The sequence below is a fragment of the Amblyomma mixtum genome, chromosome 3 (assembly GCF_055824585.1).
Source record: "Amblyomma mixtum isolate Tamu chromosome 3, ASM5582458v1, whole genome shotgun sequence".
Classification (NCBI taxonomy): Eukaryota; Metazoa; Arthropoda; class Arachnida; order Ixodida; family Ixodidae; genus Amblyomma; species Amblyomma mixtum.
The window spans coordinates 92,973,696-93,262,053 of record NC_143014.1 but is presented as its reverse complement, the minus strand read 5'-3'; the positions used below and the strand labels follow the sequence as shown (position 1 = coordinate 93,262,053).

The following is a 288,358-nucleotide window of genomic DNA, read 5'->3' as shown; positions in this document are numbered from 1 at the left end:
CAACAAGCCATCCGCCTGGCGGCTGAGGCCGTGAAGCGACAATGTGTCTTCACCAGACCTTAGTTTGCGAGGCTCCTAAGTAGGGCTCCCTTAGGCCTGCGTGCCGGGGGGTCCAAAAAGGAGTCTCATTTCGGTGGAAATAAACGTTTTGATGATGATGATGCGCTTGGCCTTTCCAGAGCTCCGCGAAATGGCTCGGCGACTAGTGTAGTGTTGCTTTCGCAACAAAAGGTTTCTATTGCTAAGGCAACAACGTCGGCGAGCAACGAAATGCGCTAGGGCAGGGGAGATGCCCAGACGCGACGTGCTTGCGGGGTGTTCCCACGAGGCTTCGCACTGCCGGTGGATGGTGGAGTCGCGCTGAAACGTGCGAGCACGACGAGGTCCCGAGGTCGGAGCGAGAAAGGCTCCCCTAGCGCCGACGCGCACGCCGATCGTGCAGCTTCGACCCAGACTCCCTCGATTGGGTAACTATATAGTAGAATACAACTAGGGGTTTAAAGGACAATAGACACCGCTTGCGTGTTTCCTTTTTCAAACGATGTGTTAGACATTGTTATACATTGAGCACCCCGTGGTATTCTGCGACCGCTAAATAATTCATATTGAATTTCTTGACGCTGTTTCGGTTTCAACTGGCGAACGATGGCTGTGACACGTAGTTGATGTTTAGGCCTCGTAAAGAATGAAAAATCTGCTGTATAATTGCTGATATGTCGTTTTTTTGTCATTTAAGATCTTGAAATAGGCTGGCTTAAGTGTTGTAGTGAATTAAAACTACGTATCAGCGATTATTTTAGCGTTTTTTAGTGCATTACGTGACCTAAACATCAACTACACGTCACAGCCATCGTTCGGTTGATGAAACCGAAACAGCACGAGAGAAGAAATTCCATTATAAAATATTTAGCGGTTTTTGTAGGCGAACACCGCGCGGTAATCCATGTATTCTAATGTCTAACGCATCATTTGAAAGAAGAAAACACGCATTAAAACTTCTCGGTTTAAACCGATACACACGCTGAATTCAGTTTTAGAAATTCAATTTTTACCGCAAAATTCCACAACTATAGCTGGCTTTACCGATGGGAATTACCCCAGACAACCATTTTAGATACAGAATGTACCTCCCAAAATATTTAATGTACAGAGGGTGTCTTTTTAATGACCACACTTTGTACAGGTACGGACAAAATATTAAGGAACATGATTTGGCTTTTGAAATTTCCTCAGGGGTTCCGTAGAGAAGTTATGGTTGCTTGGGTTCATACGCGCAGTGAACTCACCGTTGTGCCAAACCAGATAAGCTGCGCAATCCTGATAAAAATTGCGTCGAATTGTCCCAAACTCAGCTTTCGATTTGGCAGCTGAGCGTCGTGGGCCGACTATCCAGGCAGATGTCGCCACCGTTTCAAAAGATTAAGGTCCGCCCAGTAAAAAATAAGAAACAATGGGTCCATTTCGAAAATTTCCAGCAGAAACCAATTGGTCGAAAACCAATTATGATCTCATCACCCATTGGGCTCGACCAATTGAGCCCAACTGGTGCTTCCAATTAGAAATAACTGGTCATCCAACCAGACCAAATGGCCCACACACTGAACTCTAATGGCATATCTATTAGACTAAAACGGTTTGAAAAATTAAATAGAATGCCATTTGGAACTAATTGGCCTTTCTTCTATGACTTCTGCGAACATTTCTACAAATGAATTGAAATTATAATTAAAAATTGGTAAATTGGTTTTTGAGCAAAGTAAATGCGCAGTATCTGTCTCATATCTTGGTGGACACCTGAACCGCGTCGAAAGGGAAGGGAGGAAGGCGGGAGTGAAAGAAGAAAGAGAGAACGAGGTGCCGTAGTGGAGGGCTCCGGAATAATTTCGACCACTTAGGGATCTTTAACATGCACTGACATCGCACAGCACACGGGCGCCTTTTGCGTTACGCCTCCATCAGAACGAGGCCGCCGTGGTCGGGTTCGAACCCGGAAGCTCCGGCTCGGTATACGAGGTGATGGTGGAAATGATGAAAACAGTTCTAGAGATTAAGCTGCTAATATCTCTTACAAGAACCTAATTATAGTGTTTTGCTTTATAGACAGCTATATATATACAGGGTGTTTCACCTTGAACCAAGGATTTAAAAAAAGCGGTAAACCGCAGCTCGCTGAAACCAACGATAACATAACATGTGGCGCTCCTCAGAATATTTTTTTATATTCCGCTTAACTAGTTAATTAACTAAGATGAATTATGCAAATCTTAAAATATTAATTTTATTGCCAAGAGCGTTACGTTAGGTTGTAGAGCAGGTTTAGAAACAACCGATCTAGTTTATTCTAGCATCGTATCTCCTACAGGGTCCTTTTTTCCGGCATGTAAAGAAAGCCCGCGAAATATGAAAAAATCCCACGTGACTGCGCTCGTGCTCTACCATATCGCAGCGGTCCCAACGGCGTTTCGATCAAACGGAGCGTGCTCGCTCACCGTGGCGAAGTGAACGGCCGCCGCTCTTATCAGTGGCTTGACAGTGCCGCGTGTCTGCCACAACGTTAGCGCTAACGCATGCAACCCGCAGCTTATCAATCCTCCAACATGTTTCAGGCATGCGACACAGCTGGCGAAGGGAGCGGAGGCGAGCGCAACGACGAGGCAAGCGGTGTGACGTCATACAAAACGGCGGCGGAGGCGAACGGTGTCACGTCATGCCAGATGGCGCGGCGAGCGCGCGGCGTCTAGGGTGCCTCGATGCGCGCGCGCCCCCTCTAGGGTGGAGTCACCCTTTGGGAGGGCGAGTGCCGCCTCGCCGGCCGTGACAGTCCATCGGCGGCCATTTTCATGCCCTTTCTCGCGGCGGCGCGGCGGCCGTAACACGTGCGTTCGCTTTGTCGCCTTTTCTCTTGGTGCTGACCGGGCGCACATCGAAAAATGCCGGGTTGTTGTGTGCCGCAGTGCACCAACCACTCCAGAAAGAAATGGATGGAGAATATTTCAGTTCCCGAGGAACCCCAAGAGAAGGCTGCTTTGGACAGTAAATACCAAGCGCGACAAGTGGCAGCAGACAAACACATCGTGCATTTGCAGCATGAGTAAAACTTTCCTTCGTACGCCATAGGATTTGCATGTGCGTACCGTTGAGGTACGCAATTTATTTTTATTGAGAGAACGTGTGGAAGGTCTGAACAGGGAAATGTAAATATTATCGCTCTGAAATTAAGTGCCGCTGGGGATTAGCAACTTGGAGCACAGGGATTGTGTGGCGAATTTGGGAGCAAATTAGATTGCTCACAGAACAAGTATCACTGCCCGGAAAGTTCCGCACCTTCTAAGAAAACAAAAATGCCCGCATTCACTCGACGAGATGGACTGCAAAAAAGAAAAAAAAGGCGTTGTTCGAGTATTTTCCTTTGAATGAGACTTTCTCGCTGAAAAAAGTTTGAGGCCTGTTTTTGGTGCGCCTGCTGTTCTGACTCACTGACTGCATTTTAACTTGAAACAATGAACATGAAATCTCTTCACAATGGCGCAAACAATTCTCCTTCATAGTAAAGTAAAGGAAAAGTGTAGTCCATTTCGATTATGGGGGCACTTAAGCAATCCTTGTGATGTATAAATGCGAGAGCGTTACTTGTCGCTGAATGTAGGGTTGCGGCGAAATGCTACTGCAATGTTTAGTGCGGCTACGTAATTTTTGCGAGGTTCTGAAAGTTGCTGATTATGAGGTCGCGACAAAGCGAGACGACCATGCTCTGCCGCCTACGGCCACACTTTGCTGTCTCGCGTAATGATGTGGACGCGAGTGATTGAACTTCAGATGGTGAAGACGGCATAGTACCGCAACCTCACTCTCCAAGAACTGAAGGCCAGCTGATGTTGGCCGCGGGGATTTTCCTTTTAATGCACTCGGTAGCTGCAGGAATATTCCCGTGTCTGCTCGCTCTTTCCTTCACCATGCCGACAGGTTTAAACTTGTGCATTGTCACCCCCGTGGTGACAATACACTCGTAATAACCCCCCCCCCCCCTGGGTTAATTGCAGGGAGGGAGCCCTGCCGCGCATTCCTTGCACGCATTCTTGCCACGGCGACGGCGGGCTTTTCGCACAACGAGCCAAGGAATGCGAGAGCTGCACTCGCATTAAAACGTTTAGCGACAGCCGTAACAGTCTGCCGACTGCAGCTCACATCGGTGATGCCACCTTCCTGAATTCATTGCTCGATATGAGATGCGCGGAAAGCCGCTTATAGTACACATGACATAATTGTGCCCCTGAGCTTGTTACAAATAAAATTAGTTGTACTCTCCTAAAAATTTTATAACAGCTGAGAAAAAGTGAATTTGGTCGATTAGTCATCCATGCGAAAATAAAGCTTCACTTTTTCAGTGCATTCTGCATAGGCTTTTCTTGGTACCTACTATCACTTATTGGAGCGTTCTTAATTATTTGAACAATTGAGTGATTGAATGCAATCTACCTGCTTACGATATTGCTGTTATTATTTATTTTAATCCTGCAGTTAATCCTTTTCTGTTGCCACTTCATTACAAAAGGCGCGAAACGCAGTTGTGTTTTCTTTTGGTCGCGAAGACAAGCGCGCTTTTGCAGCAGGAAGTGCACAAAGCCTGTTGGAGCACGCCCCGCGCCTTTGAAGTGGGCATGGCAATGGCGGCCGCCGTAGCAGACGACGCAGTTGTCTTCACCCTCAACGGAGTGCGCGCGCATCGAGGCACCCTAGCGGCGTCCGCCAGCTGCGGCGGTTGCTAGGCAACTGCTCAAGATCGGTCTCTGTGCCTCCTCGGAGCACAGCCACAGCGAAATCGCAAGTTCGTGGCCAGTGTAGCTTTCGCTACAAAAGTGTCACGTTCTGGCTACCCGAACGTAAAGTTTCGTGACTCGTCAACACGTATTACGTGAGGCCCGACCTCACGCTCCACCCAGTGCGGAAACCCAACATCAGCTTGACCACCTAGCTTCAAGCGGCGGCGGCGGAGCGCGCTCCTCCAAAAGCAAGGACCTCGACTGGTCTTTGCCGCAAGCGGCGTCTCGAGCGGTTTTCCGGGCCGCTCTTGTCGGGAAGTTGGGCCAAAGGGGACGGAGCCTTGCGATTCCCCACTCAGTTTCGCAACTTGCACGATGCTGCAGGTTCGCTGCAGTATTGAAAGCAGACGCAACGTGGAGAATATTATGCAGCTTTCTTCATGCCCTAAGCCCACCTTTCACGTCACAGCCATCGTTTGGTGCTGAAGCCGCAACATCAGAAAATAACTTATAAATTACTTAATCGGCTGTAGCTGTAGGAGAACACAGTGAGGTGATCCATATAGACTAATACCTAATGCACGATAATCATTACAAAGGAAACACGCAAGCGGGTATCTCGCCCATTCCCATCGCCCCGTTTACCTCTCCTATTCCCACCCCGGCTCCCAATCTTCGTATCCTCCCCCTCCCGACCAACATGTCCCCCGTCCTGCACGCCGGCCGTCGTCATGCGGCCGCGCAGCACCATTCCCCTCTCTTTGATACCCAGGGTGTAGCTTACACGGATGCCTCCTTCGTGGCTGCTCGAGGTTCCTGCGGCTACGCCCTGTACCATCCCCACCTCCCCGCTTCTGAAACCCACACCAGCGGGCCGTATCTACGCCCTCCGGATGCGTGAGGATGAGTCTATTCTCCGGATTATGATTATGGATTATGATTCTCCGGATGAGTCTATTCAGACTCACAAGCCGCTATACACCACTACAGAAACGCACCCTAGCCCCTTCTATCCAACAGGAGGTCGAACGAGCGGTCTCCGCATTGCAGCCTTCCATCGTTTTCCTCCGCTGGGACCCTGGGCATTCAGGGATGGACGGCAATTAGCTCGCCCATCAGCTCGCCCATCAGATTGCCCGAGACACACTTTTCCGGGCACCGCTGATCCCCTGGCCCAAGCCCTCGGAGGACGGTGGGAGACTCGCCCTTCGCCGCACCATAAAAGAGGTCTACCTCGAGCTCCGCCTCGACAAACGCCTTTATCCTCGCCCTCATGGTGCCGAGGCTCGCCTTCTTCGGCACATCCAAATGAATGCAGTCATCACCCCGTCTAGCGTCTTTCTCTATCGCTATCAATCGGACCCTTCCTGTCCCAACTGCCCCTGTATCTATGCGGACCTGGCCCATTGCCTCTTCTATTTCCCGGCTGCTCAGCAGTCGGGTTCCTATCCCCCACCTTTTTTATCCATCACCACTTGGCTCGACTGGCTTGGCGCTGAAGGGGAGGAAGAACAGCGACTTCTGGTCGCCCAGGCGGTCGACATGCTCGGCCTGTAAATTATGGCTGAATAAAGGTCTTCTACTACTACTATCATTTTACAGCCACGGCGGTAAAAGGTCAGTTCTCTAGGCTTCGCGTCGTTGCAGCTGTGCGTAACCAGAGGATGATTTCCACAGGAACGATCGTGAGGGTTATTACTGCGGAATGAGAAAGGTATGGCGAGAGCGGATGGATTCGCAGTCGCACGGTAGTATAGTATAGCGTATGCATTTTCACAGTGATAGCTGTTAAACGTCCGTTTTCTGGGTTTCACGTGGTTGTAAAGCTTAACCGGAGGATGGCTGCCATGAGAACCATCCGGAGGGTTGTTACCGTAGGAAAAGGAGGATTAGTGTGGAATGAGAAAGGTATGGCGAGAGCGGATGAATGCGCAGTCGGAGAGTAGTAGTACAGTACATTTCACTTCACAGCGATTGCTGTTAAAAGTCCGTTTTCTGGGTTTCGCGTGGTTGTAAAGCTTAACCGGAGGATGGCTGCCATGAGAACCATCCGGAGGGTTGTTACCGTAGGAAAAGGAGGATTAGTGTGGAATGAGAAAGGTATGGCGAGAGCGGATGAATGCGCAGTCGGAGAGTAGTAGTACAGTACATTTCACTTCACAGCGATTGCTGTTAAAAGTCCGTTTTCTGGGTTTCGCGTGGTTGTAAAGCTTAACCGGAGGATGGCTGCCATGAGAACCATCCGGAGGGTTGTTACCGTAGGAAAAGGAGGATTAGTGTGGAATGAGAAAGGTATGGCGAGAGCGGATGAATGCGCAGTCGGAGAGTAGTAGTACAGTACATTTCACTTCACAGCGATTGCTGTTAAAAGTCCGTTTTCTGGGTTTCGCGTGGTTGTAAAGCTTAACCGGAGGATGGCTGCCATGAGAACCATCCGGAGGGTTGTTACCGTAGGAAAAGGAGGATTAGTGTGGAATGAGAAAGGTATGGCGAGAGCGGATGAATGCGCAGTCGGAGAGTAGTAGTACAGTACATTTCACTTCACAGCGATTGCTGTTAAAAGTCCGTTTTCTGGGTTTCACGTGGTTGTAAAGCTTAACCGGAGGATGGCTGCCATGAGAACCATCCGGAGGGTTGTTACCGTAGGAAAAGGAGGATTAGTGTGGAATGAGAAAGGTATGGCGAGAGCGGATGAATGCGCAGTCGGAGAGTAGTAGTACAGTACATTTCACTTCACAGCGATTGCTGTTAAAAGTCCGTTTTCTGGGTTTCGCGTGGTTGTAAAGCTTAACCGGAGGATGGCTGCCATGAGAACCATCCGGAGGGTTGTTACCGTAGGAAAAGGAGGATTAGTGTGGAATGAGAAAGGTATGGCGAGAGCGGATGAATGCGCAGTCGGAGAGTAGTAGTACAGTACATTTCACTTCACAGCGATTGCTGTTAAAAGTCCGTTTTCTGGGTTTCGCGTGGTTGTAAAGCTTAACCGGAGGATGGCTGCCATGAGAACCATCCGGAGGGTTGTTACCGTAGGAAAAGGAGGATTAGTGTGGAATGAGAAAGGTATGGCGAGAGCGGATGAATGCGCAGTCGGAGAGTAGTAGTACAGTACATTTCACTTCACAGCGATTGCTGTTAAAAGTCCGTTTTCTGGGTTTCGCGTGGTTGTAAAGCTTAACCGGAGGATGGCTGCCATGAGAACCATCCGGAGGGTTGTTACCGTAGGAAAAGGAGGATTAGTGTGGAATGAGAAAGGTATGGCGAGAGCGGATTAATGCGCAGTAGGAGAGTAGTAGTACATTGCATTTCAGTTCATATCGACAGCTGTTAAAGTCCGTTACCATGGCGTTGCTGTGTGGCAGTTTAACGTCCCAAAGCGACTCAGTCTATGAGAGGCGCCGCAGTGAAGGGCTCCGGAAATTTCGACCAACTAGGGTTGTTTAACGCGCACTCACATCGCACAGTACATGGGCCTCTAGAATTTCGCCTCCTCCCCGCCGCGGTGGCTCAGTGGTTATGGTGCTCGGCTGCTGACCCGAAAGACGCGGGTTCGATCCCGGCCGCGGCGGCCGAATTTCGATGAAGGCGAAATTCTAGAGGCCCGTGTACTGTGCGATGTCAGTGCACGTTAAAGAACCCCTGGTGGTCGAAATTTCCGGAGCCCTTCACTACGGCGTCCCTCATAGCCTGAGTAGCTTTGGGACGTTAAACCCCAATAAACCAAACCAAACTAGAATTTCGCTTCAATAGAAATTCGACCGCCGCGGCCGGGATAGAACCCATGCCTTTCGGGTCAGCAGCCGAGCGCCATAGCCACTGAGCCGCCGCGGCGACGGTTGTTACCGTGGGAAAAAGGATTACCGTGGTATGAGGAAGGTATGGGGAGGAGAAATGCGAAATCTGAGGGGAGAAGTAAATGTATGGTTTGCACGAGAACCATCGGAAGGGTTGTTACCGTGCAAAAATGAGGATTACAGTGGAATGGGAAAGGTATGGCGAGAGCGGAGAAATGCGCAGTCGGAGGGTAGTACAGTATAGTTCTAGACAACCGATCCGAAATGCGTCATGGCTACGTTTTCTCTTTGCTGTTCTCGTTACTGTCCTCGACATTGTCTCTAGCAATTTTTACACTGGAATCGCTATTGAAGCATCCACACAACGCCAAAGTGCTTCCTTAGGAAGTCACACACAACGAATGTCATCACTTTTTTCTATTTAAACTTTATTTTTGGCAGAAAAGCACTAGTAGCTTGTGCCTCCAAAGTAAACTCCTTGCACTGGTGATTCTGGCATTACCAGTCCTTTCTATGCTTTCAATTTTTATTTTATTTTTTTTTTTCAGGAAAGGAAATGACGCAGGATTGTCTCGCATCTCGACAGACCCCCGAACTGTGCCGTATGAGGGAAGGAAGGTGGCAGTGAAAGAAAGAGGTGCCGTATAGTTCGGGGCTCCGGAATAATTTTGACCATGCACCTGGAAATATTTTGACATCGCACAGCACACGGGCGCCTTTGCGTTTCGCCTGCACCGAAACCCGGCCGCCGCAGCCGGGTTCGAACCCGGGAACTTCGGCTCAGTAGCCGACCGCTCTAACCATTAAGCCATCAACTTCGAAGATTTTCCCTTCATTGTCCACAATTTTTTCACGGTGTAGCAACGTTAAAAATGAGTCGACTTGTCCTGCAGTCGGTGTCATTTCCTGGTGCTGAGAAACCAGTAGTTCTCGAAACATACCTCGTCACGGTTCCAGAAACTAATGAGACCTCCAATTTTGTGCACGCCATATATTTAGGCAAATAGGACATCGTTTCACAAATACGAAACTGGTGTGCTAAAGGACCACCTTCACCAGTGAGTTGTGCTGCAAAATTCAAAGCCTGATCACGGCTTGAGTGTCATGGCGAGTTCACTGTAGCCCAGCAGATGCAGGGACTCAACAAGGCTCCCTAGAGTGGCACTTCCATGACACTTGTGTCTCCAGAGCTCCAGCACGCTGCGCACTCGGTCTCTGCTGCTGTGGTGGAGATGCTTGATGGAGTGCAGCTCTTCCTCAGTGATCGGATCCTCTGTAAGTAGCAAACAAGTTTTGTTTTACCTTGATGCTCTACGAAGAGTCTCTTTTTTATTTTACACAGTTTTATTTCGTCACAAGAAAGCTAGCGACAAAAAAAAGTGCTCAGCGGTCCTGCTCACATTTAAGAAAAACTGTAGAAGCTACGTACTGCATGCATACATATAATTTCAGTTAAAAATATACACATTCTTCCCACATCAGAGGGAGTCGCAGGAAAATCGCCAGCAAAAAGGTACACAAAATACTCACGGCGACTATTTGATGCCTTTAGAATTGGTGCATAAATTTTTGGCCACATACACTGAACAGACACATTATTTTAAAATATATCTACAACGAGCTCCTAGATTATTGTGTCCGCAACCGACCAGAAAAAAGAAAGGTTTGTTCAGCATACGCAGCCGATAAAGTAGAAACCACCAGGAAATTGTTTCGTAGAATTGTGGCCACCAAGTGAATTCAGAAGATGGGTGCACTGCCAGTAAAGAATCAAAAGTGAACAAAATAAAAACGTGGGCCTAACCAGTAAAACGCAAGTTGGCGAACTTTTGCCGGGCCATGCGACCGTTACTTTCTAAAAGCAGTCACTAGCGCACCGCCCGAAAGATTGAGCGTTCGACGCTTGTCGGCAACAATTTGAGTGTTTCCACAACCAGGCGGGAAAAGTCATCAGCATATCCATTTTCTACCATGCAACGAATTGGCAGTGCGGAAAATATATTTGTCCTGATCCCCATATCAACGTCCGTACGGCCCATTTACACGTTTTTTTCCCTGCGAATTGCCATCGCTTCGGATAAACGGCTCAGCGATGAGAACATCAGCGCGAGTGGCAATCTTCAAGTATTGACGCTCTGAAAATAATACGCTGGTGTTAAAGTGACTTCAGATGATGCCTACTGAATGTCGTTAACAAGAAGGATCATGGAAGTCCATGAAGGATCGTCGCAATGGAACCACGCTGTTTGCTCCGTTGTTGTGTGCATGGTTCACCGGCATATTCACATTTGCGGTCAGTTCTGCCGTAAAAATGTTGTAACGTGAAGGCAAGCCAATGAAAACAGAACGACATGACGGATGGTGATGACATGATTTAATGCCTGAAGGCCTGGCGCGAGCGCTCCGTCCCGTGCCATGCATGCACGGTGAGGCCGAGGCACGACCCTCAACGCAGAAACGGGCACCTAATGGCCGCCGGGAATTTTCTACCAATTCCATGGAGGAAGGAAAGAACTCAAGGAGATGCGGTTACGTCACAATTTTTGAAGCCGGCTCACCCCCTACATGTCCGCGTATCAGCGCTATTGCGAATGACCAGCAGGAATTGCAGCAGACGACGCCGCTGCACTCTGCGTTACTATTGGCTACGCCGTCGGTCAAAGACTCCCAGTAGTCCTTGCGAAAGCGCGTGACTTCCGACGCACTTTTTGGCGTGCAGCTCGGATGGTGAGGGCCTGTCCTGAGTTTTCCTTCCTATATATGACCAATTACATTCGGCCAATAGGATGGTGACGTGGAAGTTGCATTAAAGTAGTTGCATACCCGCGGCGACAAACACGGCGGCGCCCTTCGAAGCAGGACCCCCTAGCTTGGGACTTGGGACTGAATTCATCATTATTACTGCCTTTTTCAGTGCTTTCACAGGCCATAAATGGGAAACTGGTCTTTCGCTTCGTCTCATCTCGCCTATAAGAAATGTATGCGTGATAAATTTGCTTTATTTTTAACTTAGAGTGACGATTCTGCCTCTTCTAGACTTACAAGGAGCGTCGGTTTGTTTGACAAAAATGGTTCCCGCCGTAACAACCAGATAGCCCCACAAGGCTGACCTTATCGTCGCGTCTCTGCGTACAAGCGCCGACTCCGACGCACCGCAATGCATTCGGCAGGCGCGATTTTGCTACACGAACGCCCAGCGTGCGTCCGGAGCACAGCGTTGCACTGTACTCAACCCCTCCGCTCCCCTTCGCTCGCCGATGCGGCTTTATGCACACTCCTCATCCTATCCTCCTAGCAGAAATAGCTAAAGCCCATCGAAGTTTAAGGGGCTTCAGAAATAGACTCTAAACAAGAATCAACCCAAATGGGAGTTTAAATGGTTGTCGTCCACCTTTAAACTTCATATGCGGAAACATTTACTCCATCATTATGGAGTAACAATGTGCTAACTGACCTATTTTACTCCCTGCACTCAGTAATGAGGCATAAAGGAGGATTCTCTTTCTTATAACTCCAATTTTTAAATGGAGTTTCTTGGTCTCAATGCACCCAAAGTCCTCAATGAAGTTAAAAAAACGTCATTTTGCGCAATCCGCTCCGCCATCTAGCGTCTCGTCTGCTTCTGGTCAGTCGTCTGATAATGGCGGTGAGTGACGACCCCTTGGTTACCATCGTCGCTGGATTTCTGCTCACTTCACCTCCTTCGCGGGCGCCTGCCGCGGTACAAGATATCGGCTTGTCGCCATTTTCCGCTACAGTAAGTTACATAATTGAACTGCTCCTGTGAAGCCTCCAGTGCTCTAACCATACCTGACCTTCCTTTGTTAGTGTCGCCATCCCGCTACAGTCCCCGCTTAGGCCTAACTCTCCCAGGCTTTTTCAGTGTGGTTGCCGCGGTGTGTTGCAGCAGATTATAGTGCGTTCCATGAGCACGGAACTACGATAGAACATAGTTTCAACGCTGAGCTCTAGATTGAGCTAATGAAGCTATATTTTTCCTCAGTCATATTGAAAAGTCAAGCCTTAAAGGGACGGTGAGGAGAGCACTATTAAAATTTTTTTATAGCAAAATCCGATAGTTCGGCATGTCATGGCTTTGTTGCCACTTGGCCGGCAGCGAAAGATGCATTTATTTCTAAGAAATTTGGATTCGAAGTTGAAAAAGTTTTTCCCGCCGCTCTGATTCAAACTTGGGATTCTCCAAACATGACGTGAACATGACGTAACGCAGACTCCGTGATTTCTGGCGGCCAGCAGTGCGGCCTAGCAGCAGCCGAAACGAAAGCTACCGCAGGCCGAACGTTGAAGGCATCTATCGGCTATTGCGGCCGTCACTACAGTCGCTTCGCTTACGTTTGCACTGGCGTTTTGCCAGCGTTACGATGGATCCCGCTCTCGAAGTCGTCAACGAAGTTCTTGCAAATAGACACCTTTAGCATACCGTGTACCTTGTTACCGCTAGCGGAATACCGGGAGCCCCCCCTAACGCCGGTGAGCAGGCGCTGATTGGTCCCGATGCTGCAGGCGCGCGCGTAGCTGCCGGGCACGTGGCACCATCTGGCGACGTCAAGGAGATTTGCGCATGCATTGGCTGCGCCTCAGTGATTTGTTGCTTCTCGGGTTCTAGAGTTGCTAGAACCATTGGTTCTAGCAACACTGCTTTGTCCTATGACGTCATCACGCTTGTACTTTGCGAGTTTGGCCTGTGGCGGCGATACCTGTATTTTGGTTCTTGCTCTTTTCTACGTTACAAGAGCTTTGTTGTCAGTATGAGTGGCGTTTTTGTAATCAGGAGCTGGTATTCTGCCGATACAAGCCAACTTCGATTTCTCCTCAGTGTCCCTTTAATGAAGTGAATATGAAAGCAAACACTGCCATTACAAGCTACCATCGGGGGTGCTTTCATTTTCAACTTTTCTGCTCTGGTTTTTAGTCAAATATAGCGTGGTGCATGACCGTGAAAACTACCCAGTGACTCCTTTGGTTTTTAACTACTGATTAAAATGTTACATCCCTTTATCTAAGAACATGACCAACCAAACGAACTCCTACAGCAAAAGTAGACGACAAGCAGACGACTCCTGCCGCCTACGCCGCCGCTGGGCTTGCAGACGGCGAAAAGAATGCGTGACGCGGGGTCACATTAGGGCATCGCAGTTTCCCTAGTTGGGTTGCCGGCGTCCCACGCAGCTACTACCCGTTTCCGCCGCTGTCCCTGCTGTTAAAATGAGCCTGAATGAGGATAAACATGACGCCATTTTTGGGCTCCATTTCTATGGGTAGTACCAAATTTACTCCCTTGTAATCCTAAATATCTATCTTATATGAAGGAGTAAATAAAATACTCCATTCGTATGGAGTAAATAAAACCTGTTTTCGGGTGTTCTTTAGAGGACAAGCCATTTACTCCCATTTGGGTGTTTTTTTGTTAACAGTGTAGCTAGAGACGCGTTTGAAATAGCTAGGAACACTAATAATAGCTAATGGATAGATGGATAGGAGCGCCCCCTTTGAAACGGGGTGGTGGCAATTGCCACCATGATCAGTTTTTCTTTATTTTTGTTAAACTGTGTTGTCAATTCTCATTAAGATTCGCCATCTTCTTTACCTACGGTTTCCTACACTTCTAACCTTATGTCACATCTCTGCTTTTCAGCCACCAATCCTCCAATCGCTTTTTGCTAGCTTCCACTGCAGATTTATTTACGTGACCATTGTTATCTTTAAACCTTGGGGACTCAGGAAGAGTGACTGTGCCTGCATCGACATCCGGATGGATACCATCACGTTTGAGTATGAGGTGTTCAATTGTTTCCACAGATCTACCACACACTGCACATGTGTCTTCTTCGTTTAATTTCTTTTTGTAGCTGCGCGTTCTAAGACACCCTGACCTAGCTTCAAAAAGTAGAGCACTGCCTCTTGAGTTATCATAGAAAATTTCTTTCCTGATCTGCCTTTTCCAGTATCGATACAGTTCTACACTATGCTTCTTTTCCATTGAATTAATCCAATTTAAAAAATAATAATAATAAAATATAAAAATAAGCTAAATAGCCTCATCGACGCGCCACCTGTCGACACTGCCACGAAACAAAATGATGTGGCGACCAGCGGGCGAAAAGCAAACGGGATGCCGCCTTTGAGCGTCGTCTGCTAGTCAGGAAACGCAATAAAGGGAATCGTGTTTATCGTTAAGCGTATGATGGCCCCTTTCTTTTCTAAGATAACACAATTACTTTGATGAATCGGCCGATGCACCATCAGCAACAAATGAAACGTGGACAAGATAGCCGAGTCCTAAACAAGAAAATGAGATGATCTTAGCGGTGAGAAGCTTAGTACAAGCGCAGATAAATTTCACTTTGAAGGTGCGATGACCGTCCTTTAGAAATGTGAATAAACATCGATTTTATTTGGCGCAATAAAGTATTATTATTATTATTCCTCCAGGACCTAATAAATTTGTTTTTATGTTCGCATTTCCGTTCTCTTGTTCACCTTTCATTTGTTACTGACTTACGTACCTTGTAGCCAGCTCCGCAAAATATATGTTCAATGAAGGAAGCAGCACGCTAATCTTGGTTGATGCCGGGTCGTCTGCGTGTACCCGTGAACATGACTCGACAGCGGCACGCAGACGAGAAAGGAACCTGCGAGGTGGCCGGTACGCAGACAGCATGGCAGACGTGAGAAGCGCATACTGTGCAATGTTATTGAATGCTGGTGATGTGTACGTGAGGGTAGGCGATGAACTGTTTTGTCGTTGGCTACGACGAAGAAAAGTTGTTCGCGCGGCAAGTGAAGAGCCGTTCTGCCACCGATGCTGCATCTACCAAGCTGAGTTGCGGAAATTTTCTAAATACTCACAGTATCTGTATGTTGTGCGACGTCAACGTTCGTTAGAACCGCAGGTGGCCGAAATTAATCCAGAGCCATGGGCGTCCGGAGGGGGGGGCAAGGGGGGGCGGCTGCACCCCCCTGGAAAATCACTCACTCGAAGCGTGAGTGATGGCCGCACGCCAGGGGCGGTGGTGCGCTCAGCCAAAAGGGTAAAAGCAGCCCCGCTTCCACGCTTTGGGTCACATCTGCGAAATGCCGCGTCCGGGCACGCGTCTTTACGCCGTTTTCAAACCACGCCGTCGTTAGCTCTGTTGAAGGGCGACCTGTTGCAGACATACAGCGGCACCGGCGAGCATGTGTTTCGAGCCGTCTTGAGATGGGTGTCTGTTTCTTTGATCTCTAGAGAGATAGCGACACGGAGGCAGACAGTGCACAGGGCATCTTCAGGAGGGAAGGACAAATCAGCCGTGTCCACCCCCGCTTTGTCGGGCTGCTCAGGGGCAAGCGGGCGAAGAGTTGGCGCCGCCGCCGCTCGCTGTCTCCTCCGATCCGCGGGAGAGCGCAGTTCGGTAGAAGCGCCGCATTCAGAATCTTCGGCAAAGGGGATTAGCTCCTTTTGTTCACGGCGACGCAGTCTCCAGAGGCGCCCCCACACCAGCGTTCCTTGCGTCTTCTCTGAAAACCAGCGCCTTTGGTCAACGCAGCCCGATGGCGCCTGCCTGGCTCGCCTGTCACCTCTGGCTGGGCCTCAAATCACAACAGCGCCCGTGTACTGTACGATGTCAGTGCATGGTAAAGAGACCCAAGTGGTCGACATTATCCGGAACTCTGTACTACTTTGTCCCTCATAGCCTGAGTCGTTTTGGGGCACTGAACACCATAAAAACACACAAAACAAATTTTCCGACCGGAGTGGCGAGTGTCCCTTCCCCTTGGAAGTCGCGCGGAAGTAAACCCTTGCACGTGTGCGCGCCTCTGTAGCCTCGTATACATGGAGCCCGACGTTGCGGGTCGGGTCGGGGTGCGCCAGATGTCGGGCTGACCAGCCCGACCCTACCGCGTATACATGAACCGGTTTTCTGTCGGGCAGAGACCGAAAAATGTCCGGACCCTGGTCAGTGGCCCTTTAAACCCCAATAAACCAATAAACCAAACCAATTCTTCAATACCTCATTCACGGGCCCTATTAGCTTTTTTGTGTGTATGCGTGTGTATGTGTGTCCGGGTCCGGACATTTTTGAAAAACAAGCCCACTGCATAGATGAGGCATCGAAGATAACCTCTGCAAAATACTAGAGCCATGCGCGCCCCGAAAAGCTGCGAAAATTCAAATCAAAGCCCGTTCGTTCTTTCCTTCCTTCAAAAACGGGCCCGGCCCACTACTCTGCACCCGCTGACGTCAAGGGGGGCTACTTTCGCTAAAGGCACTCCATTGGTGCATCGTTCTGACTGACGGGAGAAGGTTGGGCATAGCCTTGGCGTCGCGTCGTCTGCACAACGCTTTCCGCAGCGCCTTCTGTTCTGGCTCATGCCTACAAACCCGCATGAAGGAACAAAAAAAAAAAAAACTGCGGAGGGAGCGTGAGGCGACAGCCTTGAACCCTAGCCATAAAAAGTAAAAAAACAGTAAAACTGAGGGAGTTTTACTCCCCCCCCCGCCGTGATCCCGTCACGAGACGCTCTGCGTGCGCGCTCCCTTCTCAGTTTCTTTTCTTCTATGCGAGCCCCCCAAAACAAGGTTTTAATTAGTAGTGCAGCAGAGCCTTTCCCTCGCTCGCCCACTTTACCGCTCCGCACACATACCGCTTATCTTTCGTGCATCTTGCGTACGCCTTGACTCCAATGAATGACATATGCTTTGGAGCGGAGAAAAGACACAAACACACAGAACACAAACACGCATGGAGAAAAGCAAACGGGCGGTTGCCGGGTCCGCGCTTCGCCGTGTGTTTCGAACACAACCGACTTCCGCCCCTCCGCTCGTGAAACGGTGGGGAGGCCTAAAAGAAAATGAAAAGGTGGCTCGTTAACTGGGAATGACAAACAGATGTATGAAAGGATGCGCTCGCTAACAAGTCTAGGTGGTCGAGCCGATCGCGCCTCTCGATCGTTCAGTGTGCGGAGAAAATGCAAAAACCAAGAAAAGAATTCTATTGAAGGCGGGGCCATGACGTCGCCCTGTGACGCACTCCACAGACACCACGCCTCCGGCTTACACCGGAGAAGGAAGGGGTGATTTTGCCTTGCCGAGCCTACTCGACGAGGAGCGGGAGAGAAAAATTTCGAGGAGGGAATGGAAGGAGAGGAGGCTCGCTCAAAGTGAGGTAGAGAGTGTCTGCTGGCCGCGGGTGGGCAGGGGGCCTTTAAGAAAGAGCGCGCGCGCCGAGTGCTCCGAGTTCCTGCACAGCGCCAGCCAGACCGGAGAGGAGGCGCTAAGCCGATGCGGCAGCGTATACATGCTCCTTCCAGCCGGGTCGGGCAGAGCCAACCCACCCCCTGCAGTCGGGCTGGCCCAGCTCGACTCGACGGTCCCTTTGCTCGACCCCCTAGCGTATACATGAGCTGTGTTTGTGCTTCGGTGTTTTAGTGGCCGGTTGTCAACGAAGCTGAGAACAACCAAGACAGCGGACGAGAAAACGACGAGCGGCGAGCAGTGTGTGTGCCGTTGCTCGGCTGTGCGGATGCGCGAGCAAGATGGAGCGAGGTGTATGAAGCTGCGAGCGTGCATTTATCTTGTAAATAAGTTTTCGTTGTATATATAGTCATCTTTTGTTTTCAACGTACCCGTTCAACCGTTTTTCCAATCAATGTGTGTGATGAGTGTGCACCGAGAGCGTGTAATGAAGTACAGAAATGAATTTATCACCCGTGTAATCACGCAATTCGCCCAGAAAAATCCGAGGCGTCTACAGTTGCTGTTCAAGGAAGACTGACTGAGTGACAGTAGTTGCGTGTTTGTGACGATATTGTGCTGTGTGCTGGTCATCAATCCGGGTGAGTCGAGAACCCGTATGCAGCAAGACTGAGCACTTTTCTCCACGAAGTGACAGTATCTTTTTCCATTTTTTATTAATTTTAATTGTTTCTTCGTTGATAAACTCCAATGTATCTCTCCTAGCCACGCTTTAATTTGCTGTTTGTAATTTTTATTTCATGTGTGTATTTCACTTATTTTTTATTTATATATAAATAAATAAATTTACTCCGCAAATAGTGCCTTTTTGCTACGAACATACCCCCCCCCCCCCTCCGGCGCCAACAACCAATGGGGCCCCCCCCCCTGCAAAAAATTCTGCGGACGCCCTTGTCCAGAGCCCTCCATTACGCTCTCTCTGTTAGCTCATCTGCAAAGCCGGAAGTTAAACCAGACATACCTTACCCTTTTCCTGATGCAGTACTAATACTCATTACAAGGCCGTCTATGGAGCGCAAGACTGAAAGAACGGACGCGAAACACGTCTGCATGGGGAGCGTGCGCATTTAGGAAGGAGCCAGCGCAACGCGGCAGGTGAGCTGTATGAAGCAGGCAGCAGGAGGCGACAAAGGCTGCGACACAGGTGATGGCGCCAGTGCAGCGCCATGAAGCAGACAACCGCGATGCATGCCACGACGCATGCGCGCGTTTGCAAAATAAGGGGTAGGAAGAAGTATCCGCCCCACGGATCCCGGCTACCCCGGCACCGCCGGAGCAGCGGGAGTGCTAGTGCTAAAGTCACTGGAACTGCTAGTGCCAAATGCAAGCGCCATCTATCAGATGCCCCACCAAGCTCTCTCCGATGTAGCAAAACTGAGCAGCGGAGTCGGCGCTCCTGTCTATCTTAATCCGTGCGCTGAACTGAAAGTAGGAATGTGAAAAATGGCATGACGTCCCGCAAAACACCTGCTTTTAGCATAAGTATGCGTGCATATGGTGCTTATGGTACGGAGACAGCGTCGATTTATCCTCTTTTCTAACCAATCTCGGCACTTTAAAAAAGCGCGCTTCCGCCCCTCGGACTCCACATCGGCCCCCATATCTTTTACGCGAGGCACTCCACAAGGGTACCCCACTCCATTTAACATGGGCAAGACCCCACTTTCCTACCAACTCTCAAAAATACCCCACCTCCAGCACACCTATGCAGATGACCTTACTATGCGGACGCCGCCGCGGTGGCCCAGTGGTTATGGTGCTCGGCTGCTGACCCGAAAGACGCGGTTTCGATCCCGGCCCCGGCGGCTAGAATTTCTTTGGAGGTGAAATTCTAGAGGCCCGTGTACTGTGCGATGTCAGTGCACGTTAAAGAACCCCAGGTGGTCGAAATTTCCGGAGCCCTCCACTACGGCGTCTCTCATAGCCTTAGTCGCTTTGGGACGTTAAACCTCATAAACTAAACCAAACTTACTATGCGGCGCAGGGAAATACTTCAAACAGGCATAAACACAGTAAACGAATACCCCGAATGGTCGGACGAGTAGGCCTTGCACTGGCACCAGAAAATTCGTCATTTCTCCTCCTCCAGCGCAGAAACTACCAGAAAGAACAACCATCTAATCCACCTCCACATGGTAGGACACCCGATCCCTCGGGTACCTTCATGTAAGGTACTTGGCTAGTAACTACAGAACCTTCTGCACACGGCAATGTTGCCTCGACAACCCATTCATGCCAGCAGTTCACATAAACGATCCGCCGCATCATCAAACGCCATGCAGGAGTGAGGGGGCCAAGCGAGACAATACACGCCTTCATCATTATCAGCAACAGCCTAACTACGTCACTACAGGACAGAGACATCTCCCATATCACTCCACACAACCCTGTCCTATGCCACCTGCGGCACCCTCATCCCCGCAAACGTATCTCACACGCCCACCCGACATTCTGCCGCCCGCCACGTCCAAAATTCTCGTACAAAAATTCTGAATATTGAAAAAAAAATTAAGATACTGTTATGGAAATATTGAAGGTGATGGTCCATTCTTCTGATGTGTAGCAATATCTTTCTTTTAACGTGTTTCCATCGATCACACCGAGCAGTTAAGACTGCCATAGAAAACCATTGGGGAAAGCTTTTGACGATAGCAAAAACATTAATAGCAAAAAAAAAAATTCAACAGTGCCGTCAGGTTGTCTGCGGATATATTGATTGTAATACTGAAATCTTATATGAAAAAAAAAATGCGTTCACAAACTTTTCCCGCTCAAAAATGCTTTTGTCCAGAATTGTTGGGTATGACTACGCTTGCCTTCTCTTGGAATCCACTGTTACGCTGACCTACCGTCGCTTATCTTGCTTCGCATTACAGAACCCTCCCCATACCTATTCCTTCTTAATTTCGACTAGGATGTGTCTTTAACTCGCGTTTGTTTCCTGACCCACTCTTCTCTCTTCCTGTCTCTTACTCATCATTTTCCTTTCCATAGCTCGGGGCTCGCACCGGCCGACTTCCCTACTTTCTCGGATAACTCTCCCCCGTAAGCTCAGTCATCCCGCCACAACCCTCCCTCGACATGACCTTAGTCCTTCAATGCTTTTTGAGTTAGAAGAGCGCTTCTTCGGCATAGCAATGCCAGCGGTGTGGTGCATCTGAATACGGCTTAGACGTGCTAATTAGCTGGCTGTTTGACTAAAATTGAATAATTAACTTTTTAGCTATTACTGGTAGGCTCCTTATTTGTTGGGAGGCTTGTAGCTCACCGTAAGTAATACCCATGTAAGTTCGTAGAATTTAGAAAATGCCATTCTCGCCACGGCCTAAACCAAAACCGCGTGACCAGCAAGAGCGTTATCCACGCCTGAGAGACTATCTATTCGCTCACCGCGCGCGCTGCGCGAGGAGCACGTGACACTCGCATCGCTGAGCGACGCGCGCGCTCGTAGGCGTTGCTAGCGCTCTTCTGGCCACGCGATGGCAGGATGGAAGATAGGAGCGTCCCCTTTAAAACGGGGTGGTGGCAGTTGCCACCGTGACGTTTTTTCCTCTTAATTTCTTTCAGCAATCCGTCAAACTTATCCTGAACATGGAACCTTACATCACCGTCCTGCTTTTGAGCCACCGATTTTCCAATCGCTATTTTCTAACTTCTACCGCAGATTCATTCACTTTACCTTTGTTATCTCCAAATCGTGGGGTCCAAGGGACAGTGACTGAGGCTGCATCGACATCTGGATGGATGCTGCCATATTCTAGTATGTGTAATTGTTTCAACAAATTTACCACACCCTGCACATGTCATCTTGGTTAATTTTTTTTTTGTAGCTTCGCGTTCTAGAACACCCCCGGACGGACGGACGGAAGTTAGGAGCATCTACCCCATTTGAAACGGGGTAGTTGTCACCATGCTTGGGTTTTAACTCGAGAGCGTTAAAGGCCCCGTTCACCAGAAGATTCGGTGTCGCCGTTGTCCGCGTCGGCGTTGTGAGCGAAAAATCACGGGCATTGCTCTGGCAGGTGGCCCCCAGAGAGCAACCTAGGAGGTAGGTGGGCCACCAACGTCAGGCGACTTTGTGGCGTCATCACACCCTGTCCACCGGATATTGCTCGACCGCGGCAGTTAAATTAATGATTGGTTGCTCGGGAAGAGCAACCTGGGCCGCACAAGGGCCACCGCTAGGAGCACCTGCCATCGCAAAGCAGTGGTGCATCGCTTAATGGGACACTGAAGCACTATTTGTGAAAATCGAGCTTGAAGCGGCGTCCCACAGTTTTTCATGCCACGTACTCGAATATCGAACCCAAATTAGGCAAAAACAAGCGCGGATTGCCTTCTGTAGCAGAAATATGCAGCCGGCGTAGCAGGGCACATCGTGGGTCGCACCGCCTCCCGTGATTGGTCAAGACGTCGTGACGACACATTGAGGACAGGAGAAGCTGCCGCTGGGGATCCGGCACTGCTTTGAGTGTAGATCGCAGCTTTCCGCGGGGTTGTAAAAGCGGCGACAATTTTTTTGCTCACCCCCAAAGAAAAGCATACTCCAATTCGTTCATTCCACGTATCATCTGAAACCAAATAAGACGCAACCATCTAAGCCTAGCCCGAGCGTATGCCAGCGGGAAAGGCGCGTATGCATTCCCTGCGTAAAAGGCGTCAGCGAAACCTCGGTTCGTATTCACGGAAAGGAAGTGCGAACAATACTCAAGCCCATTACCAACATCAGACACTTCCTGCCCCATCCTGAAGACCGTCATACTAAAGAAAAGGCCCAAGGCGTTATGTACAAAATACCGTGCTCTGAGTGCCCAGCGTTGTACGTTGGGGAAACAAAGCATTTCACGGCAAAGATGAAGCAGCACAAAGGTGACATCAAAGTGAGCGAAGCGCAGTGGCGAAGCACTACAATCGAGGCATGTGACCGCAGGATAGACTTTGACGGAACTATTGTGCTGGAGACCAAGCCAAATCCGCCCACAAGGCTGCTGCTTCAGTCACGACTAGAGATGTAAAATTTCAAGAAATTTTGAATGGCATGAGAAAAACCATTCTTTTCAGGGTTTTTTTCATGAAAAATTCGAAATTTTGCTCAACGTGTTAAAAACAGATTTATTTGCAACAGCACAATGATCACTAATAATGCTCTGAAGTTCAGTCGAATATGCAATTATAGATGTCATATTCTGAAACGAACTTCTTGTTCTATTGCATCCCGAAGATAAATAATTATTTGCACTCCAGGTGAATATGGAGATATAAATATCGTATTTGTGGAACGAACTTCTTGTTCTATTGCACCGACAAAGGGAACATGAAAACTGATCTATAAGTCACTCCATATCGGATTCAGAGTCACTGCCGCTGGATGCGGCACTACGCGCAGCAGCATGGATTGAAGTTGTGTTCACAGTTAGGTTCCACTGCACATACACGAGCTTTCGAACGCGTTCCCCTGAAAGCCTGTTGCGAATCCTTGTATGGACGTTTCCGAAACGTGACCAGTTTAGTTCGCAGCTGGCGGTTGATTACGGTATCTGCAGCAGTCGGCAAGCCAGAGGAGTTAGCGGCTGGTTGGTGCAAAGGCTCTGCCACCAGGTAGATGGGGCCACGTGCTTGGCTGAGTCCCAGACCCCTGTCCTGGATCAAATTCCTGCGGATGTCCTGTACTCTGCGATGTTGGAAATCAAGAAGCTAGACTTGTATTTGGCTAGAACCGCTTACGTGCACAGCAGCCTGTTATTTATGCCGTGTGTGTCGCGCTGTAGAATTTGCAGTCATTTTGTTCTACTTCAGCCGTGAGTTCAAGTATTAGTGTGTTTTTAAGCCAAGCCTGGATCTTATATGTCACCTGGCCTCCAACCCGCATACTCGCAGCACGAACGTTTTAAAAGCACTACCTGGCACCGGCGATGACGACTGCTCTCCAATCATTCAACGATGCAAACTGTTATGGTTTTCAAAGCAAAAACAAAAACCTAAACTGAAAGCAAGCAATCATAGAACCTTGAAATTGCATTGTGAAATTTTCGATGTTTCTTTCCATTTTTTGTCTTCTGAAAAAAAAAAACGAAAAAAACGTTTTTTTTTTCCAAAATTGCAGTGTTTTTTTCAGGCCTTCACATCTCTAGTCACGACACATGCAGCAGACGCCGGGAAATATTCATCGCTCCTTCGGAACCATTCCCTCTTCCTAGATCCACAGTTTGGGTTGAGTGACCTGGCGGTCAACTATATGTGCGTTTAAGAGCCAAGCTGCAACTCGTCACACCATTGACAAACAAACCAAGTAAGCTTTCGAAACACCGCATTTTCTTACAAGTACTTGGCTGACGTTCATTTCTCGCTTAAATCTGCATTTTAATCGCGTAGCCATTAGTGAAGAGGCAGCAACGGGTGGAAAAACAAGTTGCTGCATATGAACAGAGAGCGACACATGCCGGAGCCTCTATATAGCTTCTGCAGGGGCTCCGTGCGCATGTGAGGCACGTGTCATACGAGAAAGCATCTCGCAGAGCCACCACGACCTCCGACACAACAGTCGGCTCTTCTCAATAGCCTGTGCGCACGCGAGTAATCGTGACGCTCACGGGTTCCGCGACGATTAGCATAGATGCATGCAGTATGTCTAGGCTTGCGTGAGAAAAGGAGACACGCAGATGCAGCCACACGCTGAAACTGTTTGTCCGTCCCATCGCGGGGTCACTCCTTATCGCTGTCAACACTTCTCGTAAAGCTCATGCACAAAGAGACCTCAGAACTGCCGCAAAGCAATGGAAGTAGAATCGGAAGTAGAAACCTTATGTTTCTTCTTTTAGCAGATGCGCTTCTTGGCGATGGTGCCATGCTTTTCATACACGACAAAATATAAGGAACCGTGTCGTGGTTCAGCCGCGCTTTTTTGACAGAAAGCCCTAGGGTGGCATATATGCCACCCAAGGGCTTTCTGTCAAAAAAGCGCGGCATGAAGCCGCTTTGACGAAAGTGCTTCAATCAGAGTACGCTTGCTTTCGTCGGCTTGATGTTCTGTCTCTTCACAGCAGCGACCCTCTGCGCTGCGAGCTTTTGATCTTGCGGGAAACAGTGGAAGACGACAAAGTCGCGGCCGTTGTTGTTCGCGCGCCCGAACGTAGAGCAGTGCCATGGTGTTGAACTTGCTGCTCAAGCTCAGCTGCCACGTTTTGTACCACAACGCACGTAACACGAGAAGCAACCCATGCAGCACGAGAAACAAAGCTCGCTCGAGTGGCTCGAAGTATCCCCAGCTCCCCAACGTGACGGCACGTGGGCCAACATGAACGAGGTTAATAGCATATTTATGTTTGGTTTTACTTTTTTTAAGGCGGAAGCCTTTAATGCCTCATCGTTGTAAGCAGGAGTTGTCGACAGAAAATGTCACGCTTTTCAATTGGTCGAAATGCTCGTGACGTCACAGTGCGCGAATTTCAAATGGGGCCAATTGTACTTTGGCTAGTAACGATGCAACCAATCAAAGGGATCGTATAGTGATGCTCCAAGTAAGTGGGACTGAGTTTAGTTAATTGCTTAATTAATCAATTAGCCTAATTAAGAGAGAGGAAAATGAAGAGGTCAGAAGAAAGAGGAAAAGAAAAGAAGGACGCGCGTCGCAGAGACAACAGCGTCCGCGGAAGGAGGCGCTGCTGACAAAACAGATAAGTACGAAGCCGCGTTCGCTCCACCACCACGCACTTCCCCATTCAGTTCGACGTTGCTCGTTTCATATACATTGTGTCGAACATCCTAGACAGTTCCAACATTTGACAGGTGAATGACAGAACACGATGGATAGAAATACAATAATATAAATATGAAATAGCCTAAATAACCTTTCTAGTTAGTCCGCATTAATCAATAAAACCGAGAACGAAATTGGTCGAGTTAGGGAATCGAACCAGGGTCTCCGGAGTGCGATACGAGCACGCTAACCACTCCGTAATGCCAGCTGAATGGTTTTGGAATGAACAAAGGCGCGTCTAGCTAATAGGGCACCTTCGTTCACTCCCATCTTCCCCCTTTCCCTTACGGCGAGGTGCAGGTGTCCACCCAGATATGCGAGAGGGATACATTTCCTTTCCTCAAAAAATAAATTTACCGTCCAGCAAGGCGTACAGCCGAATTGGCGATGGCGTTCTGTGGACTCCCTGGCAGCGTTGCAAGACGCTGTCGCGTTCCACTCTTACAGGCGAAGCTTAACATGTTAACCACACATCAGTAACACACGCAGACAGCTAATGGACGCGTCATTCGCTGGCAGCACTTGAATCATCATTCACAACCACATTCGTGGCAGAATGCTGTACTCAGGCTTTCGCCTTGCACCACTTTAGTCGCCAAAGTGACTCCTAATTTTTTAACTATTATAACATCACTACACATCTCGGACACACGTTACTAAGTCATAAACACCACAGCGCGTTAACCAACGAGCCATCGTGGCCTATGCGAATAGCGTGCCTGCCTGGGCACGAATAGTGCCTGGGTTCGAACCCCAACTGCGGCAATTTTTTTTGATGATTTCCTTCTATATTCTAATTTTTCAATATTCTGAGATTTCCTCCGACTGACGCAGGAGGACGACGCCGGGTTTTCAGCAGAACGAGCTCCTTACGCTACCGCGTAAAATGTTTGGAAGGAGACGACGCTGAGAACCATATTACATCACTTATAATGAGTCATTTAGGAGCGACGATAGGGTAATCTCTCCGAATGAAGGAGCAACACAGGACAGTATAATAGAAAGGAGCTTAGAAGTGACCAATCTCAACTGGACAAAGGCGGAAGCAAAAATGCACATCCGCCGGGATAGTCAAAATTCCAATCAAGCTGATTAGTTAACTTCGTACAAGAAGCAAGGAAACGTTGTTAAGATCATTGAAAACAGCCATAACAAATAGGCCAATTCCGGACAGCTGGCGACAGAGTAAAATTAATTTGATTTATAAAGGGAAATGAGACAGGATGAACATAAACTCCTTCAGACCGATTACGATAACCTGTTATATACAGGATGGCAATGCAAGCGGTGAAATTAAAAATGCAATCATGGAAAAAAAGTAATAGGATACTAAGAGAACTTCAGAACGGGTTCAGAAGTGGTAGGCGCTTAGATTTATTAGCGAAGACAATGGTCATGCGAATGAATCCGCGGCAGAAGTTAACAAAAAGCGCCGAAGGCTCAAATGAAGAGAGGTAACATAGGGCTAGAAGTGCAGGAATAAAAATTGTATTTAAAGAAAATGGCGAATTTATAGACCGATTTATTAAACCGTTAAGGAAACGGAAGAAAAATTGAGGTGCGGTTCAACTACTCTTAAACCTGGTCAGAGAGCGAAAGCTATGGCGTATCGGGCAACTAACTATACGCGACTTGGCGTCTGTAACGTTGAGTGCGTTCCGGACACTGGATAGGCAGCGCACCCACGCTATCACTTTGGCAGGTGGCAGTTAATGGATGATCGCGAGAGTTTGCTCACCCAATGAACGCTCTGCCACAACGTTGTCAGCGCTAACGCATGCAGCCCACATCTCTCTCACCACCCCACGGACCTCAAAGCGCGATTCAGGCGTCCGCTCTGACCCAGGGGGCCAGTTATGCGCACTTCCTTTGCTTAAAATCATCGGAGTCTAAAACGTTGTCCACGCCAACGCCAAAGAACGCCGACGGCCTATACCAGGTGTCCCAGCTAAGTGTAACCAAACTTTTAAAAAACACGGTGTCCTAGCCGTCCGAAACCAAATGAGGGTTGTTTAGAGTCGCGTGACCTAGACTGCAGTATTTTTTTTCGTTCTTCAAGGTTGACTAATTAGTGAAGCTTAATTAACTAACTTTTTAATTATTGACTTCAGGAACAAAGTGTCAATGGAAAAGTTGTAGATCGCTTTGAGAAACAGCTTACTGGGACATTTGCAGCAAAGTAATATTTACGTAAAGCAGTTTTTTACCGGCCTTTAAAGAATCATAACCCGCACAATAAGAAAAAGCTTTCACATGACAACTGTGCCACTTCAACGTCCCAAGACGCGCCTTAAAGAATAAAATCCATTTTTTTCTGAAGTCCTCTCCTCGATGAGACTTTGGGTGCACATTGGGGCAGAGAAGTGAGCGAGCAGCTGGTCACGTGACAACTTTCTTTTAAGGCCAATAAATGAAGCTACGTAAATCGTAACTTGACGGAAACAGCACTACTAGCGGTTTTTCGAGGTGATCTAAAACTTTTCAATTGACACTTTCTTCCTGAAGTTAATAATTTAAAAGGTAGCTAATTAAATTTAACTAATTAATTAACTTCGATGAGCGAAAAAAATACTCAAGACTAGGCCACGCGACTATGAACAACCCTGAGTTGGTTTCACTGGACTAGGACACTTCGCCTTTTTTTAAAGTTTGGTTACATTTAGCTGGGACACCCGGTATATGGCTTCAGTGCCGCGTTTCTGCCACAACGTTGACAAATGCCAACGCATGCAGCGCACATCTGTCACTACCGCCACTGTCCCAGGGGGCCAGGAGGAGGAGGAGGTAAACTTTATTTCGCGGGTTGGGGCTTTGGTTGGGGTGATGTTCCCTCCCCGCGATGGGCTCCTCCGGACGCCAGGTGGCCGACCGACGATGTCGTTCGGCGACCTCTTTGGCCCGCTCTGTGACTCGGAGTTGAACCTCCGGGTCCGAGCTGAGCAGCGCGGCCTCCCACTGCGATTGTGTAGAGAGCTGCAGACTCTGCGATGGCCAGTCATGCGCATTTCCTTTGCTTTCGAAACTCCCGCTTTTCATCGGCTTCATAGCTTAAGGTGTCCACTGTCCCATGGGGCCAGTTATGCACCGTCCCTTTATCTGTTGGCAACATGACGTACAAGGTCTTTTGAAGGTAAAACTTGCGGCCACGGCGAAACTGGCTTTACCTAGCGCAGTGAAGCTTTCGCTTCAGAAACGACAAAACCGCCACCACTCCGTTTCAAAGAGTGCGCTCCGTAGCACGCACGCACAATGTCCTGATCATAGTCGGCACCAGGGCTTCTCATGTAACACCAGTTATTCGCCTAATTGAGCAGATGCAATACAACCCTTATCCTGAATACCGCGTGTTCGCGGAGAGACTTTCGACAATAAAAAAAAAAGGCCTTTTGAGATACAGTGACCATTCCTTTGCGATCATAGTGGATGCGTTGGTGGACGTCATAAAATGGGTGCGATATATCAATTATCAGGTAATTAACTAAAATATCCTAATAACGTTTTACAACTTAGCATGCAGTTACGCGCATGTTTATAATTAGCCAATTCTAGCGCGCCACAGGTGCATTCAATATGTTATTATCTGTGAAGCAATGTAATTATCCCTGACGCTTCGACGCCTGCAATTTCGGTCGTCCGGACGGGAGGGAGAGGCGTGCGGCGGCCGCAAAGGGCGCCATCGTCACGCCCACTCTCTCGCTCGTTCCCGCCTGCTCGAGCCGCGCGATGCAGCGCGCCGCTCAAGCCGGAGGGAGCTAGAAGCTTGTGACCGCAGAGGTGGGCAAATGCCATCATTTTCGTTTTCCCTCCCTCACCCTTAAATTTCTGGCCCTCTCTCGCCTTCATTTTGCAAAATTCTGTGGCCCTCCCTCACACTCACGACTTAAAATTCCCTGGCCGCCCCTCGCCCTCATTCTCACTTCGTCGGCCCGCCCTCACCCTCGCCCTCAAAATCAGCACTTTTAGCATTCGAGTTATTTTTCCTTATAGGTGGTGTCCAAACTACGGTGGACATTGCATCACGGCAAAGCTCTGTCAAGTGAATTTGGCCTTCCGGGTCGTTCCTGGGGTTTCGTTTATGCAGGCATTGCCTGCAGACGTGTAGTTTTGACCTCTCTTCGCTGGAAGGGTGTTGTGCGCTGCCTTAAACTGCAGCAACTTCTCTGCAACTGGATGCAACATGTTCCGAGTGCAGTCAAGTAGTCAGCGGCAAAAACATTTCACTGTTACGATCCGCTGGCTGCCTGCGACGTGATCCATGCACAGCTCTAGGCTTTGCTTCGAGTATTTTTTTTAGCGGCAGGATTGTCTGGGGATACGGTGCTTTGTTATCCACGACGGAGATGATATACCTTCATTTCAATTCCATTCCGTCCTTTTTCCGCAATTCGCCATTGGCCCACGCCCTCGCCATCACTGGGATCAGTTACTCAGGATGGGAAGAATCGAACACAATCGGATGTAAATAATTCTATCATAGTATCAGTACATTCATTAACATGTTTTCCATCCACAGCTTCAGGACATACTAAGAGCACAATGCATGGCTGCTCAGAGATAACAGTGCGTGGAAAAAGGCCGCCTCTTTATTCTCGCTTTCGACTTGTACACGATTATAAATCTATCGCTATCATCATCCACTGCAGAGCAAATGCCTCTCCCATATCTCTCCAATTAATTCTGTCCTGAACCATCTGCGACACATCATCCCCTACAGAAATATATTTTCACATTTAAAGTAGCATATAATAAAATTTCAGCATGAAAACGTGCAAAGGGGCGCAGCTTCATGAGTTAAAACTCGAGCTACAGTGACTGACAAACATTTCCAGCTAACTTGCTTTCAAAGCGTGCAGCACGACAATAGCTGGGTGTTGCTTATCTGCTAAACATAAAAACAAATTGCTCTTCTATTTTTGTCCTTCACTCACTGTACAAGCCGATATTCCGTCAATGTATTTTAAACGTTCTCCAAAGTGCCACCCGACAGTCCATCGCTTAGCTTTCACGCCGGCCATTTTCAAACACCAGACAGCAATACCATCTTTTGTCGTTTATTCTTTTACACCCTCGCGAAATGAAAGACTGTAAGGCTCACAATGAGAATGCACCATCTATAAACAAGAGCGAGTTTATCGTGAAATTTCAAAATATTCTTCCTAGAGTCTACCTCGGCTGACCCCAGAAGCAGCAACGCCGCCATATTAGATCAACTGAGAGAGTCTACCTCGGCTGACCCCAGAAGCAGCAACGCCGCCATATTAGATCAACTGAGGCCGTGAAAGTAGCCGACACTTTATCCTGCACGCTGGCAGTCAGGCGCTGGTAAACCACTGAGGGTACTCGGGGCAGCTGAGAGACACTTTGGCCAGCATGACGTTACCATGATGTGCCCCAAGTCAGAGTATCGCCAAGGCCTGCGTGTCGGTGTACACGCTAAAGACCCAAGTCCGATCAAGCGCAACACTGATTAACAATGGCTCGTGCACCGATCGCAGCACTCCAGGTCTAGGAATTAATTGAGCCAGTGCGAACTGCTGGCTCAAATTATCCTGAAAAACTTATTTAAAAATTACGGTACCCCAAAATTTTACGAATTATTTGGGATTGCATATTTCTGGTAGTTTCTGGGTTTCTAGAAAATTTCGCTCATTGCCCGGAAGCAGCTCACGAGACTAGCCAATTGAGACTTTTAAAATAGGGGGACCCTAACGATTAGGGGCATAGCGGGGCGCCAGAGCATATGCGCAGAATAGCGCCCCTCCTCTGCATGCGCACTGGCACCTCGCTATGCCTCTAACCTATAGGGTGCCCATATTCTAAAGGCAAAGGCTTTGCGGGCACATAACTTCCAATCTAGCTGTTTTAGAGTGAAATTTGTTTCTCTAGCGTGGTTTGGGTGAAGAAGCTGCCGACACTTGTTTCTTTAGAGCCATGCACCAAAAGAGTTAAGTGAAAGCTTGGTAGAATCAATGGAACAAGAAAGGCTGCTGTGACGCATATACTGGTAATTATCAAGGAATGGTATGGAGAAGAAAAGTCACTCCTTGCTCTCAGTACAAAATGTAGTTTGGTGCCAATGCGCTACAAATGCAATATTTATTGCTAGAGAAATTTTCACAATCACTTCTATCGTACTTCATGCTTTTTAGTCTTAAAAATGGGGTACCAGTGCAGCAATACTTCCCTGATGACGCGAGGAATCTGAACGTTGAAGCAGCGGCACTAGAGCACCTTTGAAAACGTGCCGCTTTATCGGCTCGTCGCTGCAGCAGCAGGCGACAACCATCGCCAGCATACGTCGCGAGGAACAACGTTTCATGCGTTTACCACTTTACTGTGTGCATTTTTGAAAAATCCTGTGCCATGCCATGACTGTAACCCTTCTGAAGCAGTGCGAAGACCTGAGAAACCGAGTACCTGGCAAAAGTCGGGCCAGTTCTCGCCATTCCGACACTTCATCGCTGACGTATTCAATGTCAGTTTTACTAATTTTCCGCGTAGAACCTGCAAAGAAAAATAATCAGTAAATTCTCCCACTAAATGTTCAAGTGTTGTTAATCATATGGGTGGAAGAACTCAACTCAGAATATCTCCAGGTATAGAATCTTTGATATAGCTGTCATCCTTCATGTTGAGCCTGGCATGCCCATGCACCTCACTGGTATCTTGTGCAGGGTCTTTCGCATCTGCAAAGTCAGCAAGGCAACTCGCCAATGAAATACGCACTAGCATGTCTGCTGTTCGTTTCCCGTACACACTAATTCTAATCTGCTGGCTAAACAGTATGCAGCAAGAAAAAGGCTTCTTACAATGCGTAAAAGCCAAAAAAAAAGTGCCGGTGGTTTAGTTTTGCTCAGCATGAAATATTGTGCGAAAGCACGGTTCCGGATGAGGGTCAACTCAATTTTCAAATTTTCTGGGGTGGGCCAAACCCATTCTGGGGGTGTCCCAGGTCGGTTCCGAACGTGGGTCAACTCAATTTTCGAATTGTCAGGGGTGGGCCACCCAAATTTGGGTGACGGGCTCAGCCCATTTTTGGGCTGTCCCTGGCCGGTTCCAAACATGGGTCAACTTTCAAATTCTCTGGAATGGGCCACTCAAATTTCAGGGGTGGGATAATTTTATTTTTAGACTAGATCAAGACTGCCTTCCACCCGAACACATCCAGGTTCACCGGCAGTCAAATTCAGCCAAGGTCATTTCATCTCAAAGGACAAAGGTCGAGGTTTCAGAGACCCATCGGCTTTTTCAATATTGCTGGTGAAGTAGTGCTCTCACACTAAAGAAAGCGTGCACTGAAAAAAGAACTTACCACAGAAACAATGACAGATAGTGCAGCATGTCAGGATACAAGTAAATGAAGCAAATAATGTCACTCCAGTTCTAAGCATGTCACTAGAAAGTATTAAAGGAACAGCTATGGTAATTGGGACTGGTTTGGTAATGAAAATGGTGCACACAAGCTCTCAGTCGAGTATAGCAATAAAGAACACTAAAGTTTTTTGCAAACTCTCAGCGGGTTTCTGTATAGCTGTCATTGTAGTTCGCTGCTGGATGCAACCAAGACCAGTGCATGCCTTAAATAAACACAAAATGAAAAAAAAAAACCCTTGACCTTTAAATTTTCTCGAAATGCTTGCTGTAACATTCCATGCTTTTTTTGCATTCTTCCAAACTATATCTGAATGCACTATTTCCAGTCGCTTTGAGTGCTGCAAGCTTGCTCTTGTATGCACGAACAGCTTCTTCAGGGCCTGACAACTTCTTGCGATGCATTGATGCACATGACTTTTTTACTCTAGGAAACAATAAATAATCGCTTGGGGTGAAGTCAGGACAGCTGGGTGTATGAATCATATTTAGGGGTTGGACTTTTCGGCTTAAACAGAAAAAAAAACCTACAAAAGTACGCTGAATCCAGTTCTTGGCAATTCAACTGAAAAAGGTGAGTATTTCTGACATGTGAGCCATAGCTATAGTAGGATAAAACTTAAAAAAAAATAACAGCAGTTGTTAACAGTGGCCATAGTCTGCGGTGTCTTTTATTACTCCGCAAGCCAATCACAACAGTAAACAAAATCAGCTTTTTAATGTTTGACTTTATAAAACGTGCCAGTTATCAAAATTTTACACCTTATAATTTTTTTCTTGTGATCGGCTTCTTGTTTAGGTGACAGGAAAAGTTTTAACAATGGACTACTTTTTTGTCGTGGAGGAATTCTGTGCGTCAGCCCTGAATATGGGCGGAGCTTCAAAGCAGATTTAAGCTGTACCTGACTACAGCTGGCTGTTGAGTAGGAGTTATACTGAATCAAAGATCAAAATTAGCTAAGAAGTTAAAACAGGGACCTGATGAGACGGTAGTACTGTTAAATAAGCGGCGCAGTTGTGCGATTTTAGGCACTGTTCCTATAGCTTACAAGAAAGTGCAGACAGGGAAGCACCATCTCCTCGCCGCCTGCAAGCTAAGCATTGTCATCACACACTTGAAGCGGTTAGCTGGTTAAGTAGGTTTATCAACTGCATGTACAATACTGTCATGAAAAAGTATCATGTTGTATCATGTTCTCGCTACTGCGATGACTGAGCGGAAGTTCTATCGCTGCCATCAGTATGCAGACCACACTCTCACTCAATGCAGCGCGATAACCCAATAACAAGATGTCAAAAAATAACAAATGACAAAAACAAAAAAGAATGACAAAAAATAACCTTCCACTTGCATTTCTTGTCTGCCGACTATATCATTTAACTTGCAATACTTTTTAATGACAATAGCAATCCCTTCTACAAGCAAAGCTCAAAGTACTAGCATTTGTAGGTTAATTACTGGAAAATAAACTACTACTGCTGACTGAGAGAGACACAAGTGACTTTTGACTACACACGATTGATGTATTAAACCACCGAAAAAAGTCAGCAATTCATCCGTTGAAAAGAAAAAAAAAACAAAAGCTGCGTCCTGAAATTAACACTGAAAGAAGTCAGCTGAACTTTAAAAAAAAAGAAACCAAGAAGTCCAACCCCTAGTCATAACTAACCTCTGTGGGCTCCAGGAACTGAGTCATGATGCTGACTACATGTGTGGATGTATTGTAATGAAGCAAAATGATCCCCGACACTCCTATACTTGGCTGCCACTCTTGTAGCTTGCTGAACACATTTCGTAGGGATGGTGCTGTACAGCATTCAGCAGAAACACAGAAACAGAAATCTTCTGCTAGAGGAACAGTCGCAATACAACCAGAAGGGTCTCCAATTTCTCGCTAACACTTCTGGGCCAATTTGGAGGGCCTTCATTGAGAAAAATTCCCATAATAAACTGATGCTTACTTCTAACTCGTACATAAAGGTCTCGTCACCTGTAACCATGTCAGAAACGCATTTCAAGTAGCCTCCATTGAATCTGCGAACATCTGTTTACACCATTTGACATAGATGTGTTTTCGCTCATTTGATCAAACAGAATAAAACTTTACTGACTAGATACTTGCACAGAATTTGCGACACTGCCTGCAATATAACCTACAGAGCCAATTCAATGCCTTTAAATGTCATCTGACGGTCCTATTAGATTATTTTCCTCACTAAATTTGGTCACTGGGCACATGCTCTTCTCGCCTCCAACGATGTCCTAAGGTCTTCTATAATCTCAAATCTTTCAGAATAATAAGGTGGAGTACTTCTGGAAAAGAGGACATTTCAAACTGCCTTTTGAGCATAGTATCTCCCATAATAAAGAAAAGACTGAATCGAGGAGGTAAAACTTATTCAACACCATTCCTACAAATTGATCCAAAGTAAAAATATTACCAAGATTATGTTCAGTGGCAAAGAGTGCCAGCTAAATTTAGATTTTATTTTTACAGCGGTCAGAAACCTTGTTCACCAAACAATGTAGGGAACATATGACAAATGCTTGCGAAGCCACTGCACAACACAGAAATCCTGTTCATCACACTCAAGCAACATTCCACTATAGTGCTATATTCACTCTTCTTGCCTTACATTCGTAACCTGCAAAAGACACCTCCATTTGAGAGATTGTGCAATGAAGTTTCTCTGGTGCTGTTTTTTTGCGGTTTTGTCACATGCGATTAATAGTGCACAATATTCTTGTCAGCTATTGCATTTGATTCACTGAATCCAACATGTATGTTGCATTTCCATGGTTCTAAGCACTCTGTGGCACAAACAGCCATTCCACCAAAGCTTAACATCAGCAAGTCTTCCATTTATTCTACCGCACTCTTCCGTTAATGCATCATGAATTCAAACCTAGCAGCCGATATGCACAGCATGTGAAATACATGCTTACCAATTTCAGTATCAGCCATGCGCCCAGATACGTACACCGCGCTGGAAAATAAATACTTGTTAGACGGCAATAAATACAACTAAAATAGTACCTACTAAACAGAACACAATGCGAAAAATGAAAGCGACTGCTCCTACACTGAATCCACCTTGTAGAGTGGCCAAATGCCACCACCCTTGCTAGATTACCGCAAGCATAAATTTGCAACAAAAAATGGCTGGAGGTTTAGCACTGCTGCACACGAAATATTGTGGAAAAGCACGGTTTTTTGCAGGTGGACACCACAGCCACGTACCTCAAAGTGCGATTGAGGTGTTCCCTGACCCAGGAAGGCAGTTATGTGCCTTTCCTTTCGTCAAAATCAATGGAAACCTTCCGCTGGTTTTGAGAAAAGGAAAGACCCACAACTGCCACAATTTGTAAGTGGACGCCATGCCACCGCCTGCTCAAAGCGCGATTGACGGGTCCACTGACCCAGTCAGCGAGTTACACTTGCTTCGCAGACACCGCTGAAACTCGAGGAGTGCGGCTAGAAGTGCTTTCGCAACAAAAACGCCTCTCCATTCAAAACACAGCCTCCAGGGAAGTACAATACTTAAGACGATGCGCATATGCGCTGCATCTGGACTGCATCTGGGCCCCATTAGGTCCCATTTTAATATTTTCTGGCTGCAACAGTTATTTCAGTGCAGCATCCATTTTAAAGTAGAACTGCTCGTGCGCAAAAAAAAAAGGGGGGCACATCGGCCTGGCAAAAGTCGTACCTAATACTGTTGTAAAAGCGTTCAAAGCGCAGACAAATACAGTAGGCAAGCAAAATGAAAGTATGCAAATGGTGGGCGGATGGCAGTCCACATATCCAGAGCAAGCAATACATGGGGCGTGACATGGCGCATACTGAATGTCAGATATGGTGGCTAGAAGGGGGCAGTGTGACGGTCGGGAGCTGGCGGGGCACACAGAGGAGCGATGAAAGTTGTAGATGGCGCTACGTGCAGCTGGTGTGCAGCTGTCGCGGCTGTTGACGGGCAGCTAGCATGCGCAGGGCAGCTAGCACGCGCATTGCGTGAATTTTGCGTCGCATTTGAATTTTGATTGCGATGCGCAGTGCAGACATCATGGAATGTGTGCAGCTCAGAGATGCATTAATAAGAAGAGTGAAGCTTCTGCAGACAGCAGAGAATGAAAAGATGCGTCATTTGCTACATCGCAACGCGCAGCAGAGGGTTAGCCATGCGATTCAAAAAAAGAGGAAGATCTTATTTTACATTCGGAGCACAGCAGAATTTTCACTCTGTACGCACTGGTTTTCGCTAAAGGCTTGGTGTTAGTGCAAGTGAACGTGGAGAGCGAACTCGGAAAGCTAACTTGTGATTTGGCCATCTGCCGCAAATATAGTGAGTGGCTAAAGAAAAAAAGGAAACGTACTAGCAAGGGAGTCCACAGAACTTTTTCCAGGGGGGCGCCCGATGTCCGGGGATCGGGGCGGCGATAGGTTAGCACCAAAAAGGAACTAGTACATAAATAATATCCATAATTCCAGGGGGGGGCAACCGCCCCCTTCCGTACGCTCATGTGTACTAGCAAAGCCGCGCGTGACAACACGCGGTAACGACACGTGTTCATTGTTCTGTTCACTGTCCGCGTGTCCAACACCATGCCTTTTATAGAAGCTGCAGGTTTTTTAAAAGGAAATAGGTTGCATATGTGGGTGCTTTGGTGAACCTCAACATGCACCACATATTTACCATCACTGGTTTTGTTGTACAGGTGTACAAGACCAGAGGAAACACTTTACTACATAGCAAAGCAGTCCACATACACACAACATCCACAAGAGCATGAATGATGTTTTTATTAAATAGTGCAGTAATCCAAATGCACACATCAGACAGAGCGAAACAATGGTCTCTACTTGACGAGCGTGCTGTTGCAGGCTAGTTGGTTGAATATTGTTAAGAGGGAACAGCATAAACACAGAACATAGGAACGCACAACACAGGCGCTGACTTACAACTGAAGTTTATTCGAAAGGTGCACACACAATAAATAATCTTGAGGCAAGCTGTCAGCTGAATCAACGTCAGCGGCGGTGTAAAGGACCGGATGAAGGCGATAAAATCTTAAAAGCTATAAAATTTTTAACAAGGAACGATGCCTGCGGGAAGACTGACATGAGAATAAGAAAACAACAAGATGCAGGTGAAGGATGGATAATGGGCATGCGGTTGGGTGAAAAAAAAATCTGCACTGCGAGAAAGTGAGTCAAAGCTTCTTCTATCCGACAAAGAAGGCGGATTCGTCGTAGTAGCCAATGAAACACTCCCAAAAAGCCAAAAAGGCACTACGCGAGAATTTTGAAGAAGTCAAGGGAAGAGCCCTAAATAAGCAAAAAGCGGAAGCTGAAGCATTGTGCCGAAAAGCAGGCTTGCAAAAGTTGGCGTCAGATATAAAGAATTCCAAAGGGCTGACCTCGAATGCCTTTTTCTCTGCAAAAACCCACAAAGAAGGCTCTCCCTTCCGTGTAATAGTCTCAGAGCGAGGCACCTGGCAGTAAATAGTGGGTGCTTACTTGCAGAAATCGCTGTCGGCGCTCGCAATTGATGACCCATTCCTCATCAGAAACCCCAAAGAGGTATCCCGCTACATGCAGCCAGAGCGCCCTGAAGGTGTGGACGTTCAAGGGCCTCTACTACTCTCTGCCGCAACCAGCAATTTTAGCGACCGTCAGCGAAGTAATAGAACAGCACGGAACTACTCGCTTTCAAAACAGCTGTGGCATCAGTGTCAGCACGTTCCTCAACCTGCTAAGGCTCTACCTTCAGTTTTCTGCAGTCTGCTTTGATGGGACCCTTTACAAGCAAAAGGACGGCGTGTGCATAGGGTCCTGCTTAGCACCTGTGCTAAGCGACTGCCAAACCTTAACAACTACGGGGCCAGCAAGATCATGCGGCATGTTGATGATTATCTTGTCCTTTTCAAACCGAACGCCACCAACCAGCTCGCAACACAGGAAGGCATCATAAGTCTGTTTAGGTCGAAACTGACAGGTCTCTCCTTAACTTCGGAACTTCCAGCAAACAAAGAACTCAGGTTTCTTGAGATGACCCTCAGAATCGCACCAGATCACATCTGCTGGAGATACACGCCACCCTCCATGAAGAGCCTTCTGCCCTTTTCATCAGCGCACTCGAAACTAGTGATGCGCAGCATCACCGCATCAGCTTTAAGCAACACACTTCAAAGATCGTGCTATCACGGCGTCCCGACCAGCTTCCAGGCGCAAGTAGGACGGTTGACAGACGCAGGGTTCCCCATGTCGCTCTTCGCTAGCTTGGCAGAAAAATTACTGCGAGAGCTTCACCATTTTCGCTGCACCAACAGCAGCCCAGATCGGTCAAGAACAGCAGTAATTCCCTACGTACACAAGGCAAGCCATAGACTCAAGAGAATAGCCAGGAAACACGGAATACGCATAGCTCTTTCGGCACCTAACAAATTAGGAGGCCTCTGTATAAAAGTCAATCAAGAGGATCAGCCGAAAATCGCGTACAAGATCAAGCACAAGGCACCATATCTAAAACACTGCAAATCACTCTAAGAGCGCCTGTTTGGCTTTTTGGGAGTATGTTTCATTGGCTACTACGACGAATCCGCCTTCTTTGTCAGATAGAAGCTTTGACTCACTTTCTCGCAGTGCAGATTTTTTTTTCACCCAACCGCATGCCCATTATCCATCCTTCACCTGCATCTTGTTGTTTTCTTATTCTCATGTCAGTCTTCCCGCAGGCATCGTTCCTTGTTAAAAATTTTATAGCTTTTATTAAGATTTTATCGCCTTCATCCGGTCCTTTACACCGCCGCTGACGTTGATTCAGCTGACAGCTTGCCTCAAGACTATTTATTGTGTGTGCACCTTTCGAATAAACTTCAGTTGTAAGTCAGCGGCTGTGTTATTCGTTCCTGTGTTTGCGCTGTTCCTTCTTAACATTCTCTACTTGACTCAGGAAAGACAGTTGAAATCGCAACGACAGTCAGCTGCGGCCGCTGCCGAGAAGTCCTTTCGATGTACTTCGATTCGAAGTGGCATTCGTAAACGACACACTCTGTTGTCAGCTCCTTGTCAGCACGTTTGATATTTCGCGGCCACAGTTCGCGTCGAGCTGCGTCTTTAGGCGGTCTGAAAAGGAAGGCCTTGGCTTTGAACGTTCTGGTTTGGTTTGGTAAGGCTATGAGAGACGCCGTAGTGGAGGGCTCCGGAAATTTCGACCACCTGGGGTTCTTTAACGTGCACTGACATCGCACAGTACACGGGCCTCGAATTTCTCCTCCAAAGAAATTCAGCCGCCGCGGCCGGGATCAAACCCGTGTCTTTCGGGCCAGCAGCCGAGCACCATAGCCACTGAGCCACCGCGGCGGCATGTACACGCTTCTGTACCCGGGTACAAAACATGTTCGCGCTTTCGGCGCCATGAGTGCACGCAGCGTTATCAACTACACAACACAGGATTAGCACAATATCACCCACTTGAGAGGAAAGAGCCAAATAATCACAGTGGCACACGTGCGACGCTTCCCAGCTTGTAAACAAGCGCAGTCTACGCGTATACGCTTGCCCAGCTGACCATCTACTACACAACACAGGAACAGCACAATATCATGCACTTCATGCTTCAAAATAATCACAATGGCACACGTGCAAACAAGCGCAACCAACGCAGCCTACGCTTGCTCAGCGGACCTCGCCTGTGCTGCTGCACCCACACGCCCGGCAACTTGTCCTTGCACACCACTACGCTTCAGCGCCCCTTGCGGCGCCGGGAAAATTCATCGCACTACGCGCCTCTCCCTCGCAAGGCGCGCATACGTCGCCCGTCACACTGCCCCCTTCTATCCACTTATGCCACTGAAGCTACGTGCACAATTTTCCCACATACACTCTGCTGAACTCACCAAAATGAAGCAAACGCTAACCCGCTAACCGCGCAGTGCAGTCAGCCTCAGAACAATCCAGCGAGCAAGCAACCCAACAGGCAGCCTCGGGTTTCAACTGCCTCGGGTTACAGCTGCCTCGGCCTCAGCGCTCAGCAGCGGCGCTGGCTAAGGAACTTCAGTGCGCCTTAAAGCTGCCGCCTGGTTATCACTAATATTCATAAACGGCGGCACAAATGCACACGTCGTCGCGGAAGACGCTTTTCGGAGTACGAGCAATGCGCGCCACGTGATCGCCGTCACCAGTGTCGCTTTTTTTTGTTTGTTTTTACTTTTATGTTTGTGCAGCCAGCGCCATCTCGGTGCGGTTAGTGCATGGTTAGTGCGGTTGGCGGTTCGGATGCGCGGCCACAGAGGGGTGCGGCGGGCGTACTGCACTCGTTGAATATTCTAGCACGGCCGCTAGATACAAAGCGCTTTGCATCAAGCGGCCGTGATTCTAGTATGCGCGTTCGGAAAGTGTCACGCGTTTCTCATCTCTGGTCGCTAGTTTGGCTCCTTTCTTTTAATAGAACCTATCATCATCGCTGTTTTAACGTAAATCGAAAATAGACGGCGAGTTTGCTACAAATCGCGTCGTCTTTCAGTTTGTGAGCTTTTTTATTCGTGCCGCTATTTCTGCATCGTGGTCACAACGCTCTGGAGAACGCTCTTACGCCGTGCTCGGCTCTTTCAGGGCTGTGAAATCTATTGCAGAGGACGTGTACGTTCAAATCAGCACGCTTGTATCAAGCTTATTAGGCGCACGCATGTTTGCGAAGGGGAACGACTGAAATGCTTTCTTCCGTATCAGGTTGCACATGGGCAGCGAAAATGTCTCAAAGCTTGCTGGCTAATCAGCCAGCTCCAACGGCTGCAATGCGATCGCGGCGGTTCGCACAGGTTTGCAGATACGATACCTCACCATGAAGTCGGATTGACAGCGCCAGTCGCTTGATCGCGCTTGTCCCGCAGCAAACGTTGCGTTAGCCACACCAGCGTTTATCGGTTACCGGAGAATGAAGCCATGAATGTAGATTGCATGCAGCAATCATTGAGATGGGGTACGCACACGTCATTCGAGAATATGTGGCAAGCTTTCTGCTGGCGGTGCGAAACCAAATGAAACCCATCTGCCTTACTACCGCTTGGCACTGCTATAAAAGCGACACTGTGACCCCTGGTCTGGCTAATGGATCGCTATATTAGTGCAGTTTGTTCTGGGAGAAAAAATCCTCCGAAACTATAGTTTGTTTTGAGAACAAATTCTCATACCCATTTGGTCAATTTCGAAAAACATTATGTGATGATTTCAGAAAACAGCGGCACACGGAGAAAGCGCTTCTGCGGCGGAAACATAAAGCATGCAGCGGTACATGAATCGCTGGGAAAGTTTGGGGGCGCGCTGGAAATTAAAATAAAAGAAAAATATCTTTAGGGGATATTCCCATCATGCCGGAATGGTTTATTTCGTCTTGCTTGAAAGAGCATCAGTAATATTATTTTACTATACTGGGTCGGTACGATATCGTTGCAAAGATATGCCACCCTTCTTGTCCCAGGTGAAAATATCCTAAGCGGTCAAATTGGTTTAAGGACGTTTTTTTTCAGCCGGTTACAGCCGGATTCAACTGTTTGATCACTTGGGATCTCAAATTTTCACCTGAACCGGCTATATATACTAATTACTGCCTTCATTCACTGCTGTCCTCCGTACGCACATCAACCGCCGATTTCTTTCAGTACCGTTTTCTACCTGCACAAACACCCCAAGCTCGTGCTCAACTGGTCGGTGATGGAACGTCGCGCGTTGAGCGCACAGCGCGACAGCTGCACCATGCTCGCATTTTTTTATTGCGAAAGCAATACTACTTGCACTTTCAAACCTTTGCCGTGACGCGGCGGTGCCATGAACCCCGTGTGACGTCATTCGTGAAGTAACGCCGAAGAGCTGGGCGACCATCTCGCGCCGTCGGAGAAAGCGGCAGTGCCTTCACCGGCGCCTAACTACCGCGCTCTCCGCTAGGAGCGCAACAGGTGTCGTGACGTCACGCCGAAGAACTGGGCGACCCATAGAGTTTCTTACTATTACCTAGAGGGAAAGCTGGCGGCGCTGCACTTCAGCCACCATGGACGCTCAAAGCATCATGGGGCAGTGAGCTACTTGTTGCGGCACAGTTGTAATTTTTTGGGAACATGGAGTGGCATTACTGAGATGTTTCATTCCGAAAACGCTGTTCGTATGTGCGCAGACGACTTTGGCGCGAACGCAGTGTGCAAAACTCATAATAGTGAAAACGCGACGACACACGACGCCAATAAAAGGTTTCACTTTCCTGAAATGCTATTAAAAAACCTCTTATAGTATTTCAGCAACAACATCTTTTTGGAAAACATATTTACTTTTAAAAGTGCGTCTGTTAATAACGAAATATTAGTTTTTATAGTGTTCATTACTTGGCCAATAGGAGAGCGAGTCGTCTCTTATTTTGGGCAAACTTTGCACTTAAATGCTTTTCTGCTCGTTTGTTGCAATCATTAGACAAGATATCGAATGTTAGGACGTTTGTAGTTAACAAACAGCTTTATTTTTCTATTATTTTTTGGCCAAAAGTTGCAGTTCCGCAACAAGTAGCTCACCGCCCCATGATGCTTTGAGCGCCCATGGTGGCTGGAGTGGTCTCGAGGGGTCGCCATGCAAACTCCCATAGACGGGCTGCCAGCTTTCCCTCTAGGTAATAGTAAGAAACTCTATGGGGCGACCATCTCGCGCCGTCGGAGGAAGCGGCGGTGCATTCACCGGCGCCTACCTCCTGCGCTCTCCGCTAGGAGCGCAATTGTGGCGTTACGGCGAAGAGATTAGGCTCAACTCACGTCGCTAGTAAGCAGTAGCTGTGCCAACCATGCATGGCGAATGTGCCAACCACCAGCGGCTTAACATTGCTTCGCGACGATGCCGCCCACCGCTAGGGAAGCTCGTCGCAATGCGCGTAAGAGACAGCAGCGAGCTATTCATCCTTCTCTCAGGTGCAAAAACAACAGCCGTCTACGCAGAGCGGCGGTAGACACGGCGGATGCGGGCTGAAGAAACGGATGAAGCTGCTTTCGCAATTTCCGGGCTTAACCAAGCTGAGCCTCTGCCAATTTTCTTTTGCTTGGTGCACTACAGCCACAGGACACCGAGAGTATTTCGGTGTCGGCAGTGGAGAGTTTTAGCACTCTCACACGGTAAATACGCTAACTACGATTCTTATACGACCACACGGCAAACGCAGGCAAGCAAGGCGCAAACGCAACGGGCACACGTTGCTGCATTGGCCGGCCGCGCGGCTGTGCTAAAACGGTCTCAAAGCAGCGCAATCCTTAGGCACGCAAAATACAAGCGTTTATTGCGAGGAAGTATAGCGGCGCATTTATCTTTGGTGGAATGCATTTCGCTATGATCTCAGAGGCGTCAGACCACACTATAGCTCCTGTACGGGTCCTTATTCGAGAAACCTCGGGCCCATTTTAAATTTCTTCTGCGAAAAAATAATTCTAAGTCTAAAAATATTTCGATGCCCATTTCAATACTCTGGACATCCTAGGGGCAGAGTAAGCACAGCTGCAGGCCATGGGGAGACTGAAAGGTGAATAAACGGACGGGCGAACAGAAATGAGCGGATACGGGGAAAGTATGCAGACTACGGGATATCGGACACACCGATCTCCACTAGGGAGCTGGATATTCCGTCGGAAGTCAGCGTTCGAGTCCCGGAAGTCAGCCTTTGGCAGCGCACGAAATTGGGCATCAGCACGGTTTTTCAGTTTTCGTTTTCACCTTGGCATTTCGTCTTTTCGTCGTTCTCCTCTTCTAGAGCGCAGCTCTTTGACGCCTGTTTCTGCGTTTCGCGTCGTCGTCGTTGCCGTTGTAACCAGCAGTGGATACCTTAGCCGCGCTTTAAGCTGCGAAACCAATGGAGCGGGAGCCTGGAAAGCAAAGGAAAGGCGCATGACTGCCCTCTTGGAACAGTGGACACCTCAATCGTGCTTTAAGCTACATGGCGGTAGTGACAGATGTGCGCTGCATGCATTGACAACGTTGCTCCAGAATAGCTGCCACCTGTCAGGGTGGCAGGGTGGGTGGGGACTTTAATGTAGATATAAAGACAAGCGGGAATTTCTTACCACTTATGCGGGAGAACATTCCGTTCCTCTCGCTCGTAACGCCTCCCACGGCTGCATGGAGGAAGGAAAACTAAGGAGAGGCCCTTCGTATTCCCAATGCATTGGCGAGAATGTGGCGGAAGTGACGTCAAATTTTAGGCTTTAAAAACTCGGGCCACTAGCAACGTTGTCGTTGTTGCTAAGAAAACTCGGGCCACTAGCAACGGCGTACGGCGTCGTTAGCGTCGTTGTTGCTATGGGCCCGAGTGTTTCTCGGTGGCGGTGGACGGGCTTTCGGCACGGTGTGTTCGGCCTTGCGTGTTAAAGTCTACATGCCTGGCGTCGTGATGTTACGCACGCATCTAGGATTGCTTTTAAATGCGGCAAATGACCGCTCATTTGATATTTTGTTCGTCAAACTTGGTGTCGTTACGTGGAGCGATCGATGCATTGAAATGAATCTCGCGAAAAGGTGGCACTCCGGAACCGCGCTTCGACACGCGAAGAAGCGTTGATTGTTTTGATCAGTGAACTTTCGCACCTCACCAAACAGCACAGAAACATGAAGCTAATGAAGCCGCTCTCGGCGATGCTGAGCTGCGTGTCGAAGGCCACACGGCGGGTGTACGGGTAGCCCGAGGAGGATGGTGAGCTGAGCTATAAGCGGCGCGCAATGTCGTCTTTCTTCGCCTGGCGTCGGAAAAGGTTCACCGCACCTGTGAGCCGGTCTGTGTCTAGGTGCGTGTTTGCGGGGAGGGAGGTGTAGGAATGTAGCGGCGAGCGGCGTGGTTTTTTTTATACCTTTCTTTTACGAAGCGCTTGCGAACCGCGCGCGATACCCGCCCCGTAGCTCGGTGGAGAAGGAAGATAGTGAGGAAAGCCGAGCCAACTTCCGGTTGCGGGGCGGCTTCACAAAAAGTGACGTCAGGGCCTCTCCTTAGTTCTTTCCTTCCTCCATGCACGGCTGTGACAGCCTCGCGAAATACTTGCGCACAAGGCGCAGATCTCGTCTTTGAGAACCAGGCATTGATGCAGCAAGTCGGGCATATATCCATCTACTCGTATTTCTCCGACCACAAATCTTCCTTCATGACAATCGAGAACTGTGAGTGGAGTGTTTCTTGAAGAAGGAAAATGTGTGAAAAATAACAAGTTGTCTATAATTGTACATACATGTTTTGCTCGAATTCTTTGCCTCAATCTATAGAAAAGCTGAAACAGCTGATGAGCTGCGCTCAAATTTCGCAGTAGGAAGTAACGTAATCGTCGGCAATTTTTTTTCCACGGTAATGCCTACCTGTTGCGCCGTCAGCTGCCTGAGGAGACCGTCAAAGTCTTTGGAAAATACGTTACAAAATGAGGGGCGCTTTGTATCTCAATGGGACGATGCCAGCAGACGACAGGACGTATATATAACACGTACGGACCCTTGTCTGCTCAGCTCTGTGTAGTCCCGCTGCGCTTTACTGTGATGCATGTCCCCGTGCTCTACGTCCAAGTTATACCATCAGTGAGGGCATGTAAGAGAGAATAGGCGGAAACCTTCACGAGGCAGTCGACTCTGCAGTGAACTTTACCAAATTATGTTTAGATCGAACCGGAGCGAGGTCGCGTCTACTATCTGGTGTGGTGCCGACGGTGTTCTCGTTCACATCAGCGCGTCCAAACGTTCTGGCACTGCTTTTTCAATGGAGTGCATCAAGTATTCTGTTTCATATTGTACCAAATTAAGTTTAAATGGGCTTTTGTTCGTATGCTTGGTGCAGTTGACTCTTAATAGCGCTTGCCCTCGGTTCCTCTTTTTCGTCCACAGTTTTCCTCGCGCTGTGCGCACCGAAAAGGCAGGCACGCGCTGCAGCATTCGTCCCTCTCGTCAGTCGTTTCTCTCGCGCTGTGGATCTCTTAAAAAATTCAGGGGGGCACTTTGTTGACCTAAAGTGCGGTGAGGCGAAAGCCTTAAGCGCGGTGCTGCTGCTTGTGTCACTGATGTGTGGTTAAGATGTCAATTAAGTACACAATTGTTTGTGAATCTTAAATGCTGGAGACACTGGAGGGCGTTTTGGAGGCATCCGTCTGATTCGACGCCTTTCTGCCAACACTCTCTAGCGTCCTAGACAAGAACTACATATGCGTTGGCAGGAAGTAGCGTAGCCATTAGCACGCTCGGCTGCGGAACGGAAAGATGGTGGTTGGAATCCTATCGTGCACAAAGATTTTTGAAGCGAAAAGCTTCACTAGGCTCGTCAACACCGCGCTTCGCGTGAGCCACCCCTCGGTGCTGCCGCGGCGCGCACTACGTCGCCACTCCTCCTCCTCGCCACCGTTTTACCCTCGCCGCTGCCGCGCGGTCGCCGTCCCAAGAGGAGAAGATTCTTTCGCAAGGCGTTGCGAGAACGCGCGAGCGGTGGCGGCGGCCGTAGAAGAGGCGCAGACATTCGCCATGGAAGGAGGAAAGGAAGACAGAAGGGGTAGCGAGGGAGTTCGCTGCTGCGCGCTCGCCTCCTCGCCACCCTTTCGTTGCAGCCGCGTGTTTACCACAGTTGCTACGCATGCGGAATGAAGGCTAATAACGCGCATGCCTACACCGTTATCGTGGTGCTCCCAGTGCATTGTGCGCAACTGCGACAGCCATGACGTCAAACAAAGCATAACTGCAGCTTTTCGCTTGTATATCCAGGCTTAGCCAGAGCTAAGCCACTGCAAATTTTTTAAGCATGAAATGCTTTTAGCTCCCGTTGTCGGCAGTGTGGTGACGTCACGCCGAGACAGAGAGCCAACATCCGGGAACTGAATTCCACTCATCCGGGCACTGAAACGAGAGCATCCGGGCACCGCACGAGATTTAACGAGACTCTCTAAGCCCTCCTACAGGACCAGCATACAAGCGCCGGTAGCTTCGCGCCGAACGGGTGGTGGCGTTCCTCCCTTCCTGTGCAGTGCGGTTCGGGTGTCCACCGAGATGATAGAGAATTACTGCGTAATTTCCTTTCCTCAAAAAGCGTCGCGTTCAAAGGGCAAGGCATCGCGCCGAACGGGTGGTGGCGTTCCGTCGACTGCCTGGCAGCGCTCAACACGCTGTCGCGTTCCACTCCTAAAGGCGAAGATTAAGCGTCATTAATTGTCAGTTAATTAGTATTTAGTCAGTAATTAGTCACTAATTAGTAATTTGGCATTACTTCGTCATAAGTTATATGTGACGTAATCCAGTGGTGAAGTCACCAGTGTCACATAGGCAAAGTGATGCGGAAAACGCTTTCGCCTCTACGCACTGTAGACAGTTTCGAACGCGCTGCATATACGAGGTCTGTTAGAAAAGTATCCGACCTTTTGCCGAAGAAAAAAAACTGGCATAACTGGAGCGTTGGAAACCTAATCACCTTCAAAGTAGTCTCCTTGGGACTCCACATACTTCTCCCAGTGGTGCTGCCATTGTTGGAAGTATTCCGAAAAGGCCCCTTTCGGAATGGAGTTTAGCTCAGCTGTCGTTGCAGCCATAATGTCCTCTCTTTTCTGAAATCGCGCTCCTTTCAACGGCCTCTTGATTTTGGGAAACAGCCAGAAGTCACAGGAGGCCATATCAGGAGAGTAATGAGTCTGTTGAACTACAGCAGTCTGGTTTTTCGCGAAAAAAGTGTGAATTTAGTGCGAGGAATGTGCAGGAGCATTGTCATGATGGATGCGCCAATTTCCTGTTGACCTCAACTTCGGCCTCTTGCGCCGCACAGCACCACGCAGGCGACGGAGGACATCCCTGTAGTATTCCTTTGGTCAATGTTTACTTTGTGGGGTGCGTACGCGTATTGTGCCCCACAGAGGGAGTCAAAGAACAGTCAGCATCACTCTGACATTGCTGCGCACTTGGCGGGACTTTGGTCTTGGTGACGTGGAATGCTGCCATTGTGACGACTGGGATTTGGTTTCCGGGTCGTACCTGTACACCCAAGACTCGTCACCAGCGATTATGGTGTTGATGAAGTCGGGGTCACTGTTTGTGGAATCCAGCATATCCTGTGAGACTTCAACACGAAGCTGCTTTTGCTCCACCGTGTGCAGCTTCGGCGCGAATTTCACCGCAACTCTCTCCATGGCCAAATTTTCGGTGATAATGGAATGTGCAGAAATATTGGTGATGTCCACCTCTTCCACAATTTGTCGGATAGTCACAGATGGTCCCGCGTCACCACAGCGTTCACTTCGGCAATGACCTGGTCATTTCGGCATGTTGATGGCCGACCGGAGCGTGGCTCGCTCTGCACCGATGTGCGACCGTCTTTAAACCAATTGTACCACTGCTTAATCTGTGTGCTGCTCATAGCACTGTCACCGAAAGCCGTCTGAATATTCCGAATGGTTTCCACTTGGCTGTCGCCCAGTTTCTGGCAAAATTTGATGCAGTAGCGCTGCTCCTGTCGCTCTGCCATTTTCCTTGCAATAAAAAACCGACGAGAGCACTGCGCACTGCCTCACTCAAACGCTGCGTGCCAGTGACTGACGCTGTCGGTAGGCGAGAAAAAATTTGTGCATGCGCACGAAGGTTCAAGGTAGGCTGGTGCAAGCGTGCTTGTTCCAAATCCATCAGGTGTTCGTAAAAAAAAATAAAGTCGGATACTTTTCTAACAGACCTCGTACATTCTTGTCAGGCCTGCGTCTCGTCGTGTCCGCCTACGCTTCGTGTTATGCCCGTAAACATTTCATGCTTACTCTACTCTCGGTTACGGGAGAGGCAGAGATTTTTTTCTGGTCTGACTAGAAGCGTGACACCTCTGCTGACAACCTTCTGTGAGCAGCGATGAGGCATTAAAGCGGCGGCGTAGGCGGCAGCAGTCGTCTGCTTGTAGTCTATTTTTGCTGTACGAGTTCGTTTGGTTGGCTACGTTCGGAGATAAAGGGATGTAACATTATAATCAGTAGTTAAAAACTGAAAATGAGTCACTGGGTAGCTTTTACGGTCATGCACCACGCTATATTTGACTAAAAACCAGAGCAGAAAAGTTGAAAACACCACTGATGGTAGTTTGGAATGGCATTGTTTGCTTTCATATTCACTTTATTAAGGCTTGGATTTTCAGTATGACAGGGGAAAAATCTAGCCTCATCAGCTCAATCAAGAGGTCAGCGTTGAAACTATGTTCTATCACAGTTCCATGTTCATGCAACACATAATCTGCTGCAATACACCGCGAGAAACACACTGAAAAAAGCCTGCGAGAATTAGGCCTAAGCAGAGGCTGTAACGGGGTGGCGACACTAACAAAGGAATGTCAAGTAAGGTTAGAGCACCGGAGGCTTCACAAGAGCAGTTCAGTTATAGCTTACTGTAGCGAAAAATGGCGACAAGCCGATATCTTGCACCGCGGCAGATGCCCTTGAAGGAGCAGAAAGTGAGCAGAGATCCAGCGACGATGGTAAGCAAGGGGTCATCACTCACCGCCATTATCGGACGACTGACCAGAAGCAGGCGAGACGCTAGGTTGCGGGGCGGATTACACAAAATGGTGTTTTTATTACTCCATTAAGGACTTGGGAACTCCATTTAAAAATGGTATGACAGAAGCCAACAGCCACAGAAACCAAGGGGCACAGGGGATTTTTTTTAAGTTATTTATTTTGTGGTGTTGATCAATTTAGAATATTACTGAATATGTTATCGTTTAAAGATAACTGATTAGAAAAGCAGAAGAAAAAACAACCACCTGCCGCCGGTGGGATCCGAACCCACGACCTCCGAATTACGCGTCCGGTGCTCTACCTCTGAGCTACGGCGGCGGCTGTCAATTCTTCTGCTTTCGGGGGTATTTATGTTTACAAGTAACCTTACCTTGAGAGTGTTCATCAGCACCACCCACGTTCATAAGCGGCGGACGTAGAACGTCCTGAGTTACCGCAGGTGTGACGTAGAACGTCATCGAACGGAGAGGGTGGAAGCTGCGTGAGAACCCTCTTATGCTTCCTAAGGCGTCAAGGCTGCCAGAATCGAGGCCCTCGCTAAGCAATTAAGCAAACAAGGGAAGGGGATGAGGGGCTCGTTATAAATATGACAGAAGCCAACAGCCACAGAAACCAAGGGGCACAGGGGATTTTTTTTAAGTTATTTATTTTGTGGTGTTGATCAATTTAGAATATTACTGAATATGTTATCGTTTAAAGATAACTGATTAGAAAAGCAGAAGAAAAAACAACCACCTGCCGCCGGTGGGATCCGAACCCACGACCTCCGAATTACGCGTCCGGTGCTCTACCTCTGAGCTACGGCGGCGGCTGTCAATTCTTCTGCTTTCGGGGGTATTTATGTTTACAAGTAACCTTACCTTGAGAGTGTTCATCAGCACCACCCACGTTCATAAGCGGCGGACGTAGAACGTCCTGAGTTACCGCAGGTGTGACGTAGAACGTCATCGAACGGAGAGGGTGGAAGCTGCGTGAGAACCCTCTTATGCTTCCTAAGGCGTCAAGGCTGCCAGAATCGAGGCCCTCGCTAAGCAATTAAGCAAACAAGGGAAGGGGATGAGGGGCTCGTTATAAATATGACAGAAGCCAACAGCCACAGAAACCAAGGGGCACAGGGGATTTTTTTTAAGTTATTTATTTTGTGGTGTTGATCAATTTAGAATATTACTGAATATGTTATCGTTTAAAGATAACTGATTAGAAAAGCAGAAGAAAAAACAACCACCTGCCGCCGGTGGGATCCGAACCCACGACCTCCGAATTACGCGTCCGGTGCTCTACCTCTGAGCTACGGCGGCGGCTGTCAATTCTTCTGCTTTCGGGGGTATTTATGTTTACAAGTAACCTTACCTTGAGAGTGTTCATCAGCACCACCCACGTTCATAAGCGGCGGACGTAGAACGTCCTGAGTTACCGCAGGTGTGACGTAGAACGTCATCGAACGGAGAGGGTGGAAGCTGCGTGAGAACCCTCTTATGCTTCCTAAGGCGTCAAGGCTGCCAGAATCGAGGCCCTCGCTAAGCAATTAAGCAAACAAGGGAAGGGGATGAGGGGCTCGTTATAAATATGACAGAAGCCAACAGCCACAGAAACCAAGGGGCACAGGGGATTTTTTTTAAGTTATTTATTTTGTGGTGTTGATCAATTTAGAATATTACTGAATATGTTATCGTTTAAAGATAACTGATTAGAAAAGCAGAAGAAAAAACAACCACCTGCCGCCGGTGGGATCCGAACCCACGACCTCCGAATTACGCGTCCGGTGCTCTACCTCTGAGCTACGGCGGCGGCTGTCAATTCTTCTGCTTTCGGGGGTATTTATGTTTACAAGTAACCTTACCTTGAGAGTGTTCATCAGCACCACCCACGTTCATAAGCGGCGGACGTAGAACGTCCTGAGTTACCGCAGGTGTGACGTAGAACGTCATCGAACGGAGAGGGTGGAAGCTGCGTGAGAACCCTCTTATGCTTCCTAAGGCGTCAAGGCTGCCAGAATCGAGGCCCTCGCTAAGCAATTAAGCAAACAAGGGAAGGGGATGAGGGGCTCGTTATAAATATGACAGAAGCCAACAGCCACAGAAACCAAGGGGCACAGGGGATTTTTTTTAAGTTATTTATTTTGTGGTGTTGATCAATTTAGAATATTACTGAATATGTTATCGTTTAAAGATAACTGATTAGAAAAGCAGAAGAAAAAACAACCACCTGCCGCCGGTGGGATCCGAACCCACGACCTCCGAATTACGCGTCCGGTGCTCTACCTCTGAGCTACGGCGGCGGCTGTCAATTCTTCTGCTTTCGGGGGTATTTATGTTTACAAGTAACCTTACCTTGAGAGTGTTCATCAGCACCACCCACGTTCATAAGCGGCGGACGTAGAACGTCCTGAGTTACCGCAGGTGTGACGTAGAACGTCATCGAACGGAGAGGGTGGAAGCTGCGTGAGAACCCTCTTATGCTTCCTAAGGCGTCAAGGCTGCCAGAATCGAGGCCCTCGCTAAGCAATTAAGCAAACAAGGGAAGGGGATGAGGGGCTCGTTATAAATATGACAGAAGCCAACAGCCACAGAAACCAAGGGGCACAGGGGATTTTTTTTAAGTTATTTATTTTGTGGTGTTGATCAATTTAGAATATTACTGAATATGTTATCGTTTAAAGATAACTGATTAGAAAAGCAGAAGAAAAAACAACCACCTGCCGCCGGTGGGATCCGAACCCACGACCTCCGAATTACGCGTCCGGTGCTCTACCTCTGAGCTACGGCGGCGGCTGTCAATTCTTCTGCTTTCGGGGGTATTTATGTTTACAAGTAACCTTACCTTGAGAGTGTTCATTCTCCTCCTTATAACTACCATTTAAAAATGGTAGTTATAAGGAGGAGAATCCTCCTTTATACGTCCTTACTGAGTGCAGGGAGTAAAATAGGTCATTTAGCACATTTTTACTCCATATTTATGGAGTAAATGTTTCTGCACATGGAGTTTAAAGGTGGACGGCAACCATTTAAACTCCCTTTTGGGTTGATTTTTGTTTACTGTGTAGGATGCTAAGGACGCAGCGTCACAAATATCCTCCAGCAAATTTTTTTTTTATTCGTTCTGTGGAAGCTGATATATTTGTAGTCAAAATTTGAATTTCCGCGTCTTCGCGCCTTTCCCCCTCCTCTCGTCACTTTTTGCACGCTGAAATGTCGGTCCGCCGGCTCGCACTCGGCTCCTCCGCCAGCGCGCGTGAGAATTCCCCAGGGGGCGGAGCCAACGCCTCCTAAACTGGCTCGGCTTCGACGGCGCTGGAGCGGCGAACCAATGATGGCATTCCGCTGCTTATCTAAACAGCGCTACATGACGCAATGCGTGCGGATTGAGGCGAAAGCTCGGCGCCGATGGTCGCCCCGAGGCGCGGAAGCAGGATATCGCTTTTGAGGTTTTGTATGCGGCATGAACTCTCGGTGGCCTGCACTCTACATGGTGGAAGCGTAATATAGGCAACCTCGAACACCCTTTTCAGGGACCCTTTAAAACAGCTGCACGGTAACGCGGTCTCAACTAAGACCAATAACTGGAGGTCCCACAATCCGCAAATGCGTCGGCTCCGCATATAGGTCAACCCCCCGCACCCCGAATTTTTAATGCAGAAAGTCGACACAGCTTCAATGCATTATTTTTTCTCTTTTTCACGTAATGGCCTTGTTTCAAAAATGCGATTACGAAAATACCCATTGTGCCGTTCAACTTTTTTTGTATGCCATAGTATTCTAATTACTATTCGCTTTGAACTAAAAAACAACAAATATTTACACAGGCATATAAGTTTCCCCTTTATCAAGCTGTCTACCCCATGCGCACGACCTTTTCTCTTAGCCACAAGTCATTACTCCGCAGTCTTACCTGTCCATTCCAGAAACTCCACTGCTTACCTTTCGCTACCCAGTGGTCTTCCATGCTTCACATACCTTCTGCTGTTGTGCTGAGCCCCATTAGTCTCGCGAGGATTTCTGATCGTGCCGAAATTCTCCTGAACGATTCACAGTCTTCAATTTCAGAAATCAGATTATTACGAGTCGGCTGTATGCTGGGTTTAATAACCTGAAGCTTCATGTGGGCAATAAGGGATACCACCTGGGTTTTTTTTAATGCGCACCAGCAACGTATGGCACACTGACATTTTAACATTTCGCCTCCATGGAATTATGGCTGCGAGACCGGAATTTTACTGTGACCATGGGCTCTGCAGGTGAACAAAGCTACCAAAGCGCTGTGGCGGGTAACTGCAGCATCTAAGATCAAAGTGGGCGCAAACAACTTTTATTTGCCAAATTCATAGGAGGAGGAGGAAGATACTTTACTGACAGAATGGTGTTTACGGCACCCTGGACCCCCGCGCGGCCTCACTGCACTCAGACGTTTACGAGTCCATGATGATCCATGACGTTGGCGGCCCGGTCCGTCGCGATCGTCTGCGTATCTGGTTCCGCGGAACGCATCAGGGTCTCCCATTTCATAGAGGTTATTCACTTGGCGCGACAGGCGCCATTTTGGTGTACAGCGAGCAGCTTTAGCCGTACAGTGTGGAGCAGGCGGCGATAAGCCGATTAGACCCGACACGCTGCCTTTCGCCGTTCTTCATGTACATCAATATGGCGGCCACCGAGGCTCGAGTGAATACCCCATGCACATGCGCCCCCGTGAAGAGGCCGGTTCCGAGTCCGCCACCGCACGGTTTATAAGACCTCGGGCGTGATCACTGGCGGCCTCGTTGCCGGGATCACCGGAATGCGCAGGAACCCAGACCAGTTGCAAATGACGGGATGGGCACGCGGGGAGAAAGTTGAGAATGAAAAAGGCACTCTCGTAGACTCGCCCTCTCCCGAAACTTCATGCGAGTACGCACAGTATGTGTTGGTGCCGGAAATGTTCGGATCAACCATCGAATTTACTTTTCTCCTTTCTACTATAGCCGCATCGGCTCGAATGTGTCAACAAAGCGCTGTAAACTGTCTGCGCGTTATTTTTCCAATGAATTCAACGTCTTGCGCTATTCGTGGACCGCATAATTCGTCGTCAAACTGCATTGATTAAAAGTGGAGCATTGCCTGGAAGCTTGCTTTCTAGGACTCGGATATTTTTGCCGAAAGGAGGAGTATGTGTTCAGAGCTATTAAGAATGTTCACCGCTAAGCACTGTGCACAAGATACAACCGAACGTGTACGCTTGTTTGATCGCCAGACGACTGTCCAGATGTTAGTTTATCTTACGTGAGCGTTCCGGTTTCGAAAGGAACAACACAAGCTCACTAACAACTTTGCTTTTAATAAATTTTGTGCAGTTGTTAGTGAGCACTTGTGTTGTCACTCTGTCTCTGTCCCTGTGGTGCCACACCAGTATGAATTCGTACCAACTCGCCCAATTTTCAACCCTTTCGAAAGGAAGACGATAGACGGTGTTCGAAAACCACTTCAGAAGCTCAGCGATTTCTTTCCTTCTCCTTGTCCTTTTATTCCTGTTAGCCGCAGCTCAGGTGCTTCAGGTTTCTATGGCAGGTGCCGAGGCTAGCAACATCTGTTCTTTCCATTTTGTATTTTTTATTACCAATAAATAGCCACTAACAACAGCTCAGCGACGATCGACTGAAAACTGCTCCGGAGTTCAGCACCCGAAGATGTAGACAGCCATAATAAGCTGAAATATACAAAGTCCTGTCATGATAAATTTCATCGTGCACTGTCCCGTGCGTTAGCGCAGTTCTGTAGGCTGTTGCATAGGGGGAGGGAATTCTCAAAACGCCTTCTCTGAGGACTGTCGCGAACCAGTTCCACCTAGTACCAAGTGCGCAGTGAAGTGAGCACTATGCTGACGTCCAGGAAGCACTTAATGCGAAGGTCTAAAAAGCATGAATTGTTCACTGTATTGGACTAGCTTTTGTCGAAACCAAGCAACGTTACAGGCATGCACACATCGCACATATAAATACGGCCTACCTGGATTTTTTCGTTTCTTATGTGAAGAAGGACGGCGTACGGGAAATGGTAAATTGTAAACTGGTTTTGAGGAAAGGAAATTGCGCAGTATCTGTCTCACATATCTGGGCGGGCACCTTAACCGCGCCGTAAGGGAAGCGAGGAAGGTGGGAGTGAAAGAAGAAAGAGGAGCAGCCGAGAGAAGAAGCGACAGCATAGGAGGAGGAGATGTCATTATGTGCTTTAGGCCGCCATTCCTGGCCATCGGAGCCGTCGTTAACAGCATCGGTGCGCAGTGCGATGCTGCATGCTGTGCAGTTTGTGTACGAATGTCAAGTGACACTCGGACACGCAGCTGTGGTACGGATGCCATGCGTATTGTTCGATTAATATATGGAGCTAATGTCCCTGTGGCCTAGTGGCGGAAAAATAGACGTGCTTATTGCATACGGGGCACTTTGCGGCACGAACCGCCATTTCTCGAGGAGCTTGCGAGTTCATGCTGCTTTCTGGGAAAACAACGTTAATGTGTTGTTCTACGACCAAAAAAAAATGAATACGGGTCCCGAAACGTCATTTTTAGCCTATTTTTCTTCCTTTTAGCGAGTGCTGGTTTTTAGGCACACTGACCTTCCTTCGCCCGATGAATTATGAACGTGTTCGCACTAAAAGCCAAAACAAAATGCTTTTTAATACACTGCGAAAATAGCACGGCGACATTACAATGGTGCAATATATCATTGCTGTGGGGATATCAACTCATTCTGGCATTCCCACAGCTACTGTCGGCGTTAAATTGAACTGGCGCGTGGGGTTTGTGATATGTTCATTTTTTTTTGTCGTAGAACAAAACATTAACGTTGTTTCCCCAGAAAGCAGCATGAACTCGCAAGCACTTCGAGAAACGGTGGCTCGTGCCGCGAAGTGCCCCGTATGCAATAAGCGCGTCTATTTTTCCGCCACTAGGCCACAGGGACATTAGCTCCATATATTAATCGAACAATACGCATGACATCCGTACCACAGCTGCGTGTCCGAGTATCACGTGAAATTCGTACACAAGCTGCACAGCAGCAGTTCGCAGTGCGCACCGATGCTGTTAACGACGGCTCCGATGGCCAGGAATGGCGGCCTAAAGCCCCTAAGGGCATCTCCTCCTCCTATCGCCTCCTATGCTGTCGCTCCTTCTCTCAGCTGCTCCCGGGCGCCGTCGGTGGCGGCACCTAGGCGGGGGGAAGCTAGCAGACGCTCCCAACACTCGCCCTATGGCGCGCAGTAGACCGCGCGTGCGTTTTCTGCCTAGGCTTCGCTCGAAATGAGATCACGACATGGGAGACTAAAAAATTAGTTACTCAAATAACTGGCACGAGCAACGTTGCACTCCTTTATCGATTTTTTTTTTGTACTGCGATCGCGCGCCCGAATCAATTGTTTGCATTTTCTGCCTTTGATTCAGCCGCTATGAGATCATGGCATGGGAGATAAAGCAAATTATAGTTAACCGTACAACTGCCCCGACCCATGTTGCACTGCTTTATCGGAACTTTTTGTACTGCGATCGCTTTGATTGCGATGCACACGGTGGAAATAGCATGCGCAACCGAGCTCGCGGCACAGCAGTGAACATCCTCGGAGAGTTGTTTTTCGATCGACGTCTTTTGTTGAATATTATTCAAAATTGAACTCCACCAAGAGGAAGTGGTGCAACATACGACTGGACGTGCGGCCTAGGCTTTATATGGACGGATGGTGGTGTAAAGCTGCCATAATATATTCTGCTCTCAAAGGCGCGTTTGCTCGGGCAATCGGCTGTGCGTAGGCGCCTACTCATCTGAGTTTTAAGCGCAGGAAAGCTTAGTGATTATTTCGGAATTCCTATATACCTCGGACACCTCGCAGGCTAACGGCAAAAGTACCCGACTGATGGTAGTCCATTACTGTTTGTAAATAGTTGAATACGATGCCATAGTTGCGCACTGTAACGCGATTGTAACCAGAAGAATTTTGATGTAGGGTTAATTGTTTGGGTGGGTTGAGTAACAGCAATATAAAAAATGGCTGTGGTTTAGCTCTGGTTAAACCTGGAGTAACGCGATAGCCACAGCTGGCTGAGTGGAACTCCCTCAGTCGAATTGCAAAGTCAGTCTTTCGCCGCTCCGTTTCGTTGGGCGTTCCTTCTTCATCTTTGTCCCTGGACATGGATTCACTCACCTCCCCCTCTCCACTCCTCCCTCACTCGGTTTCGTTAGAGTTACTGTATATGCTACCAAAGGTAGCATATACAGGAACTCTAGGTTTCGTCGGCGCGCAGCGCTACTGGCAGCTGCCCCGCGCCACGTGACCCGCCACGGCGCCGCTACGCCGAAGGCTCGAAATGGTAGGCGCTAGCAACGTTGGGCGCTAGGGTGCCTCGATGCTGCACTCTTACAAAAAAAGGTAGTGAAAACGTAGTAACGGCTGCTGTTACAACCTTTTTTTAACCCCTACTACCTATGTACTATGTTGCTACGACCTTGTTACTACTCGAAAGAAAATTAAGTAGTAACAAGGTAGTAACTTCTGCTGTTACTACGTCTTTTTGGCAGTTACTACACTTATACTACCTCATTATAACCCTGGTAGTATCCATTACTACCTTGATCTGGAAATGGATGATCGGAATATGCACATGTACGTATACTAACATTCCCGGTGACATTGCTACTCAATGCCCCATGTTTTTATATAATGAAAAGGGTTTCCTAATTGGCAGCAAATCTAACAAAATTGCCAGTGCTGTTTTTTGTTTTCAATACAATATACGCAGCGCGTATGTGTTCCACTATTTAGTTTGATTTCTTAATTGCACTTTTTCACCAACCCCAAGCTATTGTGCCTGACTTGTGCTCATTTTTCCTTCTGGTTTACTACAAGATGCATAAAAATGGGCGTTGAGTTTCTGATGTCATGTTCATGCACTCCTTGTGACACATTAGAAAGTCACCACGAAGTCAGGTATTCATATCTTTCGAAAATAAAAACTCAGCAGAGACTCTTTTTCGTTAACACAGAAGATTTCCTTATGTCATTGGCCATCAGCCACTGAAAGGTCCTTCTCAACAACATTGTTGTCCCGTGCGAGAATGTAGATGCTGCTGCTACATTTACACGCAATGAAAAGAACAAGAAACAACTGTGGCTGCACATATCACGGCACATAAGTTAAGAAGTTATCGTCTGCTGGCGTGGCGTAGTGGTTAGTGTGGTAGGAGTGAAAGTGCAGAAACAGGATAGAAACAACTTCAGCACAGAAAGTCAAAGGTCCGCGGTTCGAATCCTCCTCAATGCAGGTTTTTTTTTTTTCTTTTTTGTTTTTGCTATAGTTTTTTTTTGCTCTTATTTTGCACTATTACTATCTTATATGCATACGATTCTAATGTCAAAAGTCATTAGATTATTTATTAAGGTGTTTTCTCTCGAGAGGCAGTAAATGTTACTACCTCGCAGTTACTACGTACAGTTACTGAGAGGTAGTAAACGTTACTACCTTGCAGTTACTACGTACAGTTACTACCTAGGTAGTCATATATGTGACAGTCGTTACTACCCTAAAATGTAGTAACCTCAACTACCTTTTTTTTTAGAGTGTGGCATCGAGGCACCCTAGTAGGCGCGTGGCGCGCACACCACCTGCGGGCTACGAGGTCACTCCGCTCATGCGCACAGCCGGCGAAGCGGTGGTGCCACGGCTCACCGCGCAGTCACGCTGATCTCGCCAAGCGGCTGGCGTAGTGTAGCTATCGCTAAAAAAGGCTTTTACCTGGTACTTCGCGCGCAGCTACAGCACTGCATACCTCACTAGAATGTTGTTTAAGTGGTTGTCATCTTGGGTCAGCATATGCAATAATTGCTTATAAGAGGACATCATCTTTCCTTGTGTCATGCATAACGTGCAACAGCCTGGTCTGCCGCAGCTAATTAATCGCTTTCGGTCGAAGCAGCGCAAAAAAAAATTCAAGCGCTGAAAAAACTAAACTAGAATTTCCTCAGTCCTGTTCGAAGCAAGACGTTTGTTTGAGAAGTTGCTTGATGCGAAAATTGAAAACAAACAAATGTGTCTATGTTTGACAGAGGTCCTCGCTTGCATTCTCAAGTATTATCCACGCAGATATCGAGTATTCAAGCCATAGTTCGCTTATTGTGCCTAGGCATAGTAACGACCGATTTTGTTATGAACCCTGCCACCAGAACAAATACTTTCAGCAAAGCGCGAAACATGAATGCTAGACCTGAACCACGAGCAGCATGAACAGCATCGCCCAAACAGCGAGAACGGACTCTTTAGTATCGAGTTCGTGAACGAAGGAGTCCAACTGCAACAAAACAAATACGTCCAGCAATGCGCGCTCCAACATGAAGCGCAAGTTTTGAGTCAATCCGGCGAACGAGATGGGACTACAATCAAACCAATACGCTACGTAATGTGCGCGACATCAAAGCTACACCTGCAGAGCCAGCAGCGTGAACGGCGTGGCTAAGACAACGAGAAGCACGGCTTTCGTAGCCAGCAAGCGAACGAATCCATCTACATGCCAAACGGCATTAACTGCGAAAAAAGACTGCAGTCGCTCGCGCATTGTTTTTTTCCGGACGGAATGACGAAAAACCTTTTCCCACTACCTCCTCGGTTGTTGAAGGTACGGACACACTGGCGGAAAACCGCGCACCGCCGGCGGCAAGGCGCTTGCCGCGAAACCTGTCGCGGCGGTGGGTTGATCTGCCGCGCAGTGAATGGGTCGAGGAGCCATTTTCGGCGGCTTGCCGCGTGCCGCGGAGCGGGGAGACCAATGAGGGGCGCCAGGCTTTGTCACGTGGGGAGCGTCTGTGTCGCCACCTCTTGGCTCGGCGACGGCGGTGCCGCCATGTGCCGCGCGCGCTCCTGCAGAATCGCGGACCTCGATCGGATAGGAACAAAGGGAGCTTTGCGCGGCGGTGCGTACCCGCGTACTCTTTGCTGCCGGTGTTGCATGTAACTTTAGTAGGATTTCTACCCCCGACAATCGCGCCGGCGCCTGCTGCGGAGCCAAAAAGTGCTCGCTTACACGTGACCACGACGCCTCAGCCAATGGGCGCGCTAGGAGAGAGGAAGAGCCCGAAAGTTCAAAGCTTTTCGTTTCTTTTGCTCCAATGAGGGGCTTAACGTTGGTATATCCGCAGGGAGCAGAGCTGTGCATTTGTTTTTCCTCGCCGCTCAGAACGCCATTCGCCGACAAGCGATCACGTGATTTTCGTGACGTCTAGTGTTCAACACTCCGCGGAGAAGCTGACTTGACAGGCGCAGTGCCGAGCGAACTCTTATCAGCTCGACGTCTCATGCGAGGCAGCGCTGTCGGCTACATTTCATACATTTTCCGTGCACACCTGTGGCGTCAGCGCCACGGTTTGCCTTTGACGCGCCACGACCACGTTTCGAAGAACGTCTGGAAGAAATCGACGAGTGCCTGCGTCGAGAGTGTGCGCCTAACCCCCTTTCGCGATCATCATCGCCGCCAGGCTCCGGGACCAAGTGGAAGAAATGCTTCGTGACGTCGGCATCCAGCCTTCAAAGAGCCCCTGGGCGGCACCGGTTGTTCTAGTGAGAAAGACGGATCAGCTCGATTCTGCGTTGATTATCGCCGCTTGAGCAAAATAACAAAGAAGGACGTCTACCCTGTCCCCCGCATCGATGACACACTGGACCGGCTCTGCAACGCCAAGAATTTCTCATTGATGGACCTCAAGAGCGGCTACTGGCAAATTGAGGTCGATGAAAGAGATCGCGAGACGAGAGCATTCATCATTCTGGATGGCCTCTTCGAGTTCAAGGTGATGTCATTCGGTCTCTGTTCGCACCAGCGACGTTTCAGCGAGTAATGGATACAGTGCTGGCAGGCCTGAAGTAGCAGATTTGTCTGGTATATTTAGATGACGGCGTTGTCTTCGCCTCGAACTTTGAGGAGCACCTAAAAAGGCTTCGAACAGTAGTAGACGCAATCAAATCGTCCGGCCTAACTTTGAAAGCAGAGAACTGCCACTTTGCCTATGAAGAGCTGCTGTTTCTAGGCCACATCGTTAGCAAGGAGGGAGTACGGCCAGACCCGCAGAAAACAGCTGCTATCGCAATGTTTCCGCCACCGGCCGATAAGAAAGCTGTGCGCAGATTCCTTGGACTGCGCGCGTATTACCGACGATTTTTCAAGAACTTTTCGCGCCTCGCCGAGCCACTGACCCACCTATTTAACTTGAAACACTGGTCCTCCTGGTCACGGCACCAGTTAACTTGAAACACTGGTTCGTAAAACGTCGTCGGAATGGCCGGTTGGTATGATCGAATGCTCGTCGATGCGACGAATGACAATGGCACGAAGCGCTTCGCGTCTTCGTCCGCTCGTCCGGCGACACGTTGCCTGTTGGGGCAGCCACTCCAAACTTCTTGATAGACAAAACTTATTTTTTGAAGACGGGACCAAATACAAGAACTTAGAGAAAAATTGGCAGAGGCTCAGCTTGGTTAAGCCCGAAAATTGCGAAAGCAACTTCATCCGCTTCTGCGGCCCGCATCCGCCGTGTCTACCGCCGCTCTAAGACCTCCTCCATGTTTGCAAACAAGCGAGGTGGCGCTGCAGTCGCTAGCGGGCTCGCGGTAGGCGAGAGGCCAGGGAAGGCGTCGAGTTGAGGTGGTGCAGCGCCGGTTTTCAAGGCTTGTAGGGGCGGTTTGAGTTTCTGAGAATCATAGCAATGGTTGATGGTTTCAACTTAGTATTCCTCGAAGTACTCAGGCTCGCGTTAGCCATGTAGGGCGTATTTCGCCACAGTGTATTGTATTATGGCTAGAAAGCGTTACTGCCGTTGGTTTCTACCCTAGGCATTGAATAATATAAGAAGTTTTTGACACTGTGCACTAGCCAGTATGATTTTACCTATAGGGACAGTAGTGAGGGAAGACGACGTGCGCTCACCGTCGGTTGACACACGTGTCGCGCTGTGCGAAAAGTGGGGCCAGCTTCGATCGTGTCCCGATCTCATCTGTCGCGCGAAACCGCTCATTTTAGTCGTCAGATCAGGCACTAGCCAGGCCGACTACTCCCCTTCTAAACTGGTCGATTTGGTAAAAAGTTTGGATTCCTGAAGTTATATTCTTTCCTAGCCCTGGGTGTTCTGTTTGGTGACGACAAAATTATAGGAAAATATTCAGTAAAAAGTCATAAAATTACGGTTTTTAGATCTGTGGTTGTCCAAAATTGTGAGGTAATGGGGTTTCTGATGGTCTCTGCACGTCGCGAATTCTGCGGGTTTCCGACGACGGACCACACAATGGTAGCATCGGATCAGAGGTTTCGTTGATTTCAGTGCCGAATTTTTCTTTGACCAAAGCGAAAGCGAAGAGGCCATAATCGAGGGAGTAAACATAAAGGTTTTTTTTTGTGATTTACCACATTGACTGCGATTGACATCACTCACCCCTCCGTAAATTTGTAACGAATGGAAATAGAATGATTCTATTTGTCGCGAACGATTCCAGAGGCTTTGAGGAGTGCAATAAATTTCTCGATTTTTTTCCTACTGGAGCAGTAGTATGTTAGTTATTTTATACACCATTTTACGAGGAGCGGGCAGGAGAGGGAGAAATACTCTCAAGCACGTGCGCTACGCGACACCCCACTGTTGCCTTCCTCCCCTGGGCTGATAATCCGGCGCGCGGAGCAACGTCCGCGGCTGCTTAGCTACCTGTCAAGCGCGTGTTTGCGTCTGTACAACAAAAGCAGCGATGTTGTACGGAGCACCAACGTCTTCTAGACATCATTGTTTTATTGTCGGTTGCGGAAACAGTCGACGAAAGTAGAAAAGAACAAACGCCGCCAGTATGTACGCGCACCATGTAATGTGAAGATCTCAGCACGTCTGCGGTGCCCATTTCTTCACCGCTTTTCCGCCGGTCCCGAGTTGCATTGGCAGTGGGCGTAGTTGTGGAACAAAAAAATACTTGCGCCAACAAAAAAGCTTAAACGTTAGCGCACTTCGTGAACGAAATGCAGACAGAAACAAACCCACTGCCTGTGCCTAATATCGGGCGCGGAACGAAGCGCAGCGCCTGGGTTACCAAACTATAATATGTGCATAATTTTAAGAGATCAAGTATTTGGACGGCCTTGGCAGAACTCTTTTAATTCAGCAGTACACTATGTGAGGACTTCACAAATTTGGCCACAACTTCGTTTCGCCGTCCCACATGATCGTAAATATCGGGAGGGTGTGGGGATCGCCACCTGAAAAAAATAAACATGTCGTTAGTGCAAAAATACTAATTTAATTTGCACAGCATGGCATGAATAGAAGCGGCGACATGAACTTTTACCCAACTGCAAAGTGAGGAAAAATGCAGCCATGGCAACGTAAGATGAAAAAATACACGGCATGCACAGGACGGTAAACTCTGCCACGCATTGTAATAAATTATTCGACTGAAATCGCATCGAATGCACTGTAAAAAAAAATCCACACTATGCATAACCGTGCCAGAGATACAACAAACGCAGCGACTTGAGCAGTGCCCCGACCCGATTGAGATTGGAATTCTCAACACAGGTGCGGCGATGCTGCCTGTCAGTAAGTGGTAATAGCGTTCCATTAGCGTACCAACCTATTAGATCGTGTAATTGCACATTTTCTGGTATTTGTGCACCAGTGAGTACTGGCGGGAGCGGAGAAGGCGAGAATGCGAATTGCTTTCAGTCAACTGGCTTGTATCGCTCGTAGTACGAACAGCAAGCGGCAGGAGGGGCTGAATTTCAATTTCATCGCGCGTACCTCCGCAAACAAACATTCTAATCATCAGAACCGGATTCGTTTCGGTCATGTACTCGCTGTTTCCAAAATGTTCAGTTTGTAAACGGGGTACTCTGTCGCAAGCTCAGCATCTAAACTGTCACACTCGCCGTGTCAAAGCAGGAACCGAAAGCGTTCATGAAAAACTAGATATTCATTGCTCTCCGCGATCTTGTTTCAACACAATTTGCTTTCGTTTTTCTAACATGCAACACCGTGCCGCTTTCGCCCTACAGGCAACCGGCGACAAAAAGCACGCGTGAACTGCGAGCATGGCACTCACCGATGCTGATCGTTCTCTGCGTCGAGGAATGGTCGCTTGCTCCCAGTTGGTTATCGCAGGAGCTAATGGCATAGCACACACGAGGATGGACACGAGGCGAACGCCCACCCAAAATTTCGAGGCTTGGCAGGAATAAAACGTGCGAATGACACTCTCAGAGATCGCACGCTGCTTCGTCTGTAGCCCACCCGACTGCAAATTATCAGCCCAAGATGGCGTCGGCGGTAGGCGGCGCTCGAGTAAAACAAACATGGCGGCGCCCAGGTATCGAAACTAAAATCATGTATAAGAATAGTTTTCATGTGACTATGCATGCGTAAGTACTGAGAATCTAAAAAAAAAGTAATACCGCCATCATACAGAACAGGGCTTTGGGAACATGCTGGCATAAAAAATTTCCGCAAATTCTACTTAATTATTCAAGACCCGGGGTGACTTGACGAGGGTGTTAATTATAATTACCCAATAACTGTACCAGGTATAGCTGAAATATAACGCATTACTGAAATTAGCAGAGCAATTTACTATTTGCACCAAATTTGGTTACATATCTCATGCATCAATAAAGAAACTCTTCATTGCCCCATCCCCTGTCAATCTCGCTACGTGCCTCTGTTGGTAGCCCGCCTGCGGTTGCTTCTTTCCAAACAGGCTTCGCGGTCATGTACTACTTCATGAAGCAGCTTATGACACATGCATGATGCAGTGAAAAGCATGTGGCTTTTAGCACTTAAAAGTACGCTGTTCGAAGCATACCAACGTGACCGCGCAAGATTGTCATAACTTACCAGACTTCTTTCCACTAGAATCAAACAATTATGTCGGTCATGTTAAGAAATAGTTTCAAGTATATAATAAATGCCCTAAAACGCGCCATTATACGTTCGTATAACTTCTACACACGTTAAGACATGCTGTGCTATCAACAAAATAACGCACTCCTTGGTGGTGAGTGACCCTGTCGGCGCCCGTGCACACCAGCTCAGGGTGATAAATACGTGAGCAGCTACATACATCCTTTTTTTCCCTTGCGCAATTTTAAGCGTACCATGCTGTTGTTCAGGTGAACGAGCGCAGCAATTTCCCTGCTATGAAGTACTTTGACTGGCAGCGCCGGTCGACACCCAGACTTCGCGCTCTTACTACCGCGGCCCATTTCCTAATGCGGTATTTATTTGCGAGAAACCTATTAAGGCTAATCTAATTTTACCTTTTATGATACTACGTGGATCCAAAGCTGGTCAGTAGATGCTGCTTCTCCAGTGCGCAGGCATGATGCAGCCGCCGGTAGCTGCGCTAGGCACGGGCAGGCGGAACCTGTTTTGCCTACCGCGCGAAAGTCGCTACTGACATCAGCGCCACAGCATCTTCGTGACGTCGCGGGGTTGACGTCATTTCGACCGCAGCGCTCCTAGCGGGAGAAGCGAGAGGCTCACCGCCCGCCGTGTCTAAGGGAGATGGGGTGAGAGTTGAGAGGAAAGGTGTGTGAGAACGAAGGAGGTGGTGCATTGGGGGGGGGGGGGGGGGGGGGGTGACTAGTTGGGGCACCGCGCTGGTTCTAGAATCTGGTTACCCTATGAATTAACTTAAATTTTGAACTTTTATTTAAGTTCAGTATGCACAGCCCGTGAATTATTTAACGTCAGCCGATTGATTGGTTGATTAACTATTTGCTTGATTGATTAATTATATAGCGCCGTTCTCCGCCGACGGCACGAGTTGGAGCCCTTCTCTTCCACAGATTCTGTGACGTCACTCCTACCGCAGCGCCTCTAGTGTGAGAAGCGAGAGGCTCACCGCCCGCCGTGTCTACCGCCGCTCTACACTGACGAGCCGGGTATTTGATACTCCTAAGGCCTGCAGTTTTTTTGTCGGAGCCCACTGCTGAAGTCCCAGAGCTACCTTGACACTTTTTCTTATGATTAACTCCAAGCCCTTACGGTCGGAGACGGCGAGTTTTAGAAGACGGGTAGGTATGTCCTAAGGCAGCTGGGATATTCTCCCACGCAGACAAAATAACTTGAGGTGGGAATTCCTGCTGAAGTGAGGCAGAAAATAATAATCCTCCCTATGCCACGGAATATGCATCCCGATTTTCATGAGGCGTGTAGGAAAGACAGGGCAGAAATGTTGCATCGCAAATATACAGGGCGCCAGGACGTCGTGTATACTGATGCGGCGGAGTAACACGGACGAACAGCCGAACAGCGAAGGTAACGGTGGTCGCAAAGGAAGGCGCCCGGTTAGTAAGCAGCTGCACAATCAGAAGAGCTACGGCAGAAAAGGCGGCCATCGCGCTCGCACAAAAAGACATAAAGGCGGTCATCAGCGACTCTAAGGAAGCGATACGCAATTTTGATTTAGGCAGAATATCAGCAGCGGAAGCACGCCTACTGCCGAACGGAAAAATTGAGAGTCCAATCCTCTTGCTTTGGACGCCTGCACACCAAACCTTTCAAGGCAATGAGGAAGCCCACGAGTTCGCCCGAGGACTGACCTTCTGGCTGATCTCACCGACTACGTCCGAGGATGGACACATTTCAAACAACGAGCGGTTATACTCTTTCCGCGATCACACAGTTCTACATGCTTAGTTGAAGAGAATACTCCGCACCGCACAATAAGCTGAGCAAGGAGGAAGTAGCATGGCGGCAGTTGCAGGTGGGCACTTTTCCAGCCACGCCGAGTAGGTTCATGACCGGCTTCAATGACGGGAAATGTAGGGCCTGTGGAGATCGAGCCACCTTAGCCCATATGATGTGGGCATGCGCCCAATCCACACCTTTAGAGAATTGCTACGCAGCCAGGACCTCCAAGAACAAAAAGAGACCATCAGATATTCCTTTGAAGCCGCCCGGTCCCAAGGGATCTCGGCCGTCTGACAAGGACGGGATGGCGAGGCCGCCGTTTATCTGATATAATAAAGTTTGTCTAAGCCGAACCGAGGCCCTTTTCTTCTAGATGGTGTGATGTCACTCCTACCGCAGCGCCTCTAGTGGGAGAAGCGAGGCTCACCGCCCGCCGCTCTACTATAGTGCCTAGAATACTATAGCTCTACACTGACGAGCCGAGCTGGTTTTATTGCGAAAGCAATACTACTTGCACTTTCATGCCTTTGCCGTGCCGGTGACCATCGTGCAGCGGCGGTGACCACCATTGACCTTCATTTCACCTTGATTGCATTAGATTAGAGTGGATTATATAACCGATCCATCACCACAAGGACCACCACCAGCTGTACCATGGCGTACGTACGGATATTGCTTTCGCAATTATCGGGCTTAACCAAGCTAAGCCACAGCGAATTTTTTTTCGCAGCTAGTATGACGTCACGTCTAAGGTCACGCTTAAGGTCAAACGTGTCCACCGCCGCGCTACGCTGAAGGGCTCAAACTGTGAGCAGTATTGCTTTCGCAATAAAAACAATTGCTTATAAACAGATGTTTGAAATACGTGTGCGGTAAAAACTCCGAGGGCACGAGTCTACTTACGTCGAGGAATATGAATGTTTTTTGAGTAAAGGGTGCAGTTGGGTTCAAATGTCGAAGTCTCGTTGGGCGCCTCGAGCGCACCATAAATCATGCAACCGAAAGCGCATATGTAGTAACCCCTGTAGTAAGACAGCCTCCAACTGGACTAAAACCTGCAAGCTAAATGCAGAGAAATGCTGACACCAACCGGAATGCTGTACGACGAACGGTTGCTCAAATTTTTGGTGAATGTTTTCGGGATTACTGCCACCCCATTGAGGTCAACCAGTGACATCGCTGGGATTCCGCCTGCTCCCCAGATATGTTGCTCAAACCAGCATCGTCGCTACGGCGGACACTGTTTTGCGCCGCGCCTTTCAATCATTTCTGCTTTCTCCTGTCTGCACGTGGCAGGGTGTAACTCAGCTGGGGTGTTATGCCACCATTAAAATTTATAAACCAACCGCGTCATCTCGCATACCAGCGGCGCGGGCTCGATTCCAATGATATCACAGGGGACCAACTTCCGGCGTCAGCAGTCACACAATGCTTTCGCATTAAAAATCGATTTAGAGTGAGAACGGACATAAATGTCTAGACAGGGGCGCACCGATTTTATTTCAAAGATAATGGACCTACTTGAGAGTAAAAAAAAGCCTTAATTTTAAGATTTGCTGATGTATCCTGGCATTTTTAGTGGTCATGAAAAAAATATGCAAATATTGAGCATTTCGTGTCTTCCACAAAAACCGGCACTAATAGCGAGATAGTTCTGAAAAAGAAAGAATAAAAAAAGACCCCAAGGAGAGAAAATTTTTTTACTGAATAACCTATTGGTACCCGCATTTGGGCTGTGAAAAAAAGTCTGCACTCAATTTATTACCCCCTCAAATTCTGCAAAAAAAGAGAACACCTAAAACAAAGGGCCCTATATACTAATAAGGGTGCATGCCGACACTGTACCACACTAACACTGGCATTTCGAAGGCTGTCAGACCGGTAGTTTATTGATTTAATAGCCAATTGAAGAGCCCGTTCACATTTGTCCAAAAATACAGAGAGCGAAGTGGATCCGGCCGCTTCTGACACCGCCCAGGGCAGAAGGCGCCGACACCGTTATCAGCGCTAAGGCATGCAGCCCACATCTCTCTCTCATCACCCCACGTAGCTATAAGCGGGATTCAGGCGTCCGCTGACCCAAGGAGCCAGTTATGTGCACTTCCTTTCCTTAAAATTATCGCAGTGTAAAACGACAACGCCAAAGGCTTCAGCGTCATGTTTCTGGCACAACGTTGTCAATACCAACGCATGCAGCGCACATCTGTCACTACCGCCACGTAGCTTAAAGCACGACTGAGGTGTACATTGTTACAAGAGGGCAGTTATGTGCCTTCCCTTTGGTTTAGGTGCCCACCAAGATGTGTGAGACAGATACTGCGCCATTTCCTTCCCTCAAAAACCAATCTAACAATTTTACCCTCTGCTTTCCAAGTTCCCGCTCCATTGGTTTTGCAGCTTGAAGTGTGGCTAAGGAGTCCACTACTGGTTACAACGGTGACGCCGTGAAACGCAGAAACGGGCGCCAAAGAGCTGCGCTCTAAAATGGGAATGTGCCTGCTTTTAGCTTGCGTAAGCATGCATATGGTTATAGTACATAGATAGCGTTGATTTATGCCCTTTTCTATCCATATCTGTGTACGCTGCTAGCGGTGGCGTGGTGGCCAGGAAATGCGTAGAAAAGCGAGAAGCAGCAGCGTCGAGGCGGTTTCACCTCGCCTGGGCACCAACAGATGAGGACAGGTCCTAGTTCTGGCAACTGAATCCGCTTTGCTCGCCGGATTTTTGGACAAGTGTGAAAGGGTCCGAAAGTTGCGGCAAGAGCAGCTCCAATGAACATAGTCAACAGCCTGCAAGAGTGTGTCACGAGTAGGGAAGTACAGAGAATTCGAAGGCCTTCGAGCGGCAGCAGTATGCACTCTCGTAGCGCTCGTAGAAACATTCTGGGGGAATAAAATCAGAGCAGTACAATTACGAAAAAATAACGAGTCTTCAAATTACCATACAACTTGTTTTGCACAAAAAAAGACAGGCCAGGCTGCAGATTGGTGCAGCAAGCATAATACCATTCTAGCCAGCTATACAAAAACATCAACACCAGCTTCTTCACAAGTGCATGAATGCTATACAGCCTGTCCAATCCAACGAAATTCATTTCAAGAGTGACCAATATTACTGCAGTAAACACTGTTTATAAACTTTTCAGGCTAAACTTGTAAACTGGCTGCTTGCAGGTCTGAAAATATATAGGCGGCGACAGTAGTGCACAATCCAGTGGTAAAAGATAAAGAATCACTTGACGGCGAGAGTTGCCGTGTAGCAGTAGCACAACTCATTTGAGTTCAATAATAGCAATTGCAAAGCTCGAAGGCTTTCGGCTCTATAGCCTTTGAAAGTGCCTCTGTGACAGGGATACAAACCAGATGGGGCGATGTGCGCCATGCCGCTAAAATGTCCTATAAACAGCTCTCACTGTAAATCATGCACACCAATTTGCAAAACTGACATTGCAGACGCTGCAGTGGCACACTATTTTGGTAAAGTTACCCATGTGTTCCTTCGTCTTAATACCATTCTAGCCAGCTATACAAAAAACATCAACACCAGCTTCTTCACAAGTGCATGAATGCTATACAGCCTGTCCAATCCAACGAAATTCATTTCAAGAGTGACCAATATTACTGCAATAAACACTGTTTCTAACCTTTTCAGGCTAAACTTGTAAACTGGCTGCTTGCAGGTCTGAAAATATATAGGCGGTGACAGTGGTGCACAATCCAGTGGTAAAAGATAAAGAATCACTTGACGGCGAGAGTTGCCGTGTAGCAGTAGCACAACTCATTTGAGTTCAATAATAGCAATTGCAAAGCTCGAAGGCTTTCGGCTCTACAGCCTTTGAAAGTGCCTCTGTGACAGAGATACAAACCAGATGGGGCAATGTGCGCCATGCCGCTAAAATGTCCTATAAACAGCTCTCACTGTAAAACATGCACACCAATTTGCAAAACTGACATTGCAGACACTGCAGTGGCACACTATTTTGGTAAAGTTACCCATGTGTTCCTTCGTCTTTACATCCGTGATCCCGCAAACTAGAAATTGTGCAGCCTTATAGACTGCCAGATTTAATAACAAAAGATACAGAACATGCATTCACAATTCATATCATATTCTGCAGGCTTTCAAGGATCATATACTCAGCTATTTACATACAATGGAAGAAATAAAGAGGGGTGAACAAAAGATGGCTGCACCTGCAGTGCCAACAAAGCATCTCTTACAGAAAAAAAAAATGATGGAGGTGTTCTTGCATAACCACTGGCCTCTTTCATTCACAAGAGGGCATTTGTGGTTGCAGAGTCTGGAAAGAGAGTGTGGTAGCTCATGACTGGGACATATGCAGCTGTGATGATTCGACCTGAAAGAAAACACAATTGTGCCTGTAAATCATGTCTTCAAATCTATGCAAAAGGTGTGCAAAAATTACAGCATCTAAGATTACACACATCTGTACAGTCACGAGTAAAAAAAAAAAATCAGCCCTAGTGACGTGCCACAGGAGCAACAGATAGCAACGCTCAGCACTGCGGTTACGAACACGCCGATAACAAAAGTGCCAGGTGTGTTCGCAAAGCACGGCGCCGTGCCAGCTGTACAGTGCTATTTTCACTGCTCCGGTGACGTCGTTGTGCCAATATTTTTCACTTGCAACTGTACTATTCAGATAAAAACTGAAGTCCCAGGGTTGAGCACTGTCTCCTATATTATCAATGTCTGACATATCTCCTCAAAATGATGAATCAGACCCTTTCCTGCCACTTTCTCCTGCCCTTCCCCGCTCACTAGCTTTTCCGTCTATCCCAGCTTAGCCAAGTCACGTAGGACGTCACCGGATAATGCCGTGTCAGGGAGCCTATATGAAGAGTCGTGTGGTACTGCAGTAGGAGTGATGTACTGCAGTTGCCTGCTGGAGTTGGGCACATTGCAGATGACTGATCAACAATGTGTCCATGCTATTCCCATTAAAAAGCTGATGATATGACAGGCATTGATAATACAGACAGGCATTGATAATAGAGAAGGTGCTGGGTTCACTAACAAAAACTAGGGTACGGTGGTTGAATACCCCTGTCACACTAGCAAATTTAATGTCATACGAACCTAATGGCACTCGATGCATCGAATGGCATTTGGTCTCTTTCGGTGCTACACGGAAAAAAATAATGGCACTCGAAAATGATGGCATTGACGATAAATGAAAAATAAAAATAAATAGTATAACTGAATGACATCAGCGCACATAAAAGATGTTTGAAATTGTTGTGCAGTGTTTCAAAAGCGGGTGAGAACATTTGTGTGCAGTATTATAAGCTTAAAATATTATTTCTGGCCATTCTGCACCACTATAAGCCATCAAAAGCCGAGCCAAGTACAAAGTCAACCACAAATCCGCTAAATGTAAACAAACAAAATGGCTGGCATGGCGGCGCGCGGACATGCACGGAGCATGGAAATGGCTTCCAAAAGGTGAACTGCTCAGTTACGTCTAAGTACTTTTGAGCTTAACGAACATGGCACACCAACCAGCAAGAAACACACAACCCAAATTGACCGACGGTCGTGGGAAAGACGCTGTTTCACACAGATTCACACCAACATAACTTTTTTTAGCAGAATTAAATAAATGCACTTTCTAAATTTGGCAGTGTGCACTTATTTTTTTTGCGTCACTTGTTCCTGTTGCGTATCTGGTGTCCAGAGTACGCATACAGTTCGAGATCGAATGCGAATGAGTTCTAACTCATTTGATGACGAATGTCATTCGAACCTAATGACATTACATGTTCCCGTGTAGCAGTCGATTAATGACATTAGGTGGTAATGTCATTCGATTAGAATGACATTAAATCTGCTAGTGTGACGGGTATAAGTTGCGATATTTCTTGACTGCCCATTTTTACAAAGGCAACCTACCCTATGCCTTGGTTTACCTTAGATGTACCCATGCCTTTACAGTCAAGCCACCAAGAAGGGAGGGAGGGGGGGGGGGGGGGTTCAAAAATGATTCTTCACAGAACTCTGAGATGACTACTGGCAGAATTCATGCCAACTTACACATAAAGTAAACATTTCCATATCACTCTATGCCAAAATGAAGGCTCTCTTCAAGCTGTCCTCAATTGGTAGCTACCCGAGCTTTGGAGATGAGAACAGTGTGACAATCACTATTTTTAGCGCTGGAGCTATACCGTTACTGTGTCGCACACCTCACAAGGGGCAAGCAGTGTTGCGTGTGATGAGGCTTCATAGCACTAAGTACAAATGGCATGTGACGAGCATGCAGTTTCGGTGCAATGGAAGAACGGAAAAACCACTCAGATGAAAACGCTCAGTAGCGCTGAAGCAGCAAGATACAAAAAGAGATAGAAAAGACTAGTGAGACGTGCCAATCGGTGTCCAAACAGCTCACAGCTGGGCTCGGTTGGCTGGTTGATGCCGGCTAGCGCGAAGCTCAGAAGAGTGATGAAACTATGCGGTGTAAGTGTTCTTAGAGACGGGGCTGTTTATTTATTTTCACACCTGCCGTGCGAATGATTCTGAAACATAGAATCGCGGTTTGAGCAGGGTTATTTGGACTATTGCTTGCTGCGCTGGGCATAACTGGAACCGGGCTCCCAACGGCCTCCCTTCTGGAGCTCACTCAAATTAACCGATGTGAGACCTGCAGCACTTAAATCAGAGAGCATGCGATACCATACACTCACATGGGCGCTGGCCGGAACCGTACTGGCAGCTCGAATAATTCGATTTTCGAATTAACTACCTTTTATTGAATAACCTTTGAAAAGCTGTTCTTTAATTACTTTCAAAACAATTCACTGGAAAAAAAAAAGCCCACATTTAATACCATTTGACTACAAACATCCAAGCAATAATATGCGTAATCGTAATAACTGTACTGGAAAGCTCGGACTTTCTAAGCACTTAAGAAGTGCATATACGGAAGGGCAGGCAGCTTCTGTGCCTAACATACAATGGTGTGTGTGAAATCACAGGCAAACAACCTCCATATGAAACAAACTTAATAGGGGAGGAAAAGAAACTCACCGGCAAACCAGCGGCCATGAAGGGCATTGACGGAAGCCACTGCTGAGGCAATGGTTGGGCACTTGACATACACATGTCCTTCTGGTGATGCACGATCTACATAGACATGCAGAGCCCCACCATGCTTTCGGCACTCCTCTATCACATCTCGTCGGATCTCCTCGTCCCAGGAAGGGTTTGTCTCCGTTAGGGGGTCAAACATGTTGGACAACAAGAAACACTGGGTTGCTATTGTTGGCGCTGCTGCTGCTGCCACAGCAGCTGCTTGCGGCTGTCCTGGCAGACCTGTTGGGTTCATCTGAAGGGCATTCACTGCAGCTTGAGGGATCTGAAACCCTGTGCCTGTCAAAAAGAGAACGTAATTTTGTGAAACAGGTGAAGTGGCTGGGAAAAGCTGTACTTTAAACACGAGCCTAACTGTTAAGTGAAGAAAACGATGGTTCAGGTTTGGTTTATAGGGTTTAATGTCCCAAAGCGACTCAGGCTATGAGAGATGCCGTAGTGAAGGGCTCCGGAAATTTCGACCACCTGGGGTTCTTTAATGTGCACCGATATCGCACAATACACGGGCCTCTAGAATTATGCCTCCATCGAAATTCGACCGCCGCGGCCAGGATCGAACCCGTGTCTTCCAAGAAAAAAAAACAAACAGCATCATCCTGTCACTTCACATCAGAGAAAATTTTTTTTTCCTTTTTGTTGTCAGACCAAGAAATTCTGGTGAATCTTTCCCATAATAGGAAGATGGTTGCAACTTTGTCCTAGGCTGTAAAATACTGCTAGACAAATTTACAACACGACACACCACTGTGCCACACACTGGTGAGAACGTTTCCTTTTACTACTTTTCGAAGAACACTGCACTACCCCCCTCCCCCTCCAATTATCACTATTTCTACGTTTGCACTCTGCTCTTGTAGAGGCACTGGCTTCCTGTTAAAAAATAAAATGTCAATTCCTTCCCACATTTGTGACTTCACAGAACTCCATGTGTTGGTTATTGACCATAAAAAAATTTCATGCCCTTGCCTTTTTACCCTCATAGCGAAACAAATGAAAGTGATAGCTGAGGCTTCCGAGTAAATGAACATGCATTAGCATCTGTCACCTCAATTTGCTCTTATGTGAACAAGTGCTATAATTTGCTCAGCAAACGATTTTCCAACAACTACCCAAGCAGAGCAGCATCTGAGATAACTTGGCTGTACTTGGCAAAACAAGCCTCTCCCCTTCTTCTAAACTTCCTCATAACCTGCAAGGCACATTACCTTGTCCCTCTACAACTTGCCAAAATGAAGCACATATTCCAAATCCTTCAAGAGCGCCTCCAAGCCAAAACAGAAGGAAAAGTTTGTAGTCCTGGGGCAGTACAGCCATGGCAACCATATCAAAGCATGTGACGAGGAAAAGACACACAGCAGCACAATAATACACAGAGAGAAAAGGATGAGCCTGATGTGCGCGTTAAAGACAGGCTGCATTTTGGTTCACCATGTGGGAGACTGTTAAAGATGGACAATGCTTTTAGAAAACACACACGAGCAGGTGATGGCGGTGGACTGCTCTAAGGCGGCACAGCGTGTTGCGTGGTCATTTGCACTCACGGAATTTAGCCTCATCAGACACTATCAACTAAGATGTATGAAGAGCACTAAAAGAATGTGAAAAAACACTCACCTTCTGCTAGCTTGGCCATTAACTGCAGACGTCCAGTGGCACCGAGGTCAATGCCGCTACGGTCCAGCTCCTCACTGTCCAAGAAGCTGGGTGCCTGGGACACGTCAGTGCGCTCCGTCACATGACCCACCTTCATGGGTCTCCCTGCCAATTCAAAACCATTCAACTGCTCCAATGCCTTCTTAGCATCTTCAGAGTCATGGAATGTGATAAAACCATAGCCCTTAGAGCGGTTAGTCTCCATGTCCTTGATGAGTTCTATCTTATCGATTTTGCCAAATGGCTCAAAGATGCCCTTCAGCATATCTTCAGTGATGTTGAAATGCAATGAGCCAACGTAAAGCCGCATAGGTCCCACATTTCCTCGCTGCAAGGTGCTGCTGCTTGTGCTGGCATTCTGAGCAGCAGCACGGTTCCTCTCTGCTTGCGTTGGCTGGACCACTATGGGGATTCCAAACAGCTTTTGTCCATTCAATCCCATGGCCTGCAATGAAAGACAAAAAATTTGTAAAGCCTAAAATATGAGCATCATCAATTAATAATGGCCGGTTCCTTACTGAAACAGCAAGCTACAAGAAATTGCAGTATGATTACAGGGGTGGAAGCAGGCTCCAGCTTTTTGGCGCAGGCACGGGAGCCGCAAAAGTCTTATTTTGGAGCAGCTTTGGAGCAGCAAAAGTCCCATTTTGGAGCAGATATGGAGCAATTTGTAGGCTATTTGGGAGTACTTTTGGAGCAGAGTGGCAACATTTAAATGCGACTGAGAGCAATTTTGTTTGCAACTCGCCAAAAACTGCACAAATATTGATCATCAATCCTACAGGCCAGAATTGTTTAAAAGGACTGCAATCGCGCTAAAGATATTTGCTAGAGTTCATAAAATAGACATGGGGCAGCTGCTACAAACAGTAGTTGCAGTAAATTAGCTGTCATCAATTTCAGTTCCGAAAAAAAAAGAAAACATCATATTGGCGACAGTTCGTCAAAACCGCCAAAAGAGTGCTGCAGAATCTCGAATATACTATGTCAGGACCAAAAAAAAAAGAATCAATACCCGCCAACCAGTGGATTTTAAAATTCGGAAAATTGTTGCAGCCAAACCAACAAGAAGGTACTCACATAATTTGTGGCCTCACTTAAATGCGCACCAAGAATTTAACACCCAAGCATATATGAAAAAAAAATGCACCAGCGTACACGCGGGTGCACCCAAGGCAGGCTGTGGAAGAACGCGTTGCTCTGTACAGCCGTGAAAGGTGCGAGTAGCGAGGGGACGCCGGCCGCGCCGCTGTGAAGATGTAACCCCATAACTGGCCAGACCAAAGCAACGCCAACTGCGTGCGAGGTGAGAGCACGACAGTACCTCGCACGATGGGTAGTAAGTCAGGTGTCCATTCCCTGGCAGCACCACGTGCAAGAAGCTCGTAATTCGTTTGTGAAATTAGCTCAGGTAAATAAAACTATATTCGCGCGCCGTTTACCCGCCGTTTACCCTGCCCGCGCTGGCGTTTGCTTTGCAGGTCAAGGTGTCCGGAATCATAAAAAACCGATTCGGTTTGGGGTTACTGGTTAGTAAGCCAGGCCTATGGCAAGGACACCGTTTTAAGTGCTGTTTATCTCCAGAGTGAAAGCCTTTAATGGCTCATGCTCACAGTGTCTGTGCTTGCGCTGGAATCGTGCCAACTGTGGCCTCTCCTCCAGGCTAGCGCCACAGCACAACCTCCTCCTCTAACGATTTCCTTTCCTCAAATTCATTTTGGCACAACCTCCTCAGTAATTTCCTTTCCTCAAATTCATTTTCTTCACTACGGGCCCTCTTTCTGTTCCTTCTTTCACTCCCACTTCCTCTGCAAACGGAAGAATCAAGACAGTTACTGCTTACTGCGGAATTTCCTTGCCTCAAATAGAATTTTCATTTTCTTCCCTATGGCCCCTCTCCGTCTTTTTTCTTTCACTCCCACTGCCTCCCTTCCTGTACAGCCATGGTGGTTGCTAGCAGCCGAAACAACCCAAAAGTGGGATTCAGGCGTGCACTGACCCTGGGAGCCAGTTATGAGCGCTTCCTTTCCTTAAAATGATCGGAGTGTAAAACAAACATCAACGCCAACGAACAAAGTGAACACAAACAGACAATGGCAAGGGCAATGAACAAAGTGAACACAAACAGACAATGGCAAGGGCAACGTTTCTGCCAAAGAGCTCCCTCTAAAACACTGCAACGCTTTCTTTCCTTAAAATGATCAGAGTGTAAAATGTCTACGAGCGCCAAAAGGCTCCATCTAAAACACTACAACGCTCTAAAACACTTGCTCTAAAACAGTGCAACGCTTCCTTTCCTTAAAATGATCAGAGTGTAAAATGTCAATGCCAATGAACACAATGAACACCAGCGACGGCGACGCTGCGAAACAGGCGCCAAAGAGCTCGCTCTAAAACATTGCAATCAAAATAGATACCGCAGTCACCAAAGACAAAAACCGCACACGCGGGAAGCCCGCCACGCGCCAAGCGGTTCGGGAAAGCGGCTGTGGGTTGACCACAAGGCTTTCGCCAAGCCCACTAGAATTTCCAGTGCATTCGGTAATTTTTTTCCGTCCTCCAAGAGTGAACCCAACTGTCGATGCCAATGCAGTTGCGTCCGTTTCGTAGCGAGCGCCCAGTGTTGCCCAGCTGACAATAAAACTCGGCTAAATTTGGCTCTGTATACTTGTAATGGGCGTAAATTGCCGTTTAGGCGCATCTTGGCGCAGGAGATTAAATTGGCGCAGCATGGCGCAATTGGCGCAGCACTTCCACCCCTGTGATTACCCAAAAAATGAGTGAGTAAAGAAAAGGTGAAAATTGAGGCATGCATGCATTCTGGTAGCTCAGGGAACTCAAGCGTTCCACGAAACACTGTTTGAGAACATCTGATATACCTGAAAGTAGAATGAATGTGCTGCAAGCACTGCACATCCTCAAGTACACTTCATGTTACAAAGTAGGTCCAACCATGCGTGCAGTGTATAAATACATATGAGTGTAGCAATTTGGACTTGCCAAAGTCCCAAGTCACACCAGCTATGCAAACAGCAGTACTATGGTCTTTGTGTCACCCCCGAACCCATGCATCTATCTACCGTATATTTAGAGGATGGAATTTTGGGTTTTAATTTTTCGGAAATTCCACGGACCTTTTTGGTGTTTATTTCAGAATGCAAGTTTCGCCACTGCGGTGGCTCAGTGGTTATGATGCTCAGCTGCTGACCGGAAAGACGCGAGTTGAATCCCAGCTGCTGCGGTCGAATTTCGATGGAGGCAAAATTCAAGAGGCCTGTGTATCGTGTGATGTCAGTACACGTTAAAGGGATGCTGAAAGGTTTCCCAGAAAAATTGAGTGGAGAGATGCACCTTACAGTTTTCCACCCTCGGAATTCGAATTTCTCGTCGAAATTAAGCAAAGGAAAGCGCAAACCTATTTTATTTTGGCGAGAAGTGCAGCAGCAGCCTCGGGCGAGCTCGCGCGCCTCTTTGCCGCCTGTGATTGGTTGGACGCCTCGTGACGTCAACAATGGCGCTGGCTCGGTCGGCTCGGCCGCCGCCGCTGCACATGAACCGCAGCGCTCGGCGGTTCGAGGTTGTTATTTTGCTTATACGATGATGGAACACATCGAAGATTACCCGGAGTATCTTGGCGCCATCCCCTACATGTTAGAACCGATTGCAAAGCGCAAACCTCTCCAAGAAAGAAACGATGCTGGCGCAAGCCGTGATTTTGACTCGAACGAAAGCGAAGTGGCAGCCTCTCCACGTGTTGGAAATGACTTTGGTAAGTATACTTTTCTTGCCAGACTACATTCAGAGATACAATGGATGAATTTTGAGCCGAGCAAATGCAGTATAGCACTGCCCGACGTAATTTTCCTAATACAATGTAAGCGGGATGCGATCGTCGGCATTTTTGTCTTGCCGCTTGTCAGTGCTGCCGCAAATCTGCTTGTAATCCACAAAGATCATTGGCATGCGCAAGAAGTTATCAGGCTCTTTTTGCACGTAAATTTTATGCTTGCACCACTACATAGTAGCTGCATGCCGGCTCGATTCATAACATATACAAGTTCGCAGCGCTTTGCGACAAAACTCGTCTAGGTGACAAACGTGCGCCTTCCGTTTTGCGTGCCAAGATGGGAGCTAGCAGTAAATTAAAATCCTTGTTTAGGCGAGTTGGTTCATGCTACAAGTCCTTGTAAGAATACTTTCATCCGTTTGCGCCGCCTTTATCGTGCTTGTTCTCAGATCTAGCGGCAAGGGATTTTTTCACTAACTATATGGACTCGTGCTGCAACCGAGCCGGACGAATCGCAAGGCTGGCTGTAGCACACTTGGCGCACAGTTATATAATATTATTATTAATGTATGAAGCCATGCGGCAGTCGGTGATTCTTTACGACTACATGCGTTATTAGAAATGTATTCCTGGCAGTTGAGTGATGTCATTGTAAACACTATTTCCAAAACAGGTGTTCCTCCGTCCGCTGCATTCCAGAGGGGAATGAAGAAGACTGCTTGTGCTGCCAAGAAATTAATGAAATTATCAGAAAACAGACGGTATTGCACCGGGTTTCAGTCGAGCTGACTATTGACAGGCCCCAGTGAATGCATTGTCGACAGGCTCTGGTTATAGTTCTAATCACGAAAATGGCCAGAGCATAGCACTGTTGCCTTTGACGGCTTGAAATCCCTTCGCTTCACAGCAGCGACTTACTTCACGGAGAGCTTCTTTTTTTGAGGGAAATAATGAAAGACCACATCGTCGCGGCCGCGGATGTTCGTGCAGCCGAGGGCTGCGCAGAACGCCGGCATGATGGCTCCACCGCTTCATTCGATGTTGCACACCTTTCTGTACCTCACCACAAACATAAAAACGCACAAACAAAGAAACACACAGCAGCTCGAAGCAGCTTATGATGGCACGCACGCAGAAACAAGCACGGCCGCGGAGGCTGTGAAGCGACGGATCACCAGTGTTTACGTCACCACTCCGCGGTTTCCGGTTTTGGCTCGCATCGTCAGGGTCATCAGCAGCGCTCGGAGGACCGCGGGGGGCGGAGCTCCCGCGTAATTTTAAACGGCGATTACGTCGCTCCTAAGTTATGAATCTGTTAAAAAATTTCACCCGCATGATTTATAAAGTTCCCACATCCGCACATGAGCATTTTAATGAATTCGAAAAACTCTTCAGCTTCCCTTTAAAGAACCCCAGGTGGTCGAAATTTCTAGAGCCCTTCACTATGGCGTCTCTCACTAGCCTGGTCGCTTTGGTACGTTAAACCCCATAAACTAAAACTAAACTAGGATGCAAGTTTCAGTTTTTATCAGTGAATATTATTTTTGACAAGTATTACTGATTTATTTTTTTTTTATTTTTTTGGTATTTAATGTGACAATCCTGTGTGGTCAAGTCACTTCTTATCTCGGTGCTTTTCAGAGCACGAACAGTTCGTGGTAGTACTTGGAGCTGTGCTTATAGAAGGAATTTGTATCGATATTTAAAAAGTAATCCAAGTTAAATGAGAAAGCCGACAAACAAATAGATGTTTACGTCAAAGATCAAGGCTGACATGTTATCGTTCGGTTATCGCGCTGGGATGAGCGATAGGGCGGAGCACCACATGGTCTGCGTGTTAATGAGATAGAACTGCCTCTCAATCATCACAGTAGCAATAACTTGATACTTTTTCGTGACACCCATGTGCACGGTTTTGCTACTATGCCCTACATGATATTGATAATCCTACTTAATCCACTAACTGCTCTCAGTGCGTGATAATAGTGAACAGTATTTAGCTAGCAGGTGGCAAAGTGGTGCATCCCGGTCTGCAAAGGTGCAATCTAGTGGAGCAATACCCAACACTGCACAACTCCATTGCTTACCCAACAATACCATTACTGCATTACGGCCCCGGCTTCCCTAATTACTGAATTTTCAACTCTGACAGAGTGTAACTTACTCAACAGCTAGATAGCTATGACTTCCATGCCAAGTATGATCTTATTAAGTTAAACTGAATTTCTAGAACAGAATACTTTTACCATTTTTTTTTTCGAATTAAACTGAAAAGTCCAACCCCTACGTATATTGCAGCGTATAAATTCACACCCCAACTCTCAGCACTTGCTGGAAAAAAAAGTTGACTCAAAATACAGTAGCAAACAGATTTATCGGATTCCAATAATTTGGACTAGCGCAATATTTCAGACTTCGCTGCAGAACCATCAGGCACCTCATAGAAATGTGTACATGTTCATGACTGGTATTTTGGACTCTGAGGAGATCAGGATTCCTGATTTTTCGGACTAAAATAGACTCCAGAAATGCTGTGAAGACCGTTTTTCGAGCGAAAGTCCATTTTTCAGTCCCAATACTGGTGCAAATGGGCATCACTGTCACAACCAACCGGTTCTTCGCCGCCATGAAAGGTGCCATCTTGGATTTAAGTCAAACAGACAGGCATGGAGAGGCTTGACTATTTGTTCTCCACTGTTGCTACTCATGATCAGGGCACGCTCTTCATTGCCATCAAAGTGACCCACAGAGAAAAGCGCGCGATCGCAGTGAAAATGGGACAGCTGCAGCGTCCGCCACGGTGAAGTGAACTAGAATACTGGGTAGTATGCTCACAGGCCTTGCTCATGTGATGCTGCTGATGTCACAAAGGGGCAGGGCCGCATGGTGGCACTGCATACATCTTCACAGTAGAGTACCTCGATGCGTGCATACTTCACTAGTAAACTAGCGACGCTTTCACAGGTGGCGCCTAGAATGCCAGGCTCCAAGTTATTGCAAATATTTTTGCAGTATTCTAATTGACATCACTAAAATCGCGGTGACACTTGAGTGGAGTTTTATTTTAGTTTCCACGCATTCAAGTCCCTCCTTCATAAAAGGTTTGCTACAGCGGCACGACAGCACCATACACTGCTTTACTCTTGCAGTGATGCTACTGGTAAAATCCAATTTGGAGCAATTTTTGGAGCACCAAAATTTCTAATCTGAAGCATTTTGGAACAGTAAAACATTGATTTAGAAGCACTCTGGAGCATGTAGTTTTTAGTTTCCAAATCTCTTAGGCTGGCAAACAATGCTGCAAAAGGTTTGAGTGGAATGCAAAGATGTGCTACCCCATTAAGTTTGTCAGTATTGGCACACAGTCGCACCTGAAATGTCTTCAAATCTGTTTTATGCAGTATAATTGAAGAGAGTCAACTCTGCGAAATATGGCATACACTTTTTAATCAGAGAGCACATACTCTGCATAACTCGCAGGCGAAGTAGCTAAAATGTGCTGATGTTGCGGCTCTCCACTTTTCTTCATACCTTAATAAATCTGCTCCACATTAAAAACACTCCCAATTATTTAATGTCAGTCACTTCTGTTAAGTTTTCTTTCCCAGTTGTGCTTTCCTCAGTCAAAAGCAATAAGACTCATCGCCTCCATATCCTTCTGAGCCAGGCCAGTCATGATCAGTCCTTCTCTGCTCACTGAAGCGTTGCACTAACCCTGCATGAGGTATAGACCTCCTTCACCCGCGACGTCACGAAGATGCGGTGGCGCTGATGTCAGTAGCGACTTTCGCGCAGTAGGCAAAACAGGTTCCGCCTGCTTGTGCCTACCGCAGCTGCCGCAGCTACCGGCGGCTGCATCATGCCTGCGCACTGCAGAAGCAGTATGTACTGACCAGCTGCGTCACCGTTGGATCCGCGTAGTAGCATAAAGCCGAAAATTAGATTAGCCTTAACAGGTTTCTCGCAAATAAATAACGCATTAAGAAATGGGCTGCGGTAGTAAAAGCGCGAAGTCTGGGTGTCGACCGGCACTGCCAGTCAACGTACTTCAAAGCAGGGAAATTGCCGCGCTCCTTCACCTGAACAACAGCAGGGAACGCTTAAAATTGCGCAAGGAAAAGAAAAAGCATCTATGTAGCTGCGCACGTATTTATCACCCTGAGCTGGTGTGCATGGGTGCTGGCAGGGTCACTCCCCACCAAGGAGTGCGTTATTTTGTTAATAGCACAGCATGTTTTAACGTGTGTAGAAGTTATATGAACGTGTAATGGTGCGTTTTACGGCATTTAATATATACTTGAAACTATTTATTATTATGACCGACATAATTATTGTATTCTAGTAGAAAGGAGTCTGGCAAGATTGTGACAGTCTTGCGCGGTCACGTTGGCATGCTTCGAACAGCGTAATTTAAGTGTGCTAAAAGCCATATGCTTTTCATTGCGTCATGCATGTGTCATAAGCTGCTTCATGAAGTAGTACATGATCGCGAAGCCTGTTTGGAAAGAAGCAACCGCAGGCGGGCTGCCAACAGAGGCACGTAGCGAGATTGACAGGGGATGAGGCAATGAAAAGTGTTTTCTTTATTGATGCATGAGATATGTAACCAAACTTGGTGCAAATATGAAATTGCTGTGCTAATTTCAGTACTGCGTTTTATTTTCAGCTATACCCGGTGCAGTTCTTCGGTAACTATAATTAACACTCTTGTAAAGTCACCCCGGGTCTTGAATTAATTAAGTAGAAATGGCGGAAATTTCTTATGCCAGCATGTTCCCAAAGCCCTATTCTCTATGATGGCTGTATTAATTCTTTTTATTTGGATTTTCAGTACTTATGCATGCATAGTCACATGAAAACTTTTCTTATAAAAATAACTGACATACTACTGCTAGTGTAGGAAAAAAATCGAGAGATTTATTGCACTCCTCAACGTCTCTGGAATCGTTCGAGACAAGTAGAATCATTCTATTTCCATTCGTTACAAATTTACGAAGGCGCGAGTGATGCCAATCGCAGAAAATGTGGTAGATCACAAAACAAACCTTTAAGTTTATTCCCTCGTTTATGGGTGTCTTCACTTTCACTTTGGTCAAAGAAATACGACACTGAAATCAGCGAAACCTGATTTCTCTTCTTCGTAGTGATGTTACCATTGTGGTGCTCCGTCGTCGGAAACCCGCAGAATTCGCAACGTGCCAGGACCATCAGAAACCTCATTACGTCACAATTTTTGATGACTACAGATCTAAAAACCGTAATTTTATGAATTTCTACTGAATATTTTGCTATAATTTTTCATCATCAAACGGAAGACCCACGGCTAGGAAAGAATAAAATTTTAGGAATCTAAACTTCTCATTAAATCAACCAGTTTAAGAAGGGGAGAATTCGGCCTGGCTGGTGACCGATCTGACGGCTAAAAACAGCGGTTACGCGAGACAGATGAGATCGGGACACGATCGACGCTGTCCCCACTTTTCGCACTGCGCGACACGTGTGTCAACAGATGGTGAGCGCACGTTGGCTCTGCCGAAAAAACGCCAGTGGTTCCCTCACCACTGTTACGAGGTAAAATCATTCTGGCTAGTGCAGAGTGTCAAAAACTTATTTTATTCAATGCCTAGGGTAGAAACCAACGGCAGAAATGCTTTCTAGCCATAATACAATACTGTGGCGAAATACGCCGTACATGGCCAACGCGAGCCTGTGTACTTCGAGGAATAGTAAGTTGAAAGCATCAACCATTGCTATGATTCTCAGAAACTCAAAACGAGCCTACAGGCCCTGAAAACCGGCGCTGCACCACCCCAACTCGACGCCACTCCCTAGCCTCTTGCCTACCACGAGCCCGTTAGCGACTGCAGCGCCACCTCGCTTGTTTGCAAACATGGAGGAGGTCTATAAGGCTTAATTTTTTAAAACAAATGACGGAGTGCCAGGGTCACCATGTTGCACAACTGGAACGAATGGCGAAGTGCAACTCCATGCACTGTGCTTTGGATAGATCTAATGGTTCGGTTTATGGGGGTTTAACATTCCCAAAGTGACATGAGGGACGCCGTAGTGGAGGGCTCCGGAAATTTCGACCATCTGGGGTTCTTTAACGTGCATTAACATCGCAGATAGATCTAATGTTCCCAGTTGCAATAAAGATGCAAACACCAGAAGCCTGCGCGCGAGAACGCGCTGCGTTCTCGCGCACTTACCACCTACCACTGCGAACCTACCACATTACCGTCAAAAATTTCCCGTGCACAACGTGAATGCGATGGGCGTTGCACGCATGTCACAGAAAGCAGCAAAAAATCCTCAAGTGAGCCCTGAATTGTCCTGCATCACACAAAAACACTCGCAATTTCTGCTGCAGCGGCGCAAAAAAGTGGCCGCCACGGTTCGAGTGGGCAGAGCGATGAGGTTTCAAGAAGTTAAAAATTTTTCGCCTCGCCACTCAGTAACTTGCATGTGAAACCGCCTTGAGGTGCGAATCTCGCGGGACAGATGCTGAGCTGTGCGATGCATGCTACTATGTCAACGCTTGTTGTGCTTCCCTACGCATCCACCCTCCCAGGCTCAAAGAGAGAAATACCTGTTCTATTTCATAGCCGGCAAACCAAGGTCTCATCGCACCTCGATCGAACCACTCGAAGTGATGCGATACTGTTCTGTGTTAGAGCGCATTAGTCAGTGCCACTAGATATTGCCCGAGCTGCATGCATCCCTCACAAATTTACTCAAATTGAGATGAACATTACATAGAAGAAAAACCTTGCTGCCAATACTGTGCAACTGCATGGCTCTCAGCCCAGTAATGTTATTGGCCGAAGTTACTTTGGAGCAGCTTTCGGAGCAGCCAAAAGTGCCTTTTGGTACAGAAAAGTGAGCGTTTGGTGCAGATATATACTCTAGATTCCAGTATATAAGTCCACTTTTTTAAAAGATGTTTTGACGGTGCAACTTATATACAGTGAAAACCACGCAACCACGCGCCACCTTTTGCCGCTCCTAGTAATTGTGTTTGAAAAGAAAATCAATGAGTAAAAAGATAAAAAGAATAGAGTTATTACAGTTTGACAGCAGCGTGATCCACTATTGTGATCCACTTCCGCAGGGACCCAACTATGCCTGCGCAGTGGCAAGTGTACGCTTATCAGGGCCATCTGCGCAGTGCGCAGATAGCTCACCGCGGATGCAGTTCACAGTAGTAGAATGCAGATTGCTTATCCTATGGCTAGTTTCACAATCTCGCAACAATCGAAATGAATGCGACTGCAGCATGAAGTGCTTCCGCTGCATCTTGTCCCGTCATATTGTCAAAAGTTTCGATTTCAGTATTGCATCCGTATGGCTCCTGCCGCCGCATCCTGTCCTGTCATACTGCCAAAAGTTTCGAGACAGTATTGTATCCGCATGGCTTCGCGTGTGTCGAGCATTCTTCTTACTCAACATGATGCTGCCTGCGAGATGAAGAAGCTTCAATGCAAAACCTAAGTTGGAAGAAGTTGAATATATGCTGGAGAACGGGAATAGCACAACGGGGAACCAGTTCGATGTGAGCGCAAAAAATTATCCCAGACTACTCGCCTCTTTTTGATAGGACAACAACGCACCCCAAAACTGTCGCCCACTGAGAACTTTGTGCTAGCGTGCAGTTTCCACATTTCGGCCGAGAAAAGACGTAGAGGTCAACACAGGTGCCGCTCATGAATGTTTGCGCCATGCGCATTTCCAGAGTGCCATCTACAACACAGGATGACCAAAGTAAATCCCTGCACCCTGAACGGCCATTCACTTCTCTGTTTTCATTACGCGGGGTGACACGGCGCCCGCCCAGCATGATGCCCGCCTGCATATTACACGCATGCACGCGCGCGCGCGCACACACACGCGCACACACACACACGCACACACACACACACACACACACACAATAAGCATCCCAGCTAACTTAAGCCAAGGGTTAAAGAATAAATTATTAGAGACAGGCGAGCGAAACCAGTTGGATATTGATGATAGCCATCTTGTGCACCACAGGAGTTTTTTTGTTTGGCAATTAATTGATTAATTGAGTTTAATTACCCAAATTACACAACACCAACTTCAGACAACAAATTGGATTTTCAAAGTTGTAGAGCACCTCCAGAAACCCTCATTCTGTCATTTACGATAAGGAAACCCCCACGTCTTTTTTTCCAAGCTCCAAAGAAAGCCTGCGAAATAATAATAATAAAAAAAATGAGACTAACGCATTCATGTGCCACGATCGTGCTGTTGTCAAGCATGGTTTGAGCAAACGAAATCAGCTGGAGCCTTGACTCGACGGCCCTGCAGCAGCGGCAAGCCAGTATGTTGACTATGGTTTCTTGTCCGCGTCAGCCAACTGGCATGCGTGACGGTGCAAGTTGCAGGAAGCGCACCGTACTTTGCAGTCGCGATAAAGACTACTAAGCCCAAAAGATAAAATTAAGAGGAACTTTATTTGGCAGTTATAAAGAAAAGATAGCGGCGGTTTATGGCTTGGCTGCGCGGCAATAAAAGCCGTGGCTAGTGGATGTCGTGAATACATATCGGTTTGTTACCAGTTATAACAAATGCTCGAATAGGTAGGTCACCTTGCGCAATGATACAGCTCTAGCATTTTGTTTCCACATGAGGTGTTGCAATTCTCACGACCGCCTCGGGCATATTCAAGCAGACTTCCCTTATTTTATCTTTCAGGTCTTGCAGTGTGGAAGTTGGTGCACTGTACACCTTTCCTTGATGTAACCCCACAACAAAATAGTCCAGAGGTGTTATATCAGGTGACCTGGCTGGCGAATTCATGGAAGCTAGTCGTCCTATCCAGGTCCGAGCCTTGTCAGTGCTGTGCGCGGGGGCACCATCGGGCTGAAAACACACAGCTGTGGCCCCGGTGAGTGGTAAATCCGAAAGGAAGTCAGCAACAGGTCCTTTGAGGATGTCATTGATGTAGCGCCCTGTTATCAGCGTCTGGTTGAAAAACACAGGCCCGAGCAAACCACTGTCGAAAATTCCGCACCAAACACTGAACGACCATTGGTACTGGTGCCACGTCCGTGGAACCCAATGGGGATTTGACTCGCTCCAGTAGTGAGCATTGAGTAGGTTTACCTGTCCACTTCGCAAAAAACTCGCCTCGTCACTCCATATCGCTTTGCTCAAACAAATCCGGGTAGTCTTGCATGTCTATCAGAATCCAATTAGTAAAATCAGTCCTGCTTTGGAAGTCCCGTGGCGCTATAGTTTGATGCAACTGCACATGGTACGGAAGCAGGCGTTTCTTACCCATTATCCACCAAACTGATGACTTGGAAACTCCGGATGCTTGCTTGGGGATCCAAAGCGAATAGTGATAAAATATTCGTCTCGACTTTCTCAACAAAAACAGGTGCTCTGTATCGTGTGGTCGTAAAACTGCCTGTCCGTCGCAGGGTCTGGAAGGTACGCAGGATTGTTATTGGACTTCGGTGCCATTGTTGCATAAGGTCTGTAGCGCCTTCAGTTCCCGTGAGGTGCTCCTAGAGCCAGAACCACGCCCGCTTTCTCTTCATTCGTAAACGGCATTCGTAATTCTCTTCGTTCGTAATCACTACACCAAACCTTCATCTCACATGCAACTGGCATCACAAAAGCACATGACAAACTTTGGCAGACCACTGCTTCCCGCATTCAAAACCCTCTTTAGGAAGCACAACTCTGTCGCCAACACCTTCTGACAAAAAAGTATGCGTTGTATTGCTCTTTTGCTTCTCAGTGACAAAGAAAATTCACCATCTCAGTATCTTGTCAGATTGGGACTATGTCATCATCTCAGAAATGCGGAGCGCTTGCTGCAACTTGCACCGTCGCGGGAAACCACGACCAACATATTGGCCTGCCGCTGCTGCCAGGCCGTCGAGTCAAGGCTGCAGCCGGTTTTGTTTGCTCAAACCACGGCCGAGAGCAGCACAACCATGGCGTGCAAATGCATTAGTCACGTGCATTTTTTGTATTTTGCGGGCTTTCTTTGGTGCTGGGAAAAAAAAGGACACATCTGAAGGTTTCCTTATTGTAAATGATGGAATGGGGGTTTTTCGACCGTGCTGTACAACTTTGCAAATCCGTTTTGTTGTCTGAAGTCAATAACTAAACTTAATTAATCTATTAATTAATTGCCAAACAAAAAACTGGCTGTGGTGTGCAAGACGGCTGCCACCAATATGCAACTGGTTTCACTTGCCTGCCTCTAATATTAATTTTATTTTTTAACCCTTGGCTCAAGTTAGCTGAGACACTTGGTGTATGTATGGTGTGTGTGTATTGTTACGCCAGTCGTACCAAGTCAGTTCCTGATGGCGTCCAACCAACCCCACATCCACCATGTTCGCATTTCGACTCCTTCGTCTTGAGAGCCACTTCCCGCTGATGGCCGTGTGTCATGCACAAACGCATTTCTAACTATCAGTACAGACGAGCGCTAAACGACATCACTGTACGCAAATGTGTCCACCTTGATTTCAATCAGTGATGCCTGCAAATAAAGTGGTTTATTAGCCATCAGCATGTTTTATTACAAGCGGTAGCATCGTCCAGACTTTCAGCATGATCTCGGAGGCGCGCGCAACAGTGCAGACAGTAGACGCAGGCTCCTGTTCTTGCTTTCACTTGCCGGTAATCCAATTTCCAGGCATGAAATGGATGAAGTGCAATTTACCGATCAGGTCTACTGCTACCTCTTGATGGTGAGCTAACTTGACCTGCCTCGCCACTTTATCTTTTCTTGTCCACTGGCTCATACTTTCTCAAATGCGCTCCTCTCTTGCCACTTTGGTCTATTCGCTTTGAGGTTTTATTTTGCAGACAGTGAAAAACGAGTATTTAGAATGAACAAACAAAAATGCAAAAATATAAAACTCAGAGAGGAAAAAATACAATGCCGGATATTAACTGCAGCTTGGGTAACGACGAAGTATTACTTTGTGTGCATTACAGCTGCCTCGCAGCAACAATTACAATGACCGGCCACGATAATTATCATAGTCGTTCAGTTAAAACCAAAAGAAGCTATAATGGCACCGAGTCCTCACCTGAAAGAAGCCTCTCTGAAAATGCTGCGAACACATGACCGTCGCCGCCGCTGCGACCTGCTTGCCAATCGGCATTTTCTGCACTCAAAGCTGCCTTCTTTTTGGACTGCTAACAGTGGTTAAACAATGAAATGATACCTCCCAGATTTTCCATCTCGTTTATTTAAGAAACGGCACGCAGTAGTTCTTCTGATCCTTCTTTTTGCCACAGCATTCCGGGGAAGACCTCCAAAAGCAGCACCAGCCGCACACAGTGTTACACAAAAAGCTCTCAGTTTTTGTCCCCAGTCCACAAATAAGCACTTTGATAGCAAGCGATATTTAGTTGACCTTGTTCTCCCTGCCAACAGTAACTATTGCACTTCATCCATTGTTCAATCCTAAGCATGACTTTCACAACAGTGTCCTCACCAATGAGAGTGCCAACAAACGTGGTTTTCTTGGGTTTACTTTAAGGAATAACCCCCTAACGAATACACTTTTTTCTTTAAAAAATTGTACCAAAATGGTCACAATTAGTACCCATGCTGCCATCTGTTGGCAAACCAAAAAAAAAAAAGTTTTCATGAGCCCCACTTGCCTTAAACAGGACACACAGTGCCAGAAAACACGCAACAAGCTGGACTCGTCAGGAGCCAGAAATGACAAAAATGATGAGCCTGGCTTGTCCAAGTCAGCTGAAGGGCCAAGAGCAATGCCGGTTTCATCTAGACAGCACAGGTGTGCATGATCAATCTGTGGAAACGCCTGTTACGCTGTCTGCACTGCATTCAATCCGCTTAACCGCAGACTCCAGGATGCTTGAAAATGAGGCTGCAGGTTTTTGCTCAAGGCCAGTGTGTGCGGTGACTCTGTGTGCCTCTGCGTGAGCATAGATACTAGCACTGCACCCAATCAGTGTCCTCCATTGGTCAAGAAAATGTCTTCTGTAGAACAGGTGCATTTTGAACTCATCTGCCATTCTGTACATGTACCACATCATGTCTTGCCAAGCAGTAAGCCAGTGCTTCATGTGTGCCATCTGATCCGATTTTCCTACCTGGCAGCAGCTAGGTGACTGCAGCTAGCGACAGTGGCAAGCAGGACCGGCTCCCTATGATCCCATTAGCTATGTGTGACCTGTTTACATGCAATGCTAAAATCGACTGTCTTCTCGACCCTCATCTCGCGGATAAGTGAGATGCACTCTCCTAGTGCATAGTCCTCAGTCACACGAACGTTATAAGTCTGGAATTTAATCAGCTACGTTACTGCTGCACTTCTGATACCACAGCTCCGAACGACATCTAATGTTCCAGGAAGCCTCTAATACCAAGTACCACAGGCAAATCTCGAAAAGCCCTAGTTTAGCACATGGAAGTACAAATACTTTTGGGTCACGGTGGGATTTACACACCTGGAGTGCAATAGAATTTACTTCCTTTTGGTGGTGCGTAAGTAAAGTTTAAATCTGAGTGCCTTGCTGCTGGTAAGCCCCCCTCAAAAGGTGTACCTTCCTGCCTTCCGCACTCAAGCAAAGTAGTCCGGCCGACTAGCCTGATAAGCAGCCAACCGAACTGCTGACGGCCCTATCATTTTGTGTTCTGGAGATATGCTCGCTATGCAGGTTACTGGGTGTGAGTGAGCATTCAGTGTGTGTGAGCCAGGTAAACATGGTGCAGTTCAAATTTTCTTTGGGGGAGCAGACCAGTGATGTGATTGGTCAAAGTCACTTTAGAGCAGCTTTTGGAGCAGCCAAAAGTGCCTTCTGGCAAAGAAAAGTGAGTGTTTGGAGCAGATACATACCATAATTTCCAGTGTATTAGTCGCATTTTTTTCAGCATTCTTTTGCCGTTCCCATTAACTACATTTGAAAAGAATATCGACGTGTTATTAGAATCGAGTTATTAGAATTTTAGCACAGCATGATCCGCTACTAATAGCACTCAGCTGTGCACTCCTCGGGCTCGTCTACAAGTGTGCAGATAGCTCCTTGTGGATGCGGTTCACTGTAGTGGAATGTGGGTCATGCTACGCTAAAGCTGCATTTTTCAAATGTTAATTTACTGGCAGAGTCGCATAATCTTGTAACAGTCGGACTGAATGCGGCAGCGTTCACGAAGCGTGTGCCGCAGCCACATCCAGTCCAATCATATTTTGAAGGTTTCAATTTCAGCATCGCAACCATATGGCTACATGCGTTATGCGTTGTTCTTGCTAAACATGACACTGCCTGCGACGAGAAGTAGCTATGATGCAAAACTGAAGCTGTGTGCCATTGAATATGTGCCGGATAACAGAATCCGGGCAGCAGGGAGACAGTCAGACATGAGTGAAAAAACTACCTGGGACTTACACAAACCTGCAAGAGTGCTCCAGTTGATGAAGCTGACAAAAAAGGCAGGCCGCAGGAACAAGGCATGCTTGTTAGTGGTCGAGAATTGTCTGTGCACGGCAACTGGTGCATGCGTAATTTCGTCACAGTCTCCGATGAAGAGATTCAGCGCACTTTTATAGCGCTTCCCGAATGAACAGGGTCCATATTCCTAGTTTGTGTCATAATAAAAGCCGTATAAACTGCTGCACTGGCCACATCTGATTGGTCGAAACGCTGGAAACGGATGTCGGTTCCCTAGCGACTGTGAGCAGTGGCAGGATGTCACTGTGTTGCGGTTGCTGCAGCGAAATGTCCAGCGGTACTACAGTCGAACCCGGATATATCGAATTCGAAGGTGATCGGAAAATAGTTCGATATAGCGAAAATTCGATATACAGATATAGGCTAAAACTGCACTCCCGATCATAACAAATTGTGGCTTACCGTTTGGAACAGCCGCGAATCACATAGTATGGGCACGCAATGTGAAAGCGCTTTATTTCGGGCTGCTTTTTCCTCTGGGAAACAAAGTTCAAAACACTGGTCTCGATCTTCTCGAGACTGTCCAGGCGCAAGAGCCCAGTGCCTTCGATTTCGCCCTCAACAGCGCCGAATCAGGCTGAACGCTGACGCCAGTTCAGTGGCTGTGCACAGACGCGTTTCTTCGACAACACAGTTGCCCTCGTCGTCGATGGAATCGGTGTCTTGAACGCCAGCTATTCCGGCCACAATGTCCTCATCAGCGAGGCCGGCTACCGCTTGAACTTCGTTGTCAGCGTTAATAAAGTCCTCAACAGTCGCTTCGGAAAGAATGGCGCCGGGAAAATTGGACAAGTCGCGAAATGCGTCGTCCAAGCACTCATGGTCATCTAAATCTTCCGGACATTCATATCCGGCCACTTCAAGGCCTGCCTTGCCAAAACAGTTGTCTACTGTGGCCTGCTTCACGTCGCGCGTTGAAACACAGGCACACACAAGAAAAACGCGCGAGGCACAGATGGAACGGTCCGAGCGAAGCCTATGCGAGCCGCAGTCAACGCGGCTGCGAAGGAACGACAGAGGGAAAAGAAAGAGCAGGGAGAAAGATTGGCGCTCTGGGCTTTTTCTTTTTTTTTCTGAGCTCTCTTTTCTACCCAGACCCACGAGCGACCGTTTTTCTCTCTCTTCCTTTCCCCAGGAAGCGTGGCTTGGAAACGTCGCCGCGCGTCTCCATGCCGCGCGCTCTCTTCGCTGAGCTCCAATGACCTTGACCAAGCACACGCCGGCGTTACGGTACGGGAGGAGAGAGAAAGCTCGCGCCGGTGGGGCGAAAAAATGGGGGGGAAGGGCCCTGCGCCTGCTGACTGACTGCGGAAATGTTCTCCGCTGAGGCGGCTGAGGACCAGACAGGTATGTCTTTGGGGAAAGCGCACCTTCCAGGGGCGCGGCGCGGCATTCGATATATCCAATGTCCGGCGAAAATGGAATTCGATACACAACGCAACTGTCCTATACTTTTACACAGTATTTTCAAGGGGGTAAGCTGTGTGTTAGATATAGCCAATAATTCGAAATATGCGGGTTCGACTGTATTGCTCTTTGATGAGAAATGGAACGAGACCAACATGAGAGAAGAAAAATTCAGCCACAAGTTTAGTTTCGCATCGGACTGCACTGCAAAAGGGTAACGGAAAGCTGTCTTGTTTATGCAGTGGGCTCTAAGAAATAGAAACAATAGTTCAGATACTCTTATCTGCATCGTAAAGGCCGGAGGTGTATTTAAAGAAGAAAATATTGTACGTAACTACACATGGCTTTGCAGTGACAGAAGGCGGGCCCTACAGCCGTCGATCGCCAATGGTAAATAAAAGGCAGCTAGCTTGTTCATGGAACACGGCGTTTTACATTTATCTTGAGAGTAAAAGGGAATGGAGAGGAAAACTTGTGGCATGCACTCACTCGCTGAACAATGCGCGCTCTGTGCCATGCTGAAACCTCAAGATGCTGTGATGACTTGCCATCTACATCGCTGAACGTAAGTAGCTGCTGTGATCGGATGATTGTGCAGATGGTAATTTACATTATTCATTCCTTTTAGGTTTTTAGGTTTAGGCTGTTAGGTTTTTAAAGGGATACTGAGCCAACTTTTGGAGCTGCTCTTTTACACGTAAACAAGAGCTTGATTGCTAAAATTGATAAACGCGACAAGCATTTTAGCGAAAAAGGCGGATAACACATTTTTTTTCGCGATTTATTGCCATATCGTTGCACCTAGTGGCCGCCTGTGGAAGCTGCAACTAGACGTCATTACACCCACCGTTCCCGCAGAAGCCTGATTGCCATCGCGCCGGCCGCTCGTCGTCTGTCTGTCGTCTGCTCATGGCGTACACAGATATGTCAAGATGTTAATCGATGCTGTCTACATACCATAACACTATGCACGCTTACATACGCTAAATGCAGCTATTTTTTCCGGACCTTACAACATTTATATCATTCTCACTTTTAAAACAGAAGCCCAACAATGTTCAGACTAGGGTTGCCATCTGGTGGTTAGGAGGGGAACCATTGTTGTCAACAAACTGACGCTCCTCTTAGCCAAAAGGGGCAGAATCGTCCCTAAAATAAAAAATAAAGCAAATTTATTACTTGTACGTTTTCTTATGAGCGACAGGAGACGAAGTGAAACACCGGTGGCCCACTTATGGCCATTGAACGTGCTGAAGAAGGCAGTAACGACGACGAAACCAGCCCAAAGCGAGGCTGCATGCATCGAAGGGCGTCGCCATATCTGTCGCCTAAGAAGGTGCGATAACGTCACGCTCTTCACCTCGCGCCGGCCGGGAGGGCTTGGCGCGCGCTCATGAAACATCGAAAATAAAACCATCCGCTGAAAAATATGAGCAGTGATGACTAGATTTCGTTGTAATCACATTCTGAGCATCTATTTTCAGCGTTTTTGTTCAAATTTAAGATTCTGCTTCAGTATCCCTTTAAAGTCTTTGTGCGTTTTGCTCTTCATATATGTGTTGGGAGACTTCGCAGACAAGTTTTAATAGGTTCGCCAAGGTACGAAAAGCACACATGCCCACACTGATGCCTGAAAACTAACTTTCAAGCAAACATGCGAGCTCAATGTAGAGCCACATCACTGCGGCTATCAAGAACCATAAGGGATGCCAAAAAACCACCTCTGGCATGTCAGATACGTCGGTGTAGTAGTGCGTCGCTGGCGACTGACCATCCATGCCCACGAGCAGTTTCACGCTGCCAGACATTACACACGATCATGACACAGGACGCTTCAACAGCTAATTGAGAGTTCTAGAACGAAAATGCATGTTTCCGCGCAGTAAACGCAAACATTTTGCGGGACTTTATGCTTTATGTTATAACATTCAACGTATGCAGGGGAGATAACTAAGGTGATAGTGGCGCCATCTGGTTTGAATGAACAGAACAATTTCTACAACAAACTGGTGCTTGTTAGGCCTAGGTACTACCGAATCATCCAAAGAAATAAAAAAACAGGCCAAATTTATCATCCATCCAATTTGTTATGGACAAGATAAGGTGAAGCGAAAGCCCTGTACCCAGTTTATAGCCATTTCACGTGCCGAAAACGCACTAACACCGACGAGTTCGCTCCGAAGCGAGAGGCGCCACTTTAGAGCATGCCGCCATGTTGGCTGTCCTTGAGCATCTGCTGCTAGAGGAGCATACGCCATGTGCTTGATGTCACAGTCCATTTTCTTCGACCCTTTTTGCTGCATCCGAACCACCCCATCCGCTGCCGGCGTTTCAAACAATCAGGTGTGGCCGCTTCAGCAGACTATGACGCTTTTTATTATGATACAAACTCGGAATACGGACCCAGGTGTGTGCTATACACTGATGCGACTTACAGGCCGGAAGATACGGTGTGTGTGTGTGTATATACAGTCGAACCCGGATATATCGAATTCGAAGGGGTTCGGAAAATAGTTCGATATAGCGAACATTCGATATACAGATATAGGCTAAAACTGCACTCCCGATCATAACAAATTGTAGCTTACCGTTTGGAACAGCCGCGAATCACAAAGTATGGGCACGCAACGTGAAAGCGGTTTACTTCGCGGAAAAATAAATCACTAATTTTGGGCTGCTTTTTCCTCTGGGAAACGAAGTTCAAAACACTGGTCTCGATCTTCTCGAGACTGTCCAGGTGCGAGAGCCCAGTGCCTTCCTTTTCGCCGCAACAGCGCCGAATCAAGCTGAACGCTGACGCCAGTTCAGTGGCTGTGCACGGACGCATTTCTTCGACAACACAGTTGCCCTCGTCGTCGATGGAATCGGTGTCTTGAACGCCAGCTATTCCGGCCACAATGTCCTCATCAGCGAGGCCGGCTACCGCTTGAACTTTGCTGTCAGCGTTAATAAAGCCCACAACAGTCACTTCGGACGGAACGGAACGGTGCCGGGAAAATTGGACAAGTCGCGAAATGCGTCGTCCAAGCACTCATCGTCATCTAAATCTTCCGGACATTCATCTCCGGCCACTTCAAGGCCTGCCTTGCCAAAACAGTTGGCTACTGTGGCCTGCTTCACGTCGCGTGCTAAAACACAGGCATACACAAGAAAAACACGCGAGGCGCAGATGGAGCGGTCTGAGTGAAGCCTATGCGAGCAGCAGTAAACGCGGCTGCGAAGGAACGACAGAGGAAAAAGAAAGAGCAGGGAGAGAAATCGGAGCTCTGGGCTTCGCTTTTTTTTTATGCGAAGCATATTGCTAGAGCTACCACTCACGCCGTCGCCGTGGGACCCCCACGTGACACCGTGACGTCACACCACGTGACATCGGATGAGAGAGCCGGCCTCCACTTCGCGCCGTCGCCGTGGGACCCCTAGCTGTCACACCCGCGCATTCCCGCGCATTTCGAACGCGCGTTCACACTCGGTGTAGGTGAAACGCTCGCTCCACCGGGCAGGCAGACGCGGCTTCCGTGGCAATCCAGGCGCTCACCCAACGCGCGTCTCGGGGTTATTCGGCGTTCCGCTGTAGCCATGCCGTTGTCTTCCCCCACGACGAAGGCTTCTAGTGGTTGTATTAAAATGACCAAGTATTCAACCAAGGAAAGCCATGTATTACCAAGCCTAGCCACTAATATGCTTTGGATTCCCCAGGCTTAGCCAAGCTGAGCCTCAGTAATTTTTTTTTGAGCTCTCTCTTCTCCCCAGACGCACGAGTGACCGTTTTCTCTCTTTCTTTCCCCAGGAAGCGCGGCTTGGAAACATCGTCAGAGTCTCCATGCCGCGCACTCTCTTTGCTGAGCTCCAATGACCTTGCCCAAGCACACGCCGGCGGTACAGGAGGAGCGGGAAAGCTCGCGCCGGTACAGCGCAAAAGCAGGGAAGAAAAAAAGAAAAAGAAAAAAAAGGCTCTGCGCCTCCTGACTGACTGCGGTAATGTTCTCCGCTGAGGCGGCTGAGGACCGGACAGGAATGTCTTTGGGGAAAGCGCACCTTCCAGGGGCACGGCGCAGCGTTCGATATATCCAATGTCCGGCGAAAATGGAATTCGATATACAATGCAACTGTCCTATACTTTTACATAGTATTTTCAAGGGGTTAATCTGTGTGTTTGATATAGCCAATAATTTGAAATATGCGGGTTCGACTGTATTGTGGAGCAGCAAAGGTGATGAACACTGGGTGATAAAACTCGGCGCATTCGATGGAACGGCTGCGTGCCTCGTTTGATTGTTTACAATGGTGCAGTCGACAAACGTCAGGCGCGACCGAGATCTCCACGACCCACTCCTTCGCAGTGGCCGGGAAATTCTCCGGCCACCTGACTCGCCGCTCATAACCTCTATCCCGTCGGAGAACCGTGCCAACGCCTCCTCGGCGGATTCGGCCCAGGCCCCCCCTCCGCAGCCCTCTCTACCCTGTCTCTTCAGCTACGGGAACTGTCATAATTCACCACCGTGCTCAGCAGCAGTTCGGGGTTGTCGGGCTGTCCAGTGCCACTTCCGGAATTTCACGATTTTTCCGATGACTCAGCAGCACGGGTACAAGCTGTCGAAGTTGCTGCTCGGCACTTCGCCTGGTCTTCTGACACCACATTCACCTTCACAGAAGGCAGTCTCCGTGATGTTGCTCGCATATGGCACCTGTATGAGGCCGCCGCTACACCACCTCATCAGCCTAGGCAGTTGCCCTCCTGGCTGCTTTTGCGCTGCTGCCGAGTGCGCACGACGCCAATTTATGCGGATGCAGTCATGGTGCCAAAATATGAGAACGCCGACCGCCGTCTACATGTAAGAAAAGCTCCGTCTGCTCGAGGCCTGCAACATCGCCTGGCCCACGCCTGCTACCAGGCAGTATGTTGTCGATAGACTGTACGATTTGATCCATGTGGCTACCCTGGCCACCCAGGACACTGACTTAGTCCATGTCTTCGTGCTGCAGGACACCTTGCGTCACCGTGGAATGCATTCTTCCTCCATAAGTCTGCTGAAGGCCCCAACATGCAGTGTCAACACGGGAGGTGCAGCACAGGAGTGCCTCGATTTTCCGGGAGCGTGTGCGATACATGGTGAAGTGCTTCAACGTGGTGGGTGGCTACAGCTTCCTCCACTGCACCGACACTGTTGAGGACACTAGTTCACCGCACCGCGATGGAACATCAGACGCCAAGGAAGTTTCGTTGCATCCAGGCAGGGCAGGTGGTTGAGTTCTCAGTCATTGGTGGGGAGAAAGATCGCAGGGCAGCCAATGTCATTATACTCGACGTGAAAACTGCGCAGGGGAGTCACAACGATGTCGGGAAACAACACGCCGACACCCACCAGTTCTCACAGTGAAGCCAGGAAAGGCAGGGTGTTGTAAACGGCATCAAGCATTACGATGCCGTTGCTTCTATGGCCGCCGCTGCCATTGTGATTCGGGAGAAGGACCCTTCCAGACCAGGCAGAACCTTAGGATACCGCACAAGGAGAGGAAGCCACCGGCAAGTCACCTGCATTTGCAGCCATTTCAAGAACATGACTTTCAGCAAGCCTGCGGGACGCTCCGGCGGCAGCTTTGTGTAAAACAGCAGCAGAAAAGAGATGTTGATGAGACCACCACCCTACAGGGACAGGCCCCGTGTCTACAGGTCAATGTGGCTGAAGGACTTCAATCTAGGTGGCCAGCAGGACACCCGCTGTGCTAGAGACTGTGACAGGCCTGTATTGTCAGCGCCAAAGCAGTCCCGCCCAAACAGCAATGCGTCGCTTGCTAAGACCACCAGATCTAAAACAAGGATGAGATGCCGGCACCACCATCACCGTGACTCAGCAAGAGAACAGGTCAGACAAAAATCTGAGCAGGACTACGACTGCAGCGCCAAGCTAAGGGCAGGAAAGAACTCTCTGAAGGCATCTGATGGACGTGGAGAAAATAAAAAAATAATAAAAATAAAGACGTCGCCCAATGGAGACTGACGATGTACGCACATAATGAACCTGCCCCCACTTTTGCTGTCCAGAATTTACTTGCTTTTTAACCTCTAGCTTTCTGTTATGGTTACTCAGTTCTCGCGCAGTTTTCTTGGCAGCGTGCCAAGATGTTGCCGGCTGAAAACATCACAACAACATGGCATCACGGTGGTGGGAAGAGGTGGGTGGGGTGCAGCGCAGGCGCTCAGTGAACTTCGCAGAGTGCCAAGACGTTGTGTGCCCTAAGGTAAGGCTCAAACATTTGCACTACACATTATAACCATCCTCTGTGTTTTTTTAACCTCGCGTAAACCCACACCTGACCTTCAGGGCCAATGATCAGCATGTTCGCTTTATCTCGCCGTGATTGACCGACTACCACAAGGATCGCATCAAAGTGTATGATGCTAAACACCAGCAACACCATCACGTCTAACTGCGCGCGTTTGATGATGACGGAAGGACGGACATGTATGAAATTTTGACTCTCCCAAATAAATCTGCGGGAATTTCTTTTTCCCACGCAATGAGCCCTCCCCCCTAAACTGATGTCAACTTTTTTCGAAAAAAAAAAAAGTGGTTTCATTACGCGAGTACATATGGTATTTTTTAAAAAGACACGAAAGATACGTCAGTGCAGGTGATCTGCAAGGGTAGAATGTATAGAAATGCAGACATTCTGTATGTGATAGTGCAATAGGTAACTGCTCCGAATACAAGAAAGAAGCATTAAATGTTATCCTAAAAAGAATCGTCAACACTATATTGTACGGCACAAAACTACACTCGGTTGACATGAAAGAGAGATACGATGAGTTAGGCATCCTTCAAATTCGTGAACTATTTCACTTTGTTGTGTTAACACGGTATTATTATTCAAATGAATATAAGACTCCCGTAAAAAAAGATGTCACCTTGAGAAAAACAGAACGCTTTTTTAAGCCACGGGTTTACACAAACTATGGTAAAAAGATGCGCAGTTATTATGTACAGGCTGTATTGGTAGGATGATGACTGACATGAGAAATTGGTGTGCAAATTATTTCCCTGTGTATAGCTTGAGTTCTTTCGTATGTGCAATTTTGTGTTCAATTTTTTTTTGTTTGTGTTTTGTTTGGTTTATTGTTTTTTTTTTCTATGTTAGTATGAGTGTTTAGACAAGTAAAGTATACATATGAAGGTATTTCTCCACCTGCTGCCTGATCAGCCAACAAGCAAAATGTGCTTAGGCTGATCAGAATTTATGAATGTGTACGTATACAGACAAATAAAATTTTGATTTGATTTGATTTGAATTAAATAGAATTAGGTAAAATTAATTATCAGCTTTCTCATTTTTGCCTTACAGCGCTGATTATATTGCAAAACTGACGGCCTGTCAACACAGAAAGTCAGCCCAGCATCGCGGTCCCAAGAAGTTGGCCTGTATCGATAGGGTACTACTTTCTAATCAGAGACCATTCTAACCGAAAATGGAGTGGTTATAAGCTAGAAAAGATCAAAGAACAAAATCCAGGCATCATATGACTGGCCTATTATGGAAGTGTAATGCTTCCGCTGACACCGATTTTTGTGTTCGGATCAAAGAAGCTACAGTCCACCAGCATTCCCTTCAAATCAGTAGCAACCCATCCTTTTCAGTAAGGACATCACTAGCTTGAATCGACAGGCGGAAGGGAATATTTCTGTTGGCCTCAATGTCCCTTAGGCTGGCTTTCCCAAGTTGGACATATGCATACCACATATGGCTTGACTGCCTGTTTCTGACAGGGCAAATAAGTGAAGCTCAAAACCAACGCGCACTGAGAACTTTGTGGTAGCATGTCGTTTCTTCATTTCTGCAGAGTAAGGATGTCAAAGTCAACGTCAATGCTGTTCACGAATGTTTGTGAAATGCACATTTCCTTTTACACCAGGGAACAACCAGAGTAAATCCCTGCGTGCTGCAGGCCTGTTTTGCTTCTCTGTTTCCATTATGTGGGCTGACAATGGGCCCAGCCAGCATGATGCCCGCCTGCATATATTATACTAAGAACTGATCGAAGGATTCTTGGGAAAGTAAGGTTTTCCGCTAGTGCAGCCTAACGAAGATGTAAGATTACACGCGGAGCCATAGAATTTTGTTTTCAAGGAAACATCGGCTTTTGCCACAAGCTTAGTGCAGATTACTCGTATTTTGTCATAATGCAGCAGCACGTAGCAGCTTTGCCTTTTGGCACAGTCTAGTGCAGGAATCACATCATCGGCAAATTTGCATGTGAATGCTTTCTTATTTTTTAATGCTTACAGCCCCATACGCCCTGCTGGGAACAGGTATTGGCAGGGGGGCGTGTGTTACCCGCCGCTCATCCGAAACTATTTTAGACCCTGCAAATAGGTCAGCTTCCCTTATAAGTCCACCCCTCAAATTCAGATGGCCCTTTTCTATAGAAAGGTCAAATTATGTGCAGCAGTATAAAGCACCTAAAGGAGTTGGGGATGCCGGTAACCTAAACTGCTAACCATGGCACACCACACGAAGAAATGGCGTAGGCCGCCGAAGTGTGCGGTCAGCCTGTCGCGGGCTAGGAGCAAGAATGACTGTGTCGCAGGACACGTACTAATGCTGCTAGAGGGTGGAAGTGCTCAGATGCCAAGGCCTCCGCTAGGTGCTGCCTTGACCACGGCTAGCCAGGAGAGGAGCAACGAGTGTGCACGCGATGACCTCCAGCCTGGCTGTCTTAATGAACCACCAAGCGTGCGCTACACACACCGCGATCCCCTGCTGCACTGCAGTGAAGTATGCTCCCTGTGCAGGTGCATACTTCGGTGCTCCGCACATTAAGCATCAGCATGGCTCTGCGGTACCGTCTCATGGCTCCAAAAAGTTGTCACTTCACCGGTTTCCAGTGAAATTGGGATTGGGCATTCCTGCTAAGCACCCCAGATCTTGGAATTAATTGGGCTGGAGCAGGCAGCTGATTTTGACTACCTGGTAAAATTTAATTAGAAATTATGCCTCTGCAGAAATTCTTTGAATTATCCACAATTTTTAACTAATTTTTAGCTGAGGTTTTACTGTATCTGCCTTACAAATTTTAGCATATATTTGATTGTATCCTTCATAAAGAGAGAAATGATGTAGGTTAAAATGTACCCACCCAATTGATTGAACCACAAACACTTGCGGAACTTGTTAACCGCATTCTTAAAAAGAAAATGCGATAGCATCTAAATGCCAACTCCAAGGGCCCTTTCTGGGCGTACGCGAGAATCTGTCTGCGCATGCGCACTGCAGGAGAACCTTGGCGAGGGGCCGATATCTGTCCGTGCCAGACATCAGTGCACGGGCTCTCGTGTACGCGTCGGAAGCCGGGTTCGGTTTGCAACAATCGGAGGACCACGGGAGTCTCGGTGACTCTTTTCTTCATGGCGTCAGCTTCTTTCGGGTTCCCCGAACTTTTCTTCAAGGTTTAATTGGTCCTTTCAGCGCCCCCAAACTCCTTTTCTTCACTGCTTGAAATTCTTTCCCTCGACTTGAGAGGGGGAGCCAGCCAGCACCAAGGACATGGAGATGCATGCCCCTTTTCGATGCCTGTTCCGGCGTACGCCAAGAGCGCTGACGCTGAGCTCGTACGTCCAGGAAGTGTGGTTGGAGTTGGGGCTTTAGGCTGCCCCCTAAGGCATCCACAGTGAGTGTCTAATGTTAGTCTTGTGATCTTCCCGCCAGAGAACCAGTTTCTTCAGTCACCTTCCAGAATGTTCCGAGAACCTTCCAATAGGATCATACTAGCGACCCACTAATCCACACTAATTAACCTTAATACATTTTTTGGGACCTCAGATTTTCAAATTTGGCGGTGCCCTAAGATGGGTCAACTGGTGGTCACGTGGTGCTGATGACATCATGATCCCCTCAATCAAAATCACAGACCACGGGAAATCATAATACCAATACTGGCGCAGTGGTGTAGTGGCTAAGCAATGTGCCACTGCACTAGCAGGTGGCTGTTACAAACAAAGCCATTGGTGGGGCTTGTGAGACCCAGGTTGGTCTTCCCAAGCTCCCTTAAGGCTCATGTGCAGTGCCATGATGGAAAGGTGGCAACTGCACTGAATTTGACAATGGTGGGCAGTTTGCTCACAATCCAGTGGGTGGGTAGAGGTGATGTCACAACGTCACGTGGCCCTGACTGACCAATCAGAGAATTTCGTTACGGAGAAACCGGAAACTGCATGACGACAGCTTAAATGTTATCCAATTAAAAAAACAAATGTAAACTCACCAATGGCACAGATTCTACATCAAGGAACTCGACATATGCAATCCCTTTCGATCTTCGTGTCTTGTTGTCCATGATCAACCGCACATCTCGCACCTGCACATAAGAAAAAATGAAGCATAAAAAATCAACCTCCCACAACACATATGAAAGTGTCAAAATAATGAAATTCAAGTCCTTATATTAAAAATTAAAAAAAAAAAGAGAATAAAGTCACCAGTTAGTAACAAGACAAAGCCCTGACAGCACCAGCTAATCAGCGGGTGGATCAGATGCTCCAAAGGACAACAACTCTTCCCTTACCGCACCCATTAAGCATCGTTAGTCCACTAACTACCGTATTTACTCGCAAATAGGCGCACTTTTTTTCCAGAAAATCCGGCTCAAAGTTCGGGGTGCGCCTATTACGCGGGGGAAAATTTCCGGAAATTTTTCGACTCGCAGAATTGAACACACCGCGTAAACGCACTCGTGTACGGGCCGCACCCCGTTTTCGCGAAAAAAATGTTAAAAAAAAAAGTCCGTGTAAGGGCCGCACCGAAACTTTCGGAATGCACGCGCCGAGGCCTCCGCGATCGGCTCCGGCTGCGCGCAACGGGCGCTTGATCGCGGAGGCCACACACGCGCACAGGAGCTTCCAGACGCCGCCCACGGAGGGCGCCCAAGGCCAAGCTCATCATCATCATTGTTTTCCTCCGCCGCGAGCTTTCGCTATCTATATCGCCATCAGCATCTCCAGCTCGTTTTTTTTTTTGTTGTTGTTGTTGCTGTCAAGTGCCGGGATTTGCGGTAGCGCGATAGTTATCGTGGTTTATGGCTTTGCCGCGGAGCGTTGATGTTTTAGCTCGACGGGCAAGCACCTTAACAGCTACACCGCTGGGAGTTTGCTCTCGAACGCGGCAAGCGTGCGGCAGGTCGGAAAATACGACTTGGCCGAGAAGTGCGGCAGTTGCGACTGAGGCGTCCCTAAATTTTCGTACGCGACTCCAAGCGCCGAGGTTTTCGCGGGCTTAAGTCGGGAACGTTTCCGGCTGGAAATGAAGCTTTCCAAACAGACGTTTAAAGTGAGCATCCCTGAAAACTGTGTGCGGTTGTTCTACGCGATGTCGTTGTACGTGCTGTGGGTCCGCAGCAGCTGCGACGGCAGCAGCACTAGTAGGGACTAGTAGTCAGTAGTTCAGCAAAAACTTTGTTAAAATAAAGATTGGGAAGCGGGGGGTGGCGAGGCGTCGTCTTGCAATCGTGTAAATACAGTATTGATCACAGTGCCAAGTTCGGGGTGCGCCTATTATGCGCGGAAATAAAAAAATCTGATTTTTCGCGCCCTAACTAGGGGTGCGCCTATTATGCGAGTGCGCCTATTACGCGAGTAAATACGGTATTTATATTTTATTTACATGTTGTGGCAACCTTTTTGGTCCAAGCAGGAAGGGTAAAAAGTACAAAGGAGGAATGTTTACATTACACTGTATGAACAGCAGTTTACATAAATACATATATGCTTTCAAATTATGCATGTAGATACAGAACACTTCGAATGCGTCTTTGTACGACTAATATGATCACAAATGCAAGTAGTGGTAGGAAGTCACTATCAGTGGTTCGAAAATATTGTTAATGGTCTTTTTGAAGTTATCACATGTGAAAATCTCTTCAGGTAGTAAAACCCATTTACAGATTGCTTTTGGAAAAATAAAAACTCGCGGGAATTCGCCTTTGCGAAGTGAGAAGTCAAGCTTTAGATGTGTGTGCACCTATTTCGGAACCTTCCACGTTGCTCACAGGCTCGCAGCGCGTCTGGCTTGTAGTTAAAGGACTGAAGTTTAATTTCTGATGTAGTTTTCCTTTTTTCTCGTGAGGCGGTATTTTTTTTAATGCCCAGTGAAGACTCGCTTAAAGGGACTATGCAATAAATTAAACGAGATTACATAAAGCAGACGAGAGATAGTCATTCCATCACTCGTCACCCAAAAGCAAGAATTTTTGAGCTAGCATCAATAACAACCAAGTTAGACGATTAAAAATCACTCTCCTCCTCTCCCCCCTCAACTCGTACATGCCGAGCACCAGGAAAAAATAAAGAAAACAGCTCCGGGACTGGGCCCCGCCCGTGAATATGTAATTCGCTGACGCTCTGGACGCCGCCTAACCAACCACCGGGCCCTCCGGTCTCGCGGGGATCCCGGCTGGGCTCAGTGGGGTCGTGCTTCGTGGCCCGCTGATTGGGCTGCAGGGGTGTGATGGAGGCGCAAAGTTGTGCTTGCTCCAGGGCCGGTTGCGGGAGCGCGGGGAAGTGGGAGACAGGCGTGTGATAAGGGCGGAATACGGGCCGACACAAGCGGCAAGGTACGTGAGCGACCGTTATTCGCTGTCCCCGAGGCCTTTGCCGATGGGCTTTCGCGTGCCTTGACGTACAGGTCCCCAACACCGCAAGCTGAGAGCCTCGCACCCCGCCCTTGCAGAATCTGCGAGCGCTCGGCGAAACCCGCTAAGCAACCGCCGCCACTGACCCAAGTCAGCTGTGGCTCTCACTAGAGTTTTCCCACCGCACCAGTCTGTGCGCACATCCCCTGCGGTCCGCTGTCAGATGGCAGTGGATACTAGGTGCGCACTAGATGAAACAGTGCAGTAAAGTGCTGGTGTTTGTATCGTAGTTGTCTGCACAATAAATACGTGTACTGTAAATGTGCTACTTCTCTTGGATTGAGAGCACACAAGTGTGGCCAGAGCAGACCGGACCCCTTTTGGCTCGGTGCTCGAACCACACAGTGGGTCTCTCTCTTCGCATGCCCCGGGGACATGTAAGGGAGCCCACTCTTTGGCTAGGTACTGATCCCGTGCGCAGAGGATTTAAGGAAGCATCCACAGCGTGGATTGCACCAAAAAGCAATAATTTAAAACTGTATTCTTTTCTCTCATGCTGTTTCGGTTTCAACAGCCAAATGGCAGCTACGACGTAAAATACTAGTTCAGGTCACACGAGGCACACACAACCTGCAGCACTGTCGCTGCTTTTTTCGTTTTAATTCACAACACCTCTTACGCAACTCTGTCCAAGAGTTGGAATGAAAAAAAAAAAAATGTACCAGCAGTGATTGAAGTGCAGTTAGTGCATGACTCACATGAATTCATTTTGTCTGTAATGTCAAAGCCATCGTATTATAAATTATTCACCTGGCGTAAGTGAACTGCACATCGTGTATCGCATATACTGTTGTCCTGGACTGGCGTGAACTAGTTTGGTTTGGTTTATGGGGGTTTAATGTCCCAAAGCGACTCAGGCTATGAGGGATGCCGTAGTAAAGGGCTCCGGAAATTTCGACCTAGTTTTCTTAAACATGGTCCTATACTCGATATTAGGAAAGCATGCATGCCTCACCTTGCCTACGGCAGAAAAGAACTCCTCCAAATCACGCGCACGAATGCGCTGTGAAAGCTGCATGCAAAAGACTGTGCGCATGTCTCTCTCCTCAGGAGTGATGTCATCCAGGCCCCTGAAAGGAAAACCACAAAACTAGTTAAGCATATTTGCATTATTTGGCAGGGACATCGAAGACAAGACCGTTTAACTTTTGTCCTTAGTAATAATCTATTCTATGGCTGCTATAGCACAGCTTAGCTTGCTTTGTAGTGCACATGCGTGAAATACTATTTCAAATCAAGCCTTACTATATGCACGCATTACGTATTATATTTCTTTAGTTTAGTGTGGATGGCTTTTGTGCACACTAAAACAGCGTTTCCAATGTGGCAACATGCTTCAAAGCGCGAGCCCTCACTTCAGAGTCAATTCATTCCTGTTACTCGTTTTCCAGTACATCCAAAGGCCAAAAATGGGGCGCCTGGCTTTGATTCGCCTCCACTCTCCTATAACAAAACATAAAAGCAATAAATTTGTTTTATTTTCATGTTAACTGACGATTCTGCCGCTCCTAGGCCAGAAGCGGAATGTGCATTTGTTGACAAAAATGGTTCCTGCTTTAGCAACCAGATGGCGCCACTAGGCTGAAGTTATCGTTGAGTCTTTGTTTGCACACAAATAAAAGTGTAGGCGTAACAAACAGTGTAACGATCTGCAAAAATGTTTGCATTTAAGCAATTACACTATTCTAAAACTAACTACTAAATATGGTTTAGCAAAACGTTCAGTTGGGCGAGTTGGTAGATATTCATGATGTAAACAGCGCAAACTACAAGGGACAAGAAAAGAAGGGACACCTGTGTCCTGTGTCCCTTCTTTTCTTGTCCCTTGTAGTTCGCGCTGTTTACATCATGAATAACTACTAAAGCTTAGCAGTGGCCCTCGCCTGGCGTGCTTCAATGCCGAAGGCACTTAGGAAACCAACTCTATCTTAATTTTAATGAGCGATTATTCTATTTATAGTGTAATGTAGGACTAGACAACTTATGATAGGCTGCGGCAAGTTCCAAAGAACTCGAGCACTGCGTCCACTAAGGCTTCGATGAAAAGCAGGTAAGGCCTGAGAGCAGTGTGCTGCCTGCGTAACTAGTGTGGTTGCAATGTACTCTTACTTACAGATTATAGATAAGCTAATCTATTGCCATTTTCTATACATTGAAGTATCGACGCATCAATTTAATTTGAGATTCCCTCAGAGTTTGGCCCTTCAAACCGGTTAACTTGGACATGTCCTGAAGGGGGGTCGTGGCAAGGTCCGATTGGCGCCCAAAGTGCTCAGAGGTGCTCCACCACTACATACAGTCAAACCCGATTATATCGAACGGGGTTAGGTTAAATTATCCTTTATATATAGAGCAATTTTTGAGCATCATAAAGCTACAACATGAATCTAAAGGAAAATGTACTGTTACATCGTACAAAAATTAGCCATCACGTCCGACAGATCAAACTTCGGGCAACACTGGGCGACTCAAGAAGCTGGCTTTCCTTCAACATACCGTATATACTCACGTAATAACCCCCCCCCCCCCCACACTTTTACTCGGAAAATGAGTTTTTTTTTTTTCCTCGCGTAAAAGCTGCGTGCCAATCTTCAGGGCCATATTCGAGCATGTTCGTGTTATCTCGGCACGATTGGTCGGCACTGCTGATGATAACAAAGTCGACAGATTGCGACATGATGCAGCCAGCTTCTTTTAATGCGAGATACGCCGGCGAGGTAGCTCAGTATTCTGGAGCCCGTCACTACGGCTCTTCTACTCTTCGCTCACAGCGCAGCTCGGGTGACGTGACCTCTTAGTGATACAGTCCAACCTCGTTATAACGAAGTCGCATTTTGCGCGGAAATTCGTTCGTTATATCCAATATTCGTTATAAAAGTATGCACTCAAATTCCCGCAGAAAAGGTCGCTAATAAGATGGACAGCACAGGGTTGAAAAAATGCACTATCTTTGAATTTAACGCGTGGTATAAGCATATGAAACCTCGCCTTGCATTTCGTACTGGAAAGCAAGAGGAAACTCACAAATCGGGCTGCTGGCCAGGTGCGAAAACTGTTATTTAAAAAACGACGTAATCTTCGTTTGGCGGCACTTCACACTGTTTGACAGGTTATAGTTCTCGACGAAATCAACACAGAGCAGCGCTTTCCCGATGTCAGCTGATTTGGCCACAGGTAGGTTCCCGAGGTACCCCCTGAACTTCCTGGCCATGTCAGCGGCCTCGCCGCTGCTGAGAGCTCGCACTTCGCCATCTTCACATGCATCGCTGTTTCTAGCATCATCAGCAGAAACCACCTGATCAGCAATTTCTTGGTCGGTCAGTTCGGGCGCCACAGCCAAGTTGTCATCTGCACAGATGAATTCCTCGAACGTAACGTTCGGAACCGCCAGCTGACGCCATGTCGTCTCGCCGAAATTGTCCGCTTGCCTCCCAGTTGCATGCGAAAGCTTTCAGCCTACTTCTCGCAGTTCTCGGCGCCAACGGCTGCTTCTTCGCCAGACATGACGTGGCAAACAATCCGATGGCGGTCATTAAATCACTGCAGCCAGCCACTGCTTGCATGAAAGTCATTGTGGCCTCAGACGGAAGTGAGACTTCTCGCCTTCATTTGAAGGGCGGCACCAGACACAGGCAGGTTAACAAGGCATCTTCAACATCCTGTCTTGCTGTCATTCTTCACAGCGCCTGCAGAGTGGGCGTTTGCAATCTTCTGCCTTGCGCTCAAGATAACCATCTTATCTAGATAGATAAGAGTGCTAGGCGCAACACCGAAGTCTGCGGCAATGACTTTTCCTTGCGCCCGCTGTCAACTGCCCTGAACATCTTTATCTTCGTTTCAAGCGAAACTGCTGTTTGTTAAGACGCGTTCCGCTACAGCGTCTACAGATTGAACTGCAGAGATAGCGCGCGCGGGGCGCGGGTCGGAAATTGCGACGGCGGGGGTGGCCGGGGAGCGGGCGTCGGTTCGATCACGTGCCAGTCACGTGTTAGGCAGCCGTTGATGCTAGGTTCTATTCGCTCTCCCTAGATGGCGTTGCCTGCGGAAGCGCGGGTGATTCAAACACATTTTAGGTGTGCGCGCTTCAAAAGATCAAAATTTAGCGTGTTTTGAGATTTTTTCCTACTTGTTTGAGCATTTTGAGCCCCGTGAATACAAAAACTGCTTCGTTATAACCGATACAGTGTCAAATTTTGAATTTTTCGTTTCGTTATACAGATAGAACTCCCTTAGAAATAAAGCATGTCCAACCAAACTTTTCTTTCACTTCGTTATATCCGATAATTCGTTGTATCCGTGTTCGTTAAAACGAGGTTCGACTGTAGTGGCAATTTCCGCATATTTCCTTTCCCATAATTGCATGATTATTATTGTCTAATGCGAGAGAAATGTGGAGAAACGAGCGCAGGTGACACGGAAACGAAACTTGGCAACCACACACTTTTGCCGAGGATGATGATGATTTGGTTGTCAGCGCCATCTGTCAAACGCAAAACAAAACATTGCTCATAGCGCCGTTTGTGTGCAGCGGCAGCAAAACAAAGTAAAGACAACGCATTTGGATGTCAGCCACCCGCCATATTGCTGGAGCTGCGTGAGAGTGGTCTGTGTGCTCTGACTTGTACATTGTGGTGATGGGCCGTTACGCCAGCCACACGGCGGGTTTCAAGATAAAAGTCGTGGAGCATGCCTTGCAGTACGGCAACCGCGCGTTCGGGCGACTCTTCAATGTCAACCCGGTACGTGTGCGCTACTGGCGTAAACAAGAGGACGAACTGAGGGCTACCGGAAAAGATCAGCGCGCATTTCGAGGGCCCAAACAAGGCAAGTTCCTTCACATGGAGGAAGAAGTGCTGAACTACGTGAAGAGGCTGCGCAACGAAGGATGTGCTGTATCTCACGAGCTCATTGAGAACCACGTGCGGGCCACTGCAAGGAGTCACGGCATTCCTATTCTCGAATTTAAAGCCAGCAGTGGTTTTATGCGCTGGAACGGGGTATGCCTGAGAAGGCGTACGACGCTATGTCAGCGACTGCCGGCGGACTATGAGGACAAAGTGCGCGAGTTTCATTGCTTTGAGATACGTATCCGGGAGGAGAAGTTCCCGCTTTCTCAGATTGGGAATGCCGACCAAACGGCGATAGACTTTGATATGCCGCAGAACAGCACTGTGGACCTGAAAGGTGCAAGAAGCGTGCACGTGAGGACAACGGGCGCTGAGAAACAGCGGTGCATCGTAATGCTCGCTGTAACGGCGGATGGCAGGAAACTGCCACCGTTCATTATATTTAAGAGGAAAACTCTTCCAAAAGGCACATTTCCGGCTGGGATTCACATTCGTGCCCAAGAGAAAGGGTGGATGTCAGCACAACTGATGGTCGACTGGCTCAAGACAGTCTGGGGACAGCGACCAGGTGCCCTTCTGCCGTCGCACCTTGTCTTAGATAGTTTTCGTGGCCATTTAGACAAATACGTCCGGCGCCGAATGAGTGAGCTGCGAACAGACATCGCTGCAATTCAGTGCTACAGCCACTTGACGTCTCTGTCAAACAAACCATTTAAGGACAACGTGCGGCGCTGTACGCAGAGTGGATGGCAGCAGGCAACCATGACCTGACACCGACTGGTAAGATATGAAGGCCAACCATCGACATGCTTTGCCGATGGACTTTGGAAGCGTGGAATTCAATTACCCCCAAAGTGATCGTCCGCAGCTTCAAGAAAACTGGAATCTCAAACTGCTTGGACGGCACAGATGACGCATTGTGGGACAATGACGACGACGACGAAGTTGCGAGCGAAAGCCTCGACTCGGAGAGCGAGGCCGAGTGACAATGCGAGACCGAGCCAAGCAAAGTGTGAAATAAATTTTTTGTTCACATCGCATCCATGGTTTCTCTATAGAGGTAAAGCTGCGACTGCATTTTTTATCCATGTTGTGATATAAAATTTAATCGGCCGAAAAATTTCGGGAAAAAAGTGGGTTCATTACGTGAGTACATACGGTACCTAAAGCATCGAAAGTTTGCTCTCTCCAACCTACCGCTTGTCCGAGGAAGCGAACACCACAGCAAATGAGCCAGGTAAACGGTGTGCAATTCAAATTTTCTTAGGCGGAACCAATTTGCATACGAATTAACTTTTTTTGACGTCTGGAGCCTCACGCATCCTGCCAGGTCTTTGGGACCAAGGGGGTGCATTGCAGCCCACGAGCCACTAGTCCCCTGAATTATACAATGTACACTTTTAGGACCTGGATGCTCTTTACTGCTGTGCTCTGCAGTGCAGATGCAAACTAGTGCTGTGAAGTGCAGATGCAAAAGCGGATGATAATGTAAATAAATTTCTCCACAAAAAAAAAAAGACGAAGAGAAAGAAAAGCCATAGAAAATCACAGCAAGTACCGTAAAAACCCGCGTATAATACGAGGTTTTTCTCCCATAATTAGCGTCCTAAATTTCCGCCTCGTACTATTTGCGGATCCGAACAAAAATTTTCAAAGTTGCTAGAAGTTTTGGTTTCGTTTTTGCGGCGTGGCTACGGCTTGGCTTCGTTACTCTCAACAAATGACGTCACAACGTCGTTTCTTTGTTGATCCGGTTGGGTGCGCAGGGGGGTCGCGGTGTGCCGTGCGCCTGTTGACAACGCACGTGCTCGCACGTAAGGCACGCTTCGTGAAGTGGATATTGTTTTAGGGAGCACGATGTCACGGTCTCGAAAACAGTACTCGGCTACTTTCAAGTGATTTTACCTGCGGAGAACATCAGCAACGGTGCAGCCGGGAGGCAGTTTGGTCTCGCCGAAGGAAGCATTTGTGGATGGCCACGACAGAAAGAAGCCCTTTTCGCGTGCAGCAGAACGCGACGAAGCTTTCGCGGCCACTTGATGGTTGTGTAAACAAACCGTTCAAGGACGCAGTCAAGCGGTGCCACGCAGAGTGGATGCGCTCAGGTGAGCCTGCAGTGACGCCAACCGGGCGGCTGAAGCGGGCTTAAGAAGTGCGGCATCTCGAACGCCTCGATGGCACCGAAGATGAGTACATTTGGGATGATCTGTCGGACAAAGAAATGTCCGAAGAAAGCGCTACGGAAGAAGAAAGTAATTGAAGTGCGGGATGCGATTTGAATAAATGTCTTCTATGAGCTTGCGTCACTCGTATTATACGCAGGTGAAACTTTTTTTTCCCATTTTGCGTCTCTAAAACTTCACCTCGTATTATATTCGGGTTCGTATTATACGCGGGTTTTTACGGCAAGTAAAAAGACCCACCTTCGCCTGGGAGACATTGAACGCCGCCTCCGCCTGTCTCTGCTGCGGCTCCTGAAATGAATGAACATGTTTGTGTTCCCTATATGGCAAGCATTTTAATGCAGTCCTAGCTGGTTAGCACTGCACCTGAAACTCTTCATACTTTCACATTAAAGTGAATGCACAAAGTTCTCAGCTTGGAGACTTCTGACACAAAGAGATCAGCTACCGTATAAACCGGAATATAAGTCGAGATTTTTTCTTAAAAATAGCAAGCTAAAGTCGCCCCTTGTCTTATATAGCGGCCTTTAGCAGAACGTGAGTCGCAGTCTGGCAACATGCGGCGTAGCTGCTCGCGAACGGATAGCCGAAGTCGTATCGACATCAAACGTCTTCGCTTGCATTTCCTTTCTCCTTCGCTGGCCGTTAGTTTTCGCGTGCGGTGTTTTGTTTGCCCTCGTGTGAAATTCCGTTTCAACAATGAATAGCGGCACGCGGAGGCAGTATACGGCGGCATTCAAGAAAAAAGTCATCGAGTTCGCTGAAGCGAACGCCAACATGGCCACTCAGCGCCTGTTCGGCGTCTCGGAAAAGAGCGTGCGCTATTGGCGAGGGCAAAAGGATAAGTTGCTCGCGTGCAAGCCCAGCAAAATGTCCTTTCGTGGGCGTAGTGCAGTGCACCCACAACTGGAGGACACACTTGCGGCATCATCGTGCGCGCTCACTACCCGTGACGGCGCATCTGATTCAGTGCAAAGCCCTGGAGCTTGCGCGTGAAGACGGACTATGCCGAGAAGAATTTAGCGCACCGAAGGCATGGGTGCGCCGTTTCATGAAGCGCAAGGAATTTTCCCTCCGTCGGTGCACATCGATCTGCCAAAAGCTGCCGGAGGAGTACGCTGATAAGCTCGTCAGCTTCCAGCGGTTCGTGATTCGCCTTCGAGAGGAGCATAACTACATGCTGGGGCAAATTGGAAACGCTGACGAGACCCCTGTGTGGTTTGACATGCCTTCGTCTACCACCGTCAGCGAACGCGGCGCCAAAGAGGTGAAGCTGCTGTCGACAGGCAGTGAGCACTCGCGCTTCACTGTCATGCTCGGGTGTACAGCTGATGGGAGAAAGCTGCCACCTTTTGTAATTTTTAAAAGAAAAACGATACCGAAGGAAGCCTTCCCTTCAGGTGTCATCGTGCGAGTAAATGAGAAGGGCTACATGGACGAGGCTATTATGATTGAGTGGATCCGCATGATATGGAATCGCCGGCCCGGTGCACTTCTGCGCCCTCGGAGCATGCTGGTGTTGGACGCATTTCGTGGCCACCTTACGGAAGCCGTGAAGCGTGCCCTAAGTGAGGCTAGGACGGACCTCGTCATTATTCCTGGTGGAATGACGTCCACCCTTCAGCCACTCGATGTCGTATTGAACAAGCCCTTTAAGGACAGAGTGCGGCATGAGTACAACGAGTGGATGTCCGGGGACAACCCTAAGACGCCGACGGGCCGCCTGCAAAGGCCTCCGCTTGTGACCGTCTGCAGCTGGGTGTTGTCGGCCTGGCGTTCTTTGCCAGACGCCATGGTCGAGAACGCATCCAAAAAGTGCTGCATAAGCAACATGCTTGATGGCACTGAGGACGCCGCACTTTGGGAGGTGGCGAGCGACAAAGGATCGATCGTCTTCTGACGACGCTGATGTCAGCTCGGAGTGAGGTCGCCGCTCCGGTGCTCCACGGACGCAGCCGACGCCGCAAATAAATGCATTTCGGCAATATTTGCTTCTTTTAATTTTTTTCAATTATTTTCACTTCAAGGTAAGGGGGTCGACCTATATTCCCACTCGACCTATATGCGGTTTATACGGTAGTTTTAGAGCAGAGCTTGGGTTTGCTTCTTCATATTCAAATGAATGCACAAAGTTCTCAGCTTGGAGACTTGTGACACAAAGAGATCAGCTAGTTTTAGAGCAGAGCTTGGGCTTGCTTCCCGCAGCGAGGGCGCCTACGTCACAGCGACACTAGCGCCAGAGACGGTGTGATTACTGCACGCATGGGGGAGACAGCTCGCTCCTCTTTGGCTAAGGAACTTGTCACGTGCAGACGCTGTGGCACGGCGCTCCGCTCTCTGCTAGCAAGGCGAGGCCTGGTGGGAACAGTTCATGTAAGCTCATCCTGTCCAGCCTCAGGAGTTTCTCCCCTGCCCTAGCATGGGCAAACATACACGTGTGACCTTGCTGATGAGTCTAGACGACTTCAATTCCTTAGTGTATACAGTAAAAGCTCGTTAATTTGAACTTCACGGGACTGGGAAAAAGTTCGAACTATCCGATGTTCGAATTATCGAATGGTTTGGTTTAGTTTATTGGGGTTTAACGTCCCGAAGCAACTCAGGCTATGAGGGACACCGCAGTGAAGGGCTCCAGAAATTTTTACCACCTGGAGTTCTTTAACGTGCACTGACATCGCACAGCACACGGGCCTCTAGAATTTCGGCCAGGCGAAATTCAGCCGCCGCGGCCGGGATCGAACCCGCGTCTTTCAGGTCAGCAGCCGAGCGCCGTAACCACTGAGCCACCGCGGCGGGGTGAATTATCAAATGGCCTCGCAAAAACTGACAAGAACCATTTTCATTACAGTATATGTACATGTACGGTATTTACTCCCGTAACCAATCCACTCGCATAATGAATCTACCCCCCCCACCCCCATTTTTGCCTAAGAGTTTGAAAAAAAAAAAAAGTGTCAGTCGTTAACGCTTCCCTCGGTCACGGTCCCAGAGGTGGAACAGACAAACCGCGTCTTGGAGTATACCTAGGAGCAGGAAAAACCGCCTTTTGGAGCAGGTTTGGAGCAGGCAAAATAGAGTTATGGAGCAGTTTGGGAGCACCTAAAATGTGGATTTATCAATATTAAACTACCGTATTTACTCGCGTAATAGGCGCACTCGCATAATAGGCGCACCCCTAGTTAGGGCGCGAAAAATCAGATTTTTTTATTTCCGCGCATAATAGGCGCACCCCGAACTTGGCACTGTGATCAATACTGTATTTACACGATTGCAAGACGACGCCTCGCCACCCCCCGCTTCCCAATCTTTATTTTAACAAAGTTTTTGCTGAACTACTGACTACTAGTCCCTACTAGTGCTGCTGCCGTCGCAGCTGCTGCGGACCCACAGCACGTACAACGACATCGCGTAGAACAACCGCACACAGTTTTCAGGGATGCTCACTTTAAACGTCTGTTTGGAAAGCTTCATTTCCAGCCGGAAACGTTCCCGACTTAAGCCCGCGAAAACCTCGGCGCTTGGAGTCGCGTACGAAAATTTAGGGACGCCTCAGTCGCAACTGCCGCACTTCTCGGCCAAGTCGTATTTTCCGACCTGCCGCACGCTTGCCGCGTTCGAGAGCAAACTCCCAGCGGTGTAGCTGTTAAGGTGCTTGCCCGTCGAGCTAAAACATCAACGCTCCGCGGCAAAGCCATAAACCACGATAACTATCGCGCTACCGCAAATCCCGGCACTTGACAGCAACAACAACAACAAAAAAAAAAACGAGCTGGAGATGCTGATGGCGATATAGATAGCGAAAGCTCGCGGCGAAGGAAAACGATGATGATGATGAGCTTGGCCTTGGGCGCCCTCCGTGGGCGGCGTCTGGAAGCTCCTGTGCGCGTGTGTGGCCTCCGCGATCAAGCGCCCGTTGCGCGCAGCCGGAGCCGATCGCGGAGGCCTCGGCGCGTGCATTCCGAATGTTTCGGTGCGGCCCTTACACGGACTTTTTTTTTTAAACATTTTTTTCGCGAAAACGGGGTGCGGCCCGTACACGAGTGCGTTTACGCGGTGTGTTCAATTCTGCGAGTCGAAAAATTTCCGGAAATTTTCCCCCGCGTAATAGGCGCACCCCGAACTTTGAGCCGGATTTTCTGGAAAAAAAGTGCGCCTATTATGCGAGTAAATACGGTAGCACAAAGTGCACTTCAGAGAAGTATAGACCATACATGTACACAACGAACCATTCGATCTATAAAAGCAGTTCTATCAAACACTCCAGCTTGAACTAAGCTGGTAGTATTGACAGCACACAGAAAAGCCTGACACAGCCTGTCCTCTAGTTTTCTGTATGCTGTCTTAATACTACATTCACCATTTAAACATTACGTCTGACCAACTAGTCCCTCAATACACATAACACAGAAGCTGCCGGGAAATAATGCTACCACGTAGAAACAACTGAAATGAGCAGCCATAGGTCTAAAGTCTAGTATATGCACACAGTACACTGCTGGTGTCTGGCTGTATGTATAGACAAGCCCTGTAGGAATATGTTTGCAACTTCCTTCATTGCATGTTACCAAATATTAATAAACTGGGATAAATAACAGAGGAGCAGATGAAGAGAGGTGATTTTTCGCACACTGCCAACCACTGCACAAAGTCAATTTTAAATTGTCTACTTATGTTGCATCAGAGCGGAATCAACTTCTTCCAGACGTTTAAGGATGTTTGGTAGACTGCCGTTTGCTTCCTCCAGAAGCACAAACCACAGTCGTGGCCCAGTTTGAGCGCCCGTCTCGGCTGCGGGAGGTAGTTGGTTCGAAACCTACCACCAGACACCCACCGGTAAAAATGGTTACAGGGGCCCTCTGCCTGGCGCCCGGCTTTCTTTAGGGATGTACGTTTGGGAGAGGCTCTATAAACCCCGCTGCGCCCCTCACGGGCCAAGCCATGTTTCGAACGACCCGCAGCCTGCAAAAGTTGTTATACTTCGGCCAACGCGGTTCGAGCACACGCCCTAGCGCAACAGCCTTTCCCTCATACGTGAGGAGAAAGCAGCCCTTCCGCAGGGAAAAACTCCCTCAGTGCCTACACACTTTGCCTGCACTGATCCGCTGGCTCACAGCATCAGCAGAACGCTGGGGCGCCCCGGCACGCACACTGCACTGTAGGAGGCGTGATTGCGCGGGCTAGCTTCTAGCCCGACGTTTCTGTTGTACACTTCTTTCTTGAACTCTGCGGCAATACACAGTTTCTAGACTGTGACAAAAACGGAGAATGATAAAAGCGGTTGGAAACAACCGCTGCAGCGCACGTGGGTTTGTAATTTCATCCCTTCATAGCGTCACCACTGCTTGGTTCGCTTCTGTCAGTTTAACAGCACTGAATAAAGCAAAATGGTATTTACTTTTCGGCATTTCTTAATTTTCTGCGTCTCCGCGCAAAATCATAGTTGCCGCAGTTCACTGCACATGTATGATGCGACGTGACGCGCTATGCTGGCTATGCATGCAGACAGGCACGGACGCGCCTCCGCCACTGGCCGCTAATGCGTAGCCAAGCCGTAGCCAAGCAAAACACTCACAGGCAAGCAGAAACCGAAACTGTCAGAAGTCTTTTTTTTTTGCACGCACAGTTTTCTGCGCGGCGGCACAGAGTGGCGCCAGAAACTATTCAAGGCGCAATTTGCAGTCTATGGAGCAGGATGGCGCAGGGAAATCCTTATGGCGCATGGCGCAAATGGCGCAGCAATTCCACCCCTGGGTCCACAACACATTTCTTGGCAGTGCGCCAAGATGCTGCGCAACATCAGGAGAACATCGGGATGTGTTTACCTTTTGACAGCTCTAGCAGTGGGGGGAAGCGAATTTGGCAGAGTGCCAGCGCTTGTCCGGTTGCGCAAGCCTCGTTTTCAGTATGTTCGCCTTATCCTGCCATGGGCGATTGTCGATTGGGGCCTATGCCGTCTACTGCCACTCAATCATTGGAACTTGAAACACTATCTCAACTTGGAACACGCGATAGCAACAAAGGCCTTTTGCAGCGCACGATGCTAAAAGCCAGTGTCATGATCGCAGCTGACCACGTGCTTCCCTTGGCGACTGATGGGTGGAAGGGTGGAAGACACTCGCAAAGAAAAAAAGTTTTTCGCACGTAATTTGTAATTTGTAGCGCCTGTCCGAAGTCACAGCCTTTCATGGGCGTTGGCTGGGACCGTGCCGACAGTACTTATCCGTATTTCCGAATTATTGAGTACTTAGTTGCAAGTTTCGGAGGTTGTGCGGAAAAGAGGCTAGGCAGCCGCCAACCCTTACCCTCTGGCGCCGCCGGCCGCTGCACCAGTGTTGGCGCCATTTAGGCTTTACCCACTCTTCCACAGTTTTAGCTGGTTCCATCATCTGTCCCCATTTAGGAAATGCGCAGCGTCTAACTATGCGGAGGTGCTTTTTTTTTTTTTTGGCCACGTGCTGTGTGCCAAGCCGCCCAGACGCGGCGGAGCATAGTTCGAATTATCCGTAGCGGAACCGACTCGTTTTCGAACTAACGGGTTTTTTATACACAGATCTCTATGGAACTTGGCCAGACCAAGTAGTGTAGTTCGAATTATCCGAAAATTCGAATTACCGAGGTTTGAAGGGGACCCTGGTCTTGAAAAAAAAATTTTATTAATGAAGTCACAGTTATAAAATTTTCAGGACACATGTATTTTTGTGCGCTGATTCTAGATATGTCATTTAATTTCATGTAAAACTATTCCCTGAGCACTTGTGCAATTTTTACGCAAGTATTTTGGGAAAAGTTTTGCAGAAAATTTGCTGCAGGAAACTCGCTGAAATGCATGCCATTGGGTTCTCTTGACACCAAGGAATGCAATAAGGGTAAAATTAATATCCTGGCTATCATAGAACTTGAGTTATAGAGTTTTGAAGTTGTCGCTTCAGAAATGAGAAGAAAAGTGTGTATTCCTTTTTCTGAAGTGGCAGCTTCAGTACCCTATAATTCAAGTTCTGTGATAGCCAGGATGATAATTTTACTCTTATTGCATTCCTTGGTGTCAAGAGAACCCAATGGCATGCATTTCGGCGAGTTTCCTGCAGCAAATTTTCTTCAAAGCTTCTCCCAAAATACCTGCATAAAAATTGCACAAGTGCTCAAAGAATTGTTTTACACGAAATTAAATGACATATCTAAAATCAGCACACAAAAATACATGTGGCCTGAAAATTTCATTACTATATCTAGATTAATAAAATTTTCTTTTCAAGACCAGGGTCCCCCCTTAACGAGCTTTCACCGTATTGCTGCTAGCTGACGTTATCGTTGTTGTTGCAATTACTGCCTTTTGGTGTCAGCCAGTGCAGTGTCATTCCTTTGTTCCCTCAGAGCTCGGCACACCGTGGTCGGTGGGGAGAACTTATTTATTCCCTATTTAAACCTCACAAAAAGCAGAAAGCACTGAGTTGTCACTGCTCTCCAAAGAAACTGATACCCCAATTTTTTTTATTCAACACATGCAGTCAAGCGCACTTCTAACGGCCGCAGTTATAATTAATGCTTATCACAAATAATGGTGGTGCTACTGTCAGAACATGTATTAGCAATGGCATTGTGTTTCAGATACAGTGATCAAAGGTGGCCCCACAACTCAGAGTGAACGAGGAGGAGCTGTAAACCCATCCCCACAGCTGAAAACCCGTTTCTTGCAGGAGTGGAGACCAATGAGCATTTCCAAGCCTCCGTGACACCCCCTTCCCCACTTTCTACGAAACGAACACGGTGACCCCAAAAAGCAATAAAACCACGGGATTTATGAAATGCCAATGAAACTTTTTCACCCGATGCAGCAGTGGAATGTGCAATAAGCGTCATGTAACTGTGCCTCTGTGCCTGAGCATGAAATGCTGCAACCACCGGATGCCGTTTTCTACGCTATGTTTCTATGCTATTTTTTCGGATGCCGCAGGCATGACAAAGATCTGGATGGGGCGCAACATTTGTTTTATGCTACAAGTGCATTACTAGATATAAGTTTAAAGAGTGTATGGGGATGACAGCCTCCTCTTGGAAGGCGACATGCTGACATTCAACTGTGCCGCTGAGATTACGCTACTTCTTAAGGGGGGAGACGGGTCTTGGATGCGAAAAAAATCACCAAAAAAACGATTTTTTGAAAATTGCATTTTTCGAATCTACAACAATTAGTCTACCGATTTGTCAAGTTTCTCATCTCCTGGATTAATATTTGAGCCGTAATATAAATTTATAACAAGCCTCGTGGCTAATTCCGAGCCAGTGTTCACGCCAAATCAGCGCATTTTCAAAAGAGTACACCTTCCGTCTCAGGCATGCACTCATGGCGATCTTGGTATCGTTTGAAAGAGCGGTTTTTCCTCTTCAAATTGTGTGTCCCAGCTCCCTGCTCCGCCGATTGGTTGAGTAAAAAATAACAAATAAAGAAAGGTACCCACGCGCACTCCTATTCGCTAGTCTCTCCACGTGACGAAAAGGGATTGCCTGATTGGCTGAGCTTGCTTTCCATCGTCTGCTGCGCGCTGACATGCGCCGGACGCCATTTTGACAAGTCCTGCCGGCCTCGGAAATTTCGCTCTGATGCCGCCGCCTCAAGGCACAGATACAGCAAAAAAAGAAAGAAGTCGTTGATCGCAAATGTCAAGAAATGTTCTCCGGCGTTGCAAGACATCGACGACGAGCGAAGTTCAGCGTCAAGTGCAGGAGTCGGCGAGCCTGCGGTGCCCGTTGTAAACAAGTAGGCCTAGCGGGCCCACCGGGTGGAAGCGCTCCCGATATCGGCAGTGTTTATCGGGATACAGCAATGCTGACGCCTTGCGGTGTTGTGGAAACGAAGAAGAAAGTAGAGTGAATACTGCCCGAGCTGTCGTTAACTGCAGCAACAAAATGTAAGACTGATTGGACAGCCAGCGATGCCGCGGTCCACCCGCTTGATCAGACCAGTTTCGCTGTGATTTGACTGGATTCGCTGAACAGCCTTCTTGGTAAAACTAAATGCTAGACGTGCGGCGGCAGCGTCAGAATCGACCACAGTGATCGGGAATACGGTGTTGCTGTGAAACTCATCCTCTTGTGTTGTAACTGCGGCGACATGGGATCGTAGTAGAGTTCACCGCGTGTGAGTGGTACGCGAAACGTCAACCCCTTTGCAGTGAACATTCTGGCTGGGCGCGCGATGGTGAGCACCGGAAAGAGACAAACTGCGCTCAGTGACATTTTTGAAAGAGTGAATATTTACGAGTGCCTGTCCGATAAAAAACTCCTTGAGCATTGTTGTGCAAGAGGGAAAACACAAAACAAGTGCTTGCATTCCCTCCTATGGGCACTGGCACCAAAAGAGAGACATGCATCTCTCTTTAGTGTCTTTGGCAGTCTTGAAGTTCAATGTAGGCTATGAGATGAGTTCACCGGGCATTCTAAGCAAGCTAAGCATAAATCCTGGCGTGCGAAGTACCCAGCGCATGGCTGAGAAAGACAGACGTGGTTCAGCTGCATCTGTAACCAAGCGTGCATCTGCTGAAAAGGTGCAGCACACCATGAAGAAGTGCCACAGAGATTGTAATAACAAAGAGGCTATGCACCTGGACCATATTAATGATTGGTCACAGTGAATGTATTAATATTTTCTACTTTTATTGATTAAAAAATGACCTCTGTTTGTTTTTGCCGTTTTCTCAAAATCTGAATTTCTGCAAACTCAATATTTTGGCACCTATTGCAGATAGAATAATAATTTTCTTTTTCAGCATGAAGCCAAATATGAGAAGCATGCAATGTTGCAAGCAGATTTTTAAATTTCTCATTCAAAATTTTTTTAAATAGCTTTCTTTGTGACCACTACACTGCTGTGTTTTGACCTTTGGACTTCATTATGCAATAAAATAAATAATTGTTCAATCAAAAAACTGCTTGCAACATTGTGTTCCTTATACTTTGTTGTGTCTAGCAATGCGTTAACCTGAAGTTTTTCTTCAGTCATTGTTTTTCAATTGTTCTAGCAAGAATTGGAACAATTAGTGTAATTATCTAAAAAAAATAATAGGCTCACAAAAAAAGTAATTGCAGTTTTGAAATACACTAAAAAAACTGCACAAGCACATCAAGTTTCATTAATCTTGGTTGGTAAACAAGGGAAATAGGTTCAAGACCAGTCTCCCCACTTAAGCCATGTGGCGGTAGTGACAGATGTGCGCTGCATGCATTGGCATTGACAACGTTGTGCCAGAAACGCAGCGCTGAAGCCATAGGCCATTGGCGTTCGTTGGCGTTGACAATGTTTTACACTCCGATCATTTTAAGGAAAGGAAGTGCGCATAACTGGCCCTCTGGGTCAGCAGACGCCTGAATCGCGCTTATAGGTACGTGGGGTGATGACAGAGATCTGGGTTGCATGCGTTAGCGCTAACAACGGTGAGCGAACTCTCGCGGTCAACCATTAACTGCCACCTTCCAGGGTGGCAGGGTAGGTGGGCACTTTAATGTATATGTAAAGACAAACAGGAATTTTTTACCACTTATGTGGGAGACATCCCGTTCCTCTCGCTCGTAACGCCTCCCACGGCTGTGACAACCTCGCGAAATACTTGCACAGACCTCGTCTTTGAGAACCAGGCATTAGTGCAGCAAGTCGGGCATATATCCATCTATTTCTCCGACCACAAACCTTTCTTCATGTTTTCATGACAATGAAAAACTGTTAGTGGAGTGTTTCTTGAAGAAGGAATATGTGTGAAACAAGTTGTCTGTAATTGTACATACATGTCTTGCTCGAATTCTTTGCCTATATCCATCGAAAAGCAGGAACAGTTGATGAGCAGCGCTCAAATTTCGCATTAGAAAGTAACATAATCGCCGGCAATTTTTTTTTTGACAGTTTTTAGAAGCCATTCGATAATTCGACATCCAGGTAATTCAGACTTCTCTTTCAACTGCCTAGAAGTCGTTACTGCATGTAGCAAGGAGCGCATAGATTTCCAGACAATGTACTTGAGCAAGAAGTGAGCAGAAGCTGACCTGCTTCTAGGTCTAGGAGGCAAGGGTGGTCCTCGCCGACGCCCAGGACTGCGTGAACGCCGTCTTCTTCGTTCTCGGGATCGCGATCTGGAACGCCGCTTCTCCCTGCCACGACTTCGGCTCCGGTGACGACCATGACCTCGACTCCGGCTGCGGCTCCGACTGCGCCTCTTCTTGCTGCCGCTGCCACTGAACACACCAAATAACACCTGAGATGATACACACAGAACAAGCACACACACTGCCCATAAATCATCAACAGTCACATCTCCAAACACTCACTTCCCTCGAGTTCAAAGCTCAATATGTCCCTGAAAATGACATTTCGCTGTGCAACACTAAGTCCATGCCTGGCCACTGTTGAGGCAGCCGGAGTTTATTGTGGCACAGTACCACCACTTCAGGCATCAAATATTTGCACTGAAAATATGGTGATGCAATCCTATGGCAACAGTGCGTCCTGTTTGGAGACTTGCTAGCTAAGTGCTTTTTATGACGGGACTGTCACAACCATGTGTTATGAGAGTTGCTGTCAGCGCACGAATGCAGCACAACTGTTGTTGTAATGTATTCTTGCAAAGTGGTTTGTCACAAGCGCTTGGCAAAACAAGTATTGTGATTTCTATGACTAAAAAATTGCTGACAAAATTATCATCATGACCGGACAATACGGAAACCTCCCCTTACGACAGCTTCATGAAAAATGGTATGCAGGCTTGCAGAAGAGCAGAACATAAAACCTGACTTAAAAGCGGCAAGGAAAAAAAGCGAAGCACTCTGTGCAGAAAAGCTACATTTACCACTTCTTACTGCTGGAAATGAATAAATCTGAAACTTATACCACACAGTTACGTGAATGTAATGGCCCAGCAGAACAAATAACCCATTAACATAACTCCTTGTAGTACATCCCAAACTCATTTCGCAGTACTGGGTATACCATACCCATCCCACTGAACCACACAGGCAGTCTTTTTCAAATGGTCATTGTCACTTTGCTAATCACCAACCAACCACCAATCAAAATATGATCTTGAACTGATTACTAAAAAAACAATTCATGTTAGTTTTTGTGTACAACTTAAGTCTACAGTGAAGCTCTGCCCACATTCATGTAATCATCCCTCTGTCCCTTTGTGACAAGGAAGTAGCTTGTTGTTAAAGCTTTGCCTGTAAATCAAAGGGACACTGAGAACAAACTAAGTAGGGGAGGGCGCTCACGTCGCAGCGACACCAGCGCCACGGATGGCGTTTTGCTGCGCGCTCGCAAGGGAGAGCCAGCCCTCTTTTGCTCGGGACCGGGGAAGCGCGTGGACGTTCACGCGTAACGCTCCGCTCTTCGCCGGCGGGCGGCCTCGTGTGGAAACATGTTCCCCTCAGCTCGTCACGTCCGGCCTCGGAGTTTTCCCCCTGCCCTACCGTGGGCGAACGTTCGCTCGTAACCGTGCTGGTGAGTCGGACATCCTCGATTCCTCAGTGTATTTTGTTGCTAGCTGGCGTTATTGTTGTTATAGCAATAAATGCCTTGTTTGTGTCAGCCAGTGTGTCGTTCCTTTGTTCCCGTAGAGCAAGGCCCGCCATGGTCGGCGAGCGCTCGGTAGCGTACGCGACCACGGGGTGGGGTCCGCGCGGTTTTGAACTGGGTCAGCTGCGGTTTAACGGGGAGAACGTATTTATCTCCCCATTTAAACCCCATAAGTTCTTCTAGCATTATGCATGCAAAATGTATGTTTTATAATGAACTACACATTGGATATATCGAACTCTTGAGCGCCCGCGATCGGTCACCAAACGACCGCCAATCAACACTGCGCCGGCTCCGTGTAGTCTCAGGGGAAACATGCTACCTGACCGCCCAGCTGTGCTTCAGCGAAACGTACGAAACAGGGGAGCAGGAACACCACTTTGAAATCCACGCCGTCGGCCAGCCCCGTTTTGCAGCGTTGGTATTTGGCAGCCGCCTACCACGCGATCAAGCACGCGCAGGCAGCTCCGGAACTATGTCGCTGGCTTTGGGAGAAGGCAGCTTACGTAGGCTGTGGTACGCCGCCATCCTCCATGCTTTCTCAGTTTTTATTTGCGAGTCGCCATTCTCTAGGCTGTGCCCGTGTTGCTGCGTGCTTGCTTTCCAGCGCTCCATCCTGCCAGATGACGAAACAGCGGCAAGCCCTTCCGAGGAGTTTGCAACGAGCAGGCGCAAGATTTGCCTCCTCCTGAATAACTGGTCAACACACCACGACACCGCTACGGTGTCTCGCTCAAAAACATTGAGCTTTGTTACCTGCCACCAGAAGCAACAGCAGTTTTACAGTGACTCGATCAAGGCACCATCCATGCATTCAACCTAGGTGATCGGAGGAAATGATGGGAAGCGCACGGTTGTGCGGCTTTTAGTGAAGCTGCTGGTTAATGATGAGCTGAAGATTAATTCACTGGCCACGATCGAAATCACCAGTCGCATCAGGCAAAACGTGACTAGAGAAGCTCGAAACCACCGGCTCGAGAGGACTGCTTCCATCATGCTGGACTGTGCCATGAGGGTGCGTAAGCTGCAAGCGCAGTGCGCACAGCGCAAGATGACAGTGGCATTGCCGCCATGGGAAAAACTTGCCGATGTTCTAGACGCTGAGCCAACAGAAGTTGCCTCCGAGGATTTTTTTATGGTTGACGGCCACGTAGCTGTGATAGCAAACCCATTGAACTCGAGAGATCGTTTCCGGTGTGCTGGTGTCTGGTCACCCCTGAGGAGCCTCCGGACACCTTCGGAAGATTATCACCCTCTCCCAACGCTTCGCGATGCCGTTTCTGCTACCGCTGTGCTGCGACGATACCGTTCGAGAACACAGGGAAGCGGACAGGAGCTTGTCGAAATGATGTTGCCTGTTCGAAATGCGATTCTCATTGATGAAGCTAAACGCAGTGTTCAGGAAAAAAAATCACAACCTACTGCAAATAGGTGTACATTTCTCACCAATAAATTACTTTTGGAGTAGAATTTATGGTGAATGGAATGGTCTTTCTTGCGTCTGCGCGTGTTCGCTCCACTGTTCGTGACCTCGTATACAACGAATTTAGTACTAAAGTATGGTATAACCGGGTTCGGGTTGTGGGGACGCTTTCGTCCCCTGCGTTCGCTTTCCCTCAACGCGCTAGTTTCCCTGTGGTTAGCTCCTCCGCAAAGCACTCCTCTCGGTTCGGTGACTTTCCACTAACAGGGGAGGGCGCTCGCGTCGCAGCGACACCAGCGCCACGGATGGCGTTTTGCTGCGCGCTCGCGGGGAGCTACGGGGTCTCTTCTGCTCCGCATCGGGAAGCGTGTTGGACGTTCACGCGCAAAGCTCCGCTCTTGGCCGCGGGCGTCCTCGTGTGGAAACTTCTTCCCCTCAGCTCGTTCCGTCGGGCCTCGGAGTTTATCCCTTTGCCCTACCGTGGGCGGACGTTCGCTCGTAGCCGTGCTGGTGAGTCGGACATCCTAGATTCCTCAGTGTATTTTGTTGCTAGCTGGCGTTATTGTTGCTATAGCAATAAATGCCTTGTTTGTGTCAGCCAGTGTGTCGTTCCTTTGTTCCCGCAGAGCACGGCCCGCCGTGGTCGGCGTGCGCTCAGTAGCGTACGCGACCACGGGGTGGGGTCCGCGCGGCTTTGAACTGTGTCAGCCGTGCTTAAACGGGGAATACGTGTTTATCTCCCCCTTTTTAACCCCACAGGGTATATCGAATTATTCCATATAGCGAACAAATCGCATTGGATCACAGTATTCGTAATAACTGGGTTTGACTGTATAAACCGATTACCACATTGATGACAGACACTACTTTCACTGAAAACAGAGCCTTCATATGCTAGAAAAGGGCAAGAAATGAAATACTAGTGGAGCCAACCCTGGCCATTTTCGCAAGGAAATTGTGGTGTATCAAGAAGGATTTTTGTGCATGGATACCCCAAGCTAGGACGCATCATTATTCACTTCCAAATGGTGATCAAAGAGTCTTTTTCAGTATGGACATCACAAGTATAAGCCCAATAGCAGCAAAAATTTGGAGCCCAATTTTCTGAGAACAAATGCGTCTTTTGCTGCCGGACAAACATCAACAGCCTGAAACAGCCATGGAAGTGATTTTTATTAAGAACAAAAGCTGCAGTTTTCCTCCTGAAATGATTTTTTTCGTCATATTCCAATGCAACAAATCTGTGGACGCGGTCTTCGCGAGTATTCAAAACAAACTTAAAAGCTTGCTATGAACACTATAATTTACAAATAATTTTTAGAAATTGCTGTTCACAACCATGCTGAACCCTATTTTTTGAATGAAGGAAGTCCAAGAAATACATAGCACTACATAGCTCAAATGGGCACCCACCCCCAATTCCCCCTACAAGAGTGACCCACAAGCCTGCCCCTGTATGTACCCGGTATTTAGAGGTTACACTTAGCATTCCATGCAGTCGAACAGTTGAAGGGAAGGCTATTTCATAAAATGTGGTTTTTACTGGACAGAAAATACTTGAAAGCCAAAAGCCAAACTTAAGTACACAGGGATGTGATGGATACTTTGGACATACTTTTAACTATACAGTGAAGCCTCATTAACTCGACCCCCATTAATTAGGAAACCCTGGTAATTAGGACGTCAACATGGTCCCGGCCAACGCCCATGCAAGCCTATAGCATCAATAGCTCGTTAACCCGGACGCTGCCAGAATCACACCAGTTAAGGGGGGACACTGGTCTTGAAAAAAAAAATTTTATTAATGAAGTCACAGTTACGAAATCTTCAGGGAATATGTATTTTCGTGTGCTGATTTTAAATATGTCATTTAATTTCATGTAAAACAATTCCTTGAGCACTTATGCACTTTTTATGCAAGTATTTTGCGGAGAGTTTTGAAGAAAATTTGCTGCGGGAAACTCCCTGAAATGTATGCCATTGGGTTCTCTTGACACCAAGGAATACAATAAGGGTGAGATTGTCTTCGTGCCTATCATAGAACTTAAGTTACAGAGTTTTGAAGTTGTCGCTTCAGAAATAAGAAGGAAAGTGTGTATTCCTGTTTCTGAAGTGGCAGCTTCAGTACCCTATTACTCAAGTTCTATGAGAACCAGGATGATAATTTTACCCTTATTGTATTCCTTGGTGTCAAGAGAACCCAGTGGCATACATTTCAGCGAGTTTCCTGTAGCAAATTTTCTTCAAAACTCTCCGCAAAATACTTGCATAAAAAGTGCATAACTGCTCAAGGAATTGTTTTACATGAAATTAAATGACATATCTAGAATCAGCGCACAAAAATACATGTGCCCTGAAAATTTCATAACTATGACTAAATTAATAAAATTTTATTTTCAAGACCAGTGTCCCCCCTTAATTCCGACACACTCCCGACCAGAGGCCGTACCGCGATATGAACGACACAGCGAGCAATCATGCTAACGCCCCAAGTCATGTGAAACACCCCGTCAGAGAGATGCCCATGCACCTCTTATGTTGGGCGATGGCAGGCATGATGATGTTCGGCAGACCCTGGTGTCGAAAAATCGTGCGGCCGCATAGTTTCGGTCGTTCGTTTTCTGAGTTTTGCTCCAGACCACAGTGATGATGACGGCGATGACGATTGGCCAGCCAGCCAAGTACTGTTTCGCGCAGTTTTAGATGCCGATCTGTGCATCCCTGGTCTTTTATTCATTTTCTCACTAAAAGACGTCTCGCCGCTCCGGCACCTATGAATTTTCCTTGGTTCAAACCACGTAGTACTTTCATTATTTTGTTGGGACGAAACTGCGCGCTCGTCGCCCACTATTTCTGCGGTGGCACCTCTCCACAAGCAACGACGCTGCTTAAGAACAGGCACCATTGCTAGCGCATTGCACCGTGAAGAATACCTTCACCAGTCTGTAGCAGTTATGCGCTAACAATCCATAGAGCGCACATGCAGTAAATGCATCCGTTGTTATTCCGAAAAATCGCCGTTGATGTGTAGTTTTCACCTGAAAAGCAGACAACCACTGCTCTCTGTTTTCGCCAAACAAATTAACTATGATGCGAATGGGTCCTGGCAATGTTTTTTCTTGGGGGGATTTGGTTTATCCGAAACTTCAGATTCAGACCTGTTTACCAGTCCCTCGAAGTCCGAATTAACGAGGTTTTACCGCACGTGGTATCAGTCATGATGGTGGACCATGCATAGCTTCCAAGGTGCACCTCGGAGCAGGTGGCGATAAGACAATTAGATAAGCGTGCGCTTTCACAGTGACCTGCTGCAGTGGCTCAATGGTTAGGGCACTCTTGTTGCTGAGCCAGAGAACAACCAGTGTTCAATCTCAGCCGCAGCATCTGCGTTCTGACAGAGGCAAAATGCTTAAGGCGACCATGTGATATGCAATATATGCCAAAGCACTTCAAAGAACCTCAGGTACACGAAATTAATTTGAAGCTTTCCATTATGGTGTCCCTCATAGTCCTATGTTGCTTCATGACATTATACCCCACCATTCAAAACTTACTTTCACAAAGGTCCTGGTCCACCAACATGGATGGCCGCTATGACATCTGTGCAAGCCAGTTAACTCTCATTTCACAGACATGCATCGATAGCATGTTTGGCTATTACTAAAAGTGACTTGCAAATTGACCAGCCACTAGGACCCACCAATTGTTACCACACAATAGGGAATGGTATCAAGGGCATCCAGCGCATATTGTTGACGATGTAGCCAGTTACAAGTAATCTATTACAATAATGGCAGAGCTCCACGCCACTGCTTGGCATTTCTTGACTTAATAATGAGCTGATAGGCTTTACTTTTACAATGCGTGCAATACACACAGAAAATGCACAAGAAGGCAGCTGCGATATTCCTGAACGGGAGAATAATGCACACAGCACTGTTAGAATGGACTCACTGTCTGTTCTCCTTGTCTGCCGAACCCTTTGCTCCCTCCTGCGATGAACCTGCTTGCTGAAGGCTCCCTGCACCATTCACCTCCTCCTGTTGAGATTTTGTGAGCGCGGAGAGGATCAAAAAAGCAGCACCAAGACACCCGCCGTATCCGCCAGGCCACAGGTCGATTCGTCAGGGCCGGTGATGTGTATGGTGTTCAACAGCGAAGGGGGAGGGATGAGGGCAAAAAAGGGGGGAAGAGCACAAAATGAGCAAGAACTAAGTTATAAGGGGCAAAGAAAAGGAGCTCCCCACCACCAGACTAAAGCTGAGGGACTCCCACAGAACATTGTGAGGCCTGTCTTCCTTCTTCCCTCCACAGGCCACAAGTAAGCAAGCCTTTCCCTAATGACATGGTGAGAAAGGAGCAAGGGGAAGGGAGGCTAGGGGACAAGATCAGCAAGGAGCATTACAAGCCAAAATCCCCGACTGTAACCAACTTGCAGCATCACCACTCAGCTCAGCCCTGCATCAGATGTTCAAGAATGAAACACAATGCAGTACCAGCTTTGAAAAAAAAAAAAAAAAAGATTAATGCAAAAACTTCAACTTCAATGTTACCTGATACATCATCCTGGGATACCTGCAAAAAAATGGGGCCACACCCTTTCGAGTCATCCATGCTCCATTCATACACACTCATCCCAAACAAAGAATTTGCAGCCATGTTTAACTCTGCACATAGGCATTTGTTATGTAACCTGAAGAAACAAAATGCAGCTGGCTGCAACGGCACAATAAATCAGCTTGGTTTCACTTTTGTGCACCTTTTTATTTCTGCAGATGATCTCACACTTTAGAAAATAGTTGAGGCTACGTACAAGCAACAGCCACAGTACAGCATAAAAAATACAGTACCATCACTGCTTACACCATGTTGAGTGTAAAAAAGTAACTAAAAACCAAATTTATTAAAAAAATAGAACCTTGTAACCTAAAAAAAAAATTTTTACAGACCTTGTGCCATCATCTAAACAAATGCACACTTTGAATTTGTCACTGTCGAGGAACAACAACAAAAAAAAAAAACATTGACAGACATGTAATGAACTTACAAATATTTGCGCCCTTACTCTCACATAAAGTCAGTCAGTGTGGCTGCACTTAAGTGCCTTGTCCGCATACTTTCTGGTACAGCTGCACCCCAGCATTTGCACATTTAGCGACACCTCATCAGTGTTTACCACAGCTGTCTGCACTATGGCCAAAAAAACTTGTAGCACAAGGAAGCCTAGCTTTCAAGCACTTCATACACAGGCACACTTTTGGTCCACACACATCCAAGCACACTTACACGGAAGAGAAAAAAACATCTGTTCTTCGATTGACCTAGAGGGAAAAAGAAGAATCTCCATGGGAGAAAAAGTCGCGAGTGTCTTTGTTCACATATGCTTTCGTTTTGTTTTGCGAGAAATCAGCCTCCAAGGAAAATGGCTTCGCTGAAGAGTTTCAAACGTGGGGGAGGGGCGGCAGCCATCTTTTCCCAGCCATCCCTGAGACAAGAGGAATGGTACACCATTTCAGAAGCGAGACCCTCACTGAAGTCGGCTGTGCAATTGGCGTTCCACAAGCCTCACACTGCCTGATAACAAGGAAATAATCCTTGCATCAAACTATGACAAAATGCAACATAGCAGGAGTTAACGAAAAATCAAGACAAGGCTTGTGCTTTCCCATTCAAGGACCGCACAGTTCATTATCTGCATAAATACTTTCTGACATTATTATTACTGTCTACTCTCTATATAGTTAACAGAATTCACGCAACAAAAGTACGCTAAGCACTCTTATTCTAAACGAGCTATAAAATACTCGTACAGCAAAGCAAAATAAAAAAGAAAAAGAACAGGTCAAGCGATGATGCCCTTCAGAGGTTACTACCTTCTTGCAGTGTCCCAATGGTAGCTAGGGAAGAAGTGCTGGTGTCTAGTGTGGGGGGTCTATAAGACACAAAGTGGACACATTATGTAGAGGCGATGCCCCAGCGCCAATTTCAAAAAGCAAGCAAATTAAGAATAATTACCTTTCTGACAAAGATCTCCTGCAAGCTAAGCAATAATGACAACACATCTTGACAACAACTGGCTTTATGCTTCACATGTATTAAAGAGGCCCTGAAACACCTTTTGAATGTGATAAACCTAATTTTAAATATAATTAAATTAGGTGTTAACATCTGGCCTATAATATATATCCCATTTGCACATTAAGGGACCTAATATCTTGCTCTGAAACTTTGGTTATAGTTCTTAACACCTGTTTCAACCTTCCTCTCCTCAAATGGTACCCTAATAATGCTATCATGCCATGCCAGCTGTTTGCAACTGCCTTCCATATTACAAAGGACAATAGGATTGGAGCAGCACACAAAGTGAGCCAGCCAAATGCAGTGAGTTGACCGCCTAACTAGTAGTGATCAGCTCGCAAACATGTGCAAAAGAGAGGAGAGAGATCAGCCACCAGGCAGCATTGCCAGCATCTAGCAGAGCACATATAGCTTCAAGTACAGGAAAAATGGCAACAGGGGAAGGCCTTGGGTTGTGCTAAAGGCAATTTTTTAAATTGTTAACTGCAATGATGCAAGCGGACCCCATTAAACACTTACTGTAAGATATTCCACATCGGGCACCATACCCAACAGATGTTGCAATTATGATAAAAGGTGTTTTAGGGCCCTTTTAAAGCTGAAAACTGAAACTGCTGCTGTCAACAACAATGCCTTGCACCTTCATGCTGAATACATCAATATATTAGCTCAGCAACATAGCACACATACTATCTGCAGAAACACAACAAAATCTACAAGCCGATAGCAATAACATCAGCATTCAAGCATATGGCTGTTTTTCTGACCACAAAAAAGAGAACAAAATGTCACCTTTCGATAGGGTGCTTCCAGCAAGGCCTCCACGTCAAGGTCATCTGCCATGATATCTCCTGCAGCATAGAAAAACACAACCACATTGCATATTTAAGTACACACACACCCTGAGGTGCACATGCCACTAAGATTCCACGAAACAGCCATTAACAGAAGCACAAACTCCTCCCTCCTGCATTTTTCAATCCACTGACACCCTTCACTACAATAAACTAAAAACAAAACAGTCGGCCAGTCTCCCTGCTTGAAAGGGAGAAAACAGCACATCTGTGAAATAACTATTAAATACAAAAAGACAGCTTGACACTGCGTGACCAACCAAGCACCAGGAGCACTGCACGTTACATCAGGCAACTTTGACAAATGTTTACTCAGCGCACCTTGGTTTGGTTTATTGGGGTTTAACGCCCCAAAGCGACTAAGGCTATGAGAGACGCCGTAGTGGAGGGCTCCGGAAATTTCGACCACCTGGGGTTCTTTAACGTGCACTGACATCGCACAGTACACGGGCCTCTAGAATTTCTCCTCCAAAGAAATTCCAGCCGCCGCAGCCGGGATCGAACCCGTGTCTTTCGGGTCAGAAGCCAAGTACCATAACCACTGAGCCATCGCGGCGGCAGGGCACCTTGGTTCATTCATAATGATGCCACACACACATCAGCTGCATTACTTGTAACAATCAGCTCCCTAAAAAATACATTTTCACTCAATAATTTTAAATCTAAAATAACTTCCTGCACTTCCATCACAACTTTCAGACTTATGTTTAGAATGGTCCCATATCTCGTATCTTTTTTTCTTTATTAATTTCATTTTGTCAGCCCAGATTGGTTACCACAATTAAGCACATTATTGTGAGGGAGACAGAGAGACAATATAGAATGCTGGCTGAAATCGCCATTCGTCGGCTGGCATTCATAAGAACATGGCGCACACAAAATGAAATGCCTATGATAACTGAAGAGTACTACAATTGCTGAAGCCTTCTAAAGACCAATCTAAGAAAGCAAAAGGCTACTACTATTAAAAATTAGGTTGCAACAAAGATATTAAACTCACAGAAGTGATTAAGGTCTAATAACACACCCAAACAATGACATTTCAACCTGCACTTGGAACCTGCCTTCCACTGAAACAGCACTTACATTGGGGCAAACCAGCTTCCTTCACGTACAAAATGCATCACCCCCCATGAAACATTGTTTCACATGAGTTGACGCATCAAGTACAGGTTTGTGACTTCACAAAACAAGCACAAAATATTTCTATGTCTGAAACAAAGAAAGCTAACAGAAGTCCTTTTGGCTGCATTCATTTGGTGCTCAAAAGAAGACATTAACTAGCACAAAACCATCTTTAAAAAAAAAAAAGATGGTTTATAAGGGTGCCATGACATGCACTCATTTATAATGAGAGTTCAGGATGAAGACAATACAAGGTATTCACACGATGACACAACCATTTTGTAGCACAGCACACAGCTTCAGGAGTACAAGCCTGAGCAGATGGCCAAAAGCAGATCAGACAAGTGTGTGACCTTTCAGTCCTCTATGTATGTCAAAATGACAGTGATGTCGGTGCATACTTCCCAGAAGTTGTCATGCACAGTCAATCCATAGCCCCAGACAGAACTGACCGACTGTCTGCACATGCAAGCAGACGCAAGTGTAGGTGTGCCATCCTAAATTCCAACACCACTTTCTTCACATGCAGAGAAGCTACGGCCACGGTCCTTCCAATTCTTCACCATCAGCAATGCTGTAATGCTTAAAAATATGCTGCCAGGAGATAAATGCCTCATAATGAACAGCAGCTTGTCCTGTTGGCATATACCACTCATTGTGTAACGAGTCAAAAACAGACAGCTTTCTCCGCCAGCTGTAGAGTGGCATCTATTTGCTTTTTTTCAATTTAATCCAATCCAAAGCAGTGCTGAACATGCTGATAGCAGGAAAAAAAAAAGTTTTGCCTCCTGCCTAAAACACATTCAAGCCAACATTGACATGCATTTACAAATCCAACTCCGCTGGTACTACTTCACTTATTATTGTGGGGCTGCGCGAGTTTGTGGTCCAGTGTCTCGGCATTCCTCAGTGCTTCAAGAAAAGCTTCACCAGTACACTTAGCAGCTTATACTGCTCAACAATGTAAAACAGAAGCAAGATTGACAGCCTCACGTTGCTATGCCTGTATGCTTAAAAAGAAAAATTCGACCACCTAGGGTTCTTAACGTACATTGATATCGCATCGGCCATACCATGCTGAACACGGTGGTAAATTTATTATAAATCAGTTCGCAGGGCAGACTTTTGTCCCGGACTCGCAGCTGAGCACGCACTACTGCCGCGTGATATTCAGGTGCAATCCTTTTATTCTTGAAATAAACACGTTACTGTCACTTGTAGGCATATTAGCCAGGCACGGTTAAAAACCACGCGATCGAGTGAAAACGGCGCCTTGCGAGTGTGTGGGTACCACAGGCGAAATGGCAAGTGCGTAACGCTCGTCTGCGCTGCTGCCAGTGATATTTGCCTCCAATTCTCGAAAACGGAGATACACGTTGCAATGCACTGCTTTTCGCACAAACCCAGGCAGGTTTGAGAATCTGTTCAGTTCGAAACAAATCCGCCGTTTTCAACGACTGCCCAAATTTCGGCACAGCTGTACTTTTCCCACAACCAGCAAATAAGATCCCGCGCTCGTGCGTGGGTACCCCCCGAAAAATGTTTGCCCCTGAATGCGGCAATGTAACACCTGAAATTCTTTACCGGCCACAATCAAGAACTATATTTCTCGAAGGCACAGGATACAACACCTCCACTCCCTCCCCACACCACCAAATTCTTCCAGCAATCTCGCAAGCAGTCTGAAAAATTTGAAACTTCAACACAGCACTGCACAGCCTATCATGCACCGCAAAACCAATGTGGCGAACGTCGCCGGCAATTAACAAAGCCTTATGCGTCACGCCAGCAGTTAAAGCACTGCACATGGACAACACGTATTAGCTACGGCTATACTGCGAAGCTGTGGTTCAAATCCGACAGTAGCGCATACAATTCAACCAGCAGAAGTGTACCCAGAAACGTCGCGTCCGACGTCTTCCGATCGACAACAGAAAACCCCACTAAGCGCAAAATTCTTAGCACTAGAAAAAAGGTCGCTGTCGCACACCAGCAAGGCATTCGTAAAACAACACGCTCGTACGGGCAGCACTTGATCAGGCAGAGTTTTCAAGTAGTAGTTTTATAATGCTATGCGTATCTAGATCCTCTACACACCACAAAGAAAAGCTAAACGCTTTAATTTACAAATGAAATAAATAAAGGCTACTAGGCAGCTCAGCACAAGCAATAGCGTTTACAAATTCTTCACTGCGTAAATCACGTCACGACCTATCAACTACGAGACACCACGTTACACCAAGCACACTTGCACAAAGCACCAAATGATGATTTTCTTTCATACCTCCCACAACAGATTGTTCTAGGAAAATGGGCAGAATAGCAATTAAGTGCAAAACACGATGGTTATCGTTGTCCACAGCCAAGCAAACAAAATGGCGGTCACCTACTAAATCGACGGGGTCTAAATTTTGTTTGAAGGGGCTGCGACAAAGGCGACCCCCAACGACAAACAAACGAGGCTTTTGAAAAATGAATAATAAAAAGATAAAAAGCCATTCTGCCATGTTTTGGCCTACAAACAAAAGTTTCTGGATAAAAAATTGCTTTTAATATTTATTAATAATTAGTAGACAAATGTTATTAACGCAGCACATTTGCGCACTAAGTTCTGTTTACAGCGGTTTACAAGGAGTCTCACATGAAAATCACGCTTCCGTTAAGAGCGGCGACGCTCACTTCAGCAACAAAAGGGAAAAAAAATTAAATTAATTAGCGTAACTAGCACACTAAACACTATAAGTTTTTTGATTAAACGTTTAGTGTTCAGTGAGCACTAACTAGGTCAAAACCGCTGTTTTCGGTTGGCAATTCTACTGACGGCCACCGTTGGCTCTTATTTCCTGACTGAACACTTGCTTCTCGATGTCGTTTTGTGATGCAATTTCATGAGCTGTGTTCAGCTTCATAGCGTGGAGCTGGAGGTGCGGTTGTGTGAGTCATTCCTACCAATTTTACGTGCTAGTTACGCTCATTAATTAATTTTTTTTTTTCCGTTTTGTTGCTGAAGTGAGCGTCGCCGCTCTTAACGGAAGCGTGATTTTCATGTGTGGCTCCCTGTAAACAGAACTTAGTCATGCTGCCAGGAATGTGCGAGTTCGCGCAAATGCGCTGCGTTAATAACATTTGTCTGGCAAATATTCGTCGCATGCGCAGTATACATTCGTACTCGTAGATTATTCATTGGTCTTCTACCTCGGTGTTATGCTGTCGTTTGATTTCAGATATGCCGTGTGTTTCTTTTGAGCACGTTATGGACGTTGTAAACAAACGACCCTAACAACCCTATCAACTCGAGCCTTGGGACCAAAAATGAAACATTAGTCCCTCATGGCGACTGGATTTAAATTGTTATGCGTGCTTGAGTTTGCATCGTGTTTATTAATGCGATGTTTCAGATCCGACGGAACATCGCGTGAAGATTCAGTGAAGTCGTCGCCAGTTATCGCTTTGGCTGGCTTCAAGAGCAGTGGACCGAGCCTGTCGACGGTCTATCAGTTCGGCTTCAGGGCGTTGAGAACCAAGTAAGGAGCTCCTTAATATGTATACAATAGTTCGAGAATAACACTTAATGCTACCTGGTGCAAAAGTTTCTTTGCTGATGACAACAACTTGAGCAAACAAGGAAAAGTTGAGGCTCCTGTGTTTTTGTGTGTGTGTGTGTGTGTGTGTGTGTGTGTGTGTGTGCTTTCGTAGTTTGAAAAAGTTTGTGTGGTGCAAATGGGTTGAGTGGTCAGTAATAGCAGAAGTGCCTCGGACGGTTTTCTGCAGGTGTCGCTTAAACATCGAATTTGTTTGCGCAGTTGAGCTTTCAGTTGCATCATTCGAATAAGCGAGAGGAAAGAGCTGCCACCTTCTTGTGTGGCTTTTGTTTACATTGTATCAGTTGTCTTGTGTGGCGTTTTTTGGACAGACACCGCGCTCTCGCAGTTAATTCTTTGCTTCTGCTGCAACTGCAGGTTTAATCAGTTTCAACGTTGTTTATTACTCCTGCCCTTGTTCTGTGCATTTAATGTTCTCGGCTACAATAAAAGACTGCATGAAAGACACAAAAACTTGGATACAGAGTTGTAGCTGGAAAAAATTACAATAATTCAAAAGAAAACATCCGACAGAGGTGTATGATTGCGAAAAGGATTTAATAGGTTCTGAAACGTGTGTTGTTTAAGTTTTTGGTTGGCGATCTTTTCTGACTGAAAGTAACAATAATGAGCTAGCTGATAATGTACAAAATGGGCAATTCTGAGAAATGGGTTTCACATGTCTGGTTTGCACCACACATGTCTCATTAACATGCATGATTTTTGTGCAGTGTTGCATGCTTTTCAGACTATAAAGGGTTCCTGTAAAGTTTTTTTGTTATTGCTTAACGTCAGTGAAATGTTCACGGCCAAGGTTTTTGTGTCAAACTGTGAAGTAACTTTAGAACAAGCATCAGCTCCTCACAGCTTCTGTTGTGCAATGCTACCAACATAAAAACGGTGGCATAAAAACTGTGAGGCAAAGGGGGTATTGGGAAAAATAGTGCATGTTGCATGTTTTCCAGCATTGTTTTAACTTTGGTTATGCATGAGATTGGCCATTTGATCCTGCTCTGCTGTGGTAATGTGATGGCTTACTTTTTAGTGCTCAAATTGTTGCTAAAACAGTAGAGTGCTAGGGGTGGTTTGGTGATATGTCCGGTGCATTGCCTACACAGGGAAGCACCACTTTCGGCCCAGGCAGGCAGTGCCGCAGGGCCGCATGCCATGTAAGAGGGACCCCGAGTGGTGGGAAGCATTGATGGCACCGCGCAAGCCAGCCAGTGGCAACAGCAGTGACAGCAGCAGCAGCATGGGCCGAGGCAAACGGTCAGCGCTGATGGACAAGGACAGTGAGGAGTACCGCATGCACCGTGCCCGCAACAACCTGGCTGTTAAAAAATCTCGCACCAAGTCCAAGCAGCGTGCCCAGGAGACTCAACAGAAGGTTGCCCAGCTGCGGGCTGAGAATGAAGCACTTGTGGCCAAAATCAAGATCCTCAACAAGGAGCTAAGCTTTCTAAAGGACCTTTTCTTGGCACATGCCGGGGCCACAGGTGGGAACCGTGGCAACAATTGCACAGGCCTTGAGGGTGTTGACCTAAGCTTCCTTAACGAGGATGATGCTTCAGAGAGCAAAGGAATTGCCTCCAAAAATGTTGGCTCTTAGTGTCTTGTGTGTCATACCTCCTGTATCTTTCCACTGCCTGTCACAGTGGTATGTCTTCTAGCTCTGGTTGAGGTTTTCACAACTTCAGTCTGAGTGATAGAGCCCAGTTATATGTTTGATGTTACCGTATGCTGTTATGTGCAGTGAAGCCATTTTTGGTGAGGACATTTGTTACATACTGAAAACCTGGGTTCAGCAGTGCTTTCCTATTTTTTTGTGCTTTCGCCTTGCAGAAATGTTTCCATTCCTTTATTGCTTTAGTTCCTCGGAACAGAAATACCTGGAGCAAGATGCTGACACCTATATCATGGTGCTCAACAGATGCAGAAGCTGCCGCCGCGGTGGCTCAGTGGTTATGGTGCTCGGCTGCTGACCCGAAAGACGTGGGTTCGATCCCGGCCGCGGCGGCTAGAATTTCTTTGAAGGAGAAATTCTAGAGGCCCATGTACTGTGCGATGTCAGTGCACATTAAAGAACCCCAGGTGGTCGAAATTTCCGGAGCCCTCCACTACGGCGTCTCTCATAGCCTTAGTCGCTTTGGGACGTTAAACCCCATAAAACCAAACCAGATGCAGAAGCTAAAGATCTGCTGTAGTTTTTGGGCACTTCACATTTGTTCTAGAGTATTCCAGTACAGCTATTGTGTTCGGACATGTTGCCACTATTTATTTCCTTTAAGAATTTTTGTTTGTTTGCCATTTGAGCTTTAAACGCTATTGTGTATGCTTTTATTAACTTCATTCCTTTGAAAAATTCATCAGGTCTCAGTAATATATTTGGGAGTACTCCCTTAAACTTGCGATAATTTAAACACCCACAGGGGCAATGCATCACAAGCTATGTGTGTACAGATTTTTCCAATTTGGATTTAGAAGATTTTTTTTTTTGTTCTCATTGAGAGTTGCCATATTATACTAAGTATACTGTTTATGGCGTCTGCTTTTGATAACTCTACACTTGTGTGAGATATCACAAGGAGTTAAATTTTTTAGTTTTACAATGTGTATCATATTCCTAAACAAGTGTGTGTCTTTTATGTAACTGTGTTTTATGACATGGGAAGCACTTTCTGGCAGAGCGGTGTAGCTTTTCCAATGCACCTGCAATAATGCATAACTTGTGCAAGTGCAAAGTAGTGCTGCCATAATTTCCGATCATGTGTTCCAAATGTTTCATGCATATATCTGCATCATGCAGTAATTTTTTACTGAAATATTGCACTCTGTGTTGTAATTTTTGCATGGATTAGCACTGAATTTGATAACAAAATCTAAGGAGGTGAAGTGTTCTCTACCCATTTTAATATAAGCTATGCAAGGATTCAGTTCCTTATTATTATTACATTGACAACTATCTTTTGAATTTTGAATATCTTATGAATTTTTACAGTACAGTGTCAGCTTAGTGATTGTCTGCTCTTCTGCAAATGACTGTGTAGTATTGCCCTTTTTATGAGCACCATTCAAGAGATTGTCCTTATTAGTGAAGATGTAGAATTTTTGTTGCAGTAAAAAATGATTTCCCTGCTAGCAACTATGCAAAGTGACATATGATCATGGAAAGCTAGTTGTAAGCTTGTGAGCTGCTGAAACTTGAAGTAACTATGTCCACTGTGCAATTTTACATGTCTACCTCTTTTTGCTAATTGTAACAAGATGTTTGATGTTGCTTTTAAAGCTGTTGTTGCTGTCCTTCTGCACAAAGGAAATGTCTGTTATGTATAGTTTTGAAATGTGACATACATTTGCTCTGTCCTTTCTTTTTTTTAGTTTACATAATGGTGCAGTGAAGTATTCTTTGCAGGCTATTTTTATGTATGTAAACATTCCACAATTGTCTTGGTGTAATTGATAGAAATTTTACTTGTTGTTCAAGACAAGTGGTTTTTTATGACTTTGCTGAGGAGGCGGCGGATAAAACAATGATTTGGTCAAATTGGTTGAAGTGTTGCCGGTGACCTTGGACCACTAGATGGCCAGGAACTCATGGCACCCGGCGAACGCTAAGGCGCTCACGCTGATGCAAAATTCACATTTGTAAGTGTTATTTTTTTTCTTTGCTTTTTGGTATGTGCCAGGGGCCCTGGGTACATCAAATATATGCTGTTGCCGCTGGTAGGCCCATTTTTAGCAGGGTTGCATCTTTTCACTCTTCTGCTGTATTTATTTCTTGCTATGTAAGCATTTTCGGTCACTGGGAGTCTGTAGCCAAAATGCTAATGATCTGCTTTTTCTTGTTTTAGTTGCTAAAGTACCAAGAAAGCATGGTCATGGTCCTGCCTGGTGATTTGACCAGAGTGACCCATTGAGAAATTATAGTGTTTGTGTCTACTTGGCAATATTCTTTTTAAGAACCTATTAAAGTATATAAAACTTGCATTTGTCTTGTGTCTCCAGATACATCTTCTGACCTGTTCTCCATCATAGAAATATTAAATTTTGCAACTAAAACTTATTTACCTGCGTGTTCAAGGTTTGACCATACTGCTGCTTCTACAACCTGTCATAGCCAGGCTCAGTGTGAAATGGGCGAGCAAGACATTTTGTGCGGGAGCCTTATGTAGGTGCTCCCGTGGGCCATTTAAAGAATCGGGGGATTAAAAAAAAAATGCACCCGGCGCTGGCGGGTCTCGCCAGTTCCTCAGTCACGGTTTGGAAGCAAGACATTCTTAGTAGACTATTTTTTGCTATATTCTCCTCCCCTATTTATACATTCTTAGTAGACTATTTTTTGCTATATTCTCCTCCCCTATTTATTATTTTTTTTTTTTCAGCGTGGGGATCTAAACGGGGAAAGATGAGAATCAAGTTAAGACGACCGGAGTTTTTTTTTTTTTTTTCCAAAGTCGCACTCGATGCCTTGGTTTGTGTCACCGCAGGTCATGTAGCGTGCGACGCGGTGTGGATGTATGTATACAAGCGAAATGCCACGTTTCGGGGTTATTTTTTGCAGCCTGCGCCGCGGTTTGCGTGGGGGGCTGGCCGGTGCGGCATGCGCTCTCGTTTCTGACGCTCCGGAGCGGCCCATTTGCGCCCGCCCGTGGTGGGCTGCCAGTTTTACCCAGAATGCTCTGCGCGCGGTAGTCCCCCACCCATCCTCCGCAAGCCACTTCCTCGGTGGATAACACCCATGCCTGTTTCGGAAGATGGACAGCAGGTTTTTCGGTGGTGACTAAACGGACCCGGCCCAATGGATAGTTGCTCGGAGATGTACCTGGAATAACTCTGCTGCAGTGGTTTGCTTCCTCTTGTGCGGTAATCTTTGGAACCAACGGCGAAGTGCAAGACGTTGTTAGGCCTAATGTCATGGGCTGTTTTGGAGGCTCGAGCTCAAAAAGCGACGCCGAAGAGGATAAACGCCGGAAGGAAGCCAATAAGAAAATCGAGAAACAGATTCAAAAGGACAAACAGATTTATAGAGCAACACACCGGCTGTTATTACTAGGTTGGTACTCTCTCTTGAACCGTTATGTTAGTGGAAATCGGTTGATGGTTGTAGGAAAAAAAAAAAAAAAAAGGTTTTTGGGTATCACCGCCGGCACGGGTGCTCTCCGGCGACTGCCTTAACCGGGGTTTCAGATGTTGCGAACTGCTGTCGTCAACTTAAGAAGCCTTGTTTAGGTATCAGAGGACTGCTTGTGTTGTTTATACGATGCCTTGTGATTTCATTCCATATTTTTGCTCGTGCAAAGGAAATCGGACAAGCTACCTGTACCTCGTAGAGGCGAATGCGATATCGGACTCGAGTTTTCCGATTTGGCTAGGCCTAACTTTGAGTGTTCATGTCTCTGTGCTTTAGGATTATTTTTTTTTTTGTCAAAAAATACTTGCACTCCCGAAAAAAATAAGGTGAACGAGCAGTGTTTGCCTGTACTCGAGATGCTGAGCGTGTAATGACCATAAACTAGAGAAAGGCATTCCAAGGTGTTACCCCATTGAGACGACTTGATTTGTTTAATCATTTAACTTGTGAAAAAAAAAAAAAAAGATATTCATGGTTTACTGAGTGCATACGCGTGTGCTAAAATGTCTGCATTTATCGGAAACCATGTCCCTAACAAGTCGCAGTGCACCAGATGGAAACGCTGCGGGTTGAACGCGGCACTTAAAACTACGTTCGAGTTGCATGATCAGTATCATCACTGGATCTGTATCTGTAGTTTGATTCTAAAGTCTCTTGCAACTATGCATATGTGGAGATGGTTGTTCTCGGCCTGCTTTCAGACATAGTGCTTTAAAATAGACATGATGCATTTATGGCGCAAGATTGGCTATAGCAAGAACGAAAAATTTAAGGTTTCAGTCAGATATTTTAAATAACATTCAAACACTGCTAAATGATTTTTGTCTGTGTTGCAAGCAGAAAGTTGGCTTTTTATTTTATATATGAGAGATGGCTCTGTGGGCATTTGTGTAGGGGTTGTTTCAAGTGTGTTAATTTTGCTCTTTTAATATGCTACAACTTTCATCATGTATCTAAGTCATATTACGTACCCCTGGAAAAAGGTTTATTTCTGGACACCTTGTGGGAGGAATAACCCCTCTTTGGTTTTTGTTCTCATGTTTATTTCATTTTTGAACCATGTGTTGATACGAGTGAAATCTATGGGAATGTGCATAGCAAAGCTGCTGTGAGAATGACATCGCAGTCGAGTCCTGACACTAAAACTGTAATTGCATGTAGGTTTGAAAATTACATTCCGGTTGAAATGAATATTTTTTACTTGAAAAGATGTTTTTGCATGAACAGCAAAAGGAGTAGCTTTGGAAGTTTACTGAATTTATGTGCTGTACTTTATGTAGCCTACAATTTTCACTTTCTTTGGCAATTACGAGGAGCAACCCTGTGGACCTTACCACATGGGAAGTGCAGCAGAGGGAGTGTTCTGTGGATTCTGTAGGTGGCAGGCTTGTTGGTTCACTTGTCAAGACAGTGCCAGAACCATTCTCCTCAGTGTCCTCTCTCAAGCGTGTCTGAACAAATAGGAGACTCCCTTGAGAAACTTTGTGTTGCCACCTCCCATGTACAGTTGTCACGTGAGGTGGTAGCTGTTGCGAAGGGAGGTTATGCTTTGCAGCCATTGTTGAGGGCCCTTGTATGACGGTTCCTCTGATTTTTTTGCAAATTTCATTAGAATTTTGTAGCTACATAAAGGAAACCTTTAAAGGCTGCATTCAACCATTTTTTTTTCTCTTTGTGGTGTGTCCATTTAAACTGTGAATTCATGACAGCAGCATTTACTTGCCATCTGTTTTTGGTTGCACTGTAATTGTTGAATGCATAGTAGTATTTGCAAGCTCACAGTTTCACTGTTTTCTGTTGCAGGTGCCGGTGAATCTGGAAAGAGTACAATAGTGAAACAGATGAGAATACTCCATGTCAATGGTTTTAGTGAGGAGTGAGCGTCATTTTTGAAATTCTTTTTTTCTTTTTTTTTTTGCATGAGTTTGTCAGTTTGTGATGGGGGAGTCATATTGCAACTGCATGTTTTTAAAAGTGCCTTTAATACATGTATTTTTTAATATCTTGCATCTTAAAATGGCACAGCATAAATCTTACTGCTCCCAGTTGAGGAATTATTCTCAGAGACATTGTTAGAGGTTGAAGTAATGTGTGACAAAACATGTCCTTTGCCTTGGTGCACCTTTAATGTCCTGGATACAGGTATGGCTCGCACATGTGTGTCCTGTGCTGTATTTCGAGGTAGCTTTAACCATCTAGTGCCTTCTGTACCAGATCCAACACAGACTGTAACGTCACCAGTTTTTGTCTAAGCCAAGGTGTCCGCTGCTTGAGGTGCAGAAGGCACACTGGAAGGTCAGCCACTGAGAAAAACTGACTGTCATAGTAACAGGACCTAAAATTCGAATGGCCGCACTGCTACATCAACAGGCAGTGGAATGAAAACAAATTTGATGTTGATTTAATGCATATATCTGAGTGTGTGGGCTCAGCTTTTTTGAAGCGTTCGGATATTAACTTCATTTTGTATCCTTAGATCTACAGCATAGCATTTTCTTAGTAAGTCTATCAGTTTTTTCTTTTAATTTCTGTAATATAGGGACCAAAAATTGTGAAATGAAGTTTAAAACTTTTATCCCATGTTTTCATTGCCTCATCTGTGCCGTGGTGAATTGAGTGTGATGCGCTAGCTACTACTGCACACCCACTGTACCTTCCATAAATGGTGACTATACCATTAAATCGGATATTGAAAATTGGCTTTCCGCTGTACCTTATGATTTACTTATGGATTACTTGCTAAGCAAAAACTGTGTTGTGCTTCGAGTGGAATTTCAAAACATTTTCCATGCATGAAACATTCGTTTGATCTTCATATATCACAAAGAAAAGGCTATTTTGAGTTTTTTTTGTCTTTAATGAAGACAGATTACTTTTCAACGAAAAGAGTATGCACTGAACACTTCACCAACTTTATCCACTACTTCACATTTACATTGTTTTGTCGTTGTGGAGGGTGTGGTAGGTGTTTTATAGCCATAATATTTACTTAACCCCATGGCTTTTATGCTGAACTTGCTTTAGTGGGCTGCTGTAGTTGGCATCATAAACTAGATAATGTCAGCTACAGCAGTGGCAACAAAGGAGTTGCTTTTTATTTCAGTTACCTCAAAGAAGGAATTCATTCCATCCAAGTGTCCTCTCTGGATTGAATGCTTTCCTTTCATAAATTTTCATGCTGATGTGTGTACTGTTATGCTTTTATTGTTGATGATTTTGTATTCTGCATCAGCTAAATCATAGTCTGAATTACCGTACTTTCCTATCCTTGGCATTACTCTGAAGTATTGTTTTTATAGTTTATTTTCATCACTTCCCAATGACGATGCTTTTAGATGTGGAAGTGAGCCAAATACATTCGTATATTTTCAGCTACAGCCAAGCAAGAGCGGGGTCTGTCTGTTGTAGAGTGGTTGCATGTGTCGCAGTGTGTGAAAACTCAGCAGGTTGCTTTTTTTTTTTTTAAGAACCAAATGCTTGTGATTTGCTAGCTCTTCAGAATTAGCAAATCATAAGCTACTGGGTTAGCTCTCGATCACTCTCTTTTAAGATGTCTGAATTCGTTTGTACTGATGTTCGCCATTGACGAAGTAGAATCTAGGCTCTGGAAAAGTTCGGTTTTTGTCGACCTAATGTACAGAAAAGCATCGAATGAAAAAATTTGGTTTATGTAAGCATCATGCGCACCTAAGCTGGCAATGGTTCAATTGAAAGTTTTACCATGTTGTAAGTTGCTTGTGTGTAGTAGTATAGGACATGAACTTTTTTTGCTGTGTGTGTGTATGGCAGCTCGCTGATGCTGAAGGAAGCAGCAGGGGGGCACTGCGCATCTGCTGCTTCCTCTTATTACACTGTACTCATAAATGATTAGTCTTTTACCATAGTTCTCTGATTTTGTGCCTGTGTGTACAAAATGCTCTTAACTGTAAATGGGTCTGCCTTTCAGAGAGAAGAAACAAAAAATAGAAGATATAAAAAAGAACATACGAGATGCAATCCTGGTACGCATTTTTTTTTTTTCGCTTTTGTACCATGTCATGTTTTTTAAATGTTTGTGCCATATTTCACTCACCCTGCATACTTGTATGTGTGACCAGACTATCACAGGTGCCATGAGCACGCTTGTGCCACCAGTACAGTTGGAAAAGTCTGAAAATCAGTGGAGGGTGGACTATATTCAAGATGTAGCCAGCTCCCCAGACTTCGACTACCCTGCAGTGAGTGCTCGCATTTTTTTTTTTTTGTGATACTAGCAAATGTCATGTTTTTAGTTGCTTGAATTTAGTGCCTTGGTGATATGGGCACAAAAAAAAAAAAAGAAATGTACTCTTATATGGGGACTTAGCTAAATTGCATAAAAATACTGAGCTATGAATTTCGTTAATGCTACTTACATTTCGTATAATTTAATACCCAAAGATATGAGGCATCGTTTGGAGTAGCCATTATGTTTTACCAAGTGGACACAACACAGTGTCACTACAGGACAGTGCACACAACACAGCAACATGACATTTGACATTGGTCATTCCTTTTCAGGGCTTCTTGGACAATACAGATGGGGGCTTGGGAAACAGTGGCACACAAACTGAACCTTGTTAAGGTCACGTAATGCCATGTTGATTGAGATATTACTCTGATGGCTTATATGCATCGGTGGACTTAAAGGTGCTCTGAAAAAGAATCTGAACTCTTCTTTTCACCGCGGAAAATCGATCTACACGTTCCGAGCAATCTTAGAAACTTGGAATTATTGTCCTGTGAGGTTGATTTCCATAATTTAAATCGGATTAAACGTCCCGGCTGTTGCCTTTTTTTTTTTTTTTGAACTTGCCGCGGATGGTAGGAGGAGCCAACTAATGCGTGGAGTGCCTTTCAGGCAGGCGCGTGGCAGCTCGCTTTGGCATTTATTTTGTTTTTTAGGTTTCCGTGAATAAATAGATCCAGTCGGAGGCTACATAGCTGCAAATTAGACCGACGGAAATAAAAATAAGTGTGGAGTAATTTTTTCGCCGACCACTTCGTATCACTCCGCCGATGGCAGAGCGGCAAGCCGCCACGGGACTGGCTGAAAGATTGGTTGACTCCTCCTACCGTCTGCGGTGAGTTCAAAAAAAGGCAGTAGCTGGGACATTTAATCTGATTTAAATTATGGAAATTGGCTGCACAAGACAACAATTCGAGGTTTCTAAGAATGCTTGGAACATACAGAGCGAGTTCCCGCGGTAAAAAGAGGAGTTTAGATTCCTCTTCAATGCACCTTTAAGGTAGCTATGCTGTCCCAAAGGCTTTTTCAGGGCATAAATCTAAATGCTCTTTTGCTGCTCAGTAGATAGGTTTGGACCCAGAATGACGAGAGATGCACATATGATTTCTAGCAGTCTTAAAATGAGTGCCCAGTCACACAGAGCATACAGTGCATGTGGCTTCGGCAAAATGTGGCTGCTTGGGCCCGGACATATACGATGGTAGGCTAAGATGTGGACTGTGTGGCCCATACTGAAAAAGGCAGCCTGTCATTTGCTCACAGCCAGTATGTAGGCTTTGTTCATTCCAAATTCAGGCGTGCATGCTTGGATTTGAGCTGTGAATTCTGAGCCGTGAACTTGTTTATTTTCGTGATTTTTAGGGCTTTTTTTTTTTTTTTAAAGAACACTGCAGACAGTTTCATTCAATTTTTGTTCCTAGTAAAATTCAATTGTTTTGCCTTTTGTGGCTGTTGAAGTTGTTCAGAATCAAAAGATTAATTTATTGTTGAGATATTTGGAGTTTAAAATGTAATATATTTTCCGTTACTCAATTTAAACTAAATGATGCTTAGTATAGCATGATAAGCATCTATTGGAAGTCCCACTGTTTTGCCATGTGTTGACTTCAGTTAGTCTTTATGCACAAACATTTAAAGGCACACTAAAGGGGAATACTAAGTCAGGCTAAACTGATATGGTAGGCTCACCTGATAGCAGATGTGTTGTTTCTACCGAAAATAATGATTTTATAAGCTAGAAAATTGCGTGAAGTGAGTATGCGTGGCATCACCATGAAAGATTCGTGCAATGACGACGAGTGACGTATTCATGAACAAATGCTATTTCACCACTTCGATAGGCAATTACCACCTAAGTATGAGGTAAGCAATATGGCGAGCATAGCTGCCAGTGCAAAGGGTCTCTTATTTAAAACAGTGTGAAACAGACGACGAAGACAAAGGTTAGCGGCAAACGTGAGCACTGAAGCTCTTGCCGCATTTCATGCATGTGTTGTACATAGCAAGGTCAGAAACACACGCTCTCAATGGTATTGACGCTGTGTGTGCTTGCTAGGCAGCCGGGGAAATGGACTCTGCTCTCACTTCAGCTGCCGAATTGGATACTTCGTTCAGGCTGCGGGCGTTATGAAATTGCAAAGCGTTTATTTATTTCATTTTAATACATGCTCATGCGTGCACACATGCACATCGTGTGAAGCTCTATGAGAGTGGTGCAGTGGAAAGTGAATATGCTTTTAGATGTGCAGAAAAATATCTGAGAAGTGCGACATGTATGCACAGTCACCTCTCATTTGGCTAATTAAAAAAAACTTTCCTTGCATGGGTCATATTGCACGCGGTACATGAGCCGCCGGCACATGGGGCATGGTTTTCTTGCGAGAACAATGTTCAACCAAGTGATGCATATTTGTCAAGATTGTGTGTGCATCCCTTGTTGACAACTATAGCTGACAGGCGGCAGACTACACTTTTGTGTAACATACCCTGATTTGGTTGTTTCCGCTTAAAGCCCACAGGAAGCAATTCACGAACGTAGAAATCGCAATGACCACACCAAAGTCAATCACAAGGATTGTCTGCGATCATACTTATTGCGTAGTTAGTCAACAAGCACGCGATAATTGGTGGCACAGTGCACTCTTTGATGAGAAATGTGCATGCAATTTTCCATTCAGATGTGCTGAATGAGAGCAACAGCTGCTTGCATGCTTTTGAGGATCCCTCGAATCTTACGCGTACACTTCACGACAGCACACAACGCACTGAAGGCCGCACGCTCGCGTTAATGCTGATGTATACATGTGTGAGTGCGATCAGCAGTTTGTTCTGCAACCTGCACCTGCCGACAATAACTTGACATAGTTCCTTTTGCACCAACAGAGCTTGCAATGAGACGCAGACGCGCATGATGCAGCGGAGAGTCGTCTTCATCCAAATAGTAGGGGGCAGAGGTGGCCCCGCACTTGCACCTTGCCACCGTGTCCACTGATCTGTTGACTTTGTTTTTGATTTCTGGCCACGTTTCCAGTCTTTGGAAGTGGTGCCTCAGATTGGTTGGATTGTCATAGAAATGACGTTGCGGTAGTTCATCTTTCGTTGGCGCTTTTGAATCTGGGTGGGTTTCGGGACTTTCATTTGCGGTTTTCTTAGCAGTGCAGCCGACTTTGTATATAGGAAAAACATTGGTAGTGTTCCTGAGGAATAATCTATCAGTCTTGCTTAGTTTCATATTTCCCTTTAGTGTCCCTTTAACAGAAAAGCTTCTTTGTCTGAATCATGCGCAAAGTCTGTAGTACCTGTGGGACCGCTTTGGTGTGTTAGCTATTTTGGTCACAATATTTTGGTCGCAATGTATAGCCAGCAGCCTTCAAAATGCTCTAACCACATAGTTTATTTGCTCCTTAATTTAAAACGTTTTACAGTGCAATGTGTTTTTCATTTTCACATCAGTTGAACGAAAAGGAGGGGTTTACCAATGTATGATGCCATTTTAATTATTCACCTTTTGGAGCATTCAGACGCAGTTAAAATCTGCTCCTCATTGATTTGAAATTATTTTCTGTCATTTTTGCTCATTGTGCCAAGGACTGGGTGACTTGCATATTTAAAACCTTGCAAGGAGCAAGTGTTCAAGCTGTACTGGTTTGGAGCAGTTATTATGATGACATATGCTGGACTTGTTCAGAGCACTGAAATTAAATATGCAGCGAAAGTTTCAAAGCAATTGTTTTTGCTGTTTCATAGTACTTTATTTGTTGCTTGAAATCTTTTTATTGCACTTTTAGCTGCAGTGAACCAGTGTTTACAGGAATGCTTTGCATCTGAACTGGCAACATTTGTTACCTGATTTTGAATATTTTGAATATTGCTGCTTGCTCGGGTAGTCAAATTTCATGCAGCCAAAGGTGTTTATTCAAGGTGCTGAGCTGTGCTTGTACTTCCTCTGATGCCTTAGCTACCGCCATTGTTGCATAACCTTAGTTATAATGGCAGATATGTTATAATGTATAAGCATTTCCTTAGTTAAGCATACATTATATGCTTGCACACATGAAGTAGCTTGAAACATGCGGAACCATGAAATATGCCAAAACTGGGTTGACTTGTTTTCATGTGTTTCATTGTGTTTGAAACATTTCATTTAATTCTGTACAAGGTTTTTGTATTGTTAGCATGAATGCAGAGTGCAGAGGGAGCGACTGACACATTCGGTGTATGGGTATGAAACACTGTTTGTTCTTTCAGTTTCGTTCCCACTTTCCTGGCTCCTCCAGTGCGGGGCCTCTCCCGTGCGGTATCGTCTTATGGGCACTGTGCAATGTTCATTCTGCCGACTGCTGGAGGGTCACCTCCTCTCTCATCGTAGTCGGCACCGCAGGCCGCGTGACTCGCAGTGTACAGCACATCTCCCCCTTCTGAAGTTGAATTCTTTGAACTGTCTTAACTGTGCGACCACTTCATGACTTGTACAGCTCTTGGGATAGTGCACCGTTGTGGGTGGTTTCGTTTCCTGATACTTCGCTTTCGTTGTCCTTGCAAGGTCTCGGTCCACCTTCCGTTCGTTTGGGTCTTTGCAACAGACGACATTCTTCTTGTTCCATGTCGGGCAGCAGTGTCGGATAAATTCTATTCCTTCTCACGTTGTCTGTGTCAGTCTTCAGGGTGTATGACTTCGAAAACCTCGTGGAAGTCACGACAGTGCTGGTCTTCTTTTGCTCCTTTTCCCACGTTTCACCAGGCTCTAAATCTCGAAGCGGGCAAGCTCCATGTCTCCTGTCGTGATTTTTCTTCTGTTCGGCTGATCTCCTTCATTCACACTCTTGATGTGCCTGCTGTTGATGAGTGCAAGTTCCAGTTTGGTGCTACCATGGGCAAGGACATTCGCAGCCTTCGTCCCATTAACATTTCCCCCGTTAGCTAGTGGTGTGGCCCTTTAAATCTCAAGAGCTCAATAAATGTCACGAGTTTTCTGTAGACTCATCTTGACGATGCGTACCGCTGCTTTATCGAAACCATTGCTTTGAGGAAATCTTGGACTAGACGTGACATGCTGAAAGCCTGCATTCCTCTGCAAACTGGTGGAAAGCTGAGTATATGAACCTGCTGAATTGGGGTCTGTTATAGCTGTACTCTTGTACAGGCGTCTAGTGCCTTGTAAAGATGGACTTGACATGTGCGACGACATCTGCCGCTGTCATTTTCAACAGTAGAGCAATTTCGGGTAGCGGGAATAGTAGTCTTGACCGATAAGTAATCTCTGCCTCCACAGTAGAACAAATACACGGCTACTTTCTCTCACGGTCACTCAGGAAATTTGGATGGCATGAGTTGCTGAGTCTATCCTTAAAGGGTGTTAAGAACGGGGCCACAATCCCACCGCTGCCACCAGTGTTAGAGATGGGGCCACAATCCCACCGCTGGAACCAGTGTTAAAGATGGGGCTTCTATCCCACCGCTGGAACCAGTGTTGGAGACGGAGGGGTCCTGGAGATGACTAACTCGTTTAGCCCCGCAGGTACCAGCTCCGAATGACGATGTCGGACTGCGTTATCGAGGGAACTGTACAAAAGGGTTTATTCTACATATTTACAGAAGAGAATGGAATCGAATCGAATCGAAAGCTCCGATCACAAACAACGTCCCATTATATACGGTTCGTATTCCCCAGATCCCTGACTGGGGAATTTAGTTTGAAGAATGTTGTCCAATCGGATGGTCAGTTGATGATGCTGGCGGTACCACCCACGGCAGGGCGGTGCTGATGCCCTCTCGCTCTCTCACAGCTCGGGGGATGAGAAGGGGAAGACAGTCATCAAACACAGATGCGTCACCTTGACCACTGCCGCAAGTTTTCTGTGCGTTGCCTCCGTGGGAAAGCAGAATCCCGCAGTCCTCTCGCACGTGGTTGAACCTCCTCGAACTCCCCCGCCGGATGGCCGAAGCACGAGACCCATTCGACACAGCGTCTTTCAATTAGCAGCCTCGCTCAGCGTGACCCTGCGTAGCATCATCCAGTCCGGTGACCCGAAGGCCGACTCGGTCAACGTATACCGCTGCTTCCGCCGTGCTGCTGCTGTCGCAAGCTCTCGCCGCAGCTTTGCCTAACGACGACACTCATCTGACAGTAATTTCTCCCAGGCCCGTGGGAGACAGCCTCCTTTGATCGGTTTGGAGGTTCGGTGATTTGGAGTGCAACAGCCCCGGCCGTCGTCGTCTATGCTTCTGCCGCCGGCGCCAGGCCTCGTCATATCCCTTGCTTTGCGATGAGTCACACCCGGCTCCCAGGACCACGTTGTCCACTCTTAACAAGGGACTATGCAGTGAATTAAAAGTCACTTGTAAATGTTTTCAATACTTAGAAATGATACTAAGAAGCATTCACACCAAGTATGAGTCTTCGGAACTGAGCCGGCAATTTATTATGAATTTTTAAAAACCGCGTTTTTTAAAATTTGGGAGCCGGTTGGTGTCTTCGTAGGGATCGACTTTGAAACTAAAATCGGGAAAATAGACGTCACTAGTCCCGCGACGTTGGCAGGCCGCTGGAGCCATTCGCTGGAGCCATGGCAGTCGGGACGTCACGGGTACGCTTCCGGTAGCCGTGAAAATCGTCTGCTCGAGCCGCTGCGCGACCCCCTCGGGCAAGCGCGAGCCAGGGCATTGCCTTCACGCGTATGTTTTCGAATTACCTCTGCCGCCTCTTTCTGTCGGGAGTTCGGGAACCACTCTCAGTGCCTTTGTCGCAGTGACAAGCAAAAAAATCCTACATGCGCCGCAATCCAGGAAGGCGAAGAGATACCGGAGAGACTCTGCTGCTGGGGTGCTGGCTGCGACAACCGGAAGTCGCAAACCGAACGTCAGCGAATGACGTATTCACGGGCGGGGCCCAGTCCCAGAGCTGTTTTCTTTATTTTTTCTTGGTGCTCTGCGCATACGAGTTGAGGGGGGAGAGGAGGAGCGTGATCTTTAATAGTCTATAACTTCGGTCTTATTGATGCTAGCTCAAAAATTCTTGCGCTGGGGTGACGAGTGATGGAATGCCCGTCTCTCGTCTGGTTTATGTCATCGCAATTAATTTACTGCACAGTCCTTCAATACACTGTGTACACTGGTGGACGAATTTTTCAATTTGCATTGAAATACCCAGCCACCAGACAGACTCACGAGTTTTTGCTTGGCACTCGACAGTTACTTGATGGCTCTGGTGAATCCTATTGGGGATCTCAGCGTATTGCTTGCAGAATGATGATCTTAGACCCTTTCATTCCTTTCATTAGCAGTCCACTGCCAACTGCGATGTCTGATCTGTGCTGCCAGTAGACCACCCATCCTTGCTGGACTGGCTTAAAGTTTTGCAGAGTGGATCATTTGATCGTTGTAATCTGATTTTCATTAGTCTCTTGTCTGTTGATGGAATATTGGCAATAATTCGTCTCTTGTAGGGTACAACTTGTTCCTCAAGGTCACCGCAGTCCTGTTCAGGAAGTAGCTGTCGAGACTTGTGTGTAAGCAGCAGCAAAATATTTGCCAGGGACGTGCATTATGGCGTCTGAAAAATGCATCATATGCAACCTCATTCTCTGTAATCGAGGCATAATGTCCAGGTTCTTGCTTTTAAAAATGGGCACTAAAGGTTTCTGGTTCGTTTCGAATGTGAAGTGAAAGCCAGTGATGTACTCCCGAAACTTGTCATACGCCCAGGGTACTGTAAATCGCAAAGTGAACGAGGGAGGGGAAAGTTTCGGGGCAAGCACCCGGAGTCTTTCCCCTCCCTTGTTCACTTTGTGAGTGTCAAGAACCATCTGACTACCCTCTGTCTACTAGGGTTCTGTAAGACTTCCTTCAGTCTGTGCATGCTCCCTTTCTGTCTGACAAACTACAGAAGGCATACACGATGGCTTGGTATTCCCTATTTTCCTGTTTTTGTCACAGAACTGACCCAGTCCAAAGGATGAGGAATCTGCAGAGACCACTGTAGGCTTCTTTGGGTCAAACAGTGCTAAAACTGGGCTCTCAGTTAGTCACTTTTGTGACGTTTCATAAATATTCTGTTGTATTGTAGCCACCATGGTGGCTCAGTGGTTATGGTGCTCGGCTGCTGGCCCGAAAGGTATGTGTTCGATCCTGGCCGCGGCAGTCGCGTTTTAATGGAGGTGAAATGCTAGAGGCCAATGTGCTGTGTGATGTCGAAATTCCAGGTTCGAAGTTATCCGAGCCCTCCACTACAGCGTCCGTCATACTTAAGTCGCTTTGAGACGTTAAACCCTATACACCACCTGCTGGATTGTGGTCCAGACCTACTCATTTTTGGAGTTCAGAAAACTATTTAATGGACATGCAATATCCAACATCTTGGGAATAATCTTCATTAGATAGTTTGCCGTTCCCAAAAGCAGTCTCAGTTCATTAGTTTTGATTGAGGCTTCATGTTGCCTGTTGCTTGCACTTCAGCTGGCTGGGCCTGATTCCTTGGTAGTCTGCAATGCGTCTCAAGAACTTAACCCATTCTGTATTGAACTCGCACTTGCCTTCATTCAAGGGGACACCCTTTCTCTGCAATACCTGGAGAACTTTTCCTAGTCTAGTCGGGCATTGTGTTTGCTTCATCGTGCCATAAATGTGGATACTGTCCATGTTCCACACTCTGCCTTCTCTTCTGTCTGGGAACTGTGACATCTACTTTTGGAAGAATTAAGTGCTGAACTAATGCCAAATGTAAGCCTCTTGAACCTGAATCTGCAGAAATGGAGTTATAAGCATTGTGAAGTTCTGTGACTATTCTGCTAGACTAAATTGCCAGAAGCTTGAGTTGTCATCAAGTTTCGAAAAGTGACGTACTCCAGCAACTTGTCCCAGAAGATGTTCACTAATTGGACAAGAGTGAACCTCTCCCTACAACTTGTTTAGCTTTGTAAGGTCAACACATACGTGCATGTGTCCATTATGCTTTCGTACAATGACTAGTATACCAGAACACCATTCTGTTGGCTTATCAAAAGCTCAGTGACTCCAGGCTTGACCATTTTCTGCAGTTTTGCTTTAGTCTTTGTCATAAGCGGTATAGCGACTGCGTGGGGAAATCTAAGTGTGAAACATATAGCATCTTTCTTGAGCTTGACCTTGTATGCGAGATTTACGTAACCCAGACCAGTGAAATGTTTTGGGGATTCACTTTCTGGGTTGACCGTTCCACTCTTGTTGTTGACTTGAGCAAGAAGTCTGACAATTCCTAGTCTCTCGCTGGCTTCCTTGGCATAAGAGGGACTTCAAGAACATCCACAACTTAGAACTTGGCTTTTGCAGTCCTGTCACGGTGTGACATGAAAGATGCTAGTACGTACGTGCTGGTGTAACAGTGACATCAGCTCCCATGTCGATTTTAAACCTAATTGACGAACTGTTCCCATCCACTATAGTCATCCACTTGTCTCTGATGTAGAACAAAATGGCACCCCAAGAAATGTGTCGCTCATGTAAGTGTCATGGATGGAATTTTGTCCTTTGCACATGCGACACTTGTTGTAGGTGGCTTTTTCTGCCAGACACCTTTCTTTTCTGTGCTGTCCATAGCCGCAGAAAGCACAGGCCTTGTCTTGAACAACAGATGCCTTTTTCTTTGCTGGAGAACCGCCTGGCTTGTGAGTGTTGGCGGCTCTGTCCACCTTTTCTTCATGGTAGCTGTGTAAAGGTGCAGCTTGTTCTTTTCCAATTTCCGACTGGTGCGCCACGGCTGTAGCCTCTCTGATAGCTTGCAGTCTGATGCCTACAGCGATCCTGTCGCGGATCATTGCGTCATGCGGCGCCCCGAAGTTGCGTGGCTTTGCGAGTCGATGCTAGTTGGTTTTGTGAACTTTTCGACTCTTTCACTTTCCCTCTGTTCTCTTCTGAAGTGCCTTTCAACCACTTGCAGTACATCTTCATGTGGCCTCTTCTGATCATCCGTGAACTTGAGAGCAAGCAGAATATTATCTCTTTTGTCCCTCATGAAGTAAACCAGTGTGTGCACCTGCTGCTCGGCGGGCTTTGCAGCGAGGCTGCTGACAACTTGAAATAGTTTGAAACAACACTTCCATTGTGGCCAGTTACTGAGGTTTATAAAGCTGAATTCTCCAGGAGGCTTGCACTGGAAGGTGGTCGTGGCCATCTCAGCCCAAATTGTTCCGTTGGTGCTGCTTTCAGGGTTCATTCACACGCTGCCACCATGTAGTGTTAGCGTGCATGCAGCACGCAAAGGGAGCAACCGACATGTTCGGTGTCTGGGTATGAAAGGCTGTTTATTCTTTCAGTTCCTATTTTTTTACGTTTCTGGTGCCCCAAGCGCAGGGCCTCTCCCATGCGGTATCGTCTTGTAGGTAATGTGCAATGTTTATTCCACAGACTGCTGGAAGGGCTTCTCCTCTCTTGTTGGCACTGCAAGCCCAAATGACTTGCTGCCTACAGCACCGTTTTAGCTGCTCATCATTCCTTTAGCTTAGCAACACTGGTTAATGTGCGCCAGTCATATGATCAGGGCAATTTTTTTCTGATTGCGTCCTGCGTAAAGATGGCATTTTGCGAGGCTATCAGTGAGGTGCACACTTTGATAGCAAGTGTGTCATACTTTTGTGCTCTTACAATGAATATCATCCTGTGCTTGATGTTATGAACTAAGGCTACATTGGAAATTGAAATTACAAGCTAGCTTCAATTATATTCACTCCTGTTCAGTCTCCAACAAATCTGATTCTGGGTCAGGTCAGTGGTATTGTTTTTTGGGGAAGTGAAATGTGCTATTGTTTTCTATGACATATCTTTCTGCCCTTAGCATAAGTACTCTGTAAACATAAGCTTTGTTTTTGGTAGCTTTTGGTTGAAAGGAATAGTTTTGTGTTTGCTGACATGACACTTATTGCTATTTGTAGGAGTTCTACGAGCACACAGAAATCCTCTGGAAGGACAAAGGTGTCCAGGCTGCCTTTGAACGCTCAAACGAGTACCAGCTGATTGACTGCGCTAAATAGTATGTGTGCTTTTATATCTTTTACATTTCTTTAGACCTTTGCTTGTACAAGTTGTTTGAAAGATGTTAAAAGTTCTTTCTACTTGCCTGGCAAGAGAGTCGCGGCATTCACTTGCCTGACAGTACTGTCTTAGATACACTGTTACGTTAATGCTTTAGCAAGGGCTACCGAATGATCTGTGCAGTAGACACTTTTTACATGGTATCGAGCCATAATATTGCCAGATGGTAGTGTTCCTGGAATTCTACGAGCCAACTGAAAGCATAGAAACAAAAGTTATGTACAGTCCCAGTCAAAAGTATTCAGCCCAACGGGTTTACTTCTAAATAGTTTTACAGAGCTCCCTAGCACATCTAGCAGTCCAAAGCTTGGCAGGATTGAGGACTCGCAGCCATTTATGGTTCCAGAGATTACGGTCGCTTAGGATGCATAACTAGGCGTGCTGCAGGCCCCGTAAGCAAACCCCTTGGGCTGTATACTTTTGATGAGGGCTGTACTTATCAGTATATCTTAGTAGCCTTTGATTGAAGGAATATGTACAGATATATCTAGTATTGACCACTCCTTGGAAATTTTAAGAAAGAAGTTGTAATGGTAACATACTATAACTTTCAAATTTTTAAAAAATTTAAGTGTTGATGCAAAATTTTTGTTGGGGTGTGTCGAGAAAAAGCCTTCTTATCAGTCTTCAGTAGATTAACACAAATTATGTGTAACGTATTATCTTGGTTCATACGCATCATAACTAATTTCTGGACACTAAATCATGCAGCTTTAGTCAGTACGAATGCTTTGAAAGTTGTTTTAGCATAATTAGTCAGCTCGTGCTTACTTAGTCAAGCACAGGTAAACTGAGTGGGAAGCATTAGTGCTGCAGGGTTTAAGCGCTAGTACCGCACCCTATGTAAACTAAACTGGGTAATTTTAATCACTACAAACGGTGCAAACACTGCTGTGTGAAACGGAGTATAGCACAAGGCAGAAGAGCGCTCAGCTGTGCTTCAGTGATCCAAATGTGAAAATTGAACAAACTCGTCGCTTTGACTTTGTGAACTGCTTATGTGATGCAGTAAAAGGGTGCACCTCATTTTCATCGTGTTGGCTTCAGTATGTTGTAAGCTAATGCAACATATACCAGGTTTAAGCAGACTGCTTGAACCTCAGTAGTACTTTAACTCATCCATCAGAATTGCTAGGATGGACCTATTGACAGGAGAGGAAATATGAATGGCTTCATTGAAGATACATCTGTGCATGTGTGTGGAAAAAGCCAGTTGCAACTCAACCTTTTTCTTTTTGTTTTGTTTGTTTGTTTGAAAAAGAAACATCTAAACATGCGCGAACTGCAGTGGGTGTGATTAAGAAATCCTGAACTGTACATTTCAGAAACAAATGTTGCGTTATAAGATGTCTGTAGTGCAAGAAACACCTGCAGGAACCTGTTACATTTGTGTGTGCAATGAAAAGTTGTCAGCTCTTGATCTACCTTGACAATGCATTAATTGTTGTTGACAAACTTCATCACCAGTGATGTAATTGGTGTGCCAATTGTGCCAAACTGTTGCAAAAGGCTGATCCATGCTGCTACATTATGACGAAATACAAGTAGGCTGTGCCAAGCCTGTGCCAAAACATTGCATTTAGTACAATAAACATTTAGTGCATGTCGTCGAACCTTGCTTGTATTAGGTGGCGCTAAACTTGTCCAGGATCCGTTAAAAAAAGCCTTGGACACCATGTTGGCCACATTCCTTGTCTGTTCCTGTCATGAAATAGATAAATGTCTGGAGTGTGCTGGCATTTTACTGTGATCTAGGGGTGTGATGGGCAGGCTGGAAACGCACGCGATGCAATCATCCACAAACAGCATGGGTTTTGTGTGTCTGCTTGGCCAAAGTAGTAGATGACACACTACTGCAAAATTCTTGGTCTGTGCTGGGGCTCACTTCTTTGCAGTGCTGAAACTTCAGAAACAACAGGTGTGTGTGTACGCGTGAGTACACGTGCGTGCGCTTTTTTTAATGCTGTTCATAGCAGTGTGGGAACGGTGCTTATGTTTGTTAATGTTGTTTTCTATTCTTCTAATTATCAAGGGCATGTAAAAGGCGGGAACATCGATGATTGGCTGGAACTGAATTGGTAAAAGATTTGGGGGTGGGGAGGGGTGTTGACGGGGCCTCCAGGTTGGTCATGTACTCGTGACTACACGCATGCATGCACACACTCACAGAGAGAGAGAAGAGACAGAGAGATGCATGCTTGCAGGCACTCAGGTTTTACTATTACGCGCAGTTTTGTCCTTTGAAAGTCCTAGAAAATAAACACACACACTCACACAAACACACTGGAGACTCATTACATTCGAGCATAGTTCGTAATGGTCCTTGAAAAACCTTGAATTTTTTGGAGTGCTGGAAAATCCTTGGATTTTATGCTCGGCTAGCCTTAGTGGAATCGACTCAGCGTCTGGCCACATTCAACAAGTCCTAGTCCAAGTCAGTCCAGTGTACTTGTTTCTTGCCTCATGGCTTGCTCGCTAGCCCTGACCATGCCCTGACTGTGCTGTGGTTAGTGTGGGTCACGGGCTGTGAAGAAAACTTGCCGAGTTTTTCTGCTATGCCAGGAAGGTGCAAGATTCAGCGGTCCTGGCTGGACCATGATGTTTATAAGCAGTGGATTGCTCCAGACCCATCAGACTGTCATCGCGCGAAGTGCAGAGTGTGTTGTAAAGCCTTTTACGTTTCCTGTATAAGTGAGTTGGCACTCAAGACACATGAGAGGCGCAAAGCACATTGGAAACGTAAAAATGGAGGTCAAGAAAAATCGTTTCGGAACTACGTAGCGGCTACCGTCAGTGAGCGACTGGAAAGCGTCATGCCTTCAACGTTATCGCCTTTAACATTATCTGACTTGCTTCATGCGTGCAGAATGAACGAACTTGTGACCGATACGAGGTACTGTGGACTTTGAAAGTGGCAGCTTCTCACTACTCTTACATTTCGTCTTCACACACAGGGGAACTGTTTCAAAAGATGTTTCCCGACAGCAAAATTGCGAAAGCCTTCTCCTGCGGCGAGAAGAAATGCGCATACGTCCTATGTCACGCCCTGCGGCAGTATTTTCTCTCGTGTTTTCAGCGCGAAATAGAGCAGTGCGGCTTTTATGCTGTCCTGTTTGATGAGTCATTAAACGGCTACCTGCAGTGAAAGCAGATGGACATCCACGTGTGGTATTGGGATGAAAGTGTAACTGCCAGGTACTGCACATCAGTCTTTACGGGACATAGTACGGCAGAAGACATCCAGGGAAAGCTTTTGAGTGCCTTGGATTGTTTGCCACTTTCAAAAATGGTTCACTTGCCTTTGGATGGGCCGAATGTGAATTTGAAATGTTTGAAAAAGTTGCAAAGTCACCTTCAAAACAACTATCAAGTTCAGTCTCTGGAGTTGGGGACTTGTGGTCTTCACATACTGCATAACACCTACAGAGCAGGTATTGTTGCCAGCAAGTGTTGCCGGGATACCCTCCTTTCAAGCCTAAGTGGCCTGTTTCACGATGCACCTGTACGGAGAGATAACTTTGCCTCTGTTGCTGGCCAGGCAACATACCCTCTCAACTTTGTCTCGCATCACTGGGTTGAAAATGTACCTGTTATTGAGCGTGCCATTCTTCTGTGGCCCGATATGAACAAGTATTTGCAGTGTACCAGGGTGAAACAAGTAAGTTTGCCTAAGTGTGGCATTCTGATGTGTGTCTGATGTGTGCACTGACCCGCTGATGCCAGTAAGTCTTCAATTTGCTCTTGGAATCGCAACGATATTCAGGCCATTTTTGATTGAATACCAAGTTGACAAACCACTGGTGTTCTTTTTAGCAAAGGACCTTGAAAGTTTTGAGAAAACTAATGACAATGTTTCTGAAGTGCTCTGTGTTATCAGCATCCACTGGATTCTTGAGCCTCTTGAAGATTGACATAGATGATCTAAAGAACCATGCTCCCCTTGAAAAAGTATACATTGGTCATGCAGCAGATCAAGTCGTGAAAGTTGCCAAGAAAAGCGCAGAGGATGTGTTTGCATTTAAAATGGAGTGCAAACAATTTCTGATTAATGCAGCAAAATATATTGCATAGGAGCCCACTAAGATACCCTCTTGTTAGGGCCCTCTCTTCTTTAGATACTATGCGGATGTATTCAAGGCCTGATGAGGGCCTTACAGGCTTCGGGAAAGTTTTGGGTGCCCTCATTGAAGCAAATGGGTTGAGCTAGCACCAATGAGATGCAGTTCTCGCCGAGTACACGGAGTTGCTTCAGGAAGAAAAACACAGCCTTGGATCGTTCGACAGGCATTCCAGAAGTTTGGATGAGTTTTTCTGCAATCTTTTGAAGTTCCGTACTTAATGCTCAAATCTCTGGGGTGTGGTCAAAGTTCTGCTTACTTTAAGTCATGGGCAAGCTACTGTAGAAAGGGGATTTAGCATTAATCGCCACATCTCCATTGAAAATATGAAGGAAATGTCTTGCGTGTCGCAAAGAATTCTGTGTGATGCCATAAAGAAGGCGGGCGGCATCCTTAAAGTTGCAATAACAAAGGAGCTGCAGACGTCTGTTTCAGCCGCATGGAACCGGTACCAAGCGCACCTGGAGGAACAGAAGTAGCGCGGAGCTCAGCAGTTCAGGCAGTCAAAGGGAAGCCTTATTGAAAATGAAATTGAAGCTAACAGACACAAGAAAAAGAAACTAGAAAAAACTATTGCAGACTTGATGGCAGCTGCAGACAGTTACGCCAAAAAAGCTGAGGCAGCAAATGACATCACATAAATTGTGAAATCAAACAGTCGTCGAAAAACTGCGAAAGAAAAGATTCAGAGTGTTCAAGCAATCGATTATGCAATTGCAGGAAAACTTCAAGCGCTTTCTTGATATGCTTAACTAGTAGTGTGTGCTATTAGGCAGTGTGTGTTTCAAGGAAAATTACAAGTGTTTCAAGGCGATGTATGCCTCTTTCCTTTTTTTCTTTTTCAATAAAAAGAATGATCTTGTTGCTGAAGAACTTTTTTTTGTCCGAGCTATTAAACAGAACATTGCTTGAGGTCCTTGAAATTGCTATGCCATGTCCTTAAAAGTCCTTGAAAACCCTTGAATTTTTGCCAATAAAACTGCTATAAACCTTGTTCGAGGGACTAGAGATCTTTGTTAGAATTATCAGAGGTGCACCTTAATATGCTATAAGGGAGTAATTGCTCATTGACGTCCACCCCAGTGCAGCCATACGTAAACAAAGGAAAGCAATACAGCTTTCTCAGAAACTTCGTCCCGGGGTTCAAACCCGGGACCACCGCTTCACCGGAGCAGTCGCTCTACCAATTCAGCTAACCTGGACGGCCAGCTTATGGTAGGGCGAGAGCGAATTGATCAATAACTCGAAGTGGGAACTGTGTTGGTCCAATTTGCACTGCCTTAATATGTTCAGAGGCTAAATGTAATTTGCTTTATGGATATCTATGCATACAAATAGTATGTTGGAATTATTTCTCTGCAAACCTAACTAAAAACGTTAGCACAACATGAAATATGAATGGTAGCCTCTGGTATGTTTATTCAAACAGCAGTTTCCTATTTGTTGTGCGGTTGAAAGAAGTGATTAGTAATGCACTGGTACCTCATCCAAATTACCCGAAGGTAAATTACTCTAATAGCTACAAAAAAAAACCTTCTTAAAAACTGTCTCGCGCCATTTGAGAAAAAAACGCGATGTTGTTCTGCTTTTGAGTGAAAACTGCGTGGCAAGAGCATTTTTTCACAATTCTGTCATGCTCTACTGTATGTCCGCTATCAGGAATAGCAAAGCAGAATTACTACAAAATAGTACGGTGGTGGTATCCATGTTAGTTAGGTGGCAGCAGCTTGTGATGAGAAATTTTTAGCGCACTGCAGTGACATCGGCCTCTCACCCAAGTGTAGTTTTGCAGTTTCGGATGCTGATTAGCGCTTCACTGGCATTTTTAGAAGGCTGCTCTCATGCTGACGCACGTTTACCTCGCTTTCATCCACATAGTTCTTCCATTCATCCTGTCAACTGAAACTGTGTGCTCATCTCATACTGTTGTTCGCAGTTAATGCTGTGCAGCCTCCTTAATCCGAGGATGCCGCTTGTGAAAAGGCTCCACGGCTATCATGTCACACTGTGATAGAGGCATCAGAGGTCTTGCCTGTTTTGGAGAAGTTATGCTTTCACATTGCGAACAATGTGTATGCAGCAACGCAGTGGATGTAACTGCAGAAGATCATCATTGTCACATAGTTGTGACTTCAAAAGCAGGTGACCAACGCCCAGATTTTCACCAATTATATATTCGATGATACGAACTCTTTCTGGCAGCTTTTTGGGGGCCATTTATCAAGCCTGACCGTCAGATAATTTGGAGATTTTTTCTGGCCTGTTGAAGTTCGAAGTAATGAGGTTTTACTGTATCAGGTTCAACTTCATTGCTTTGATCCACAATGATTGTTTGAACGGACCAACAGGAAACTGCGAGTCTCAAGAGAATGCCAGCAATTTACCCTTGTCATCTTGTCGTTCTGTAAATGGTTGCTTTTGAGTGTGATTGAAATATTGGCAATGGTCCAACTACTTTCCGTGTATTTCCATATTTCTGTATTCTTGATGGTACATATTTGGAGGTAATCATTTTTTTCACAAATTATTTCAAAATATTTATGTGACTGTGTGTGGTGCAAATGGGTTTCATTTAGAAAAAAACTTCAATATATTTATGTTCTGGCTGGGAACGTCCTTAGCACAAAAAGTAGCACTGCTGTAATGTTCACTTGTTAATTTGCAAACATGACAGTGGCTGAAAGTCTGACCATACTGGAGATTTCTCTACTGCTGTCATGTCTTGGGGACTGCATCTGCTGTATTGAATGCTGCATTTTGCAGCTTTTGTAAGATTCTTGCTGGTACAACCGACTTAATAATTTGAGCTGAGAGTGGGTAGGAAATTTTTTCAAATTATGCAGAGCTTGATTTAAGGGACACCTTAAAAAAGAGCTTGATGTTGACAGTACCAAGGGACCAGTTCAAGTGAACCACTTGTTCAAACAAATTTGGTGAGTTTGAATTAACTAGAGGCTACTGTAGTTAATATTGTATTTTAATAGTAGGTTCGAATGCACTCCTCAAAGTTGTTAGCAGGTAGTGTGATTGGGGCTATTCCTTGCACAAATAAACATGACAGCGTTTCATTGTAAGTTATAATTAGTGCTCTTCTTTTTTTGGGTAAAACGAGATTTTACCTGATTTTTACACCCGGAACACATTTCTTAAAAGTAGGGTTAAACCCTATTTCTTCCCAAAAACGCCCCTTCTAGATTATGCACAAGCACAGGGGAATGAGGGACTCGTTTATAGAGAATGCTCGTTTTCTTAAAGCTGGAGACACAGCATGAAATTTGGGGGATATGCTGTTGTTGTTCCAGAGGAGTTTTCCAACTATTGGTCATAAACGTCTCTTCGCTCTTGTTATTCATGATGTGACTTAATTTGAGGTGAAGATATATTCTAAATGTAACTTTTAGAAGTGGGACATCAAAACACTGCTACTGAACGGGTATTTATTCGGCATCATGTATCAAGCACTATCTATGTTAACAGTGTCCTGCTCCAGGGCTCTTGGCCATTTAAAATAGCCTTTGTGATGTGTGACGATTCTTTTCGCAGTGTACAATGTGGACAGGTCTTGCTTGCACGCAAAGTTCTACGCAGGATATTGGCAATTTACGCAGTTAAATAATTCTGATAATGAGAAAAATATAATTTGGTGAACAGGTTTGCTTCTGCGCAACCTGACATTTTCGTGTTGTTTGTGAAATATTGAGTGAAAAATGTAGCTTTTTCTGTCCCGCACAGAAACAAACGCTTATAGTAAATTGTTTTTTTGCTGCAAAAAAAGAGAACCTGAAAAGGCCAATTGTGGAAATTTTTTCTCGCTAACCTGATTTGTACCCAGATTTGAACTAAAAAAAAAAATGCCTGATTTTTACCTCCCAAATCCTGGAAAATATAAAACCTTAAAACAAAGGGCCCTAGTTATAATGTATGAAACAATAACACGAGTGCGTATGTTTTGGTGAATATGGCGCCATGGGGATGTGTACTATAGGGCTGGAATGAAACTCTGAACACATGAGAGCGTGACCCGTGGTTAATTTTGGTACAGCACGTGCAGTCTAGCAGCATCCGCGATAAGCTGCTGACGTGTGCACTGGGTTTATGGCTTCTCCAGCTGCCCTATGTGCAGCTATAATGCCTAGAAATTCAGCCTTCGCTCGACTTGCTGCGGTTTGGCAATCCCTGTCTATTGTCAGCATGACGCTAGCCGCATTGCTTTGATAATGAGGCTCACCATGTCCATGGTCTGGGTGAGCAGGCTGAAGTTGTGGTTTTCTCTTCTTTTCTCTCTGTACGATGGCAAAGCTTTGGCTGCAAATGAGCTCGGTCATGAACATGTGAGTGACAGCCACTTCTGCGCAATGTCTCTAATTTTGTGCATCACAGATATCTGACTGAAATTTCATTTGTTCAATGTGATGCTAAGGTTTCACTTCTTGTTTATGACCATAAAGAATGAATAAAATCAAAAACAATACAAAAATGGAAAAGTGTTTCTTTTTTTCTATCGCAGACTGTGTTTTCAGGAAGGGCAATGCTACAGGGAGCACCCTTGAAATTACGGTGCCATGAATGTCGTTTGATTAATTTCACTTGCTTTTTTTTTTTCTGAAAGGTGCTGCTTGCTGTTTGATTATTTTCACACGGAGGGCACAGTGCCATCCTGTAAGTAAAATGGAAGGCTGAAAGTAGTCACACTTTTAAACTAATGCACGCCACAAAGAGAACTTGCGAAGCTGACAAGTCGACCTTTTACCACGATGAACGGGATCATAGAAACTTATCGGGGCAACGGCCACCTCCGCAACCTTTAGCACGGGCGGAGACCAAGGACCTCAAATGACGAGCAGTGGCTGCTGTAGCGAACAAAAATTTGACACTGAAAGAAATTTGAAATGAGCTCAACTTGTCTATCCACCTTGCTCTTCAAGCTCTTCGTGGACAGGGATGTAATGTTGCTTCAACAACCTGCCCAGTATGCTGGCATGGATGTGACCCCGCCATCCACTCAGCTGTGCACTTGTGGGTGGTAGTGGTGGAAGAAGGGAAGCAGTTGCACACTAGCAACCTACACTCAAGCCGATGAAGCTTTATTGCCTGATTTGGGGTCGCACAGGCCATCCTTGATATATCTAAATGGACAGATTGTTAAGAAGAGAGATTTACCGGCAATTCCTACATCTGCATTATGCCCGCAACGTAAAGCCTAGGCACCAATTGGATATATTAACTTGTAGTAAACAAAACAGCAGAAATTTGTGTAGGTCATACTTAAACACCTAAAACCTAATTTAGAGGTGTAGGTAACTTCATATGTAAAGTAGATAATACCAGTCTTTAACAACACGCAAAATGTGAGCGATAATGATGTCCTTTCGAAACAATAAGCAACTCTCAGTGAAGATGCATTTTACAGCTCAGTGCGAGCAATGGATGCATAATCTGAGCAAAATCAGTATTCAAATGGAAGTAGGATATGTGCGTATTGTACTGTGAATTCATTTTGAATGGAAATGGTGGTGCGTGCACAGCGCCTGACCTGACGTCATTGATTTCAGCTCACATTATGTTTTTCATAGCGCCAAGGCGGCAGGAGCGTTACGGTATATAAGGATTCTAATTTGCAGCGTTCAGTTATGGCAGTGCAACTGCAGCCAATCTCCTTGTGCTACGTGCCGCCCTCAACCCGATACTCGAGAAAAGTTCCTTGTAGTAAAGGCACTGCGAAATAGCTCAGTTAATGTTCCTTGGTTTTAGAAATTAAAATATCATGAAAGTATTAACCAATATTGCAAGCGCTTAATGCCTTCACTTCTAAACCACCCTCTCTTAATAAACTCGAACAACGCATTTACAATCTGGGCTCGGGTTATATTCCAAGTTGACTCTCTCCGTTTTCACCATAGCAGGCCTGCAAAAAGGTGGTCAACTTCTGTTTTTTGTGCTGAAATTGTTTAATGCATATGCCCTTCGCGATGGCTCAATGGCTTTGGCAACTGGCTGCCAATACCAACATGGTGGTTCGATCCAGGCAGCGGCAGTCATATTTCCTTGGAAGCCAAATGCAAAACCGCCCGTGTGCTCTGCGGCGTAAGCGCACGTTAAAGAACCCCAAGTGGTCGAGCCCTCCACTTCGGCATCCATCTTAGCCTCTGCGTCACTTCGGAACCTTTAACTCAACAATTTGCATTTTGTTCCACGCATATGCAGAAGGAAGATTGGCCTGAGCCTTCGACATCCCGCCGAAGTGGACATCGCTTGCACGTTCATAATCAAGCTCATTAAGTAGTCGAAGCTTTATCATTGCATCAAGATTGCATCTGTCCTTAGAAGAAGCAAAAACCACAATGTCATCCCACTCGCCGGTGTCATAGTCATGATGTCGGAATCAAAGCGATGCGGCTGGTGCCATGCCGTTGCTAGACAGGGGTTGCCATACCGCGGCAAATCGAACAAAGACTGCATAGGGAAGAAGCCACAAACCCAGTGCACACGTCAGCAGTCTATCGCGGACACTTCTAGACGGCGCGCTGTACCGAAATTGACTACAGGCCACGTGCTCCTGTGTTCGAGTTTCGTTCCGGCCCGATAGTACATACTGCAGGGTGTGTTCAGAACATGCAAGTACTTTATCTGCACACCTTTGGTTTAAAATTGTCTTTGAGTGAAAAGTTTCCCAGTATACCGTGGCATGGTGCCAAATGAGCCAATGCTACATGCTTAGATCTGTGCATAGCAGTTGATGACTGTGCATTTAAATCTCTAGATGAAATGATTTTCTTGGAGGTGTGCTTCTTTGAGCTTCTGGCATCAATTCATTGTAAACGCTCAAAAGAAAATTTTACTGGTTTAAAAAGATTGTTAAGTGCTAGCAGCTGTGAACAGTTTGAGTTCAAAAGAAAACATTTGACAGGGGTCTGTTATGAAAAGAATTTAATAGAAGTTAAAAAGAATGCCAATCAAAAAGCACTGCGTTTTAGAACCTGGTCTGTTCCTTCATCAGGTGTGACTGCAGGCAACTTAGTTGCGGCTTGCCGTTTTAAGCCCTTGTTTAGACCGGGTCACTGGCTGTAGGCTGTGGATGTAAGAGGAGGAAAGGGTTCCTAGAAAGCAGTTAACCCTTTCCATTCAGGTGTACTATCCGCATTGACTACTGCACCGGTCAGCATTCTTTGGGGCCTTCTAGCCCCTTGCAAAGAAAGGGAGGGCCATGTCATGGTTTGGTTATAAGCATTTAAAAACATTTTGTTTTTCAGCTTCGCTGGGGCTTCTGCGGAACTTTTTTAGAGCGTAGTACCTCTTGAAGCGCTCTGCGGACAGCACAACCATTGTCAAATGAGGAACATAGTTTTCTTCATCACTGAAGTCATCTTTGATTTCTACAGAGTCATTAGACCAACTTTCCGTAGAACACGCCTGCCGGAATGGAAGTCATTCCGTAATTTTTTGGCATCAATAGGGGATATTCAAAATTCCGCAAGTGCGCTTTCCCACATAACAATGCTGCCCCCAACAAGATGGCGGACCATGTGTTTCCAGCTGAAACAAAGCAAGAAAGACTGGTTTTTTGTTTGATTCTTCCAAAATACGTTTCTTACATTCTATCCACATCTTTAGCGCCTGTCCTGAAGCCCATGTAGTTCCTTTATAGCGAAGTCGGCCATCTTGTTAGGGGCAACATTGTTATGCAGGAAAGCGCACTTGCGGAATTTTGAATATCCCCTATTCAGGCCCTCAAAAACCACTTGATCAAAAAATATATTTTCATCAATATGGTGCCATTCCTCAAAAGTCTGGTCACGTAGAGATGTAAAATTTCAAGAAATTTTGAATGGCATGAAAAAACCTTTTTTTTTTTCAAGGTTGTCTTCATGAAAAGTTAGAAATTTTGCAGAACGTGACAGATTTATTTGCAACAGCACAATGATCAATAATAATGCTCCAAAGTTCAGTCGAATATGCAGTTATAGATCATGGGAAGTAGCGGGGCCAGTTGGTTCATTTTTCTACTTAAAACAGTGCGCAGGGACAGGACACAGTCGAGAAACACACAGACACAGCACTGACTGACAACTGAGGAATTTACTGCTTTGCTTGCAATAAATACAGGAAGTATCGTCTAAAAATACAAAGAAAGCCTTGAAATCGTCATTTTGTCACTTCTGTCGTCATTGCTTGTCCAGATAACCCATTTCTTTTTTCGTCAACATTAGTGATGGTGTGCTTACGCAGGTGGAATGATTCTTCTGAATGATGAACGCTTCGTATATCTCTCGCATGAGCTTTCGGGGGTATCTTCTCAGAATCTTGCAGCGTCGAAAGTGTGGAATGCATTCGCAGTCCGACACGTGTCCCGCTAGCTTGTTGCCATATCCTTTTTCGATGTTGCCGACGTGTTCCATGAGACGTATGTTGACGCAGCGTCCTGACTGCCCAACATATGACGCCCCGCATGACAAGGGGATCTTATAAACTACATCACTGTCGCATTCGGTGAATTTGTCTTTGTGCTTTGTTTTACAACGTGCAGTTTTTTCAGCGCCTTGGTTGACCATTTTGCACAACTTGGATAATTTGCTGGGCGCATTGAAAACTAAGTCCACACCAGCTCGCGCCACCACTTTCTTTAGTGCGTGGCTGACACCGTGGACATATGGCATGACGGCTACCTTCCGCTCTACTTTTTGGGGCTTCTTGGGGTTCGGTCGTCGGAACTCTTTCAGTAACTTGAAGCCATGCGCCTGCTACCATATTCATCGGCGCACTCGAAACTGGTAAAAAGAGCTGTGGCCACAGGCGCATTGAGGAGTGCCGTGAATGGATCCTGCATTCACCGTCAGCAGCAAAGCGTCCAGACACAGCTGACACGGTTATGTGAAGCTGGTTTCCCGGACGACCGAACCCCAAGAAGCCCCAAAAAGTAGAGCAGAAGGTAGCCGTCATGCCATATGTCCACGGTGTCAGCCACGCACTAAAGAAAGTGGTGGCGCGAGCTGGTGTGGACTTAGTTTTCAATGCGCCCAGCAAATTATCCAAGTTGTGCAAAATGGTCAACCAAGGCGCTGAAAAAACTGCACGTTGTAAAACAAAGCACAAAGACAAATTCACCGAACGCGACAGTGATGTAGTTTATAAGATCCCCTTGTCATGCGGGGCGTCATATGTTGGGCAGTCAGGACGCTGCGTCAACATACGTCTCATGGAACACGTCGGCAACATCGAAAAAGGATATGGCAGCAAGCTAGCGGGACACGTGTCGGACTGCGAATGCATTCCACACTTTCGACGCTGCAAGATTCTGAGAAGATACCCCCGAAAGCTCATGCGAGAGATATACGAAGCGTTCATCATTCAGAAGAATCATTCCACCTGCGTAAGCACACCATCACTAACGTTGACGAAAAAAGAAATGGGTTATCTGGACAAGCAATGACGACAGAAGTGACAAAATGACGATTTCAAGGCTTTCTTTGTATTTTTAGATGATACTTCCTGTATTTATTGCAAGCAAAGCAGTAAATTCCTCAGTTGTCAGTCAGTGCTGTGTCTGTGTGTTTCTCGACTGTGTGTTTCTCGACTGTGTCCTGTCCCTGCGCACTGTTTGAAGTAGAAACAGTTATAGATGTCATATTGTGAAACGAACTTCTTGTTCTATTGCACTGAGAAGATAAATAATGATATGTACTTCAGGCGAATATGGAGATATAAATATCATATTTTTGGAACAAACTTCTTGTTCTATTTCACCAAGAAAGGGAACATGAAAACTGATCTATATGTCGCTCCATATCGGGACTCAGAGTCACTGTCGCTGGATGTGGCACTACGCGCAGCAGCATGGATTGAAGTTGTGTCCACAGCTCGGTTCGACTGCACATACACAAGCTTTCGAATAAAGCCTGTTGCGAATCCTTGTATGGACGTTGCCGAAACTTGACCAGTTTCAATCGCAGCTGGCGGATGATGGTGGTATCTGCAGCAGTTGGCAAGCCAGAGGAGTTAGCGGCTGGTTGGTGCAAAGGCCTTGCTACCAGGTAGATGGGGCCACGTGGTTCACGGAGTTCCAGACCCCTGTCCTGGACCAAATTCCTGCGGATGTCCTGTACTCTGCTACGTTGGAAATCGGTTTACCGATGTCCAGTGAAAGGTGCCCTGCTTGCAGAGATATCCACTCAAAGCTGTCTGCAATCTGCGCATCGTCCAGGTGTTTTCCTCTGTATCTTGCATACAGCAAATTAGCAGCAATGTGGACTGGTCGCAAACAAAGCTTTTCGCGCCTGTTCATGATTTCTTTCGCTCTAATTTGTTCCTCGCCTGTCAACGCGGAGGTCGCCAGGTTTGCTGCAAGTTCAATTCTAATGGAATGGAAGGCTTCTGGAACGTCGGCCAGCAGAGCATTGTCCGAAAGGCGCAATACTCTTGATTTTTTTTCAACAATGGCTGCTCTTCATCGCGTTTGCAGAGTTCTGACTCACTTGTTTCAACAGACTCACTTGTCAAACGTGTGGCATACGGAAATCCATGCTGAACACTGCAGTACTTGCATACTGCTCACCCATAAACAGTCTTAATGCAGAAACCAACGAACCATCACTTACAGACCGAAGAACCATGCTCACATGCTCGTACATTTTAAAAATCCGTTCGCTGCCTAAACATCTGTGTTGCCCCATAGTCACAAAGTGCCCATCAAAAACACTGTTTAACAACAAACCGCTAGCTATAAGGCCACTCCTCCTGCGTTTTGAAGAGTTGTGCCAAAACCTCAGTGTACTAGACACATTACCTGCCATTGCTCAAAGACGAGATCCACTGCCTCCATGGTACAATTTTCCTGAAATCTGTGATCTCACCCTTACACAATTTCGTAAAAACCAAACCTCACAACAACATATAATACAAGAATTTCTTGCGCTCGAAGAAAAATACCGTAGTTTTACAGATTTCTACACTGATGGATCAAAAACAGATATTTACGTAGGAAGCGCAGTGGTGCGAGGGAATTGAGAGAAAACAGTACGACTTCCACAGAGTGCATCCATCTTCACTGCAGAAAGTTACGCAGTCTGTGTGGCCATAGAAAAAATAGTAAACGAAAAGCTCCCGAACAGTATTATTTACACAGACTCCTTAAGCGTACTTACAGCTCTCCACTCTGGAAATGCAATCACTCCTATACTTGGTGACATCATACACAAGATATTAACAGCCACAGCTCGAGGACAAAACATAAAACTTTGCTGGGTCCCGAGTCATGTAGGAATAAAAGGCAATGAGAGAGCAGATTTGTGTGCTGCTAAAGCTCGTGGCATGGAAATAAAAAAAGTAGGCATACCTTTTAATGATTGCATGAAATTAGTAGAAAGGAAACTAAAGAGAAAATGGCAGTCGGCTTGGAACAGTGAAGTCAATAACAAATTACACTTGGTAAAACCTGTGTTACGTGAATTTAAATCGTGTGTGCACCAGGAACGTTTCAAAGAAGTGATCCTATGCAGTCTTCAGATAGGCCACACGCACCTTACGCACAACTTCCTACTAACCAAACAAGACAAACCTGTTTGCGAAGAATGTGGAGACGAACTTACGGTTAACCATATTTTAATCTCTTGTGTTAAACTTGGAAAAACTAAGAAAAAAGTACTTCAGCCAATTCTATAATGAATGCATTCCTTTCTATCCAACACTGCTCTTACATGATAATGCCATTGTTAACATACCTTCTATTTTTAGCTTTTTAAAAGAAGCAGGCGTACTCAAAAAACTGTAAATATTGAACCACTGGCTCGCTTTATTGCATGATACACCTCAGCCACTTTCTCGTTCCCGAGAAGAAGGCTGAGGCTTTTATTTGATTGGTTGGGATCCTCGACATCCTTGGCCAGCCAAGGATGGACGCTGAGGCTGCCTGACCTTTTTTTATGCGAAGCATATTAACGTAGGTTTCGGGCCTTCGCGCGACGCCCGGCGGTGGCCACCATTGACCTTGAAGTGAGATCACATGATGTGACGTCACGTGATGACGTCACACCGGCTGCAGATGGGGCCTCATATCGCGCCGTCGGACGTCGCCCGGCGGAGGCCTCCACGCTTCGGTTCGCGCCGTCGCGCGCGACGCGGCGCCACCATCGCTGCATCACGTGATATGTTACGTCACGCCAGGGATGAAGCGGCGCGCGCCCGCCGTCGCGTCAGTCTCTGTGCCCGCAACCGCGCCAGCGTCTTTGCGCCGGGCGTGTATGCGGTCAAGATGCCTCCAAACGCTAAGGACGCTAATAACCTAAAACCACGTCTCCGTTACTTAGCCCCATCCACACTGAGGCAGCTGCTTAACATGCTTCGCATCCACTGGGCTTAACCTTGATAAGCCTCCAATTTTTTTTAAAGCTTTTACCATTAGCCATTCTCAAATCTCATTTTGTCTGTTATTACTAGGTAGTTAAACTTTTTAGGCCCTTTACACCACATATTTATTAAATCACACAGAAAACATTCCCTATTACCTTGTGTTTGGCGCATGATGGCCTTAGATGCCTATGTGCCATTAAACCCAACACAACACAACACTTGCATACTGCTCGCTTTGTTCCACCAGTGGACGTTTCGCACACAGAAAAGTGTTCCCAAACATTCGACCGCGGACCATTGTCACAACCAGAACTGTCTACCACGCTAACGAAGTAGCATGCACTCCGAGTAATCGTTCTTGCATTTGTTTTGTCAGAGTGCAGATGGCAACACTCTGCAGCCCTGTCCACTGTAGACGATATAGGCCGCCGTAGTAGTTAATGGTTCCGCTTTGTTACGCCTACATTTTGTTGGATGGCAGTGCGAGTCCATCACGCTTGAGCTCGCTTAATGTTACCAGAGTTTCAGGTGTTACTATGTAGCCGTCCTACCCAATCTCTGTTGCCAGGAAGCTAGGCTTGTATTTGGCTAAAACCGCTACGTACACAGCAGCCTATGTTATGCCGTGTGTGTCGCGCTGTAGAATTTGCTGCCATTTTGTTCTACTTCTGCTGTGAGTTCAAGTATTAGTGTGTTTTTAAGTCAAGCCTTGATCTTATATGTGACCTGGCCTTCAACTTGCGTACTCGCAGCATGAACGTTTTAAAAGCACTACCTGGCACCGGCAATGACGACTGCTCTCCAATCGTTCAACGATGCACGCTGTAATGGTTTTCAAAGCAAAAACAAAAACCTAAACTGAAAGCAAGCAATCATAAAACCTTGAAATTGCATTGTGAAATTTTCAATGTTTCCATTTTATCTCGTGTGAAAAAAAAAAAATGAAAAAGAAAAACATTTTTTTTCCGAATTGCAGTGTTTTTTTCAGGCCTTCACATCTCTAGTCTGGTGAATGTATTCAGGAAAACTGCCACCACAGTGAGGTCAGTGATGACATTGCTGGGATTTCGTCTGCACTAGCAATATCTGTTGCTGAAACAAGCGTCGTCGCTTTGGCGGGCGCGGTTTTGCGCCGCGTGTCTCTTTCCATCATTCTTCCTCTCCTGGCTCAGCTCGGGTGTGATGTCGTCACTTTAAATTTTGCGCCATTCTGTCAAGTCATCTCGCATGCCAGTGGCCCGGATTCGATTCCCACCTAGACCCCAATTTTCTTTTATCTTTATTCTAATAACTCATGATGTCATACGACCGATGACGTCACGGGGACCAACTTCCGGTGACACATGTTGCGGACACTTCCAGCATCAACATGGCCATCTAATGCTCGCCCATTAATAAGAGCCTCTAGTGTAGGAGTGGCGTAGTGTCCAGCCATGCCCACGCAGGAGGCTCTTTTTTGAGTCATACACATTGAGCAGACGCAGGGGAATGTTAACCGCTCCGTAGGAACCCTTCCCCCCTTCTTACATCCACGGTCTACGGTCAGTGACCCAGTGGCTGATTAAACGAGGGCTTAAAAATTCAAGCTGCAACTAGCCCGCAGTCACACCTGGCGAAGGAACTGAGTAAGTTCTGAAATGTCGTGTTCTTTAATTTTTGGTTGGTGGTCTTTTATAACATAAATTTACTCTTTGGTTACCATGTTGTTTGCATCGGTCACCGGTGATCGACGGATTCAAAGCACGATTTTGAGTGCTACCGGGGCCACATAGTTTGTATTTTTCCCGCAAGGAGGCAGTTTTTGAAATGCCCTTGAAGTTGAGGTTCTGGCGCAGTGCACCCGCCAGTCGGCGCGCGCTTGGAACAATCCCACTTCGCGAGATTCTGTTGCGTCTGCAACAGATTTTTTTTCGTGCTTCAAGCAACATCATCTCTGAAGATGATAGTGCATCATCAGAATTTTATTTTGACAAAGAAACTGCACAACCTCGGCACAAAACATGGGCACCTGTCCACCCGTGGGCTTTGTTTTCTGCTTCTTGTCTTTTTTTTTTTCTTCTTTTTTCGTTCATGGAGTTAGTTTACACATGTGACGTCATGAACAATATGTTTGGTTTCTGTTGCGTCTCAACATCATATGGGCAATGTTTACTTCCACCTAGCGAAAAAAGAATCCTCTTGAGGCCTGGTAGAAATTAGGGTACCGACATTGGATTTATGCTTTGTGATAGCCCAAACTTGTTCGCGAAAGCTGTGGATGACTTCCGACTGTCCCTTAATCGTGCGCAGGCAGGGACACTTCATTTTTCGTTCTTTTTATGGTCCCACAATAATTTTTGTCCCTAAATTGTCCGAAACATCTTCCAAAATAGTTTCTTGTAAGATCGAAGCATTGTAGAGCTTTTTCAAGCATTTTCAAGCAATATAGAGTTATACCTTGTTATAACATCCATGGATATTACGAATTACTGACTTGATCAAATTTTTTTTCTAAATATTTGCAACAAACACATGCATTTCTTTATAAAATAAAAAGCAGTTTCCTATAAAACAGATGTATTGAACTGCTGAGAGCCAAACTGTGCCCACTCAGATGGCAGGCGGCAGGCTTTGCCTCACGACACTGGTGGCTAGTGGTGGTGTGGCAAACGTTAGCATCACAGTTCACTAGTTCACAGAAAACTAGTTTGGTTTAATGATGAAATTTCAAACTCTATTAACTTGTTCACTTTCTAGTTTTCATTCAGTAGTGAAAATGACAGCTCCTCAGACTGTCGGATGTAAACAAGCAAATGCCGCTTCCATTGTACGCTGTGTCCTGCATTTCGCTTGTTTTCACCTCTGCGACAATCAAGGAGAGTGTGCCACAAGCACTGCTATGATAGTAGCTATGAACACGACAAGAATGCCTGGACGGTTACAGGTCTATGGCCGCTTCGCCTGCGAAAAATTAATGCTTCTGAAACAAAGTGCACATTGTCACCAGTCATCACTCCACTATAGCTGCTTGTGGATTATATGCCAAACTGTGGGGTCTTTGAATAGTTTTTCCCAAGTAACTTTCAATTAAGAACAAGTCTTGCTTCAATATACGCCTTGTGGTTTACTGCTTCATTTTGTGTTTTTACATGTTACTCCTTCTAGCACCATCTGTCAGATTGCAAGCTGACTACTCGTTACTCAATAATCATTGAAATTCGCTTTGTGGCAGTGGCGCATCTTGATGGACCTAAAGAATTCCGATGGCCATTGACTCAATGGGAATTAAGATTGCCCACGTGGCAGGAGTATTTATTGGTTGCTTTGTCTTTCTGTGATTAACCAAACTAATTGTTGAGGAGCAGTCAGTTGTCTGAAGTAACTGTCTGTTACAGAGGCCATTTTAGGAACTGCTTTCTTAATCCTTTGACACACTATGGACACAGTTGTGTATAAAGCGAACTCACAGCTTTTTCTGAGTTGGCTGCACCTAGCAGTGATTTCTCTGTTTCAGGTGAATTTTTCATCCTTTATCTCAGAAATAAGCTTTCTTTTTTTTTGTGCCTTCTATCAAACGCAGTATTTAATATTTCGCAAAACAGTGAGCGGGGCAGCACGTCGTCCGCTAATTTTGTGGAGACTCATTTTCCCCCAGTAGTAACATCATTTTCTTTTTTTGTCACAATTTAATGTACAGTTTTGAAATAGAAGTTATTTCCATAATCATTAGGGTGTTTAAAGTTGCTATTTTCATCAATTATGACACTTGTATGAAATATTGCACATCCCTGCAAAAAAATCAATCGCTAGTATCTTGCCTTGGAACACTAATAAGTCTCTTTCTTAAGGCCTGAATATACTATTTAGGTGGAAAAATTTTCCTTTCTGATGAAAAAAAAAAAATGGCGTGTCAAAGCGTTGAATGAAGGGGGAGGGGGCCTCTGGAACTAAACTTATGTTGCCATCTTTTGTAGTGATATGGTGGGAGAGCACAACTGCTTGCACTTCCAGGATTGAACTTGGCATTGTGTTTCGCAAGGTTGGGACACTGGTGGTAATGATCAAACATTTCCTTCATTTGACAAGACAGTGACGGCTGGGTTTTCTCCAGGTGCTCTTGCTTGCTGCTTTGTGCTAATTAATAATGCTGCGATTGCCCTTTCAAGCTTTTTTTGGTCTACGGCACTGGCATCAAGATAGTTCTGGTGAAGTAATTATTCCTGCATCAACCTTTCGGGTGTTGACTAGCATTGTTGTATATACACGATTTTCTGCTGGCAACAATGTTTACGGTTTATGGGGTTTAACATCCCAAAGCGACTCGGGCTATGAGGGACACTGTAGTGAAGGGCTCCAGTTAATTTTGACCAATGTGTGCAATCCCTGTGCTTTACGCGATGCCTCCCAACAGCCCTGTGTTTGTGACATTCCCCCCACCCCCATCTCGCCGCACTCGGAAGAGTACTGTGTTTCACTAGCATTATCAAATGCAGACTTTGTGCACAGTTATTTGAAAATGTCTGGAATCTTTTAATATCTCATGATCTGTCGTGTTAGGGTTGCTTACTGTACAGTTGTGTTGTGGACCATGTAAGAGTAAGGTATTAGTAATGAGTATAAAGTATGTTGACAGTTAAGTTCTCTTCAGACATTTAAAAAGGCTAATGTATTCTTGTCTTGCATTGCACCATTTTTCTTTTCTGTCAAAGTTAGTGTTGTCATGAAGTCTGATGTGAGACTAACGAAAACCAAGCTTTGTGGCTATTTTGCATAATGGAATTTGACATTAATTTGTTGAACTTGTTTAACTAATGTTTGTGGCGAGTGCAGAAAAGACATGTATTAACCGTTACTCATTCTGGCAGTGTCATGGGAAATTTGGGTGGCATTGCTGGGTTTAATTTAAAGGCGTTGCAATTTTTCTGCAGTTTTCTGGACAGAGTGGCAACAATTAAGCAGCCAGACTATACTCCAAATGAACAGGTAAGATTTTTTGCGAATGTACCCTATTTTCTTGCGTAATGATCATACCTCTGAATTTTGTCATCAAAATTAAATTTTTTTTTTAATCCCCACATGATGATCGCACCCCGAACTTGCCGCTGAGATTTGTCGTGTGCAAAGTCTAGCTAACAGTGATCGTGCTTGCCAGATGACACATGCAGATGACCACCTTTGCTCTGTCAGCCGCCGTTTTGTTTTGATGTCGCGCACAGTTACAGCGGCAGCTCTGCCGCCTGTTGGTTGACGTGCAGTCATGAGTCTGCTCATGAGACTTGGTGAAAACGCACGTTCGCCATTTTGCAAGTCAGCGATGTGCTTTGTGGCCTGACCTGCTTTTTTTTTGCGTTTTCGGCGGTCAAAAATTTTTTGTGGGAAATTTACCCCGCATAATGATCGCATCCCTAAATTTGCGTCAATTTAAAAAAAAAAGTGCCATCATTATGCGAGTAAATGCAGTAGTTGTCCATTTGCTAACCCTTTCTTTCTCTCTCCCTCTTCTGTATAGGACATTTTGCGGTGCCGAGTGTTAACCTCAGGAATTTTTGAGACAAAATTTCAAGTAGACAAGGTCAACTTCCAGTAAGTTTTTTTTGCAAATTTTGTGTAATATTTTAGGGCATGCATGTAGTATATAGAAATCTGTTGGGGTTTGTGAATAGTACCTTTTTGAAAACTGAGTCAAATATGCATAGAACAGTCATGTAACAGAGTTTGGTACAAATAGAGCACCTGAGGATTTTTAATGTGCACTGATATCACATAGACCAAGGGCAATTTTGTATTCCGCCTCCATTGAAACACTGCCACCGTGGCCTGGATTGAGCATTCAAGGTGATAGTTCCAAGATTTGTGCAAGCCTGGTGGTTTATTCACTGCATAAAAATCACAGATCGTATCAGCTTTCTTATGAAGTTTTGCATTATGTAGTGTGTGTTCTCTCTGCAGAGATTGAGATGTTAGCACTGTGGAATGATGACTACCTGAAAAGGGGCCGAAAGTTGGCACATTCAGCAGGTAGAATTTCTCGTGTGCATCACATCCAAATTTACACTACCTACATGATGCATTGCCCTTGGATAACACTAAGTTAGCTCTTCTTTTACAATTTTTTTTTTATGGTGTTGGTAGACCAGTCATTCTTGTACCATGAGTGTCATATTCCCCATCTGGCTGCAGACATAGCCTCATGGCAATGGCAAGGGCATGATTACCTTGGGCAACAGCAATTAGCCATGACCTTAGTCGGCAGGTTGTCACTGCTGTAGACACAAGCCAAGGGAAACTCTGGAAGGAGTTTTATATGAAGCAAACTCCACAGAATAAATGTAGTACTTTTATGGTCTACTCTTGTTACACCTTTTAAAAAGCATGACAACATAGTTTGTAACGTGCACTAAAAAGCAGTGCGTAATGTGCACTGAAAAGCATTTTCAGTGCTTTTCTTATGACCAACAAGCAGGCATCAAAGGGCCCTTTGACATTTAACTTTGATGAACAGTTAGTTGCAGCAACGGTGTTAAAAGTATTTTAGGTGATGCGACAGTATGCTTCGGCTATACGTCAGCTGTGGGAATTATTGGGATGCTGTTGCCAGCATGTGGATAGAAAACGCCACTGCGTGCAGGGTGCACGACATCCACTCGCCATGCGGCTTCATGCGCCATGCTGGCCTTCTGCCAGCTTAGCTTGCTTAAAAACCTTTTTAAAAGTGTTTTCATGTGAAATACCAAATAAACAGATGAAAGAAGAGAGGAGAAAAGAAAAATAAAGTAGAAAGAAATGCATAGGCCTCCTCGATTTGGCTGCATTTTCCATATCAGTTCAGGCGGTGGAGCACTTCCGCACTCATTTTGTCAGTACAGCTAACACCACCTGCATATAGGCACTCAATTAGACATTGTGCTGCTCTAGTTCTTCTGCGCTAGCCTCCTGGCGCATTCTTTTTTCGTGCAAGTAGTGCAAGGTGCTTGGCACGCTGTGTAGCAAAAAATAAGCAGGTGGCTCTGCGGCCATGCTTATTTTAGTGACCAGCATTGAGACTGCCACATAAACGTGCTAGACATGGCATCTGTGCCATGCCCTCACCAAACAGCTGAAATTACATTGAATGTGCAAGCGTGTGTAAAGGCTGATTCACATGACAGACGAAATCAATGATTCTGACTGCGGGCAGAGCACCACGTCACCTGACCTCACCAACTTCGCTTCGTCTGCGGGCAGCAGCGGCTCGCATGCACGATTGATGGCGAGGGTATATGACAGCATGAATGGATGGGAAAGCCAGTTGTCTTGAGGCTGTGGAGGGAAGCTAACTGCATCCATAGTAATGAAGACCTACCAGACGCCAAGGCAGACAGGGACTCTCAAGAGAACGAGGCACAGAACTTCGGCTATAAATGAAGAAGTGGAGACGGACATCTTGGCATTCATGGCTATGAACCCTCACGCAAGCGTTCATGACGTAAGTGCTGACGCAATGGTAACGAAGTCATTTGCCTGGAGAATCATGAAGAAGGCAAAACTTCACCCGTACCATCTTTAACTCCACCAAAAGTTAGAAGTGAACAATTTCCAAAGCCGTCTTGACTTCGGCAACTGGGTCCTGATAAACTGTGACGATGAGCCATGCTTCTTTAATTGCATGCCCTGGACTGATGAGGCAAGCTGTTCTAGAAACGCTGAAGTCAGTCACAACAACGCCCATTACTAGAGCGGAGAGAACCCGCACTGGCTGGTCCGATCGCAGCATCAGTATCAGTGGTCCTTTAATGTCTGGTGCGGAATTTTCGATGGCAGGATTATTGGTCCCATCTTCTTCGACGACACGTGTAACGGGCAGCGCTACATAGACGAGATCTGGATGGTCCAGTCGATAATTTCTGCAGTCACCTTCCCCTGAAGCATCTTTGGGACACATGGTTCCAGCATAATGGTGCGCCTCCCCATAGCACTACTGCAGCTCGAAGCTGGCTGAATGGCGTCTTCCAGAAGCAATGGCTCGAGCGGCGTGGACCAGTGTTATGGCCTGCAAGGTCACCGGACATGACCCCATCCCCATGAAAGATCGGGTACATCGAACCTAGACAACCACGCCAGATGCACTGAAAGCGAAAATTGCCCATGTTTGCAGTGAAATTCCTGAAGATGTCATCAGAAGCGCAGCGGCAGATGTGTTGAAGAGGTGCCAGTTGTGCATCGCTTCAGAAGGAGACTTGCTTGAGCACATCTTGTAATATGCAAAAACTGAGCTGAAGCACATGTCAAGAATTTTTCGATGAGACGTAAAACAATGATTGACCTTCATAACACGTTTTCGCTTTTTTTTTTATCATCTCCGGCGGGTCTAAAGACGCGGGTTCGACCCCGGCAGTGGCAGATGAATTTCGATGGAGCCAAAATTCTAGAGGCCCGTGTACTGTGCGATGTCAGTACACGTAAAAGAACCCTAGGTGGTCGAAATTTCCGTAGCCCTTCACTATGGCATTCCTCATAGCTTGAGTCGCTTTGGGACGTGAACCTCATTAAACTAAACTGAATTTTTTTTTTTTGTGACGGCCATGGTCACCTTCAAATTTAATGGAACTTTCTAGCTGAGGAACTCGTCACTTGCATTTGAACATTTAATTCACTTGTGTATAAATATTAAGTAATGATGATTATTGATGCCAAAACAGTGCCGAGGTTTTTTGACTGTGAATGGACATGGATTTTATCTTCACTAAATCCTCTTTGGGCATGATGGTATTGATGACAACTTTTGTTTGGTAACTATTTAGTAATTGACAGAAGTATGCACTGGATAGCATATTTAATGAAAGGGTGATAGCTACTGCTCTTGCAGTTATGAGCCAACAATCAGTGAGTTAAGTTGCAATTTTTCATTTTGTAGAAATGGCATTAATTTAAAGCCACTGCATTACATCACTTTTTGAGATGCTGCTGTATATAATTTTATGCGGGTCAAATACATGACCCAGAAAAAAAGGTTGGGGAGGTTATGGGGCGTGGGGGCTGAGGTGTTTACCAATATTTTGTGGGGTGTGATTTTTTATCGCAATATTTTTGTGATTTTGTAATTTATTGGCTGCTCCTTGTTATTAGGTTCAATATGTGCCATAGACCCATTTTGAATATTATTGATTGCTTGTGTCATGGTTCTTCGAAGACCTTCTTTCCTGTGAAGATGGTCAGAAAACATAGGTAGAGGACAGGCGGGTGTACATTTTAAAAGTCCATTGTATCTTTGTATTGTAGTTTTGTATGTATCTCTTTTTCTAATTTTGCGATGACTTTTGTGCTCTGTCAGTCTACACATAGGGTTGAGCACTAAATGTCTGTAGTGTTAAAAGTCTTCAAGTGATCCATTAGCTCCAACAGGAAAAAATGTCAGTTGTAGCAATGTGATCTGCACTTTATTGCAGCATGTTCGACGTGGGTGGACAAAGAGATGAAAGGCGCAAGTGGATCCAGTGTTTCAATGACGTGACAGCCATCATCTTCGTAACCGCTTGCAGCAGCTATAATATGGTGCTTCGAGAGGATCCCAATCAGAACCGGTTGAGGGAGTCTCTTGATCTATTCAAGAGCATCTGGAACAACAGGTGAGGTATACTTTAGTACAAGAAATTAACTGTGATTACAGGTACAAGTGTTTTTAAGCAGTCTTTTCTTCTCGATAATGCTTTTGGTTGAAAACTTCACTTGTTTGGGATAACAAGCTGGAAAAATGAGCTCAGTGTACATTGCAACAGTTAGCATTGTGGGATTGTTACACAATGTAGTTGCCTAGTGTTGGATGGGTTAATTCAGTATTCTTTTCTGTACCGATGCCTTCTATATTGTACACCAGCACAAGCTGATGGGTTGGTTGGTCTTTAATGAAGATGGTTTTAACAGGTGAAGGGAAAAGTAAGTTGGGGGAGGAGGCAACAATAGCTGCAGAATGGGGATGAAGATGGCAGAATGTGACGAGGTGCTAGTAAACACATGAATATAGGGAGTGGGGGTTATTTGCAAGTTGTTTGGCGGATGAGCATGTGTTATGATTACCCAAGCATTGCAATGCTGCACCAAACTAGCCAGAAGTATGGCAGCAATGCTGAGGTAAGAGGTGCAGTAGCAGTTTTTTTGATAGCAGTGCTGAAGGTGAGCATTTATTATGATTACCCAAGCGTTGCCATGTTGCACCAAACTAGCCAGAAGCATGGCAGCAATGCTGAGGTAAGAGGTACAGTAGTAGTTTTTTGATGAAAGATTGCTCAGAGCCTTGTTGAAAAAGATAAAAAGTTCAAAAGAAAACATTCGACAGAAGTCTGTCTGGTTGGGAAATTTAATGTTAGGAGAAGTTAAGTGACGCCAACCAAGTAAAATACAGGAAAAAACACGACGTTTCGGGACCGGCTCGGCCCCTTCTTCACGGTGTGACTACGGGCGAGCGCAGCTTGCCTTTTTAAGCCCCTGTGTGGAGGACCTGCGGGTCAATGGCCGCAGCCCATGGACGTAGGATGAGGGGAGAGTCCCCAGGGAACGATTAACATTCTCTCGTGTTTGCTGTATGTGCCACGACTCGAGCGTCACTTAACTTCTCCTAACAGATAAAAAGTTGACTAAACTTCCGATATTTACACGATCGTAACTTGACTCGAGTGTAAACCGACCCTCCCCCCCATATCTCATGTCGGGGGGAAAAAAAAAAGGGGCGTGCCCGTGGGCACATTCCAAGATGAAAATGTATGTCACCAGACTACTTGTTCACACTTGCACCATTGACCTCACATGTGCTGCCATCATCGCTGCTGCGATCCCACAGCACATCGTTCTAACGTCGTCGTTCAGCGAAATCCCACACTTTGCTAACAACTGAGCACGTCGTCCTCCCGCGAAACAGTGCACCACAACTGTGCGTGGAACAGCCGAAAATTGTCTTGATGCAGCCACTACACCTGCATCACTCATCCCGAAACATTGAACTTGCTGGGGCCCGGCGCGCAGTTCGTTTCTTTGGCACAAAGAGTAACAGCCATCTTGAATGTAGCCATGAACGAGCGCCGAGCGCTTACTGGAACCAGAGCACTAATGACAGTTGACGAAGCACGACAGTAAAAACGGGTAAAACGTGGCCAGCAAGTCACATGCGTCAGAGCCAAAGAGAAACTACGTGTGAAAGGTATTGGCTCTTCTATCAGCTGCAGACTCTCCCCGGAAGCTATGCCGTTCCGAACGGTGGTGCCTCCAGGTTTGGAACTGTGGCCCTTCCATCAACTATTAACACTCCCATGAGCGCTGAGTGTGCATTTAAGTTAAAAAAAAAAATTTTAATCTTTCGAACAAGCACACAGAACAGCTGGTTGCTACTGAGTAGAGCAGTACAGCAAACAAAACAGCAACCACGCTGTAGCATCCCCGATATCTCGTTTGTGTCACCTTTATTGGTGGTGCCCTGCTTGGGTTTCTATTGTAAGTCGACCCCCAACTTTGGATTTTCAAAGTTAAAAAAAAAAGATAGGTCGACTTAAAATCGTGTAAATATGGTAATTTAGAAAACACATGCATATTTATCACATTCATGGCAAATGTAAATTTCGTTCAGTATAGAAAATTTCTTTGAGCTGTACTTAGTAGTTTTTAGTTTTGTTGTTCAAAGTTAACTGCAATCGCAAAAGCACTGCCTACGGAGGTCAGGTGACACAGTACCATACTGCCTGCGATTTTTGAAGCCAGTTTTTCACAGCAAAGTGATTTTTTTTAATTTCATGGATTTTTTAGACTCCAGTTATTAGGACCATTTTTCAGGTCCCACTAAGTTCGAAAAATCTGTCAGCAACTGCAGTTAATGGCTGTTGACATGTGGATGTGATGTACAAAGGCTTCAGTGAATCGAAATCAGTTCTAGCATTTCAGTTTTCTGTCATTAAACTACACTTGTTATTACTGTGAAATTGTTGTTTTGTTTTAATCCTTAAATTAAGGTCAGCTTATAATGTGTGGTTTTTAGAGGGTGGAGTGGGTTTTTGTGGGTTTTTGGCCAAGGGGCCAAAACAGAGAAAGAAGTAGGAAGCCTCAGTGGAGCAGTCAACTATTAACTTCTCTGAGGATGCGCTGCTCGCAGAAAACGTGTTTGTTTGATTTTTGCGTTCTGCACGTCAGCCTGTAAGTGAGAGAGTGTCTGCTGCCCCATCCACCCCTACTCTTCACGAATTGCACGTGTCCTGAGTGCAGGCGAGCTGCTGCGCTGCTGCGTCGCTTCTCTGGCCACATGCGCCATACGTACTCTGTCAGTCGGTGTGTGGTTTTTCTCTTGTCTGACGTCACCATTTCCTCGGTCCTGCAAGCTCCTCGGATTTCCCGTCAAGAATTGCTTCCGGAAAGCTGGCTTTGCTCAGCATGCCAGTGAAGCGGAGGCTCGCGAAGCTCCTGCTGGTGCAATGATGACAGTGCTTTAGTCATCGTTGAACGGTGATGAATTCTGCGTGTCGAGTCTAATTCTTGCATGCTGACGATGCAGTTATGACATATGATGACCTCATCGACGAGGTGATCATTTGCAGCTGTCGCTGGTGTGGACAAAGAAACGGAAACCTGTACAAGTTCTGTCATATAGTAAAAGCTTGTTAATTCAATCTCTATTAATTCGGCAATCCGGATAATTCGAACTGTCGGAACTCTCGTGGGCAATGCCCATGTAAGTTTGTGGCATCATACGCTCACTAATTCGGGGCTACGGGTCTTTCACCAGTTAATTTGAACAGGTTCCAGAAGGGAGGCTGTGTACATGTATGACCAGCGCGTCAAGCGATCGTTTGAGCACCTCTGTAGTGCGTGCAACAGCAGGCGTGACGATGAACATGCGGCCCTGTCTCCCAGGTAGTTTCGGTTTCTCTTTCCTGTGCTTTGCTTCAGCCCATATTAGCCAGCTAACCGAGCCCTGCTGCACACCGTTTGGGGTGTTGATTGGCCGGTCGTTGGTCTTTTCTATCCCCGTTTCTTTTTTCTTTCTCTCGCTGCTGAGAGTTATTGTTCGCGTGGCTCTCTCCTGTCCTTCCAGTGCGCGGAAACTGCGCACTCGTCACGTATGGTTTGCCATTTGTACGGTGAAGCCTCCTCACACGTGATGCTGCCGCTTGTGAGGGGTGTGACGCAGTACAGGTGGTGCTCCAGTACTATCGCGCTTCCCTTACCACTTTTGAACAGTAATGACCGTAAGGCCTTTCTGATCTCATAAGCAACCATTGTGTAGCCTTTCATCAAATAACTTTACCATGATGCGAGCGATTCTGGTTAGCTTTCTTTACTATCATTTGCTAATTCGAACTTTTTTTTTCTGGTCCCTTGAAGTTCGATTTAAGGAGCTTTTATAGGTATTAGAACGATCGAGCCCTACAGTGGCTTTCCTGTCATTAAATACTCTAAAGTTTGTCATATCTTCTTTTCTCTTTTTTTTCTGCATAACCTGGTTATAGCAGTAATATTTGCATGGTGCTTGAATATGGTTATATGCGGGTTTGACTGTAGTTTGGTGCAAGAAATTTAGCATCCTTCTTAGTTGCGGGCATTAAGGCAAGCTTACACGGCACATTTGATGATGAACACCTGCGCTTATATTTGAATGGATTCTTGGAGGGACTTGCAGTGCTCTCTGTTTGGCTGAAGCAACGAAAGTAGATGTGGTCTCAGGTGCGTTGGGAAAAAATGTGCATTGGTGCTGTTTTTGCCACAAGATGGAAAGCCTGAATCTCTCCACAGTTGTGTAAACGTTTTGTTTTTTTTTTCACCACTACCACTTCTGAGAAATCCTGTAAAATGCCATCAGTTCACCAGGTAAACCAACGCCACTGATAAATGAGTTATACAGTAGAACCTCGTTAATTCGAAGTCCGTCGGACCGCGAAAAATCATCGAATTAACCGGGTTTTCGAATTATCAAAAATCGACGAAAAATGAGAAATAAATGTAGGAAACATGGCTGCATCAACACTGCACCTTTATTTTGCCTGAAAAACGGTAACTTGAAGTAGTCATCGATGCACGACTGCTTGGCGCGGTAGTTAGAGGTGCGTACATACTCCGACGTTCTCGGCGCGCGGGCGAGAGCCGGTTGTGGTCGGATACGTCAGATCGGCGACGCTACGCCAGGCGCTCCGACGCGACTGCTACTTGTGGCTACGGGAGGGAGGGGAGGGGGGGGTACGCTTGCTCTTCTGCCACCCTTTGATTGGGGGCACTGCTTGGAGCGGAGCTCCGACGCGAGCGCAGAACGTTCTTCGTTCGACACGCCGCCTGGGAGAGGAGGCGAGTGGCGAAGGGAGTAGAGGGGAGGAGTGGCGCGGGAGGCGTGCGCAGTGCATTCTGGGTGGGCGGCTTCGGCGCGCTCGGCGTGAAATAGAGACATGCTCCACGGTGCGGTCAGAGTGCGCCGAAGCCGCCGGACACGTCCGCGGTCATAGCCGTGCCGCGCGGGCGCTGTCTATGTCGGAGTATAAACGCGCCTGAACACAGAACACACAACAGAACACAGATCGCGGCACCGAACAATCAAAACACTATGAGCAGCGCCTGCCACGAGCTAGACAAACAACGGAAACGGAGCCAGAAAAATTGTGACCTAGCGGCACCTGGTTGTTGCTTTGCCAACTAAAGCTAGCCTCTGAGACTGGTAGTCGACCGTGCATATCGCTGAGGCACAACAAACCACCGGAAACCGAAAATTGATTTACAGTGCCGCCTGGCTGCCACTCCGGCAACTCAACTATACTGGCCTCAGAGACTGACAACGCATTTTTCTCTTCGCGAATCACGGAGGCCATGGTTTAAACCTACGTATTATCCGGAGAGGGGCGCGCTGGCTGTTCAAATTATCCGGCAAATTTTGCATGGAAACTGTTGGGACTGCCGAAAACCTTCGAATTACGCGGGATTTCGAATAAACAGAGTTCGAATTGCTGGCTGAAGCACATCCTGGATTTCCTTTTACTTTCCTGTCATACCTCTTGCACTCTACTATGGACACAGCACTATCGCTGGTGCTGGCCAGTGTTCCACCTCGGTTGTCGTACCATTTTGTGACCATCACAGGTACTCCATCGGCAGAGTCTTCTTTCTTTTTTCTTCATCTCAGCTTCACTGGCCCAATAACAGCTAGAAATTTGCTCTCAGGGGCTCCCAATGTGATGTTCGCTTCATCAGCGGCATCTACTTCGTGAGCAGAATTGTAGTCCAAATTGCTGTCTCTATCACTGAGACTGCTGTTTTTGCTCTCATCTCCGCACGGTACACTTGTTCTATATATGTTTTCAAATCCATCTGGAAACCAGAAGAAACAGCCTGTTAGCTAACGCAACGCGATTTCTTCATGCTGAATGGTAATTTCGCTTGCGAAAAGACTTCCTCTAAACAATCGCTTATAGCTTGTTGATGTGAAAACACAATATACTGTTCGTAACATAATTTGGCATGTGTTACAGCCGCATTTTCTTTTCTTCTTTTTCTTTTTCCAAAATAGAGATGTTACACAGTCGCCGGCCGATTTTTCGGATTCGGCGAGACCCAAAAAATAGTCAGAATAATCAAACAGTCCGAAAAATCCATGAACTTAAAAAAATGACCTTTTCTGCGAAAAACCGGCTTTCAAAATCGTGAAAATCGCCACCCCCCATGTTCCGCCTACAAGCGATAATATTAGACTCTACCTGAGTCATAGCCATGCTTTCTTCATGTCCTCATCCTATCACATCATGATACCAGATAGTGCGACCCGGTTGCAGTCACGCCGCGAATGAATGCACTCGCTGCGCGAAGCAAGAACAGTCAGTTTGCAGGGGGCAGTGACGCTCACGATGACCGAGAGGTAACCCATGGGTAACCCACAGGAAGACGCAAGCGGAAGCGAGCGCCTCCGAATGCAGTCCCCCCCCATGCCCGCGCGGGGTGCGTCGTCCAAGCCACAGCGGACGCTGCAGCTGTCCCGTTTCCAATGCGATCGCGCGCTCTATATTCAAGATGGCGGCTACTAAAAATAATCACTCTAGTCTGCACTCGTTTAGCAAAAGTTATTGACGAAGGCTATTTTTTTTTATATCGGTATCTTTTTATTTACTCTCAAATCCATCGAGTGATTCCTCGGAATGTGACCCGAAAATGAGGCTTGCACACTCTTCCCTCAGCTCGTCGTGGTCTGCAGGGACCAGGGCGCCAATGTCTGCAAGCTGATCGTGCAGTTCGCCGTCCTCATACCCGTCAAGCGTGTTAGTGATGCCGCAGCCCTCGAACGAGCGTGCTACGTTTTCTTCTGGGACGGCAGCCCACGCCTCAGATACAAAATCCAGTACGTCCTGTCGTGATGGTTTCTGCAGGTTTCCCTTCGGCGTTCTCTCCCCCTTCCACTTAAAGGCCTCCCAGGCGCTCCGAAGACTGGCCTTGAACGGCTTGTTCCAGAACACATCAGCAGGTTGAAGAAGACTGGTGCAACCGGCTGGCACGTACACAATGTCAGTGTCGCATTCCTGAATAGAGTTTTTTGCGGCTTGGGTCTTGTGTATAGGCGCCTGATCCAACATGAGGAGCCCCCGTACGTCGTCAGTATTTGGGCCCCATATCTTCGTCAGCCACTCCTTAAACTTTTCTGACATTCTTTGAAGCGGTCACACAGCAATTCGCTAAAGATGAAAGAAAACACATTGCTTTTACCAAGAGCTGGTAATGGATCACACTATTATCCCAGTGGAAAAATAGCAAGCCAAATGTTGTTCTCACCTGGTACACGAAGGCTCATGAAGGCCCTCGTTGGAATTTTTCCGCTTGGCTCCTTCAAGATGACGAACGCCAGAAGCTTGTGCCCAGAGCCACAGGATGCTAAGGCAACTGTGTAAAACCCCGACTGGCACAGCCGGTGTTGACAATCCAGATAGTACTTTCCCCCACGAGGTTTTTAATGTGGTTCACCGGAGTGTCCATTCGAACCATGGTTTGGTCCATATTCGCAATGTTGTAGACAGTCAAGTCGTGACATTGTCGTAGAGACCCAATAGCAGCATGGAATGCTCTTGTCTCCTCCGCGCAGTCCTCGGGTTTTTTCTGGCTGTCATTCGTTGCTTGCCGCATAGAAACACCGAACCATGCCTCCTACCTTTTCAAATACGTGCTGGAGGCCACAAAGTTACCAAGCTGCAGGTTATTCGCTAACCTCAAAGCTTCTTTAGAAAGCAGTCTGTTGCTGACGGCGCGTCCAGCACTTCTTTGGTGCTCTAGCAATTCAAAAAACGCGACGTCCACTTCCTTGCTGAAAACAGGGGCTCCTTTTGCTAACTTGCGCTGTACCTTAGACTTTCCGAAGTTCTGTGTAGAAGAACTTCGTAGTTCTTGTCCCATTCGCATACTCTCTTGCGGTCCAGCTTGAACTCTCGAGATGTTCGCTGCATATTCTTTCCATGCAACCTGTGCCACTCGATGACCTCGATTTCCTTTTGCAATGTGTACGAATGCATAGCACACGCAGAAACACGACTGTCCTCGACGCCGTCAAACAACAAAATGGTGAACGAGGCAGCTCACGTGGTTCTCGTTTACTGTTGGATTGGATCGACTAGGATTAACTTGGATCGACAAACATCTCTCGCTACAAATCAAAACTTTCAGAAAGATACTTCTTTTCGGGACTAAGGGAGGACGTTGCTTGGTAGTTTAGTGAAATGTGAAATTTGCGGATAAAAGGGAGGGGGCACTTACACGAGTGGACGCGCTTGCTCGGTATTTTACGGTAATGACTGAATATATCTGGTGTACAGATTTCTTGTGGCCTGTCACAGGCAACACAATGTCTCAGTAGCCATCGTGTTCCGCTACTGAACATTGGTTGCAGATTCACTTTGGAGTAAGGCGGCCACAACACAATGTGTTCATAATACCATAATTCTTGAATGCTGGTATTTTGTTGCAGAATAACCGAAAGCCTTTCATTAAATGCGGCGTGGTGTCCTCATAAAATGTAGCTTTGGCACATATAATTATTTTTGTACTGACATGCACCATCACTGCGCAATTCTTGTTAAGCAGGCAGCCTACTACTGGAAGGGTCACAACTTTTGCAGTCTTGGAAGAGCCTAAATGTTGTATTTACTCTCGTAGCGAACGCACTCGCATAATGAACGCAATCGCCTACTTTGGTTCTCAAAATGGGATTTTTTTTGTTTGTTTTTTCCGTCACATAATGAATGCATCCCATTCCTTTCACGAGCAGTTAAGTGCTGGGGATCGTGAATGCTAGGCATTTTTAATTTGAAGAACTTTTTTTCTTTTTTTTTACAGCGTAGCATTGACAGCGGTGTAGCACATTAGAATTCAGCTAGGACATGCTGAATAGTTCGCTGGTTAACAAATATTGAATAGCTAACTTTTAACTCACTGTTGGTCTCCTTATTTACTAAGAAGCCCATAACCCATCATAACTAATATCCATATCAGTTTTTAGAATTTCAAAAGAGCAGTTACTCTCAGTGCTGTGGCCCATCAAAGTTGCCTACATTACGTCAGAATACATGTGCATTCGAAAAGCTTGCAGGCAATGCAAACCCTCCAGTGCACATAAGTCATCAAAATAGCCAAAATTTGTTGGGTTACAGTGCTGAGGGTAACTATTTTCGAAATACTAAAAAGTGATATGGTTATTAGGGTGGGTTATGCACCTCTAAATAAATAAGGAGGCTAACAGTTAACCAGCCTACTAGTTAGCATGTCTTAACTGTATTTTGATGCACTACACTGCTGGCTATGCTATGCCGAAAAAAGCACTATTCTAATTCATAAAGCTTATTTCTAAAAATTGTGCTCCGCTATCCATAGTGGCAATAGTTTGGTTTTTATTTGATTCTCATTCTTTTCATGCCTTGTCACAAATGCCTCGGCTGTCATTGGCAGGAACCACTTACACAGGTGGATAGTAAAAGTGGATATTGGAAGCAGAGAATTGTATTACCTTACACTGCATACTCTGCATTACATGCTTTCATCCCACTTGTTACATGCAGTTAAATTAAAGCAAGGAGAGTGGGCTTTCGAGTGGTTGCTCCAAGAAAAAAGTGCGTAGAGCAAGTAGACGCTGGTTCTCACTTTTTGCATGCACTTGTGATTAGATATTTCTCTTTTACTAATATAGAGGAATTATAGTGGGGCAGATTAATTGCATGATGCTTGCTAACTGTTAGATTGACGGTGTGCTAAAGCAATTCAGTTACAAGCATCCACATTTCACGGAGTCCGCACTCGTCCTTCCCTGTAGGTCACATCTCGAGGTTGCGTGCTCAGCTGCCTTGTTTGGCTGCTTGTACTCTGTGCCCTCGCATGATTGAGACATGCTTGCAAGAGACTGCGCAATGAATAACTCACTGGCATTGCTAAAGGCCTAGCTTTACAAAGTCAGGTTCCGTCAAATAGCTAATCTTTTCTATTTTGCATGTTTGCAGTGTAAGCAGAATGACAATTTCAGAGTTTTCCATACCTTTGAGATCACAGCGCACGGGAACCATGCTTGCAGTTAAGATCTTAATTCAGCCATGGCGCAACCAACACTGTTGGGGTCAAGTCTTCTCTCCGGAGTGCACAGTGACTGTCTGCTGCTCCCTTTGTATAGTAGGTGTTTGCAGAAACGAACCATGTCTTCCTTGTCTTTCATTTATTCCCTTACACCTTGAAAGAAAAAAGTTTGGTTCATGGGATGTGGTCGCCTTTGCCTAACAGCACAAGTCAAGCATACAATTCAGTAACAAGCGCAGTGCAGCCTAGGTTGCTCACAAAAGCAGGCGTCCAACCAACCATGAGACTGACTTGACTGAGGCACATGGAAATCGGCAGTAGTGTGGAAGTTAAGGGGCTTATTGGGCAGCAAAAAGCAAATTGCACGGATTATTTTATGCTGGCAGTATGCATGTGTTACAGGACAAGATAGCTTGCGCTCGGAGTAAAAATCTGTTCTTTCCCCTTTTTGGTGAATATTGTGCTTCTAAATGCTGATGACTGTAATGTATCAGATGCTGATGGTATATTATGCAGGCATGCCCCTGTAGCATCAAGGTGTGCTGCCTTGCCCTTCCCATAGCTCCTCCTCCATCATTCACCCCATCCGTGCTGCCTCTTTTTATCCTTGCTGATTTTCTTTTGTCTATTATGACCCTCGCCTCTGTGTGAGAGTGCAGATTGCCTTGTAATGGTAAGGCCTTGTGAGTGTGCCCATGTGTGCTGCCAGGTGAAGAATTATATCCAGTTCATTGTAGACTGCTTTTGCCCATACAGAGGGTTAACCAAGTGTGCAGCTTGTAATTCATGTTTGCAGGAGGCAGTCAGGCAAAACAAAATAGCTACTAAATTGGAGTCTGGTTTTGCACTTCAATATCTCCTAGACAAACCAGAAGCCAAGCTCTGCAAATGAAGTCTTGAAAATCCTTGACATTATTTTAGAATATCTAAAAAAATGTACCCTATAAACTTGGCTGCTACTTGCGCATCTGTGCTATTTTGAAAAACATTCACCTCTGCCCATTTTTATGGCTGGCCATAAGTGCTACCCTGAAGATGTGGCATGATGTTGGTTCTTGCATGGCTAGTATTGTTACCTGTGTGTCCATAAACTGAAGTATTGGTGTATTAGGGGTGCATGTTGCAATGCCGCAGCTGCGGTGTATTGGTTCACATTCATGTGTTTCAACAAACAGTGGAAAAGCAGAGGAAGATGGTTATCCTTGAAATTGGTTCGGCACATATTCAAAGGTCCAACAAGCCCATAAAATTGTCCTCTGTAATTTTTGCTTTCAGCTGTATCGAATTATTCAGTGTTCCAGAATACTTTGATTCTTTGCTCAAATGGCACAGGAGTAATACCCATTCATTTATCCAGCTGTAATAATGTTCACTGCTGTCGGCATTTTAAGACGTCATTACAGTGAATTCTTTTTAATTCTACCTCCATTAATTCAGAAATTTGGATACTTCGAACTAGGAACACGGTCCTAGTCAATGCCGATGTAAGTATGGCGTCGGACACGCATTAATTCAGACATGGGCAGGCTCGCACCGGTTAATTCGAACTGAGGGCCGTGCCGACGTATGACCCGCGCAGCCAGTGATTATTCCAAGAAGCCTCTCTGAACTTGAATTGCATGAAACAGTGGTGCTCACGCACCTCAGGCGTGTGTGCTACGGCAAGCACGACAACGATCGGAAGTCCGAGGTTGCCGAAATTGAGCTCACCCGTACAGTTTCGCTTCTCTTAACTTCACGCTATCCTGTGGCTCCAATCAGGCACATGCATTGGCCAGTCTTGCCATTTCGGATGGTGCTTGCCGTGTCACTGATCTTTTATTTTTATTTTGGAATCTTGTCATGCCGTTCTAACGCCTGTGCATATTTCCCTCTCTTGAATCCACGTGCTTCTTTCGTTCTTTTAGTACATTGAAATTTTTTTTTTTTTGGTTTTGTTGCATAGCATAAAGCTTTTATAATTCCAATTCAGTTCCCGTTTATGTTAGTTTTCTTCTCTAGGTTTTCACCTGGTTTTTATTTAACTGCATGGACACAGCAAATAATTCTAGCAAAGCAGTTGGCATGTGGCTACTTCCTGATGCTACTTCGCAAATAAAATCAGTTAAAAAGTAATGATAGTGCTGTCCGTGTTCATGCCATAGCTAGAAATGGTCTTCCACATGTGAAAACTGATTGCAGCAGGCAAAATGTAGCCAAGTGGTAGCTTGGGTGAGTTGGTTCAACATTATCAGAACCTCCCCAAGACGTAGACACAGCGCCCTCTCCATCTTTTTGGCGTCCACGCTTTTGCACTTTCCGATAGTAGCCATGGTAGTGTAACACAGCATGCTTGTTCAGTATGCACAGTTCATTGACAAGAGATTTTAATGATGTTTAACGCACTTGTGTTTTCATGTAGAATTTTCAAAGAAATGCTGCGTATACTGTTGTAATGACCCCCCCCCCTGAAGAAAATATATATACTTTTTAAGCATTCGTTTTCGGTACTGCATACCTCTGTTTTCACGCCCTCCGCAGTGCAGACCTTCGCAGCGTGCCAAGGTGTGCGCTCGATAACGGCGTGTTTATCATTTGTAGGGGTGGGGTGCGCTCCACAAACTGGACAGGGTACAAAGACGTGCACCCTTCACAGAAGCGGCGATGGATTGCTCGGTGCGCAGCTGCGTGCCCGGCTGTGCTACTGTATGCCTAGAAAGCCGGCGAGCGCTGGAGCATCGGAGCATAGCAGTTTCAAACCAAAACGCTGTAAAACATCCTCTTCACTAAAATGCTATGAAGGAAGCAGAACCTTCAGATTCCCACGAGATTTGGCGCTCTCGAGATAGGGAGCGAAAATGCCTAACCCCTTACCGTCCTGCGTGTTTTTTTCAACCTTGGGTAAACAACGCTCACCTGACCTTGAGAGCCAGTGTTCTCAGCATGTTCGCTTTATCTCGCTGCAATTTGCCGGCGCCGCCGGCTATGACAAAATCGTCGGATCGCACTGTTATACATCAAACACCTTTCGAAGTGAATGATGCTAAACACCAACGACATGAATGTGTCTAACCGTGCGCTTTTGTTGGTGACGGACTGAACTGGCGGGCGGACTAGCGGGCAAATGGGCGGGTAAACGGCGAGCGGATACATATGAAATTTCAACTCTGTTGAAACTTTTTTCCCACGTAATGAACCTTTCCCCCAAATTGATGTCAACTTTTCTGAAAAAAGTGGGTTCATTACCAAGTATATCCAGTATTCTTGCAACTAAGTATGTTACCCAACTATATTTTCAAGTGCGTCACTTCAATGCTTACGTGTACTGGATTCAGTTTTGCATGTGGTTGCCTTTGTCAGCTAAGTGGCATTAGTACAAGCTTATCAGTGCCACACAGAGAAAGTTCATAGTATGCTGCGTTTTTGCATCTATAAGAAAACACCTAAGCGATTTATTTACTCTCTTGGAAAAAGTGGAGCTGAAAACTTATGAAAGATGAAAGAGATGGAAGCTGGATGCAGCAACCTCGCTTGCCGCTGGTAGTGGCGAGCCAGGTTGTAAAGAGGCAAGGCACACACTTCTGAAACTTCATGCTACGTAGTGGACGCTATGAGAGAATGAAAAAAATGCCATCTACAAAGTTTCAACACATGACGCAAGAGAATGCTTGAACTGAAAATTGTGAGTATAGGGTTGTGTACAATGCGAGAAGGCTACTCCTTTCTGAAGATGCGCATGTAGAACTAGTGCCGAATGACCACACCCTCTTGTGCTGTCTCTTCGCCACCTTCAACTGGCAAACCCAGTACGAGGTGATAATATAAGCTTCTAAAAAGATAAGTCAGGTGGTGGCACCGCCCCAAGCACACCAGCTTTGCATTTCAGCGAGCATTTTGAACGCAGGGGCTAGCAGGAAATTCGAAAACATTCCAGTACGTCATTGACAATAACAGGGTTAAACTTTGTTACAGGGAGATGGTATGCTAAAGAAGAGAATCTAATTGTGTGAAAGTAATTTCTCTTGAGTACTCATGTAGGAAATTATGTATTTATTTTAACATCAGAATTTTCTGCGAACCATTGTAATGAGTCACTTATTTCTGTAGTAAAAAATGCTTTTTGTAATTGGGCTGCTGTTTGTGAAAAATTTGGCCCGTATCACTCTGTACTGCCATACAAGCATGATTCAGATATTTACAAGTGCTACCTTTTTCCTTCTGCCTGGATACCCTAAAGATGCACTTGGAAATTGCTTCGGCTGTAGCAAGGTAGAAAGCAAAAATTTATAGTTTATTTATGGGCTTCAAATTTGGGCACACGTTGATAAGCATGAGGCTCATCAGTCCACATTAACAGCACTTGCATACATGCAACATACCAGTGAATGAAACTGCTCATGGCTGCCATGTTATTAAGTCTTTGTGTCATGTTCCAGGCCATGTTCCGGCCATGTTATTAAGTCTTTGTGTTGGCAGATTATTTTGAGTTTCGGCACATTTCTTGCTGGATGAAGAATAGAGCTTCTAAAAAAAAAAAGTGGCAGTCGGACACTTTGCACAACCTGTTTTGCAGCTCTGTTTGGTATTTTTGGGAAATGCGGGTCAAAATTCCCACTTCAGCACCATCTAGCAAAACTGTCGGTGTACAAACATTTTCAAAGGTGGTTAATTCAGCCAGCATTGGTACTACTAGGCTGTATTCAGACGAAAACACTGCTGTGCATTAATGCTTCAGTGCGAAGCACTACATTGATTTGTAATTGATTGGTGTACATATTCATCACAAGACCTTTTGTATGGAGGCATAAGTCATGCTAGTTGCACATTTTAGCAGGGCATTAAACTGAAAGATATTGTTTTGTTTATTGGCATTCCTGTCTGATTGTGCATTGGTGCACATCAAAAAAAAATGGGGGGAGGGGTCTTGACGTAGCAGCAGCTGCCAAAGAGGCGTTGTTTGGTTTTGTTCTCATGGGCCTTTTTGTGACCCAAGTTTACACAAAGACTCAAGACTGACAGCCAGGCTCTAGTAAAGTTGGTGCGATTGCTGTTTTACTGCAGTGAAATACTGCTTCTTGTTGCTGGCATACAATGTAAATATGGGCCATTAAAATTTCAACACAGTCTCATGGCCTTTTAGTCGCTTGCTTTATCTCCTCTCTCTACAAGTGACAGCAGCACCCTACAGTACTTGCAGGCAAGGTCATCTGTGCATGTTACTAAAAAAATCTGTAATTCATATAAGTTCATTGAGACCAGGCTAATCTGTATTGTGTATCCTGTGCGTGCAATTCTGGTGCATTTATGTGGCAACACATGGCAAAAAATTAAAATCCCAAGTGTACTGTTGGTTTTTTTTGTGTGTGTGGGTGTGTGTGTGTGTTTGTGGGTGTGTGTATGTGTGTGTGCGTGTGCTTACGTGGTCAGTCTAACAGTAGTACTAGCTTGTGGCCTTATTGGTGGGATTTTCTTGGGAAACTTCTTTCTCACAACTCTTCTTCTGCTCTTTGTCATTGCCAGGTGGTTACGAACGATATCTGTGATCCTCTTCCTTAACAAGCAGGACTTGCTAGCGGAAAAAATCAAGGCTGGCAAGTCTAGGTTAGAAGAGTATTTTCAAGAATTTGCGCACTACCAAACTCCCTCGGATGGTGAGTGGTTTTCTTCCTCGTCTCTCCTTCTTTCTTTACTTTCCTATTAACCTGTTCAGATACTTTCGTACGAGAAAAGTGATGCTTTTTCATCTGTTGCATGGCATGTGGTTGTATTCCAGTCTTGCTAGGCAATGTTCTTTAGCACATAGTAGTTGATAGGTGTTGTAAATGACATTGTTGTGAGCTCAGAGTTTCATGAATGAGGTTAAGTTATAGATTTCGAATATTTCACAGGCACTGAACTTTGCCACTAAAAGTGGCAAGCCCCTTAGTGCTCCTGTCTTCTATGACGGGCAGGTTCATGCTGGTATGCTGCACTTATACAAGAGGCACTGGAGCAAGGAAAAATTGCAGTGGACAATGCTAGGCTTAGTGATGAAGCCCTTTGGAGTCCCACAACTTGCTGAAGGGACGAGTGAACTTGAAGGGCTCGAGACACTGTGCAGAATGGATAGTATATGCATACCAGGTATTGCAAAATAAATGTCTGTGTGTGCATTAATTCCACCTGGCAGTGTTAATTTATTACATATAGAAAATACGAAGAATCTGCTCTTTTCAGAGCCTTTTTTTTTTTTTGAGGGTGGGTGCAAATTAAAGTTTGAAATTTTGCTCAGATTATTTGCTATAGTTGTACGTGATGCACAAAAAACACTATAATTAGGTCCTCTAAAAAATTTCGCAGTTTATAGTATGATGAAACAAAAGGAAGGAAACAGTTGTGTGCATTGTGCACTGGCAACTTTTTCTCTGAGGGTACCCTACCTAGCACTTATTTCCTTTCAGCAAAATTTAGCATCCTTCACCTCGCAAATATGGCTTTTTTTTATGCTAACTAGCGAATACAGCAGAAAATATTTTACAAAACAGTGAGCTTTGTAGCATGTCTTCCACCATTTTCTTGACAGGTTTTGCTACCTAGTACATAATAACGTTCATATTTCCTGGATTTCTTGCATCATGCCTGTCTTCGAAACACACAAAGATTCCACAGTCCCTAGGGTGTTGATTTCAGTGATCCTGATATTTTATTATTGGTTTTCAGTTATGACAGTAAGAAATTTTGTGGATGCATTTAAAAAGTAACTATGGTGTTTTTCATTGGAAAACCAACAAGTTGCCTTTCTCGATTCCTGGATTTGCTATTTAGGCTGAAAATTGTTTGTTTTGAATCAAGGTGATAATAGCACCGAGAAAGAGTTTACCGCCTTGATTTCTCACTGTGGGAGCTTTCATACATATTTCTTAGTCTATTAGCTGATACCCACACACTTCTATGACATATGTCAGTCATGATGTCTCATCTGCACAAAATCTACGCAACAGTATGAAGTCTGAAATTGCATGGGATTATACTATAATTGCTTACTCTGTCCAAGTTAACAAACTACGTATATTAACCCTTTATAAGACGTGAGCTGTATGTATGTTTCACATGTATAGAAATAGTAAAATTGCACTCTGAAAAATTGGGAAGTGAATGACATCACGTTCAGGCTGTTAGGGCCACTGGTTTTTGTAGAAAAAAGGGGCACACAGTTGTACCAATGATTTCGTAAAAAGGCCTAAAATGTGGTACATACCCATACCTCATTCTTTTGCACGTATAAAGCAACTTATACCGCTGTCACACGGGCAAGTTTAGTGGCACTTTCACGAGGTGCACTTCCCGTGAAGAAATGACACTTTTGGTGCGCTGTCACGCGGCAAAAGAAGTGTCATTTGGAAATGATGGCAGTGGCGATGGGTGTTGCAGCACCTTCGAGAAATTAATTTTTTGCGTAAATACTTACCAAATACAATTTTTTCCGCAGATCTAATTACTCCGAGTTAATTTTCAAGTTATTACCACATCTGAATAAATGTTAACTACAAAAGCATCACGACCCAAGACAAGTAATAGGTACCTCTGCTACGCAGGTGTTTCGAATGCCTTCCAACCGAATGTCGTTCGAGTCGACTGGCACCTTGTGCTGCTAGACGAATTTTTTAACAGCATTCAGCTTATTTTTTATTCACTAAGGAAAATTGGGTCACTGACCTAGTCAAAAGATGAAAAAATGACGTTTTTTCAGCTGAGATACATTCTAGTCAACAGAGCTCCGCGAAGCCATTCGAGATTTTGCCGTGCCTCCGAAACTCAAACACAGCCCGCGCTACCCGCACTGGCCAACAGCGGTTGCCATCGCTTCGCCCCACCCACAGCAACGCTGGACTGCTTCGGTTCTGTGGATGTCGATTTTCATGTGTTGCTCCCTTTTTTCTGCTTCTTTTTTAGCAAATATTTTGTGTACACATTAAATGTGTGCTTGAAGATAATAGTGCGTCACTGAGCATTTACTGCATGAGCACGAAATTTCCCCAGGAATGCACTGATGAGGACGACTGCACTCCACCAGAACTGGGGTTTTCATCGTCGTGTACAAACTGTTAGTGCTCGTTTGCATGGCATAAAATGCAAGCTGCGCATTAGTCCTCTTAAATGATCTCATTTTTGTACCGGTTGTACCCTTGCTTGTTCACACAGTGCGACAACTCTTTAGGAAGCACCGATGCGAGCGTGCGCTTGGGAAGCACTTGGTAGCCGGGTTGCTGACATCGCTTAGGACCAGCACTTCTCGCTAAACGTCCCTGCTTTCTCTGACGAGATTAACATTTCATATTGATAAAAAAAGTTTATCCATAAGCATGCTCAGTGACCATTTGCATTCATTGAAATGGCCTTATTGTTATCCACAAGCGACGGCAACGACTGCTACTGGCTGCCTAAAGCATATGGCGGCAGTCTGGGTCCCACTGGTGCTTCCTGTTCAGTGCATGCGCGTCCTGTAATGTAAGCAGCAGTTGATTTCAGATCCCTTTTTTCAAACCTACACTCATTGTCCATTTGCATTCACTAAAATTTGGGAGTTAGCTCTCCACAGTCGCTGAAATTGCACACACGAACCTTGCGAACTCATTAGGCCTGTCATGGAAGGGGATCGTCACTTGCAGTGGGAGAGTAGGTGTTCAAGTCTACTCAATGTTTTTAGTGGCTGATGATTTAAAAGAAGTTCTCATTAAAAGGCACAATCAAGAAAATAAGGCGGAGAAGATTTTAAGACATTTTAATTCTGAAGAGGAGTGTTTTAATGTCTGAGCACTGCTGTTGGAGATACCTACTCGCCTTGCCGGACCAAGTGAGTTCGCCAGACTCACTACAGGGAAAGTGCATTCTGCAGCGAGTGTCACTGAAGCTCATCATGTGACACTGCGCAAATGACACTTTAGGCCATTGACACTTGAAAGTGACACTAAATGCGCCCATGTGACAGGGGTATTAGTTGGAATCGACATTCCTTCAAGAACTACTGTGTTTACACAATTGCAAGTCGACTCGAATGTAACGAGCACCAAACGCTTACCAGCCTCGGACCAAGAACTACGATTGACAAAGCACTACATTAAAAGGGTTCGATCCCGGCCGCGGTGGTCGAATTTCTTTGGAGGAGAAATTATAGAGGCCCGTGTACTGTGCGATGTCAGTGCACGTTAAAGAACCCCAGGTGGTCGAAATTTCTGGAGCCCTTCACTATGGCGTCTCTTATAGCCTGAGTCGCTTTGGGACGTTAAACCCCATAAACCAAACCTAAAAACTGGTAAAACATGGCCGGCAGTCAAAAGCCAATTGTTTAAGGGCTGCACATTTTTTTTTTTTAATTTAGATGTGAATTTTGAAGGTGCGGCCTATACATGAAATAATTATTTTAAAAAAACGTATAAAAGGTGTGGCCCATACATGAAATAATAATAAAAAAAGTATAACCAGGTATGGGCCTTACACGAGATTGCACAGTGTGCGTAAGTGGCGTCGGCTTCTCCATCAACTACCGACACTCCCCGGAAGGGCTGCTGTTCCCAGTGGCAGTGCCGCGATTGGAACAGTGGTCCTTCCATCAACTATCAACGCCCCCATGAGTGCCGAGTGTGGAGTGAAAAGCAAGAAAAAGAAATATTTTCCCAATAAGCTCGCAGATTAGCGGAATGCTACTAGATAAAGCCATTCAAGATGCAACGCACTCAAAATCTTCAGTCTTCTCTGCCTTTCTGATTTAATGCAGAACACACATGCTTCTCATAGATATATCTTTAAAGAAAATGGCATAACTTGCTCGTACCCCCCAGGTCTATTGCCGTTAAGCCGCAGAATAGAGAAGCTGACTTCTTAATATTTTTATATTTTTGTCCATGTATGCCACGCGTATTATAAAATCTCTCCTAAAGTAGACAGGTGCACAGGAAATTTTAAAAAAGGAACATCGGCCTTTGATGTCTCATTACCAGCCACAGCTAAAATGCATGCAGTAACGCCCTGCATAAGCGTCTTGTTGCAAAAAAATGGAACGATTATTGCAGGATCATGTGACTAAAGCAGAGTAAAATGAAAGTAATGCATAGACACTATCCACTCTCATTTCGCGGTCTGACAGGTACAACTTACCGAAATACAGTCGCCGCAGTCACTCAGTAGTCATGATGCTCGTCTGCTGACCCGAAAGACTCGAGTTTGATCTGGGCTGCGGCGATCGCATTTTGATTTAAGCCAAAATTGGAGGACACTTAAGCTTCGCCTTTAAGAGTGGGATGCAACTGCGTGCTACAGTGCTGCCAGTCCGTGGAATTCCATCGCCCGTTCGGCACGATGCCTTGCCCGTTGGACAAAACGATTTTTTTTTTTTTTTAAGGAAAGGAAATGACTCAGTAACTGTCTCACTTATCTCTGTGGACACCCAAATCGCGCATGCTACGTTTTTTTTTACGCAGCTCGCAATTATACGTCGCCGATTTGAATCCCTACCGCGAGCTAGGCTCGTGGTAGGGATTCACTCACTTAACTAGTGAGTTTATGCTGCATGAAACGCTGAATCGTATGACACCATCTGGAACATTCTGCAGCAAACTGTTGGCGTATACCATTTTTTTTACTCAGCCCCGATTATTTTCGACACGTGGTGCCAACTACGCCGACGGCCTTTCAATTAAACGAACTGTGTGCGCTGTCACGTAAAATGTTAGATGCCAGTGTACTGTGCGATATAGTGTACGTTAAAGAACCCTAGGCAGTTGTAAAATTTTATTGCTAACTTTATGAAGGACTACGGCAGCTGTGCAGCGGTTATAGAAATCTTCCAGTATTTTTGCATAAGGCTCATCTACACCCTTATTTCGTAATGCCTGTATAACTGCTGAGGTTTCTACTGAGTCAAATGCTTTCTCGTAATCTATGAAGGCTATATATAGAAGTTGCTTACGTTCTGCGCATTCATTCGTCTATCACCTGATTAATAGTGTGATAATGGTCTATTGTGGAGTAGCCTTTATGAAAGCCTGCCTGATCATTTGGTTGATCGAAGTCTTAATGCTGTCCTGACTCTATTAGCGATTACAGCGAATACTTTGTAGGCAATGTAGAGTAAGCAGATTGGTCAGTAATTTTTCACGACCTTGACGTCTTCTTTCTTTTGGATTAAGATGGTGTCAATGTTCTTCCAAGCTTCCGGTACGCTTTAGGAAATAAGGCAGTGTGTATACATGGTAGTCCTTCTTGCACAGTCTCCCCACCATTCTTCAACAGATCTGCTGTTACCTGATCCTGCTTTCTCCCCTTCCTTATTGGGGTGTAACGTCCCAAAGCTACTTGGGGTATGAGGGACGCTTTCCCCTTTGCATTGCTCCTAAGGCTTTCTTTACTACTTCTTGCATTACTGGCTCTCTCATTAACTTCCTGATTGCATTCGCTGCTGTATAGATTCGTGTAGAACTATTGGTTACTTTAACTACCTTATCCATATTGCTAATGACATTGCCCTCTTAGTTCTTTTAGGGCCGCTAAAAAAAATGCTACGTAAACAGTGCGTCGTTGCAAACATTTCAGCTGGCTGTTTTTTCAAGGTTACCTACAACTTTAAAATGGACACTTTTTCCCAAAGCCAGTGTTCAAAATTTAGCTAGTTAGTTTTGACCAATTAACTTTGCAGAGTGAAAAAAACTGTGCAGGCTATGCCACACGGCCCTTGACAGCAGTGCATTGGTTTCACTTGTCAAGGACACATCTTTTTTTTTTTTTTAAACTTGGTTGCATTTAAATGGGACACCTGATATATTGTTGCTTTTTCTCAAGCTGTTTATTGTTGTGCTTACACTGCTTTGAAGATTAACGCTTGCGTCGAAACACGCTCACAACAAACTAATTTACTTCACTTTTTATACATGCACCGATGTTATTTTCTAGTCTGTTTTTGCTAAATTTTAATGCGTAAGCATTGTATGGCTTTATTTGCGGTTTCGTGTCATCGTGAGCTTGTCTGCACGATTACATCCGAACAAATGGGTTTATGCGAAAAAGAATGGCACCATCAGATAGAGTATCAAAAAATTCCATGCGGGAAATTGGAGGCTAATTAGTTCATTAATTAGAGCCAAAAATGTCCAAAAAATGGGCGGGGCCGGAGCAAAAGCGGCACCAAATTTGAAAACAAAGCGTGCCGCAAAGTTTGAAAACTGCTTACGCATTTCTCCAATGCTAGTGCCGCAGTGATCTCTCACATTTTATTTTCACTGTCGTGCTTTATATGGTGTGATCTGCATTTTTTTTTTTTTTTTTCATTTTTATCATTGTATTTGTTGGGTGGGCTAGCTCTAATTAGCATGCAGTTTAAACATTGCTTTTTGTGCTTCCCTCCCTCCACCCCTACCTTATCATTTTTTTTTTTTTCAAAAGCTGAGAGTTGATCGCAAGAAATAAAAATGCTGCTGCATGACTGTGAAATGGTACACTGAAGGAAACTCTGTCTATTAATGACAGTTTATATTAGCAGTGGAAAAAAAAAGCATGCAAAGCTATATGTTAATTATATGAGCTGACATAGTTTCATCAACTTTCAAAAAGTTAGAAATTTAGTATGCCCAAAATTTAATATATCTATGCTAAAATTGATGTGATAATACTGTTCACGAAAGTTGTTTGTGAAATTGACATCTGCAAAAATGTAAGTGAGCAAGTAATTGCTTATACGTTTTGTTTGTTTATATTACCAGGTTTGACAGTTCTTGTAGCATTAGCTCGAACGCTAGTCCTGCTCTGCATTCTGCAGTAGGGCTAGACTGGTTTGGGAGGCTGACATTGAAACAGAACTGTAAAGGACCTGACGGCTTCTTTATTAGCTTTATTCTGCAAACTCTAGCCGTATGTCTGAGAGATTGCTGGCTCTGTATATGGTACATACCCTGGATAAATTGTGGGATTGCTCGGACTCACAGCAGGGTTGTGTGCAAGTTGAAAACAAAGTTTAAGGAAAAGTTTAGTGATGTATCTATAGTAGTGTGCCCAGTGTTTTCTTGAATGTGAACCGCAAAGTTCAGCTAGCCTTCAACAGTGCAAGTTGGTCGTTATTTGGAGATTATCTTTTGCTTGCTGTCTTGCTACCGCTATGCTTTGCTGGGAATTCACTTTACTGTTGTGGGCCTGACTTTTTGCTTGCAGTCTATTGTCACGTAGTTGCCGTAATTCTGAAGGGGGCTTGAACCACCCTTTGAGCTTGGCCAGTTGTCATATTCAGTTGGTGGATTATGCTGCCATGATCCTGTGCAGCACGTAGCCCTCACAAACTGAAGATAACAGTACACACTGCTCGCCCTCCTCTTATGGCTCCCGAATCAGACCATGATGGTATAATGCAGGGGGGGTTAGCAGCTTTATTAGCCTGTGCCTCCACCTTGTGCCTCTGCTCAAGACTGCAGTGGCAGCTAGGTTGCTATGGGAAATGCACCTATTACCAGTAAGCAGAGCAGTGCTCCTGGAGGCGTAAGTCAGGGAAGAGTGGAAGACAATTCATGTTAAGGGAGCACAGTAATGTCTAAATAGGGTCAGTTAAATTTTTCTGTTCCTGTTGTGAAAGAATGACGAATTGTTCAGAACAAATCGCAAAGTGCCCTGCAGTCTCCAAAACATTCCTCAGGATTGACTAGGGGTGGTTCAGGGCCACTTTAAGGCAAAGCTTTCGTGTCTCCATTTCTCTTAGACATTGCTTTTTTTCTCTTTCTCTCTTTCTCTTCCCTCTCTTCCCTGCTTTTCTCTTTGGCTTGCATCATCAAGAACCACGGTTAAATCCATTTCAACCTGGAACTCCACACAGTGAGCAGAAAAAAGCCTTCTTATCTTTGCAGTGTGCTTGTGAATTTGTAAAATATTGTGTTAAAACAAGCTGCAACTGGGACAAGGAAAATAGCTATGGGCGTCTTTGAATGTTGAGAACTCTTAGGCTTCTGGGTCTTTCATGTCAGTTTTTATCTGTTCCCTTTTTTAAGTAGCCTCATTGTATATGATTCAATTATCAAGCCATTGTTATTAGTCCACCAGTATGTTTGTTGTTAATCACCATCAGAGATTTCTGCACCACATATTCCTCAGAAACAGTTGATAGCCATCTACCCCATAAACTATGCTGACAAAAAAATTTTAAAATAACACCTCCCTGCCTGTGCCATGAGGTATCGCAGGCTCATCTACCTTGCTGTGAAAACACCTAATATTCTCATACTCGTCAAAAGGCAAAGCTTGAAGTGGCAGAAGTGGCTAGAGTGTTTCAGCTCCTGATGCCAAGCTGGTGGAAAAGTATTTTCAGCTCTCTTCTATCAATACTTGGGATATGTGTTGCAGAATTATGCTGTCCTCATTATTATACTATTTTTAAAGCGCAGCAGAATTGTTTTTGCTTTTAAATTCTAGAGATTGTGCTACTTTAACGCATTGAGGACTGGCGAACTTTTCGGCTACTGCTGCTATTGTGGGGTCATGTGGTCAGGCAAACTGTCACTGACGTGTACTCTTCTAGCTGGAAAATGAACCTGGTGGTTTGTGATCTAGAAAGAAGGGGTGGCATCAGAGACTGTAGCAAAAGGTGTTTAAAAGCATGTGATGTATGTTACAGTCTTGTGCTTTGTTCACATGTGATTGTATCAGTAATTCTTTCGTACGGTATGAGCTGATTATGTGCATCATCATTGCATTTAGTACTTAAAAAATGAATGCACATCACACATAAGCTACTGAGGGGCTGGCCTTATTTGCGAAGCGCATGTACCAGTATTACATTCGTGCATGTTAAACAGTGAATAGCTTTCTTATTTAATAAAAGTTTACTTCCACTCTGAGTAAAGCATAAGTGTTTCAGCCACTGTCACCACACTTCAAAAGCATAAAAATTCTAAATCTATTCACAGATGAAGCAGTTAGAATGAAAAATACAAGAGTGCTTCGTGTGAATAGCGAAGTGAAATTGCTCTGCCAGTTTTGCCGAACTGTATTAAAAGGTTATTGTTGCTTCATGTAGCAGCGCTTTGGCATTCTTGCAAATAACTGTGTCACATCGGTGCCAAGGAGGCAGATAAGCTTGCAAGCCCAACAGAAACTGAAAATAAGGAACATCTATCGTCAGTGTTGCAAGTGTAGTCAACTACTCCATTTGCATAGCCTTGGCCACAGCTAAATTTTTGACATGCTGCTCTCCTTTTGCAGTGTTCCTGCATACCCCCCCCCCCCCCTTTTTTTTTTGGCAGAAGTAACATGCAGTCTTATACCCATGCCACACACACACGTTGTAATGCTATAAAGCCATTTGAGAGTAATGGCATTTGAGACTCCTAATGACATACAGACTCAACGAAGTTCTGTAGTGCTGCTCCACAACTATTTTAAAAGGCGACCAGAAGCTTCATGATTCTTTCGCCATATTGCGGTGGTGCTGCTGCTGTCAAGTTTTGTTTTGATAACTTCATTTGAATCTTGTGCTAACAATAGTGCAAATAACAAAAGTTGTCACATATAAACTTTTTTTTTTTTACTAACGTGAGCTATAGTTGAGACTTGCTGTGAGCTATGCCTTTGCTGGTGCCTGTACTTTTTCGATCGCGTGGCAGCAGTTCTTTGTTGCTCTATGTGTGCACGTAGTTGTCTTCTCACTTATTTTCTGCATTTGCCATATCTGTTGTTTATGATTATAAATGATATTAAAAAAAGGTGTCATCAATGAAGGCTTTCAGTTTCCTTTGAGGATTCCAAAAGTGAGGAGAAAAAGCTAATGTGTTGTATAGCTACAGTGGCCACAGTAAATAAACAAAATACCGTTTTGTGTAATGTGTGTGAAAATTTATTAACCTAAAACATCTCTTACCCCCCCCACCTCCCAACCCCAAAATGATGGCGTGGGGAGACTACGCACGAGGGTGCACATGTTGGCTTTTCAAAGGCATTTCAAACTCTCATGTCTATGCGGTGCTCTGTCAACTCAACTGACAGTTAAACCGGATGACATTTGGTTCAACAGCGTTTGAAATGCCCGTGTAGCATGGGTATTACATGGTCCATGTGGTGCACCCGCTTAGTGTGCTTGCAGGGTAATCTGGTTGCATTGTGAGTTGTCGTGTTTGAGTGCACCAACAGGGAAAGCAGGAGTGGCTATGTTTGAACTCCAGGACTGTGAATTCCTTATGTTCACTTCCTGTGAGCCTTTCAAAAACCAGAAATAAGGCCAGAGAAATCTTAAGGGAAAGTTTTGGCAGTGTTTAGCGGTAGTCTGTTCTGTTCTCAGTGTTGCCACTGTTGCTCCATTTGTTCACTAAGAAGGTAGTACAGATAGCAGATTCAATATATGGCACATGTTGACTCTTGCCTGAGTTGTGTGCAAAAAATTTACTATGTTTACTCTGGGCTGCGTAATGTCTAAGCTCTGCTAATAGTGGCAATGTACTCGCACATAGCGCTAGTTTTGCACCATGATAATACACCTGCTTAGCAGCAGTGGACATCCCCATTGCCTCTAGCTGTGATAGGCTGTTCTTCGTAATTACAAGCTGTAGCCTGATCCTATCATTTGTTCAGAAGGTGGGGTTAAAAGCAGTAGTGTTACTCAGCTGCTTTTTGGCAGGTTAAAAAAAAAGGTATGCTGGAAAAAAGTGCCTACTTTTTGCTGGTGCCAAGAAGTAACAGTGCTAGCAGTACTTGTTCCCCCTGCACCATCCTCCTCCACATCCTGGCCCACTTGGATATCATTTTCTCAAGCCAGCAGGAGTATTAAGTTTTTTGTAACAACTTACTTTGGCACCAACACCATTTGCTTTGGAGAAAAATGTCCGTGCAGCTGTGATGGTGATGAGAGGAGAATGATATTTACATGCAGGTGAAAGTTCTCCGAATAGAAACACCTCAGCTGATGCCAATTCATTGAGCTAGCATTGTATGCTGATCGGCAATGCGAAAAAGTATTAAATTCTATATACTTGCATTCATGATTGCGTTGGAATAATTTTATTTATTCACGAGTCATTGGCATACTGCTCTAACCTCCACTTAGGAGACTTGATAAATTTTGTTGCCAGTTCGTTGTTGTTGCTGTATTGTCTTTCATGTTCACGGCAAATGAAAGGCGCACAAAGCCTTTGTTTTGTCAGAAGATGCCCGCAGCACAGAATTCCGACAAAAGGCTGCAAATTTACAGATTTCTTTGGATGTGAAGAGTGGCTAAGCTTGGCGAGTATAAAAGCATGCAAGTTTCACACAGGTTAATGCTTGTGGTTCGAGGGGGGAGGTATTGGTGGTATTGTGTGTTTAATTAATATGTTGTTTCTTTTTACTTCCTTTTTTTTTAATTATGCAGTTGTCAATAAACTGCAATTAAATTTGTGACACGTCATTGAGCATTTCACTTTTCAGCCGAAATGGCACTGCATGTGGCAAACGCATCTTAAAAGGGTGGTAGGCGTTCCTCATTTGTTTGAGTTATCACACACACATTGAGATGCAGCAAGTACTTCATTTTGTTTGGCATTATTTATCTGTGGTTCTTGTTCATGTTACTGTGGAGGAGAAACTCAAGGTGTTTATAGTCATCATGTTCTGGTGATGCAACTCACTCTTCTAATTCTTTTTTTGTTTGTTTCAGCTGTTATTGAAACAGGAGAAGACCCTGAAGTCATTCGAGCAAAGTACTTCATCAGAGATGAATTCCTGGTAAGACTTCTCATTTTCCTTTGCTGGCAAAATGCTAAAGAAATATTGTTGCTAACAAAGTCAACGTGTCCTTGTGGTTTGACTTAAATGTGGAACTGGTACTTTCCCCAGAACATTGATGGCAAAAATGGCTTAAAATTTGTTGTAATTTAATTCATGTGGTATTTCTAGGCTGTGTAGGTGGCTCAGTGGTTATGGCACCCGGCTGCTGACCCGAAAGACACTGGTTCGATCCCTGCCGCAGAGGTCGAATTTTGATGGAGGTGAAATTCTAGAGGCCCATGTACGATGCGATGTCGATGCACATTAAAAAACCATAGGTGGTCGAAATTTTCGGAGCTCTTCACTGCGGTGTCCGCATAGCCTGAGTCGCTTTGGGGCGTTAAACCCCCCATAAACCAAACCAAAGGTCTAGGATGTGGCACCCACATTTTTATTAGAGGTGAAGTGCCAGAAACTGTGTACCGAGGTTTCGGTGCACTATTGAAGAACCCCAGGTGTCCGAAATTAAGCCAAAATGTTTGATATGGCATGCTGTATAGTTTGGAAAGGGATGAGGAACAAAATTTACTTATTCATTTTCATGCCGTGTGCACACATTTTCTTGACATAGTGATGAGAAGCAGAACAGCGAATTTAAGCATCGGCGAGAGTAGGCAGTGACAAAATTCCTGTCGTCTGTGCCAAGGTAGCCTCTGTGTGTCGTCTTGTGATGAAGGGACATTTAATTAAAATTGTTCAAAACCTATGCCAAGTGGGGCTTTAGCGAAAAAAGCATGAAAGAGCAGTTAAAGTCTGACATTAGTTTTGCCTAACTGCTCTAGTTAAAGATAGAACCGTCGTCCTGCGTGAAATGAACAAAGTTCACTTGGAAGTGTCATCATGACAACAGCCAAAGCTGCCAATTTCGCCATTCGTGCATGCCACATTTCTGCGTCTGCAGTTCTGTAGTGCTCACCAAGCCAGGGCTGACCAAGCCACGAGCTCAAAGCTGCTGCCTCATGCACTAGTTGGGGCTTGCAGTGGTTATCACAGCCTGGCTGTCAAACATTACACATCAGTAATGGGTTGTCAGTAATAAAATTCCTATAAAGAAGGCTGTCAGGCAGGGAGACACGATCTTGCCATTGCTATTCATGGCCTATTTATAGGAGGTATTCCGAGGCCTGAATTGGGAACAGTTGGGGATAAGAGTTAATGGAGAATACCTAAGTAATCTGCGATTCACTGATGACATAGTCTTGCTAAGTCACTCTGGACATGAACTGCAAAGCATGATCAACGAGATAGACAGGCAGAGCAGAACGGTGGGTCTAAAAATTAACATGCAGAAAACTAAAGTAATGTTCAACAGTCTAGCAAGGGAACAGCAGTTCGCAATTGGTCGCGAGGTGCTGGAAGTAATAAGGGAATATGTCTACTTAGGGCGAGTAGTGAAAGCTGATCCGGATCATGAGGGAAATAACTAGAAGAATAAGAATGGGATGGAGCATGTATGGCAGGTTCTCTCTGTCAAGAGAAAAGTATACAACAGCATTATCTTACCGGTACTCACCTTTGTGTCAGAAACGTGGAGGCTAATGGTAAGGGTTCAGCTTAAGTGAAAGGTGTGCTAGAGAGGAATTTAAATTCGTCTTTTTACCGCAGGAACTCAATCTACTCATTCTGAGCATTCTTAGAAACTTCGAATTCTGGTCTTGTGCGGCCGTTTTCCCTAATTTAAATTGTATTAAACGTCCTGAAGGTAGGAGGAGGCAACCAACCTTTCAGCCAGTGCCGTGGCGGCTTGCCGCTCTGCCATCGGCGGAGTGATACGTAGCGATCGGCGAAAGCAAAAAGTCCACGCTGATTGAAGCGAAAGCTCCACTGCTGGACCTCGGGCTTCAATCACGGACCGTTTAAATTTGACGTTCAGCTGTGTTAGAGATCAGACCATGAAAAAAAGAAAAATTGAATCAATATCCATGACTGGGAGTCGAACTTGCGGCTGTGTGAACAGATCTCTTTTAAGGGCCACTCAGCCAGACCACTAGGCTATCGCCGCAGCCAACACACCTCATGTTAAACTGCACCACACTCTTGCGCTGCGCATTGGAGGGCATAGTCTTCCACTTCCATCTGCTCCGTCCCGCAGCACTGCCTGCTCACCGTCGTCTTCTACGTAACACAAATCCATGCTTTTGCTCCGATTCGAATGTAGTAAACATTCTCTAGTTTTTTTTGTTGTTGTTTTTTTTTCACTCTTTCTTTAGAAGCTAGGTATCTGAATTGCAAATGCCATGAAGAGGATTCGCTGCGCAATTTAACGTCTCTGCGAACTATATTCTTCAGGCCGCATGCTCTCTGAAAGGGCAGGAAGTTCGTGGTGCGTGCCCAAATCTTCCTTATCGCGTGCAGCGCAAAATATACTCGCCAAACTTATCTCCAGACGTTGCACAAAAGTTATGTAGCAGTAAGCCGCTCCATTTATAATCTTTCTTTTTTTCGCATTTTGCAGCTATTTGAAAGTCCGACCATACTACTCATGCACAGTGATAGACCTTGTTGTTGGCTCTCCATTGCTCTTGGCAGCTACAGCTACTGAGTGCGCTGTTATTGATCATTTTTGTGGAAGTGACCAATTTCCCATTTCTTTAAAATACACAGAAAATATAAACCTGAGGGCGAATAATCCTATAAAGTTTAAAAACTGAATTGTGAACTGGAAGATGTTCCGGGAACTCTCAGCATTGCCCTGGTCATCATTTACAGACCTAGGTATAGATGAATCTCAATCCTTGATCACACTGCATATTATGGGCGCTGCACAGTGCCTATAATTACAGGTAAAACAGAAAACAAAGACCATGGCGGAATGCACAGTGTATGAAGGCTCGTGAGAACCAAAATAATGCATGGTCAAAATTCCACCATTATCCTACGATCAACAACTTAACAAAATTTAAGCACGCTAACGCAGATGGCAGGCGTACTCGACGTATATCCAAACGGGAGAGTTGGCAGTCATTTCTCTCGTCTGTACATTCTTACACAGATACGCATAAAGTGTACAGTAGACTAAAAGCACTTAAAGGGCATAATGCACATCCAATTCCTCTTGTTAGCACTGCTGGCGATACACTGGAGCACCAAGCAGATGCACTAGGCAGACACATCAAAATCACTTTTAGCTCGGCGCATTATACAGATTCCTTCTTGTAATACAAGCTAGTTGAGCGGAAACTTATCCACAGCATGAGGCCATCTGTAGGAGGGTACAATAGCCCATTTACATTACAAGAGTTGACGGTTGTCTTAGGCACGTGTGGCAAATCAACAGCAGCAGGCCCTGACAGGATCACGTATGGAATGCTCAAGCACCTGCATGAAGAAACCCTTGAAACTGTCCTGTGCCTGTTAAATAAGATATGGGCCGCTGGACGTTTTCCCAAAGCCTGGAAAGAAGCGATTATTATCCCAATATTAAATCAAGGAAAAGAAGTCATACTTGCTGCCAGTTATCGGCCAATCGCCCAAACCAGCTGCTTATGTAAACTCTTTGAAAAAATGATAAATCGTCGCCTTGTGCTTTTTTTTAATTTAGTAGTCTTCTTGACAAGCACCAAGCTGGATTTAAGGATAACCGGTCACCTACTGACCAGCTCGTTGCCTTCGAATCTTACGTAAGGGGTGCTTTTGTGCATACACAGCACTGTTTATCCCTTTGATGTAGAGAAAGTATACGATACTACATGGCGCTATGGTATCATCCGTGACCTGTTTGCCTTTGGGATTTTGGGGAACATGCTGTCCACCACTCAGAGTTATCTGGCTGAACGAACATTTAAGGTCTGTGTAGGGAATTCCTTATCTAAGCAGTTTTCATAAGAGAATGGTGTCCCTCAAGGCAGCATCCTTAGTTGCATGCTTTTCATAGTCAAAATGAATTCATTAAAGAGCATCCTACCTAGATGAATATCCTACTCGGTTTATGTAGATGATTTACACCGGACGCGTAATTCGGAGGTCGTGGGTTCGTATCCCACCGGCGGCATGTGGTTGTTTTTTCTTCTGCTTTTCTTATCAATTATCTTTAAGCGATAACATATTCAGTAATATTCTAAATTCATCAACACCACAAAATAAATAAATTAATTTTAAAAAAAATCCCCTGTGCCCCTTGGTTTCTGTGGCTGTTGGCTTCTGTCAAATAAGCTAAAAGTCGTGTAGTTTGTCCATCTGTGAATGGCAAATTCAGCTAGGAGTGAACAAAGTATCTGAGTGGGAAGACAAAAATGGATTTAAACTGAACACAGAGAAGACAGTGTACCCTTCACAAAAAAAAACATGGTATTAGACCCGAACCCCTTCATCACACTGAACGGGCAGAGTATTGCTGTCCAAAAAGAACACAAATTTCTTGGCGTTATAATCGACGTAAAGCTATCATTCATCACACACATTAAGCAGTTAAGACTTAAATGCATGAAGGCACTGAACCTTCTAAAGATCCGGTCACAACAGTCTTGGGGTACAGGTCGAGACTGCCGGCTGAGTCTTCTAAATAACGTAGTTCTGTCGCGCATAGACTGAGGCTCAGTAGTGTACGAGTCAGCACAAAAAAGCACCTTAAAAATGCTCGATGCAGTGTGCCATCTAGGTCTGCGGTTGGCTACTGGTGCCTGGCTACTGGAGCCCAATAGGGGATATTCAAAATTCCGCAAGTGCGCTTTCCCACATAACTATGTTGCCCCAAACAAGATGGCCCACTTCGCTATAAAGGAACTAGGTGGGCTACAGGACAGGCGCTAAAGGTGTGGATAGAATGTAAGAAACGCATTTTGGAAGAATCAAACAAAAAAACAGTCTTTCTTGCTTTGTCTCAGCTGGAAACGCATGGTCAGCCATCTTGTTTGGGACAACATTGTTATGCGGGAAAGCGCACTTGCGGAATTTTGAATATCCCCTATTGCCAGTTCGTACGTTGAGGTGGACTGTTGGTCACTTGAATGACGACAGACGTTTACAAGTATAACATACACTACGAAGGTATTATCTCATGCTGACCACCCATGCAATGCACTATTGCGAAACTCGGCCAAGCCAGTACACTGCTGTTTTCAAACCGACCGTCTGAAGCCCCTCCTTTACCCATTAGAGTAATGTCCGAGCTTGTCCGAGACATGAACATACCAGTCTGTAATATTCTGATGATCTCTTCTAAAGACATGATTGCTCCCTGGGAAGTGCATCCAGTTGACTGCGACACATATTTTCGTGAGGTTGGCAAGCATGGGTCGCCAATTGGCATAAAGCAGCACTCCATGCCCCTACAAGCGAAGTATCAGTGCACGGAGTTTTACACTGATGCCTGCAAGACTTCTTTAGTTTCATGTGCAGTTTACAGCTGTCAATTTTCCGAAACGAAAACAATGAATCTACACACAAGTATATTTACTGTAGAATGTCATGGTATCCTGTTGGTTGTTAGATCCATCCTGCGAAAGAAAATCTCAACCTCTGTCATTTAGTCAGATTTCTTAAGTGTGTTATGGCCCTGTCCTCTGGGAAACCCTATAAAATCCCTGTAATGAATTCCCTTCTGAAATGTCTTGAGTCTGCATGCACATTGAACCTTAAGATTACAATATGCTGGGTGCCAGGTTACTGTGGCATAGGTGGAAATGAGGAAGCTGATAGGCTTGCTGCATTAACTGCCGAACTGAGTCGTATCAATATAAACCAACTTCCATACCATGACCTCAGGCCACATATTAGGACTGCGCTCCGCGAGCAGTGGCAGCAGGATTGGGACAAAGAAACAAAGAACAAACTACGCTATAAAACCAAGGATTGGAAGGTATGCCACAGAAAAACAAAATAGATTCAAAGAAGTTGCTCTCTGCAGACTGAGGATAGGACACACATACATCACACACTCACATCTTTTAAAGGATGCACCAGCACCACAGTGCGCAAGATTTGGAGCCCACATCTCAGTTGTCCACATATTATTCATGTGCCTGAGATTGGAGGCAGAAAGACTATAGCACTTCCCAGAAATATACACATTTAGAATACCAGTTCTTTACTTTTAGGTGATGAGCGCATGTTTTCGTTAGATAGGGTTTTTAAATTTTTAACTCTTGTAGGCTTTTTGCAAGATATCTCTTATTCCAAATAACCTCAGCCCCTCCTCAATGCTGAGGTGAAGGCTTAGTTTAGCCATAGCTGCCCTTCTTGCTCAAGCAAGGACTATGGTTTAGGCTACCTGGCTTCATCTTTTATGTGTAGCACCTCTTACCACGATTTTTAGATGCTATACACCACTTTAGGCCATTCCACCTGACTTCTACATCCTCTCGACACACTATAATCATGAACATGCTAACTACTCTTAGGCCATGTGCCATATTTTAGCCTGAGCCAGCCAAAAACCTTGTTTCTGGCGCTCTTTGGCCTTAGATGCCCTTGCGCCAAAGAAACCTATCATCACCAAGGTGTGTTCCGGTCTAGTTGTGTCTGTCACATTGCTCATGCCTCTGAAGCCCCAGGAACAAGCGCTTTCATCCACCAGAAAGGCTAGAATACTATGTTGCATGTTTTGGCAAAAGGTGGAGACCATAGTGGATCAGATACAAGAGCTTGTTTTCGCTATGCTGATAAGAGCATTTTCGAGGTATACACATATGGAAGCATATTTGCAGTGAAATTCAGTGGGCTCAAGACTGCAAAACAGGAAGTTTAACACTTTTTGTGCATAAATCATTCTGTAGCATCTTTCATACAAGAAAAGCCCAAGAATGGAGTCCACAGTTCTGTCAGCTCTGCCTAGTTACCTGTGATCAAAATCTGAAACCTGAAATCTGAAAATCTGAATTATGCTTGAAATCCGGTTTGACTGAAGCCATGATCGTAGCTAGTATTACTAGTGTCGCTGTGTCCTTGTCTAAAGCATGTGCATCTGCACCTTCATGCAAACAGCCACCTAACCGGCTGATTCACTAGTGAATGGTTGCTGCCATGTGCCTTAACTATTAGAGAAAACTGTTGCTGGCAATTGGTATCACTGCAAGCTTGTGAAGCATCACAAGGAAGTTCTTAATTTCTTGGTTTATTTACGCATACCTTACAGGCCTCAAGAGAGGCATTATGTAAGGGGGGTCAAATACAGAAGTCTGTGTAAAATAGGTTAGAAATCAAATGCATAGTAAAAGTGCAGCAAAACATACAAACAAGTGAGTTCACTAATAAGATATTGCAATTCACTAAAAGTGATAAAAGTGATAACATTCAGTAACAAAAAGTACCTCGCCCATAAAAATTAATCCAACCCAATTCAATAAGCGTTTATTCCTCGTCTTCAGCGCCCGCTAATTCAGGTAGTCCAGACTGTCGCCGGAGTCCCACCAAACGTCCTTGCAAGTCTGTGGCGTCGGGAGTGCATTCATTCAGATGCCCAGGGGCTGGCATCGGTTAATTCAGATGGGCTGCTGGAATGGTGCTGTGTCGAGGTATTGCCTGCTGGGTACCCATTCATCCCCAGGCTTGAAATGTGTGTTACATTGTTTTTGGCGACCGCCTGACATGCGCACAACAGCACGTGTTTTGACGATCGGCAGGCCCTGGCGATAGGCCAATAGAGGGATGGCTGTGTAGTTTCGTTTTCGGAGCTTTGCCGCCAGTCCTGAGCAATGGCGCAGCTATGGGCTGTTCTTGTCAGTTAGCCAGCCAAGCAACACGCCGTTTAGAAAGATGATTGCGTTCCTGCGAACCTTTTTTTTGTTGTTTGTTTGTCGAAGGCGTCTTGCCGCTCCGATAAGGTTCCGGCGCCAATGCGCGCTTCACTCTATTCCGTGTGTGTGATATTTCCGTTCTTCCAGTGCACCGAAACTCCTCGTCACGTGCGCTTTGCGGTTTAGGCATTGAAGCCTGCTCACGTACGGCACCACATGTAACGAAGCTCCAGTGCTGTTGTGTCGCACACTGAAAAAGTGATGCAACTCGCCATCTTTTCTTGCAAGAAAACAAAAAGAAAAGCATTCTAAGAATCTTTTAATACACTGACTTATCTGTAGCCATGAAAGTTTGAGTGTAAGGTTACCTTCTGACGAAACTAAAGGGCAGAGGTTTTTGCATTTTTATTTTCTGAAAAGAAATGAGTTGCAGCCTATATCCCAGCATGGGTTCTTTAAGAGAATTGAAATTGTAAACACAAAACTTGTCATCATGGATTAATTATAATCCAAAGATAATGTGCAGATTTGCATCAAAAGTTCAGATTTTTTAACGTAAGATAGTATAAATGCTAGGTGTATGCAGTAACCCACCATACACCTTACCACACCTGGATGATGCTGTCAAGAGCAAGGTGTTGGATGAGTCCTGTAAAATTTTGAAATATGTTAAAACATTTTTTCGGGCCAGGAATGCTGTATGCAATTTAGTTGAAACAGAAACAGCACCATATTAAGCTGTATAACCACACCTCCATCTCGACTCAAATACCCACCCCCACACAAATTCCTGTCCAAAGCAGAGCAGGTTGCCTGGCGGCAACTTCAAACAAGTACATTCCCAAATCCTTACATCTACTTCCTGATGTATCCCGCGGAATACAGTTCCCACTACACTCTCTGCAATCATTCTAAAGCAAACCTCAACCACGTCCTATTCGAATGCCCGAGGACCAGCCACCTCCGAGCTTCCAAATCTCAAACCTAAGTCAGTGGGAGACTGCGTTGATCAGCCCTTACTCAGAGATACAACTCCGGGTAGTGGGCTGGGCCCTGGAGGTCGCAATGAAGCATGGACTTCAAGCCACCTAGTGCTGTCGAGAGGGCCCGCAGTCTCTAAACCTTATCCCTAACCCCTGCCCTCTTTGTCTTATGACAAATAAAAGTTTGTTCCTCCTCCTCTTCTATCGCTTCTCATTTGCAATTGTGATGTGCACACGATGCATTGCCCATGGGCCATTGACTTGTGATTGGAAAGTGGGCTACGTAATTTCTGCTAGTTTTGTCTACTTTTTTTTTTTTTACAGACACTGGTTCTGCACTGGTTTATGAGTGTTGTTTTTGACAGTCATGGCAACGTGCACTTTCTTAGTTTGCTTTCATTAAATGGTCTCCATGGCACTTTGCTTACTGGTCATGCTGCCCATACACATTTACAGCTGTGGTGCATGCATGATGCAAATTGTGTTTCCCTATTTTGTGATTGTTTGGTGGGAAGCATAGGTTTTTTCTCAGCCTTTTGCCAAAGGGCATTTCTGTACTGAATAGCATTAATGCACATTTTTAATTCAAAAAAAACTTTTTCTCTTCATTGGGAACTTGATGTAAAATACCAGGAAGCATCTCCAAAAAAAATGACCTTTCACCTTGTACAAAGCATGCTACAAAATGCTCATGGCCGTTCCAGCTTTGCTTTTGTGCAGCTCCTGGCATCGCTGAGTAATCTTGCATGCTTACATAGCACTTACTGCCGGCTTGCTATCAGCTGCAAAGGTCCTTTGACAGCCTTTTTCCTGTTTGTGGCCTGGTTTGGTTGCAACCAAACCTTGCATGTTGCTCTCATTTCTGTTTATGTGAACAACATAAATTTGTTGAAGTAATAGATTGCAGCTATAAAGTACTGCTGCCATCTTGTCACGACCAAACCTGTGATCGGTGATGGTTAATAATTCAAATTAGTTATCAGGTGACATATCGCTTCCTGCAAAACTGTGACGTGTTCTAATGCTTGCTCTTGCATGCAGACACCATGTGCAGACAATCGTACGGCGCCAAAGTGTACAGCCAAAAGACACATGTTCACAGAAAAAGCCATTTCGCCTAGGACTAGGGGTTCATTATGTTTCATGACTGCTGGTGTTTGAGTGCGTTGGCAATTCCCAGGTGTTTGGCTTGGTTCATATGGTTGCCTTGGCAAGATGACTGTAACAAAGGAGGGAGGGGGTATCTCGCATGGAGTCCTCACACTGTTGGTGCTCTCAGTTCTGTGCTCAGAGGCAGCTAGTCCTCACCAGTTTAGCATGCTTGCCCATTGTCATATTCAGCTTATTGTTGCCAAGTCCCACGGCCACCTGGAAGTGCATGTTAGTGACTGGTTTTGGGAGAAAAGGGATAGCACCACTGCCAATCAAGCCTTTTTGCTCATGGGGAAAAGAGAAAGCACCTGCCCCTTTCATTCCCTTAGTGCAACTCTTAAGGAACAAAAAATATGTCACTCTAAAGTTTATTCGCACCATAGCTACAGCATTCTTGTAACCATCACAGTAGAGAGCCAAATAAAAAAGACTTGAAGCTGGAACCAGTGGCATCAGAAATGTGCTAACAAGTCGTTTTTCTTGGGTATGCACTGGAGGGTATGATGGCACTCGTATATTCTTAGGTTTCCTTTTGTGAGTGACAGTGGCAACAAGGCACATCTGTTCCCATGCAGTGGAACAGGTTAGATGATGTGAAGTGGATGCAGATGGAAAGTAACAGCTGCTAGATGTGTGAACATGCCCAGATTGCGTGCCAGTTGTCTAGGTGACCACCACAGTGTGAAGACATTGGTGAGCATTGTGCACCTACAGGGTATAGTGTGTAGTAGGGTGCAAGGCACAAATAAATTATTTTGGATTCAGTGCCGTGCCGCAGGGTTACTAAATGACCTAATGAGCAATTTTGTCTGCCTGCAGCGCATCAGCACAGCCAGTGGAGATGGCAAGCACTACTGCTATCCGCACTTCACCTGTGCCGTGGACACGGAGAACATCCGCCGCGTATTCAACGACTGCCGAGACATCATCCAAAGGATGCACCTTCGCCAGTACGAGCTCTTGTGATGTGCGCTTGGCCCCCCCTTCTGTTTTTCTCCTCTAGTCTTTTCTTTCTCTCCTCCTCGTACAGAACAGTCAAAGCCCGGCCCTCCATTTTACTGTGTTGCGTGCATGCAAGTGACTGAGTGAGTGAGTGAAAGTGCTTAAAGAAAGTTCTGGTGCAGCCGTTACCTTCTCTTGCTCTGTTTTTGTGCGCTGTTGTGTTATGTTACAGCCCCACAACCTCAGCCGGACGCTGTTGCGCTCCTCAACCCCCACCCCCACTCCTCCCCCCTTCCTGGTTTGGCACTTGGGCGTGTCTGGCGTGCACTGCCACACACCACATTAGTCTTGGCGCCAGCTGGAAAGCGTTTACCCCCCTGGGTTATGTGGAGTGTCTTAATCACTGCCTGTGTTTGGCATATCGCCGGCCCTGCTGGGAGCTGGGGCTGTGCATGGAGACTCCTTGAGGGACGTGTTTTCTTGGCCAAATTGCTTACCCACTAACAGTCTGGTGTTCCCTCTTGTGCTGGGAATTGCTCTTTGTTGCACTCTGTGGTGAAATACTGTTTGCTGCCAAACTGTTTTGAGCTTTGTTTTATTGTTATTTTTTTTTTTTTTTGAAAACCTGCTTTGAGTTTTGAAAAATAATTTGGTTGGGCATTGCAATGTTTGAGGATAGAATAGAAGGGGCAAACTTCCTGTCTGTTTTGTTTTTGTGTGTTTTTGTTGTAAGTAGGCATCTTCAGCATGATGGTTGTGTGTTTTCGCGATTTTTAGTGCTATTTTTAAATTATTGAGGTGTTTTTAGACTTGTCAGTGGTGGTTAGAAGCAAAGAGCTGTGCAGTTGGCCTGATGGAGGGCAAAGGAAGGAGCACATAATTAGAGTGGCCAAACACAAACTGAAGAGCTCCCAGGAGTGAATCCTCCCCATGTGGGCATTACTGTACATTGTCGTTTGCAGTTGCACCATCGCTAGTGGTTTATGTGTTCTCTCTGGACAGATGTTTCTCTCAGACTTCTTTCTCACCACATTTCAGTTTGGGCATTTGGCAGCTTTTGCTCACAAGCATTACAGTGCCTTGCTTTTTATTGTTTGAAAGGCCTCATTTTGTTTTTGGACAATTGCTTTAGCCCATACTCCTTTTTTTTTCTTCTGTTGTTGATGGTGTGTGTACACATCTTTGTTTTTGCCACCTTCTCCTTTCACATGGAAGGAAGCCTTGCCTAAGCCGTGAGTGTCGGGTGTGTAGGCTGCCCCTGTTTTAGCTGAAAGATGGAAAGAGCACACAACTCTGAAGTATTATGTCCCTGGATGTTGAGTCTTTGCGAGCATCGAGTTATTGGCAGTGTGGCCTCACTGTGCTGCTGCTGCCAGCAAAGGAGTGGGGCTGCGGAGCGTGGAACTCTGGGCGGCCCTGTGCACACACCTGCCTGGACGCAATACTGTGCCTACTGCTGTGGGGTAGCACTGGTGGCATTGCGCGTCTTGTCTGCACCTGGTCCCAAGAGCGCCTCTCTCTCAAGGGACAGATCCCCTGCGCTGTGCAACTGGGTTTTCATGCTTGCTTGGTTCATTGTGGCGGCGGGAAGGCAATGAAACCCCTCCCCATCACCTCTTTTCTTCTTTCTGTGCCGCAATTTAACTTGCCTGGAGCTGTCAGCATTTTTGGTGCACTGCAACCAGAGTGCTACGCTGAGTTTTCGTTTGAGAGAAAATGTTAGATTAGTGTGTATAGGTTTAGTCTTGAAGAGCTTAGCTAATATCTGAAGGTTTGTTAGCACTTTCTTAAGGTATTGTTTTCCTGTACACATACAATGCTGGGACATCATTTTAGGCATTCATGAGTTGAGTTTGAGCAATGTGGCCAGACTTGCAGCTACCCCCCCCCTTCCTCCCCCCACCCCTCTCCAATCTCTTATCCCGTGAGGACTAAGCCCATATAGCAGTTGTTGAACCAACCACACAGATGTGAAACTTTCCAGCAGGCCATTCTTATATGCCATTCTACACTGCTGGCCACCGTGCTGCACCCTTTTCAAAACTGCTTCCATTTTGCTCATATGTAGTGCTTCCATTTGCTTCTCTGGCCATAGAATCAACTGCTTTGTTAGGCTTTTCTTTATGTGGTTAATGCTTCTTCCTCTCCTTCCACACCAGTGATCAGTGTGCATTTCTGCAACTGTGTATATATACCAATAATGCCATGGTGGCTCGCAGTACTAGCGAGTGGAGTGAGAGCACCATAGAGCGTCCCAAGTGGGCTTCAGAAAGAAAAGTTTCTGGCCACACAGTTGGCAGTGAACCCCCCTCCCCCAGCGCGTTTTTGTGGGTTTCTTTTAAACTTCCGTGAAGTATTTGTTGGCCAAAGGAAATTGAAGCTCTGTCGTCACCAGTTGGAAGACTCCTAGCCAACAAACTGCCCCCTTCCCTCCCGCCTTTTTTCTTTTCTATGTGCAGTATGGCTTGTCATTCTCACTCATCACTAATGATAAAGTGAGATGCAAACTGATACCAGAATTTTCTGCTGAAGGGGCTACTGTTATTGGCATTTTCATTAATTACTAGTGCACTACACAAGGTTGCATGTCTTCCTGTGTGGGGTAAGAATTTCCCCCTTCTTTTTCATTTTTCTTCTTCAGCGTCTCCAGGGTGCCCTTGCCTCAGTACACGCATCCAGACCTAGGCAAAATCATTGTCCGTCCCTGGACTCGCTGGACATGGTGTGCAATTTCTAAAATTTTAAATCCCCCCCCTCCCTCCTCCCACTTTTTTTTTTTAACTAGGACATACGTGCGCATGTGAACGTGTGTGTGCAAGGGAGGGCGGGGGAGGCGCTGAATAGGATGGCGCTCTGTGGTTTATTTGCATTGTGTCTCAACCCGTATCTTCCTTTCATCTGCGTTTTTTTGTTTGTGTATGGCATTTTTCTCCACTCCGTATCTTGTACAGATCCAGGTGACTTTTAGAAGAAAAAAAAAATGCAGGGGAAAAACGCAAAAAAAAAAAGATACAAAAACAGGTGGTGTTTCCGTACCCAAGTAGGCTCAACTGTTGGATTTTTTTCTTTTGTATTCTAAGAAAGAAAGACATTGTGTTTGTTGTGTAACTTTTGCGCACTTGTCTGTTTTTACTTGACGATAAACCTGAACACGAAAGGTCTCCCTGAGTGGCTGCCATGGGGCAGCGCCTCGAATGCTTTTGGTGCGATGCCTGGTGTGCCAAACAATGTTTGGCCCGGGCTCAGCCTGTGCATGATGCCTTGGGGCACAAAATGAACTGCTACAAAGTGATACGTGTGCAGGGCCTACAGGGAGATGTGAACAGTACAGCATGTAACATTTGCTACGCTGCTGATGGTCATGGAAGCCGCACCCATGTGCACTTGCTCCATAATGTTTAGGCCATCTTATATTTTTATGCACCTCTCTTGCTTCTGACATTCTGTTACAACCCAGATGTATAAATGTTCTCCTCTTTGGAGCTGTGTGCACGAAGTTAAATGCAGGGAGAACACTGGCTTGGATTTAACTTTGGACTGCACTTATCTGCCACCTGGCAAAGTGAGCACAGCTGTAGGAGCAGTTGCGGGCTCTCATGGGCACAGTAAGCCTTCGTGATTTCACAGTGTCAGTTATTTGACCACTGTACTTACGTCTCAAAACTGTGTTCCATCTATTTTTGCTTTCACTTGTGCAGCCATGACTGAGAGACTAGATATTGCATGAACTGCAAAAAATACCCCTTTCAAGCAGTATACATGGCGAGTTGTGTACATTGTCAAAAAAAATAGCAGGCGGAGCTCACACAGGCTCTCATTTCAAATATTGGCAGTCATGCAAAAGAGAATGATAGCCATGCAAGAAACTTCATTATACATGCATATGTCACACTACCAAACCACATGGCATGCATTGTGCGAATCTCACAAGTATAAAAATACGGATGCTGCATCAGTTAGGCGTTTATTTGTTCGTTTTATTTCGTTTCCTTTCCAGTTGGGCAATCTGTCTAGCCTCTGTAGACGTTTCTGCATGTTATAGGGATTTTTCGCGTTGGCCAAGTTGACTACAGCAGTTCTCTTAAAGGTGGTCATTCAAAGTTTACCAAATTTGAAAGACCATAATGCATTCACTGGGTCTACCTTTATTCAGTTTGTAGCAACTATCCTTCCTCTCGCAGTTTGAAGGTCCTGGGTTTGGCTCACACCCAAACCCAATTTTCTTTCCAGCTCAGTGACTTTCATTTGGTTACAGGACCCTCCCTGAGAAATTTGGCGTCAATCGAAACATTCTGTGACCTGTTGCTAAGTTTTATTAAATTCTTTGCTTCTATCAGGATTTTTCGCTTACAGCCACTGCCCTTTCTGTGACACAAGGCCCTTAACACTATCGCGCTGAAAATCGATTGGCTTTAAATCACTTCCCAATTTAAAAAAAAAAATTACAATTGCATATTTGAGAATCTTCAATTACAACGCCTTGCTGTTGGTTGCCAATTTGAGTGGTGGCTCCAAGTGCTCCACACGCAAGTATCCACGACACATAGGAACACAGGCCTGAAGTGGTGACGCAACACTGCCCACTGCCCAATACACTGCCCAATATGCCCACTGAATGAACTTTTTGCTTTGGGCTTATATATCCCATTCATGCCGAGCCAGTGACACTTGTCCATTGCATGCAGTTATTTAATCGCGACTACAGTGATGGTGGAAATGAAAACAACTGGAAAGATTAAGGTGCTAATATCTTTTTACAAAAACCTCTTTAGTTGATTGTTTCTAGAGAGCAATGTGCTGATCCCAGTCAAGCAAATCATTTTCTTCCAGTTGGACTTTCGAATTCAAAAATATGCAATTGTGCATTTGGAGCTAATTGGAATTAGATGTTCCATTTGAAATGACTGAGCCAATTGAACTTGCCAGCTGGAGGTAGGAAAACCACTTGGGCTGCACTGTTCGATTCATGAATCCAGCAGGAGCGCCCAGTTGTAACCAATGGTTTTTGTGCCTTGGTTGTAGTGGAGCGCCCAGTTGTACCACATGATTTTTGTGCCCTGGTCGTAGATAGTCAGTCTGAAATTCACTCCCACAAGTGTCTAGAGCAGTCTGCTGTCAACAAAGATGTCTGATTAGGTTGCTGCTCTCGCGTCTATGTCTGGCCAAGTCCCAGCCCATCTGCACTTATAATCTTGTCTGTTTTTTGCCCCTACACTTTTGACTGTGGCGGTTTCCATTTCCTCCCATGCACTACATTCGTTGCATTCCAAGAAAGGCAGGTGCGAACGACACCTTTCGATTCCCAACTGTTGGCCTGTGGGCTGCAGCGAGTTTATTTTTTCATGATTCATGGTACAGTGCGCACACTTTGGTGTCTTTACCGGCTGTGGCAGCCATCTGGTGAGCTCAGGCTCCTAGCTCCTGTTACGCCTGCCTGCAATTTGATGGGGCAAAATGTAAAGGCACCCCCGCCTGTCTTTGGGGCTAGTTGAAACCCAGGTCACTGGATTTCCCCGAACCCTCCACTGCAGACTGCTCCCAAGAGCATGTAGCCATTGTAAGCAGATATCTTTTTGTCGCCTGCGCAGCTGCATTTGTAGCCCTGTGCGTGACCGCTTTGTGACCGTCAATCTGCATTGCATGTTTTGCTGCTTGGATATGCGAGTCGTCAAAGTAGCGCTGAGAAGCCGGCCGAGAGTGTCTGATACGTAGCACATATAAGGGCTGCTGATGTGTGCCATTTGTGTGGTTCGTCGAAGAAGTTCAAGCTATCCATCCATCCACTTTTGCAATCCGTGGGTTCCCTTTCAGACACTCAGTTCGTCACCATTGGCCGATGGTTTGCAGCATTCTATTGTTTAAAGTTTCTGAGGCAAAGTGTGAAGCGTTGGCCTTGTGGGGCATTTTCAGTGTGAAAGCGCTTCTAGCCACACTCTCCGGGTTTCCGCAGCATGTGTGTGTGAAGCCTCTGAGTAGCAAGTGTACTAGGTCAGTGGACACCTCAATTGCGCTTTGAGTATGTGGCGGTGGTGTCCACCTGCAAAAAAAAAAAACGTTCTTAGCAATACTAAACTGCCAGCCATTTTTTATGCAGGAGTGCATTTAACTTCCGATTTCACCTTCCTCTGTCCGTAAAGTTTGTCCGTCAGCCCTCTTGGACCTGCATAAATGCACAAGATGCTGCTTAAACGAGGTTAAAAAAAATAAAAAGCTAAGCTTACCGGCTTTGCACATTTATCAGCGAAAGCAGGTTGTATGCATGCAATGAAGACTGTAGCGCTGGCATAAGCATATTTTCATATTATGCACGCGACAATCCAACCTGACACAAATAGCTAATTTGCTTTTCTGTATCGTGCACGTTAAGCTACTCGCTTCGCCTCTCATTTCGAGCATGTTTAGCTACCTTGCTTTGGCCTGTTTGTTTCGATCATGTTTAGGTACTTGGCTTGGCCTCTCCATTTCAAACTCGTTTGGCCACTGGGCTTCGCCGCTTCATGAGCCAGTACCACCGGTAGCGGTGCAGTCTTGCATGTTCAGCCAGGATATCGACACGCTTTCGACTTCCCCGTCGGAATTGAGAATATTCACTTCCGTCGGCGTGGCGAATCTGCGAGCATCCCACGGCGCACACTTTCTGCGAACAGCGGTCACAGTTTTCCCTTCGCACCTCGTCGGCGTGTCGAACTCCACAGCTATCTCGTTGCGACGTTCGCACGCTTCATGCGACTGCTGCGACTGCTGTAATGTGGCACGCTTCACCGCCGTGTTTAGCGATCCTCCTCTTCACCTCGGCGACCTTGGTTCAACCACTGCGCTAGCGTCTCCAATTCCCCTGCCTCCGTGACAGCGAGCCGCCGGAGCCGGAGCAGCGATGCCGCTTCCTCTTCGACCTTCCTGCCTATCCCGGTGGCGTGGCTCTTTCCTGCCCTCCCAGTCCTCGCTACACCAGCTGAAATTAAACCGACATTCCCTCTCGACTGCGCGCTGCGCTCGACCGGTGCCAGTACACTGCGCATCCATTCTCTATGGCGCAGCATCTAACTCGGGCGCGACGTGCGCGCCCCTCGCGGTGGCGCGCGCGTCCCCGTCAGGAAGGCGGGGGCTGTCCAACGGCTCCGATAGCGGTGTGCGCGTCGTCACGAAGAGGCTGTACGCCTCCTCCTTGGGCATCTATCGTGCCCCAAAATAGCTTGACCCATTCCTCTAATGACGTGCAACTATGCCTTCATATATACGCTGAGAAGCATATTTTACGGCCAACTAACGCGACCAGTAGAAGGCACGTTAGTGCTAGATTCTTCTCGTTCGTCGTCAGAAAATTTTCCGTCCTAATTTATCTTCTGCATCATTTTAATGACATAGACGTCTGCTAGACCTATAAAAATTTCAATAAGCTAGCTTCCCGGCTAACCTATTTTGGCACTACGGGAGGGGGGTCACGAGTGCGCTCCGTCAGTTTTCAGCTGTGTGCAGACGGCTCGCTGCTCGACCGGTTGACCCTTGCCAACATCGATCCCTGAGGGCAGCATAAGCGCTTTTCTAAATTCCAAAAGCCAGCCTTCCGTGCTTAGCGAAAAAAACTACAGAGAATGTTTACTACATTCGAATCGGAGCGAAAGCACGGATTTGTGCTGCGTAGAAGACGACGGTGAGCAGGCAGGCAGTGCCACGGGACGGAGCAGATGGAAGTTGAAGAAGACGCTCCAATGCACAGCACGAGAGTGATGCAGTTTCACATGAGGCGTGTTGGCTGTGGCGATGGCTTAGGGGCCACGACAGGGTCGTTCTTCGTATTGCAGTTTTGTACTTCAGCAATTAATACAAAAGCCTCTAGTTCAGTTTCCAAAATTTGGGAGCCCAGGGCGCGCTTTATATTAGAAAATTAGAAAAAATGCGATTGAAATTGACACCAGGAAACTCCTCCCTCCAGCAGAGACTGCCATATTGAATGCTCTCGTGACGTCACAAGGGCATGCACGGAGCAACGTAATTTTTCTCTTAATTCTGCCAGTTCAGCTGTGTCACATTTTTAGAGAGGGTCAGGGGTGGTATTCTGCCGGTGTCGCCTTTTGCGACATGTCGCATATGGGCGGGGCCTAAAAAAGTGCTTACAGATGCTCTAAGAAACGGAAAAAGCCGCCGGCACTTTCGTCTGCGGTGCATTCATTCACTCCGAGAAGCGACAATTTACCACTGCTGATCCACTAGCAGCAGTAGTTTCGTATCTTTTATAGCAAGAATATTTGCCATCACATGACGTCTAATGTTCAAAAAAACATTTGCAAATTTAATATAAACTCGCTTTACTTCATTTAAGTCTATAAAACACCGCGAAAAAGCTCCAAATCTATTTTTCTTTCGTTCCTGACGGTTGCGGTAGGTTTCGGCTGCGTTTCGGGCAGTTGCAGACGGTAGCAGTGTAGCTGGAGGTCCCATTAGGCTTGCGCGCTCCAGAATCGAGAGCGTATCTTAATAACTAGGCTGAATTGCAGCTTAAACTTTATCGTCGAAGCAAGGTAAGTCATAGCGAAAAGTAACAACACCAGTAGTTGCCGGTAAACATGCCGACCGGAATCGCAAGGACTGCTGAATTGGCTGAAACGGGCGGCTCTCGCTTGAAAGGACGTCGCCATGTTTTCACGCCAAGGGCGCAAAAGCCGCAACTGCCGATTGCGTTCGTACGCTAACGGTAGCCCGTCGCCCGCGCGAATCGCTTCAGCGCATTCCGTTGTTCGACTAAGCATAGTAAATTGGGGCGACGTCACGATGACGTAGCAGGAAGGCGGGTCCGTGTCGTCACGCCGCCGTCACCGCGTCTCGAGCCAATCAGCGAAGAGCGAGTGCGACATGTCGCAAAAGGCGACACCGGGAGAATACCACCCCAGGTCAGGGGAGGTGTCTGCGCACACGCTGTTACCCACCCTGGATGGACTACTAGGGTCCGTAGTAGGGCGAGTCCCAGCTCATGCGCGTCCTCCCATTCTGGCCTCGATCCTTAAATCGCGCGATCCTTAAAGACGCGTCGTGCGCGTCAACCGAGGGTAACGGAATGGGAAATATTTAGGAAGAAGCGAGAGAAAGCTGCCACAGGGAAGATCGCAAAGATGGAGAAATGGACGGAGACCCTCAAGCGTCACGTTGGAGAGGCAACAAAGACGCTTGAAGGGGAAGATGTCCCGGAGATAGCTGATAGCAAACTGCTTCACATGTATGTGGGAGGCAAAACATGGCATGGGGTGCAGACTAAAGAAGCAAAAATGGAACCGGAATCTTAGGGGGGTCGCCAGACAAACAAAGAAATTGAAAACTATGCGAACAAAATAGGTGTAGCAGATGTGACTAGATGGAAGGGGGCATGAACCTTTTCAAAACGTGGAGTCTGCTGAGACACCTATTAGATCCGACCAATTCAAAAACCCAGTCGGGAATTAGATTATCAAAAGCCAGGCACGCATTTGAGGGAACAGATGCGGAATTTATGGACAAACTAATCAACATGTACATTGGCGATATCCATAGTACCAGCCTCCCCGGATACGACGGAGCTCCCAACGAGGAGCTCGACTCACCCATCACGGAGGCGGAGGTCAGGGCAGAAATATTGGGACTAAAAACGAAATCGGCCCCGGGCCCTGACGGGATGATAACTAGCAAAATTTTAAGAAACCTGGACGACGACTCCATCAGCGCTCTGACGGAGTACATGCAAGAAATTTGGACTAAAGTGGAAGTCGGCAAGTGTAATTCTAATCTCAGATCCGGGTAAACCCTCGAAACTAGAAAATTTAAGACCTATTTCCCTAACATCATGCATGGGGAAATTGATGGAGCGCGTAGTCCAGACCAGACTGACGCGCTTCATGGAGCAGAACAATCTGTGGCCGCATGGGATGGTCGGCTTCCGACCTGGCTTGTGCACGCAGTACGTTATGCTCCCACAGAAACATGACATAATCGACTCGCGTTCTAGAGACTGCAAAGTAATCCCGGCCTAGACTTGACAACGGCTTTTGATAACTTGAAACACGAAGCAATCCTCTGAGGTCTCCGTGAAATCGGGGTAGGCGCGCGAACATAAGAATACATCATGGACCTTCCGTCAGGCAGAACTGCCTGCATGAAGTTCCAAGACATCGAGTCTCCCACACTGAAGTTAGGGAGCAGGGGCACGCCGCAGGGCTCGGTTCTCCCCCCTTCCTCTTCAACGTGGTGATGAGGAGCCTCCCCGAAGCAGTGCGGAGCATAGAGGGGCTAAATTTCAGCATGTATGCGGATGATATCAACCTCTGGATTAACCAGGGGAGCGATGCGAGTATCGAGGAGCGCCTGCAGGCGGCGGTGGACACTGTCGTGGACTATGCCGCCAGTTGGGGTCTCATGTTCTCCTCAAAATCCAGAATTATTCGTCTATAACCCGAAGACACTCCGGTGCAAGCACAACTGGAAATTTGACATTAAAGTAGAGGGGAAACCAGTTCCAAAGGTAGATCAAATCAGAATCTTAGGTCTGTTTATTCAGTATAATGGATATAATGATGGGGCAGTCAAAAGGCTAGAGGGATTTGTCACGTAAACCCTTGGCATAATTAGAAGGGTCGCGCTGAAAGGACGAGGTCTGAAGGAAAGAAGCTTGCTTAAACTATCCCAAGCATACGTAATAAGCCGCGTGAGGTATGCCACGCCTTAGGTCTGAGGAGAGGAAGAAATTAGACTCGCTCATTCGACGGCACATAAAGAGGGCCCTGGGCTTACCGATTAGCACCTCCACAAAGAAGCACCTCTCTATGGGAGTGCACAATACCTGGGACGAAATAGCGGAGGCTGTCAGAAATTCACAGCTCGAAAAATTAAGCCGAACAACCACGGGCAGAGCCATCCTTGAAATGGTAGGCCCGAACACAGGTAGGGGACTACAAGCCAAATCGAGCATTCCGCAGGACTGCCGAGAAAATCTAATCATTCCCACACTCCCTCGTAACATGCATCCCATATTCAACACTGAGAGGAGGGAGAAGAGAGCAGAAGCACTAATCAGAGGCTCAGATGCGATGGACAACTAGTCAGTTGCATACGTGGACGCGGCAAGTGGCAAGTCTGGTGCGGCGGTCGCCTCAGTGGTCGACGGCCGCGGTGCCCCCGTATCGGCAACCACCATTAGAAGCCGCAACGCGGAAACAGCTGCAGAAGTTACGATAGCACTCGCTTGCGTTGGAACGGAAGCCAATTTTATAATTAGCGATAGCAAAACGGCCATCTAATTTTGGAAAGGGTAGGATCTCGCCGGTAGCGGCAAGGATTCTGGCCAGTAGACGGCTAAACAGAAAAATTAGCCTAATTTGGACTCCCGCACACGCGTCCGTTCCTGGCAGCGACGCGGCCCACGAGTTAGCCCGAGCTCTCTACTTCCGGGTAGCTGTGGAGCCGCCCGACTGCCGGAACATGGACGAGCGTCTGCAAAATTATACGGAGATTGACGAAAATCATAGGTAACAGAAGAGACTGGTGCCACCAACGGATAAAAGTCTAAACAATTCGCATGGCGGCGCTTCCAAGCTGGGAACTTCGTAAACCCGGTCTGGGCATATCATGTTCAGAGAGATGAGAAACAAAACGATAAGTGCAAGCACTGTGGGGCGAGAGGGACCCTCGACCACATAATCTGGGAATGCGCTAGCCCCCAAGGGCTAAAACAAATATAAATTGTCGGGAAACCTCAGAAGCCCTGTTGCAGAGCGAGGCCCCTGCTCCACAGCAACAAGCTATGCGCTTGGCGGAAGAAGCCGCGAGGAGTTAGACCTCTTTGCCTGCTTCTAATCGCGGAGGTCCCGGCCCCGTCACCAAGGCTTGCTACCGGGGACGGGGAGTAGGGGGGCCTCCTTATCTGGTGGAAAATAAAGTTGATATCATCATTATCGTCATCACGGAGCAACCTCGTCTGCTATCATCGATGCAATGCCGGCAGCGGTCTCATGTCCCTTGTACTTTCGCGGGCAATCGCAGTAGCAGCCGTCCCCCATATACGAGTGACTGGTGCCGCAAAAGCGATGACAGTAAAGTAGTTTTTCGGTAAGGTCCGGTCACACTAGGCTGATGCGACGCCGATCGACGGTCAGTGGGCTGGTCGGTATGCAGATGTCGTCCCTGACGCACCCGTATGTCACGCTGGAACCGACGACGACGCCAGCACTACCAACGACCGCGTATCGTTGCAGTGTAAAGAGCGAGCTTCGGTGAACTTTTGCCAGATTCTTAAATTTCGGTGGACGGCGGACTGCCGGTCCCTTTTGTGACGAGGCCTAGCGAGTCCGCAGGATTAGTGTGTGCGATTTCGACGATTGCGGAGAGTGAATTCACAGCTCTTAGCGCATGCAAATAGCTGTCGAGCGTAGTTTTGGCTACAGTGACCTCAACGCGACGACTGCCTACATCGCAGGACGGGCGTACAGTAAGGGAAAAGTGCCAATGAGACCCGGTCTGAGAGTCGCGCCGCGCAGCTGGGATAAAGCCGGAAGCGATGCGCTCGCTCCTCAGAAGCGGCCGCGCTCGTCACGGCAGCAGTACAGGCGGCGTGAGATTGAGTCTTCCGATCCAGAAGTCGTCGCATGGTACAAGGCCGGCCGACAGCGTGAAAACGAGGCGAGAAAGGCTAAGCGGGTGTCCGAAGAACGAGAGGAACGTCTAGCGAAAAGACGTCGCCCAGCTGCTGAACGACGACGGCGTGTCGCTGCCGAAATGTCAGGAGACGAAACTGCTTTCGCTACGCCTAGCTGAGCTAAGCCGCTGCCATTTTTTTTTATTTTAATTTATAGTTTTAATGCCTGCCCTTTGCCCAACACCTGCCAGGCCACAGAGAACGGAACAACATAATCTTCCGAACAAATTTAAAAGCATCTAATGATGCTATTTTCCAGACAGCTGCATTGCATGACGGTAACCCTCACTAGCCTACACATCTTAGCTAAGCCCTTGTGGAGCGTAAAATAGTGATTTAATTATGACCCATTAAAAAATTGAAAATTGGTTTTTGAGGAAAGGAAAAGGTGCAGTGACTGTCTCACACCTCGGTGGACTTAAGGGAAGGGAGGAAGGTGCAGTGACAGAAGAGAGAAAGCCGCCGCGGTGGCTGAGTGGTTATGGGCTCGGCTACTGACTCGAAAGACGCTGGTTCGATCCCGGCCGCGGCGGTCGAATTTCGATAGGGGCGAAATTCTAGAGGCCCGTGTACTGTGCATTGTCAGTGCACGTTAAAGAACCCCAGGTGTTCAAAATTTCCGGAGCCCTTGACTACGACGTCCCTCATAGCCTGAGTCGCTTTGGGACGTTGAACCTCACATACACACACAGGCCCCCTTTCTTTTTCGAATACAAGGAGGCGGCGTGAACGTGCGGAATTACCTGTTTCGTTATATGTTTGTTCCTGAAGGTCTGCTCTTGTTGGTTCACTGAGATTCCTGAGCACTTTTCCCGCTGCGAATAAAGTAACAGCGCGGATATACCAAACCTCTGGAAGAATCTAGTAATTTGAGCCGCCTACTGTGAGCCAGAAATAAAAGAGTAAAAAGAAAGCTACGTGGAGTTTAATCCCCTAAAGCTGCATGGGCGCTACGAGTTCAAATGCGCCTGAGGGCTACGGATTAGTTTCGATTGCCTGTGGTTCTGCATATGGCTATGGGCGACGCCGCAGTGGTAGGGCTCCAGGTTAGTTTCGACCACCTGTAGTTGTTTAACGTGCAACGACATGCACAGAACACATGGTTTGGTTTGGTTTATGAGGTTTAACGTCCCAAAGCGACTCAGGCTATGGGGGACGCCGTAGTGGAGGGCTCCGGAAATTTCGACCACCTGGGGATCTTTAACGTGCACTGACATCGCACAGTACACGGGCCTCTAGAATTTCTCCTCCAAAGAAATTCAACCGCCGCGGTCGGGATCGAACCCGCGCCTTTCGGGTCAGCAGCCGAGCGCCGTAACAACTGAGCCACCGCGGCGGGGCCCAGAACACATGCGTTTTTGTATTTAACCTCCATCAAAACGGGGCTGCACCGGCCAGGAGTTGATCTCGAGACCTTGGGTTCAGTGGCCAAAGGCACTGAGCAGCTGCGGCAGGTAAGTTTGGAAACGGGCCAGAGTTAAAGCGGCATTTTCTTCCCTGAAACGGCTTGATAGCCTATACAGGCTAGGGAATGGTAATAGGATGGAAACTTGGGCGAGCTGGCATAGATGCATTTTGGGTGAAACAGCGCAGCCGAACGAAAGAGAATGAAAACAACACAGACGAGCGCTGACTTTCAACTACATTTTTATTAAGAAAACCAACAGTCAATAAGACCCAAACAACTCTCGCGGACATGCTCAGAATACAATCTAACAAAAAAAAAAAGACATCGTGAGTCCATTGTGAACCTCTACAACAAAAAAAAAAACAGCAGAAAACATCGAAAAACAACTCATCATGTATGGTCAAAGAAATCAACTTCTTTACTCACTAACAGTACGGATGACTGACTCAAACACTTTTCTTTTCCGTGTAAAATAAGCCTCATTAACTCCCGCGTTGTCTGATATATGTAACGAAATATGCTAGTGTGGATGAATAAAACGGCCTGCACACTTCGTATTTCCCTTTGCAGGCCTGGCAGTGCTCCTTCAGGCTTGAATAATTCTGAGAGTGACGTGTGCTCCCCAAGCCGAACATTAATACATTGGCCGGTCTGTCCTATACACGGTGGAAGAATGTACTGTTTCTTCCACCGTGGTCCTATATAAACTTTTTTACATGATGTGAGCTAGCTCGTGTGAGCTAGCTCACACGGCACTAAACGTGCACATTCCACACACCTTGTTCTATGCGATACAAGACAGTGAAATGGGCTGCTTTTTGTTACGCTGCCACGAAGGTTCCCATCATTCGGCACAGCCTGCCCAGCTTGTATAGCGCTCTACCAATTGAGCTAACCGGGACGGCAAGCTTATGGTAGGGCGAGAGCGAATTGATCAATAACTCGAAGTGGGAACAGTGTTGGTCAAATGTTTAGGGGAATCCCCCAAGGTGGAGTAGATGGTGAAGCGGTGAAGCGGTGGTCCCGGGTTCGAACCCCGGACCAGGACGAATTTTTCTTTAACTACGAAGTTTCTGAGAAAGCTGTATAGCTTTCCTTTGTAGCCGTATGGCTGCGCTCGGGTGGATGCCAATGAGTAATTACTCCCTTATTCTTACAATGTGTCTAAAGTTGAAACTTTTATCAGTTATTTTTCGTCCGTTTTTACCGTCTAGCTCCCGTGCTGCCTGTTTTACATTACCCGTTGAAAGACTGCATGCCGGAACCCTGCTGAAAAAAAGTTCTATGATGCAATAACCTCATAGATCATTCATCATAAAATATCATACAATCTGTATGACATATCATACAATCTGTATGATATATCATACGAATTGTATGATATATCATACAGATTGTATGATATGTCATACAGATTGTATGATATTCAATGATGAATGATCTATGAGGTTATTGCATCATAGAACGTTTTTCAGCAGGGAAGGCACGTTTTGTGTCGATGGTGTCCGTAAATTATTGAAAGATGTGAACCACCCTAAGGCATGTGGCACTGATGACATTCCTGCCGCTATTATAAGGAATTGCGCGGATACATTACACTTTTATTTCGTCCGGTTACTCTAGAAGAAGTCTCTCAATAAAACCGAATTCCCTGCTGATTGGAAATTAGAGCGAGTAGTGCCCGTACATAAGAATGGTATGTGAAATTCCGTTCATAACTACAGACCAGTTTCCTTCACCGTAACCAGAAAAATTCTGGAGCATGTAATATACAGCTGCGTTATGACCCATTTAACTAAAAATAATCTCCTCAGCCCCAGTCGACACGGTTTCAGGCGTGGTTTATCTTGCAATACGCAGCTGGTAGAATTTGCTCTCGACTTAGCCTCGGAAATCGATAAGCAACAAGTAGTCGATTGCGTTTGCTTAGATTTCCGCAAAGCATGTGATGAAGTCGCGCACAGTCTCCTCCTCTCCACATTAAGAACTTATCACTTGGATTATAAAATAATTGAGTGGATTGCCGAATATTTATCATTACGATGACAGGCTGTCGTTCTGAACGGTTTTTCTTCACAATATGCACCAGTTACGTAAGGTGTTCCCCAAGGCTCAGTGTTGGGAGCGCTTTTGTTTTTGTTGTACATCAATGATATTTCAACTGGTATACAGTCTTCATTCAGGATGTTTGCCGATGATTGTGTTGTTTATAGAGTAGTAGGAAGCATTTCTGATTCACAAATCCTGCGAGCTGATTAAGACACTATACCAGACTGGTGTGCGCGTTGGGACATCCAATTAAATATATAAAAAAACTGTTCACATCACCTTCACAAGCAAACGCGCTAATCATCCCTGTAGGTTAATGTCATCCGTGTAGGTTAGCAGAATAAATGGCATTACTTGAAGCATAACCAAGAAGTTTAAATATTTAGGCGCCTTTTTTACTTTTGGTTTTCGATGGAATGAGCATGTTAACTACATTATAAGTAACGCAGCATCAGTTTTGGGGTTCTTACAGCGAAATTTTAGTCATTTACCAAGTAACTTAAAACACAGCTGTATTTCAGTGGTGTGCGATCAATACTTGAATATGGATGTGTTTGTTGGGACCCCCATGCATCTGAGCTTATAAGTAAATTAGAAAAATATCAAAATAGGGCGGTTAGATTTGCTCTTGGAAACTACAGCTGGCAATTTATCATGACAGAAAGAAAATTTAACCTTAAATGGCAAGAACTGAAAGACCGCAGATGACATCTGAGATTTAAATTTTTCCACGATACTTATTATTCTAAAACAGGCATAAACCACGAAAATATATCCAGGCACCACACTGTATATCGAAGCGATTGGACCACTGCTTGAAGGTCAGGCAATTTTCTTGGAAGGGTGACGTCTTGCGTTATTCTTTTTTTGTTAGAGCTATTCGATACTGGAACATTCTGCCATCTAGCATATGTATCGTATCAAATGATGCTCTTTTTTCATGAATTGGAACAATTTGTTCATGTGTAGTTAAATCTGTAACCCTCCTGCTGTAATTTCCTATGGGGCGATGCAGATAACAAATAAATAAATAAAAAATAAATAAATAAGATAATAAAGACACCTTGCGAGGGAAATATCACACAGAGAGCTAAGATGCTTCCCACAACATAGGAAGATTTTTTATCCTAATCAAGCTATCTCAAATGAAGTCATCGAAAATACAAAATATTGTCATTACTCTTTTCTATGAACACAGCCTAGTAAGGAAATGAGTATCTTAGCTCAGTGGAATAACTAGAAAAGTCAATTATATATCTGCAAACAGTATGAATAACGTGTCAAACTTGGCTTATTGAACGACATTAGACTAAGCGATGAGATCAGCCATGCGAAAATAAAACAAGGCTAAACCTCCTCTAACAAAATTTTGCAACATAGGGGTTACTAAAGTGGACTAAATTTCCTTCAGGGCATCGCTGTGAGTCTAGATCCGAAGTGCATTTAAGTTGTCAGTCATGAAGCACACCAACGAGGATCGTTACCAATAAACTTTATAAACTGCAGCATTATGAGGCAGGTTTCGTTCAAAGTAGACTAATACAGAGCCAACAGCAAACAGTACTACACAAACAGGCAGCCCTGAAAGGAGTGCGGATCGTCAATGCTGTGCTTCTTGTCCAGTGTCCGAAGTTGCCTTCTAGTCACACGCATGCCGGGGACGTCAGGCACAGTTTAATGTTCTCATAATTTGCCCGTACTATTAGTATGGGATCTTATTTTCGGCGCCTGTCGGTGCAGAGCAGTATAATGTCCAACTCAGTTGGATAACCTGCCGCCGCTCAGGATAAAGTGCAGCCTCGCATATGAACACTGCTTTAGGGCGGACACCTTCTTCACCAATCCCAAGTCCTCGGTGCAGGGTGCGCAGGCTTTTGGATTGGAACAAAGCCTTGAGGATGTTGAGTTTCAAGGAGATTTCCTTTGTGTATCAGCACGCCTGAAGAAGGTCACTGCAAAAGATTGTATATGGTCATCTTACTCGCAGGTCAACGAGAAATAACTGGTATATGTAAGTGAAGCAGCAGCACGAAAAAATAGCCCCATAAACTAGACCCCAATGAAATTTACCCACCTGAGCGATATCACCACATACAATCTGCGTCACCCTTGTGTACAGCGCTCGAGCAGCGCATTGCCCTCCAAACAAAGAGGCACCTCACTTCAGCTGCCAGATTCTAGAGGAAACGTTTGCGTGGAAGTAGAGCAGCATATACCAGTAAAGCAAGTTGCTAAATTCGCTTCACTAGAAAACCGTCGGTTACTTTCTAATTTCACTTTTTTAGTAATTGGCGTGCACTACTTGACAGCTACACACAATGGGTGCCGCAGACTGCGCAGTGTGTTGGGGGAGAAGCTTAACAGAGTTGAATAAACTTTGACACCTGCTAGGCCACGATCATTTCCTTTCTATGCTTTATCTGACATAATCACTACAGACGATGCTTGAATACATACTATCTTAGAGGACTACAGACACCTAATATTAGTTGCGTGTTTTCTTCTTTTAAATGATGCGTTAGACATTTCAATACATGGATCACCGCGTCGTATTCTCCTACGGCCACTAAACAATTTATAATTGAATTTATTCTCTTATCCTCTTTCGGTTTCATCAACCGAATCATGGCTGTGACGTGTAATTCATAGGCATGGAGTTCATACATGGAGTTTTTCTTCCTCCATGAGTTCATATGTGTAGTTCAAACTTAGGTCACGTGAGGCATGGAAAAAACCTGCAGTATAAACGCCGATACATAGTTTCAGTCAGTACAACATTAAAACCAGCCTGCTTCAAGAGCTGGAATAACAACAAGCGACGTGTCAGCAGTTATGGTTCCGTTTTTTTGTGCCTCACGTGACCCTAGGTGCCGTCGTTCGGTTGATGAAACCTGTTGTGTCCCCTTATTGCTTTTGTGTGTGTGCGCCCCCGCATCCTCCTCCTAACGACCACTCGCATCCTCCTCCTAACGACCACTTGCCCCTCGTCGCACGCTGTCGCCAGATGCCCCCCCATGGTGCGCCCCCGCATCCTCCTCCTGTTTTGGGAAGCCACTCCCTCCCGTGGACGCTTCTCCGCTCCCTCCTTTCTTCGGGCGGCCAGTTCGGCTCCTGCCTCGGTCGACGCTGGTCGCACCCTCATCGGCTTTAAATAAACGAAGTCTTAAAGTACCGTGTGCGTCTTTCGCTGCATTCAACACAGCGACCGGACACGACAGTGGCGACGAGGATGGGATTCGAACCGCGCTACGCAACGCTATTGACAAGCCATGGCTACGCGAGGGTTTCCCAATCAGATACCAGAATTCAACGGCTCATCGTGGTCATCGTGGGTTGGACGCCTTCAGTTCTACTTTGAAGCTAACAACATCACAGACCCAGCCTTGAAGAGGGCCAACCTGCTGACGCTGTGCGGGGAGCAGACCTACGATACTGTCTGCGCCCTTATTCAGCCAAGCACACCAGCGGCAGTGTCTTACGACGACATCGTAAAAGCGCTGCAAAAGCACTACGACCCAAGGCCATCCGAGGTCTACAGCCGGGCTCGCTTCCAACGACGAGATCAACTGGGAGGAGAAACTGTGAGCGCCTACGTAGCCGCGCTCAAGAAGCTCGCTGCCGACTGCAATTTTGGAACGCTGTCGACAACAGCTACCGGGCAGGAGGGAGACGCAGCTTCTTCTGCTAACACCACCATGCTTCCCTTGGACGTGATGTTACGCGACAGATTTGTGTGCGGACTGAGTGACGAGTCACTGCAGCAGCGCCTGTTCGCTGAGAAGGACCTCACATTCAGCAAAGCTTACGACATCGCCGTTCGAGCGGAGAGCGCCGGTCACCAGCAGAGAGGGATTCGCCGGAACACCGAGCCGGTACACCAGACAAGCAACCAGGTGCGCAAGCCTTCTGTTGTTGTAAAATCGGTCAAAAAGGCACAACGCTGCTGGCGGTGTGACGACCAACACAACCCCCAGGGATGTCGATTCCAGTCAGCCACGTGTAATTTTTGCCACAAGCGAGGGCATATCGAAAGAGCATGCATTACGAAACGGAGACTTGCCAAGATAAAGTCACCTTCCCAGCCTAATCACAGCGTCAACGCCTCAGAGAATACGCCGCTATCTGATCTCCATGGAACAACATCAGCAACACCATCTGTGTTGTACGACCTGAACACCATGAATCTCGGCACGCGACCGAAGATTTTTACAGAAGTAAGCGTACATCACCAGCTGATTAAGTTCGAGGTGGACTCCGGCGCAGCCTGTACTCTGATCAGTGAGGACACGTTCCGAACTTCATGGCCATCTGACGCACCCGCCCTGCAACAAGACGACACGCACCTGCGAACGTGGTCAGGACAGAATCTGCCACTATTGGGCTCTGCCAACGTGCAGGTTAACTACAACGGCCAGACCCATACGCTACCTCTGCTTGTTGTGAAGGGCACAGGATCAAGCCTTCTAGGGAGAAACTGGTTTTCTCCACTAGGCGTGATGATATGCGGCATACACCAGACGCCGAGCCAGAACATGGTTGAGCAACTGCAAGAGAAATACGAAAGAGTATTCTCGGAAGAGATTCCAGGAAACGAAGGGCCCCCGGTCACACTGGAGTTGTTGGACAACGCGCAACCCAAATTTCTGAAGGCCAGGCCGGTGCCGTTTGCTCTCCGAGATTCAGTTGAAAAAGAGTTGGACAAACTGGAGCAGCAAGGTGTCATCGAGCCGACGCAGCATTCAGAATGGGCCACACCACTTGTCGTAGTTCGCAAGAAGAACGGAACCATACGCCTCTGCGGAGACTACCGGAGCACCGTCAATCTTGCGACTAAAGCGTCCTCTTACCCGCTACCGACACCTGAAGAAGTATTCAGTGTACTACGTGGCGCAAGAGTCTTCAGCACATTGGACCTCACCCAGGCGTATCAGCAGCTGAAGGTGAGCGAGTCAACTGCTGAATTATTGGCAATTAACACACTGAAAGGCTTGTACAAAGTCAAGCGACTGCCTTTTGGCGTAGCTGCAGCCCCGGCCATATTTCAAAAATTCATGGAGACAGTGCTTCAGGGCATCCCAGGAGTTTGTGTCTACCTTGACGATGTCATCATCAGTGGCACTTCCACTGAAGAGCATGCAGTGCGCCTAGAGCTCGTTCTCGAAAGGCTAGCAAACGCTAATTTGTGCATAAGCAAATCGAAGTGCTGTTTTGCGGTGCCAGAGGTGCAATTTCTGGGACACCGAATTGATGCGGAAGGCATTCACCCTACCGAGGACAAAGTGCGAGCGATCACAGAAGCACGAGCTCCAACAAACAAGCAGGAGCTACAGGCTTTTCTCGGACTCTTGACGTTCTACGACCGGTTCTTGGAACAAAGAGCTACCGTGGCCAACGACTTATACCAACTCCTTCGGAAAGATGTGACATGGACATGGTCGCCACGCCATCAGCAGTCATTCGATGCCCTGAAAGACCTGATTCGAAGATGTACAGTCCTCCGCCACTACGACGAAAGGAAGCCTCTGCTTTTGGCTTGCGACGCATCACCGTACGGAGTCGGCGCGGTTCTATCGCAAACTGACGAGCAAGGAAGGGAAGCTCCCATCGCCTTCGCCTCACGTACGTTGTCGCAAGCAGAACGCAACTACGCGCAACTTGACAAAGAAGGGCTAGCCATCGTCTACGCGGCGACACATTTTCACCAGTACATTGCCGGCCGGAAGGTGACCTTTATAACCGATCACCGACCGCTATTGGGCATTCTGGGACCACAAAGGCCTATGCCACCAACTTTGTCTCCGCGAATGACACGTTGGTGCATCAAACTCTCAGCGTACGACTACGCTCTGGTCTACCGCAATGGGAGTAAACATCAAAACGCCGATGCGCTAAGCCGTCTGCCACTAGACGCAACTGTTGACGAACCGTTTCCACCAGGAGACGTTCTGATGTTCGAAGCACTGCCAGAACCTCCGCTTACAGCAGGCACAGTTGCAGCATCTACGCAGAAGTGCGCAGCTCTCCGGCTAGTTTACACAGCTGTTCAACAAGGCAACGTGCATAAACTCAAAGGGGACAACTTCGACGCTTACCGCAGGCGAGCTACAGAGTTGAGCACCCATCGCGGCTGCATCATATTTGGGTCCCGAGTTGTGATGCCGAGAGAACTACGCGCACAAGCTATGTCTCTCATCCACGCCGGACATCGGGGCATCGTTGCAATGAAAAAGTGTGCCAGAAGCTACATGTGGTGGCCTGGCATTGACAACGACATCGAAACAGTGGTGCGAGAATGCAAGCCTTGCCAGAGCAGCCGGAGCGCCCCGCCGAAAGCTCCTGTCCCAGAATGGGAAAAGCCAGACACACCATGGCACACACTGCACATTGATTTTGCAGGACCAATTGAGGGCTGCACTTTCCTTGTGGTCGTAGATGCCTACACAAAGTGGCTTGAGATAAGGCAAATGGGACAGACGACTTCGGCAGCAGTCATTGACAACCTCCGATCACTATTTGCAACGTTCGGCCTGCCGCGCAAGGTAGTGTCGGACAACGGAACACCGTTTGTGTCTGCGGAGATCCTCAAGTTTTATCGCGACAACGGGATCTCATCAGTTACATCGGCCCCCTACCACCCAGCAACAAACGGACAAGCCGAGCGCTACGTAGCCGAGCTAAAACGCGCCCTTGAAAGAGATCAGACAGGCTCGCTGCAGCGCCGCCTTGCGCGCTTTCTCTTCAAGCAGCACACGACGGTTCAGAGCACAACAGGCGAGACCCCCTCGAAAATGATGTTCGAGCGTGAAATGCGAACCCAGCTCACAGCCATCCTCCCCGAGCCAAAGGCAGAGACGTTCCGGGAAGAAAAAGCAATTCCGCGCTGCGGCACGCTTAATGAGGGGCAGCGCGTCCTCGCCCGACAGTTTCTGAAAAAGCCACGCTGGGAGGAAGCTACAATTGTCAGACGCATAGGCCTGCGCTCTTGGCTCGTCAACATACATGGCACAGTAGCACGCCGACATCTCAACCAGCTGCGTAGATTTACGACGCCGTCTGAGAGCTGTCCGCCAGCGGAGAGAACACGTGCACCATCTTCCCACATAGCCTGGCACCTCTTCCCGGAAGAAGAGACTTCGCCCAGGACAGACCTAGGAGACACAGCGAACAACAGCCAGCCTACAAGTGTTTCTCCCCCGAGCGCACAAAGCCAGCGCGCCTCCACGCGTGAGCGCCGACCCCCTGCACGATACCAGGCAACTTTCTAAGGGGGAAGGAAGTGTTGTGTCCCCTTATTGCTTTTGTGTGTGTGCGCCCCCGCATCCTCCTCCTAACGACCACTCGCATCCTCCTCCTAACGACCACTCGCATCCTCCTCCTAACGACCACTTGCCCCTCGTCGCACGCTGTCGCCAGATGCCCCCCCATGGTGCGCCCCCGCATCCTCCTCCTGTTTTGGGAAGCCACTCCCTCCCGTGGACGCTTCTCCGCTCCCTCCTTTCTTCGGGCGGCCAGTTCGGCTCCTGCCTCGGTCGACGCTGGTCGCACCCTCATCGGCTTTAAATAAACGAAGTCTTAAAGTACCGTGTGCGTCTTTCGCTGCATTCAACACAGCGACCGGACACGACAAAACCGAAACCAAACAGCGTCAAGAAGAAATTCAATTATAATTTTTTTAACAGTCGTAGGCGAATGCCACGCAGTGATCCATATACTTTAACGTCTAGCGCATCATTTGAAAGAAGAAAACGCGCAAGCATAAATTTGGTGTCTATAGTCCTTTAAAGCACAACATAGAGAAACAGGAGTTTTTGTTGTTTTTTTTAATGACGCTTAAGACACCAGTATGCATGGATCACTCCCTGGTATTCCTGTGCGCCCGCTCAATAATTTATAATCAAATTTCTTCTTAATGCAGCTTCGGTTTCGAGTTCAGCTTCCGAACCATAGCTATGCCGTGAAGGATGGGTTTAGGTCATGGGAGGAATGCAAAAAGCTACAATATAATCGCCGATTCATAGTTTTAATTCGCTAAGACGCTTACGCCAGCCTGCTTCAAAGAGCTGGGGTGATAACAAATGGCGTATCAGCGATTATACTGCACTTTTTTCATGCCTCACGTGACGAACTTTGCTTTACAGAAACGTCCTGTAAAAGAAATCATTTCCGTTTCATCTACTCTATTGGCTATGGTGTAGATATATAACCAAGACATATAACCAAATGAAAATAGCTTTATAGACAGTAGCTGCATAGGTATAAATTTTTTCATAAAAGTCTGTTGAGCTCATACAAGGACAGCAGTTGCACTACCTCTGCCTGTATGTTTTTTAACTGCAAAGAACGGAAAGGGCAGGCGCAGGTGAGAATCACACCGGCATGCCGACAACCACATTTGTGACGAAAGATGTAAATAAATTATTCCCATGACAAATCTGCACGGCAGCATGATGCATGCGTTGCAATCTTATCTAGCTGAGAAATTTTTACAGAGCGGAGCCGCATAAGCAGTCTCAAGCATCTATAGGAGCATTTTTCCTTCTAAGCCCATGCAGCGTTGTGGGTAGTAAAAAAGGCAGCGACTGACAAAGTGCTCAAATGTTCAGCAGTGCGCACAGCCGCCGCGGTGGCTCAGTGGCTATGGTGCTCGGCTGCTGGCCCGAAAGACGCGGGTTCGATCCCGGCCGCGGCGGCTGAATTTCTTTGGAGGAGAAATTCGAGGCCCGTGTACTGTGCGATGTCAGTGCACGTTAAAGAACCCCAGGTGGTCTAAATTTCCGGAGCCCTCCACTACGGCGTCTCTCATAGCCTTAGTCGCTTTGGGACGTTAAACCCCATAAACCAAACCAAACCAAACTTACGACGAGTGCTATTAGCCGGTAACCACGCGCTAACAGACAACAATATCACAACAAAGGCGACAGTCAGACGCATATGGCTTCCAAGTGTTAATAACGTGCGCATCCAACACATGCCACCTTCCATAAGACTTCACGATTGCAGTGAAACTGACTATAGGAGGTGTTATCAAAAGTGCTTTTTAAAACCCTAGAAAGTGCAAAGTTCTCCTAGCATTTTGTCTGTATGCAAAACACAAAAGCCTAATGCATTGCTTTAAGTCGGCTAGATTTGGAACCACACGAGCGAATCGGCTTGAACGGTACACAGCAAACATAGCGATAGCAAACTGCATGCCTCAACCGATTCAGGGTGACCGCCCAGCAAAAATATTGTCTCAATTAAATGGTATGAAGCGGAACCGACGTTTTATATCACTGCACAGCGAAAGTTACGCACAAAAGGCAATTTACATTCACACGATATGGGCCCAAGGTCATCATCATCAGCAGCAGCCTGACTACGCCCACTGCAGGGCAAATGCCGTCTTTTAACCTCCGTATACTTCCTCTTCCCTCCAATATGTTATCAGTCCTGCATGCTGGCCGCCGACATGCTGTTGCCTGTCATCATAGCCCCCCCTTAAACACTCATGGAGGGGCGCACACGGAAGCCTCTTACGTGGCTCCTCTCGGCTCCGGTAGCCTTGCAAGTCCTCTTTCATCCTCTGCTTTCTACCCCTGTCACTCTCACTAGCGGCCCGTTCATACACCTCCCTGACATTCTCTCGCTCGAGGTCCTCTCCATCATTCACGCCATTCAACATTTTCATTCGCTGCCACCTGTGCATGGTTAAACCATCTACACTGACTCACAGGCGGACATTCGTGCCATTCAATACAAAAACACTTCCACCACATATGTCTACCTCGTGGCAGCACATGCGTCGCTGCAGCCTTGCCCCGTCTTCCTGCGATGGACCCCTGGCGATTAGCGGCAATAAGCTGGCTAACCAGCTAGCCCGCGAAACTCTTATCCGGGCACCGTTGACACCCTTTCCAAGGCCCTCGGAGGGCGGGTCGAGACTGTCCGCTTGCGCTACCATCAAAGAGTATTACAACGCTCTTCGCTTTGATCGTAAACTCTACCCCGACCTTCATCCTAGTCTTTCTGTGCCGGAGGTTCACATATCCTTCGACAGATACAACTTCACACTTGTCACACCTGCATGGCTCTATCTATGCGAATTCCGTCGCGATCCTTCATGCCCCAACTGCCCTGCCGCTTACGCCAACCTCTCCCGCTGTTTATTCTCGGACCCGGTTGCACTGCAATCGGATTTCTTTCCCACCCCCTCCCATACTGTCGGGACCTGGATGAACTGGCTTGGAGCTGAAGGTAAAGACGAACAGCACCTGCTCGTGCAGCAGTCCATCGACGTCTTAGGCGCCAAAGTGTTGTGCTTGAATAAATTCTCGTACTACTACTACTACTACTACTACTACTACTACTACTACTGCTACTGCTACTACTGCTACTGCTACTGCTACTACTGCTACTACTACTACTGCTGCTGCTGCTACTACTACTACTACTACTACTACTACTACTACTACTACTACTACCACCACTATCATGGGAAGTTTTAATGCATTATAAGTAGGGGAATTTCTATCTCATGAAAAGCCTGAGATGTGAACGGACTTCGGTAAAGCACTGCTGGAATAGTTACAAAGGCCGTAGCTGCGCTTAAATTGTTTGCAAGCTTCATTTTCACTTTAATGGTTCTATACCATCAACTACCAGCACTCTTAAATAATACTGATGAACTGGTGCATCACGTGCGTGCATTTAACACCCGTGGTAGTTGAGTGGGCGTGTGTATATTTGATTGGGGTCCCTGAAATTAGGCATTCTTTTCACCGGTTTTTCACCTTCTCTCGCACAGGCATCCGAGTGCTCCGGCTACGCTCCATAATCTTTTGTGGATATGCAGTGGTGTACAGCTGGCCAATACCGCACTTTATGTAAATCTAGGCTCATCGAACGTTGGGACCTCCAGAGGTGGCCACATCCACGGTGAACAGACGATTGGACAGCGACAGTCTGCTGCTGCTATTCCAAAGAGAAACCTAGCACCTCAATATGACTTCTTCCTTGGTATACACACACACTTCCTTTCTGGTTTGCCCTTTGAGTGGTCGTATATACGGCATGTTTCACCTAAGGCTTTACACAATTTAAAAAAAATAGGCTTTTTGAGTTAGAAGAGCGCCTTTTCCGGCGTAGCATTGTCATCTGAATGCATCTAAGACTTGCTAAATAGCAGTCTGGCTAACTAAAATTGAATAGTTACCTTTTTAAGTATTGCTGTTACGCTTCATAACTACTGAGAGGCTGTAGCCCACCGTAGGTAATATATATCGATATCAGTTTGTAGAATTTCAAAAATTCGGTTGCCCTCGGCGCTCTGGCCCAACAAATTTTGGCTATTTAGACGAGTTACGTGCACTGGAGAGGTTGCTTTGTCTCCAAGCTTCTCGAAAACGCATGTATTTTGGTGCGATGTAGGCAAAATTTGTTGGCCCATAGCACCGAGGGTAACCGCGTTTTCGAAATTCTAAAAGTTAATATGGATATCACTCACGATGGGCTACACCGATGTCAATAATTAAGAAGCCTAACGGTAATCGTTAAAACGTTAATTATTCAATATCAGTTAACAGTCCTACTAGTGAGCACATCTTGGCTGTATTCTCATGTACTGCACCGCTGGCAATGCTGTGCCTAAAACAGCGCTCGTCTAACTAAAAAATCCTTTTTTTTTTAATTGTGTAACGTCTTAGGTGAAACACCCTGTATATCAAATATTTGAATCAACCAATCGATCTAGCATATGTGTATTATCCTGTTTAACCGTTGAAGGAAACTGAAGTTTGACTGTATCGACAGATTACCGCATTCTAACGACAAAAATGCTACTTTCACTTAAAACTGCGCTTGTAATGCAAGCTGTGAAATAACCAGTCACTTTGGCAGGTATACTGCGGGCATAGACAGTTTGTTTTGGGTGCAGATGAGCCTAGGCTGCACCACCGTTCACTCCAAAAAAATGATCATGGGATCTTTTAGACCTCACGATTTTGGATCTAGTGGCAAGAAAATATTTCACTGCAATTTTCGATAAATAGTCATTTTGCTGCCTGCCAAGCATCAATATGCACAGAAACGATTTTACTAACAATAAGAACTGGAAGAGTTTTCCTGTGTCCCTTCCAATAAGCTGAACCTAGTGACCACATTACACGACGCACTGTGTGAAGTATAACGCACTGTAAGCGTTTTCCATAGCAGATGTACTGTGCCAATGCTCCTCAGCAGCTGCGTTATGCATGTTTTCTCTCTTTGTTGTGAGGCTTCTGGTTTCCTGTAGCAGTGAGCACAACCTATCTGTGCATTGTTTTTACTAGTTTAAATATTTCAAAATATTTGTTCAACAGTTGATGCATGTTATGCTACAAAATCTTTATACCCTTTTTATTAAAGTACCTCCAAGAATACACTGCAAAATAAATAATAAAATGGTACAAAATGTAATACCCGTGACAATCTGAAGCTTCCATTTTACCTCACACCTGCAGCACTTTTATTTATAGAATGAAATGTTTCCCAAATTTCAACTACAGAGTCCCAAGCCTCGCTGCACGCAATTGCAAACCAATGGCTGTACACAATTGTGCCATCACAAACGAAACACGACCTTTATTACTTTTGTGGCGTGATTGATACAACGGTAAGCAGAAAATAAAAGTGGAGACCGCATCTGTTGCTGAACAAGATGCCATAGAGCGTTTCCTGGAAAAGTATAAGGCATAAATATAAAACAGCTAGGTCAACGCAGAAGGAAGAAAATTTTGCTTTCTGCCTACAAAACCTGTCCGACGAGGCGAGACATCGGTCTGGCGTGCCCACTTTCCACACGACACCTCTGATCTGCGGTGAAGCCACCCTACCAACGCGTTTATGCTACAGTTTAAAGAAAATTACTCAAAAATTTTGAAATAGGTCTTTTTCGCTCACCTATTACGTTGTTGCTCCAAGGCAGGCTTCAGCACGCGCGCACAGTGCCCCAGAAGCGGCCGAGTAATTGTGGTACGTCAAGGACAGTATAGGAGCATATCGACGGAGCGCGACGAGCCTAGGCTACAGCGCAAAGAAAGCTGCGTTAAAAATTCGGGAGAGGTCTCTCACTTTCTTCTACTACGTTATTCTACTAAATGGACTAGCCTTGCATTACGACCTCTTTCGAATTTTCGGGGCAATTTTTATTACGCTGTATATGACTGCCGTATACCCTAGCTGGTTTGGCGGCTTCTTCGCAACGCAGCGATGCCCTGAGGTAAATGGTGATTTGATTGATATTGATTAATGGGCGCTTAACGTCCCAAAGCGACTCAGGCTATGAGGGTGTGGCGTAGTGAAGGGCCTCGGAAATTTCGGCCACCTGGGGTTCTTTAACGTGCACCGACATCGCACAGTACAGGGGCGTTTAGAATTTCGCCTCCATCGAAATGAGACCGCCGCAGCCGGGATCGAACCCGCGTCTTACGGGTTAGCAGCTGAGCGCCATAACCACTGAGCCACCGCGGCGGACGTGAGGAAAATGGATACACCGGACCGAAGACCACTTGCACCGACTCTTAAAAGAAAACTGAAGGCACTGAGCTGATAGGATTTCTGGATGCAAGCACATTCATTCTTATAATACGCCACAGGCATATGTCACAAAACAATAGTGAGCTATCCAGCGACCCGCGGGTCACCCTTGCAAGTGTGAACATCGGTACAGTCCAGCCGCTCCCTGGCCGCAAGCGACAGCCGGTCGCACGCCCTTCGCGACTCGCAAGTGTGAATGGGCCTTTGGTCTGAATCGCGGTGCCCCGGCGACAACGAAACGACAGCACGAATGTAAAATGGGGCGTGTTATAGTACGTACGTTCGCGCTGCTGCTTTTCTAAAGTCGGAATGAATTAACTACGATTTCCCGCATGGAGCTCGTACAGCGTGAAGCAAATGCACCGAGAAATCGCACTCCTCGCGGTTCGATGGCCAGCATCCAGCGGGGACGAAAGCCACGGAGCACGTACAGCAACGAATTGAGAGAAATCGAGAATGGAAATGCACATTGGCCTCCTCAAGCGTCCCACCGGTCGTACGTAGTGGTCTTCACTGCGACGAGACAATCCACGATGTGGCAGTCGCTGTCAAGTAAAATGTACAAACAAACAAAAACCAACGGCGATTGCAGAACGAACGCGCACAATAAAAAAAAAAAAACGCTACGCCTAAGCCACGTACCGGCAAATTTCCCTCTCGCCGCTTTCTCCTGACGCATGCGCGGAACATAGGGAGCATTCGAATAATGAAGGTCTGGTGGCAGCTAGATAGAGTTGGCAGCTGTAGTAGGACACAATTAGGGAATACATGACTTTTCGGTTTAAACCGAGCGGCAAGCATGCAAGCCCCTGTAAATCCGTAGACTAAGCAATGTGCATGGCACAACAGCCGCTGTCCGCAGCTGTGAGGGAATGCGAATACAATTTTTCTTTTTACAAAAAAAAAAATACTTTCCAAACAAATGTACACAACTAAAACATTTTTAAAAGCCTGTAAATTACAAAAATATAACCAATTATTTTTCTTTCATCTGTGTTCGTCCACACACTTCATTTTGGCGCTTCAGTTCCGCAGCTTTAAAGGGGCCATGAAATGGCATTCACAGAGGTTACGAAAAGCGCTCTAGCGATCGATATTCCAATTCCATCACTCGTCGCCGCACCAGCAGATTGCTAAGCTAGGTTCATTAACACTGAAGATATCGCCGATTAAAAATAATGCTCCTCCTCGCCGCCCCCCTCCCCCCCCCCCCCCCCCCCCCACTCATACACGCCGAAGCGCTAGAAAAAAAATGGTTAGCGCTTTAGTATTGTTAAGCAAGAAATATTATAAGAAAGCACGGTTTTTTGCAGACGGAAGCCCCCGCCACGTGCCTCAAACCGCGATTGAGATGTCCACTGAACCGGGGAGCCAGTTATGCGCCTTTCAAAATTTCATTAAAATCAACCGAGTCTAAACCTTCCGCTAGTTTTTTGAGAAAAGGAAATGCGCATAACTGCCTCAATTTGTAGGTGGACGCCACCGCCTACTCGCAGCGCGATTGAGGTGTCCACTGACCCAGTCAGCCAGTAACACTTGCTACTCAGAGGCTTCACACACATGCACACCACTGAAACCCGGGGCGCGCGGCTAGAAGTGTTTTGGCACCGAAAAAAGAAAACATGTTGCGACTACATCCCTCCGCGACCCGTCCCACCAGGTCCCACCCGCGCCACCCGGGCACGCCCAATGAGAAGGCTCGCCCAAGGGTAGGGGCGGCCATGGCCGGCCGATTCTCTCCTTTTTTACTTTTTATGACTAGTCTTCAATGTTACCGCCGGACTCTTCCTCACGATTTTTTTTTAAGTTGAAAGCCTTAGCAGCCCCACTACGTCTCGCAGGTGGTACAGCGTACTCGCAGATGGTACAGCAAAGCCCAGCGATGGCAAGAAAAATAAGGTGACGTCATCAAGCGGCCTTAGGACGCACACAGCAAGCCGAGCGCCGCAATTTTAGACAGTCTAATAAATTTGATCCGTCTTAAGGCGTTCGGCTACTGACCCAAAAGACGCGGGTTCGACCCCAGCCGCGGCGGTCGAATTTCGATGGAGACGAAATTCTAGAGGCCCGTGTACTGTGCGATGTCGGTGCATGTTGAAGAACCCCAAGTGGTCGAAATTGTCCGGAGCCCTTCACTACGGCGTCCCTCACAGCCTGAGTAACTTTGGGATGTTAAACCCCCTAAACCATAAACCATAACCCCCACTGGCTGACCTCAATGTTGTGCCCGTATTCCCGACTACATTCGTACCAAAGATGTGAGCGACCATTCGTAGTACAGCGTTCCGGGTGGTGTCATACGATTTCTCTTTGCTGTCAGGTTGGAGGCTAGCTTGCGACAGGGATTCGAACCGACATACGTACCTTCTGTTGAATCAGTTAGACTAATACTCTCTTACTACTTAATACTCTTAATACTCTCCTACTCTCTTACTACTCTCTTACTAATCAGTTAGAGTCAGTACAGAATCGTAGCGCCCGATTTATTTTGTCTAACTTTTCCCGCACTGCTAGTGTAACTGCCATGAAAAATACTTTGAACCTTCCTAGCCTGTCCCTTCGTAGAAAACTCGCGCGAATGCTAACTTTTCACAAGATTTACTACCACAATCATCAGCTAAAACGGGATCTTCTATCTGAACCATCATTCATATCACCTCGCACGGATCATCGCCACAAGGTACGCATTCCATACTGCCGAAGCAATGCATACTTTAACTCGTTTATACCCAAGACGGCGAGCGATTGGAACCACCTGCCCACCTTGGTTGCCGATATTTCTGACACCTGTTTATTTAAAAATGCCGCGGAAAACTGTGTTTGACTAGGCTGTTTTGTTACCTAATCTGATATGTATTTTGTTGAAGCTTACGTTTTTTTCTTTCTTTGCTGTATTACATTACATTTTGCATTTACTTTTTGTTTTCATTTTGCTGCATTGTCTTTACTTTTTTATCCATTCCATTCTGTAACGCCCCACTGGGGCCCTGAAGGTATTGTAATAAATAAATAAATAAATAAATAAATAAATAAATAAATAAATAAATAAATAAATGCCTTTCGGACTTTACCTCTTCCCTTAAGGCGCGGTTGAGGTGTCTACCGAGAGTTAATGCGGCATTTCCCATTTCCTCAAAACCAATTTCCGTATTAAAATTGTAACGCAACCGTTCGTCGTACACCGTTGCGGGTGGTGTCCTATGCTTTCTCGTTACATATAGCATACGTTTCTTAGTCGGGTTGGAGGCTAGCTCGCGACAGGTATTCGAACCGAGTATAAGCAGCACGTAAGCAGCCGTAAGTTCCCTCTGAATTTTTTTTTCCTCCATATCGCTGGCGCTTGCAGTGCCTAATATATACTGGCTAGTGTGCCGATGGAGAGCGCCAAGGTGACACCGGGAGCATGACTGTCAGCCACGGTGTAAGAAGATTTTCTTACACCACGGTCTGCGCCACGGTGGGTCTGCGCTGAGATTGAGGAACCGAAAGCCATCAACGAAAAGTTTTCGCCAAAAGGCGGTAGTGGCGCCATCTGTTATCTGCAGATGAAAGCGCCACGACGCCAAGCGAACGTTGCAAAGTGCGCGCGTCCTTAGATGGCATGGATGATGTTTGATGGCGCCACAGCCGCCCTTCGGCGGCAGAATAGCTCTGTGGCGGCTTTCTGTTCGTCGATCTTGGTGCAGACGGCTACGGGTTTGCATCAGGCGCGGCTGAACCAGGAATTGCCGGTTTCAAACTTAGTTACCGTAACACCCAAGCTCTGTGCGCAGTTTTACCGTAATCGAGCCAGCGGTTGAGGCGGAAACGTTTTCAAAAGTATTCACAATAAAGATGCACAGTATTGTTTATGGTTACCCGCCTTTATAAAGCACGAAGCGCTCAACTTCGGGCGTCCACGAGCGATCGTCCATTGTTTCATCATACCAAAGCGATGCTAAAACCGTTGTTTAGAATAAAATAATCATCCTTATTACATTTCGCAAGCTTACTTGCCGTTCTGGCACTCAAATCCAATAGACTTTTCAGGTATACACTCACTTTGCAGCATGGTTGCGTCCACGTTGCGTCGAATTCTCAAAAGAGGGCCAAGGAAGCGTCAAAACCAGTATATTAACTTTATGGTCAAAACCGGTTATATTAACTTTATGGTCAAAACCGAAACACGTCATGCTTAAGGCCATCGGCACACGCGGTACGAGACAAAAAACAAGCCAAATCCGCTTAGTACGACCAATGACGTCATACTTGTTTAAATACTGGTTTTGAATTTTTGAAAACAAATAAAAGCACTTGCACATTTTATAATCCTTTTTTATGTTTTACCTATTAAAAAAACAGTACAACGTGGCCCTAATTGTTAGTATTAGAGTGTAAAGCGGAAAAAGAATGAGTTGGTTTCCTCTATGCCCAATAGGTGCCGACACCACCTCGTGTATCGTACATTCCGCGGTGTGCGTGTTCTGTGCTCCGCTAGACAGCCGGAAAATGCAAGTTTTGTTTCGTCTTGTCGTCTGCGTGTTGTGTATTGCAGGTGTATTGGTGCAAGTGGAGGGCGATCCCCATAGCTGCCCTGCAAATCCTGCTGACGAACCGTTGATGCCGGGCCTTGACATGGCGTCGGGGGATAACTGGAAGGATGCCTGTTCCATCTACGATTTCACTGCGGAAGATATCAGTGGGAAGAAAGTCTCCCTCAGGAAATACTCCGGCCACGTTGTACTGATAGTGAACGTTGCCTCTCGGTGCGGTTTCACCAACTCAAACTATGAGCAGCTACAAGCCCTGCACGAGAAGTACTCTTCGAACAACCCACCTCTGAGCATCCTGGGGTTTCCCTGCAATCAATTCGGAAGTCAGGAGCCAGGGAGCAACGCGGAAATAGCGGATTTCTGCAGGTCGACGTACAATGTCAAGTTTGACATGTTTGCAAAGGTGGATGTGAATGGTGACGGCGCTCATCCTCTTTGGAAGTTCCTCAAGCAACGGCAAAGTGGCACCTTGGGTGACGGAATCAAGTGGAATTTCACTAAATTTCTTGTCAACAAGTCTGGACAGCCCGTTGCTAGGTATGCACCAACGACAGAACCCAACGCAATTGAAAGTGACATCAAGAAGCTTCTAGAGGGGGCTTCGCAGCTGTGAACTCGTGTGAACTCGCCTTCACCGGACCTGAGTTTTCGGCCAGGCATGCTTTAAAGCACAGGCTGAAAGCTGCGTCTATCGCTTACCGAGGTGTTCAATTTATTTGTCTGCAGGATGCTGCTTCTTTGCGCTGTGCATGAGTGTTCATTATTTTTTTCTTCTTTGCTGTTCTGCACGCATGGAGCAAGGCTGTTACATTTGTATCTCACCTTTTGTTCACAGGTCACAAAAGTTGAATAAAATGTCATCGATGTACACTGCAGCGTACGTCGTAGAGTATACAGTGTGTGTCTGTGTCGATTTTATCGATGAGGAGTTCGATGACGATCGAGTTATCAGTAAAGCCTCGTTAATTAAATTTAGGTCATCGGTGCACACAAGTGATGCATTCGCTAAACAGATGCATGTTTGTTAAGTTTCCCGTCTATTCGCCGTTCCAAATTTGTCCCTGTTTTGTTTGTTGATTTGTTTTCTGTATAACTTAAAGGAAATGGATGCGCTCGAGAATGCGTACTGTTTCAGTGTCAGGACCACTGTGCACTTCTGCGTTTAGATAATGGCTTCTTTAAAATAGCTAGTGAACGTGAAGGGTCCGATATATGGCTGAGAGAAAAAATACAGGCGCAGTGATTCTATGACATTCTGAATGCTTTCTGAGTTATCTGAGTGGAACAAGCGAGGGTTCAAGATTTACGTTGGTTGTGTGCTCACTCCTACTCCATATAGCGACCATTGGTTATGAGCTCATGGCTGGAGGTTGGACCGGTTTATTTTTTGAAAATTCGGCGGGCGTTCTTCGGCGTTCATTTCATAACGCCATTCTCGCGGTTTCTTTCAGCGAATACAATTTCCCGTGGAAGAATTAACCGCCCTTTTTTCGGGGATAAATGTGGGACCCGTACAATATGCTTGTTTGTTAGCAAAAGTAGTTTATGTACAAGTAATTACCACACAAATGGTCGTGTTTAGAGTAGGGGTTTCAATATGAAATGCTATCGTCGTAAAAAAATATGCTGCGTAGAAGTTGAGTGACTGGGCCGAAAGGAAAAATCATAAATAGAAGTTTATTTCTAAAAACTGGGTTGCTGAATGACCCGAATAAACGAGAAAAAAGCGAAAGCAACAGGGGAGGAACGCACATATACACTTGCCTCGCTCAAGCAAATTCAACCAGCTATCTGTACTTTTGGGCAACTTTTTTATGGCTATGCAGCAGAGGCCAGGCAGGAAAGGGAAATGGACGGTGCTATAACCCCGTGCCGCGGTATGTGGTTTGTTCAATGTTCGGGCTAGGGATGAAAATTAATTGTTGAGGAAAGGAAGTGGCTCACTAACTGTCTCACTCCTCGCGGGACTCCTCAACCGCGCCGGGATGGAAGGAAGGTGCTAGTGAAAGAGAGAATTGCGTAAGTTCGGTCGCATAGAGATATTTAACGTGCACTGATATCACGCTGCACACGCGCGCCTTTTGTGTCTATACGGGGACTCCGGAAAAGGGGGAAACCTAGGGGGACGGCCTCCCTGCCTAAAAAAAAAATTCTCCAGAGGGGGCTGTGCCCCCACGGTCTCCAACTGTTTGCGCTCAGATCAGATTTCAGACAAACTTTTCACTTCTATGACGTTGATTGCTGTAAAACATTGTGTGGCTGAGCTCATCATCATCATCATCAACCTGACTACACCCACTACAGGGCTAAGGCCTTTCCCAAGTCTCTCCAATTAACCATGTCCTTTGACAGCTGCGGCCACCGTATCCCCGCAAACTTTTTGATCTCATCTGCCCACCTAACTTCCTGCCTACCCCTGCTGAGCCAGTTGGCTGCTTATAGTCAGCCTTAGAGGTTTTCATTTGAGTAACCAAGACCAATCATGCCCCAACAGAAGTCATTTATTGACTGACCGCTGTTCATGAGCATTATTAGCAGAATTAAGCAGACAGTGCACATTTTTTAATGCAGTCTATCACTTCCAGCATATGCATGTTTATACTTCCCATGCCAATATATTTCATACGCATTAAACATATATACCTTTGAACAGTCTAAACAGTGTAGAATATATATATACGACGTCTGTTAGAAAAGTATCCGACTTTATTTTTTTTTTGCGAACACCTGATGGATATGAGACAAGCGCGCTTGCATCAGGCGACCTTGAACCTTCATGCGCATGCATGAATTTTTTCCCGCCTGCCGATAGCGTCAGTCGCTGGGAAGCAGCGTTTGAGTGAGGCAGTGTGCAGTGCTCTCGTCGGTTTTTTATTGCAAGGAAAATGGCGGAGTGAAAGGAGCAGCGCTACTGCAACAAATTTTGCCATAAACTTGGCGACAGCCGAGTGGAAACCATTCGAAATATTCAGACGGCTTTCGGTGAAGATGCTATGAGCAGCACACAGTTTAAGCAGCGTTACAATTGTTTTAAAGATGGCCGCACATCGGTGGAGAACGTACGAGCCACGCTCCAATCGGCCATCAACATGCCAAAATGACCAGGTCATTGCCGAACTGAACGCTATGGTGATGCGGGACTGTCGCGTGACTATCCGAGAAATTGAGGAAGAGGTGGACATGAGCAATTTCTCCGCACATTCCATTATCACCGAAGATTTGGCCATGGAGTGAGTTGCGGCGAAATTCGTGCCGAAGCTGCTCACGGTGGAGCAAAAGCAGCTTCGTGTTGAAGTCTCACAGGACATGCTGGATTCCGCAAACAGTGACCCCGACTTCATCAACATCATAATCACTAGTGACGAGTCTTGGGTGTACAGGTACGACCCGGAAACCAGATCCCAGTCGTCAGAGTGGAAGCATTCCACGTCACCAAGACTTAAGAAGGCCCGCCAATTGCACAGCAATGTGAAGGTGATGCTGACTGCTTTCTTTGACACCCTCTGTGTGGCAAACCACGAGTACGCACTCTACAGGGTCAAACAATGACCAAAGAGTACTACAGGGATGTCCTCCGTTGCCTACGTGATGCTGTGCGGCGCAAGAACCCGGAGCTGAGGTCAACAGGAAATTGGCGCACCCATCGCGCCAATGCTCCTGCACATTCCTCGCACTCGAATCAGATTTTTTGGTGAAAAACCAGACTCCTGTAGTTCAACAGGCTCCTTAGTGTCCTGGGCTGGTTCCCAAAATTAAAAGGCCATTGAAAGGAGCGCGATTTCAGACAAGGAAGAACATTATGGCTGCAACGACAGCTGAGCTAAACTCCATTCCGAAAAGGGCCTTTTCGGAATACTTCCCACAATGGCAGCACCGCTGGGAGAAGTGTGTGGAGTCCCAAGTAGACTACTTTAAAGATGACTAGGTTTGCAACGCTCCAGTTATGCAAGTTTTTTTTCAACGGCCAAAGGTCGGATACTTTTCTAACAGACCTCGTATATATATATATATATATATATAGCGAAGTATACGCTTCGTTAAAGGAAACATATTTAACGTCGAGTCGAATAAATATGTTTCCTTTAACGAAGCGTATACTTCGCTATATATTCTTGTAAGCAGTCAAGTACTTTATGATTTCGCAACCTATATATATATATATATATATATATATATATATATATATGGGTCTGTGTGAAAAGACGTAACATTGAAAATAAAAAAAGAAACACGAAGCCTTCGAATGTTCTGATGGGTCATCTTTGGGACATTTTGAGGAGGTGTTGTGTTTGCTGGGACGTAGTGGGCAAGCTGAAGGCAGCGATGGAACTGCTGCTGAATCGTCACGGAAACCTAACACGACTGTTTTTCGTGATGCTTTTGGTTGTTTCCGAGTTCATGGCGGCTTGTTATCGTTACAAATGTTGTCAGTGTCATTTGATGCCATGATAAAATTCCTCTAAGTAAAGGCTCAGACTGCGTTATGGCAGTCTTGCAGAACGCGCTACTCTGGTACATGAGACTTGACAATGTTGAGCCTCTCGATCTACACCCGGTGTTTGTCAAAAGTAGCGGAGCAATGCTTCAAAACGTACAGCTGCACCACTTAATCCAACGATCCCGGTGTCTCACCGTGCTCCGGGCTTCCGCGCTTTGTTAATTCTCTCGTGACCACTTGTAACTTGTTCTAAATATCCAGCAACTAAGGCGTATACAGCCTTTGTTAAAAAAAAAAGAAAAGAAACTTGGAGGACGCTTAACCTACCATTAAGAGTACAATGCGATAGCAGAAGATGTCCTTTCCGCTCAAGTCCTCTTCTTTCGTATATTCGCAAATCGCGGCCGGGGAGTCCTCATACCACTCCTGGCGCAGTGGTGCGGCGGTTAATCGACGCGCCACTGCCCTGCGATGGCAGGTGCTCCCAGCGGTGGGGCTTGTGAGACCCAGGTAGCTCTTCCCTAGCTCCCGTAAGGCGCATTTTGAACAGATGATTCTTTAGGATACTGTCTCTCTACCAATGAGCTGATGTACAGCGCCACGGTGAGCAGGTGACAATTGCACTGAATTTATTTGAATTAATTGCATTCTCACCTGCCATGCTGGGCGGTTACCCACAACCCGGTGGGTAGTACCCTCGTGACAGTGACGGACGGACGCCGGCTTTTCTCGTGAACGCCCCCCCCCCCCCTACTGCTATCACATTGAAATATGTAGCGTTATATACTATGCTTCTAAGCCGTGCATCGCGGCTCTCTAGCACGCAGTCCTAAGCATGGTATGGTTGAGGACCCGAGCTCCTCCCGTCTTGGAGAGGTTACGGTCATTGAGGATGCAAAACGAGCCGCGCTGCAGGGCTCAGGAGGAAACCCATTGGGCTGTATATTTTTTACAAAGGTTGCAAATCTCTGAGATAACGACCTCCTTCGGTTAAACCGAATTAAAAAATATATTTCTGGTTACATTTATCGTTTTTTTTTTTCAGTTTGTATCAAATTTAAAAACTCCGACCTCTCGTACGACTGGAAAGAAAGGCATTTTCAACTCTGGGATGTTTCTCATCGGAGGCTTCTATTTTTGCTCTCTAGGTTTTTTCTACACAAGCCCCTGCTACTGTAAGGTGAAATTTGGAAGCTAACGAAAATGGTTAAAAGAAAGCGGCTTTGATTAAAGAACGATCTGGAGTCAATGATATAGCTGAAATCAACAGGATGGACTTGGGTGGGGCGTGTAATGCGAGTGGAACAGATGACCAATTGGATTAGGTTGCGAGGGGGGGGGGGGGGGGGGGGGTGGCAGGGAAAGCAATGTACAGAGAGGAGCGTAGGGATTTTATACAAGGGCGTCCGCAGAATTTTTTGCAGGGGGGGGGCCCGTTGGTGCCCGGGGGGGGGGGGGGGGGGGGGTATGTTCGTAGCAGAAAGGCGCTATTTGCGGAGTAAATTTATTTATTTATATATAAATAAAAATTAAACAAAATGCACACATGAAAGAAAAATTACAAACAGCAAATAAAAGCGCGGCTAGGAGAGGTACATTGGAGTTTATCAACGAAGAAACAACTAAAATTAATAAAAATGCAAAAAGATGCTATATCACTTCGTGGAGAAGAGTGCTCAGTCTTGCTGCATACGGGTTCTCGACTCACCCGGATTGATGACCAGCACACAGCACAATATGTTCACAAACACGCAACTACAGTCACTCAGTCAGTCTTCCTTGAACAGCAACTGTAGGCGCCTCGGATTTTTCTGGGCGAATTGCGTAATTACACGTGTGATAAATTCACTTCTGTGCTTCATTACACGCTCTCGGTGCACACTCATCATACACATTGATTGGAAAAACTGTTGAACGCGTACGTTGAAAACAAAAGATGACTATATATACAACGAAAACTTATTTACAAGATAAATGCACGCTCGCAGCTTCATACACCTCGCTCCATCTTGCTTGCGCATCCGCACAGTCGAGCAACCGCACACACACTGCTCTCCGCTCGTCGTTTTCTCGTCCGCTGTCTTGGTTGTTCTCAGCTTCGCTGACAACCGGCCACTAAAAACACCCAAGCACAAACACAGAGGCGCGCACACGTGCAAGGGCTTACTTGCCGCAGTATCCCCGAATGCGCACTTTGGGGGTGAAAGGAACGCCGCGCAACTTCCGAGGGGAAGGGACACTCGCCACTCCAGTCGGAAAATTTGTTTTTATGTTTTTATGGGGTTCAGAGCCCCAAAACGACTCAGGCTATGAGGGATGGAGTAGTACAGAGTTCCGGGTAATGTCGACCACCTGGGTCTCTTTACCATGCACTGACACGCACAGTACATGGGCGCTGTTGTGATTTGAGGCCCAGCCAGAGGTGACAGGCGAGTCAGGCAGGCGCCATCGGGCTGCGTTGACCAAAGGCGCTGGTTTTCGCAGAAGACGCAAAGAACGCTGGTGTGGGGGCGCCTCGGGAGACTGCGTCGCCGTGAACAAAAGCAGCTAATCCCCTTTGCCGGAGATTCTGAAAGCGGCGCTTCTACCGAACTGCGCTACCCGTGGATCGGAGGAGACAGCGAGCGGCGGCGGCGGCGCCAACTCATCGCCCGCTTGCCCCTGAGCAGCCCGACAAAGCGGGGGTGGACACGGCTGATTTTACCTTCCCTCCTTAAGAATTCATCGGTGACCGGCGTAACGATAGGCGAAAACAAGATGCCCCGTGCACTGTCTGCCTCCGTGTCGCTATCTCTCTAGAGATCAAAGAAACAGACACCCATCTCAAGGCGGCTCGAAACACATGCTCGCCGGTGCCGCTGTATGTCTGGAACAGGTCGCCCTTCAGTAGAGCTAACGATGGCGTGGTTTGAAAACGGCGGAACGACGCACGCCAGGACGCGGCATTTCGCAGATGTGACCATGCGGGGCTGCTTTTACCCTTTTGACTGAGCGCACCACCGCCCCTGGCGTGCGGCCATCACTCACGGTTCGAGTGAGTGATTTTCCAGGGGGGTGCAGCCGCCCCCCCTTGCCCCCCCCTCCGGACGCCCATGATTTTATAGGATAGGTTGGTCGCGACTGCCGCAGGACAGGGCTAACTGAAGATCAAAGGGAAAATGATATGTTCTTCAGAGGATGTAAACAAGTAATTGTTACGGTAGCGATGGTGATGATGATGATAAACCCCGTAAGTTGTATGTATGGCGAATAGGTTTGGTTTATGCGACTGAGGCTATGAGAGACGTCGTAGTGAAGACCTCTGGAAATTTCGACCACCTGGGGTTCTTTAACGTGCACTGACATCGCACAGTACACGAGCAGGGAAGAATGGTGGGCCTGTTGGTAAGGCATGTCAAGGGAGAAAACCAGCCAAAAAAGACGGAAACACAAGAAGAGAACGACACCCAGCCGTTGTCCTGTGTCGTTCTCTTCTTGTGTTTCCGTCTTTTTTGGCTGGTTTTCTCCCTTGACGCACAGTACACGGGCCTCCAGAATTTTGCTTCCACCGAAATTCGACCGCCGCGGCCGGGATCGAACCCGCGTCTTTCGGGTCAGAAGCCGAGCACCATAACCACTGACCACCGCGGCTGTATGGCGAATAGTATGCTTTTTAATGTGATACCAGTAATTCATTCTCGAAAGCGATTCCACGCCGCAGGCTACCAAACCTGCGAGTAGAACGTAAAATAAGGCAAACACCAGCAGCTGCTCAAATTCTAGCAGACCCTACTTGACAGTGCGAATCTTTGAAGCGATGCACGTCAGTTGCAAACACGTCAAGGAGAACGTTAATGCAATGTTTTTAAATGTCCTTTTTTTATTCTTCTGAATCGTTACATAAAAACATTGATATAATTGTTTCCTAACAAAATTGAAACTTAATTCCACATAACAGTTAAACAACTTTAACGTCAGAATAACAATATTTAGGTACCAGACCAGACTGTTGTGAGATTATGCACGTGCGCACTAGTAGCTTCAGTCATTTCTGCCTGAAGGAAGCTGCAAGACGGCAGCGGAGCTGTACAGTTTCTGTAAAAAGTTTAGAGCGCAGGGGGTTTGCTTCTAGGCCTTGTAGTGGGACTCCTTAAGCATTCGTGGAAGTCCTACTATTGGAGGAGGCAGGACCAGACATCTTCTTACCTTCAGGAAATTTGGAGCGCTGGAGATGCGTTACGAAACACAGTGTGGCTCAAAAGCAAACCCCCTGGGCTCCAAACTTTTGACAAAGGCTGTACAACACTGCACAACTATAAGGCATACCCCGGCGCTCGCTTGACCTATTGTTACCCTAACCCCTGAACTCATGCTTATATACTAGCCATGAAGAAGTGTTGGTGACGAATTCTTTAGTAGAATTTTCTAAAAACATTTTCGCACTGCGTGCATAATCTAAGGCTGGCTCGAGTCAAGCTCTTCATTTGCACAGCTTTGTTAATTGAAGTTGATCATTAATTCCTAAAATGTGGAAAGAAGTTGTGAGAAGTGCTTAAACGAGAAGCATGAATTGTTAATGGTGCAACAAAATTGATGTCTTGAATATGCACTGTACATCTGTGCTGGTTCCTAATGTTAGTTTCAGGTTCTATCTGGAACATTGCATGCATGTTTCTGTAGTTATATGCTAAGTTACAATATGCTATACTAGTGTTCCTATTGCTAACATTAGTATTTTATTTTGTCTGAAAAGTGCTGGGAATGTTTTGAAGGCAACAAATACGTTATATGTTAAATTTAAACGGCAGTGTTTGCATACATTTATCTCTGTTAATATAATACTTTCTATGTTTCTTGTCTGTGGGCGTAAAGTTTGTTAGATTTATGGTGTCTTGAAATTTAAATGTATGTACTTTGTATATCTGAACTTTGTAACACGGTGTCTTAAAAATTGAATGTATTCCTTTCCTCTCGTTTTGTATGCACAAGTTTTAATAAGTATGGATTCTATGTTCACTTTGACATGATTCGTTACTGCTGCATGAAGTTGCCAGCGCGGGTGTCTTCGGCTTTCTTAAGCTCCCATTATGACAGCTTTTTCTGTAGGCCTCTGGCATCATGTATTCGTGATGCTGATAAATTTGTTATTATTGCTTAATGTTATTTCAGCATTATTTACAAATAAATAGCGCCATCGGCTTTGTGCCACCTGCGGTGCTTGTACGCCTCTTCCGTTGTGCTATCCAAACATAGTTGTATAAAACTTATTGTCCCTATGAGCAGTGATTTCTTTTTTCCCCATTGGCGCTGCCAAGATGCACATTTTCAGAACGCTACGAATTTCTGTAACTTTTTTGACACAGTCATATCTGCCAATGCCTGTCACTTTGCGTGGATTTTCTTTTCACCCCGGCCCAAGCCAGCGACGTTAAAACGGCCATAACCCTTTAATAGTCGCTACAAATTCCAACCCCTCTCTAATCTCGTAAAAACAGAGTGCTGTTAGGAAGCGCTGAACTCAATAAGGCTGGCACAAGTTTTAGTGGAAAGCGTACTTCAGACTTTCTTTTTAATGGCTATAGACTTATGTCGGAGTGGTGCTCAGGTAGTGGTAATTTGGGGAACTTAGAAACAGGCTAAATTTGTTGCCATTTGTTCTTTTTACGTCTCTCTCTAACCTGTGCCCAGATTGACGTGTCTGGACAAATGATGCTCACGGCGCAGCTGCGTGCGCATCGCTCCGACACAGCAGACGACGACCAAAATGTCCGTGGGTGGCGCGCGAGGGCGCCACCGACTCGGTGCCTGCGGGAAAAGCGGACGGCCTGCTGCCGACTCCCCGAGCGCCGCTCGCTCTGCAAGATCCTGTCATCGGGCGTTCACATTACGCGGAGACCTTGTGCCGGCGTAATGTAACAGCGCGCTCGCGGACCGCGGGTGAAAGTGTACTGGCGGCACGCTACGGTGCGCCACCCGAGGGCACAAGGCGCCGTGGCGCTCAGTCGAGCCTTTCCTGATTTTTTTCGTCCCGCCGTTGGAGGCGCCCATAGTTTTTTTCTCTGTTTTTTTTTCTTTCGGCGACCGCCACCTACCTCATATGAGAAGCCTGCTAAAATATAAATATAGCTTCAGCATCGTCCGCTTGCACGTATGGTTTCGAAAATCGGGTGGCGAGGCGGAGATGTACGCTTCAAAGAGCAATAGGCTTAAAGCTGATGGACTTCTTGCAATTATTAGCTAATTTTATTTTCTATTGAATATCGTTCATGAATGCAAATAGCGCAGTGGAGAAAAGCCGCCGAATACGATCAACACAGCAGATAACTAGAGCGCAGCATACTCGCTTTGTACTTGCCAAAGCATTTGAGGTGATGGATAGAACAATGCAAAAAACAGTGAAAGCAAACAGATCATAAATTAGGCAATGTGTTACAGGCGCTGCTATTTTTCACATCTCAATTTACGGATGTATTCGATTGTGTGTAGTGTACCGATGTTGTGAACAAAGGAAGAGTGCCTGTACGTACTGTGTTCACGTCTGCTTTTAACGAAGCCTATATTTCTTTATTGGTTCACATTTTAAAGAACTTGCGATAAATGATGAGGTCAGGAGTAACAAATAGGAGTAACATTGAAATCAAAGTGCGTGACATCATTTCGTTTTCTATGAATTACAATAATTTGAGGCAGAAGCGTTTTAGACGTCACGGTACGGGGTGGGATGAATGAATCAAGACTCTGCGATGTTTAGCGTGATAAACTATACTCCCTGGAGAACCGCCTACTGGGCAAGAACAAAAACTCAATTGCTATGACCGAAACAGAAGTGGGACGAAAGATCGGCAAACGCAAAAAGCAGGGCCGGCCACTTCGGAGCAGCGTCGCTTCTCCGTCTGGCCCCAGTGGCAAAGCAACACATGCCGGCCTGTCGCACCTGCACTTTGGGGAGGACCATTGTTGCTCCGGGCGAAACCGCACTTGGTCCACGCTCGTGGCAACTTTTGTCGATGCTAATTCTGTCGGGCCCCAGGTGTGTCCCAAACGGGAGAGTCCCGTTCATTCAGCGGGGGGAAGCGGAAGGGGTGGCGAACCCCTCGAGACCTTGGGCGCTTTTAGCCGCCCGGTCTTGGCCAGGGCCCAGCGGCGCTGTCTCCAAGCGGCCTCACGTGGCCGATCGATGCGGGGGCTTCCCTTCCGCGGGCTAATTGACTTTTGAGCGGGGCAAGCCTGGCCTTCGGCGCCAGCACGTGCTCCGGAATGTTAGGGAAAGTTGGAAAAAGGCGAGCCACGAGCGGAGACCTCCTCGCCGCCGGGAGAGGCGGCCCCGCCCCGAGGCGCGTCACGCTCGCGTCAGCGGAGCTCCCGCGGCGAGCCAATGAACGCGCCCCAAAGTGACGACACCGCGGCGGCGAACGCCGGCGGCCGTGCGCGCGGCGAAAGAGTGCGGCGCACTATAAATGCGGCGCGTGGCCGGCGCAGGGCGAACCGTTGCATACGGCTGGGTCGCGAGAACTAGCCGACCCTGAGTGATCTGTGAGAGTGCGGACTTGTGCGCGCGGCAAATTCGAGGACCGAGCGCATCGTCGGGGTGCGCGCCCGGCGAGGGCAGTGTGTGGAGTGGTCACTGGCCAGCGCCCCCCGGGTCACGACGGCTTCTCCGCTGCGGAAAAGCTTTGACTTTGAGCACTGCGTGCAACTTTCGCCATGTTACGCGTCGTCCGGCATGGACTCGCCCCATCTGTATGAGTCGGCGAGCAGCGAGGACCTGAAGCACCCGTCTCGACAGCAGCCGCCGCTGGTGCTGAACGCTGCGCTGGGCGCGCGGCCGCAGCTGGGCGCCTTCGACTTGGGCTCGGACGGCTGCGTGCCGGACCTGGCCGAGCTGAACACACCCGAGTTGTCGTTCGACCTGCAGGGCTTTATCGCCGACTCGTCCTCTTCGGCGCACTCGTCGAGCAGCCTCGAGGAGACCCTGTTCACGGACCTGCTGACCGAGCAGCAGAAACGCTACGGTGGCCAGGCCTTTTCCATGCCCCACCAGGGTGGGTCCCTGAACGAGCACCGATACGGCGCTGAGGCGGGGCTCGGCATCAAGCAAGAACCGCTGGATCAGGCCGAGTACTCGAGCTGCCGCGAGCAGCCCTACGGCCGCGGCCTGCTCGCCTTCCCGGGCCTGCACGGCGGGGCCCCCGCGGCCGCGCCCACGCTCAGGCCCGTGGCTGTGTTCTCATCGGGCCAGCCGCATGCCCTGGCACCGCCCCAGGGGCCCCTGGGCCTGGCGCCACCGCCCCCGCCGCCACAGGGCGCCCAGCTGCACAGGCTCGGCGGAGGGCCCCCCGCGCACCACAACGGGCTCCGGCCACTGGGCGCCGCACCGCCGGCCAAGCCGCAGCCGCACCGCTCCTCCACCGGTGGCAAGAAGCTGCTCGACAAGGGCTCCGACGAGTACCGCCGTCGCCGCGAGCGAAACAACATCGCCGTGCGCAAGTCCCGCGAGAAGGCCAAGCAGCGCTCGCGCGACACCGAGCGCAAGGTGTCCGAGCTGAACCGCGAGAACGACTCGCTCCGCAAGAAGGTCGAGCTGCTCACCAAGGAGTTGGCCGTGCTCAAGTCGCTGCTCACCAACGTGGGCGTGCCGCCGGAGAACGTCGACTCCGAGATCGCGCGCTCGCTCCAGGGCTACTAGGCGGCGCCCGCGGGCCGCCCCGTGTCTAGTCAGCTGTACAAAGGGGCCCCCGGGCCTGGACTCGCCGGCGCCGGCTCGCGGCGGACCCCCAGTGCGTACCCACCCCCCTCATTCAGACTGCCGCCCTTCCCCCGTCTTGCGTTGAGTACTGTTGCACCGTTTATTTTTTTAAGAAAAACGATATCAATATTAAAGTCCATTTTCCGTTCATCGAAGCGCTCGCCCCGGTGTGTGTGTCTCTCGCCCGCCGCTCGGAGCCCCGGCCTCAGGGCACACGAGCGGCGGCGCCGTGTCCAGACACGACGGGTGCGCGCCCCCCGCCAGCAGGCACGGGGGCTTCGCAGCAGGGGATGTTGTAGAGCCTATATAGCTGTAGCCACCATTTCGGCCAGTGTCACTAATGCCTTCAACCAAGTGCTCTAATTGCTGCCGCTCTACGTTGCAACCACCTGACAAGGGGTTTGGTGATGAGCCAAATGTCCTATCAGAGGCAGCAGCACTGGACGTTTCTTTCTTGTTGCAGTTCGTTTGCTTTAGTTCTCACTTGAGATATGCCACTCTCTTTGTACGAGCATTAATTATATATATACCAGATTTACCAGGCTATATGCACGGTCATTAATGGGGTATACCAAGGGTTTCCAGGACACTTGGTGGCTACCAAATATGTCAGGCTGTTTCTAAGGGTATTGATTAATGGGGTATACTGAGGTTTCCCGGCACACCTGATGACTACCAGATATGCTAAGATGTTTGCACAGGTATTAATGGGGTATATCAGGGGTACCGAAAATCCAAAAACACAGAGGAAAAGACGATGCATGGAAGAAACTCTTAATGCATACCGCGCCTGTACGCCTTGAGGGTTTCTCCTGTGTCTCGTCCTTTGCACTGTGTTCTGGATTTTCGATATGCACAACCAACTATTACAGACCCAAGTTTTGATATAACAGGAGCTCCCTAGACCAGATATAGCAGACTGCACGGGTGTTGGTTAACTGCGTACATGAAAGGTTCCCGAGACACTTGGTGGCTACTGGGCTTTTTCTCTCGCTGCTACTTTCTGTTCGGGGTTTGGCAGAGTCGCCGCCGAGGTTCCCCTTTGTGCCGCTCTGTCCGCGGACACTGAGGGGCCAGGTAAGTGCGCGGCGGTTCTCCGGAGGAGGCGTTGGGCGATATCCGATCGCACCAGCGGGCCCCGCCGGGTGTCCAATGTGAAGGCCAGCCCTTATCGTGCGCGGGGTCAGCGCGCGTGACGCAAGGCGGCCGCACTGTCGTCGGAAGCGCGCCGGACGGAGCGCGCGCGTTGTCCGGGCGACGGCGTCCCGCGCGCTGCCCGGGGCAACCGTGCAGCTGTGTCTTTCGCTCTAGCCTTGTGCAATCCTTAGGATACACTGTTTCAGAGCTTGGAAATATTGCGGCCGCAACTTAGTCAGGCGCGCCGTGCTGCGCTCTTCGCCATCCCTCCCATCGATCCGCGCACGCTCTTTCGCGGCTGCCCACGGGCCGGCGTCACTGGCGCGCACTGTCGCCGACACCCCCCCACGTAGTACTCCGGAGCATGGCTTTCACGGGCGCAGCAGTCGCGTCAGGTGGGAGGCACATTGGTAACAAGTTTGGCAGATATGAACTTTGCGGCTATCCCACCGCTGACACGCCGCGATTTTGTACCTGCCGAGTGAACAGCACATTTCTTGCAGCCAGTTTTGCATACACCGCTACCTCTTCCTGCATGCGTAAAGCTGTGCTCGTCGTTTTGTGCGGAGGGTGACAGTCCGTGCAGCTGTAGCGCTAGGCGATACGCTGGCCTTCATTATGACAGACGTACACTGCTCAGGGAGTAGCTCTTTCCTGCGAATTGCGTTGTGGCAAGGAGAAAGCTCACGGGGCGAAATTGAGAGAGAGAAAAAAGAGCGACACATGGCGCTGCACCTGTTCTATCACATGTGCACTCACTTTTGCTCTTCCATCGCGTTTTTTTTTTCTCTCTTTCTGTATGTCCCTCTGTGTGCGTGTTTCGCCTTGTGAAAGAATTAACGTTTTAGATTCGGGCTGTTGTACAAGCGGCGACAGTGTAGTCTTCCTTGCGGTTTTTCCTTCTTTGCTTTTTCAACGCCCGTCTGTATTGTAGGGCTGTAATTCGGTTTAAAAATTGCGTTCTGCTAACGCCAAATCCTTTAGTAACGGAACAGGCAAAAATTTGATCAAGCCGCTTCTTCTTCACTATTGCGGTGACTTATAATACTTCATTCTAGCTGCTCAACTTCTTTTGATATCGATGTCAATCAGCAGCCAACTCACCTTCTTTCTTTCAGCTACAGTCCCCACATAGAAGAAGGCATACGAGACTCCGCGCATTCGGCGGATGGGAGATCACAAGCATAATAATAAAAGTAGTGCAGATAGATTACGATACACAAAGTAAACACAACATGAAAACGAAAGTTTGCAATTAAGCAAATGTCACGGTGCACACCAGTACGAAACTTTGTCGTTCTCTACGAATGCCCCTTGCAGTAATCTGGACAAAAGGTTACTCTGGACGCAAGCTATCTGAAAAATGCTCGTTTGGGCTGCAGAAAAAAAAATCAAAACAAAAATTGAAAGCAGATGTGGAGTTTTCCAGTAATTATTATTGTCCTTTTTTAACACAGTAACACGTCAAGGAAAAACAGAGAAATGGAATAGTGGCTATGCTGTTCGCCTTATCGTAATGCCTGCAAGCAACAGCGCGGGCGTTTAAAGAAGAGTTGCAGGGATAATATGGAGTCAGCAGTAATTCGGAGATTTCTGACCCCTGAGCAACCATCCTGGCTGCACCCTGCTTTTTATGCTGAACGGGGCTGGAGTGGAACTTGAAGAATTTTATTGCTGGCATAAATACAGTTAGCAACATTACTGCGCTGCGGTCAACATATAGGCCAACGTCACAAGTGCAGCCTTGACCATCATGATGTGGACAAGAGCGCCCCAGAACGATTGGAGGATCAGTCAGGCGGAACAGAAAGCCATGGAAGGAGCACGCCAAGGCCACACTCTGGCCCGCTTATCTCACTTTACGGTGCGCGGGAAGGTGTCGAGCTGGCGGCTGCATTGTGCGAATAGCTTAGGACCCGCTAATGCCGTTTCATGTGTGTCGTGTTGTTAGATACACCATCTGTGCAATTGAGCAGGCGCACTGTTAGGTAAGGATATGCTAGAGGGAGAGGAGATAAGGTGCAGTGGCAGCGTTTGATTATGGTAAGGACAAAGAGTTGTTGCCATAATCTGTCCATGGTAAGAGGTGGGGGGGGGGGGGGGGGGGGGGGGCATACATCTCTGTGTATCAGGCACTACTGAGGGATTATGCGGCTGAAATATGACGGGCAGATGACTAAAAAGGCTTTTCAGCACGTTCGTGGTCGTCGAGGCTCTTTTTTGGCACTTGGTACTGGCTCAGAGTATTAGAAAATGGAGACCATAAGCCTCAAAGTTCTCCCCTGCTGCACTGCCGAGGGTGTGGCTGGCCACATACTAACGTCACAGCGTCCAGCTCATATCACCTCGGCCGTTTCGCCAGGGCAGACATACTCAGGCATTCAATTGGCCCTGTGTTGCTCTGAAAAAAAAAAAAAAAAGAAACGCAGCGCCACTGGGACCATCTTGTCCGTCGGCGGCTTTTGCGCCTGAAGCTGCAACTGCTGACTTGGACTCATCTGTCCGCTTGAACCCCTCCACAGCCTTCGAGGTCGAAGAAGAGTTAGTCTCTGGCGTCGTGCGTGAGGGATCCACAACGGGCTATAAGGTGAGCTGGCAGGCAGCTCTGGGTCGTAATATTTATTTATTTATTTATTTATTTATTTACAAAATACTGCGGACACTGAGTCCAAGCAGGGTGGGCGAACAAGTCAATCAAACGGCAAAAAACGCAACAGTTCAAAAAAAAAAAAGAACAACACAATAGAGCAATAATTGGTTAAAACTCATGAGACAATGATTTAACTATCTGATTCCAATCTGTTATTGTGCGTGGAAAGAACGAAAACTTGTGTCTGTTCTAGCGAATATAGGGGTTAGAGAAGTGGGATGGTGTTGACGAGTTTGTCTGGTTGGTGCCGGCGTTAAGTATGATGAGGGATCCAAACCAAGTTTGTTATGTAATAAGAGAGAAATAAATTCTAACCTAAGCTTTCTTCTCCGATGTTCAAGTAGTTCAATTTTATTAATCTCCATTAAAGTGGTTGGGGAGTCAGTCCTTGCATATTTATTAAAAATAAACCTGACGGCTCTTCTCTGTATTCTTTCCAGATTTTTTACGTTAAATTTAGTGTACGGGTCCCACACTATGCATGCATATTCCAGTTTAGGCCTAATTATTGAAGAATAACAAAGTAGCTTAATGTTAGAAGGAGCATTTTTTAGTTTATGCCTTAAGCAACACAGTTTTCGAAATGCAGCTGAGCAGATATTGTTTATGTGCAAGTTCCACGATAGGTTGCTACTTATGGTTACTCCTAGGTATTTGTAGTTGGATACTTGTTTAAGAGGGAGAGAGCCTAATTTATATGTGTGGCTATGACGTACGGTTTTTCGGGTTATCGGCATATAAACACATTTATCAGCATTCAGAATCATGCCCCATCGGTCGCACCATTCGAAAACATTGTTCAAAGCTCTGTCCAGGTCACATTGATCTTCCTTATTTGTAACTTCTCGGTATAGAACGCAATCGTCAGCGAACAATCGAATATGCACTGGTGGGTTAACAACTTGAACAATATCATTCACATACAAAAGAAAAAGCAGAGGGCCCAAAACACTTCCTTGGGGAACACCGGATGAAACTGGAAGAGAGCCCGAACGTCGTCCACCCACTTCAACAAACTGTTTGCGGTCTTTTAAGTATGCAGTAATCCATGTCACTAAAATATCAGGAATGCCAATTTCTTTCATTTTAAAAATTAGTTTATCATGAGGAACTTTATCAAATGCCTTGCTAAAATCCAGAAATATTGCATCGATTTGGCCTTTATTATCTATACAGGAAGCAAATGAATCTATTACTGTAATTAGCTGTGTTACCGTCGAGAATCCTTTTCTGAACCCGTGCTGGAAGCTTGTTAGTACGCGATTTTTTTCTAATATATACTAGGGCGCGCCTCTCTCTCTCTCTCTGGTGCGTTCAGCACCCCACAGCAAATGGCACGTAAGTACGACAAATACAGCGGACCTATAGGCGAATTCTGGAGCCAGGGGTGAGGAGAGGCTAGAGTTATGGTTTCCCTTGGGAAAGCCCCGCAGCACACGCAAGCACTCGATGCTAGAAAGTGAAAAGGGGGTTGGCACGAGCTCGCGTTCTGCTCATGTGTCCGGAGTACAAGTCATCTTATTTTCGTGAGTGAATCCGAGGACCACACTTTTCGTCTCGTGTCATCTCGCACTAATTCCAGGGCGTTCCTATAGTAGTATCTTTCCCTTCCGTCCCTTGATGCCGCGATGGCATATACAGAGAAGATGCTCTAGGACAGATTCCCAACTCAAGCGGTGCACAATGCTCTCGGCAGCCAAGTGGCGCAGCTAGCCTTACAAGTGCGCTCGTGGGACCGCCGAGGAAAACTCCCACGCGCAGCCGAGAAAGCAAAGAGAAGGCGGAGTGCCGCCGGGGAGGGGATGGCCCAAAAGTCGTCCAAGGACTCAGCTGTAAACTAAACCGTTCCCTTCCCTGCGTGCGATCGCCGCAGCTCGCGTATCGTGTTTCGGCAAGTGCTCGCAATGTGCTGGCCGAAAAATACAAACAAGCCCGGCCAGCCGGTCCCGCGGCGCAGCCTCCCCCAAGGCGTGGATGCTGTCTTCAGCTCGCTCCTCTCGAACCGACTCAGCCGCTTCTCGGGGCTCCCGGCTCACCTTGCACCAGCTGATGCTTGCCTCAAGCATATCGAGCTGCCGCAAGCATTGGGCAGGTTCACCTGGAAGCACAGTGAAATCATTGGTTCGTCTAAGTACGTACCACGTCTTGCATCACATTGCTTGCTCGGGAAGTGCAGCTCTCCGTTCACACTGCCACAATTTTCTACATTGCCCTGTTTGTGGTGGCGGCCCCCTTTTGAGGCGAAAGCCTTTAATGGCTGATTCTCCCGTCCGTCCGGCGTTTCATCCAGTGCATGGGGTGACTCTTCGACGAGCGCAGCTGACGTCATCAAACGGATAACGGGTGCCCACCGAGATATGCGGGACAGTTACTGCGTAATTTCCTTTCCTCAAATACAATTTTCATTTTCTTCATTACGGCCCCTCTTTCTCCTTTCACTCCCACTTCCTCCCTTCCTGTACGGTGCGGTTCCTTTCCTCAAAAAGCGTTGCGTTCAAAGGGCAAGGCATCGCGCCGAACGGGTGGTGACGTTCCGTGGACTCCTTGGCAGCGCTACAACACGCTGTCACGTTCCACTCCTAAAAGCGAAGCTTAAGCGACATTAATTAGCAGTTTATTAGTATTTAGTAATTAATAAGTAATTAGTCATTTGTCATTACTTAGTAATTACTTATGAATTATGTGTGACGTCATCAAATGGTGACGTCACCAGTGCCACAGAGGCAGTCAAAGTGGCGCCGAAAACGCTTTAGCCTCTACGCACTTCAGACAATCAAAGTGCCCCATGAATTTTTTGCGGACGACACAGCGCTGACTAATAACTCAGTTGTTAGTCAGCGCTGTGTCGTCCGTTTTCTTGTCTTTTGTGCTCGTCTTCGTTCGCGCTGTTTATTCAAGATGCTTAACCAACTAGCCCGCCAAAACGTGTTAATGCATAGGTATGCCGGAATGCGCTTCTGCGGCGGCCACCGTTATCATCTTCCGGGAACATCCTATTACTAGATACATAGCGCTTGACACCCCTGAAAACATGTATTTGACCCCTCAGTCGGACCTCATGTCACCATCTTGCCAGTCTTCTTGTTACCAGATCATGCCTTTCTGCCATCACGGTTTACACCCTCCTCAAGACCGTCCTCTCCCTTCTGAAGCCTGCGCCTACCTTTCGTTCTCGTTTCTGTACCCGCTACGAAAAAGAAAACAGGTTTAAAGTCATAAATTATAGGATTTAACGTCTTGATGCGATGAATGGGCTATGAGGGAGGCCATGGTGGAGGGCTCCGTATTAATTTAGACCACCGGGGTTTCTTTAACGGGCGCTGACACTGTACAGCACATGGGCGTTTTTGTATTGCGCCTCCATCGAAATACGGCCGCCGCTGCAGGGATCGAACCCGCAACCTTGGGATCAGCAGCCGTACGTCAAGAAAGCAGGTCTGTCGTTGTCAACGTTAAAACAGGCCACAACTTACGAGCGAAGCGGCAGATGCCTCCTAGTGGAGGCCCTATAGCCAATGGCGTTGGCCTTTTTCCATGTCGTCGGGGTTAATCCCTTTGCACCTGCTAGCCTGACGTCACAGTAGGCTGGCAGGGCTGGCCAGCCCGCTGTGACGTCAGGCTAGCAGGTGCAAGGTGATTTACCACGGATTAGCCGTGACGTCATGGCAGTTGGTCGACGCCACGGGCTGGAGGGGCTACGACCTTCTGTCGCTTCGTACTTGAGTTGTATCTGACTATATAATCTCTATATGATATCCACGAACACTGGCGGCACGTCTACACACTCGTCTCGGAGGACTCCGCCTGTTCTTCGGGCGTTCTGGTCATGCCTGTAAGATGTACTGTTGTTAAGGTAAAAACATCCCGCCAGGCTTCTTCGAAGGGTGCAGAACTTGCAGCCTTTCGTGCCAACATTGAGCAAATTGACCAAGAAAGCTCTCAGCAATAGCCTATTTTCGCAGACTAAAGCGGACCCTCATACAAGCTGGTATTCATTTCATTTATCAATACTGCCAGCCCCAAAATGGGCTTTAACAGGAGTAGAAAAGAAAGTCAAACGCTACGCGCCCTTGCATCCCTTTTCCGCAAGACAAATCTGCACTGTCGACTGGCGGCCACTAGAGGGGCGCGCTACTGGAATAACGTAAATATTTGTGGATATGAAGTAGATGCTCTATGTTTTACTTCTGGAGCGAATAATGTAGGTTTGGTGATATTCAACGGACCACTGATCAGGGCACTGCAAGGCCATCAAACACTCAAGGTGGCAGTACAGAAACCTGTAGGGGCGTGAGCAAACCAAGGCCAGATACACATGGAAGATCCCGAACAGACTACTTGGGCCAAATGGCGAAGATATACTGCGATAATGAAGCATAGATCACTGTGGGGGCAGAACAGGTATGAAGTACTGATAGGTATTTGGAAAATAATAATGGCGCCAGGACTTACTGTTGGGACTGCAACTTTGTGTCTAAGGGCAGTAGTTTAGTCGGAGCTAGAATTAGATCAGAGGGGTTAGCATCAGATACTCGTGGCAGAACCACTAACGAGGCAGTACAAGGAGACATGGGCTGGACATCGTTTGAAGCGCGGGAAGCACAGAGTAAAATATTGTATGAATAACGTGTAAGGAAACTGGACGAAAACGGACTGGAAGGTAATATATTTAAGTACTTTTGCTGGAATATTGCTGAATCACAGTGCGGAAAGGGACTAGAAAAGTAACCAGTAAGTAGGCGGAAAACCAGAATTAGTAAATAAAGAGCTTTAAACACCGGGTCAGAAAGGCAGAGGGTGGGAACCGGATTAATTATTTTAAAAAAAGAAGCGGACTCTGGGCCTCTATAGAAAATGGAAAAAGGCATATCACGAAGGAATCGTTCTACGATGACTCAAGAAGCAGCGCCCTGTTGTTTGATGCAAGATCAAGGTGTCTTAGAAACATAGGTTGGCACACTCACTCATGAGTGCACTCATATTGCCTCACTCACACTCACGTCCGTGAGTGTGATTGTGAGTGAGTGGTCGTGAGGGCGAGTGAGTGGATATGAGGGTGGGTGGCCACGAGTGTGAGTGCGAGTGAGTGGTTGTGAGTGTGAGTGGTTGTGAGTGTGAGTGGACGTGAGCGTGAGTGCGAGTGAGTGGATATGAGTTTCGGTGGTCATGAGTGTGAGTGCGAGGGAGTGGATGTCAGCATGGGTGGCTATGAGTGTGAGTGAGTGGATGTGAGTGTAAATGGAGATGAGTGTGATTGAGTGGATGTGAGCGTGAGTAGAGGTGAGTGGCGAGTGGACATGATTGTAGATGTGAGTGGACATGAGTGGCAATGAGTGGTTGTGAGTGGCAGTGAGTGGTTGTGAGTGGACGTGAGTGGATGTGAGTGGTGAGTGGACGCGACAGCGAAGGCGGTCACGTATGTTTCGCGACGACGATACCCGCTTAGCTATTTTCATATTGTTGACAGCTGAGGGAAGCAAATTTTCACTACTGAGGACGCTCGAGGCAGCATAAGGCATCATGCCGGTATCTTTGGACAACTGAAGCAGCGGATTCCGCTGGCACGGGAACGGCAATCTTTCGTTGCATTTGTAGTTAACTGTTGGCACGGGCGCAGACCCTTCGCGGATGTAATGAGCTGCTACGAGTTTTGTGAGATCCTTTAACAAATTGCACATTGCCAGTCCTGAAAATATAGACAAGTACACAGGAAAATATTGTCACGCTCCCCACACGGCTCGATCTCATACACACAAGAGTCACAATGCTTACTGCTGAAACAACGACTGTCCGCTTCTTGGCAATAACTGCCGTATGATGGGATCTCCAGTGCTGTAGTGGACTCTTACGTTTTTTTCTGTGCCCAGGTGTGCGCATCGCAGAGCTCTGCTCTGGCCGTAATTTGTTGATTGGGCCGGACCCACGCGAAAACCTGACCTACTTGGCCCAGCTATAGAACTGCACAAGCTCGGCTCTGGCCCGAAAACGACGCGAAAACCAAGTGTGCTTTTCGGTAACATCAGAAGGGTCTTGTTTCTATCGTGCACCTGAAGGCGCCCAGCATCGCAAATCAAGCATGTCGTTTTTATTTTTTTTATGCATAGCATCAGACATGTGATGCCTTTGACGCCCAAGGAAATATACAAAATGGTAATATTTTATGTTTTAATTTGCGCCAGAAATGATTGTTTCGTGCCGATGGTGGTAGTGATGCTCACGGTGCTGAGCATTGTTTAAACGAGTACGTACTTGCGCGAAGAATACGGGACACAACAAAGGAACACACACCTTAGTTGTGTCCCGTCTTCGCGCAAGTACGTACCCGTTCAAAGATGAACCAACTCGCCCAAACAAGAGTATTACTTGTGCATTTTTTATTACGCGAAGAAATCCTGTACTTGCGGTCCATTCCAGCCATTTTCCTTTCCGTGAGGAAATCACTCGATCATTTGAAAAACACGCTCGATTTTCCATGAAGCAAAAAGTATTCATAGTCGCCACTTGACTCCAATGTGTTCATGCAGAGCCACGGAACGTCATTGTCAAGGAAGGAAGCGCCCCCCCCCCCCCCCCCCCCCGCCCCAATCGTCTAAGCACCCTAATCGCCAAGTCTGCGCCATACATTTACTCTGTCAGACCTGTTCCGTCATTGTTTACAGTGCAGTGCTATGGCCAATCAGGTTTTTTAGTAGCCGAAGACCCATCATGTTGAGTTCAAAGAACTCTTTACTTTCCGGGTCATTTTGAGGCAAGCTTTCTAGGTTCTTTTTTGCAGTGACAGCAACAAAAAACAAGTCTGTCACATTTTCTGGGGTCTAGAGAGAATGGAAATTACTCTGGAAGCGCGATATTACATTGATGCTTCAGCGACGCAGTGACTGTCTTCCTCTGCCGGTACTCACGTGGTGAACAAGGTTAGGTGAACAAGGGAACACGCCTATGGACACCGCTCAAAAACTTGTGTAAGCATCTTAGCTGACGCTGAACAGGCACTCATCGTCTCAGCAGCAAGCCCGGGAGCACACGTGCGTAGCATTCGGTGCATGGAATATGCGTGATGAGTGACCACGTCCTTCAAGCATCGATACTGTTGGCCAATAGCCCGACAAAGCCTGGGCAGCTCACCACCACATCTTTGCGACTCAGGCTATGCTAAGGGAGCCTTGAGGGCCGTCGGCCGCGGCAATAAATCTCTCATCCCCTCCGTTGTTAGCAAAGAAGGAAAGAGTGAGTGAACGTGAATGAGAGTGAGCGGTCATGAGTGTGAGTAGACATGAGTGTGAGTGAGTGGTTGTGTGTGAGAGTGGACATAAGTGTGAGTAAGTGGTTGTGTGTGAGAGTGTACTACATAAGTGTGAGTAAGTGGTTGTGAGTGCGAGTGGTCATGAGTGTGAGTAAGTGGTTGTGAGTGTGAGTGGACATGAGTGCAAGTGCGAGTGAGTGGTTGTGAGTGTGAGTGGACATGAGTGCAAGTGTGAGTGAGTGGTTGTGAGTGTGAGTGGACATGAGTGCGAGTGAGTGTGAGTGGTCATGAGTGGTTGTGAGTGTGAGTGGACATGTGTGCGAGTGTGATTGAGAGGTTGTGAGTGTGAGTGGACATGAGTGGGAGTGCGAGTGAGTGGTCGTGAGTGCGAGTGGTCGTGAGTGCGAGTGGTCATGAGTGCAAAGTGAGTGAGTGGTTGTGAGTGTGAATGAGTGGATGTGAGTGCGAGTGGCCGTGAGTGTGAGTGTGATTGAGCCACCTCTATTGGTGCCGAGGTATGCTTAGAAAGCGAAGCTACGCGAATGAATTTAACCGTGATAATGACACATGTTCATTGTGCGGTAAATCTCGAAACAATTAAGCATATTTTGCTACATTGTGGTAGTGTCCATCGATATGTCGACGCAAGCACTGCCACTATCTCCGATAACGAAGGTAATGGTCAAGTATCTGCCAGAGACGTTGGTAAAAAGCGTTTGGGAGATTGGTAGCTTAAAAGCGCGCAGGGCAGTGACACTAGAGATACAAGTTCGAGATTAAAAATTATGGCAGCATAGAAGTTGATGGAATTTATATTTAAAGGGGAATTTCTAGATCGTAGCTTTAAGTTTGCCGGATCGTTTAGAGAAATACGAAGAAAAAAAATGCCGAGCATAGTGGCACCTACCCCCGCCCCGTTTCAAAGGAGGCGCTCCTAACATATCCTTCCACTCATCCATACAGGCCCTTGGGACCAGTTTTACAATACATGCAGGTCTACATGTATTCATGCCATGACTTTCAGCTCCGCCTTGCCAACCATGACGGGAAGAGAGCGCTGCACCACCTGTGTCTTGGCACGGCGTACAGAAACCCCATGTGGCATGTGATTGTCTTTTCTTCTGCTTTGTTCGGAATGAGCGTGGACATGAAAGTGTTTCTCAGTGAATATCCGTTCATAGTGAGAGTAATAATAATAACAGAAAAGTAATATTCCCCTATGCATTTTGTGGCCGGCGTTAGCTTCAGCTGTGACGATAGAACGCGTACTCAGTGCATGTCCTTGCTGTCGTGCTGACTCGACCAGGCCCGCCAGCGTTTACACGAGCCCGATAGGCCGACTCAACCCGACGAACGTCCAGAGGCAGTTTTAGCATACTGGGCGTTTACACGAACTCGACGAGTCGGTCTATATTGGGCTGAGATTTGCCTGCCTGCCGTGCTCATGTAAATGCTGAAGAGAGAGACCTAATCATCTCGCGACAGCAAGAGCTAGGTTGACTCGCCTGGCCCCATCCGCAGGTAGCACATAATGCCCCTTTATGTGGGAATAGGAGTGCCTGCAGGGGAGAGCAGCAGCACACGTCGGTTCACCGCTCTCGCACTCCAGGGCATGGCTCCGAGCGAAGCGCCTCTTACGGGGACTCTGCGCAAAGGAAGTGTTCGCAGCCGAATGGTCAGGCTGAAACCGCTCCAGAACCTGGTGGCTAGATTTCGAGGACGACAGCATTGCAGAAAGCGGTGAGCCCAGAATCTTGACTGATTGCACGCTGTTGCGCCATTGAAGCGCAATCGATAGCGTTACCGATGTCCCTGAATTCAATCTTATGGCTTCGTAAATAAGCCTCGGTCTGCCGTAATGATGGAGGTGCATACAGATTGGTTTTTCGAGTCGCTCAATTTATAGATATATATTTATTTATTTTACACTTAGGCGTGGGGGAGAGCGTCGACAAAGCTGAGGCGCGCCCTCACTGGACACCAGAGGCCGTCACGTGTCGCACAGGCTGCTCGCTAGGCCTTCGGCAAATTTCTACTTAGTATTGCCACACCTTCAGGTTCACCCTGTGCGTGGACGTTTTTTTGTCTTGGATCTCCAGGCCTAGAAGTGCAAAATGGAGATTTGTGTTCCTGATCACTTTTTGAGCGGCGTCGCCAGGCAACAACAGTGGCTTTCTTTCTATCTGTTCTTAGTATAAGACGCTAATTTTGATTCTTCGAGGACAGGCTAACTTCTGCGCCTTTTTATTTACACTTTTCTTGTTGGTCCACTGCATTAACTTCGAGCCGCATGACGCATCTCAAGCCGCGTTCCCGTGCAGTGTGTATACTTTGAAATTGCCCGGCATTGCACACCCGGCAGAATGTCGTTCGTAAAGAAATAGTTGCTTCAGAGAGAGAGACTGACAGAGAGGAAATTAACACTAGCGTAACTTCTTGTCTGTTAAATGGTCTCGATGGATTACTCGTTGGTGTACTGCTCTGAAAAAAAAAAAAAGCAATAAATAATGCATTATTATGTGCCGGAGCCAAAGAGATCAGGCACGCTGTACAGTGAGAGACAGCGGATTAATTTCGGCCACCTGGGTATCTTTAATGAGCACCGAAATCTCGGTAAATGAACGTTTCCGCGTTTCGAATCAATCGAAACGCTACCGTCGCGGACTGAATCGAACCCGCGATCTGGTGCTCAGCATCGGAGCGGGTCATCGGCAATATATATATATATATATATATATATATATATATATATATATATATATATATATATATATATATATATATATATATATATACACAAGTTTTGATTCATTCCTAATCTGGAGCGATGCGGTGCGCAAATTTGGACCACTGCAGGCGTCATTGTTTTCATCTGCATGTTCTTGTTGAAAACCTTGCTTATTTTTTAGTAAATGACATCTTTATTTCAAACTTTAATTATTTTGAGCACTCAGACTAAAAGCCTCTGAGGAGAATCTGCGCTCTCTGCAGGGCCCGGATCTTACACGGTTGCAGCTATGCGCAGCAGAACAATACGCGCAGCAAAGAAGAACAGACATGCACGGCACCAGAGTGTAAACAATATCAGCGTACTGTGAACGGTGTACTGAATTGTCGCCGTTTAAAGGCGTAAATTGCGTGTAAATTTGAGCGTTCTCCGTATTTTTTTCGTCAAGTTTGCGATAACAGTGGTTTCGCCAGCTCGCGCGGCTCGCCGACCAAGACAGCGCTTAGGGAACTCCGTTTGTCACTGCACGCACAAGTTCCCGTATGCGTGTCTGCGCAGCCATCGTCAGCCCTCGCTGCTTTGTTCCTCGTCGGCAAACACTGCTATCCGTGACAATTCACCTGACAACCGCCCAATGATAAGGGCAGCATACAGTGACGTTTTTTGCTCCGTTTGGTCAGCGCAGGAACGCGTTCAATCAGTACGCCAGTATCGCTGCTGTCCTGTGCCGCAGTGCACGTTGCCGCGGCGCGGTGTAAAGCGACCGCCATATGCATGGACCCGTGAGCTCCCTTCTCGCCCGCCGTGTGCAAAAGAAAGGCAGAGGTGAGCAGTAACTGCGTGGATATAGTATATTATAAAAACATTTCGCTTAGGCATATCGCAGTTTGTCTATCATTCGAGAGCTCCCTTTTGCGTTATTAACGCATATCTAGGAGTGTTTTTCAGTACCGTTTAGCATTTTTAGCACGAAATGCTATCCGCTCTCTTGTGAGCGGCTTCGGAATTTGCGCAGGCTCTCGCTGCTCGTTATCAGGTAAGAAAGCAAACAACTATCAAAGGACCGGTGTTCTTGTTGGAAGGTGAGTCCTTCAGCGTGTGCTGGGACGAACCGATGCCGATGGCTGGGCGCGCGCGGAGCATGTCGGCAGAAAAGATGCACGCTTCGCTGAGAAGGACGTCCAAGATGGCGACGTGTCTGCGAGTGGATAGGTGCAATCATTGCCAAGAATTTGGTACAGCGCCCGGCCGGTGGTGCTAAGCCTTGCGGCCTATACGACGTTCTGTTCTGCAGTCACTCCGTCATTGTCTTTCTTTCTTACATCACGGATGATGTGAACGCGCTACTTGTGCAACGCCATGCGCCACGTGTTGGCAGCCAAGGGAACTATAAGCGCTCGTCCCGAATTTCTGATAGTGGGACAGCGATCCGCCCTGCCAAGGTCCGGGCCATTCCGGAA

The 288,358-nt window shown here is 46.6% G+C and overlaps 6 protein-coding genes, 2 long non-coding RNA genes and 2 pseudogenes across 13 annotated transcripts; 5 read left to right on the top strand and 5 right to left on the bottom strand.

Annotated features, from left to right (window-relative positions):
- Positions 1-9,527: 9,527 nt before the first annotated feature.
- Positions 9,528-40,601, bottom strand: LOC149350959 (uncharacterized). Its single transcript, XM_089580125.1, has 5 exons — positions 40,410-40,601; positions 35,882-35,922; positions 32,145-32,249; positions 31,981-32,067; positions 9,528-9,824 (listed from the first exon to the last, which is right to left on the bottom strand). Exons 2-5 carry the CDS (start codon positions 35,898-35,900, stop codon positions 9,640-9,642), a joined length of 396 nt encoding a protein of 131 aa, XP_089436251.1. The 5' UTR covers positions 35,901-35,922; positions 40,410-40,601; the 3' UTR covers positions 9,528-9,639.
- Positions 40,602-69,804: 29,203 nt separating this feature from the next.
- On the bottom strand, positions 69,805-139,696 carry Caper (RNA-binding protein 39-like protein Caper). Of its 2 annotated transcripts, XM_089580123.1 has the most exons (10): positions 139,587-139,696; positions 136,116-136,174; positions 133,200-133,285; positions 126,298-126,486; positions 115,507-115,557; positions 109,192-109,306; positions 105,816-105,908; positions 76,843-77,326; positions 75,166-75,507; positions 69,805-72,475 (listed from the first exon to the last, which is right to left on the bottom strand). In XM_089580123.1, the coding sequence occupies exons 2-10, from the start codon at positions 136,164-136,166 to the stop codon at positions 72,390-72,392; spliced, it is 1,497 nt and encodes a 498-aa protein (XP_089436249.1). In that variant the 5' UTR covers positions 136,167-136,174; positions 139,587-139,696; the 3' UTR covers positions 69,805-72,389. The 2 variants fall into 2 exon arrangements, with proteins under 2 accessions (XP_089436249.1, XP_089436250.1); XM_089580124.1 differs by lacking the exon at positions 115,507-115,557.
- Positions 139,697-140,105: 409 nt separating this feature from the next.
- LOC149350957 (CCAAT/enhancer-binding protein gamma-like) lies at positions 140,106-144,870 on the top strand. 2 transcript variants are annotated; one of them, XM_089580121.1, is made up of 3 exons: positions 140,106-140,236; positions 140,701-140,826; positions 142,002-144,870. In XM_089580121.1, the coding sequence occupies exon 3, from the start codon at positions 142,046-142,048 to the stop codon at positions 142,490-142,492; it is 447 nt and encodes a 148-aa protein (XP_089436247.1). In that variant the 5' UTR covers positions 140,106-140,236; positions 140,701-140,826; positions 142,002-142,045; the 3' UTR covers positions 142,493-144,870. The 2 variants fall into 2 exon arrangements, with proteins under 2 accessions (XP_089436247.1, XP_089436248.1); XM_089580122.1 differs by having other exon boundaries at positions 140,139-140,226.
- Positions 144,871-145,554: 684 nt separating this feature from the next.
- Galphas (G protein alpha s subunit) lies at positions 145,555-228,943 on the top strand. Of its 2 annotated transcripts, XM_089580119.1 has the most exons (12): positions 145,555-145,936; positions 147,818-147,890; positions 149,961-150,015; positions 150,112-150,231; positions 161,186-161,283; positions 182,713-182,767; positions 183,294-183,367; positions 187,210-187,389; positions 202,811-202,941; positions 211,079-211,117; positions 214,923-214,990; positions 225,660-228,943. In XM_089580119.1, exons 1-12 carry the CDS (start codon positions 145,798-145,800, stop codon positions 225,804-225,806), a joined length of 1,179 nt encoding a protein of 392 aa, XP_089436245.1. In that variant the 5' UTR covers positions 145,555-145,797; the 3' UTR covers positions 225,807-228,943. The 2 variants fall into 2 exon arrangements, with proteins under 2 accessions (XP_089436245.1, XP_089436246.1); XM_089580120.1 differs by lacking the exon at positions 211,079-211,117.
- LOC149350956 (uncharacterized) lies at positions 161,291-173,441 on the top strand (annotated as a pseudogene).
- Positions 193,873-195,267, bottom strand: LOC149350955 (uncharacterized; annotated as a pseudogene).
- An 809-nt stretch (positions 228,944-229,752) lies between the features above and the next one.
- On the bottom strand, positions 229,753-232,906 carry LOC149350953 (uncharacterized). Its single transcript, XR_016290476.1, has 3 exons — positions 232,189-232,906; positions 231,902-231,942; positions 229,753-231,819 (listed from the first exon to the last, which is right to left on the bottom strand). It is a non-coding gene; the product is annotated as an uncharacterized LOC149350953 (long non-coding RNA).
- Positions 232,907-243,370: 10,464 nt separating this feature from the next.
- Positions 243,371-259,663, bottom strand: LOC149350952 (uncharacterized). Of its 3 annotated transcripts, none has more exons than XR_016290474.1 (2): positions 259,487-259,663; positions 243,371-243,846 (listed from the first exon to the last, which is right to left on the bottom strand). It is a non-coding gene; the product is annotated as an uncharacterized LOC149350952 (long non-coding RNA). The 3 variants fall into 3 exon arrangements; XR_016290473.1 differs by lacking the exon at positions 259,487-259,663 and adding an exon at positions 255,937-256,064; XR_016290475.1 differs by lacking the exon at positions 259,487-259,663 and adding an exon at positions 255,877-256,059.
- Positions 259,664-259,857: 194 nt separating this feature from the next.
- On the top strand, positions 259,858-260,869 carry LOC149350951 (uncharacterized). The gene has a single exon (XM_089576955.1). It carries the CDS (start codon positions 259,934-259,936, stop codon positions 260,588-260,590), a length of 657 nt encoding a protein of 218 aa, XP_089433081.1. The 5' UTR covers positions 259,858-259,933; the 3' UTR covers positions 260,591-260,869.
- A 10,996-nt stretch (positions 260,870-271,865) lies between these two features.
- LOC149350950 (uncharacterized) lies at positions 271,866-273,295 on the top strand. Its single transcript, XM_089580117.1, has one exon. The coding sequence runs from the start codon at positions 272,118-272,120 to the stop codon at positions 273,078-273,080; it is 963 nt and encodes a 320-aa protein (XP_089436243.1). The 5' UTR covers positions 271,866-272,117; the 3' UTR covers positions 273,081-273,295.
- The last annotated feature ends 15,063 nt before the right edge of the window (positions 273,296-288,358 follow it).

What these genes read in the sequence shown, in the direction of transcription:
- LOC149350959 (XM_089580125.1), bottom strand. An exon ending in TATACCTGGAGATATTCTGA is followed by an intron (nt 32,068 to 32,144) that starts GTTGAGTTCTTC and finishes TTTTCTTTGCAG; the next exon opens with GTTCTACGCGGAAAATTAGT. An exon ending in ACTGGCCCGACTTTTGCCAG is followed by an intron (nt 9,825 to 31,980) that starts GTACTCGGTTTC and finishes TGCTACTTACAG; the next exon opens with AGGATCCGATCACTGAGGAA.
- Caper (XM_089580123.1), bottom strand. Translation starts at nt 136,166, where the DNA reads ATGGCAGATGACCTTGACGTGGAGGCCTTGCTGGAAGCACCCTATCGA. An exon ending in CCTCCTAGACCTAGAAGCAG is followed by an intron (nt 115,558 to 126,297) that starts GTCAGCTTCTGC and finishes CATTCATTTCAG; the next exon opens with GAGCCGCAGCAGAGACAGGC. An exon ending in ATGTAGAATCTGTGCCATTG is followed by an intron (nt 77,327 to 105,815) that starts GTGAGTTTACAT and finishes CTTTCATTGCAG; the next exon opens with GCCATGGGATTGAATGGACA.
- LOC149350957 (XM_089580121.1), top strand. Translation starts at nt 142,046, where the DNA reads ATGCCATGTAAGAGGGACCCCGAGTGGTGGGAAGCATTGATGGCACCG.
- Galphas (XM_089580119.1), top strand. Translation starts at nt 145,798, where the DNA reads ATGGGCTGTTTTGGAGGCTCGAGCTCAAAAAGCGACGCCGAAGAGGAT. An exon ending in GTCAATGGTTTTAGTGAGGA is followed by an intron (nt 147,891 to 149,960) that starts GTGAGCGTCATT and finishes TCTGCCTTTCAG; the next exon opens with AGAGAAGAAACAAAAAATAG. An exon ending in CAGACTTCGACTACCCTGCA is followed by an intron (nt 150,232 to 161,185) that starts GTGAGTGCTCGC and finishes TGCTATTTGTAG; the next exon opens with GAGTTCTACGAGCACACAGA.
- LOC149350951 (XM_089576955.1), top strand. Translation starts at nt 259,934, where the DNA reads ATGCAAGTTTTGTTTCGTCTTGTCGTCTGCGTGTTGTGTATTGCAGGT.
- LOC149350950 (XM_089580117.1), top strand. Translation starts at nt 272,118, where the DNA reads ATGGACTCGCCCCATCTGTATGAGTCGGCGAGCAGCGAGGACCTGAAG.